The sequence below is a fragment of the Paroedura picta genome, chromosome 14 (assembly GCF_049243985.1).
Source record: "Paroedura picta isolate Pp20150507F chromosome 14, Ppicta_v3.0, whole genome shotgun sequence".
Taxonomy (NCBI): Eukaryota; Metazoa; Chordata; class Lepidosauria; order Squamata; family Gekkonidae; genus Paroedura; species Paroedura picta.
Window position 1 is genome coordinate 1,860,848 of NC_135382.1, and position 288,358 is coordinate 2,149,205.

Genomic DNA, 288,358 nt, shown 5'->3' on the forward strand with positions numbered 1-288,358 from the left:
TGAATGACTCCGGAAACAAACCTTACTCCTCCTAAAAGACAATGATAATGGAAAGGCCCCAGAGTCTAAAGGAAAATTAACCTTACTGAATAGATACTCTTGTCTTGATTGTGAAGAGTCGATACCCGCAAGTCTTTCAAAAGAAACTGCATATCTGGGAGTTGTAGGAAAGCCTCTAAGATTCCGGAAGAACCATTTGTCAATGAGACTGATGACAGTGATAGTGGGGAGCTATAAAGTGGTGGTAATGACAGGGAATTGGGAAAAACAGACATGTATTTGCGGACCAATGTTTTCTGACAGCTGAATCATTGAAAAACATTTATCAGCAGCTTAGTTTATTATCCAGCAAAATAGAATCCCTTCCTCCTGGAAGTGGGAATTTGTGGTCTCGTTCCCTGCCCCTTTGAAATGGTAGTAGATTTGTGTAGCCCCGATGCAGCCTTATGGCCAGCTGCTCCCAGCCTGCTTGTCTCCAGTGTTTGCACCTGGCTAGGATCAAACATCTCCCCCCCCCCCCGGGAAAGGGTTCTCCAGGGCTCCGGGAAAGGGGGAGGGAGCCTGCTCATGTGTCTAGAAAGCCCAGGTCTGACCTCAGCGCTCCGTCATGGTCAGTTCTTCTGTTCTGCGTGTGACCTGGGCAAGGTGATCTGTCTGTATGTCCTTTATTCAATAAACTAACTTTTGGTTGCATGCCGAGTCGTGGTGTTGGCCGTGTTGGAGATTTCAAAAGGACTTCACAGCTGCAGTCGCCTGAGGTTCTCGACAGAGTCCCCATCAGTTGTCTGGCCCGCAGATTTCCCTATAGGGTCAAGTTCCCTTCTAATCAGTCAATTCTGCGGCACTCTTTGCTAACTCAGTATCCAGGTCCTTCCTTTTTGGCCTTCTACTCCCGCCAGTCCTGCGTTGCTCCCCTTCCGTAACAGCCTACCCTGTTAGTGCCTGCTCCCTACTGTTACCCTCTCAGCCACTTCCTCCTCCCTTCCACCCATTCAGTCACCTCTAGCCCATCTTTCTCCGTTGCCCCTCCTCTCTTCTTCTCTCAGTTTCACCAGTACAGTTGGCAACCCCCTCCCGCTCCTATCTAACCATTGACTCCGTAGACAGTTTAAGAATTTCAAAAGAAAAATGTTAAGCCAGGAGGGCCACAGCTTCCCTGTCCACAGTGTTGTTCCCTCCAGATAGCCAGACTTGGGGCTGATAGCTTCTGTCTTGCATGGTGCTGCTCACCTCCACGCACGGTGAAACTGCCTTGAAGGGACACCTCTGACTGCTCAACCTTGCTAAGCTTTCTTCTGCGGAGGCAGCATTTGACCGAGGAACATGTGAGCCAGTATTCTCTCGTGGGAGCAGCCGCTCCAGGGCATCCCCCCAGCAGTAAGATCGAACATGTGAACTTGTATTCTCAGCAATGCAAAGTTGTGCAGTCTTTGCGCTCTGAATTGTGATGGGTACATGCGCACACAAGAAGGGAGATGCAGGGCGGTCGCTGACTTGGTCTGAAGCAGCAGAACAATGTTGGAGTCTAGGGGCACCAGAAGACTAGCCCAGTTTTATGTTGTGCGTAAACTTTCATAAGCATGTAGCTGTGTGTATATATGTGTGTGCGTGTGTATACAACACACACACACACACATATATGTAGTAAATAAAATATAAATGTGTTTATATGAAGTCTGAGTTCATATGAAAGCTGTTAGTGAAGATTTACTGCCATTCACAGATCTTGACACCTGCCTTGATCCAATCTCGGCTATAATGGTCCAGTTACTCGTGCCTCTTGTCTTGGCAGCCCTTCCTGGCCCACCCTGAAGGAGTATGCATGCTCACAAAAGAAGTATGCAGCACACCTTGAATAAAACTTGGTGGGGCTTAAAGATGCCACTGGACTCCCCTTTGTTCCGCTGGTTCAGACCAACAGGGTGACCCATCTGAACCTTGGCTTCTTGACCAGCTTTTCATAGGCCGTCTGTTGAGCAGTTCCTGTAGCAGTTCTTGTCACCTCTTTTGTGTCTTTACTCTTCAAATTCTGTGTTTTATTCTGAACCGTGAGCCCGCTCAGGGGTTGCCAACCTCCAGGCGGGGCCTGCAGAGCTCCTGGAATTGCTGCTCAAATCCAAACGAGAAAGATCAGCTGCCCAGGCAGAAAGGGCTGCGTTGGAGGGCGGACTGCACCCTTTGGACGCCCCTCTACCAAACCTCACTTTCTCTGGGCTCGGCTAGCCCAGTCTGCTGCTTGGCTGGTGACGTCTGCCCCTCGAAGCCTGAGGCCCACTGCTGGCAACTGCCCTCCCTGTTTTCCCCAAAGCCAAATCACCATTGCCTAATAAAACCACAAAGCCTAGTGTCCCCCCCCCCCCAAAAAAAAAGTCTCACTGTCTACTTTCCTGTAAACCTTTTGTCTGCAAACTCCCAAGCTAACTCCACTTGAAATTTTGGGCCACTTATGCCTTTTATTTCCTAGGGCCTTCATGGAAACACTGATTTTTATTTATCAGGACAGGTTTGAGTAAAGTCACTTCAGCCCCTCTATCTCTCCAGCCAGTTGCTTGTTCTCCATTTACAGTTACAGGGTCTAAATATTCCTTGTTTAGATCTTTCTGCACTTTCCAGACTCAAAAGATCCTTGCTGGTCTGTCTGTTTATTTGCAGAAATTTAAAAAAAACATTGGTTGCTGGTAAGGGCTGTCCAGAGCTCAGCCCAGGTGAGACACACCTGCGCTCTTCCACCCCAGTCTCAGGCTGCAAGCCTCTACCATGGTCCCTACTGTCATTGCTTACCTCTAGAGATCAGGTCTGCAGGCAAAACTTGCTGCTTTGGAGGATGGACTCTGAGGCATGGGAATGATTTGAGGTCTTGCCTCCAACCCTCAAGGAATGTTTCCAATCCAGGGTAGCTAACCTCCAGGTGGAGCCTGGAGATTTCCTAGAATTACAGCTTATCTCCAGACTATAATGATCAGCTCTCCAGGCTGCCTTGGAGGGTAGATAGGGCTGTTGTGCAAAAGAAACATTTGAGGCCTCCCACAAAAGTTGTTGTGGAGATGAAACACTTGAGGCCTACTGCACAGGGTTGTTGTGCAGATGAAACAGGAGACAAAAGAAACCCCACAACTGCATAATTTCATTTGGGCCTAGCAACTAGTCTTAAGTGCTTCTTTTCACAACTGGGAAATTAATGATTATCGTGGACAGTTTTATTTCTCCAATGTTCTTTGTGAACTGCAACTTAACTCAAAAGGACCGATTAGCTGTTTTAACAAAGAATTATCATATGGCATTATATGGCTTAATTTGGATATTGACACAGTTTACTAATTTGCCACAATTTATTTTGCCTTATATCACCACAGTTAAGATGGTTGTTCATTAGTCTGAAGAAGAGTACGTGCACGCAAAAGCTCACGCCTTGAATAAATATTCGTTGGTGGATTCAATTTTTGTTAAGCATTTAAATAGACACTCTAAGCAATTAAGTTAACCAGCAGAAGAAGTTTATAGCATTTAATTGAAATCCTGGGCCCCTTTGGTAGCTAGTTCTGCAGATTTAGGGTAGACAACCAAATGTTAGCTGTAGTTGTAGACCATATTTTAAGAAAAATTGATTTCATCATCCTATTTAGTAAATTTTTCAAAAGACTAATTCATTCACATACCCATCCGTCCTCCAATATGTACAAGGATAAGATTAATCAGGTTTGCTCCCTGGAAAATAAAGAAATTAACTGTCCCTATGTTCTCCATTGAGATTCATGGTCTCATGGACATCTGAACCGCCTAAGTCCAAGACGCCAGTTTCCTCACTGGCTTCATCAATACTGATCATGAGGTCCAAAGCATAAATCCTCTACCTGGAACCTAATGCCTAGGAACCAGACACCCTCTCTTTACTCCTTTGCTATGAAGCACTGCCAGCCCAAAGAGAAGTTCAAGGGACTGGGTTCTAATTATACAATGTCTCATGGCTCATTTCAAAGAATAGAATCCTAGAGTGGGAAAGGGCCATGCAGGCCATCTAGTCCCACCCCTGCTCAAGGCAGGATCAGCCTCAACCATCTAGGAGAAGGATCTGTCCAGCCACTGCTTGAAGACCCCCAGTGAGGGGGAGTTCCCCACCTCCTTAGGCAGCCCCTTCCACTGCTGAACTAGACTCCTAGAATCCTAGAGAGGGAAGGGGCCATGCAGGCCATCTAGTCCCACCCCTGCTCAAGGCAGGATCAGCCTCAAGCATCCAGGAGAAGGATCTGTCCAGCCGCTGCTTGAAGACCCTCAGTGAGGGGGAGCTCCCCACCTCCTTAGGCAGCCCACTCCACTGCTGAACTACTCTGTGAATTTTTTTCCTGCTAATCTAGCCAACATCATTCTCCATGTAGTTTAAACCCATTACTGTGGGTCCTATCCTGGGATGCCAGCATTAGAACACTTCACTTGTGTGAAAGAAAGCCCAAACTATTTGCATTTCCCCTCTTCTTTTAATTTGTCTCCACGATGAAAATTCCGTTTACAATAAGCCAGTCAACTGGGGGTGGGGGATCCAACTGGGCAAACTGAGCAGTAGTAGATAATTAAAATGAGACCATTTAAATCATTTTATAAATAAACACCCGCTGTATTGTAAATAAAATCAGCATGTTTTATAAGGGTAAACCATAAATGCCATTATTATTACTTTGTTCCTTGGCTTGGCTTAATCTATAACACGTTACAATGAGTAACAAAGACATCAGAATTCCACTCACTTAATGGTTACAAAAAGAGATTGCTCAAAGTGAGGTATTTCCTTTAGGAAATCAGTGAATATTACTGATACCAGGTACAGAAGGACTGTATAAACTTGAGACAACGTACAAAAAAGCAACATTCTCTGAGAGACTGTGTTGGGTTTCTTACGTATTTTAAGAAAGACAACATAATGAGGTTTTCCAGAACTGAAACACAACTAGATTTGCATTCCAAGCTTCACACACAATGACACCATGGAGCCATCCTTTGGGTGCAACAGTTGGTGGGCTGTTGTATCTGCTTGTGTAGCAAGTTGGGGGCTTGGCTGGAAATCTAGTTGAAGTGTTTCTGTCTGTACTCCAGTTACTTCATTCCTTAATCCTGGAAAACAACAGTAGCTGTACATATATGCAACAGAAACCCAGTGAAAAGTACACATCATAAGAAATAGTGTTTGTTCGAGGATTTCTAGCTTAATCAGTACAATACATTATGTGTAAGAGAACACAAAGATACAGCAGTAGAAACGTGTCCCCAGAATCAGAGTATTTCCTCACTCCTCAAACACGGAAGAGCCAGTTCAGCAACACTGACTGCTATGGAATGCAGAGCACGAATTTAAGTCTCAGTGACGGAATAGGCTGGTATCCCCTCATTAAGTAGCATAATTCAGAAAATAGGGAAGTCTCATTGGTCCAGCTAGAGAGGTAAGCTTTTAGGCAGTGACCCACACTGGCTAAAGCAGTATCCACTCTGACTGTTAACAAGATTAAGAATTTCTCTCCAAACTGAGTTATTTACATTTCAAAAATTAAATATGTATTAATATTAGACACAATATAAAAACAAAACACACCAACTTGACCCTGCTTTCATGATAATTTCAAAAGGTGTAAACGATTTTAAACAAATGTGTTTGTAAGACACCCGCCCATAAGCCTGTCTCCATTATGCCTATGAAGGTATCAAGAATTGCGCAATGATTTAGAAAATGGTCCCACTGCAACATTCTTGGAGAGAGTTTCAATACATTGCTGTAACTTGGAAGTTATAAAGTACTTCATATAAAGCTAGTAGATGTGTAGGCTCACAGATGTAGCTGCTTAACCTTGGTCCTTAAGTTATAAACATCAGGTTGTTTTTTTTTAAAGAGAAGCTAAATACATATTAAAATTCTAATGTATAACAATTATTACTTTAAAGAGCTCTTCTCAAAAAGTAATTATAGAAAAAGTACAATCTTAATGTAAACAGAATACAAGAACACTTCACTAATACACCACATTGATATTTCAAATGTATCTTATTACTTGTAAAATCCTATCCATTGGAGGATATTATCCATTTTTAAAATTTAGGAATGTTCAAATATAATGCAGGCTTTTTACATACTTCTGTCCTTCCAAGTAGAGAGCAGACTGATGTTCACCAAGCCAGACAAGAAACGTGGAAAGTGAGAGCAATCAAGATTGTCACAGTTGTTGCCTCATTATCTGAAGCACCTGCTGTCTTAGCATCACGTGGGTGTTACAGAATGCCCTTCACACAGTCCCAGGGTGAGAGAGGACTTGCAAAACCAGGTAGGTCTGCTCAGTTTCTAGTGCAGGGGTTCCCAAACTTTTTGAGTTTAGTGGTTGCCTTTGGAATTCTGAGCCAAATTGGTGGGTGCAGTTGCTAAATGGCTGCCCCAAGAGGCAAATGTCAGGAAGTGTGGACCTGTGGAACTCTGAGAGTAACTTTTCAGCATTTCAGGAAGAAACTCTGTTTAGCAAGATGTCTTTTCAACGGAATGTATCGGCTAAAAATATTTTCTTGAATATGCCTTCGATCACACAATAAAGATCCTTGTGCTATGGTGGCAACTACTGTCAAAGTAACTTTTTAAAAATCTGCACAGCCAATCAGATTTCCAAAGAGGAAAGAAGCCCTGCTGGGCAAAAGTCCCACCTGTCCCCACCCAATTCCTAAAAATGGTTGGCAGATGCCATGGCACCCCTGGGCACCCCTGTTCTAGTGACATGTCAACATGCACCTTGTGGGTGGAATTCTGGCCCTTCTCTTGCTCACAGAAATATTGAGGGATGGCTGGGATGGGCGCAAATACCATTTCCAAATGCAATAAAAGATTTGTGTATATCCAGTGGGGTTTCTAACTTTTCCCTTTGGGTCAGAACAATTATTCCCCACTGCAAACCCTCCTAAGAAACAGCTTGATGGAGTGGTTATGAGCGTGGACTTCTAATCTGGCGAGCCAGGTTTGATACCCTGCTCCTCCTTCACATGCAGCCAGATGGGTGACCTTGGGCTCACCACAGCACTGACAAAGCTGTTCTGACCAAGCAGGAATCTCAGGGCTCTCTCAGCCTCACAGAGTGTCTGTTGTGGGGAGAGGAAAGGCGATTGGAAGCTGTTTTGAGTGTCTTTGAAGGAGTGAAAAGTGGCATGTAACCAACTCTTCTAAGTTTCAAATGCACTGTGCCATATAGGATGGAGCAATGTGGGGATGGTGGAGTGCAAAATTAATTATGAGGCTCTTTGGATCTTGACGGCAAGTTCCAGAGATGATTGCAACCCATACAAAGCATATTAGCCCTGGACAGGTAGTTTCCTCATTTCCTGCAAAGTGAAAGTGGAAATCCTGCAGAAAATGTCTACAGACAGGAAAGTAGAAACACGGCCTAGAATCAAAACTCTGCATGAGAAACTACATTCAAAATGACAGTCCGACTTCTGCCCTACAAGCCCCTTCATCATTCTAGACTGCTCTCTGTCACTTTCAGCTCTATGCTGTAATATTATGTTCAGTTGAGAGGTTCTGGAAGGGCGAAATGGCCTATAAATGACAGTGGACCCCCCCCCCCCCCGAGCAAAGGAAACAGAATAGAAACAAGGGAGGAAGACCCTCAACAGCCTCATATGAAATGGCTGAAACGACATTAAGAAGCTCTGCCTGCACCATAACCCCAGTGATAAGACACTGTCTAGGAATTCTGATGTTCCACATACGGAAAACCTAACATCTACAGTCTTCCTTCCAAAGCTTTCAGACTTGCAAAGACTACATTGGGAAGATTGACAATAAGCCTTGAAACCTTATCAGAAGAAAAGGTTGCTGGAATGCAATTGGATTTCATAATGACCTGGAAGAGAAGTTGATCTTTCAAGATGTTTCACAACTGACTGAGAATTTCCTAAACAAGGTCAGTGGTCTATGGCAGCGGTCCCCAACCCCCAGGGACCGGGACCGGTCTGTGGATCAGTCAGTACCAGGCCGCGGCTCCGCCTCACCCTCTTCCCTGGCTGCTGCCTCAGGGGCTGCCCTGCCACTCTGCCACCGGCTCACCTTTGATGCTCTCCGTCGGCTGCCATGGCTGGGGCTCCCCCACGGCGTGGCACTGCGCAGCTGCTGCTGGCAGTGCCCCCCAGCGGGCGGAGGGAAGTCAGGGATGCCAGCAGGAAAGCAAGCGGAGCAGGGGCTCAGCCAGCGGTGACATCCCTCAGCAAAAGACTATCCCCCCCCCCGGCCTCAGTAAAATTGTCAAGCGTTGACCAGTCCCCGGTGATAAAAAGGTTGGGGACCACTGGTCTATGGTCAGTCCATGGGTAGTCACATGCCATGCAGAGTCATAGTGGGATGAAGAAAAAGGAGTTGATTTCTTGTACTCTGCTTTTTACTACCCAACGGCATCTCAAAGCAGCTTACAATCGCTTACCCTTCTGCTCCCACAACTGACATCCTGCGAGGCTGAGAAAACTGGGACTGGCCCTGGGTCACCCAGCTGGATGCCTGTGGAGGAGGAGTGGGGAATCAAACCCGGTTCTCCAGATCAGAGGCCGCCACTCTTACCCATGACACCCTGCTGGCTCCCACTATACTGAACCTAGATACTGGGTATTGTTCAACGGTTTTAGCCATGATCTGGATGAGGGGATGGAGGGACTATCCATTAAATTTGCAGATGACACCAAATTGGGAGAAGTATCGAACACCCCAGAAGACAGAAATAGAATTCAACAATATCTAAACATGCTGGAAAAGTCGGCACATGAGAACAAAATGCAATTCAATAAGTAGTCCAAAGCAGTGGTCCCCAACCTGCGGGCCGCGGCTCCCTCTCCCCGCCCCCTGCCCCTCCCACAGTAAAAAACTTCCCAGGCCGCAAGCTTGCAGCCCGGGAAGCTTCTTACTGCGGGAGGGCAGGGAGAGGGAATCAGGGCTGCGCATTGTGCATGCGCGGCCGAAATCGTGCATGTGCGGCACTTTTGCGCATGCGTGAAAGTGCCGTGCATGCACGATTTTGGCAGCGCATGGTGCATGCGCAATGCATGGGCGCGACCCGCGCATGCGCAGCCCCGCAGGCACAGCCCGCTGCCCTGCCGGTCCCCAGCCTCAGAAAGGTTGGAGACCACTGGTCCAAAGTTCTACATCTAGCACACAGGAATGTGCAGCATTCTTACTGAATGGGAGATACCCTTCTGGGTAAGCTAAATATGAACAGATTGAACATGTAAGCTAAATATGAACAGATTGTCTGATGCGGTGGAAAAGAACGCAAATGCAGTCTTGGACTGTATCAAGAGAGGCATTATATCAAAATCACAAGCTGTCATAGATTCAAGTGGGTAGCCGTGTCGGTTGGAAGCAGCAGAACAAATTTTGAGTCCAGTGGCACCTTTATGTCATAGTCCAACTTTGGCCAGACCACATCTGGAGTACTGTATACATTTCTGGAGGCCTCACTTCAAGAAGGATGTCAACAAAATTAAAAGGGTGCAGAGGAGGCAAACGGGTGGCAAGTTACAGTAGATGAGCAATAGGGTTGTGAGTGTCCTGCATAGTGCAGGGAGTTGGACTAGATGACCCATGAGGTCCCTTTCCAAGCCTAGTATTCTATGATTCTATGATCTATGATTCTATGAGAACAACAAGGATGATCAAGGGCCCTATGAAGAAAGGCTGAGAAATTTGGAAATGTTCAGCCTAGAGAAAAGAAGGTTGAGAGGGGACAACAGGCAAGAGTTGGTGGATGAGGTGAAGGAGGTGGGGACCCTAGGGGGAAGTGACCATGTCCTCATAGAATTCCTTTTGAGATGGGGAGCCAAGGAAGCTTGTAGCCAGATGTGGATGTTGGATTTTCGTAGGGCAAACTTTAATAAACTCAGAGACATGATGGGTGTCATACCATGGACGAGAATGATGGAAGGGAAGGGAGCATGTGAAGGATGGGCGCTACTCAAACAAGAGCTATTGCATGCTCAATCAATGACTATCCCAGAAAGACGAAAACACTGCAGGAGCTCTAAGAAGCCTATTTGGATGAACAGAGAACTTCAAGAGGAACTAAGAAATAAAAGGAAAATGTTCAGGAAATGGAGGGAAGGACAGAGCTCTAAAGAAGAGTACCTACAGGTTACTAGGCACTGTAGATGAATCATCAGAAAAGCCAAAGCTGAGAGTGAGCTAAGATTGGCCAGGGAAGCCCATTGTAACAAGAAAAGATTTTTCAGTTATGTGAGGAGCAAATGTAAAGTAAAGGAGGCAATAGGCCCACTGTTGGGAGAGGATGGACAAACTCTAACAGAGGATGCAGAGAAAGCAGAAAGGCTTAGTGCCTATTTTACATCTGTTTTTCCCCACAGGTCAAAAGGTTTAGGCACATCTAGAGATGGCTGTAGCCAAAGGATAGTGTCTGGGTGGCAGGTTGACATGGATAGAGAGGTTGTCGAGAGGCATTTAGCTGCACTGGATGAGTTCAAATCCCCTGGGCCGGATGAAATGCACCCAAGAGTGCTCAAAGAACTTTCCGGAGAACTTGCAGAACCCTTGTCCATCATCTTCGGGACCTCTTTAAGGACTGGAGATGTCCCGGAGGACTGGAAGAGCAAATCATAGAATCATAGAGTTGGAAGGGGCCATACAGGCCATCTAGTCCAACCCCCTGCTCAATGCAGGATTAGCCCTAAGCATCCTAAAGCAAATGTTATTCCGATCTTCAAAAAAGGGAGGAAGGATGACCTGGGAAACTACAGACCAGTGAGTCTGACCTCTGTTGTGGGGAAGATAAGGGAGCAGATATTAAAGGGTGCAATCTGCAAACATCTGGAGGACAATTTGGTGATCCAAGGAAGTCAGCATAGATTTGTCTCCAACAAGTCTTGTCAGACCAACCTGGTTTTTTGACCAAGTAACAGGTTTGCTGGATCATGGAAATTCGGTTGATGTTGTTTACTTGGATTTTAGTAAAGCTTTTGATAAGGTTCCCCATGATGTTCTGATGGATAAGTTGAAGGACTGCAATCTGGATTTTCAGATAGTTAGGTGGATAGGGAATAGGTTAGAGAACCGCACTCAAAGAGATGTTGTTAATGGTGTTTCATCAGACTGGAGAGAGGTGAGTAGCGGGGTACCTCAGGGCTCGGTGCTCAGTCTGGTACTTTTTAACATATTTATTAATGATCTAGATGAGGGGGTGGAGGGACTACTCATCAAGTTTGCAGATGACACCAAATTGGGAGGACTGGCAAATACTCTGGAAGATAGAGACAGAGTTCAACGAGATCTGAACACAATGGAAAAATGGGCAAATGAGAACAAGATGCAATTTAATAAAGATAAGTTCTGCATCTTTAATAAAGATAAATTCTGCATCTGGGTCAGAAAATGAAAAGCATGCCTACTAGATGGGGGATACGCTTCTAGGTAACACTGTGTATGAACGAGACCTTGGGGTACTTGTGGATTGTAAACTAAACATGAGCAGGCAGTGTGATGCAGCGGTAAAAAAGGCAAATGCCATTTTGGGCTGTATCAACAGGGGCATCACATCAAAATCACAAGATGTCATAGTCCCATTGTATATGGCACTGGTCAGACCACACCTGGAGTACTGTGTGCAGTTCTGGAGGCCTCACTTCAAGAAGGACGTTGGTAAAATTGAAAGGGTACAGAGGAGAGCAACGAAGATGATCTGGGGCCAAAGGACCAAGTCCTATGAAGATAGGTTGAGGAGCTTGGGAATGTTCAGCCTGGAGAAAAGGAGATTGAGAGGGGACATGATAGCCCTCTTTAAGTATCTGAAAGGTTGTTACTTGGAGGAGGGAAGGATGCTGTTTCCGTTGGCCGCAGAGGAGGGGAGACGCAGTAATGGGTTTAAACTACAAGTACAACGATATAGGCTAGATATCAGGAAAAAAAAATTCACAGAGTAGTTCAGCAGTGGAATAGGCTGCCTAAGGAGGTGGTGAGCTCCCCCTCACTGGCAGTCTTCAAGCAAAGGTTGGATACACACTTTTCTTGGATGCTTTAGGATGCTTAGGGCTGATCTTGCACTGAGCAGGGGGTTGGACTAGATGGGCTGAATGGCCCCTTCCCACTCTATGATTCTTTGAAGAAGTAAACTTCAAAACTAAAGAAGGCAAAATATTTTTGTTGGAAAACAATTATGGTTGCCAAATGAAGCTTTCCATGGCATTGAGCATGTGATGGACAGATAAAAACATTTGGGCATTTAGCAAGAGTTATAACTAAGGGAGGGGGTAAGGAAGCTTAAACAGAATAACAACCTGACCCTGGCTGGGAGAAAGACAATTTGTAACAGAGAGTCTTGAGTAGAGCTATAGTTATAAAATTGCATGTAAACAGACAATTTTTGTGTTTAACCCACAATTAACAGGCTTCCTTGGGAGGTGGTGGGTTCTATATCTTTATAATTCCAAATATGAAAACATATAATTTTTTTCATTTTTTTTAAAAGGGAAGATTTAGACTTCAACCTAAAAATAGTATATTGTCTCTGCTGAGTGCAATTCATGGTGTACTTCATAGGGGTTCTACTACAAATGCACAGTTTAGCAATTATGGATGCTTACTAGCCTATCATTTGTTACTGGAGAAAACAGGGTTGTACCTACCTTTAACTGCTGTTCATTAAATGGTCTATGCATTCACATATGGGCCGCCATCTTCACAGGCCTACCTCAGATAAGAGGTAGCAAGCTTTAACAAAATTTCTAGAAGTTTCCAAGAGTGCTCCCTTCCCATCCCAGAGGGTTACTTTCCGGTCCAAAAGTCATGTGATGTGGAGGGGGTTAGCACACTCCCCTCAGTTTTCTTCCCCTTCTGCCGGAGCAGGTGAGTCAAGCAATCGTCATCAGCCCACAGTGGGGAAGGAGGGAGGGTGTGTGACTGCACAGAAGATCACTTGATGAACAGCAGTTACAAGTAAGCGCCACCCTGTTTTCATCTTCACGGTTTCTGTGCAGTTCCACATGGGAGAATAGCAAGTTCACTCAGCATGGATGAGGGCATGGGCTACACGTGGAGGACTGATTGAAGCACTGCTTTACCCACTGCTGCTTTCCTTGGACAGTCAATGTTGGGAGAGTAGTGGCAGATGAACACGGATGGAGTGGACCAGTGGCCACTTTACAGGAAGTCCTGCAGCAAAGGCTGCTGCTGCTGCTTGTGCCCTTGAAGAGTGTGCAGAGACATTACGGGGCAATCTATTTTGGTTATTATGTATGCATGCCAAATTGCCCTAACTATCCACCTTCACAGTGTCTGAGCCAAACCAATCTGCTCTTCTTAGCCCCTTTCAAGCAAACAAAAAAATTGTATCTTGTATAAAAGCTGTCCAAATAAAACTTAAGTGTTCTGCAAGCATTCAGTGTGTGCAGTTGTTTATCCAGCTTTGACTTTGGATTTGGGAGAAAGGTGGGTAGTAATACTGTTTTTAGTAAAAACTCCACGTTAGGGTGAAGTACATCCCTGTCTGTATAGACTTGTAGGAAAGGTGGTTCCGATGATAAAGCAGCCAATGGTCCCACCCTCTGTGCTGATGTGACAGCCACTAGGGAAACAGTCTTGTAAGATAAGGCTCTTGGGGTGGCTGTTGAGCAGGGAGATGAGGATGTTTTATACTGTCTGGGAGGGAAGGATATTAAAGGGTGTACTTTTTAACTGTTTTACTGTGGGGTTGATCCTTGTAACTTGCTGCTAGTCAGCTTTCTGTGAGTGTCGAGTCATAAATCAAATCAATCAATCCAGACAAGTCTGAGTGTGACATTGGCTCAAATGGTTTATGCATCAACTGCAATAGAACAAGAGACAAACTCCATTGTGGGGCTATGGGAACAATTGGAGGGAACAAATTATTTAAACCTTTCAAAAATCTTATGGAAGAACTCTGTGAAAAAACTGATTCCCCATCAGCCCAGTCATGAAAGGCTGATATTGATGCCAAATACACTTTGATAGATGTGTTGGCAAACCCAATGTCCTTTAGATGTAATAAATACTGCAGTACGTCGTCGATTGGACAAGATTTTGTGGCCATGCCTTATTGGGTCACCCAGATGACAAATTTGCCCCATTTAGAGAAGGAAGAATGCTGAGTTGCTGGCTTCTAGAGGCCTCCAGAAGCTCCTGGACCCTGTCTCTGGCATTTGTTCGACCAACCATGCTGTGAGGCACAGCTGACTAGGCTTTGGATGGAGGCAGCTGCCCCAATGCAGAAGGTCCCCCTCCTGAGCTAGTTTCTGAGCCAGTTGGAAATGCATTAGGAAAATGCATTTGCGTCCAGAACAGCGCTATCACAATGTAGCGTGTCTGGTCTGACATCAGCTTTTCTATGTCCTTGTGTAGAAGACTGAAAGGAATGTGTAAAAGTTTTCCACTTTCTTAAGAATGCGTTCCCTATGGGAAACGTGTCTAGACCTCCCCTGGAGCAAAACTGTGGACATTTCCACAGAGCACTGTTTCTGCTCACAAATAAGTCTATGCCTGGTGTACCTCAGCACCCAAAAATGGGGTGGAGATACTTCGTACTGAGTGACCAGTCTTGGACATGTGCTGCTTAAAACATACACCAAAGTGCTTATAGTATCCTGCTATGTATTTTGCTGAAAGGTCTGTACTGTTTTTGATTGTCCAATGCCAGATTTCCATCGCTTCTTAGCACAACCTGCAAGACCCTTGTACCTCCCTGCTTCCAAATATGGTATACTGCTGACATGTTGTCTGATATCACTAATATCCTTTGTCATTTTACCAGCTCTGCAAATGAAAAGAGAACATATTTAATTGCCCGTAACACTAATATGTTAAAATGAAGGGTCATCACTACATGAGACCAATGCCCTGTTAGCGTGTTGCAAGCAGTGGGCCCTCCAACTGGACAATGAGGCATCTATAAAAAGGTGTAGATCATCCTCTAGGTCAGGGGTAGTCAACCTGTGGTCCTCCAGATGTTCATGGACTACAATTCCCATGAGCCCCTGCCAGCGAACGCTGGCAGGGGCTCATGGGAATTGTAGTCCATGGACATCTGGAGGACCACAGGTTGACTACCCCTGCTCTAGGTTACCCAGTGCCATTCCCTTACAGAACGTAGACTGGGAATACCACCAACCCAAGGACTTCAGTACAATTCTCCGTATAGAGAGCTGGAGCCATCGCTGGTATCTGCTTGGTCGCCTGGCATTGCGGATGATCGCCATGGTAGAGGCCATATGGCCCGATAGTTGCAGTCAGCAACCAATGAGGCCCCAATAAGTTCCAACGTATGTGAAGGTCATCAAATAGATTCTGCCAAATTAATGGCAAACCCCATATTAAACATACAATGTGAGATAGATGAACTAAGGCCTTCTGGGGACTGTCCAACCAATCATCTAGTTATGGACAGATGATCAGACACTTCTTATGGAGCTAAGACACCATGAGGTTTGCACACTTTGTGAAAACTCTTGGGGACATTGCTGGTAACAGCAAAAGGTCTGCCAAGGACAGCATTCTAAATTATTTAACTGATATAAACTTCTTAAGTAGTATAGATCGAGGTTAGACCTTTGGGTGCCATTCTTTTACCAATGAGAAAAATAGTTGGAGTAAAAGCCACCCGAATTCCACGAATTCCTTTGCATAGGAAGTCCGATACCTCAGTTGCGAGGTATCCCCAACCCAGTGTGGGGATGGAGAGTTGTATTCCAGGCAATGACCAGGATTGAGGTAGTACCTACATTTTATTATGGATAAAACCCACTTGTTGCTGGTAATCTTTTCCTAAACATCCACAAAACTTTGCAAATGGTTAAACAGAGTTAAACTTCCATGCTAGTCATTGCTCTGGAGTCTGCCTGGACTATTGGTTGAGCTCGGCCAGCGCGGAGTGGTGTCTTCCCTCCCCCCCCTCCCCACTCCTGCAAGAAACACTAGCAAAGGACTGACACTTCTGGTCAAAACCACGGTATGACTGTGCCTCTTGTGGGTCTATTCCATTGCCTCACATGCCCCTGAGGAGCATTAGACCCAGCTATGCCCAACGACTTAGCCTGTCGTCTGTATCATCTAATTTTCTCCAGCATCTCATTCGTCTGAGAACTGAAGAGACCTACCCCCTCAAAGGGGAGATCCTCCAATTTCCCCCTAGCGTCCACTGGTAAGGTGGAGGAGTGCAGCTACAAGAAGTGACACATGACCATTGCCCTAGCCCAATTATGGCAGTCCACATTATGCTGTGTGGCATTCACTTGTTGTCTGGCCAAGTTGCCACCCTCAGCTACCAGTGTGTCTAGAAATGGCCATAAATAACTGCAACTTCTTCCAATGCGTAACTTGATAGTGGCTCAATGCCGCAGAGGCCCATGGCTGTACAGGAATATACTTTACACCCAATGGTTTAAATCTGCCCACCATCCCGATCTAAGGGTGCCGAATGTATATCAGAACGACCTCTGGCTGGCAACACTGCCGAAAAAATGTCAGTGCGCTTGGGGCATTTTAATAAGTAGGGACATCCCTCTTCCTGTATCTTATAAAGGTTGTCTGAAGGTGGAATGTACACTAGTATGACCTAATTTCGTTCAGCCACTTTACTGATACCCCTAATGTCAGGCAAATACCCTGATGTCAGGAAAATAGAAGAGCTGCACTAGGGGGTCTCTGAAATTATCTAAATTGACCCTGCATTTCAAGTTCAGGGCAATGGTGCCGGGTCATCATAAAAGTCATAATGTCTTTTTGTTGTCAATGGCCATGGAAGACCAGTTGCCGTTGGAGAGGAGTCAGTGACGAAGGCCGTCGTCAGTCTTTGCCGAGACGGGAACCTGCGTAAGACCTCGTCAGCAGGGCATCTTGGCCTCACTTCTTCCAATACGCCAGCACTGTCATGGGCACCGATGAACGCTCCCCATGCTGTCAAAGAATGGTGTCGTCATGGTTTGAGGTCGAAAGGACAACCATTAGATTGTCAGCCAAATCCCCAGACCGGGATCTCTCTGGCTTCAGCTGCAACATTAAATGCTTAGCAATGGGTGACTTTGATTATCGGCTGTCATCATGAGGTACCAATGACCAGGACTCAGTCCATCTTCGAGAGGCTAACGGCAGGTTGCAGCTTGCTGTGTACCTTGTAGCTGCCAAAAACCCAGATGGAGGTGAGGACGGCAACAGGGATATCTCCCACGGTCAAGGAATCATTGCAGTTCCATGTTGCATCCTTCTTGGCATGAAGCAATCTTCCTTGGCGCTGATGGAGATTGTCAATGCTGAACAGCTTCACAAGCAGTAGGAGACTGGGATGTCCATGGAGACCTTTGAGGTTTTGACTTCTTCTTCTTGACTGGGGGCTCCAAAGTTGCCTATTCCAGCTGAGAAGGCTTATCAATCACTGGGGGTGGTACAGAGCTCCACGAAGACATGTCAGAGGCCCTGCTCAGCTTGTTGGTTGCCTTAAGGTCCATCTCTCATAAGGCTGTCTTCAGTCTCTAGGCCCTCTCGCCTCTGGTTTTTGGAGTCAGCCTTTTACAGGCTGCACAGGCTGAAGCAAAGTGGCCTTCCCCCCAGACAAAGGAGACGGGCCCTATGCTCATCAAGCCTGGGCCGTCTTAGCCCCACACTGACTACATTTTTAAAAGAAATCCATACTAATAACATGGTCATCTAGATTCTATCAACAATTCCTAATGTCAGTTAACTCACAAACCCTGGCTTAAATTTACCAACAGTAGCTTGCTTCTGTCATCTCCTCACGGCGGCAGAGAGGGAACTGAGTGCTAACCCCACCCATATCACGCGTCTTTTGGGTTGGAAAGTCAACTTCTGTGACAGGACAGGGGAGCACTCTTGGGAGCTTCTTAAAACGTCGTTTAAGCTTGCTAGCTCTTCTCTAATGTAGGCCTGCAAAGACCAGACCCTTGTGTGATTGCACAGAAACCACAAAGATTGAACTGTACTGTTATGATGCTGCTTTCTGTAATATGGCAATATCTGACCTCTTGATCATTCAGCAGCCTACCAAAGTATGTCTCTGGGATGACAGCTAACATAGAATCATAGAATTATAGAGTTGGAAGGGACCCCATGGGTCATCTAGTCCAACCCCCTGCATTATGCAGGACACTCACACCCCAATCGCTCACCCACTGTAACCTGCCACCCCTTTGCCTTCACAGAATCAGGCTCTCTGTCAGATGGCTATCCAGCCTTTGTTTAAAAATTCCCAATGATAGAGAACCCACCACCTCCCAAGGAAGCCTGTTACAGGACAAATACAGGACAAAATGGTATACAAAAACCAATTCCCTTTAAACAAACAAAGCAGAAAGTCCACACTTTTCTTAACACAAAGGACACACCAAGATGAGATGCTGGAACATCAGTGAACAGATCTTCAGCATGCCTTACTATTAATTAGCAGCAACAAAGGTCCCCGATTTGGTGATGTACAGCAAGGACCCCCCTTCCCCCCATTGACCATCTGAAAATGCTGCCAGTATTGAAATACCTGTGTGTGCGTGTGTGTGCTGGCACTTGAAAGGAAGGGCAGGATGGAGAGGGTGAGATGAATTCTTTGAGTGCGATCATTTTTTTCTATTTGAAGGAGTAATGTTTGAGCTATTTATTTTAAGAGGAGAAGACATGGTCATCACATACACTTTAAAGTCCATACTCCTAAGCACACTTATTAGGGAGTAAATCTTACTGTACTCAATGAGATTTATTCCTGAGTACAGTTGTTTAAGGATTACATGTTGAGGGAAGCTAATAGAAAATGTGAGGAATTCTGAGGGCCTTCTAAAATCAGAATGACCTTCAGCAATCTTATTCTTCAGTTTAATAACTGATACATTTGCTGTAGTCAGTACATCTCTCTAGAAAACAACACCTATGAGCCTCCACCGGGTCTGATCTATGTAAAGGATTATTATCATGAAACTCACCACGTATGTACATTAGAAAGATTAGCATTATTCTCAAGCTAATTCCAGCCTACTGAATATAGCTTTCATCTGCAGTTACCATATCCCACCCTATCCATGTGATTTTCAAATAAAATATATTCTTGTTGGACTCTGCATGGACTGCATTTTTTAGAATGCTAAAAGCATCCCAGGAGGAGAATTTTTTTTGCAACATTTTCTTCTCCACATGGCTTGCAAAGTCTACATTATAACTGATGAACCTAAGCAACTCTTAAAATATCTTACGTCAAAATTCATTTAGATGACACTGGGAGTATAAAAACTGCTGCAAGACTTTCTTACCCAAACAGATTGAATTCTATGCCAACAGATGAGTTGAAATACATCAAAAGGCTGTTCCCACTAACAGAAAAAAGACTGAAGTGATCATATCAGCTTTTTAAAGTAGAGAGATGTTCTTTATTCTTCTTTGGTCCCAGACTTTGGGCAGATAGAGTCAGAGTTCAACGAGATCTGAACACAATGGAAAAATGGGCAAATGAGAACAAGATGCAATTTAATAAAGATAAGTGTAAAGTTCTGATTCTGGGTCAGAAAAATGAAAAGCATGCCTACTGGATGGGGGATACGCTTCTAGGTAACACTGTATGTGAACGAGACCTTGGGGTACTTGTGGATTGTAAACTAAACATGAGCAGGCAGTGTGATGCAGCGGTAAAAAAGGCAAATGCCATTTTGGGCTGTATCAACAGGGGCATCACATTAAAATCACAAGATGTCATAGTCCCATTGTATACGGCACTGGTCAGACCACATCTGGAGTACTGTGTGCAGTTCTGGAGGCCTCACTTCAAGAAGGACGTAGATAAAATTGAAAGGGTACAGAGGAGAGCGACGAAGATGATCTGGGGCCAAGGGACCAAGCCCTATGAAGATAGGTTGAGGGACTTGGGAATGTTCAGCCTGGAGAAAAGGAGGTTGAGAGGGGACATGATAGCCCTCTTTAAGTATTTGAAAGGTTGTCACTTGGAGGAGGGCAGGATGCTGTTTCTGCTGGCTGCAGAGGAGAGGACACGCAGTAATGGGTTTAAACTTCAAGTACAACAATATAGGCTAGATATCAGGAAAAAGTTTTTCACAGTCAGAGTAGTTCAGCAGTGGAATAGGCTGCCTAAGGAGGTGGTGAGCTCCCCCTCACTGGCAGTCTTCAAGCAAAGGTTGGATACACACTTTTCTTGGATGCTTTAGGATGCTCTGGGCTGATCCTGCGTTGAGCAGGGGGTTGGACTAGATGGCCCCTTCCAACTCTGATTCCAGGAGTCTATGACATAAAGCAAGGGCACTTAGTTTGCCATTTCTAGACAACCTTTGATGACAGGCTTGGCCTTGCAACATTGAACAACTGCTCTTGGATGTTGGACATCTGAGTTCTACCTGGACTTTGTATCTTCATTCTGGCCAGGGAACATCTGGGTCAGAGAACCAGGCAATAAGGATTCGCTCCCCAGTCTTGTGCATTTTGCTCTTGGCCTACACCCCAAAGCTTTCTTGTGGGACAAGGAAGCTCTGATACGGACTTTGTAGGATCATTACAGATGAGACAAAGATTTTATGTAAACTTCCTTTTAATGTTTAGCTGATGTGGCCCTCACTATATAGTCTTGAGGAGACTAGAGGAGGCCTCCATGGGGCATCTGTGGCTTGCCGCATGATTTGGAAGCAGCCCCTTCAGTGCATGCATGTGTTGGTGGAAGACGAGGGGAGGAGCTGGGAGTCCATGAAAAAATGTAAACCAAAACTGGGTCCTCAGGTTGCTAAAGTTAAAAAAATGCAAGAGACAGTACCTTACCATTAAAAGTGGCTACCAAAGCAGGAAAAAGCAAAAAACAGGTACCGTCAGGACTGGCGAGAAGTCCTATTTAAACACTGGACAGCTGTAATTTTTGATCTCTGTATTAGCACTGTATATTTTAGATCAGTGGACCCCAACCTTTTTCGGGCTGGGGACCGGCGGGCAGCGGAGAGGGAGGCCTGGGGACCGGGGGGGGGGAGAGGGAGGCGCAGGCACTGGCCCCCACCGTGCACCCTGGCAGCCCTTTCACCTTGCTCGCCACTCTCCAGCCTCTCCTCTTGGAGCAGCCCCTGTGCTCGGCCTGGAGTAATCTGGCGCCGGAAAACTAGCACATGATTTCTCTCAGGCTATTGGGGAAGGGCTCCTCCAGGGCTTGAGGCGGAGGGGGCAGGGGCAGCGGCTGGCTCTGCGCAAGGCGCTGCACGCTGGGAGGACTGGGGCGTCGTGATGGCGGTGGCGGCAGCGGGAGCGCTGGGCAGGGAAGTGTGGGCTGGTACGAAATGCTTCCCTTTTAGCTGACACAGAGCACGGCGCGCTGCTGGATGAGCTTTTCCAACTCAGCGCGGGTGCGCTCTGGCTCTGGAGGGCGGGGGCTCGGCCATCATGCTGCTGCCTTCCCCGGGGCTTCGCTGCCCCCGTGCGCCACGCCGCCTTGGCCTCAACGCTCGCTCGCACTGCGCCAACTGGATCCTCCGCCTGCAGGCACTGCTGCTGCTGGAAGCAGCACGAGCTCCTCCCTCCCTTCCCCAAGTCGCTCATGCCGCCGCCGCCTCCACCACCACCACCCGAGCGGGACCCGCAGCTGCTTAAGGAGGCGCTGTTGCCTCCTGTAGCCTCCCTAGACTTGGCGGCTTAAGGTGGAGCAGGAGAATTCCCTCCATCCCCTTCACGGCCGTGCCACAGAGGGCTTTCTGGTCGCCTTTGTCACAAGCAGCCCTCGGAACTACATAAGGCAGCTCCACTTATAGCAGCAGGAGCGGATTTCGACAGGAAGTGGGAGAGAAGTTAGTTTCCTCCTCCCCGCTATTCTTCTGCCACACTTAGGTTTGCGCCCTCGGCCTCTTCTTAATTTCTCCAAACGGCAAAGCCTCGCCCCTTTCCCCCGCGCCCCCACCCACAGCTGATGCAAGGCGGCAGCCAGCCCCGGTTGGTTTCAAAACCACGGCCATGCCCGTCTGCCCCTCCTTACTCCCCCTCTGCCGAAGCGGCCAATCGCCCGCTAGCGCACCAGTGCCTCCCCCCTCTGCGGCCCGGTACTGAGGGCTTCACGACCCGGTACCGGTCTGCAGACCGGTGGTTGGGGAACACTGTTTTAGGTTATATTTCCAATCGTTTGTACCTGTTCTACTTATGTTGCATAACATCATTTCTATGCAGAAGGTCAGATCCACTGGAGCTCCCCAAAAATGCTTCTTTAAAAAATTATCCATGTCAGGAAAAGAGGAAAGTATCAAGAGGTGTGTGTATTTAATGACCACACTTGGAAGTACAAGAATGATGAGTTTAGAACAGAATTCAGTATGTTTCTAGCCCTTAAGGCCATGAAGATAACCCCAAAAGTAAGGCCCAATGTGTGTTTGAACACAATGCTGCCACAGGGACTGCCGGACCCCACCTGCATGTTTTTTTCTGGGATTATGTGGTCAAAGGAACATATAGTTTGGGCCTAACTTGGCAAAAAGTCCTCACTTTTTTTGGGGGGGGGGCAGAATAATTCTGCTTTCTATTTGGCAAGGATCCTGTTTCTCTGTTGTAACAGGCTCCTCCTCACTTGGAACTGCAATAAAATAATGGAAAGCATGCAAATGCAGGCTTTGGGGAGATCCTGGACTTCTGTTCTTCTTAGTGCAGAATTTGGGTTATCCTTGTGCAGATTTTACTAAGTCCACATAAAAAGCACACAACCCTTGAAACAGAAAATCTCCTTCCCCTTTTCAATATTACCATGGACTAAAAGACGTCTTACAAGGAAAATAATATCTTAGTTAAAAATATTTTTTGCATATTTTTCCTTTGAACTATTCACTGAAATGAAAACAAAAAGGGCAAATTGAGCTTCCCTTGCTCAGAAGACTGGCACAGGAGGCATTCATGACCTGTCCTCACTGATGAAGGAAACAATTTGACCCTCAGACATTCCCTAAATAGGGATAACACTAATCACCGAAGTGCACTTGACACCATAGGAGCTACAATAGTTTGTATACATGCACACTGTAGGACACTTTGTACATGAAACTAAACAAAGGGATATAAATAAGTGAGCATCTTTTTAAAGTACACAAATAATAAAGTTCATTTACATTCTTAACTTTCCAAGATGCTGATGGAAAACAAGATCTTCCCAACAGGAAGTCTGAAGATACTCACTAATGAAGTAAAATCTTCATTCACACACACAGACAGCCACACCTCTTACACAGTAGTGAGACTATGAGAAGTCAAAGACAGGACCGGCCCCTTTCACCAGAAGAGGATGGTCAGACTGTTGGGACTAATTCAGTTTCTTCTGTGAGGGATTTCTTCTGTCTTCTATATTATCTGGGCTGAAGTCTGTACAGAAACCATTAGGAGCAGGATTCTTCAAATAACTTTCTGTTTCCATCTGAGCAGGATACAAATACTCTTCAGCAAAGTTTGGAGACATTTCTACAAACCTGTGAAAATCATCTAGAAACAGATGAGAAGAAAACTTACACTTCAAGTATATTAAAATTCTTGAAGGATACTTAACAGGAAATGACCATAACACCCATTAGGTGGAAACACTAAGAGTGTCCAGAATAAAATCGAGCGTAGAAACAGAGATGGAAGGACCAGATTTCACTACCCGTCAGAGACAGGGCCATACCACCTGCAAGCGACCACTCATGGCAAGAGCCACCTCAGTGAAGTGGTTAGGAGCACGGACCGGAGTACAGCCTTCCCAGTTCCCACACTGGCTGAGTGCATGTAATGGCCACAATAAAGAACATTTTAAGAGTTGATTTCTTCATGGATTTAAATGGGGATGCCAAGAACCCAACTCTGGTTCCAGTTAGGAAAACTAGGGTGGTTTGATCATTACAATACATTTCAAAATCTACACATATGGGGCTGAGCTGACGAACAGTTTCTTCCTTTGTACCCCTGAGTGCCAGTGGCTGCTCCAGTGTACTTGTTCTAAGGTCTCTATTTAACCTTTCTTAAAGAGCTAATGGTCCATGCATCCCAAGGACTCTCCTGTCTTCAGTGATCCAATATTTGTACAGGAGTGTCGAGATTGCTAGGAGACCATGGCAGCCACCTAGCTGGACTTCTTTTAGCCAGCTTTTAAAAACCTTTTGACGTGGAGGAGCCCCTGAAATGATTTTTCTGGCTTCAAGGAGCCCCAGAAGTGATGTCAGCTGGCCACGCCTCCCTAATCACACTATCCCGGAAGTGTCACTGGAAGGAACATCGCCACTGCGTTAACAGGCAGGTTCAAGGAAGACCTGGCGGGGGGAGGAGAGCTGCCTCGGGTGGGAGGGGCCTCGGGGGGAGGGGGCCGCGAGGTGGGTGGGGCTGTCAGGAGGACCGCTAGTGCCCACTGTATTTTGGTTACAGCGGGCTTACATTCTAGCGATTTATATATTTCAGACCACCTGGCAGTTGAAAATTAAAACAATATTTTATTTATACACACGCATAAAATAGCAATTAAATATGGGGCATTCAAGCACAGTACAGGTACCGCGCCTGCCCCTTCCCAGGTCTTGAAACCATGAGATAACTCACTCATGCGCTGGAAGGAGAAGGGGGAGCAATGGAAATGGCCAGTTCCCAAGCTTGTGGCTGAGTCCATTAAGGCAGAAAGGGAAAAGCTGCAGACCAGACCCCCCCCAACCTCCCGCTCCCGGGATGGGAGATCCCTGCTGCTCCACCTCCTGGCTGCCAGCTGGACATTCTAGGATCCTAAACCTTGCTGTTCCTCCAGCATTATCCGTATTTACTTTTGCAAGACCACTTTCTTTCAAGAGTTGGAAAATAATCTCTGCACTGTAGGACCATTCCTACAACAAACAGGGTACAAGTACTTTGGATTAGACACATGGTCTGGGAGTTCTGTGTTTCCCAAGGGCATGCGGATCTGATCTGGACTGAGACAGCAGCGTGCACGGAGAAGGAGCTTCATCTCTACCACCTAAAATGAGAAGCTGCCATGTTCTGCAATGAAAGGCTTATTTCTAGGATCACACCAAGTTTCCCACTGGAACAAACAGTGGGTTGGTCCCCAAGGCCATTCCAGTGTGGGGAAGGAGCTGATGGGAAACTATCAAGCTAAACCACTAAACTGAGAGCCAGTTTGGTGCAGTGGTTAGGAGTGTGGACTTCTAATTTGGCATGCTGGGTTCGATTCTGCACTCCCCCACTTACAGCCAGCTGGGTGACCTTGGGCTTGACACAGCACTGAAAAAACTGTTCTGACCAAGCAGGAATCTCAGGGCTCTCTCAGCCTCATCCACCTCGCAGGGTGTCTGTTGTGGGGAGAGGAATGGGAAGGCAACTGTAAGCCACTTTGAGCCTCCTTCGGGTAGAGAAAAGCGGCCTATAAGAACCAACTCTTCTTCTAATATCTGTAAACCGCGTTCCACGGTATAAATAAAAAGCTAAGGGGGGTGGGGATGGGCTAAGTCCAAGATGGGGGGGCAACGATTGGCCCCCTGCCCCATCCGATTGGCCCCTACGCTTGTCAGTCTGGGGCCAAGGAGCCTATCGGGAGGTGCGTGCAGCACGCCTTCCAATTGGCCCCTTGGCCCCACACTGACCAGTTGGGAGGCGCACAGCGCCTCCTGACCTGCCCACACACCCCACACACTCCCAACCCACAAAGTTCTCTGCCTTCCCTCAATTGCCGGGGACTCGCCACGTAGGCGTCCGGGCAGTGGAGTCTTCTGTGTGGGACTCGCAGTTCTGCGGCCCGCACGAAAGCCGGGAGGGGGGCCCTGCCTCAGGCAGGAGGGGTCTCGGGGGGAGGGGGCCGGGGGTAGGTGGGGCTGCCATTCTGGAAAATATGAAAGCATCTTCTTCACATATCTGAAGGCAAAACAGGCAGAACCGTGCTGGAAACTTGTGTCCTACATTCTTCTGTTCTCACTGTCCTTCAGATGCTCTTGGGTATACGTAATTCCTCTAGGAAAGTTCTACCTTTTCATACTTGGATTTACACAGCCAGAAGAGCCAGCTTGGGGCGGTCTACAACAGCTGTGTTGTGTAAAGTTGTTATGTAAGAACAGTTAAAGCAGTACTGATGCCCCCATGCCTTCTGTTCCACCTTCTGCTCCCATTGGGGGGGGGAGGGGGTGTTCCTTTTACAGGGGACCATGCCCAATGTTGTTACACAATTCACTGGCCTGAGCCACATTATTTCTGAAGCTTACCGTATGTAATTGTCCCCCTTTCTTCTTTGTCTATAGCTCTAAACAAGGCTGATACCCTGAGGTCCGAGACCCCCATGGCAGTCTTTAGAATACAGGTTAAATCTTCTTCTGTTAGAGCTCCCACTTCTGACTGATACATCTGTGAAAAAGCATCAAACATTATTTTTGCTCCAGCAAAGCAACACAGTTTCACTCATTCGATTAGCTACAGACGCCAGTCAAGGGCTTGGGTGGTCTTCCTGAATCAGTATGTTAAACTCACCTCTGCAACAGCCCAGATAGCCTGCGGTCCCAAGAGGACATGGACACACTTCCTTTCCCTTCAGAATCCAGAGCATTTAATTTATCACTGACAGAAATAACCCATCTTACTCCCGCATTAAAACACAGCTTAAAAATACACTATTTTTTAAAAAATCTGTTTTTGTTCATCTACAACTGATACCTAAACAAAAATGTCACAATACATAGAGATGCAAAAAGCCAACCGCAACAAAAGACGCCAATCAAAAGCTCTTTCAGTGTCAGCTGAAGGAGACTGACATTAACAACCTTACTTGCTGCCTAAATTCCAATAAGATATGTAGGCTGGTAGGCCTTCCAATTCCACTGCTGTGCTTACAACAGCAGAGAAAACCCTAACCAGGGTCGCAGACAGAGAGAGGGTAGCAAAAGGAGAGAGTATCTAACCGTCACCAGCTCCCATGTGGAGTCCCACAGGGAGCAGTCCTCTCTCCTATTTTATTTAACATTTTCATGCGCTTGCTTGCTCAGCTGGTGTGGAAGCTTGGGCTGGGTTGCCATCAATATGCAGATGACACCCAGCTCTACCTCTTGATTCCCCCAAAAAAACCTTAGCCAGATGCCTGGAAGCAGTGATGAAGTGGCTCAAGCAGAGTCATCTGAAACTCAAAGATGGAGGTCCTGTGGCTGGGTAGGAAGGGACCAAGCGAGGAAGCATGCTTACCTAACCTGGACGGAGTGCATCTAGCAGTAGCCCACTCCGCCAGAAACCTGGGTGTCATCCTCAACACCTCCCTCTCCATGGAGGCGCAGGTCACGAGAGTAGCGCAGCAGGCCTTCTACCATCTATGCCAAGCCAAACCTACTTGGCACCAGAACACCTAGCCACAGTGATCCATGTGACGGTCACCTCTAGACTGGACTTCTGCAACTCGCTCTATGCAGGCCTGCCCTTATCCTTGATCTAGAAGCTACAACTGGTTCAGAACACTGCAGCCAGAATTCTCACCAATACATCATTGAGATCCTGTGATTCTGTGATGATGATGCTTCTATGAAAAGTCATCACATGCTAAATAATCAAGCGGTGCGCCAGTTCTAACTGGAAACCACTTAACAGTTTAAAATCTGTGAATACCTTGGACCCAGAATATCTTTAGGACCACCTTCACCTTACTCTCAGCCTATACTTCAACAATTCAGCTGGCTCCCGACTGAATTCCAGATCAGACTCAAGGTTTTGGATCTGACCTTCATGGTCTGGGCCCAGCGTACCTGAGAGTCAGCCTCTCTGCCTGTACCCCGAAAAGAGCACTACGCTTCACCACCGCCAGCTGGCTGGTGATCCCTGACCCCAAAGAAGCATGTCAGTCCTCAAGGGTCAGAGCTTTTTCTGTCCTGGCCCCAAGCTGGTGGAACGAGCTCCCTGAAGAAATCAGAGCCCTGCCTGAACCCCCACAATTCCGCAGGGCCTGCAAAAGGGAGCTCCTCCACCAGGCATTTGCCTGAGACTGACCAACCCAATAATATCCATAGGTCCCCCCCCTCAGACACCTCCTCCACGGCCTAAACCAGCCTGACCTCTCTGGAGGTTTCTAACTAAGTTGGGGTGGTCAGTTGGTGCTCTTTTCGGGCATCAAAATCATATTCAACTTCAGAGAGGGAAGGGAGCTGCTGGATTCCTGTGGGAAAATAATGTCTCAGTGTGAACAATGAGATTGGGTGTTTGGTGCTCCAGGGCTCTTGGGGAACTTGTGGACAGTAAGGTCCGTATGATGTGGCAGTAAAGAAGGCGAATGCAGTCTTGGGCTGCATCAATAGAGGTATCACATCGAAATTGCAAGATGTCCTAGTCCCACTCTATACTGCACTGGAGGCCTGTGTGCAGTTCTGGAGGCCTCGCTTCAAAAAGGACGTAGAGCAGGGGTTTGGACTAGATGGTCTGTATGGCCCTGTATGGGGTCGCGATGGGTCGGACACGACTTTGCACCTAACAACAACAATGGCCCTTCCAACTTTATGATTCTGTGATGATGGTGATGCTTCTATGAAAAGTCATCACATGCTAAATAATCAAGCGGTGCGCCAGTTCTAACTGGAAACCACTTAACAGTTTAAAATCTGTGAATACCTTGGACACAGAATATCTTTAGGACCACCTTCACCTTACTCTCAGCACACCTGGAGAGGCCTGTCTGAGTCATGCAGATGTGTTTGTGGGAAGCTAGGTTATTTTATATATTTATTTATTTATTAGATTTTTATACTGCCCACCCATAAGGCTCAGGGCAAGTGTACATATAACATCGTGGGGTAATACATGGAATGAATTAAGCATATAACATAGTCAAAAATAACATCAACAATAATCCAACAGAGGTTCTAAATTAACATAATTTCAATGGTTTGATCGACAATGATATAACTATTAAAATAGTGCAAAAGATACTCCAGTTGTAGGCAAAACTGTACATGCATGATTATAGCTGAATTTGATCATATGCAAGTTGGATTCATTCTCTGCTTGCTGTGTGGTACTATATTTTATTTATTTAGAAGATACAGGAAAGTGATAAAAATATTGTAATGGAAGAAAGACAGATCTTAAAACATATATTTAACAATATATATCACATTCTTTTATATCCTAGAAGTTATTGACTATATATTTTATTAACCCCATAGTAAGAAAAAGAGTAGGGACATGGTAGGACCACTGCAAGGACAAGAAAGTGAAATTATAACAGATGAAGATGAAGAGAGGGCTGAACTGCTTAACTCTATTTCTCCTCAGTCTTCTCTTGTGAGGGAAATAGTGATCAATGTGGCAAAAATGTAACACAATACGGGGGGTGGGAATGGTGGCCTAGGATCACTGTTGGAGCAGTCCACAAACACCTAGTTTATTTAAATGAAACCAAGTCTTCTGGGCCAGATGAACTGCATCCAAGGGTACTGAAAGAACTTGCAGATGTAATTTCTGAACCTCTGTCCATTATTTTTGACACTTCTTGGAGAACAGGTGAGGTGCCAGCTGATTGGAGGTGGGGAAATGTTGTCCCCATCTTCAAGAAAGGGAAAAAAGAGGATTTGGGTAACTATTGACCTGTCAGCTTGACATCTGTAGCTGGCAAAATCTTGGAATAAATTATCAAACAGACAGTCCTTGAGCAGCTGGAACAGAGAGCTGTGATTTCTAAGACTCAGCATGGATTTCGCAGAAACAAATCATGTCAGACCAACCTTATCTCTTTTTTTGAGAAAGTGACTACCTTGCTGGATCAGGAGAATGCTGTGGACATAGTTTATCTGGATTTCAGTAAAGTGCTTGATAAGGTTCCACATGATATTCTGGTTGACAAGTTGGTAAAATGTAGTATGGATCCTAATTCTGTCAGGTAGATCGATAACTGGTTGACAGATCGTACCCAACGGATACTTGTTAATGGTTCAGCATCCTCTTGGAGAAGAGTGACAAGTGGAGTTCCCCAGGGATCTGTCCTGGGGTCTGTGTTGTTCAACATATTTGTAAACTAGAAAATAAGCCTGCTGTTGAAGAAATACAGCGGGCCCTAGCAGAGGGGGAGAACAGACTGTGGAGAAGGAAGGAAGAAGAGGAAAGGGGAGGGAGAAAAGGGGAGGGAGAAAAAAGGGCAAGGGGTGGTTGAAGGGATGGGTAGAAGGGAGAAAGAAAGAAAGTGAAGGAGAGAGACAGGAAGCAAGTGAGAGGGAAAGACAGAGAGACAGGAAGGAGATGGAGAAATAGAGGAAGTCAGAAAGTCAGGAAGTAAGAAGGAAGAAAGGAAGGCAGGCAGAGAGGTAGGTGAAATGGGAGGGGACACGGGAGGTGTGAAGGTTGGGGGGAATCGCGTGGGGGGGAATCGGGGGGGAATCGGGAGGGGGAGGTGGCGAGGGAAGAGGGGGTAGAGAGGAGTGTGTGCATGGATGTATGGGGTGGGGAAGGGGTGGCAGAGCGCGGTGGGTGGGTGGCTGTGTGTGTGTCTGCGGGGGTGGGGAAGCGGCGGCAGGGTGAGGGGGGGCGGCCAAGGGGTTTTGTGTGCGTGTGTGCATGCCTGTGTTCGGTGGGAAGCGGCAGTGGGGCGAGGGGGGGTGGGCAGGGGGGTTTGGCTGGTGAGGCTGTGTGTGTGTATGTCTGGGTGCCGGGAAGCGGCAGTGGGGAATGGCCATTGGGAAGGGATCCCAGGCGGGAAAGGAGCAGGGACAGGGCGTCTACGATGCAGCATCCCTGCTCCTTTCGCAAGGGTGAGGGGAAGCCACCAGGAGGACTCATCATTGGGGAAGGCTGCTTCTCCTCCTGTGTGGTGAGTCCCCAGGAGGGCAAGGCGAGGCTGGGCCAAGCAGCCAATGGGGAGCCACGCTTTGCGCAGCTCCTCATTGGCTCCTTGGCCCTGGAGTGACACTCGGAGGGACCAATCAGGAGTCGCTTCGCGGCTCCTGATTGGGCCCTCTGAGTTTTTATCCCGGACAGAGCCTGCCCTTTCTCCTCCCCCTTAGGGCTTATTCTTTTATTTATTCCGCTCCACAGGAGCGATTAGAGATGATTTGGATGAAGGTTTAGAGGGGATACTTATTAAATTTGCAGATGATACTAAACTGGGAGGGGTAGCAAACACAACCGAAGACAGAATCAGAGTATAGGATGATCTTGATAGGCTCGAGAATTGGGCTAAACTGAATAAAATGAAGTTCAATAGGGACAAGTGTAAAGTTCTGTATTTAGGCAGGAAAAACCAAACATACCAGTATAGGATGGGGGAGACTTGGCAGTAGCAGAAAAGGATCTAGGAGTCTTAGTAGATCATGCATTAGGATGCTTAGGGCTGATCCTGCGTTGAGCAGGGGGTTGGACTAGATGGCCTGTATGGCCCCTTCCAACTCTATGATTCTATGATTCTATGATGCATTGAACATAAGTCAGCAGTGTGACTCAGTGACTAAAAAGGCAAATGGTGTTTTGGGCTGTATCAAACACAGTTTTGTGTCCAGATCACAGGAAGTGATGGTACCGCTTTACTCTGCTCTGGTTCGGCCTCACTTGGAGTACTGTGTTCAGTTTTGGGTACCCCGGTTGAAGAGGAATGTTGACAAACTGGAACGTGTCCAGGGGAGGGCAACAAAGATTGTGTGGGGTTGGAGACCAAGACATATGAAGAAAGGTTGGGGGAACTTGGTCTGTTTAGCCTGGAGAGGAGACGACTGAGAGGGGATCTGATAACCATCTTCAAGTATTTCAAAGGGTACCATATCAAGGATGGAGCAGAGTTGTTCTGTCTTGCCCCGGAGGAATGGACTAGAACCAATGGGATGAAGCTAATTCAAAAGAAATTCTGTCTAAACATCCGGAAGTAGTTCCTGACAGTCAGAGCAGTTTCTCAGTGGAACAGGCTTCCTCGGGAGGTGGTGGGTTCTCCATCTTTGGAAATTTTTAAACAGGCTGGATAGCCATCTGACGGAAAGGCTGATTCTGTGAAAGCTTAAGGGGGTGGCTGGTTACAGTGGATGAGCGATAGGGTTGTGAGTGTCCTGCATAGTGCAGGGGATTGGACTAGATGACCCATGAGGTCCCTTCCAATCCTATGATTCTATGATTCTAAGAGTAAGATCATCTGGTTATTGTATTAAAGTTCACATCATACGTAATTAAGTAAGATAAATAATAGAAATTGTGAAGTCAGTAATGTCTTCAAATTAATTGTCATGTACAGGTAGATGCTACAGTACCTACTTGATACCAACAAAAAAGCATTTTATTTACAGTGATTTAGACCAAAACAATAAATGCTGGGATATCAAAATGCAAAGTCTATTGGGTAGCAATTCCGATATTTTCCAAGTGTATCTTTGAGAAAGCTTTTAATTAAGTATTTTAATAAAGCTGCTACTTGCCTTAAAAGCCAACTGTATTGTTTGCAAGGTTTTGGATGGTCTGCAGACTACTGACAAAGCAGTTACGTATTCTCGCAAGTCTATCAGACCATTTTCCTTCTGCAAAAGGCAAAGGATCAAGGTTATATTTCATAGAAAGCAGCTAATGGAACAAATACTGTTGAATTTTCAAAGCACAAAAGTTCATATAAAGATTTTTGTTTAGGGGTTTGCAAATGCAGATTCTTAATGGCCACAATCAAAATGCCCACCAATAAGTAATCAATACATACTTGCTACTGATCCGAATGGACTTAACAGTATGTATAGTTGCATATTATCTTCTACTAGAATGACAGAACACATTCCAGTAAGACAGAAAGTCATACTAAATCATTTCACGGTTAGTCCCAAAACTAATCAACAGAAGGTGAGCAACAACTAAGAAAATAGGCCATTAAGCCAGCACACTTAAAAAACAGGAAAAGACGCATGCACAAAACTATGGGATAGAACAGTCATGTTTTCAGGAACTATTTTCCTATTATAAGTAGTTTTGCTTCAAAGCCCATTCCTAAGAATGGGCCCTGAAAGGGCCCCCTCCCCTGGGCCCCAGCCAGGCAGCTTAAGGTGGCTTTGGGCTGCAACTTGCAGCCAGATCAATTGGGGCGGGCAGGGGCTAGCCAGCTCGTTACAAGGCCTGGGACGGAGCTCGTTAGCAGGCCCAGCCTAGCAGGCCAAGAGGCCCTCGTTAGCAGACCCAGCCTAGCAGGCCAAGAGGCCCTGGTTGGCAATCCCTCCACCACAACCCTTTGCCTGGTGCTCTCTCCCCTTACCTGCTGAGGCTTGTCTGAGAGCAAAGAGGCTCGATTCCAGGGATGGAGGGTGGGAGCTGCAGGGGCAGGGCCAATCAGGGTGCAGCCAGGCTGTACCCTGATTGGCCCTATTCCAACTTGGACAGCTGGACACGTCCCACCCCCCAGGCTGTTTCACAAATATATAGCGGAACCATGGATGGATAAGGATACTTCCTGTATTACAGCTGTTTTAAGTGTAAATAAAAATTAATATTCCATTCTGTGAAAGTTGGCAAGAATTTAAATACAGTAACAAAAGTAATTTATTCAGAAAAAAGTGAAATTGTTTTTTACCTCATCAAAAAGCGCAAACATGTTTTCTAGCGTGTCAGAAACTGGGACTTCCAAGTATGCAGCAAATTCTTTGAGACTGACTTTTTTCTTTTTTATTCTTCTGGCACTTTCGAAATATCTATTAAGCTCTTTTTCAAGTCTTTCTGGCTTTAACCTAAAAACAGAGAAGGAAACAATCTATTCCCCACAGAGTTCCAGATAATTTTGGTCAGCCTTGATTCAAACAAGTGTGCCCTCCTAGGCATCCTGAGGTGTATAATCAGCATTCTGATATCAGATAATTTATCTCCTGACAACAGGCACACCTCACAAACAGTTTTGATTCTTTGGGGTACAGAACACAAGAAAACATATTACTAAAGCATTCTTGCTTACATTTTCTCTTTTTTTTAAACATAGCTATTAACATTAACTTAAATCATTATTCTACATTGATAATTAGGGGTAGGCACAAACCGGTTCATGACCCAAAATTCCTCATGAATTTGGCCACTCTGTTCATCGCTGAACATTTCCTGAACCTTTGGTCCATTTAAACTTAGCAGCTGAGCGGGCCCATCAGCTGTTAGGTTTAAATGCCTCTGTTCTACTGCCCCCCCCCCCCCGCAAAGGAGGGAAGCAAAACAGACCCCTGAAATGACTGTCAGTTATTTCAGGCTGATAGCAGACATATGTGCCACCTTTTTATAAGGCTGAAATGGCTGCAAGCCATTTCAGTGATTGATTTTGCTTCCACCTGCTTGAAACAGACCATTTCAGCCTTGTAGTGGTGCAACATGCCTATCTACTGCCAGCCTGAGATGGCTGCAGCAATTTTGGCACTCTGTTTTGCTTCCCTCCCTTTGACTGCTGACAGGTAGACTCATCAAGATGTTAGGTTTAAATGGCTGGCAGCATCTTGGAAGCAGGAGGGAGCAAAATTGATTGCTGAAATGGCTGACAGTTTGTTTCACTGATACAGTATAAAATACACAGCAACAGGTGATACATAAAACAATTTTATCTAGTCCAAAATAAGCAGGTTTCACAAGATAAGGAACATCCTTATCCTCTCTGTACCATTGCATCCGTATAGGTTACTGTCATACCTGACAAAGGAACACATTCTTCACTAATTTTCTTAGAACTTCAAACATTATACAGTTATCTGTACTGTACAAAACAAGGTTGCACTTACCTGTATCTTTTGTTCATTGAGTAGTCTGTCTCCTATGTAGGTTCACATGGGATTGCACATACCAGACGAGGAAAAGAGGACTCTAAAGCTTTATTGATTCAAAGGGAGCATACCCCCTTTCCCGCTGTCTTGCACAAGAGTTTTCCCACACAAACAGAGGCAAGAAGATTGCTAGTCCCTCAGTTCTCCCTTTGCTGCCATGAAGAACACAGGCCCTCAGAGCAAGCAGCCCACTGTGGGGAAAGGAGAGAGAGAGATGTGTGCCTGCACAGAAGAACATGTGAAGAACAACAATTAAAGGTAAGTATAATCCTGTTTTCATCACTGTTGCTTCTGTGCAGTCCCACGTGGGACTTACCACAGTGGTGGGTGTGGACTGGTTAGAGAAAAAAGCAACTCTAGCACTGTGCTCCCCACTGCTACCTTGTTTCTGGAATCAATGTTGATGAAGTAATATTTCATTAACATGTATGGAGTCGACCAGGAAGCAGCCCTGCAGATGTTGTGTGGAGAGACTGTGCCAAGGTTTGAGGGCACACTGAAGTGGCATGTTTTGCCTTTTTCTAAGTTTTGGGAGGCAGTTCCAATGCCCCCTTTGTGCGGATGGTCCAATGTTGGGGTGGAGGACACATACACTTCTGAGGGTGTTCAAGCCCTTTTTTCTGGATGAACAAGCTGATTTTTGCGCGGAGTATCAGGGGCCCTTTCCCCACAGCATTGCTTTAACTCCAATGGCCCTTTCATGCCAGGCCTCGGGGGAAACAAGCGGCAGGAGTCACAAGAGGCAGCGCGGCATCCTTCCCCCAAGTGAGGCAGGTACATGTCATGCTTGGCATTGTGGGCCATGTTGGTCCTGCACTCCTTAAAGAGGAGTGTTGCCATATTTTAAAAAGAGCTTTATTTCAGGCTGAACCAGTAGATAGATTAGAATCATAGAGTGGGAAGGGGCCATACAGGCCATCTAGTCCAACCCCCTGCTCAACGCAGGATCAGCCCTTCCTCTGCAGCCAACGGGAACAGCATCCTGCCCTCCTCCAAGTGACAACCTTTCAAATACTTAAAGAGGGCTATCATGTCCCCTCTCAACCTCCTTTTCTCCAGGCTGAACATTCCCAAGTCCCTCAACCTATCTTCATAGGGCTTGGTCCCTTGGCCCCAGATCATCTTCGTCGCTCTCCTCTGTACCCTTTCAATTTTATCGACGTCCTTCTTGAAGTGAGGCCTCCAGAACTGCACACAGTACTCCAGGTGTGGTCTGACCAGTGCCGTATACAAGGGGACTATGACATCTTGTGATTTTGATGTGATGCCACTGTTGATACAGCCCAAAATGGCATTCGCCTTTTTTACTACAGATTGAAGAAAACAATCCTGAGGAGATGTAAGTGTCATAATGTGTCCTCTCCCCACAGCAGAGAACTGAGAAAGGAACACTCTCCACTTCTGTCATGTGCTTGTTTGAGCCAGGAAACTCCAGCATGAGGCAGAAGGAAGGGGGAGCACTCTTAATGCTCCAAATCTTCTAGAAAGCTTTAGATCCTCTTCGCCATGGCTGGCCCGCATAGTCCCATAGGCGCCATGATGATGAATGAATTCAAGATGACAAAAAACAGTGATTACAAGCAATATACCCCATTTTCACCTAAGTCTTTAGTTGGACATTTTTGCCATGCATAGATGCCTCTTCCACCAGAGCCCAGAGACATATATGTATTGACTGATATCTACAACAGGACATCTTTGCCTGTTACTCCTTTGTTCTTTACCTCTGTCCAAAGCTGTTCTATTCTGGGTGTCTGGATCCCTACATTGCATATTTAGCTGCAAAACCGGACTTCATTATCTTTTTCGTCAAGACCAGCCAGAGTTCCCCTACACTCAATGGGGTCGCACTCGCTGGTCATTGCTGTGCATCAAGTGGTCAACTATGTGTGAGCACGGGCCTGCTGCAAAGAGAGTTTATAAAAAGCTCAAAATAGCCTAGAGACAGTCTGTTCCCTCCTACATGCTGTTCCCCACCTTTTTCCGTGTGATGAGGGGAGGACACACCCTTTTGCCATTTCCCACCTGCTGCTACGAGAGTGAGATAGAATCTTATATTTAGGTAAGAGCTCACAGCAGGGCAGGAGGGAGGGGCGTGTGACTGCACAGAGGACCGCTAGATGAACCACAGTTACAGGTAAGTGCAACCTGGTTTTCATTGTCCTGGTACCTGTGCAGTCTCACACGGGAGAGCAGTGAACCATCTTACTATTCTAAGTACTCAGTTGAACAGAGACTGCAGTACAGCTCTACGAACAGCTGCATCTCCTGTGACATCCATGTCCATCAGGACCATGTTGCAGCCTTGCAAATGGAATAGATGGAGAGACCATGGCAGAAGGCAGCAGATATAGACTGCACTTGAGCAGAGTGAATGAGGAGTTCCAGCAGGCAGAGTGAATGAGGAGTTCCAGCAGGCAGAGTGAATGAGGAGTTCCAGCATTCACGCTAATTCATAACACAGTTTGACATTTTCGACTAGCCATCTAGAAATGGATTGGGTTGTCAATGTTTCCCTATGAAGGAAAAGAAAAGGTTGTCATCTTTCCTAAAAGGTTTTGTCCAAACTGGGTAGAAGAGAAGTGATCTAGAACAGTGGTTCCCAACCCCCGGTCTGGGGACCGGTCCCGGCCTGTAGATCAGTCAGTACCGGGCAGTGGCTCCTCCTCATTCTCCTCCCTGGCTGCTGCCTTGGGGGCTGCCCTGCCACCCTGCCGCCAGCTCACCTTTGGTGCTCTCCGGTGGCTGCCATGGCTGGGGCTCCCCCTTGAAGTGGCACTGCGCAGCTACTGCTGGCAGCACCCACCCAGTGGGCGGCAGGAACTTAAGGGTGTGGGTGGGAAAGCAAGCAGAGCAAGGGCTCAGGCGGTGGCGAAGTCCCTCAGCAAAAGACTCCCCCCCCCCCCGGCCAGGATGCCCGTTTCTTCAGTTCCAAAGCAGCTCTTTCCAGAGACCACTACTCGAAACAGAAGAGCTTGCAGTGGGGTTGGAGGGAGGGAAAGTGTATCTGCACAGAGGATGTCAATGAACAACAGATACAGGGAAGTGCAACTCTGTTTTCATCTTCTGTCTTCTGGTGCAGCCTCACTTGGGGACGACAGCAAGCTACCTACTAGGATGGTGGGGCGAGCTTCTCATTGTAACACAGAATGCAGTAAAGCCTTTATAAACTCTGCTTCCTTCAACAGCTGAAGGTCAATAGTGTTTAATGAAAGTATCTTTTGTTGCCCAGGTTGCAGATTTGCAGATCTCTTTGATAGACAGTTGCCAAAGCACTCTGCGATCTTGTAGAACGAGCCTTGATGTCCGACAGACACCAGCATATGTAACCTCAGCATATGGGAGGCAGCTCAGATTCCCAGTAAGAAATTGACTGAGAAGATCCTGATCGACCCTTTCTCAGGCCCCAGCAGCAAACAAATAAAGACTCTAAATTGTTTTGTGCTTATCAAATAATAAAATATAGCTCTTTTGACATCTAGTGAGTGCAGCTCCCTTTCTGCCTGTGATGAAAGATTTGGGAAAAACACTGAGAGCATTTCCACACGCAATAAATGTAGTGAAATGTTTGCCGAATGTAGGCAGCATATTCCGGCCCCTCCACATGACGCCACCTACATCCAACGTCTGGGCAGCAGCCGGCTCACTACATCCTCCATTGTAAATTGCGACTTCAGGAATCCCCAAAAGTGGATTCACCAACCTAAAAAGTGCAATCCACTGGAGGACAACCAGCAGGCAGCCAGCAGAAGGAACATATGGAGGGTGACACATGTGATAGTCAGCTCTGCAATGTCCCGCCCTCTCCCCTCCGTTTCCTGCTCACCGGAGGAGGCAGAGCAGGGGTGATGAGGTGTGTGTGTGAACCACCCCTGATTAATTCTCCTGGATCAGCTACGGGTGCTGGCTGAGGGCTCAATGGGAACCTTTCGGCTGTTTTAAATGACTGGCGGGGGGGGGGGATCTGCCTCCCTCGCTGTTCCCTCTGCTTACTGGCTATTGTTTGTTTTTGTGGGGGGGGGAGGCTTTAAATAACATAGCAATGCGTTTTCACAGAATTGAATATGCATTGTTATGTGTAAGTCTCAAGTAAAAAAAAAAAATGGGTGCGAGACCAACAAACCACCGACTGGTTGGCCCCGTTGACTGACAGGTCAAGAAACGGTGATTGAAATAGTGCATCGCTCTCTCATTCGCTATTGGTGCATCACATGTGAACAGAAAAGACGCAGCAGGAAATTAAAAACCGAAGGCTTAAAGTTTAGCCTCATTAAAATCCATGATATAAACCAATTAGGGAAAACTGTTTCAAAAAGCTTGTAAGCTTACTTACTGATTCTATGGACCAGAAAGGCAGATAAAATTATTTGAGGCCTCTTATGTTTCTAAAGCAGGCTAATTGATTTATATTATAACACAGCTTTTCTTCTCCTTTCTTTTAAAAGGTCCTTAGTGTCCTAAATATTAAACATTTCATATCATTGTACATAGATTATGTACATAGATTATTGTTGTTGTATTAGTTTGTAATAGAATCTTTACCCGCTCCTAGCGGAGCTGATAAAATAAAGCAGTAAGGGCCCCAAGGGCGGGCCCTGCCTGGGATGAGGAAGGGTGCCGATAGGCCCCTTCCCCCAGAATGACAATCGGAGGGCCCAATCGGCATGCGCAAAGCTCACAATTGGTCCCTTGCCACCGGACTGACGAACTGACGACTTCGCTTGGACGCCGCAGGCCGGCGCCATTACCTCACTTCCCCTCGACGGTCCAGGTTGACGCCTGCCCACGGGGACAGCAGGCCCCAGCCGCCGCGGCTGTGACGGTGGTGACGACGTGGCCGCCGCCACCAACGTCACACCTCTCCGCCAGCCCCCGCACATGAATGCGGGCAGCGCCGTCAGCCGCCGCCGCCTTAAACAGCGCCGTCGCAACGGGCCGCCGTCTACCCCGCCCGCACCCAACGCAGCTTGGCCGAGGACACACGCGGCCGCCAGCGCCCGCCGACGCTTTGTCCACGAGCCGTGGCCGCGCCTCCACCCCTGCCCACCACAAGCAGCCATCCCGCAGGACGCTGTTGGACCCGGTGCCACCCGGTGCCACCGGCAGCTGGCTCTTGCCCTCCACCACCACTGCCAGGCCCCACACCGCTGCTCCAGGTTGCCAGATTCAGGTAGGCCACAGAGCGCGGGGCCCCTTCAAGTAATCATGCCACCTCACAGGTCGCCCCGCGCCCGGCATTGGGCCCGGGGCCTGGCCCCAGACAGCCGTGCTGCCAATCTCGCCAGCCCCGCTAGCGCCCGCTGTATTTCGGCGATAACGGGCTTATTTACTAGTCATAGAATAATAGAGTTGGAAGGGACCTCCTGGGTCATGTAGTCTAACCCCCTGCACTATGCAGGACACTCACAACCCTCTTGCTCATCCACTGTCACCTGCCACCCTCTTGAGCCTTCACAAACTCAGCCTCTCTGTCAGATGGCTTTCCAGCCTCTGTTTAAAAATCTCCAAAGATGGAGAACCCACCACCTCCCAAGAAAGCCTGTTCCACTGAGAAACCACTCTAACTGTCAGGAACTTCTTCCGGATGTTTCGATGGAATTTCTTCTGAATTAATTTCATCCCATTTGTTCCGGTCTGACCCTCTGGCGCAAGAGAGAACAACTTTGATCCTTTTTTGCGGCGGTGGGGGGGGGGGAAGTTCTTGACTTGGATTAGGATATTTACTCCTTATTGTTGTGGAAAAAGAAGAAGAAGAAGAGTTGGTTCTTATATGCCGCTTTTCCCTAACCGAAGGAGGCTCAAAGCGGCTTACAGTCGCCTTCCCATTCCTCTCCCCACAACAGACACCCTGTGGAGTAGGTGAGGCTGAGAGAGCCCTGATGTTACTGCTCGGTCAGAACAGCTTTATCAGTGCCGTGGCGAGCCCAAGGTCACCCAGCTGGCTGCATGTAGGGGAGCGCAGAATCAAACCTGGCATGCCAGATTAGAAGTCCGCACTCCTAACCACTACACCAAACTGGCTAAACTACATGACACCAAAGGCTCAAAAAGAGGCAAGAGAGCTGACAGAACCACTGTGGGACAATGTGGGACTTTGTGGAAATATATTCAGTAGAGCTCTTAGGAATCTCCTAGATAACTTGTGTGCAAATATAGACACACCTGGAATTTCCACATGAAAAGTTGCTATGGCAGCAAGGTGTGTACAGACGAAACTATTAAACCCCCTGTGTCAGGATCAGTCCCTCTGATCTCTGCCATGATTTGTGATTGACCTGAGAGACTCCATGTTGGTTTGATGTGTGCTTTAGAAGAACCTTTTATAACCCTTTCATGCTGTGTCTTCTTCTTGCAAATGTTGCTCTGTGTTTTGTTATCTGTAAGGGCCTGTCACCCAAGGCCAGACGGGTTGGCGAGGGTCTGGCAGGAAGCCCAGGATGGCACCTGGGAGCGGGGGGTAATTCATCTCTGGGAAAGAGGGGGCATTTGGGTGGGAGTGAACAATGCATAACTGCTTGCTTGCCATATATCTATTAGAATCGACTACAGACATCGGAGTGTTCAGATCTGCTTCCAATAAAGCTTTCCACCCTGTTGACAATCCCAATAAGTATTCCCAAACCTAGTGAAAAAGGACACAACCCCCTGGACAGTGCCCAAACCTCAAAACAGACTCACTTAAGGCCATAAAAGTATCTCGTTGAGAACTTTCTGGATTGGGGCGAAACCTCTGGCACCCCTGAAGAGAGGGGGCAGCTCATGGATGAATCTGCCACACTGTCAGGTGCAAATAGGAGGTGCAAATAGGAAACCCTCCGAAATCTAAATGACCCTGGGAACAGCAGCTCTGGATCCAGAGGGAACCATACAAAACTTCTTTTGGAGTGATTTATCAGCTCAATGAACCAAAGATGTCTGGGCTAGTATGTCTTGGGCTTCATTTGCCCAAGGTCTGGTTCATGAGTGGAATAATTTCTGGTCCACCAGAACTGAAACCCATCCCCCCAGAGAACCAGGTTCCCTCCCTGTCAGGGAACAGAATATCTGGGCCTTCCTGCAGCAGCTGACACAAGACGGTTAGAAGGGGCAATACAAGCCATCTAATTTAGCCAACTTATACCAAGATCAAGCTAAATTCATAATTAAACAAAGGGCCAAGAACATTAGTCGGCAAAGCGATCTAGCCAAAACACCAGAGTTTCTGTGTGCAGATAGGATCCGATACAAGCTTGTTCCAGCCCCATATCTGTCAGACCTAGAACTTCACACCCATAGAAGGGTCTTCACCCAAGCGAGATGCTCAGCTCTACCTACAGCTGTGTTGGAGGGGCGTTACAAAAAAAACCCTCTTGCTCAGCGACTCTGTCCTTGTGTCAGCGGAGGGATAGAGTGTGCTTCTGTTCTGCCCCATTTACAATGGAGCAGATATTAATGGGAGCGATCTGCAAACATCTGGAGGACAATTTGGTGATCCAAGGAATTCAGCATGGATTTGTCTCCAACAGGTCCTGTCAGACCAACCTGGTTCCTTTTTTGACCAAGTGACAGGTTTGCTGGATCGTGGAAATTCGGTTGATGTTGTTTACTTGGATTTTAGTAAAGCTTTTGATAAGGTTCCCCTGATGTTATGATGGATAAGTTGAAGGACTGCAATCTGGATTTTCAGATAGTGAGGTGGATAGGGAATTGGTTAGAGCAGCAGTCCCCAACCTTCATCTGGTCGGGGACCGCCTCCGGGAGTGGGGGAGAGCCAACGGCCCGGCTGCTGCAGTTGCTCATGAACGTGCATGCCCAATTGCTGCGCATGCGCGTTTTGGCCACCAGGTGGCGCTAACACGCATGCACAGAGTTGCCGCACATGTGCGTTTTGGCCACCAGGGGGCGCAAACGCGCATGCACGGCAGTTCCGCGCGTGCGCGTTAGTGTCGCTGGCATGCCGACTGCCGCACTGGCCTCTTTCCCCCCCTCTTGCTGCAGGGGGGGAGGCAGGTGCAGCCGCTGGCGGCCCGGTATGATGGCCTTTACGGCCCGGAACCGGCCCGCGGACCGGGGGTTGGGGACCCCTGGCTTAGAGAACTGCACTCAAAGAGTTGTTGTCAATGGTGTTTCATCAGACTGGAGGGAGGTGAGTAGCGGGGTACCTCAGGGCTCGGTGCTCGGCCCGGTACTTTTTAACATATTTATTAATGATCTAGATGAGGGGGTGGAAGGACTACTCATCAAGTTTGCAGATGAAACCAAATTGGGAGGACTGGCAAATACTCCGGAGAGTTCAACGAAATCTGAACACAATGGAACAATGGCCAAATGAGAACAAGATGCAATTTTAATAAAGATAAGTGTAAAGTTCTGCATCTGGGTCAGAAAAATGAAAAGCATGCCTACTGGATGGGGGATACACTTCTAGGTAACACTGTGTGTGAACGAGACCTTGGGGTACTTGTGGATTGTAAACTAAACATGAGCAGGCAGTGTGATGCAGCGGTAAAAAAGGCGAATGCCATTTTGGGCTGTATCAACAGGGGCATCACATCAAAATCACAAGATGTCATAGTCCCATTGTTTACAGCACTGGTCAGGCCACACCTGGAGTACTGTGTGCAGTTCTGGAGGCCTCACTTCAAGAAGGACGTAGATAAAATTGAAAGGGTACAGAGGAGAGCGACGAGGATGATCTGGGGCCAAGGGACCAAGCCCTATGAAGATAGGTTGAGGGACTTGGGAATGTTCAGCCTGGAGAAAAGGAGGTCGAGAGGGGACATGATAGCCCTCTTTAAGTATTTGAAAGGTTGTCATTTGGAGGAGGGCAGGATGCTGTTCCCATTGGCTGCAGAGGAAAGGACATGCAGTAATGGGTTTAAAGTACAAGTACAATGATATAGGCTAGATATCAGGAAAAAATTTTTCACAGTCAGAGTAGTTCAGCAGTGGAATAGGCTGCCTAAGGAGGTGGTGAGCTCCCCCTCACTGGCAGTCTTCAAGGAAAGGTTGGATACACACTTTTCTTGGATGCTTTGGGCTGATCCTGCATTGAGCAGGGGGTTGGACTAGATGGCCTGTATGGCCCCTTCCAACTCTATGATTCTATGATTCTGTGATTCTATGGTCCAGCCGAGACCATAATAGAAGCACTGTCTGGGAAATCAAGTGAGGGATCTTCCTCTTCCTCTTCCAAAGGGCGGTCCCATTGCCCGACAGACAGGAGATTCCCCCGTGACAGCATTACATGGAAGCCTCCATGGTACTGGAGGGGCCGAACAGGGACGAAGAGGGGCAACGGAAGGCGGATCCTCTGGAATATTCAAGGCATACATCTGAGTAAGAGGCTCACGGAACGGAGGTGTGGCTATAGGTTGAACCAATCCTGTAGGACGAGGTTCAGGTACAAACGATTTGTCCTTGCGCTTGGACTTCTTTGTCTTCTTCAACGGAGGATCTGTTGAGGTGTTCAGCTCCGACGTAACTGGAGCCGGCTTCGTCAAGGTTTTCTCAGCCTCAGACGTCAGGACGGGTCTCTTAGAAGGCTTGGAGGAAGTTCCTCCCCACAGGAAGCAACCGAGGAGGGCCAGATCCAGAGACAGACGTTAACTTAGAAACCGACCTGGAGGGCGTCGGTTCCGACTGGGTTCGTAGAGGGGGATTGGCAGAGAGCGCCCTCTCCCAAAGTGCCGCTTTCAGCTTAGCGGCTCTGTCCGATCTAGCCTTGGGGGTGAATTTTTGACGGACGGCACAAGAGGCCACAACGTGGGACTCACCCAAACAATTTAAGCAACGGTCATGTTCATCAGTAACTGCCATCTTAACTGCACACTGACTACATTTCTTGAAGATTGCCTTAGAAGCCATCGTCAATTAGTAAGGAAAAAAGGTTGGTAGTCTGGAGACTAGCGCAAAGACGTCCACTATCTGTGGCGGTGAAAAGAGAACTGAGGAGGGTGGGCGCTCCGCCTGGTGATCAGCAGGCGGGAAAACCCGCGCATGCGCGATCGTGGGGGCAAGCGGCCTCTTTGGAGATTTTTAGCTACAGGCCTGCACAAGCACAGTCCCAATGTGGGACGGCACGACAAGACGGATGATGAACTGCGGTTTCCTTTAGAGCTTTAACTAGTATAACATGTTTTGTGTTTGGGCTGCACTAGAGGATGGAAGGTACTTCCAGGAGGGAGGGGGTCATGCTGCAGTCCTTCTAGCTCACTGATTCTCTTGGCTGCAGTGATGGCTAATAGGAATACATTTTCATTGTCAGGAGATGATGGAAGAAGGTAGCTGTGGGAAGTACAAGTGATAGGTTGTAGCTTAGCTCTGGACGGTGGACAGGGGGAAATTGGTTGAAAAGCGCTCTGGATTACCTCTGTGCAAACAGTGCTTCCGTTCAACATGAACATGAAAGAATGATATGGTGGCTAGATGGGCTCCTTTGAAGTTAGAGGAGAACCCTCCCTGAGCCAGACTGAGGTATTTGAAGACCCTCTTTATCCATGCATAGAAACATTTCTATCTGGCTAAATGCAAGCACTAGGTGGATGATTTTCTGGAGTTAAGGAGTACTTCTTTTACTGGTACAAATAACCAGTTGGCAGTTCCATGCTGTTACCCAGAAGCTGCCAGTGTTTGGACATAAGAACGATTTCTGCAGTAGGAGGCTGTGTTCCTGAAGGAGAGGAATGTATCTCTTGTTAAACATGTTGGAAACGAGTGCTTGCACTCCAAAGCTCACACCTTGAATAAATCTTTGTTGGTCTTAAAGGGGCTCCTGGACTCTGATTTTATGGTGCTACTTCAGACCAACACGGCTACTCATTTGAATCAGCCAGGAAGAGGAAGAGAAGGAAGAGAAGGAAGAGGAGTCACCCAGCTGGCTACATGTGGAGGATGAGTGGGGAATCAGACCCAGTTCTCCACTTTAGAGGCTGCCACTCATAACCACAACACCAAGCTGCCGCTCTAAAAAGGGGCTATAAGGATGGATAACACACATTCCTGTCTCTATTTGTCAAGGATCCTGAGGTATTCATAAAACTCTCATCCACCATCACATTTCAAATGAATCTACTTGCTTTCCCTCCAATTGCACTCAGTGCAGCTTTCACTTCACTTTCTAAAAGTGCAGGTTCTTCTTAAAAAGTTTCTTCTTGGACAGAATCTGTCATCCTTTCATCTCTTCTGTATATCATTCTTCATCATTCCTTTATTTTGTCCTGTTCATTTAATGTATTTGCACTCACCTTTCAGCATGCCTGTGTTTTAAATTTCCCTTTCATTTCTCGGCTCTTGTGAATCTTGCTTCTATGCCTCTAACAATTTAAGAATTTCCTCAGTCATCCATCAAAGCTTTTCATTTCTTTTGGCTACAGAAATAGCCTTTGTGTAGTCTTCCTTGATAATATAACTGCTTCAGCCCATTATTTTTCTGGTTCACATTACTATCCAAATATCATTTAGATAGTAGGGATATCAAGGACTGAATCACTTTAAATTTAGATAGTAATTTTGCATTTTGAATGTTTTTGTGTTTTCCTTCAGATTTATTTTTCAAAATAAATAATTCGATATGTAGCACACTAAATTCTTGGTCTTGTTTTAAGCAGAGAGAACAGAGCTTCTATGTCTTTTGCTTACAACTATGTAATATGTTTGATTTCTATGTTGGTCATCCCATGTTGCTCACATATATAATTGTCTGTTTGCAATGAACAAACTGTTGTCTTCACAGAATACAATGATTTGCTCTCCTGGAGCAGAGGTCCATCAGTGTCTATTGGCCACGAGGCATAGGGGTGGTGATGCTATGTATTCTTGATGCCTGGGGGGCAACTGTGGGAAGGCTTCTGGAGTTCTGGCTCCACTGGTGGACCTCCTGATAGTGCCAGGTTTCTGGCCACAGTGACACAGTGTTGGACTGGATGGTCCAGTGATCTGATCCGGCATGGTTTTATGTTCTTATGTTTCATTCATTTCATGCTCCTAACCCAAGCCTTCCAACAATATTTGATTCTGTTTTGTTTCCGACTTTTGCATTCCTGCCATGTATGTTTATCTGCACATTAGTTACGTGATGATTTCTCCCTGGACACTTGCTGATGAGAAAGAAATTGAAAACTTTTATGCATCTGTAGCTGGGGTGTAAACTTGATGATGGTTCTGTTGTAACACATTTTGTAAAGCTTCACTGATTTTATTGAGACAGACTCAATCAGCCCCAAACTATTAGGGCAACTTCATTTATTCTGTGTTTATCATTTCCAATGTCAAATATGGTCACAGCAGTTATGCTGAAAACCTTGGCATGGTGATCAGGAACCAACTGGGGCAGAGGTTCTGAATGGGTGGCTGGCAACACAGGATAGGAATTTCCGAGGCAAAAGGGTAGAGGGCAGTGAATAATGTGAGTGATAGGGCATTCTTGGAACAGGGACCCCTTGGCCTTTCTGTGAAGCTTCACTTATTTTATTGAGTCAAACTTAATCCACATTACTGGAGCAACTCCATTTATTCTGTGTTTGTCATTTCTAATGTTGGCGTGTGAGGAACCAGGTACTGTTAAAGATGTGTTCCCTTATAACCTATTTTAATAAATTTTACAAAGCTTTCTTAAACAACACAATTGTAAAAGGTTACATTTGATCAACCTACTCACCCAAGGCTTCGTACAAGTTTTGCAAATTCTAAGAGACAGGTGTTTGAAGGGAGACGGAGTTGCCCTTCAGCCAAAGCTAGCTGACAGTCTTCAAAAGTATAGTCTGTTACCGAAACTCCCAATGCCCTTTGGTAAAAGAAGTGGGCATTAATTTTACTACAGTTTATTTTATTAAGGATTCACATAAAGTGACAATTGTTTTAAATCAAAATTGAAAGCATATATATTATTGAAAACACACAAAGCAAAATACAGAATTTCAAGGGAAAACAGAGTAAACAGAGTAAATGACAAACCCCAACAACTCAGAAAATGAGCCGTGATACTTTTAGTGCATTTTTATCCAGATCAGTCTCCAAAAGAGCCCAGGACACTGTACATGTTCTTTCTTTATCCTCACAACCATATTAAGAGGTCTGTTAGGTGGGCCCAAGGTAACTCAGAATGTTTTATGACCACTGAGGATATGAATCTGGTCTCCTTTGTTCTCATCCAGCTCTCTAGCCACACCACCATACACAAGGAAGGCAGATTTGTCCACAGCCCTTAAAACACCATATTTCTTTTCTGTGCATTTGCCTCTCAGCTGTGTAGTAAAGTGGGGTGGATGCATGTTTTAAAATGTTTATTAAAGGCTTCCTCCTCAGCAGACTACTGCTGATAAGACAAAAAAGCCAAAAATAATGACAACAACTGATGAAAGATTGGCTTACCTGAAGACTTCTTCTCTTCAGTGGGGCGGAGTCCTCCAAGACTGGCTAGGTCATGCCTCCACTTACTTCAGATAGGGTTATGCAAATCAGTATGCCTTTACTGACCTGCAGTAAGCTGACTCCTCCAGGCATACATGGGCCTTTTTGAGGACTGCCTCATTATTTCTGTGAACTGAATCCCCGAGGACACTGTCCCCATCTTTTGACAAGACAGCTCCGGACAACATGGCCCCCACTAGAGTATCAACCAGAGGTGCTTTTAAGTCCTCCGTGGCATCTTCAGGGAGTATATAGAATTTCTTGCTATCCCATGTAAGAAAATGCCGCTACAAGGAATTGCCCACTCTGCCCTCAAGACATTCTCAAATGCCTAAAACAAGTGACACACGCAAAGCTTGTTGGAAGGCCACAAAACCTCTTCTGAGATTTTTCTACATGTGCAGCAGACTGGGATTCATGGTCATAATTCAGGCTAGTAGTCACCTTTTCCAGAAGCCTCTGAAAGTGATCTGCCTGGAAAATCTGGATGAGGCTTCCTTCAAGTTGGACCATTCCTTAGACCAGTGGTCCCCAACATTTTTATCACCGGGGACTGGTCAATGCTTGGCAATTTTACTGAGGCCTAGGGGGGGGTAGTCTTTTGCTGAGGGACATCACTGCCACCTGAGCCCCTGCTCCACTTGCTTTCCCGCCGTGCCCCTGACTTCCCGCCGTCCGCTGGGGGTCGCGGCCAGCAGCAGCTGTGCAGTGCCACGCCAAGGGGGAGCCCCAGCCATGGCGGCCGCTGGAGAGCACCAAAGGTTTGCTGGTGGTAGAGTGGCAGGGCAGTCCCCGAGGCAGCAACCAGGGAGGAGGAGGATCTAGGGCCCGGTACTGGTCCCCGTATTGGGGGTTGGGGACCATTCCCCTTCTTCTAGCTCAGCTATGACTGGCACCGAAGTAGCTATTGACTGGCAATCACCCCTTTCTGCCTCAAAGCATTGGGGTGGACTGTTAAATCACATATGCTTTCTATGCCTTGATTGGGAAGACAAACTGTCTCCTTATTCCGGGTCTTTTAGCTCTTGTTTGACTTCTGCTCTCTTGCACTGGAGGAGAGTCTCACTAGTGGAAGGTGAAGAGCTTACTGCCCACCCATCAGCTGCTGGAGGGACCAAGGCTGACAGATTCGAAGACACAGAGTCCTTAGCAGGCTGTAGGACAGCGGTTCTCAACTCCACCTTTGGCGTTGCCCCAACTTCAGTGGCGCCAGCACATGTGCGTGCAGGCAGGCCGCTGCCGCCGCCACAGCAGCCACCACCAAAGTTGGGGTCGTGCCAAAGGTAGAGTTGAGAACCGCTGTCCTCACCCATCTCCAGTGCTCACCGGCAGCAGCACCTTCTTCCCGGGAGCGTCGCACCTCTTGCTGAGAGGAGACACGGTTGATAACAAGCAGGCTGTTTCTCACCTTATCTGCAGCCTGAGGTGTTGGGCTGGCCAAGGCCGTGCTAACTGGCCAAGGCCGTGCTGGCCAAGGCCGTGCTAACACTTTGGCCGGAAGCCTGGGGTGGCACCTGGATGGAGGATGACAACCCTCCCCTTGGGAACGGGCCTGATTTCGGCGGGAGAATTGCATTGATAACTGCTTGCCTCCCCAATATCGACTTTAGATGTTTAAGTGTTCAGATCTACTTCCAATTAAAGCTTTCTTTCTATAGAAGCCTGGTTGTGAGTTTTGTCTGCCCTTGACACCCTGCTCCAGCAGAACATGGGTAAGGGGCTAGGGTGTCTGTGATGATGCAGACATCCCTGGCGGGGAGGACAAAATGCTTTCTAGGCACCCTACATAAGACACCTCTGCCTGACTAGACAAGTTGTGTGTCCTCTCCTTCCCTGCCCCCTCCAGCTTCTCCTTTTTGTGTGGGAAGAAGCCACCATCTTCTTTGTCCATGAAGAATCCATGATTTAAAAAAAGACTCTGTGAAGTCCTGTAACCTGCAGAGCCCCAGAGCTTCAGCACAAAGGTCCTTCTGAAGCAGCTGGGCTAATAGGACTGGAGGAATCAGCCTATCTTGGCTCAGTAAAGGCGTACTAATTTGCATAGCCCTGTCTGAAGCAAGCAGAGGTGCGACCTAACCAAGTCTTGGCCGACTTCCCCCAATGAAGGAGAAGTCGTCTCACTTTAAGTTTGAGTTCAAATCTTGTTTAATTTATCACTTCTATCATTCTCTGGATCTCTGAACAGTACACTGTAACTTTCCTTATAAGGATTAATATGGAAAAGGATGTTAGAGACCTTTCCACTATTAAAGCATTACAGAAATAATCATTATCTAAACATTTCAAGAGAATTCACTGCAGAGACTCATATCCGGAGGATGGCATTTACTCATTTCTATAGCAGTGTGCAGTGATCGGTTCTCCCATCTCCCCCATCGGAATGCATCTGTAAATGTGATAGGGGAGTGATTGAGGACCTCATGCACAATGAGATGGATTGTCCTCTCTATGGCCCATTATGCACAGGCCATAAGGCCCGCGCTTGCGGCAGTAGCGCTTCGGTTAAAATCACCAAGAAAGCACGCCCCCACCGCCAGCGCAGGCGCCTCCCGGCCCAAGGCTTCGGAAGACCCGGATTAAGTGAACGCGGGATCTTCCGGAGCTTCCTGGGTAAGCTGGGGCTGCAGCGGCTCGGCGCTGTGCATAATCGGTAGCGCCCGGGCCGCCCAGCTCAACCTGCTGTGCCCCTTAAGGGACACTGCACACCCCTGCAGGCTCTGTGGCGGCAGGGGTGACCTCCTGCCCCACCGCTCTCCCTGGCCCCTCCCCACCTTCCCCGGCCACGCTGCTGCACTTACCTCGGCCGGGCCTCCTAGCCCCGGTGTAAAGCGCGCACTACGCCGGGGCAACCCAGCATGCCCCGCTCCCGTGCATTCACGGGAAACGGCAGGGCATTGTGCCCCGCCGCAACGGCACAGCGCCAGCGCGTGGAAGCTGGCACCATGCATAAAAGGCCTATGATGAACCAAGAGGCACGTTTATTAAAAGAATACTCCCTACCACCACAGGCTTCTCAAAAACTGAATATATGATTTTTCTATTGTCTGATATTGATGCCTACGTTACCAATAGAATTGCACTGGTTGCCCTCGCCGCTAGGAAAATTAGGTCCAAATTGTGCAATCAGGATTAAAATCCTAATCATCGTGGTTCCTTTTTATCTGTGTAACCTTTTATTACCATGTAGGAACTCTACTGACAACTTTTAAACTCCTCATGATCTTGTCAATTTTATGTCTTAATTTTAACTGATTTTGTATATAACAGTCAATTTGTTAGAAATGGCCAATGGCTGACTGATACACTGAATCTGAAACTGATTAATCATTATCAGCACCATTGCAGTACAACTCTAGTACAACTCATACTGTCCAATAAGAGTCTTTTTCATTTATATTGGCTGCAATACATTGTGTCTATCAAGCTCCAGGTACTGGCCATTGGCTGAGTTAGAAAAATATCCTCCTTCTTATGGTTTTGTTCAGCTTGAAATGACAGAAGCTGAGCCAGGTTTGGAGAAGTTCACATCATCCTAGGTCACCTTCGGGAAATGACCTGGGAGTGGATGGATAGGGATCTCTGTCACCATCTTTTTCCTATTCCACTCACTGAAAAAGCTTTTGCTGTTGTAGCAGGCAAAATACAATCAGTTTTGCTTCAGGACTGAATGTGGCAGCTGGTAGACAATGGTGCTGGGGAAAGGACTAGATGCCTTCAGGAATCCCCTTCCTCCAGTTCTAGCTCAAATCTCAGTGCAACCCAACTAAAGCAATCCCCCCGCAATAGTTTGTCATAAGTATGAGGAATCATTATATTTATGCAACACAAGATACACATCAGATCAATATGACTATCTAATAAATCTCAAATCACTTACTTTGCCATGACCCGTCTCACATTATTTGCATACAAAGAAGGATTATTCCTTTCCTCTTCTGAAGGTACATACACAGGCAAGAACTACAATAAGAATAATAATTTTTATCAGGAATTTCAAAGGAAATTAGAGAGTCTGCTGAATTGCAACTGATAATGAAGCTCAAGACAATGAATCGTCTTGAACTGAATTGAGTTTCCCGTGGTTTCCTGTGTTGTTGCCAATGCTGGTAATCTCCATGCCTATATGCCCCTCTCCATGCCACACCTAATCGAATCACTCCTAATACTGTAATTTGGTATCTGAAATCACTCTACTATCCAATTAGATGGACAGATGGATCACATTCTAGCTGAAGAAGTGAGCAGTGATCCACAAAAGCCCATATCCTACCACAAATTGTGTTAGTCTTTAAGAACTCTTGCTCTTTTCTACTGCTAAAGACAGACAAATCCATCTTGATCTGCCCCACCTACACTGAGTGCAATTCCACTACTGAACTTTCTTTCTTATACAACTAGGGCATAATACTCTCAAAATAGTTAGAGCTATCCTGCTCAAAGGTAGCACGCAATGTTACCTTACGTAATTTTAGCTTAAGTATAAAATATCCATCTGAGAATTCTCTGGAGCATCTTAAGCAGGCGGTCAGCTCTAATCTAAAAGTGCCAAGTAGTGTCTTGCAAACAAAACAAAACAGCCCCCCCCCCCAGCATTTTTCAGTTTGGGTCTATTGGACATGGGGGGGAGGGGGTAGTAGTTCTGAAAAGAAAATGGATCTGGGATTTTTATGGAACCCCTGAATTGTTCCAGATCCCTGAAGAACAGCATGGACACATCTAGGGATGGTAGTAGGTAAGGCATAGTGTCTGGCAGACTGACATAGACAGAGATGTTATCGAGAGGCACTTGGCTGCACTGGATGAGTTCAAATCCCCTGGGCCGGATGGTGTGCACCCAAGAGCACTGAAAGTACTTTCTGGACAGCTTGTGGAACCTTTGTCCATCATCTTTAGGACCTCTTGGAGCAGGGGTAGTCAAACTGCGGCCCTCCAGATGTTCATGGACTACAATTCCCAGAAGCCCCTGCCAACATTCGCTGGCAGGGGCTTCTGGGAATTGTAGTCCATGGACATCTGGAGGGCCACAGTTTGACTACCCCTGTCTTGGAGGATGGGAGAGGTGTCAGAAGACTGAAGGAGAGTGGATACTATCCCAATCTTCAAAAAAGGGAGGAGAGATGACCCAGGAAACTGACCTCTGCTGAAATGAAGTCAATGGAGCATATATTAAAGGGGCGATATGCAAAGAGCTGAAGGATAACTTGGTGATCCAGAACATCAGCACAGATTTATCTCCAACAGGTCCTGCCAGACTAAACTAGTTTCCTTATCTGACTACATGGCAGGCTTACTAGATACTGGAAATCCAGTTGATGTTGTTCACCTGGATTTCAGTAAGGCTTTTGACAGTTCCCCATGATGTTGTGATGGGTAAACTAGATGAATACAGACTGGATTTTCAGAAGGTTAGGTGGATAGAGAAAAGATTAGGGAATGACACCCAAAGAGTGGTTGTCAATGGGGTTTCATCTAAGGTATTGGTTTTGACCTTTAAGTCTATATGTGGCTTGGGTCCTACTTATCTGAGGGACTGTTTATCTGCGTATTCCCCCTGTGGGACTCTTCATTCTGCGGGTATGAATTTGCTGGTTGTCCCGGGCCCCGAGACATCCGCCTGGCCGTAACCAGAGCCAGGGCTTTTTCAGTCCTGGCCCCAACCTGGTATAATGAGCTCCTGACACAGCTAAGGGCCCTGACAGAACTCTCTGGGTTCTGTGGGGCCTGTAAGACGGAGCTCTTCTGTCAGGCATTTTGTTGAGCCTGGGACAGGGAACCGTTGCCACCTGTGGATCCCACCCTGTTTTCTAAGACCAGGCTCCTAGGATTTTCGGATACCAGGATAGGCCCAGGGGCCGACCAACAAGGCTGAGTATTAAGGGGTTTTCAAGGAGGCCGGAGACTCAGATGACGCAATCTGGTTGTTGTACGGGGGTTTTAGGAGCTTTTATATTGTAATTTCTAGAGCCTCTTATGGCGCAGAGTGGACTACGCAGGGGTGCCACCGAAAGTGCCGCTCACGCGTGATTTCGGCCATGCATGGCGCATGTGCGGGCATGGCCCTGATTCCCTCTCCCCCCCCCCTCCTGGTTGTCCCGGGCCTCCTGCAGTAAGAAGCTTCCCGGCCTGGGAAGTTTTTTACTGCGGGGGGGGGCGGGGCGGGGCGGGGGGGGAGCCCAGGTCGCGACCTGCGGGTTGGGGACCACTGGCCTATATGGTCGCTCCCAATTCTATGATTCTATGACCCAAGTAGAAAAATGCAGAATAAAATAAAAGCCAGCCTCACCCTGGAGCTGGCATAGCTTCTAATACAGTACAGTTTAAACCATGGCTGCAGGAGAAGCATCCCCAGTATCTGTGTGCAGCAGATATTGCTGCACACGCAGACCCAAGAAGTTCAGCTAAGGTGGTGGGTGCTGAGCGCTCGTAGGCTGGGGCAGGCTTCTCTTTGGTATAACTGAATATACTCAAATAAAAGCTGAAACATTCAGCTTATATTCAGGGCCATTCCGCACCAGGATCTATGTAGCAAATTGGTTGCAGAACAAAAAAACACAATTTTAAATGGTGGAATTCATTGTTATGCATACCTGCCTTTGTAGTGGAATCCAGTTGCATTTCTATTGTTTCCCACAGGTTTCCAGTCTCGGCAAAAATCGAAGCGATATTGCCGAGCTTTGTCCCGCCCCTGGCCGTCAAGCAGCCAATGGGCGGCCGTTATCATGCTCCCAAAAAGCCCCTTTCCCTTTAAGGAAAGTAAAAAAAAAAAAAAACACGTTGCAACGAATCTGCATAGATTCGTTGCAACAGAGAGACCCATCTAGCTAGCAGGTAGTGTTTGAGCTGCCGTTTCATCGTTGCCACGCTCCCCCCCGAGTGAAAAAAAAATCCCCCCCCCCACGGACACGATTTTTGGCCGAAAATAGAGTGAAAAATAAAGGGAAAATAAACCAGCAAACGGGGCTGTGTGGTGCTTGGTGACTTAAAACAGCTCTGGAGAGGGACTGCAGCCAGGGAAGCCTCGCTGGGTAAATGAAGGCTCGCTGGTGCCTTGATCTCCGCTCGCTCCGAGAAAAAAAAATGGCGATCCTTCGCCAGAAGATCAGAGGAGAGAGCTAGGGGGAGGGTCTTTGCAGAAACCGCAACAATGGTAACGCACAGAACTTTCCCGCTAGTGTTGCATATTGGTTGCAAGAGTGTAGCGCTTTCTGGAGGGTGAATCCACTTTTTGGTATTTCCCTGAAAGCGCTACAACGAAGCGCTTTTTGCGGATCGGTTTCAGGAGTGTTGCAGATTGTCAACGACGTTGTGCATAACAGCAAAACAGTAGCGATTTCAATTTGCAACCATTGTGCAATTTTGAACGAGTGCAGAATGGCCCTCAGGCTCAGCTATAGGTAAAAAGGTAAAGGTATCCCCTGTGCAAGCACCGAGTCATGTCTGACCCTTGGGGTGACGCCCTCCAGCGTTTTCATGGCAGACTCAATACGGGGTGGTTTGCCAGTGCCTTCCCCAGTCATTACCTCCCCAGTCATTACCTCCCAGCAAGCTGGGTACTCATTTTACCGACCTCGGAAGGATGGAAGGCTGAGTCAACCTTGAGCCGGCTGCTGGGATTGAACTCCCAGCCTCATGGGCAAAGCTTTCAGACGGCTGCCTTACCACTCTGCGTCACAAGAGGCTCTCAGGCTCAGCTATACCGGTAGCCTATCAGATTCTTTCACCTCTATATAATATCAGAAAAATATGGGTAAGATATTTTTGGCTATTTTTCCAGCCCAGTTTAGCTGAATGCACACCCCTAGTGCCAAGTGAACATTCTAGTAAGGACACCTGAGAGGCTGAAGAAATAATGGCAAGAAAATTTACAACTGATCCTGTTATGCTGGTTTCACCAAGACAAGGCTTCTCCTATGACATATTTAAGACGTGATTAGAAAATAGAGAATGTAGTGTTAATTTATAACGTTCATGGAGACACATCATCTCAAGAGTCTATAAATTTTATACGAACCTCAATTTCCACAAAATTATGAAACTGACATAAAGTAAGCCACAGAATTTTCAACCTTTGAAAAGAAAAGAAATACATTTTTAATGCAAAAGAACTTTAAGGTGTTCTTATACGTTATATGTAACATCTAATGGGGTTGCACTTACCTGTAACTGTTGCTGATTGATGCCTTGTGTGCAGATGTACCTTGGGACTGCGCAAGTGCAGGTTGGCTACAGAAAACTTTTACCAGCTAAGCTCCTACAGGGGGTGCTCTTGCCCTTAGTACTGCACACCCAGCACACAAGTGACGAGGGTGGAGCGCCCCCAACCTCCTCAGTTCGAACCCTACGATGCGAGCTCGGATCCAATGCATCCAGTACCGGAACAGACCATGGCTCACAGCGGGGGTGGAGGCAGGGTATGTGTATCTATCTGAACACAAGATGTCAGTGGACAATGGTTATAGGTAAGTGCAACCCCGTTTTCATTATCCGTCTTGTAGTGTAGCCCCACATTGGGACCTTCATGAGCAAATACCTTAGGAGATGGGGTGAGCTCCTCAGGCAAACATAGATCGAAGAACTACCTTGCTGAATGCTGATTCTCTCCTGTCTAGCAGATCAATAGCATAGTCCTTAATGAATGTCTCTTCTTTAGCACAGGTTGCTGCCTTGCAGATATCTGCTAGCGGGATATTACGATCGAATGCTGCCAATGAGCTCATAGCGCGTACAGAATGCACTCGAACCTGGACTGGGCAAGGGATCATTGCTGTGAAGTAAGCAGACCTGATCGAGGACACCATCCATCAAGGTATGGATTGTGCCAAGGTCTTGTTACCCTTATTGGGTCCCCAATAGCAAACAAATAAAGACAGCGAAGAATGAAAATCCTTTGTCCTGTGTAAATAGTATAGCAACGCTCTATGAACATCTAGGGAAGGTAATTTTTCTTGGAATCCAACTCAGGGTTAGGAAAAAACACTGTTAATGTAATGTGCTGAAATAAATGAAATCAGGAAACCACCTTGGGCAAGACCGTTGGGTCAGGCCTCAAAAATACCTTTGAGGGGGAAATTTGTAAACATGGGGAATCAGTACTGAGGGCCACCAACTCACTGACCCGTCTGGCTGATCTAATGGCAACAAGAATTGTAAGAACACTCAAGGGAGCTGATTGTAGGGGTTTGAATGGCGGGCCTATTAAGGACTACTGAAAGGGACCACTGAAGCACAATCCTAGGTATGGGGTGAAACATATTCACAAGTCCTTTGAGAAACCTCTGTGACAACTTATGAGAAAAGATAAGATGATCCCTGTACCTCCTCATGAAATGCTGACAAGGTAGCCAGGTGGGATGGACAAAACCGCCGAACTGTTCTGAGCCAAATAAAGAAGATAGTCCAAAAGTATGGGAAGGGAAAAGGAAAACAGGCAGTGTCCGCCGTACCTGGTCCATTCCTCAAATTTTGCCCACTTCAGGTTGTAAACACATCTTGTGGATGGCCTATGAGATTGTATGAGGACCTCTCGTACCCCTCAGGAAAAAGCAGCTGATGCTCTCTGATTAACCATACAGCAAGGGGGAGCCTCTGAATTTCTATGATAGGTTCTGAATGGAACGTAAATAAGTAATGAGTGAAAGGGAACAGAATCCCCCTGCCTCAAGACAAATGTAGAAGGAGGGAAAACCAATGGGACCATGATGGAACTACTAATAGTGCAGTGGAACCCTCCAGCTGCATTTTTGGAAGAACCTTGGAGATTAATGGCAGGAGTGGGAGAACATAAAGGAGAGTTCCATTTCAAATGAATTAGAATGTATCATCCAGGGACCCATTCCTCTGCCTGCCATAGAGCAAAACATTGGGTCTTAGAAGACTCTGGGGATGCAAAGAGATCTATCTGGGGAAAACTTCACTCCTGGAACACTGGAATCAAGTAATGGTAAGTTAGAGATCATTCGTAAGTCTGAATGAATTCCCTGCTTAGTCAGCCTGCCTGTACTTTCAATTGCCATATCCATATCCAATTGCCACTGCTGTCTCCGATGTTAGAATTGCCTCTTGGCAGAGGATGTTCCGCCTTGTTTGTTCAGATAGAACATGGTGTCTGTTTGTACTAGGATCTTCTTGTCCCATAAAATATCTGAGAGCAAAGTTAGAGCCAAATGAACTGTTCAAAGCTCAAGTAGATTTATATGAACTTTGTGTTCCGAACGAGACCAAGTCCCTTGAATAGCCGCACCTTCACAATGTGCCCCCAACCCATAACAGAAGCATCGATAGTTAAAACTACATCATAGGTCCATAAGCCAAAGGGGACCCCAACGACGAGATAGGAATCTAATGCCCACCATTGAACAGATGAGGCTAAGGACCTTGGGACTGAGAAACAGCAGAAAAGGAGTCTCTTAATGGGTTCAAACACCCTAGAAATCATACTTGTAATTCCCTCATACAGGACAACAGAAGTGGTTGAAGCCATCAGTCCTAAATAATCATTGGAGGAACAACACTGGTCTCCACCAATTTCTCAGGAGGGCATGACACATTACTTTCAGTGCATGGACATGATCCCTGGTGGGAGTCTAGCGTGGCATCTATGAACTCGACTGTTTTAGGAGGAGTTAAACAAGATTTTTGGAAATTAATCTCTAAACCCAAACAAGTTTCGACCACCATATTTATCTGGGATTGTAAACTTAACGCAGTGGAACCCACAAGTAGCTGATAATTTAAGTAAGGAAAAATAGTTATGCCCTTCTTACAAAGAAATGCTACCACCACCACCAAGCTCTTAGTAAACACCATTGGTGTCATAGCCAAATCAAAGGGCAGGTCCATATATTCAAATATCTGGGAACCGATTCAGAACCTAAAATACTTACTATCCCCTGGATGGATGGCAATGTTAAAGTAGGCATCCTTAAGATCCAGAACTGCAAACCATATCCCTGAAGAGAGGGATTCAATCACAATAGGTAAGGAAACCATGTGAAACTTAGCCACAAATAAGTATTTATTTAATGTTCATAAATCCAGAATGGGACGAGATCCCCCATCCCACTTTTGAACTGAGTAAAATCCAACTGGAATAAAATCTGAATGAGTCAAGACTATCAGATATCTCCTCGATGACCCCTTTACCAATCAGCTCTCAAACTGCAACCATTAAAACAGGAGTAACATTATCCTGTGCCTTGAAACCCAACTGGCATAAAGGTAAGAAAGAAAACTGTAAATGATAACTGTGATGAACAATAGAGCGGACTTAAGAGTCTGCTGTCAAAGAGTCCCAAGCAGGTGTAACAGTAAACAAACAATTCAGGAAATAAACCTGGTGGGAACCAGATACATCAGATAGTCAGAATCTTTGCTGCTGGGCAGGTGGATCTCGTTGGGTTGATTGAGGAACTTTAGATTTGGGGGTCTGCCTCCTCTTAGTAAAAGACGTGAAGGATACTGTGGTGGCTGTGGGGCACAATTGCCTTGGAACACCGGAGTGGTCAAAGCTTGTTGTTGGAACCGGTTGATAATCTGGAACTGGAAGAAATGAACTCAAAGAACGAGCCATCTGCCTGCTCTTCTTAAGTGATGAGAGGAAATTATCTGTTGATACTACAAAGAGTGCATCTCTCTCAAATGGAAGGTCCTCAACCTTGGTTCTTGTCTCAGGTGGTAGGGAGGTGCCATGGAGCCAAGAATGGCACCTTAATGTAATGGCCAAAGCCATGGACTGGGCAGCCTGAGCTGATTGCTTGTTTGGTTGTGCAAAATGCCTCCGATTGGAGTAACTTAGCTAGACCTTTGGACTCTTCTCAAGGTACTTAGATATCATTCCCCAAAGGACCATTGGTATCCTCCATTTATAGTTTGATAACTGGCTATGCGAAAAGCCAGAGCTGCAGAGGATAAAATTTTCTACCCCATATATCTAGCTTATGACTCTCTCGGTCCAATGGGGTGTAATGTTTTCCCAGCCACTGCTTAAGCAGTGTCCTCCAGCACTGTGGAGGGAGATGGGGGGTGAATCAAAAGGTAGCTAGCCATATCACTTTTCACCTTACATAAGGAATCAAGCTTCTTGGGGCCGGGATCACTGAAACTGGTTTTTTACAATTCAGGTCAGTTTGTCCAGCCCCTCTAAAATGGGAAGTGCAATGTTAGTTGGAGTCTCTGAATACAGGCGACTCAGTACCTGATCCTTTGGATGAGCATTAGAAGTGGCAATGTCCAGATCCAAAGCTTTTGCCATCTGGAATAGCTGTTCTCCATGCAACCAGTAATCTTCCGTAGGCAAAATAGATGATGGATCCCCAACATACAGAGATGGTTCCAAATGTAGTACTGGGTGAAGAAATGGGCCATCGAATCTCACACTCCTCTAACCCCTCAGGCTGTACCTGTCCTGTCACTGTAGGATGGGACTAAAAAAATCCAAATAAAATCTCAGGTTCATCATCAAACCCATACACTGGTGATAGGTCATAAGAGGCCTGTGATGCTGCATGCCAGAGCGCAGTTTGCTTATGGAAAGTCAGAATCAATGGTTTCTGGCTTACAGATATCTCAGCCATAACTGGTGTCAAGGAGGGAGTATTCTGAATCATTGGAACTGGAGCAGTCATAGGGATGGTTCCAGTGGACTGCAGAACTGATTCAGAATCCGAAGTGCAAGTTCGATCTTTGGACTTGGCCTTCTTCGAGAAAGGTTGGAGTGAATGAGACCTCTTTCCTGGATCCATAGTGGCCTCATAGCAGGAGGGGAACAGGGCCAGAGTGAAGGAAACTGATCTTTTAGCTGATGGGTTCGGAGCCAGTGTTGTAACTGACACAACTGACTGCACCGAGGGAGCTCGAGAAGAGCCTCCAGCAGCCACTGGGACAGGTTCAGATGTGGGTTTAGGAGGACCCATAGATAAAGCTTTTTCCCACAACACAGCTTTGAGCCCAAGGAACAATCAGAGCGGTCCTTAGGAGTGAATTTTTGGCAAATGCGGCAGGCGCCCACATTATGCACATTGCCCAAACACAATAAGCTGCTAGTGCAAAATGCATCTGCTAGGGTCCTCACCGGTACACCTTGGAGGGCCCACATCCAGCCCGTGCTGAGGCAGCTACACTGGCTGCCAATAGCTGCCCAGATCTGGTTCAAGGTTTTGGTTCTAACCTTTAAGGCCATACGCAGGTTGGGACCCACATACCTGGGGGACCACCTTCCGCCCTATGTTCCCCGCAAGGGCCTTATGCTCTGCGGGTGAGAACCTAGTGATCATTCCCGGCCCTAAGGAAGCGCATGTAGCCTCGACCAGGGCCAGAGCCTTTTTGGTCCTGGCCCCTACCTGGTGGGATGAGCTCCCGGGTGAGCTGTGGGCCCTGCGGGATTTGCCAGCTTTCCACAGGGCCTGTAAGACGGAGCTCTTCCACCAGGTCTACGGTTGAGGCTGGGGTCAGCGAATCAGGGACATCACCCCCCCCCCGGGTGTCAGGAAGTGTACATCGCTCTCTTCCATTACCTCTGTTATTAGTAAGGGGAGGGTTGGGGATTTTCTGCCGTCATGTTGGTATTTTTTAAAGTCTTTTAATGGGGGTTTCAATGTTGTTTTAATGGGGTTGAGACTATTGTAATAAATCTAATAATAATAATAAATAATAATAATAATAATGCTCATCTGCAATACAAACACTTTTAAAATATTGCCTTAGAGGCCGTTTGAACAGGAGCTCTCACTAGAGACGTCTCACGGTGGCGAAAAAGGAACGGAGGGGATTGGGGGCGCTCCGCTATGGGCAGGAGACCGATTGCACGTGTGAGAGCGCCCCCTGTAGGAGCTTAAACGGCAAAAGTTTCCTGTGGCTGGCCTGCGCCTGCACAGTCCCAATGTGGGGTCGCACTCCAAGACGGATAATGAATAATATATTTCAACAATAACAGATAGCCCCTACATTGATATACTTTTAACCTGTCTTTGTTGGGATTATTTTATTGTACCTGGCATTAGGCTGTATTTAAATAAAACCAATCACTCAATCTCAAATAACACATCAGAAATTCTGCAGCTAACATTGTCACAGATGTATGCGAGAAAATTGTTGGACTATGAGCAGGCATACATTAGACAGAGGTTCTGTGCATTGGCAGTGTGCTGGTAGTGCTTCCTAACAGGTCATGTGACTATATCACGCACACATAAACAGACAGTAACATACCCCATAGCCCTTGGCTGGCTGATCCATCACTGCCATTTCCTCTTTCTGCTACTGGGTAAGAAAGCAACCTGTAGCTGGTTGCCTTACACTGGCCAGTTCCATTCACATCTTTTCCTCAGGAATAAAAACATCCCAGAGCCAACTTCACGAGGGCACAGTGAGCCCCCCCCCAACCCCACTGCAAGGGGCTGCAGGGCTCATTTCTCAACAGGAAGAGAACACAACTACAGGCAACAGATCAGCCGGAAGACAAACCCCAGGGATTTGCAATTCTCTTTACGGGGGAGACCCCAGTGAGTCACTGCCCTAAGCTCTGCCCACCTGCACAGTGGGCGTGTGAAAAGTGGGGGTGCCCTGCTACAGGATGATGCGGGGAATGGCAGCGTCTATGTGCCTCCTTGCCCGGGGCAGATGAGAGGAGCCTGGGCACATCAGCATTAAGCTCTGCACCTTCCTGGTGAATAAAACACTTGGCATCTTAGGCAAAAGCATTTCTTGAACAAGTGTAACAAAAATCCATGAAGCTGCTTTGCTGGATCTGAGGTTGATTATTAGATAGAGAACCAATACACCATTCAGAGGCTCCCACCTCCACATAACGCTCCACTCCTGGGAGGGATAGCTTTCATCCTCTTTCCCACAGGATTGGGAATTGTCTTTCACAGGTGCAAATCCTACTCTGCATGTCAAATACTTCAAGGGCACAGACCCAGCTGGCTGGCCTCTTCCCCTGTTTCCTACCTGGAAAATGGGCCTGTCCCCAGCCTTGCCCATCCTTTACACACAAGCAGGCAACACACACTAAGCCCTGTCCAGAATATGGCAATGCAACTCAATGAATGCACCCAAAACATGGGTTCGGACACATTCCTCCTTGCCTGCCACACCATGCCCAAACCAGTGAAGAGGAGCTGGGCACAGCTTTGTCGATTCTAGCAGTACCTGTATTCCTACTTATTGGCCTGATGGCACCCAGGCCAGCGAGGAGGAGCACAGGTGCAGTGGTGCCTTGCTTCACCTGATGCCAAGCCAGCGAAGCATGGCTAGGCCTACATTTGCCCTGCTGACTGGGCTGGCTTGAGTTGGGTGCGGTTGGCAAGAAGGAGCACACGGGGTATCCTTTCTCCTCAGGTGGCCCTTTGGACCTCCACAAGGTGAAATGGGCACAGCCTCAGGAAGGCGTGTGGCTCATTCCCAGGTCCATTTTGGTCTCCTAGTTATGTATGCAGCTACATTTATTAAAAGAAGAAGAGATTGAAAGGCATTGTACTGCAAGTTTTGCTTTGTTTTTCAGTCAGTCAGGTAAGCAGACCACTAGCTAGAATTCATTCAGCCTCAGGTGATTATCTTTCTAATCCCTGATCTGTCAAAAAGGTATCATTTCATACATTAATCTTTTCACATGTTACAACCTGCTCTTAATCCAAGGCTGTAAGATCTTGTTTTGGGATTGCTACACGTATTTGAAGAGCGGCATCGAGCAGTGAAACAAAATAATGATGGTTACAGAACAGAGAAATATGTTGGTGACTTACGCTCCGGGGCCTTGCCACGTCCATGTGATTGTATCCTGCATGTACAAAAGACATACATTCCAAAGTTGTGATAACACTGATTGTTATCATTTTTAAAAATGCAACAAAAACATCTGACTTTCACACAGCTGTCTACTAATGAACTTACATTACCATTATACAGAGCTGAAAAGGTTTATATATAATTAGGAATTCCTTACAAACATACTGATAAAAGAATTCAGTGCCTCTATTTATTTATTACATTTATATACTGCCCTCCTCTAAGGCTCTAGTAATAAAGAAACAATATTTCAGTTATGGAACTAACAGGGTCACCCTTCATATGAACTCTCAGATCAACGTGAAAGGCTGTCCTAATGAGACATTATTAAATTAAGATTCCATTCTGCTAACAATTCATTTTCCACAACACTACTAGAAATATTTGCCATGTAGGAAGATTCGAGGAGGGTTAAACAGAAACAAAAATCCCATCCCCTTTCCCTCCTGTGTTTTCTGCTGAAGTGCTGCTGCTCTAGAATAAGGAAAATTCATTATCTGAGATGGCTATTATATGTAAAACAGTGGTCCCCAACCCCCGGTCCAAGGACCGGTACAGGTCCATGGATCAGTCGGTACTGGGCCGGGGCTCTTCCTTGTCCTCCTCCCCGGCTGCTGCCTCGGGGGTTGCCCTGCCACTTTGCCACCGGCTCACCTTTGGTGCTTTCCAGTGGCCGCCATAGCTGGGGCTCCCCCTTGGCGTGGCACTGTGCAGCTGCTGCTGGCCGCGGCCCCAGTGGGCAGCAGGTTGTCAGGGGTGCCAGCGGGAAAGCAATCGGAGCAGGGGCTCAGGCGGCGGCAACGTCCCTCAGCAAAAGACTACCTCCCCCCCCCCCCGGGCCTCAGTAAAATTGTCAAGTGTTGACGGGTCCCCGGTGATAAAAAGGTTGGGCACCACTGATATAAAACATGGGCTTTCTGGATAGCACTGGAGGGGACACTATGGAGAAGACAAAGTAGCACATATAGTAGCACCTGTAACTATTGTACATGGAGTATTTTCTGCGCAGGCACACATGTGGACTGCACACGAGCAGGCTTGCCATCAGAAAGTTGTTTACAACTAAGAGCCTCCAGGAAGCACTGTGCGTCGGATCCGGAAGCTTGGTCTTGTCCAGGGACCATGTGCTCCCATGCAGCAGGGTTGCAGGAAGGAGACATGCATTTGCACAGGAGACAGTCAAAGAACTATAGTTACTGGGTTTTCATCATCAATCTTCTGTGCACTGCGACATGGGCATGCTCACCTTATTCGAACAGCATATACAGTACTGCCTTTGCTGGCTAACAAATAGCATTGGCAGAAACAAGCCATCTGAATAAGGTTTGAGAAGACTTCTTTCCCTTACTGGGCCCAGAAAATGGAGGGCCTGCAAAATGGAGCGCTTCCGCAAGGTCTATGGTTGAGGTCAGGGATAGTAAACCTGTGGTGCACCAGATGTTCATGGACTACAATTCCCATGAGCCCCTGCCAGCAAATGCTGACAGGGGCTCCATGGGAATTGTAGTCCATGGACATCTGGAGGACCACAGGTTGACTACCACTGTGCTAAAAGATGAGTTGGGGCTCCCCCTGGAAGATATGCTTCCACACTGGTCTTTGGCATGGTTAGGTGTCACACCCCTCTCCAGCCACCCTGGCTGTCAGTGGAGGCTGTTAGATAACATGTTATTTTTTCCACCATTTGGTTTTTATATTTTTCTCTAATTTTATGGGATTTTAAGGGGGGTTTTCATTGGGGATTGTACTGTTTACACTTTGTATGTAACCCGCCACGAGCCAGCTTGTTTGCTAGTGACTGGTAATAAATCTAATAATAATAATAACAACAACAACAACAACAACAACAACAACAACAATAATAATAATAATTATTATTATTATTATTTTATTATTATTTCGATTTATTTCCCGCCACTCCCAAATGGCTTGTGGCGGGTTACAGTGTCTTAAAAACCCCATTAAAACTCCCATTAAAAGACTTTAAAATGTCACAACATGGCAGCACAATAATAAGATCCCCTTCCTACCCCCATTCCTGAAAAGGGGGGGGGTGGAGGAGAAGGAGGTCAACGATGTTCAAGAAGAAACCCAGGGGAGAGCAGTCGATGTACCACAGCAGCCCCAGCCTCAACCATAGACCTGGGGGAAGAGCTCCGTCTTGCAGGCCCTGCGGAACGTTGAAAGGGCCCGCAGGGCCCACAGCTCTCCCGGGAGCTCATTCCACCAGGTGGGGGCCAGGGCCGAAAAGGCCCTGGCCCTGGTCGAGGCTAGGTGTACTTCCCTAGGGCCGGGAATGACCAGAAGATTCTCACTCGCAGAGCACAGAGCCCTACGGGGGGCATAGGGCACTAGGCGGTCCCTCAGGTATGTGGGTCCCAGCCCGCGTAAAGCCTTAAAGGTTAGAACCAGAACCCTGAACCGGATCCGGACAGCAATTGGTAACCAGTGCAGCTGCCTCAGCACAGGCTAGATGTGGACCCTCCAAGGTGTGCCGGTGAGGACCCTAGCAGCTGCATTTTGTACTAGTTGGAGTTTCCGGATCAGAGACAGGGGTAGGCCCGCATAGAGCGAGTTACAGAAATCTAATCTGGAGGTGACCGTTGCATGGATCACAGTGGCCAGGTGTTCGGGGGACAGGTAGGGCGCTAATAGCCGAGCTTGGCGAAGATGGAAAAATGCCTGGCCGGCTACTTTCCTGACCTGCGCCTCCATAGTCAGGGAGGCATCAATGGTCACACCCAAGTTTCTGGCCTGGGACGCGATGGTAAGATGCGCCCCTGGTCAGGGTGGGTAAATGCGCTTCCTGTTCCCGCCCCCTACTTCCCAGCCACAGGACCTCCGTCTTGGAGGGGTTGAGTTTCAGACGACTCTGCTCAAACCATTCTGTCACCGCTTCCAAACATCTGGCGAATGGTTCCGAGGGAGAGTCTGGGTGGCCATCCATGAGGAGATAGAGCTGGGTGTCGTCAGCGTACTGATGGCAGCCCACCCCAAAACTCCGTACCAGCTGGGCCAGAGGGCGTATGAAGATGTTAAATAGTTTGGGGGAGAGAACCGCGCGCTGTGGGAACCCACAAGGGAGTCCATAAGGGCACGAGAGCTCATCCCCCACCGCAACCCTCTGGGTCCGGTTCTGGAGGAAGGAGTGTATCCAGCGCAAGACTGTACCCCGTATCCCCGTACCGGCGAGGCGGTGGACCAATATCTCATGGTCCATGATGTCGAAAGCAGCCGACAGATCCAGAAGGACCAGCACGGCTGACCCGCCTCTATCCAGCTGGCGACGGAGATCATCCAGCAGGGCGACCAGCACCGTCTCCACCCCGTGGCCAGGGCGGAAGCCAGACTGATATGGATCGAGTGCCGAAGTTTCATCCAAGAAAGCTAGGAGCTGGTCCGCCGCAGCCCTTTCCACCACCTTGCCCAGGAACGCTAGGTGCGACACCGGGCGGTAGTTGGCAGGGTCCTGCGGGTCCAGTGTTGGTTTTTTCAGGAGAGAGCGAACCACCGCCTCCTTCAGCCGCTCGGGGAATTCCCCGGAACTCAGGGAAAGGTTGATAATATCCCTGAGTTGGCCTCCTATCCCCTCTCCGCTGCCCTTGAGAAGCCAAGAGGGACAGGGATCAAGGGGGCAGGTGGTCGCCCTGACCGACCCCAGCAAGTTGTCCACTTCGGAAGAAGAGAGCCGTCTGAAGCCATCAAACCTCGCTGCCAAAGACGGTCTCCAGGTCTCCAGTTCGTTTACTGTATTAATTGTTACAGGAAGGTCACGGCAAAGCGACAAGACTTTATCCGCAAAAAAGCTTGCTAATGCCTCGCAGCCAAGTGCCAATTGACTAATATTTTGGCGCCCCTGAAGGGCGGTGAGGAATCTAACTACCCTAAATAATTGGGCCGGGCGAGAGCTTGCGGATGCGATTTCCGTGGCGAAGAACTCTCGCTTCGCCACTTTCACCGCCATCTCATACGCCCTCATAAGCGTGCGATAAGATGTTCTTGCAGCTTCGTCGCGAGTCTTCCGCCACACTCGCTATAATCGTCTCACCTCCCTCTTCTTTTCCCGGAGCACCCCCGTGTACCAGGGGGCCCGTTTGAGTCAAGGGCAGAGAGGAAGCTTAGGGGCAATCTCATCTATAGCAGCTGTCAGACGGGACTGCGAGTCCTCTACTAACGCCGCCAGTGAGTTGCCAGGAGGCGTCGGGTCCCGCAGAGCATTCCGGAAACCAATTGGATACATGAGTCTCCGCGGGCAGGCAAAAGTTCGCCCGCCGCCCAACTGGGGAGGGGGTGGCATCCCAAGCCGGGCCCGCAGGGCATAGTGGTCTGACCATGGCACAGCTAAAGCTGGGTCCAGAACCACCTCTATCCCGGCACCGAAAATCAAGTCAAGCGTGTGGCCGGCGTGATGAGTGGGACCGGCAACAAATTGCGAGAGCCCTAGTGTCGCCATGGATGACACCAGGTCCCCACCAAGTCCTGAAGTAGGCGAGTCTGCGTGGACACTGAAGTCACCGAGGATTAAGAGCCTAGGGAACTGCAACGCCCAGGTGGCCGCCGCCTCCAGCAGGCGGGGCAGGGCATCTGGTGGCGCTTTGGGCGGACGGTATACCAGCCAGATGGCTGCCCTCTCGACCGAACCCCACCCAATACCTACACACTCCACTCCACTGATTTCCGGCACCAGGAGAGCCCTGCAGGCGAGAGTCTCCCGGGCCAGAATTGCCACCCCCCTCCCCTCTTATGGGTCCAAGATTGGTGTAGGACCGAGAATCCTGGGGGGGGGCAGTCTTTCAAGGCCACTGACTCCCCCTCCCTCACCCAGGTCTCGGTCACGCAAGCAAGGTCCGCCCCCGACTCTGCAAAGAAGTGCTGCAGAGTGGAGGTCTTGTTCTTAATAGACCTTGCATTGCACAGGACCAAGATCGGATGCTCCCTAGCCTCCACCCTCACAGCCCTGGGGATGGGACGGAGGTTAGAAGGGGATTGAGCACACCCAGGGCGCCGGCCGTGTCTCCACCGCCAGGTCCTATGCAGGACACCAGTGCTCCCACCCCTTCTCTTGTCCAACCTCCTCCCCAGCCATAGCGCCCCTGGCCCATGATCGTTTGGATCCCGGCCCCAGCATCTGCCATCTCTCCCAGGCGACCCTCCCTCTCCATGTGCCCCCCTTGAGAGAGGACGTCAATCCTAATTCCTATGCTAAGTCCCGCCTCCTCCCCAACTGCACTAACCCTCCCTAACCCTCCCAACCCCACTAACTCTGTCACCCCCCTCCCCCACCCTAATCTAACAGCTGGAGAGGTGGGCAGCACCGTGGGGTGAGATCCCGCCTATCTCAGGGGTTCTCTCTGCCCCCCAGCTCGTCCCCACCTAATTCAGTTGAACCTAGCTCCCAATTATCATTCCTCTCTCAATGATGGTCGCTAACAGCTTCCTATCACCTCAGGAGAGCTCCTAGGCCACAGCAGCAAGAAAAGAGCAAAAAATAGAATTTAGATGAAATTCAGCCTTCTGCCACCAGATGGTGCAAGGGAGGCGAGCACTAAAACTCAGAATCCCTGCTCTGGCCAATATCTCAGTCACCACTGGGAGGCGCCCAAGAGACACGATTCTCCACTCCTCCAGTTTCGGCTGAGTTCTTAAAGCAGCAGCACCACAGTCCTCCTCGTCTTCAAGGTTACCATCCAACCGGGGAAGGAACCGCCCGGGACTCCAGCAATCGAACTGCGCGCAGAGGGGCCGGACCAAGTGGCCTCTCACTGTCCACGGGATGAACCTCTGCCGCAGCCACCGGACTCCACCCCCAACAACAATAATAATAAAATGTATAAATAGCGTGGCTGACATTTCACCACCTCCACCAAGCCAAACTAAGAGCTCCCTAACTGACCCCAGAAGACCTAGCCACAGTGATCCATACGACTGGACTTCTGAAACTCGCTCTACACAGGCCTGCCCTTATCCTTGATCCGGAAACTACGACTGGTGCAGAATGCCGCGGCCAGGATTCTCACTAAAACATCATGGAGATTACACATCCGGCCGGTACTCCAAGAACTCGGCTGGCTCCCAGTTGAATTCTGGATCAAGCTTAAGGTTTTGGTAATCACCTTTTAGGCCATCCGCGGTTTGGGCCCAGTGTATCTGAGAGACCGCCTCCCTGCCTATACCCCTTATGCTCCGCCACCTCCGACTGTCTGCGGATCCCTGGCCCTAAAAAGGCACATCGGACCTCAACAAGGGTCAGGGCTTTTTCAATCCTGCCCCCCACATGGTGGAATGAACTCCCCGAAGAGATCAGGGCCCTGCCAGAACTTCCACAATTCCACAGGGCCTGCAAAAGGGAGCTCTTCCACCAGGCATTCACTTGAGGCCGACCAACTCAGAACATCTGCTGGTCCTCCCCATTGAGACGCCCCTTCCATGACTGAACAATTTGATCTCCCCAGGGATCCTCAGTGTTGTTATTCATGTTGTGTTGTGATGGTTACTTGATATTGTTGTGATATATTGTTGCGATGTTCTTTGAAATTTGTGTTATATTAGCTGTGGCAGATTGGATAGTGGATTTGGTATTGGAAAAGGCAGACAGTAAGCACAGCTTCCGTGAAATGCTCTGGCCCTCATCAAAAAGAAAAGGAAAAGCCCAAGCTCAATTTTTGGACGAAATCTTTTTTAAAGATTTGGAATAAATCTGAAAAAAGGCTGCGTTCCCCCTTTCATTTTCTAAAATCGCCAATAGAGACGTATTTTTCTAGACAGCAGCAAAAAAGAATAACATGTTTAATGTATAAGGAATTGCTAACGAGAACTGGTGAGCTTAAGAGCCTGCAAGTACTAAAAAAAGAGGGACATGAGTTACAATTGTTGGAACATAATCAACTGGTATCCAGATTAAAAACAGACTTTGATGAACGAGTGGACATGAACATACCTTTAAGCGACTTCGAGAATATTTTATTGCTTAACAAACCACACCTACAGGGCCATATCTACAAACTACTTCTGAAATATGAAACCGAGTCAGAACAAGTCAAATACTGCATGATCAAATGGATGCAAAACCTAGGCTTTATTATCGCCATGGAAGAATGGGAATGAGTGTGGTTCAAAATTCCTAAACAAACTGTCAGATTTTAAGGGAAAATTGGTACAAGATGTTTTATAAGTGGTATATCACCCCAAAGGTTATTGCAAAAATTTCAGCTGGGTTTGATAATAAATGCTGGAAATGTAATATGGAAATGTAATATGGAAATGTAAATGTAAAATGTAAATGCTGGAAATGTAATAAAGTAACTGGTTCTTTTTATCATATGTGGTGGAATTGTGAGAAAACAAAACTTACTGGGCCAAAATACATATGGTGTTACAGGAAATATTGAAAATGCGGTTCCCACTCAATCCTAGAATCATAGAGTTGGAAGGGGCCATACAGGCCATCTAGTCCAACCCCCTGCTCAACGCAGAATTAGCCCTAAGCATCCTAAAGCATCCAAGAAAAGTGTGTATCCAACCTTTGCTTGAAGACTTCCAGTGAGGGGGAGCTCACCACCTCCTTAGGCAGCCTATTCCACTGCTGAACTACTCTGACTGTGAAAAACGTTTTCCTGATATCTAGCCTAAATCGTTGTACTTGAAGTTTAAACCCATTACTGCGTGTCCTCTCCTCTGCAGCCAGCAGAAACAGCATCCTGCCCTCCTCCAAGTGACAACCTTTCAAATACTTAAAGAGGGCTATCATGTCCCCTCTCAACCTCCTTTTCTCCAGGCTGAACATTCCCAAGTCCCTCAACCTATCTTCATAGGGCTTGGTCCCTTGGCCCCAGATCATCTTCGTCGCTCTCCTCTGTACCCTTTCAATTTTATCGACGTCCTTCTTGAAGTGAGGCCTCCAGAACTGCACACAGTACTCCAGGTGTGGTCTGACCAGTGCCGTATACAATGGGACTATGACATCTTGTGATTTTGATGTGATGCCTCTGTTGATACAGCCCAAAACGGCATTCGCCTTTTTTACCGCTGCATCACACTGCCTGCTCATGTTTAGTTTACAATCCACAAGTACCCCAACGTCTCGTTCACACACAGTGCTACCTAGAAGCGTATCCCCCATCCAGTAGGCATGCTTTTCATTTTTCTGACCCAGATGCAGAACTTTACACTTATCTTTATTAAATTGCATCTTATTCTCATTTGCCCATTTTTCCATTGTGTTCAGATCTCGTTGAACTCTGTCTCTATCTTCCGGAGTATTTGCCAGTCCTCCCAATTTGGTGTCATCTGCAAACTTGATGAGTAGTCCCTCCACCCCCTCATCTAGATCATTAATAAATATGTTAAAAAGTACTGGGCCGAGCACCGAGCCCTGAGGTACCCCGCTACTCACCTCTCTCCAGTCTGATGAAACACCATTGACAACAACTCTTTGAGTGCGGTTCTCTAACCAATTCCCTATCCACCTGACTATCTGAAAATCCAGATTGCAGTCCTTCAATTTATCCATCAGAACATCATGGGGAACCTTGTCAAAAGCTTTACTAAAATCCAAGTAAATGACATCAACCAAATTTCCCCGATCCAGCAAACCTGTTACTTGGTTAAAAAAGGAAACCAGGTTGGTCTGGCAGGACCTGTTGGAGACAAATCCATGCTGACTTCCTTGGATCACCAAATTGTCCTCCAGATGTTTGCAGATCACTCCCTTTAATATCTGCTCCATTATCTTCCCCACAACAGAGGTCAGACTCACTGGTCTGTAGTTTCCCGGGTCATCCTTCCTCCCTTTTTGAATCTATTTTCATCCAAGCGTTTTACCGGCGAAGCACTGGAAGATGACAGAGACTCCCAATCCTGAATCTATTTTCATCCAAGCGTTTTACCAAGTTCTTCCAGAATCTTCTTCTTTCATGCAACTACGGTCACGCGGTTGGTATGGGCAAAGCACTGGAAGGTGACAGAGACTCCAACTACTTTAGGATGCTTTAGGATGCTTTGGGCTAATCCTGCGTTGAGCAGGGGGTTGGACTAGATGGCCTGTATGGCCTCTTCCAACTCTATGATTCTATGATTCTACTTCCCTATGGCTAGACAAATTAGCAGACCTAGCAAAAATGGCTAGACCTACTACCATGGTTAATAAGAAACCACTTGAAGAATACAACAAATAATGGTGTTATTACTTGGACTTTCTTAAGAAAGATAGCTAGTATTAATACTAGACAAATTAGCAGACCTAGCAAAAATGGCTAGACCTACTAACATGGTTAATAAACCACTTAAAGAATACGACAAACAATGGTGTTATTACTTGGACTTTCTTAAGATAGCTAGTATTAATTTTTAGGTTAGGACCAAGTATAACTGATAATGTGATGGGGATTGAAACTACTGTTTCTTAAGACAGTACTATATTATTTCTCTCTTATGTAACAATCTTTGCTTTGCTAGCTGGTTTTTCATTTCTTTTCTTCAACTTTTTTGTAAACGCTTTATATATAATAAAAATTAAAAATGTAATAATAATAAAAAATAAATTTGTGCCATGTTATAGACTGTCATAAAGTTCTATGTAAATTTGTGCAACATTCCATGTAAACCGCCCAGAGCCGTAAGGAAGGGCAGTATAAAAATCCAAACAAACAAATAATAAAAAAAGTCTTGTCTCTATGGAATTCATTGGTTTTTTCAAGTAAAATAAAATGGCCTGCCTAACATCTAGTCTAGGGAGTATAACATTCTCTCACTTTCTTAAGTAGGTGTAGGGAAAAATACTGGCAAAAGAATATCCTCGCTCCAGAAAACAGGTGATGGATCTGGGTATTCTCCAGGATTCATCACTGTAATTTGAGGGTGAAGTGATGGTGGTAGCCAGGAGTGCCTATCTCCATCTCTGACTGGTTCACCAGCTTCAGAGTTACATGGATAGGAATAACTTGGCCACCAGGGATCCATGCTCTAGTAACTTAAACACTGGACTACTGTAATGTGCAACCCTTGAAGACAGCCTAGAAGCTGGAAGTGATGCAAAATACATCAGCTTGACTGTTGACAGGCATCACTGGCTGGATGCACATCATGTCCATCTTGGAAGATCTGCACTGGCTCCCTATTTGCTACTGAGTCCAATTCAAGGTGCTGATGTTAATATGTAAAGCCCTAAATGGTTGGGCTCAAGTTATTTGAAGAACTGCCTTCTTCCATACAGACCTGCATGAACACTGAGATCTCAAGAAGAAAGCTTTCTTGTAGTTCCTCAGACTAATGAAAAACCATCATAACAGTGGAGATATAACACAAAAGCTAATTATGGTAAATTAGTAGACTGTGTCCCAACATACAAATTAAACCATGTTTCCATATGATAATTCTTTGCTAAAAGCCAATCAGTCCCCTTGAGTTCAGTTGTGGTTCACAAAAACATTGGCGTAATAAAACTGCCCACGTTAGCAATTAATGGCTGACACTTCCCCAGTTGTTACTGGACCCATCCATCTCTACCCAAGTGGATGGGATGAGCAACAACTGGGAAAGTGTCAGCCATTACTTTGTTTTTGTGACATGCAGAAGGACCTTTTCTGTGGTGTTCTCCAAACTTTGGAACAACCTCCTTCTGGTGGTTCACCAGGCACGTTGCCTGGTCTTTTCTATAACTGGAGGGAAAGCATCAAAGAGTCCCTTTCCAATGCATTGAAACGCATCCCCTAGGGTAGCGATCCCTGACCTGTGGGCCGCGGACTAATTGGAGGTGGGCCGCGAAGGACACTTTCTCCCCCCCCCCCCCCGGCCCTTTACAACACACTTCGGGTGTCATTGTCTCCCATCACTCCCAGATTGCAGAGAAACAAGTTCAGGGTTCCCATTGATTTGTCATTGTCATGAGTTAAAATTTCCATGAAAATAAAATGTTCCTTATGTTCATTGTTGTGGCGTGTCTGTATATTATTTTGAAGGGATGTTTAAACATTATCATAGCGATCAGAGAGCGTTAGGGCAGTGGTTGAGAGTAGAGGAGTAAACTACCCCCCCATACACACACCGGGCCTCAGTAAAATTGTCAAGCGTTGAGTGGTCCCCGGTGATAAAAAGGTTGGGGACCACTGCCCTAGGGAACCTATGTCCTTCCCCACTTGAGAGCAAAATCTCCAAGCCTTTTTGTCCTCTCTTGTTGCAAAGAAATCAACCTCCAGCATTCTCAAGAGGGTGAAAATGGGCTCCAGATCCAAGGTCTTTATGGACCAGATATATCCTTACCATTATTCTCCCTAATATTTGGGAAATGCCCCTGTGGGCGGAGTGCTGTCCAGGACACATCCGGTGTCTGGACTGTGCTTCCGCCTGCACGGGCCAATCTGGAGGCGCCCCGGAATGGGCCGGCCCCTGAAGTGCCCACCTCCAGAAACTGGCCATGATCCTCACAGCCAACCTTGCAGCCAAACGCTGCCTGGTCACTGAGGATGCTGCTCCTCTGCTGCCTTGCCTTGGGCGCCAGCCTACCGCAACTGCCAGCGGCCATGGCGGCCCAGCAACCTCCAGAGACGTTGGCCCACCCTCCACCAGGGCTGCAGGCTCGTCTGCCATGCACCTTGATGCCTGGCTGCCTTGCCCTCGGCCCAGCAGCCAACATGCTGCGCGCCTCCAGCACAACACGCCAGCCTGCCACCTCTGCCCGCCTAGCCCCAGCTACAACTCCAGTTAGGGCTGAAGCCCACTCCTTCACTGGGGCCCTCCTCTATCGCCTGTTGCATTCCTGGATGCAACGGGCTATTTTCCTAGTATGTATGTATACTTGATATACAAATCAAATAAATTATATATATATACATATATACATAAATACATACATACATACACACACACACACACATATACATATATATAATTTATTTGATTTGTATACCGCCTCTCCCAGCAAGCTGCAAGAAGAAAGTGGACGATCCCAATAATGCAAGACAAAAAAGAGAATCTGTCCAATGGCTTAATCAAATAATATTAGAAATATAAGAGTCTGTGTTAACTCTTTATTATGATTTCCACATGGACTCAGCCAAAACGGTGCCTAGATGATTTTTTCATCTTCAATTCAATATCTTTTGTCAGTGGCTGTAATGAGTCCTCCACAAAGTAGTATTAATAAATTCAATGTATTCAGTCTCAAGTATCGTTTTGCTTATCTTTCTTAAAACATAATTAGGACAAAAAACACTCACATGGTATGGGGAGCCAAGGGTGTAAGATCAGGAACTAATTACTATCATCCGGAACTGGTCTAATACCAGGCACGGGAACCAGGGGGAGGGGGGGAGCCAATCTAATACCCTGGGGGCTTCTGCCTAGCCTCAGCCAAACACCTGGTGGAAGAGCTCTGTTTTTCAGGCCTTGTGGAACCCTGAAAGCTCCGTCAGGGCCCACAGCTCTTCAGGAATCTCGTTCTACCAGGTAGAGGCCAGGACTGAAAAAGCTTTGGTGCTGATCGAGGCCAGGAGCGCCTCACAGGACCATAGAATCATAGAATAATAGAGTCAATTATATGGAAACCTCTATATGGAAACCTCTAAATCCAAATTCCCGGCTAGAGGTGCAGATGTCAGTTGCATCCCATCCAGACAGGGAAGATGCGCTTTCTGATCCTACCCCCTTTGGCCTACCCACAGTTCCTCCAGTTTGAAGCTGTTGAGTTTCAGGCAACTCTTCCTGATCCATTCAGCCACTGCTTTGAAACACCTGGCAAATGACTCTGGGAGGACATCCGGCTGGCCGTCCATCAGGAGACAGAGCTGGATGTCATCCGTATATTGGTGACACCCTACCCCTTAACTCCAGACCAACTGTGCAAGAGGGCGCATATAGATGTTAAAGAGAGTTGGGGAGAGGATTGCTCCCTGTGGCACCCCACATGGTAGTGCAAAGGAGTCAGATAAACTCCCCCCTACTGCAACCCTCTGTGACCTGTTCTTAAGAAAGGTCAGCCATTTTAGAGCTGTTCCTCCCGATCCCTGTGTCAGCTAGGCGGCAGACCAAAAGCTCATGATTGACTACATCAAATGCAGCCAATAGATCTAATCATACAAGTATGGCCGATCCACTTCAATCCAGTTGGCACCGGAGATCATCCATTAAGGCAACCAGCACTGTCTCCACCCCATGGCCAGGATGGAAGCCAGACTGGTATGGGTCCAGTGCCGAATTTTCCTCCAAAAATGCTAGGAGCTGATCCACAGCGGCCCTCTCAAATACCTTACCCAGGATCTCTAAATGTGATACCAGGTGGGAGCTGGTGGGATCTCGCAGATCAAATGATGGTTTCTTAAGAAGGGGGTGAACCACTGCCATCTTGAGGCTCTGAGAGAACTCTCCAGATGAAAGGAAGAGGTCTTTATGAGACAGCATCTTTGCTCTGCTCAATCTATCTGCCTCCATGTTGAACCTCCCAGGAATATGAAACCCTGAATGCAGAAACAGCCATCCATGGGTTGGAGAACACCATGGGTGCCTGGCCAAACCAAATAGCAGAGCCATGTACTGGATCACCTCATTCCAACAAGAAAATTGCAGGGATTTCCAATGTGAGGGTTGAATACAAATGTGAAACGATTTAAAAAACGATTAAAAAAAACCAAATTGCATTTTAATAACTTTAACTTGGAAGGAATGGAAATCATACAAAACTTTAAGATCTGTAGAAAAACATTTATATTTCTGAGATCCAAAATGGGCCTTATGCTCCAACCCTTATCAACTAGGAAGATTTTACAGAAAACCCCCCCGGGAGTATGAGAACCTGATATCTCCTCAATTTAACCCTTATGAATCAAGGCAACTAATGCCTGAGATAGATCTGGTGCTTCTTGGGTTGAGGTTCCCACAGGTATAGTGCATGGAGGAGCCAAATGAAACTTTATAATGTCACTTAACTCCAGATAATATACATTCATCAAAGGTAATAGCCTAGTAAGGTCACATAAAACTGTGCCAACTTCTTCCAAAACTTATTTGGGGCTGGAGAACTTTCTAGTTGGGAAGCAGGCTTCTGGGATGAGACTGCCTCTCTAGGAAGAGCCTGCTGATGTGGGGACGTAAATCAATTAATGTACTTGCATTTCTAGAGTGAGTTGGATCTTTGCGCATCAGAAGCTTAACCAAGTAGTCACAAATTGAGTCTGATCTTGTTGTTCTATATTTCTTCCATATTTTAAAAATAGTTAAATGTACACGTGTCCTGATTGAGGGAAAGCTAATTTCTGCTCTGATCAGGGCTTCTGATGAATGCTTTGGAAGAACTAAAATATGATTGAGAAAATGATTTTGAATAGTTTTTAAGCTGGTAAGAATATCTTCCTTTCAACCCCAGACTTCAACAGCATACAAAAAGATGAGGAACAACCTTACTTTTAAATAATTTTAGGACTGGGTCGATAAGATAACCTCTCTTTGTAAAATAAAGCTAAGAATGGATCCAACTACGATACGATACGGTAATATTAGTGTTTAGCCAAAGGCCATTGCAAAACATAATTAAAAACAATATGGTACAAATACGGATAAAACAATATTTCTCCAATATTGCGTACATAAAATTGTAGACGAGGCCTACTGAGTTACAAGCTAAAAGAAACACGGTGTATCAAGGTGGGGACACCTGTAAAAAAGCTTTGGCTCGGATCTTCCTGGCCAGAGCGAAAAGTGCCACCCTATATGAAATATAGGGGTCGACATCTGATAACAGATAGGCGACTTTGTCAAAATCAGAAGTGGGGTGTGAGTTTGGTAGTCACTTGGCAAGGAATTTGCCCCTGGGTTCGGAGTACAGGGGACAAGCCAAAACACAGTGATCCAACTAGCATTAGCACAGACGACCTAATGGCTTCTGAATGTGCATTCCATTCTAAGGTCTCTTTAAATGTGACCACTGGATAATAGAAAGAGCTGCAATTTTCAACAGGATGCCTGAATATACTCTTGGGGGATTTCTTGGATCTTTTTCTAAATACTGCCACTTCTTTCTTCTCATAGTTAATGTTGAAAGCCTCCTCCTTGCAATATACACTAGTTCTTGCAATAGCCTTCTAAGTCTGATTTATTTATTTTATTAAAACATTTGTTATTTACCGTATATACTCGCATATAAGCCAACCCGCATATAAGCCGAGGCAACTAATTTCACCACAAAATCTTATTGACTCACATAAGCAGAGGTTGGGAAATGCTCCATCATCATAGGCTATCCCATCCAGCCTCCCCCCCACAACAAAAACAGAAAAACCCAAGAGGATGAACAGCTGCTGGTTTTTTTACCCCGCTTTTCACTAACCAAAGGAGTCTCAAAGCGGCTTACATTTGCCTTCCCTTCCTCTCTTGATGCCAGAGAACCTGAGAGAGTTCTGACAAAACTGCCCTGTGAGAACAGCTCTAGCAGGAGAACCAAACAGTGCCCCCCCAGACCAGCAAACCAGAGCAGAACAACAGTACCCAAAGTTGACAACCTACAACATGTACAACAGCTACCAAACTGGGAGAATGGACAACTCTAACTACAACAACAAAACACTGAAAGAACTGTAAAAATCAACTTTTAAAAGAAACACAACCCCAAGAAGGAAAGGCAAACAATGCTGCCCCTCAGATAAAAGAAGAAACACTAGGAGAAAGAAACAGTAAATCTCAAAGCACCCCCAAACCCCGCCCCAGCCCAGCCCAGCTCCAGAAACCAAAAGAATAGTTTGGAAGAAGTGATTAAGAAGAGGAAGAAGTGAAGGCAAAAGGAAAAAAAAAGATCAGAGTCCCTTAGTCAAACCGCTCATGTCCTACAAGCTGCCAGAGCAAACTAAGCTTGCAGTACACATTTGCAAAAGGCAATGCAACGATTGGCTGGCTGGAGCAGACTTCTATTTCAATTACCGTATTTACCCACGTATAAGCCGAGGAGGGCTTTTTCAGTGTGAAATAGGTGCGGAAAAACTAGGCTTATAAGCGAGTAGGGGTAAGTAAGGGAAATAAAGGCCAACTCATCAGCATACATTAAGATGGAGTGTTTTTGTTGGCCAAGCAATGGTAGGAAGAATTGTGATCTGGAAAGGTTCTCAACAAATATTATTTATGTACAAATTAAATAGTAGGGGAGTCGATACACATACCTGTTTAACGCACTTTTGGGGGGAATTTTATTGGTTGGCAATCTTCATGTTCCAAGCCTAATTGGGGTATAGTTATCTGTATCTAGCTCTCATAGTAAAAATAATAATCGGCTATCAATATTCATTCCTGCTAACTTAAACCATAAGTGGTTTCTGTCTGTAGAATCAATGCCAAGTCAACAAATGCTATCTGAAGTGTTTTGTTGGGCCATTTATACCAGAAAAGGCTAGCTGACATAAAACTTGACAATGGTTAACTATACTAAGACTCTTTCTGAAACTTTCTTGTATGTATACTGAGTTTTGCTTATTTATGCAGCAGAAATTTACTATATACTTTTGTTGGTATGTATAACAGGCTTATTATGTGGATCTATTCTGTCTTCTTTTTTATGTATGAGGGCAATAGTAACTTCCAGCTAGAAAAAAACTTTGGCTAGCACAAGTATTCAGCAATTTTAAAAAGCTTGAAACAAAACTGGAGAAATCAAATCTTCCCTGAGAGCTTTTCCAGAAGGCAATAAGCTAATTAAACCTCTAATTTCTGCTTCTGATATTGGGGGCCATGTTGGAAGGCCCAAGATGTCAAGGGGGGCGTTTTGAAACTGTAAGGTGACCAGTGTGAAAGAACTGACTCCAAAGGCCATGCTAAAATACTCAAGCCAGACTTGACCTGGTATTTGTGCTTCAAACTAGCAACAGGAATTAACTGGGCCAACTGGGACTACATTTCAGAACCGCAATTCATTATTTTCAGAGACTGCTAATTCCAATTCATTCCATAGGTGTTTAGAATTATCTGGTTTCTTTTTAGTAATTTTTTAATACTGAGATGTAAGTGGGAGAAGGTGGGACATCCAAGCACCATCATTCTCATTTCTCACTTGTCTCATACAAGGAGATAGGATTTGTTAAAGTCCTTTGCACTTTTGGTCAAACCAACCATTGTTTGCATAAGATGTAGATCAGGGGTAGTCAAACTGCGGCCCTCCAGATGTCCGTGGACTACAATTCCCAGGAGCCCCTGCCAGCATTCGCTGGCAGGGGCTCCTGGGAATTGTAGTCCACGGACATCTGGAGGGCCGCAGTTTGACTACCCCTGATGTAGATTTTACTAGTCTGTTATTAATAAACATCGATTTAAGGTGATTAACTATAACTTCATCACATTTAATAGTATCACTATTAGAATGTCAAGGAGTTAACTGCTGAAACTGCAAAGAGTCACGTGATAATTGTGCCCAGACTAGGGAGATTAACATATACCCCCCCTGCACTCGGCAACCTTATCAGAGAGATGGTCATGATGCTAATCTTCCAAGGCCCCCATATCCTGACACAATATTCCATTCCAGACAACCCCTTAGACAATTCAGTTGATAATAATCAACTCATAGACTTGGTGTAAATTTCAGATATCGTGATTGACAAAGAATTAGTTCTGCAATCTAAACATTCAACTTGCTACAAACTTTTTAAAATGAATCATTCTAGATTCTCCTATTTAGTTTAACTTTCAACCCCAAGTCTCAGGGTAGTTTATACTTCCCAGCGCTTCCAAAAAATGCCATTGACTATTGAGTAGACACTACCAAATTCCAAAATCCCAAAAGATCAATGCTTCTGTATCTGTGGAGCCTCAGTTGTAGGGAATCTTCCACATTACATTTTAACTTGCCCATTGAATAGAGAATCAGCCTCCCTCAGCATTTTTTTTACCGTTTAAAAACCCCTGAAACATTTTTCAGTCTTTGAGAAACCCCAGAAGTGGTGTGATTATGTAGAATGTGTTTGGAAGCACACCTGTGTACATGGCCACCCAGAGCCCCTCCCTACTCCAGGCTCATCATTGGCTATTTTAGGAGGGGAGGGCAGGTTGACATGACCATATATCACCCAATAAATGTTTAACACACTTTAAAAATATATTAAAATTAATTAATTCCCACCTATTCTGGAAACCGTTCCAGAGCAGTCAGGAAAACTTGGTCTAGATGATTAATCCAATCATGAAAATGTAAACTTTTTGTAAATGAAAAGATATCAATTCTTTTATTGCCAACAGAATGTCACTGTTTGCTCTTGTGGCCAAGACAATACGAGCTAAAGGGTATCTAAAGAGAGCAACAACCCAGAATAATTGTAGGTTGATATAGACAATCTGTATTAATTTAAACAGTAAATGTATTTGTATTGTGTATTTTAAAATTTTGATTTGAAATGTTTTAAAATCCTATTCTTTTTTGTAATAGTCTATGACTACATAAGAGCCTCTTGTGGTGCAGAGTGGTAAAGCAGCAGACATGCTGTCTGAAGCTCTGCCCATGAGGCTGGGAGTTCGATCCCAGCAGCCGGCTCAAGGTTGACTCAGCCTTCCATCCTTCCGAGGTTGGTAAAATGAGTATCCAGCTTGCTGGGGGGTAAACGGTCATGACTGGGGAAGGCACTGGCAAACCACCCCGTATTGAGTCTGCCATGAAAACGCTAGAGGGCGTCACCCCAAGGGTCAGACATGACTCGGTGCTTCCACAGGGGATACCTTTACCTTTATGACTACATGCAAATAAACTGGCTATTACTATTCTTCCAGGTAGTCTGGAGGCATCAAGTATGGGTATGAAAACCATCACATTAGAGGTAGCAGTTGTGACCATGGAACCATAGCCATTTGTTCCACTTCAGGTTCGCACCACCCAACTGGCTCGAACTCTAGGCAGTCGGGTGAGGAGAAAATCAGAAGGTGCGACTGGCTAGAACTCTTGTCTGTCCTGGTGAGGGGGTAATCGGAAGGCGCTTTGCGCCTTCCAATCGGCCCCTCACCCAGATCGGCCCCGCCCAATCTCCCCTTAACCAAATATCATACCGCTCACCGAGCGGTTCCAGACTAGTAGTAAAGCCCATTGCATGCAGAAATACAACAGGCACAAGCTAATGGTCTGGTGTGGGTTTAGACAGGGGAGTTTCACATGCACACAAACATGCATTTCATCACAAAGTGCTCCATACCTAATAACTGCTGTGTTTGAAGGTTGGGTATAACAATAATCATAGAATCATAGAGCTGGAAGGAACCATACAGGCCATCTAGTCCAACCCCCTGCTCAATTCAGGATCAGCCTAATGTTTGAACAGGTAAGACAAAAATACAATTAGCAATTTGTAGGGAAAAATTTAATTCTCTCCAAACAAATCCAGTAATTTTAAGTTAGGGTCCATTGCTAATTTTATTTTGATAATTTCATTGTACTTTTAATATGAAAGTTATTACGTTCTAAAAACACTAAAATCAGAGTCCAGTAGCACTCTTCCTGCTACTGGACTCTGATTTTATTGTGCTACTTCAGACCAACAAGGCTACTCATTTGAATCTAATAAAAACACTAAGACAGTCTGTGTTTTCTTCCCTACTTCTTAAACAAAAAACGGGGTTGTACTTACCTGTAACTGTTATTCATTTATGTCTTGTGTGCAGCCACAAATTGGGGACTGTGCAAGCATAGGCCAACCATGGAAAGTCTTTTCTAGCTTAGAATAATAGAATAACAGAATCGGAAGGGACCTCATGGGTCATCTAGTCCAACCCCCTGCACTATGCAGGACACTCCCAACCCTATTGCTCACCCACTGTAACCTGCCACCCCCTTAAGCCTTCACAGAATCAGCCTCTACGTCAGATGGCTATCCAGCCTCTGTTTAAAAATTTCCAAAGATGGAGAACCCACCACCTCCTGAGGAAGCCTGTTTCACTAAGAAACCGCTCTAACTGTCAGGAACTTCTTCCAGATGTTCAGATGGAATTTCTTTTGAATTAATTTCATCCCATTGGTTCCGGTCTGTCCCTCCAGGGCAAGAGAGAACAATTCTGCTCCATCCTCTATATGGCACCCTTTGAAATACTTGACGATGGTTATCAAATCCCCTCTCAGTTGTCTCTTCTCCAGGCTAAACAGACCAAGCTCCCCCAACCTTTCTTCATATGTCTTGGTCTCCAAACCCCTCACCATCTTTGTTGCCCTCCTCAGGACACGCTCCAGTTTGTCAACATCCCTCTTCAACTGGGGTGCCCAAAACTGAACACAGTACTCCAAGTGAGGCCGAACCAGATCAGAGTATAGCGGTACTATCATGTCCCGTGATCTGGACACGATACTCCATTTGATGCAGCTCAAAATCCCATTCGTCTTTTTAGCTACCGAGTTACACTGCTGACTCATGTTCAATGTGTGGTCTACTAAGACTCCGAGATCCTTTTCACACTTGCTACTGCCAAGACAAGTCTCCCCCATCTTATATTGGTGGATTTGACTTTTCCTACCTAAATACAGAAAGAGCCTCTTGTGGCGCAGAGTGGTAAGGCAGCAGATATGCAGCCTGAAAGCTTTGCCCATGAGGCTGGGAGTTCAATCCCAGCAGCTGGCTCAAGGTTGACTCAGCCTTCCATCCTTCCGAGGTCGGTAAAATGAGTACCCAGCTTGCTGGGGGGTAAACGGTCATGACTGGGGAAGGCACTGGCAAACCACCCCGTATTTAGTCTGCCATAAAAACGCTACAGGGCGTCACCCCAAGGGTCAGACATGACTCGGAGCTTGCACAGGGGATACCTTTACCTTTACCTTTACCTAAATACAGAACTTTAGATTTGTTCCTATTGAACTTCATTTTATTCAGTTTAGCCCACTTCTTGAGCCTATCAAGATCATCCTGTATTCTGATTCTGTTTCAGTTGTGTTTGCTACCCCTCCCAGTTTAGTGTCATCTGCAAATTTAATAAGTATTCCCTCTAAACCCTCATCAAAATCATTTATAAATATGTTGAACAACAGAGGCCCCAGGACAGATCCCTGGGGAACTCCACTTGTCACTCTTTTCCAAGAGGATGCTGAACCGTTAACAAGCACCCTTTGGGTATTACCTATCAACCAGTTATCGATCCACCTGACAGAATTAGGATCCATACCGCATTTTACCAACTTGTCAATAAGAATATCAAGTGAAACTTTATCAAACACTTTACTGAAATCCAGATAAACTATGTCCATAGTTCCCCTGATCCAGTTAAGTAGTCACTATTTCAAAAAAAAGAGATAACGATGGTCTGACAAGATTTGTTCTTGTGAAACCCGTGCTGAGTCTTAGAAATCACAGTCCTCAGTTCCAGCTGCTCAAGGACCGAGTGTTTCATTATTTGTTGCAAAATTTTGCCAACTACAGATGTCACCTGTTCTCCAAGATGTGTCAAAAATACACATCTTGGAGATCCCTTCAAGGATCGCTGCCTTGCCATGGCATGGGGGCTTGCGTAGCTCAGTGAAGCTATAAGCTATGCTGTGCAGGGCCACCCAAGACGGCCAGGTCATAGCTGAGAGTTCTGACAAAAGGTGATCCACTGGAAAAGGAAATGGCAAATGGCAAACATGAAAACCCAATGGTCAAGTTCAAAAGGCAAAACAATATGATGCCGGAAGATGAGCCCCTCAGGTCGGAAGGTATCCAATATGCTACTGGGGATGAGCAGACGGCTAGTACGAGTAGCACCAGAATGAAAGAAGCGACTGGGCCAAAGCCGAAAGGACGCTCAGTTGTGGAAGTAACTGGTGGCGAAAAGACAGTCCGATGCTGTAAAGATTTTTATTCCATAGGAATCTGGAACGTCAGATCCATGAATCAAGGCAAGTTGGACGTGGTCAAACAAGAAATGACAAGATTGAACATCGACATTTTAGGAATCAGTGAACTAAAATGGACAGGAATGGGTGAATTTAATTCAGATGACCATCAGGTATACTACTGTGGACAAGAATCTCGCAGAAGAAATGAAGTAGCCTTCATAATCAATAAGAGAAAAGGAAAAGCAGTCTTGGGATACAATCCTCAAAATGACAGAATGATCTCAGTTTGAATCCATTCAACATCACAGTAATCCAGGTCTATGCCCCAACCACTGCTGCTGAAGAGGATGAAGTTGACCCGTTCTATGAAGCCCTAAAGGTAAAGGTATCCCCTGTGCAAGCACCGAGTCATGTCTGACCCTTGGGGTGACGCCCTCTAGCGTTTTCATGGCAGACTCAATACGGGGTGGTTTGCCAGTGCCTTCCCCAGTCATGACCGTTTACCCCCCAGCAAGCTGGGTACTCATTTTACCGACCTCGGAAGGATGGAAGGCTGAGTCAACCTTGAGCCGGCTGCTGGGATTGAACTCCCAGCCTTATGGGCAAAGCTTTCAGACGGCTGCCTTACCACTCTGCGCCACAAGAGGCTCATTGAAGCCCTACAACACGTACAAAAAATGATGTGCTTATCATCATGAGGGATTGGAATGCTAACGTAGGAAGTGCAAAAGATAACCGGGATAACAGGTAAGTTTGGCCTTGGAGTACAAAATGAAGCAGGGCACAGGCTGGTTGAATTTTGACAAGAGAATACAATGGTCATAGCAAACACTCTTTTCCAACAACCCAAGAGAGGATTCTACACATGGACATCACTAGACGGTCAACACAGAAATCAGATTGACTATGTACTCTGCAGCCAAAGATGGAGAAGTTCTATGCAGTCAGTAAAAACAAGACCAGGAGCTGATTGTGGTTCAGATCATCAGCACTAGGCCATTCAGGTATGAACTAAATCAGTGGTCCCCAACCTGCGAGCTTCGGCCCGCTGCCGGGCCGCGAAGGCCATGGCGCCGGGCCGCGGCTCCCTCTCCCCCCCCGCAGTAAAAAACTTCCCAGGCCGCAAGCTTGCGGCCCGGGAAGCTTCTTACTGCGGGAGGGCGGGGAGAGGGAATCAGGACCCGATGCATGGGCGCGGCCCGTGGGCGCGGCAGATGCGTGGGCGTGGGCTCCGCGGGCCGTGGGCCGCGCCCCATGCCCTGACGGTCCCCAACCTCAGAAAGGTTGGGGACCACTGAACTAAATCATATCCCCAACGAATATACAGTAGAGATAACAAATAGATTTAAGGAATTAGATCTGATAGACAGAGTGCCTGAAGAACTATGGATGGAGGTTCGCAACACTGTAATTTTACAAGCTAGGCTCCAGCAATATGTAGACCAAGAACTTCCAGAAGTACGGGCAGGATTTCGAAGAGGCAAAGGAACTAGAGATCAAATTGCTAACATACACTGGATCATGGAGAAAGCTAGGGAGTTCCAGAAGAACATCTACTTCTGCTTCATTGGCTATGCTAAAGCCTTTGATTGTGTGGAGCACAACAAATTGTGGCAAGTTCTTAAAGAGATGGGAATACCAGAGCATCTTATTTGTCTCTTGAGAAACTTACATGCAGGTCAGGAAGCAACAGTGAGAACTGAACATGGAATCACTGATTGGTTCAAAATTGAGAAAGGAGTTTGGCAAGGCTGTATACTGTCGCCTTGCCTATTTAACTTGTATGCGGAGCACATCATGAGAAAGGCGGGATTAGAGGAGTCACAAATTGGGATCAAGATTGCAGGGAGAAATATCAACAACCTCAGATATGCAGATGATACCACTCTATTGGCAGAAAGTGAAGAGGAACTAAAGAGCCTGTTGATGCGGGTGAAGGAGGAATGTGCAAAAGTTGGCTTGAAACATCAAGAAAACAAAGATCATGGCATCCAGCTCTCTCAATTCCTAGTCAATAGATGGGGAAGAAATGGAGATAGTGACAGATTTTATTTTCCTTGGCTCCAAGATCACTGCAGATGGGGACTGCAGCAAAGAAATTAAAAGACACTTGCTCCTGGGGAGGAAAGCTATGGCAAATCTAGACAGCATCCTAAAAAGCAGAGACATCACCCTGCCAACAAAAGTGCATCTAGTTAAGGCTATGGTCTTCCCAGTTGCAATGTATGGCTGTGAAAGTTGGACCATAAGGAAGTTCGAGCGTCAAAGAATCGAGGCTTTTGAACTCTGGTGCTGGAGAAGACTCCTGCGAGTCCTGCAAGGCGAACAAACCGGTCAGTCCTAGAAGAGATCAGCCCTGACTTCTCCTTAGAAGGCCAGATCCTGAAGATGAAACTCAATTCCGCACAGGGATCCATGTAGCAAATTGTTTGCTGAACGAAAAATCGCAATTTAAAATAGTGGAATTCGGCGTAACGCATACCTGCCTTTGTAGTGGAATCCAGTTGCGTTTCTATCGTTTCCCACAGGGTTCCGGTCTCGGCAAAAATCGCTAGAATGGAAGGGCTATTGCTGAGCTGTGTCCCGCCCCTGGCCGTCAAACAGCCAATGGGCGGCCATTATCATGCTCCCAAACAGCCCCTTTCCCTTTAAGGAAGGTTTAAAAAAAAAAAAAAAACACGTTGCAACGAATATGCATTGATTTGTTGCAACGGAGAGACCCATCCAGCTAGCAGGTGATGTTTGAGCTGCCGTTTCATCGTTGCCACGCTCTCCCCGAGTGAAAAAAAAAAATCCCCCCCTCACGGGCGTGATTTTCGGCCAAAAACAGTGTGAAAAATAAAGTGAAAATAAACCAGCAAACGGGCCTCTGCGATGCTTGTGCTTGGTGACTTTAAACAGAGGGGCTGCAGCCAGGGAAGCCTCGCTGGGTAAACGAAGTCCCGCTGGTGCATTGATCTTTGCTCGCTCAGAGAAAAAAAAAATGGCAATCGCTTCGCCGGAAGATCAGAGGAGAGAGCCAGGGGGAGGGACTTTGCAGAAACCGCAACAATGGTAACGCACAGAACTTTCCCGCTAGTGTTGCAGATTGGTTGCAGGAGTGTAGCGCTTTCCGGAGGGTGAATCCACTTTTTGGGATTTCCCTGAAAGCGCTACAATGAAGCGCTTTTTGCGGATCGGTTTCAGGAGTGTTGCAGATTGTCAACGACGTTGTGCATAACGGCAAAACTGTAGCTATTGTAATTAGTAACCATTGTGCTATTTTGGATGAATGCGGAACGGCCCAAATACTTTGGCCACCTCATGAGAACGAAGGACTCCCTGGAGAAGAGCCTAATGCTGGGAGCGATCGAGGGCAAAAGAAGAAGGGGACGACAGAGAATGAGGTGGCTGGATGGAGTCACTGAAGCAGTAGGTGCAAACTTAAATGACTCCGGGGAATGGTAGAGGACAGGAAGGCCTGGAGGATCATTGTCCATGGGGTTGCGATGGGTTGGACACAACTTCGCACCTAACAACAGCAAATCATCTGGCACCTCACCTGTTCTCCAAGATGTGTCAAAAATAATGGACAGAGTTTCAGAGATGATATCTGCAAGTTCTTTTAGTACCCTTGGATGCAGTTCATCTGCCCCAGAAGACTTTGTTTCATTTAAAGAGACCTGGTGTTTGTGGACTGCTCCAACAGTGGTCCTAGGCCACCATTCCCACCCCCCGTATTGTGTTACATTTTTGCCACATTGAGCACCATTTGCCTCACAAGAGAAGACTGAGGAGAAATAGGAGTTAAGCAGTTCAGTCGTCTCTTCATCTTCATCTGTTATAATTTCACTTTTTTGTCCTTGCAGTGGTCCTACGGTGTCCCTATTCTTTTTCTTACTTGAAATATAGCTAAAGAAGCCTTTTTAGTTATGTTTAGCACTTCTTGCTAGTCTAAGCTCATACTGAGCTTTATCTTTTGTAATCCTGTCCCTATAATTCTTGGTTATTTGTTTATACTCATCCTTGGTAATACGGCCTTCCTTCTATTTCCTAAATGACTCTTTTTTTATTCCTCAAATCTTTTGACAACTGCCTGTGGAGCCAATTTGTCTTCCTTAGCTTCTTCCATCTTTTCTTCTCAAGGGAATTGTTTGTTATTCAGCCTTGAGTATTTCACTTTTAAGAAACTCCCAGCCCTCTTGCACTCCCATCTCTTTAAGTCTTTGTGACCACGGGACTCTGCGCAACATACCTTTAAGTCTCTTAAAATCAGCTTTCCTGAAGTCCAGTCTATACGTACGATTACGTAAAAGTTTCCTCTTTCCCATGATTGAAAATTCCAAAAGCACATGGTCACTGCTACCAAGTGTGCCCACTACTTCCACCTCATCTACCAGTTCTTCCCTATTGATGAGAATCAAGTCTAAAATAGCAGAGCCCCTGGTTCCCCTCTCTACTTTCTGGGAAATGAAGCTGTTGGCAAGACAAGTTAAGAATTTAACGGAGTTTGCATTTTTAGCAGAGTTTGTTTTCCAACAGATATCTGGGTAATTGAAGTCACCCATGACCATTGTTTCCCCCCTGTTCGAAAACTGTGTAATTTGGTCCAGCAGTATCTCATTCAGTCCTCTGACTGGCTTGGTGGTCTATAGCAGACCCCCACAATAATACCACTCATTTCCTACTCCTTTCACATTTACTGAAATACACTCAACTGAACTTTCAGTTATCTGTATTTCTTGACAAATATAAAGATTCTTAACATATATTGCTACACCTTCCCCCTTCTTTTCTTGTCTGTCCGTTTTGAATAGATTGTACCCCTCAATTCTAGTATTCCAGTTGCGAGTATTATTCCACCAAGTTTCTGTGATTCCTATTAGGTCAGTGGTCCCCAACCTTTCTGAGGCTGGGGACCGGCAGGGCATCGGGCCGCGCCCGCGCATTGCGCATGCGCGAATGTGCAGCCCGGCCCTGATTCCCTCTCCCCGCCCTTGCGGTTGAAGCTTGCGGCCTGGGAAGTTTTTTACTGCGGGGGGGGGGGGGGGAGAGGGAGCCGCGGCCCGGCACCGGGCCGCAGCCCGCAGGTTGGGGACCACTGTATTACGACTACTAGTTCCTCTCGCTTCCCACACTCTGTGCATTAGTGTAGAGACATCGTAATCCATTTCTTTTGTCCCCCATGATTTTGGTTTATGAACTTCCTTGCAAGTTAGTAGTTCCCTGCTTATGTGCCATCCCCTGTAGATTTGCACTCTTCTCGTCTTGAGTTCTAAACTACAAGTACAACAATATAGGCTAGAGATCAGGAAAAAAACTTTCACAGTCAGAGTAGTTCAGCAGTGGAATAGGCTGCCTAAGGAGGTGGTAAGTTCCCCCTCACTGGCAGTCTTCAAGCAAAGGTTGGAGACACACTTTCCTTGGATGCTTTAGGATGCTTAGGGCTAGTCCTGCGTTGAGCAGAGGGTTGGACTAGATGGCCTGTATGGCCCCTTCCAACTCTATGATTCTATGATTCTTACCATCACTCCAAGTTCGGAATTTACGTTTCGCCCCCTCTTTGGATCTAGTTTAAAGTCCTCTTCACCAGGTTTACAAGGGTTCTCCCAAAAATACTTTCCCCGTAGCGCTCCTATAGGAGCGCTACCACCCCAATATAGTATGCTTCCCACCGTAATGAAAACATGACTAGGGGCGGAGTGCTCCCCTTACCCTCAGTTTCAAACTGATGCCGAGAGCCCAGACTGGAATGAACTGAGCCAATACCTCCCCAGACAGAAGGCTCACCACACGGCTGGAAGGAGGGAATGTGTGTCTGCACACAAGACGTCAATGAACAATGGTTACAGGTAAGTGCAACCCTGTTTTCATTTTCCATCTTGTGATGCAGTCCCACATTGGGACCTTCACGAGCTGAACAGCTGAGGAGGCAGGGTGGGCCCTTAAGAAAACAAGGACTGGAAGGCCACTCTTCCAAACTCTGACTCTGTCCTATCTTGGAGGTCGATGGTATAGTGCTTCATGAAAGTCTCCTCTGTTCCTCAGGTAGCTGCCCGGCAAACGTCCTTGAGAGGAACAATATGGAAGGCAGCCGAAGAACTCATCGCCCGAAGAGAATGAGCCCGAACTCGAACAGGGCAAGGAAGCTTCGCAGCCAAATAAGCCGCCTTGCTCACAGACACCATCCACTGAGAGGGAGTGCTGGGAGATGCTTTGTTACCCTTATTAGGGCCCCAGTAACAGACAAAGAATGTGTTTTTCTAAACTCCCATGTCTTATGTAGATAATTTTAAAGAGCCCTCCAGACATCGAGGGAATGCAGGGACCTTTCGGAACTGGAGGTCGGTTTAGGAGAAAATACGGGCAGAGTGATGGATTGGGACATGTGGAACCCAGAAACCGCCTTGGGGAGGAAGCGTAGATCAGGATGCAGAGTGACTTTTCTAGAAATGAATTGCAAGAAGGGGGGGGGGGGGAATCAGCTCTTAAGAGCGCCAATCTCTCCCATCTTCCGAGCTGAGGCAATCGCAACCAGGAAAACAGACTTCATAGTCAAGAGGCCCAAAGGAACCACATTCAATGCCTCAAAGGGAGGGAGCATTAAGGCTGAAAGAACCAAGGGTAAGGACCACTGAGGGGCCACCTTTGGACAGATGGGAAACATAGTGATCAAACCTCTCAAGATGATTGGTGGGGAAAAAGGGAAGAGTTTTGAAACTGGCCATGAAAAGAAGCAACCAAGCAGCCAGCTGTAAGCTCTCTGGCTGGAGGGAGGGGGGGGGATCTCCAGAAAGTGGATGGGTCGTCCTTTGGAGAGGTCAAAAAGGGCCCAGTACCAGCACTGGCAAGGCCAGTCTGGGGCAATCAGAATCATGGAGGAGTGTTCCTGGTGAGCCTTCTGAACAACACTGAGGAGGAGAGGTGAGGGGTGGGGGAGGCAGAGAACAGAGCTTCTACCCACTGGAACTGAAAGGCTTCACATGTGGAACCCTGGCCCATGCCCGCCATCGAACAGAACCGATGGAACTTGGATGAGAATGGGGAAGTGAAGAGATCCACTGAGAGGAATCCCCATAGCCTTGACACTGGAAATAGGTCCTCGACTCCCATGGACCAATCATAAGGGGGACGAAGGCTCTACTGAGGGCATCTGCTTAGACATTCAGCACCCCAGCTATATGTATCGCTCTGAGGTCTATTCCCAGACTGACTGCGGTGTCCCAGGTTCTCAGTGCCAGGAAGACATTCCTCCCTGCTTGTTGAGGGAGTACAGGCAGGAGGTATTGTCAGTCAGAACCAGAATGTTCTGAGAATTGCGTTAAGGCAGTGGTTCTCAACCTTCCTAATTCTGCGACCCTTTAATACAGTTCCTTATGTTGTGGTGACCCCCAACCATACAATTATACTTTCACAGAAATTAAGCCAAAACTGACTAATGGCGTGAAGATCCATTGTTCATGATTCTATATACGTTGGTTTTTTTCTGGGGTGTCTCAGGTCAGTTCTGCCTCTTGTCCCACCATACCAATCTTGCTCTTTTCCGCTGCTCCAGACCAACAAATGCTCTATCTCAATCTACCTCACAAGGCTGTTGTGTGGATGGCACCCCCCCCCCGGCCAAGCTGCTTGCCCTGCCACAACCCCTTTGAAAGGGTCTTTCGATCCCCAAAGGGGTCCCAACCTCCAGGTTGAGAACCACTGTGTTAAGGTGAAACAAACCATATGTAACTCAAGGAAAGTAATATGGAGTGACTGTTCAGAAGGGGACCACAGACCCTGGACCATTCTGCCCATACAATGCATACACCAACCATAACAGAGGCATCTACAGTCAAAACCACATGGTGGTACCAAGCACCGAATGGTACACTCCTCAATATATTAGACTTTAGGGTCCACCACAGGAGGGCCTTTAGATCTGCTCGTGGGGCAGGACCGTTCACTGGTCTCCCAGGTTTAGCTCACTGCCTGACAGTGCAGCAGCCAGTGCATTGGGGGGTGGAGGAGCTCACATTTTGTCAGAGCGGGCAAGTCGAGCAGGTCTTGTCACTGGCTGGCACCGGGATAGTAGACACATAGCTCCTCTGGAGCATAGAGTTGGAATTTGTTCATACTTTTTTTAAAAACTATAGTCCAGCCCTCCAACGGTCGGAGGGACACTGAACTGGCCCCGTTTTAAAAGTTTGAGGACCTCTGATTTAGAGAATGGGGGGAAAAAAGCAAGTGATAAATGTGTAACTTTATTTCTATTTGTCATAGAAGAAATCTGAAGTCTTTCCTTTATTTATCTGTACCTTTTCTTTTTCCTTATTCAGCTGTACCTTTGTGAGTTTTCTCCTCCTCCTTATCTCTCTTTTATTTATTTGATTTTTATACTACCCCCCCCCCCATACAGGTCAAGATGGTTCACATAAAACATTGTAGGGGTAATACACAGAACAGTCTAAACATATAACACAGTCATAAATAACATATCAACAATACTCTGGCGGTGGCTTCAACTAGAACGATAATTTAAGCCCACAGGGAGGTCAGGCTGCTTCAGGTCATGGAGGGTGTGTCTGAGGGGGGACCAGTGGATGTTGTTGGGTCGCTCGGACTCAAGCAAATGTCTGGTGGAGGGGCTCCCTTTTGCAGGCCCTGTGGAATTGTAGGAGTTCAGGCAGGGTCCTGATCTCTTCAGGGAGCTCATTCCAGCAGGTGGGGGCCAGGACAGAAAAAGCTCCGGCCCTTGTTGAGGACCGATGTGCTTCTTTAGGGCCAGAGATCACCAGCCAGTTGGTGGTGGCAGAGTGTAGTGCTCTTTTGGGGGTGTAGGCAGAGAGACGGTCTCCTAGGTAAACTGGGCCCAGACTGGGTATGCCCTTGAAGGTAAGGACAAAAACCTTAAGCCTGATACAGAATTCAATTGGGAGTTGTTGAAGAGAAGGCTGGATGTGAGATCTCCATGGTGTATTAGTGAGAATCCTGGCCGTAGCGTTCTGAACCAGTTGTAGTTTCCGGATCATGGATAAGGGTAGGCCTGCGTAGAGCGAGTTGCAGAAGTCCAGTCTAGAGGTGACCGTTGCGTGGATCACTGTGGCTAGGTTTTCTGGGCACTGGCAGCTTGGCTTGGCATAGGTGACAGAAAGCCTGCCATGCTACTCTTTTGACCTGTGCCTCCATGGAGAGGGAGATGTTGAGGATCACACCCAGGTTTCTGGTGGAGTGGGCTACTGGTAGACTCACACCGTCTAGGTTGGGTAAGCAGTCTTCCTCGCTTCGTCCCTTCATACCCAGCCACAGAACCTCCGTCTTTGAGGGGTTGAGCTTTAGATGACTTTTCTTGAGCCACTTTGTCACTGCTTCCAGGCATATGGCTCAGGGTTCTGGGTGGGAATCAGGGCAGTCATCCACAAGAAGGAAGAGCTGGGTGTCATCTGTTTATTGGTGGCAACCCAGCCGAAGCCTCTGCACCAACTGAGCAAGAGGGCGCATGAAGATGTTAAATAGAATAGGAGAGAGGACTGCTCCCTGTGGGACTCCACATGTGAGCTGATGGTGGTTGGATACCCTCTCTCCTATTACTACCTTCTTTCCGCAACTCTGGAGGAAGGAGATCAGACATTTGAGTGCTGTCCCCCGTATCCAGGCGTCGGTGAGGTGGTGAGCCAGGAGCTGTGTCAAATGCTGCTGACAGGTCTAATAGTACAGGCAATACTAACCCACCTCGGTCTAGCTCAGTGGTTCTCAACCTTGGGGTCGGGACCCCTTTGGGAGTCGAATGACCCTTTCACAAGGGTCACGGCAGGGCAAGCAGCTTGGCTGGGGAGGCGCCATCCACACAACAGCCTGATGGGGTAGATCGAGATAGAGCATTCCTCTGTCTAAAGCAGTGTAAAAGAGCGAGATCGGCACGGTGGGACAAGAGGCAGAAGTGAACTGAGAAACCCCAGAAAAAAAAAACAATATATATAGAATCATGAACAATGGATCTTCACACCATTGGTCAGTTTGGGTTGCAGTATTAGGAAGTTTGAGAACCACTGGTCTAGCTGGTGACGGACGTCCGTCAGGGTGACTACTGCTGTTTCCACCCCATGGAAATCAGGCTGAAATGGATCAAGGGCTGAAGTTTACTCCAGTAATGTTGATATTTGTTCCGCAGCAGCCCTTTCAACCAATTCCCCAGAAACGGGTGGTAGTTGTCAGGCTCCTGTTGGTCCAGGGATGGTTTTATGAGCAATGGGCATACCACAGCTTCTTTTAAGCCCTCTGGGAATTCTCCAGTTGAAAAGGAGAGGTTGATTATTTCCCGGAGGGGGCGCTCAATTCTTATGTATGTTGTTTTTAAGAGCCATAATGGACATGGATCTAGTGGGCTAGTGGTTAGCCTCATTGTTGTTAGCATCTTGTTGTCTGAAGTAACTCAGTGTTCTCTTAAAAGATGGCCACAGGAGCTCTAGTTCACTTTTTCTATCCAAAGTTGGAGGGAGGTTGCGGTGGAGAGTCAAGATTTTGTCTGCAAAGTGACTTGCAAATGTCTCACAGCTAATATCCAATTGGCTACTGTTTTGGCGCCTTTCATCATGGGCAGCAACTACCCTGAATAATTGTGCTGGGTATGAGTGCACAGATGTCATTCATGTCGAGTAAAAGTTGCGTTTCATGGATTTCACCGCCATCTCATAGTCTTTCATCTGCATTCTATATGATGTTCTTGATTCTTCATCGCGAGACTTCCTCCAAAATCACTCTAGTGGTCTCAGTTCCCGTTTCTTTCTGCGGAGCTCCTCAGTATACCAGGGGAGCCTGCTTAAGACAGAGGCAGAGAGGATCTCTGGGAGCTATCTCATCCATGGCAGCCAGCATTCTCTCATTCCAGTCCATCTAGAGAAGTGCCATGAGGCACAGGGCCCTGTAGAGCAGGGGGTGAGCAGAAATTTGCTCGGTGCTCCACTGACAGGGAGGTGCCAGTCTTAGCCAGGTCTTCATAGCAAAGTGGTCTGACCATGGCATGGCAACAGCTGTGATTGGGTCCACACTCAAACCTACGCTGAAAATGAGGCCCAGAGTGTGGCTTGCTTGGTGGGTAGGGCCAACAACAAATTGCGAGAACCATGGCTGACACTAGATCCAGCCTGTTTGCAGAGGATGGCAGCTCTGCATGGAAGTTAAAGTCCCCCAGAATTAGTAATATAGGGAATTGTAATGTCCTGGTAGCAATCGCCTCTAGCAGGGCGGCCAGGGCATGTGGAGGTACATTAGGCACACGGTACACCAGCCAGATGGTCAACACATTCAATTCTCGGGACTGTTGGTGAAGGAAGAGCCCTGAAGGAGATGTTTATTTTATTTATTTTATCATTGTCTATCTATACCGCTGCTCCCAAAAACTGGCTCCCGGAGGTTCACAAAAACAAAAAAACAATATCGGTTAAAAGTACCCCCAAATAAAACATTTCGAACAGGTATAAATACAAGTAAAAAATGGCGGTATACTAAATAATTTTTAAACTCACTTCCCATAGTGTGGGCATCGGTTTTAAGATGAAATATATACTGGCTGGGAGATGGGAACAGGCCCCCAACACAGTCTAGCATTGCAATACAAGCCGGAGGGAGGACCAGATCTAATACCCGAGGGCTCCCACCCGTCCTCAACCAAACACCTGGCAGAAGAGCTCCATTTTGCAGGCCCTGCGAAACTCAGAGAGTCCCAATAGGGCCCGCAGCTCATCCGGGAGCTCATCCTACCAGGTAGGGGCCAGGACCAAAAAGACCCTGGCCCTGGTGAAGGTCAGACGTGCCTCCCGAGGCCCCAGGAATGTCAGCAGATTCATACTCGCAGAGTGGAGTGCTCTGCAAGGCCATAAGGATGCAGGCGGTCCTGAAGGTAGGTAGGGCCCAAGCTGCATAAGGCCTGAAAGGTCAAAAGCAGTACCTTGAACCTGATCTGGATTGCCACTCCCACTCCTCACCCAACGGACCGTGACTGATGGCTGATGGAGTCCCCGGCAGCCGCTAGAGCTTTAAGGGCGCCATCCCTGGTCAAGGTTTCAGTCACGCAAGCCAGGTCTACCTCCTGCTCTGCAAAGTAGGCTTGCAGAGTGGAGGTTTTGTTATTAATCAACCTGGCACTGCACAGCATTGGTGCTGGAGGTGGGTTGTTCACCTTTGCCTCCACCCTAGTGTCCTAAGACATGGGGCAGAGATTACAAGGGACTCGAGCATGATTGTATCACAAGTCCCTTTTTTCTTTTTCCCTTAAATAGGTGAATCTTTTTTTCTGAACTTTGTTTCCTTATATACATGTACCCTTCCTCTTCTTTCCTTATATATCTTTCCCTTCTCTTTTTTATTGCATAGATGTCCCTTTTCTTTTTTCTTTGTCTCTGTATCTTTTCTCCTTTTATATTGGTCCCTTTTCTCTGAACCTTTTCTCTTTTTTTCCTTATATATCTTTACCATCTCTCTTTTCCCTTAGTATTGTAGCTTTTATCTTTTCCACACCCACCCCAAAATTCAACAAAATATGTAAAGAAAAAAAAAGAATATTGGGATAGGTTGTCAGTTCAAATCCCCATGGTAATATCATGCAAATAAATATACTCATAAGAAAGTGATATTGTGATTACTGTATGTCCTGTTAGTGTCTGTTGATGCATTTCACATATATTAAATATTCAATATGAAGCAGTGAGGGACAAAGAATTGCGAGTTATCTTCCAGATAAATGATCTTCTACTTTAAAAACATAGTCTCAATCAGCTACTTAATTTCTTTGCACATCACCACATCTTTAATACTCAAAGAATATATAACTTACCAGTTTGTTTGGATAGCGTAAAATCACTGGCTGGACTGGTACTCCCGGGATAAATGCTCCTAAAAAATTCATATGATATATATAATTACAACATAGAATACTTTCAGTATTATAAAGTATTATTATCTTAAAATGAAACAACAAAGGGTTGCTTATGTAGGCAGTAATGATTCTTCCAGCTATTATGCTCTGAAATTTATCACCTCCAAGTGTTCTCTGCAACTATAGTTTATATTTGAAAAACTTATATTTTAGCAACATCGAAAAATCTGGCCATAGCTGTCCCACTACCATTTATGGTCTGCAGACACCTTTCCCAGTCCCCAGCTGCAGTCAGCCCTAGTGGGCTAAAGGGAGGCAGGAGGCAGAGGCCAGGCGAGGGGCAACCTGGGAAACAGAGCCCTGTGAGCTAAAAGAAGGGAGCAGCTGCTTCCATGCAGAGCCCTGCCCCCTGCTGCCTTTAAATACCTGAGCATTCTTTTCAGAGCTCCTCTTGAGAAGACTCAGTCAATTGGCGTCTCACGAGGCATGTGCTTTGCTTTTGACTGGCTAACTCCTTTCAGCTCTCTGACTGCGATGACCCACAGATGTTTCAGGGGAGCGATCAGCCTGATGACCCACAGCTGGCCTAGACCAAGGACGATGCCTTGCTGGGGGTGCTTCTGCTGATCCTCCTGGCTTAGTCTGCTCTTTAGATGGCCCCACATATGTGCAGCAGGCCACTTTTCTGTCTCTTCTGCAGCCTCTGAATGAACTGCCTGCTGTTCCAGCTGCCCTGGCAGAGGTGCTTCCCCACAGCTCAGCTCATGTTCGGAAGAGTCATTTGGCAACAGCTTGATCATGACAGGCAAAAGCTCAGAGCATCCAAAGCCCCTGCCAAACAACTGTTTAGTGTGGTCTTTCTCAATCAGCTGAATCAGCCAAATCATGCAGAATTGATTCAGGCTTCTCTGATTCGACATGTTTAAATTGATGGGATATCTGTTAAGCTCAGGGAAGCCAAACATCACTTACTGAAGCACGCATCCCTGAGTCATAACTTCTTCATTCCAGATTGACACACTTTACTCATTTCAAAGGATTTCCTTGAAAATTACCAACACCCTTCATCAGACCTATCACGGTGAGCCACTTTCATCGTATTCTCAGAATGTCTCATAACAGAAACAATAAACTATGAGGAGCTTTTGCGCCTGACTGGTGCCTCGCCCACCCAGCTGATAATCAGTATGTTCTGTCGATGTAGTTGTTAAGCACCAGTCAAGGCCTATGGTGCTTTTGCACATTTTTTTTTTTTGGGGGGGGGGGGAAACTAAAGCAGGAAGAAGTTTCATTACTGAGCTATTCTGACTTTCCTGGCAAAGGGAACATGAACAACCTATCTTGAAACCTCTCTTTTGTATTAAGTGCCCAAGTATAGCAGCCAATAACTCCAGTGTGCAAGGCCAGCCTATCTTAGCAGGGCTAATCCAACTGGAACATGCAAAATGTGCATTGTACTTTTAAACTGATTTAGTTGGAAGGGACCTCCAGGGCCATCTAATCCAACCCCTGCACAATGCAGGAACTCACAACTACCTGCCCACCCCCAGTGACTCCAATTTCATGCCCAAGTGATCCCTTCACCAAAATCTCCAGAATCCAGCCAAGCCTGGAGGAAATTCACCTACCATCCCACAGTGGCGATCAGCAATTCCCTGGGTATGTAAGGAGGGGCCACAAGACACTGGTACATCCCATAGAATCATAGAATAGGAAGGGGGCATACAGGCCATCTAGTCCAACCCCCTGCTCTACGCAGGATTAGCCCTAAGCATCCTAAAGCATCCAAGAAAAGTGTGTATCCAACCTCTGCTTGAAGACTTCCAGTGAGGGGGAGCTCACCACCTCCTTAGGCAGCCTATTCCACTGCTGAACTACTCTGACTGTGAACATTTTTTTCCTGATATCTAGCCTATATCGTTGTACTTGAAGTTTAAACCCATTACTGCGTGTCCTCTCCTCTGCAGCCAACAGAAACAGCATCCTGCCCTCCTCCAAGTGACAATCTTTCAAATACTTAAAGAGGGCTATCATGTCCCCTCTCAACCTCCTTTTCTCCAGGCTGAACATTCCCAAGTCCCTCAACCTATCTTCATAGGGCTTGGTCCCTTGGCCCCAGATCATCCTTGTTGCTCTCCTCTGTACCCTTTCAATTTTATCCATGTCCTTTATCCATATCCATGAGGCCTCCAGAACTGCACACAGTACTCTAAGTGTGGTCTGACCAGTGCCGTATACAATGGGACTATGACATCTTGTGATTTTGATGTGATGCCCCTGTTGATACAGCCCAAAATGGTATTCGCCTTTTTTACCACTGTATCACCCTGCCTGCTCATGTTTAGCTTACAATCTACAAGTATCCCAAGGTCTCGTTCACACACAGTGTTACCTAGAAGCGTATCCCCCATCCAGTAGGCATGCTTTTCATTTTTCTGACCCAGATGCAGAACTTTACACTTATCTTTATTAAATTGCATCTTGTTCTCATTTGCCCATTTTTCCATTGTGTAAATTGTAATCCCTTCCTGCTTCCCCCCCAATCTTTCTAAGTTAATAACATCAGCATTTCTGTGAGATGACTATCTATCTGCTTAAAAACTTCCAAATAAGAACTCAACACCTCTCATGGAAGCCTGTTCCACTGAGGAAACGCTCTGTCAAGAAGGTCTTCCGGAAGTTTAGCCGAAAATTCTTTTGAATCAATTTAAACCACTGGCTCTGGTCTGACCATCTGGGGCAGCAGAAAATGACTCTGCTCCATCTTCTATATGAACTTGAAGATGGCTATCATATTACCTTTTAGTCATCTTTTCTCCAGGCTAAACAGGCCAAGTTCCCAGTGACTGTCTCTGTGGCTAGGTGTTCTGGGTCCAGGTAGGGCGCGAGTAGCTTGGTGGAGGTGGTAGAATGCCAGCCGCACTGCCTTTGTGACCTGGGCCTCCACTGTAAGGGAAGCATCCAGGATCACGCTCAAGTTCCTGGCGGAGTGAGTCGCTGGGAGCTGCACACCATCCAGGATGGGCAGGCGCGCTTCCTCCCATGGTCCCTTCCCACCCAACCACAGGACCTCCGTCTTTGCAGGGCTGAGCTTCAGGCGACTCTGCTTGATGCCATCCACTGATTTCTTCAGAAATGTTATACACAGAATAGATTATTTATTTATTTATGTATTTATTTATTTGAACTAGTATACTGTGGCTCACCAGGAGGTCTCATGGCGGTTCACAATAAAACATTAAAATCACAATAAGACCCCATAAGTTCCCATTATATGTGACCCTGCTATGTAAATGATGTAAAGAGATTCTTTTACTGGTTGGATTACAATTATCATAAGTGAAGTTGGTTTTCAGTTTTCATTCTTTTTTATGGTATAAGGGAGACATCTACTGGTCAAAAAAGTATTGCATTTAAAATCTTACTGCATTTAAAGCCTAATGATATACTTTAATTGTATGTTTTAATTATGATTACAACTAAAAAATATAATGGATCCTTCAATTTACATTAGAAAAAACCCACAAAAATATTACCCCTAATTTTTCCCAGAAATTATTTAATCAATTTGAACAAAAAACTGATTTGAAATATCAAAAAATTGGGTGAAAAGTTTAGCAATATGAAATCAGATGTCACATAAGTTGTTAGGAAGTTTGAAAATTCTATCAAACCAATTTTAGGATATGTTCCAGGTATTAATTAAAAAGTAGAGGCACTGGAATATAAAATGAAAGTTTGAAATACAGCACTAAGAAGTTTTGCATTGTTAGAACTGAGAGAAAAAAGAATACTGCCTGAGACTCAGCTACTCCTGAAACTGATGGAAAATGCAGGTGGCCAAGTTCCTCCACGTTCGCAAACAATGGAAGCCTCATGTTCTATTGACAGAAAACGACAAGCTATTAAGCAGGCAGGCAGGCAAAAGTTCAGTCTAATATAACTAATTTATTATGGGAAAGCCAATTCGTCAATAGAGAGAGAGTCTTATTCTATGCTATTTAGTGAGGATACAGGGAGATAAAGGACTCCTGGTGTTAAAGATTGAGAGTCTTCTAAGGCGAAAGGCGAAAGTTATAACAGAAGCAGGAAAAGAGCAGAATTACCTGGGATCTATCAGTCTGTTTCAAAGGCACAGCAATAAAGATTAGACTGCTGTAACCTGCTGTCTACTGGCCTACCCGTGTCCCTGACCCAGAAACTGCAACCAGCACAGAATGCATTAGCCAGGGTTCCCAACAGAACACCATGGAGAGCCCACATTTGTCCCATTTTTGAGAAACTGCACTGGTTTCCGGTTGAATTCTGGATCCGGTTCAAAGTTTTGGTTTGGACATAAGGCCATAAGGTCTGGGCCCAGCGTATCTGAGGGACCCTCTGTCTACCTATGCCTCACAAAACGTGTTTCACTCATCAAATATCAACAGGATGGTGGTCCCTGGCTAGAGGGAACCCCACCTGGCCTCAAGTAGGCCAGGGCCCTCCTGGCCCCTACCTGGTAGAATGAGCTCCCCAAAGAGCTAAGGTCCCTGATGCAACTCTTCCACCAGAAGTCTGGTTGATATCAGGATGCAGTTCCCATCTAGTCATGCCTCCTCTATACAACAGCAACCCTTTGTTACAAAAATCAGATAATGATGTTGGAGAGCCTGAGATGATTTTTTAGTATCAACAGGCAAAGATCTTTTAATGTAGAGTAATATTGACTGATCATACAATACAGAGTTGGAAGGGACTTCCAGTGTCATCTAATCCAGTGGTCACCAACCTTTTAATCCGGTCAACGCTTGACGATTTTACTGAGGCCCGGGGGGGGGGGTAGTCTTTTGCAGACGGCTGCCGTCGCTTGAGCCCCTGCTCCGTTTCCTTTCCCGCCGGCGCCCCTGACTTCCCGCCGCCCACTGGTGGGCGCTGCCAGCAGCAGCTGTGCAGTGCCACGCCGAGGGGGAGCCCCAGCCATGGCCAGCTGCTGGAGAACACCAAAGGTGAGCCGGCAGCAGAGTGGCAGGGCAGCCCCCAAGGCAGCAGCCGGGGAGGAGGATGAGCCGCAGCCCGGTACCGACTGATCCATGGACCAGTATCGGTCCCCGGACTGGGGGTTGGGGACAGCTGATCTAATCCAACCCCCTGCACAACGCAGGAGTTCATAACTAACTGTCAGGAGCTTCTTCCAGGTGTTTAGCCGAAAATTCTTTTGAATTAATTTCAACCCATTGGTTCTGGTCTGCCACTCTGGAGCAACAGAAAACAACTTTGCTCCATCTTCTCTAGGACAGCCCTTCAAGTACTTGAAGATGGTTATCATATCACTTCTCAGTCGTCTTCTCTCCACGCTAAACTGACCAAGCTCCCTCAACCTTTCCTCATATGTCTTGGTCTCCAAACCCCTCACCATCTTCGTAGCCCTCCTTTGGACATGCTCCAGTTTCTCTACATCTTTCTTCAGCTGTGGTGCCCTAAACTGAACACAGTACTCCAAATGAGGTCTTACCAGAGAGGAGTAAAATGGTAACATCACCTCACATGATGAGGACACTATACTTAAAATTCAGCAAAATGCACCTTTACCTTTTTAGCTACCGAGTCGCACTACTGACTCATGTGTCTGGTCTACTAAGACCCCCAGATCCTTTTCTTCTGCTGTGTTTGCTACCCCTCCCAGTTTAGTGGCATCTGCAAATTTAAAAAGTACTCCCTATATTCCTTCATCCAAGTCATTTATAAATATGTTGAAAACATAAGGCCCAGACAGATCCCAAAGGCACTCCACTCATCACTCTTCTCCATAAAGATGAATCATTTAACAAAGACCCTTTGAATGTGATCTGTCAACCAGTTCTCAATCCACCTAACAGCAATAAGATTCATACTGCATTTTACCAATACAAATATCATGTGGAACATTATAAAAAGCCTGTCTGAAATCAAGGTAAACTATGTACACAGCCTCCCTCTGATCTAGCAAGATAGTAACTTCCTCAAAAAAAGAAATAAGGTTAGCAAACCACAAAGAACCTCAAAACACAAAACTATACACATTGAAAAAGTATATGTAGAATTTTAATAACAATATGCAAACAAATAACAATATGCAAACAAATTCTCCCTACTGAATGCTGACACCCAACTGAAAGCTGAATTCCAGAGAATAGATAGAAGAGATAAGAATGCCTTCTTAAATGAAGTGCAAACAAATAGAAGAAAACAATAGAATAGGGAGGACCAGAGATCTCTTCAAGAAAATTGGAGATATGAAGAGAACATTTCACGCAAAGATGGGTATGATAAAGGATCAAAATGGTAGGGACCTAACAGAAGCAGAAGAGATTTTAAAAGGTGCAAAATTATACCGAATAACTATACAAGAGTGAGCTTAACGTCCCTAATAACCATGAGGGGTAGTCACTGACCTGGAGCCAGATATCCTGGAATGGGAAGTCAAATGGGGCTTAGGAAGTCTGAGCAACAATAAAGCTAGTGGAGGTGACAGCATTCCAGTTGAATTCTTCAAAATCTTAACAGACAATGCAGTAAAAGTGCTACACTCAATATGCCAGCAAATTTGGAATACTCAACAGTGGCCACAGGATCGGACAGGGTCAGTTTACATTCCAATCCCAAAGAAGGGCAATGCCAAAGAATGTTCAAACTACCACACCATTGCACTCATTTCTCATGCTAGCAAAGTTATGCTCAAAATCCTACAAGCTAGGCTCCAGCAATATGTGGACCGAGAACGTCCAGAAGTACAGGCAGGATTTCAAAGAGGCAGAGGAACTAGAGATCAAATTGCCAACATATGCTGGATCATGGAGAAAGCTAGGGAGTTCCAGAAGAACATCTGCTTCATTGACTATGCCTTTGACTGTGTGGAGCACAACAAATTGTGGCAAGTTCTTAAAGAGATGGGAATACCAGAGCATCTTATCTGTCTCTTGAGAAGCCTATATGCAGGTCAAGAAGCAACAGTGAGAAACGGGCATGGAATCACTGATTGGTTAAAAATTGAGAAAGGAGTTCGGTAACACTGTATACTGTCGCCTTGCCTATTTAACTTGTATGCGGAGCACATCATGAGAAAGGTGGGGCTAGATGAGTCACAAATTGGGATGAAGATTGTAGGGAGAAATATCAATAACCTCAGATATGCAGATGATAACACTCTAACAGCAGAAAGCTAAAAGGAACTATTTTTATTTATTTATTTATTTGTTTGTTTGTTTATTACATTTATATACCGCCCTCCCCAAAGGCTCAGGGTGGTTTACATCAAACAGAGATAACTGTACAAATAACTCCATATACAATAACATAATAATAACTATTACATGAACAATAGAACATTGGGGAGAACAATAACTCAACACTTACTGATGGCCCTGTGGGTTGGGTGAGGCTGCAATGCTGGTTGGAGGAGGGAGGCTGAGGGGGGCCAAAGCGGTGGTACTGGTCGACCTCAACCAAATGCCTGGTGGAGGAGCTCCCTTTTACAGGCCCTGCGGAATTGTTTGAGCTCCGTCTGGGCGCTGATCTCCTCTGGGAGCTCATTCCACCAGGTGGGGGCCAGAATAGAGAAAGCTCTGGCCTTGGTTGAGGTCAGGCGGGCTTCCGATAAATTCTTAACTTGCCTTGCCGACAGCTTCATTTCCCAGAAAGTAGAGCGGGGAACCAGGGGCTCTGCTATTTTAGACTTGATTCTCATCAATAGGGAAGAACTGGTAGATGAGGTGGAAGTAGTGGGCACACTTGGTAGTAGTGACCATGTGCTTTTGGAATTTTCAATTGTGGGAAAGAAAAAACCTTTACATTGTCGTACGTATAGCCTGGACTTCAGGAAAGCTGATTTTCACAGACTTAAAGGTATGTTGCTTAGAGTCCCATAGTCAGAATGACTTAAAAAGATTGGAGTCCAAGAGGCCTGGGAGTTTCTTAAAAGTGAAATAGTGAAGGCTCAGTCACAAACAATACCCTTGAGAAGAAAAGATGGAAGGAGCCTAAGGAAGCCAAGTTGGCTCCATAAGCAGATGTCAAAAAATGTGAGGAATAAAAAAGAGTCATTTAGGAAATGGAAGGAAGGCCTTATTACCAAGGATGAGTATAAACAAATAAGCAATAATTGTAGGGGGAGTGTTAGAAAATCTAAAGCTCAATATGAGCCTGGCTAGCAAGAAGTGCTAAGAGCCTCCTGTGGTGCAGAGTGGTAAGGCAGCCGCCTGAAAGCTTTGCCCATGAGGCTGGGAGTTGAATCCCAGCAGCCGGCTCAAGGTTGACTCAGCCTTCCATCTTTCCGAGGTCGGTCAAATGAGTACCCAGCTTGCTGGGGGGTAAACGGTAATGACTGGGGTAGGCACTGACAAACCACCCCGTATTGAGTCTGCCATGAAAACGCTAGAGGGCATCACCCCAAGGGTCAGACATAACTCGGTGCTTGCACAGGGGATACCTTTACCTTTACCTTTAGCAAGAAGTGCTAAAAATAACAAAAAAAGGCTTCTGTAGTTATATTCCAAGATCACTGCAGATGGGGATTGCAGCAAAGAAATTAATAGACACTTGCTCCTGGGGAGGAAAGCTATGGCAAATCTAGACAGCATCCTAAAAAGCAGAGACATCACCACGCCAAATAAAGTGCCTCTTGTCAAGGCTATGGTCTTCCCAGTTGCAATGTATGGCTGCGAAAGTTGGACCATAAGGAATGCCGAGCGTCAAAGAGCTGAGGGTTTTGAATTCTGCTGCTGGAGAAGACTCTTACGAGTCCCTTGGACTGCAAGGTGAACAAACCGGTCAATCCTAGTGGAGATCATCCCTGACTGCTCCTTAGAAGGCCAGATCCTGAAGATGAAACTCACTTTGGCCACCTCATGAGAAGGAAGGACTCCCTGGAGAAGAGCCTAATGCTGGGAGCAATCGAGGGCAAAAAAAGAAAGGGACGACAGAGAATGAGGTGACTGGATGGAGTCACTGAAGCAGTCGGTGCAAACTTAAACGGACTTCGAGGAATGGTAGAGGACAGGAAGGCCTGGAGGATCATTGTCCATGGGGTCAATTTAAGCCTAAATTTTGCAACAAGAAGCTGATCATCTGAACCACAATCAGGTCCTGGTCTTGTTTTTACTGACTGCATAGAACTTCTCCATCTTTGGCTGCAGAGCACATAGTCAGATTTCTGTGTTGACCGTCTGGTGATGTCCATGCGTGGAGTCGTCTCTTGGGTTGTTGTAAAAGAGTGTTTGCTATGACCATTGTATTCTCTTGACAAAATTCTACCAGCCCGTGCCCTGCTTCATTTTGTACTACAAGGCCAAACGTGCCTGTTATCCCGGTTATCTTTTGGCTTCCTACTTTAGCATTCCAATCCCCCATGATGATAAGCACATCATTTTTCGGCGTTGCTTCTAGAAGGTGTTGTAGGGCTTCATAGAACTGGTTAACTTCATCCTCTTCAGCAGCAGTGGTTGGGGCATTGACCTGGATTACTGTGATGTTGAATGGTTTGCCTTGGATTTGAACTGAGATCATTCTGTCATTTTGGGGATTGTATCCCAAGACTGCTTTTCCTACTTATTGATTATGAAGGCTACTCCATTTCTTCTGCAAGATTCTTGTCCACAGTAGTATACCTGATGGTCATCTGAATTAAATTCACCCATTCCTGTCCATTTTAGTTCACTGATTCCTAAAATGTCGATGTTCAGTCTTGTCATCTCTTGTTTAACCACGTCCAGCTTGCCTTGATTCATGGATCTGACGTTCCAGGTTCCTATGGAATAAAAATCTTTACAGCATCGGACTGTCTTTTTGCCACCAGTTACTTCCACAACTGAGCGTCCTTTCGGCTTTGGCCCAGTCGCTTCATTCATTCTGGCGCTACTCGTATTAGCCGTCTGCTCATCCCCAGTAGCCTATTGGATGCCTTCTGACCTGAGGGGCTCATCTTCCGGTGTCATATCGTTTTGCCTTTTGAACTTGTCCATTGGGTTTTCATGGCAAAGATACTGGAGTGGTTTGCCATTTCCTTCTCCAGTGGATCACCTTTTGTCAGAGCTCTCAGCTATGACCTGTCCGTCTTGGGTGGCCCTGCACGGCATAGCTCATAGCTTCTCTGAGCTACGCAAGCCCCCTTGCCACGGCAAGGCAGCGATCCTTGAAGGGGGATGATCTTTTACACCTATGTAAAAATCGCCCTTTAAAATATTGGCCAGTTATTTCACACTTTCCAGTATGTGCCGCCACTCCTGTTTTCACATGGAAATGTACAAGAAATATAGGAGGTATGTTGATATATTCAGATCATTCTCTTCATGCCCAAGCATCTAGTTTACTTCCTGGACATTATAGTCTTAGAAGGATTCAGTTTCACAGTCTCACATAAATATATCACTTTGCATAGTAATTCTTACTCCAGTTGTAACACTGTCATGGTCCTGTATCTTGCGGTCGGTCTGTGTCAGATGCTCTAAGTGGGACGTAGACCTTGGCTTATAAAACAGATATTAGAGCATAACTCCAGATTACTGAAACGCGTGGAATCTGCCCCTATGGTTTCAAGCTGTATTCAAATAAACCATCAATGGTCTGATTTGAAATTTTTTGTATTTAAACATTTCAGATACTACCTTACCAGAATATCAATTTTAGTTGACTTTTACATAGGAAGGAAACATTATATTCTGTTTGGATACTCTTTTTCTATCACAATATGATAGATGAAATGAGATCATTTGTTTAGGGTCCTTGTTTTCTTCACTTTATATCTGTTTCTGTTTCTATTTTTCTATTAGTGGCACCTTTAAATAACAATAGGAGTCTTAGTCATCATTTCCCTTTAAATTTTTGGGTCTCCATGGGAGAGGCTGAGGATAGTTGCTTTTTAGCAATATATCTCTGGTGCAATCCATTAATGATCTTTGTGTCTGGAGAAACACAACATTTGTCGTCCTTATTGATTGCTGGTGAAGGATTCACCATGTACAAGGTCGGATTGTAGTAAGTATAGCTATTTCCCTCTAGTATGCAGCATAAAGAGCCTCTTGTGGCGCAGAGTGGTAAGGCAGCCGTCTGAAAGCTTTGCCCATGAGGCTGGGAGTTCGATCCCAGCAGCCGGCTCAAGGTTGACTCAGCCTTCCATCCTTCCGAGGTCGGTAAAATGAGTACCCAGCTTGCTGCTGGGGGGTAAACGGTAATGACTGGGGAAGGCACTGGCAAACCACCCCGTATTGAGTCTGCCATGAAAACGCTGGAGGGCGTCACCCCAAGGGTCAGACATGACTCGGTGCTTGCACAGGGGATACCTTTACCTTTACCTTTATGCAGCATAATTGATTTACAGTTTCACTTTGCATTCTAACCTTTTTGTTTTTTTCTGCCTTACTGACTTAGTCGAAGTGCCTGCTTGCAGCACAACAGACAGTGAAGCATTTGGTTGCTCTTCTCAATTAATACCATCAACTTTATATATAAACTAGGAGCAAAGCCCGTTGTATCCAAGAATACAACGGGCCCTAAAGCTTGGCAGTGGGAAGAGGAAGGGGAGGAGTTGTCCAGTCTGTAAGGGCATGTGGTTGAATGTGTGTGTTGTGTGGGAGGTTGTGTGGTGGCGTGGTGGCAAATGAGGGCATGGGTGTCAAAAACTTGTGGTTTAGAAGGTTCGTTGAGTATGGGAGAGGACTGACCTTTGGGTATTGTGGCATAGTGGTTACAGATGAGCTTTCCAGGGTGACATCTTCAGATATGTGAAGGGAAATTCAGACTGGATACTCTTCTTAGGGGGAGATTACATGGCAACCATTTCCTCCCAGTTCTACATCATTTCCCTTCTTGTGTGAATAAGGCCACAAACACCGATATCTCCCCCTGCCCTAATCCACATGGGGTAGTCACAGTACACAGGTGTCCACCCTGTTCCTTCTGTCTCCATTTTTTCACTGTTGATAAAATGTTATGTTCCCACATGCTTCTTTCATGGTTGCTCCTTAGAAGAAGAATGGATTTTTGTACCCTGTGTTTACTACCCAAAGGAGTCTCAAAGGGGTTTAAAATACCTTTCCCTTCGTCTACCCACAATAGTCAACCTGTGAGGGATGTGGGGCTGTGAGAGGTCTGAGAGAACTGGGAATGGGCCGCAGTGACCCAGAAGGCCTCTGGTGTCTCAAAGCAGTTTCCAATCATCTTCCCTTCCTCTCCCCATAGCAGACTCCCCATGAGGGAGGTGGGGTAGAGAGCCTCACATGGAAGCTGGCAACCCTAAGAAGAAGTCTCTCTGTGCACAGCAGTCTTGACCTTAGTAAGGTTTTTTATACTGTTTTTTTTTAATTTGCCAGGCCGTTAGAAAAAGTCACTTCAGTTCCAGTGTCTCTCCAGCCATTTACTTGTTCACTATTTACAGTTTCAGGCTGTAAATATTTATTTAGATCTTCCTGCACTTTCCAGACTCACAGGACTGATGCTGGACTGTCTGTCTGCGCCCCAGAATACAAACAGTTGCTGGTAAGGGCTGGCCATAGTCCATAGCCCAGGAGGGACACATCTGCACCACTCCCTCCCAACTGCAGGCAAAAATGGCTCCTTTGAAGGCTGGACTCTGAGGCATTGTACGATTTTAAAGTCCCACCTCCAAACCTCCAGGACTATTTCCAATCCAGGGGTATCCAACCTCTAGCTCCCCTGGGGAGCTCCTGGAATTACAGCTCACCTGCAGAGTATAAAGATCAGCTCCCCAGGCAGAAATGACTACTTTGGACAGGGTTGTGGTGGAGAAGAAACATTTAAGGCCTCCCACACAGGTTGTTTTTGAATTGAAAGACTTGAGGTCTACTGCACAAGGTTGTTATGCAGATGAAACAGGAAGCAAAAGAACCTCCGCAACAGCATCCAGTTTCGTCTGCAGGATAACACTGTGCAGTAGGCCTCAAATCTGCAGAGAGTTGTGAAGAAGAAATACACATGGCTTGGCTGTGTCTAACCCCTGGCCACAGTAGTATTTTAAGTGAGAAGGGGCTTTTCTGTGTCCTCCCTGTCAGCCAACTGTTGTTTGGCAGAAGGGGAAAGTCCCCCCCTCAAAAGGAAGGCCCACACCCATGCCCTCAGGCTCCCCTGCATTGCTCTGAAGTCTGGGAGTCTCACTAGATGCTTGGGCACAAGGAGAAAGATCTGAATATATCAGGGGCTGTCAGAGGCTCCTTTGCAGCCTGAAGGGAGCGGGGGGGGGGGGAGGCAGTGCACTCTCCAGCCTCCTGCCAGCTCTGTCAGGGTTCTGAGGTAATTTGCAGTTGGACATGACAGTTAGGACAGCCTTGGGGCGAAAAGGGCTGGTGCATCCTGTCCAAGCATCTGTTCTGATCCCCCTTGGCAGCCTTACTGACCTCCTCTCCCTATGGTGGTCAGGAGCAGACTGGCAGTGATATCTCCAGATTCCCCCTGGGTGGGCGGGCCTGTCAGAACTTTGGCTTTGCGCCTTCCGACTGGCTGGAGCTGTGGTCTGTCCTGGTGAGGGCCCAATCAGAAGGTGCGATTGGGCCCTCACCCAGACTGGCCCTGCCCACTCTCTGCCTACTTAGGCCTTAGCCTTTTATGTTCATACTGCGAGAGCTGTATAAAGGCAAAATTCAGGCACTGGTTAATCAACAAATTATAGATGGCCATTATGCTATTTTTATAATACTATTGTGGTCCATATTGTCTTTGATCATTAGGCTTTATGATTTTTTTCTTGTAGTTCTTTGCTCCTCTCTATATTCCCCTGCAGAATTAGATGTGAAAAACATTGAGCTTCTGGTCCTGTTGGGAGTTATGTATTCACCTTCTGATTAACTGTGAGGAGACTTTTTGCAACACTTGGAAGTTCCCTTATGTATACCCTTTATGAGTTATAACTGATTGTGAGCAGACATTATGTAACATTGTATTCTTGTGACTTTTACATGATCCTTTGATTACTTATGGGGTATATTGGATTTGAGAATAGTTTTGTAGGGTTTGTATATTGTTATTAAAATTGTATGTATACTTTTTCAATGTGTATAGTTTTGTGTTTTGAGGTTCTTTGTGGTTTGCATATTATCCCTTCTGAATTTTGCCACAAGGTTAACTGATGTTTTGTTGTTGTTGTTGTTGTTGTTGTTGTTGTTACTCTATGCTTGATAGGACAGGAAAGGGGCAAAAGGCCAAGGTCTCAGTAAACTGCTGTCTGCATTTGATGATGACGTTATCCGTTCAGTCGTGTCCGACCCTCCGTGATTCTATAGGAAAGTTTTCGCCATACATCCCTGTCTCTGACTGCTTCTTTTAGTTGGTTCATGGTCATCCCTGTATTGGCTTTGATTGTGTATTGTACTCCAAATGTTTCCCATGCAATTCAATCTCAAGTGAATCCAAATGGCTGTTTTTGGAATCTGTTAACCATTTTCATTATGCTGTATATTAATTTACTCTCACACTCAACATATAATTTGGACTGATTACTCCCATTCCGTGACACTGTATCTGAGGAAGTGTGCATGCACGCAAGCTCGTAATTTTTAATAAAATTGTGTTGGTCTTAACAGTGCCACTGGACCCTAAATTTGTTCTATCAGAATTAGTATTCACAGATGAATATCACAGATATGTGGGAATCTATTTGGGGTTAAATAATAAATATCAAAGAGTTCTGTGATATTAATTTAAATAAAGGTACTGATGAGGAATGTTTGGGATAACAGTAAAGCTTTTATGTTATGGCTCCGGGTTTATAACATCATGGGAGGCACCTTCAGGGTCCTCTAGCCCAGTGGTCCCCAACCTTTTTGAGGCTGGGGACCGGCAGGGCAACTGCCCGCCCGCGCGCCCGCGCGGCCAAGCCGTGCATGCACACATGCGCCATGTGCGGGCAAAAACATGTATGCGTGGCACTTTCACGCATGTGCGAAAGTGCTGCGCATGCGCGATGCACGGGCGCGGCCCTGATTCCCTCTCCCCCCCTCCCGCAGTAAGAAGCTTCCCGAGCCGCAAGCTTGTGGCCTGGGAAGTTTTTTACTGCAGGGGGGGCGGGGAGAGGGAGCCGCGGCCCGGCGCCATGGCCTTCAGGGCCTGGCACCAGGCCGCGGCCCGCGGGTTGGGGACCACTGCTCTAGCCCAACCCGCTGCAGAATGCAACTCCCTGCCCACCCACAGGGACCCCAATTCCATGTTCAGATGATGCCCCCCCCCCAAAAAAAAACAGAATCCCTGGCCTGTCTGGTCTGTAGGAAATTCCCCTTCTGACCCCAACGTAGTGATCAGCATTTCCTTGGGTATGCAAGAAAGGGCCACAAGAGACAAGCATGGACACCATCCCTTCTGTCCAATCTACCTAAGTTCACAGAATCAGCACTTCTGTCAGATGGCTATTTAGCCCCTACTAAACACTTCCAAAGAAGGAGAGCCCACCACCTCCCAAGGAAGCGTGTTCCACTGAGGGAAGTCAAGAACTTCTTCTGGATGTTATGCCAAAAATTCTTTGGCATTGATTTCAGCCCACTGGTTCTGGTCCGACCCTCTGGAGCAAGAGAAAACAACTCTTCTCCATCCTCTATGTGACTTAAAGATTCAACAATACAAGAGTAATTGAGACATCATATTATTAGTATTATTATAAACATAATGCTGGGAAAACAATCAAACAAGAGAAACTACATAAGATTTTATACGAGATTAGGAGAAAGGATAAGGATTTAAGAAACTCCCCTGGAAATACTAGTATCTCTTGTTAAATAAACATTTTCATGTTAATAGTAAGACAAATAGAAGTAATTTTGAACTATGTAAAAAAAAAACACACATTTTCAACATGCAAATAAACCAGGAAAATGACTGGCATATAACTTAAGAAAGGAAAGAGAAAAGAAAATGATGTTGCTTACCAAGAGTTCCCCCCCTAGGGGGAAGTGACCAGGCCGTGGGATCAGCCCGGGCTGCACAGGGAGGCCTGGTTCAAACCACCACTCGGCATAGCCCAGACTAATTCTGCTAAGTCTGGGCCTGTCTGGACTTCACTTCTAGTCCGCGCCCCAACACGGATGTTCACAGTGCGTCCCTATTGGGCCACAGATTGGTTGCATCTGCCCCCATCAACCCGGCAGCAGGCACTCTGGTGCGATAGACACCAGTGTGCCCCTGCCTGCCACCATGGGAGGAGGGGGGTGGCCCTCCTGGGGGTGGCAGGGAGGGATACAGGGCTGGCTGCTGCAGCCCTCACCGGGGCTCTGGGTGCCAGCATTGGCCTTCTGTGGCTGGGTGGCATGGGAGTGCCCGCTGCCTGCTGCCTCCACCTGCCCTAACCCTTGGTGGAACTCTCGTTGCTCACTGTGAGAGGCGGAGCCCACTTCCAAGTGGCAGGAAGGGAGGGCGAGCTACCCACCACCTCCCCCCCTTAAACTCCACCACAGACCTCAGAGCTACTCTGGGGGCTCACAGTGAGAGGCAAGGCCCCTCTTCTGAGTGGCGGGGAGGGTGGACTGCCCTCCGCCTCTCCCCTCAGGCCCACTAGCGCCCATTGCATCCCTGAATGCAACGGACTTACAGGCTAGTTATTCAATATTCCCCAAAATTTCTCTATGCATTTCGCCAAAAGGCTTTGTCAGAGGAATCTTTAATATATAATATACAATTATATCACTGAATTTACATAAATAAAGGTATAGTTAAATTAAAATAATATAAATATATGAAAGGTCAAAGTTCAAGTTGTTAAATACCAATCACATACAAAACTGCTACAATTTATTCTGAGATTGCATGAGGAAAAGAAATTCCTTGTAAATAAGAGATAAAACTGTTCAAAAGTCTTTTTCTGTTCCTAAATGAATGTTACAAACCTGTTCCTCTGGCAATAATTCTTCAAAAGGAATATAAGACCAATAACCAATTGTTACTAGGAGAACTTGCCTTTTAAAATAAATTTTTAAAAATAAACATAAACATAAACACACACGAAATAGAAAACCCTTTGCCAGCAACTGACAATTTTAATACTATTTCCAACTATATAATTGCTGGTTCCATTCTTTCTATCACTCTTGACCATAAAAGATCTAATCTATTTTATCTCTATTTTTCTAATAGTTTCACTAAAATGTATATCCCCTTTATTTTAAACTAGCGATCCCCAACCTGTGGGCTGCAGACCACATGTGGTCCTTCGACTAATTGGAGGTGGGCCCCGAAGGACGCCTCCCCCCCCCCGGCCCTTTACTTCATCCCCCTAGCCTTTTACAACACACTTTGGGTGTCATTGTCTCCCATCACTCCCAGATTGCAGAGAAACAAGCTCAGGGTTCCCATTGATTTGTCATTGTCATGAGTTAAAATTTCCATGAAAATAAAATGTTCCTTATGTTCATTGTTGTGGCGTGTCTGTATCTTATTTTGAAGGGATGTTTAAACATTACCATAGCGATCAGAGAGCGTTAGGGCAGTGGTTGAGAGTAGAGGAGTAAACTCCCCCCCCCCACCGGGCCTCAGTAAAAGGCGTTGAGTGGTCCCCAGCGATAAAAAGGTTGGGAACCACTGTTTTAAACCAGGGGTCATCAACCATGGCCCGGTGGCGGGCCGCAAAGGCCACGGTACCAGGCCGCAGCCAGCCACGCCTGCCTTCCCCCACTGGCAGCAAGAAGGAAGGGAAGAGGCAGGCACAGCCGGCGGCATGGCGGTGACTCAAACACGCATGCACACTGTTGCCGTGCATGGGCGTTAGCGCCCCCTAGTGGCAAAAACGTGCACACGCAGTTGCCGCACGTGCGCGTTAGCGCCACCTGGTGGCGAAAACATACATGTGCTGCAATTGCGCGTGTGCGTTTTCGCAGCACCCGGTCCGTCTGCTCTTCCCTCACTCCGGAGGCGGTCCCTGATCTGAGAAAGGTTGGGGACCGCTATTTTAAACAACCAGTCTTGTAGCTTAGGGATTTTTTTAATTGCCTGGCAAAAACCAGCCTGGTAGCAGTAATCATATATAAAAGAGAACTAATAGATAAAAGAAAATTGATGGAGCATTTTGCCAATCACTAAAAACTTTGAAGCAGCACCCATGAGAGCCAGTTTGGTGTAGTGGTTAGGAGTGCGCACTTCTAATCTGGCATGCCAGGTTCGATTCTGCGATTCTCCCCCACATGCAGCCAGCTGGGGGACCTTGGGCTCGCCACGGCACTGATAAAACTGTTCTGACTGGGGCAGTGATATCAGGACTCTCTCAGCCTCACCCACCCCACAGGGTGTCTGTTGTGGGGAGAGGAATGGGAAGGCAATTGTAAGCCGCTTTGAGCCTCCTTCGGGTAGGGAAAAGCGGCATATAAGAACAAACTCTTCTTCTTTTTCTTCTTCTTCTTCTTCTTCTTCATCATAAAGCTCTGCAGAATTTCATTACTTTCACTCTAGAATCTCGCAATTCAGCTGCAGCATGGAACGTGTTCCCTGTTTGCCACGTGTCTCACGAATCCCAAAAAAACATGATTTCCCCCCTCCCCTAGGAGGAAATTTGCAGTAACCTAAAGTGGAAGCTCAATGGTCACATTGACTTCCTGCACCTTCCCACTTTAAAGGATGACATTTGAGATCTGACCAATACTGTGTCTCTGCTCTCCCTCCACTCCACACTGTATGTAAATTTAACGATTGCATTACAATGAAGTTCCAAAGTAGCACAAGCACAACACACACCACCTCCATCTCCCCCTCCAACAAGACTGAACGTTCTGCAGAACACTCTTTGCAAATTTTATGCAGGAAAACGAAGCTTTGGTCAATTTAATGCAGGGAGCCTAGGAACGTGGTTAATTTCATCCAGCAGCCTCTTGCAGCTTTTTCTAAGAACACACACAAAAAGCTCTCTTTGTGTTGCCATGTGGCAGTGTGTGAAAGAAATAACTAATAACATGCATTAAATTGGGGGGGAGGGGAGGCTTGCCTTAAGTGACACACTTAAAACAAAGGTGCAAGCAGGCACCAATTTTCCAAAGCTGTCTTTGAATGTGCATTGCTCCGGAGAAGGCGGGGGGGGGGGGGGGGATGAGCCGCACAGCATATGGAAAAGAGGAGCACTTGGGCACCTTGCCCATGGAAGGGGGGATAGCAATGAGAGCAAGATGTGAGAACAAGTGCAGGGGGTGAAAGGGGGCATTTTTCTGTTTTGATTGCATTAGGATGCCATTTTGTTATTGCACATGCTTGGATTCTTTTACAAAAGGAAAGAGAAGTGAGAGGAGCCAGGAATGGCAACTCTCCTGACGTGGAAGTGGAAATTGCAAGCAGCAAATGGAGTCCTGGACAGCGCCAGAGAAAAGCACAAATGTAGAACACCAGGCGCAATATTGGGGTCGGCATCCAGAAGTCAATGGGGCAAGAACGCACCAGCAAATGACAATTACGGAAACAGTGATGGAAAACAGTGCTTCACCCTCATAGCAAACAAGGGCTTCAGCAGGAAAATGTTCAGTGCAAAGGGGGAGAAGTGCACTTTCAGCTACTGGAAGTTCAAAACCTCTTTCCAAGGTGGGCTTATGCTGTCCTGATGCAGAAGACCAAAGACAAACCTTTGCTTTTCCAAAGTACCGTATTTGCCGGCATATAAGACGACTGGGTGTATAAGACGACCCCCCAATATTTCCACTCAAAATATAGAGTTTGTTACATTACATTACAGTACTATGGGCCACTGTGGGCAGCTCCGTCTATCCCAACTGAAGGGCACCCGGCGTATAGGACGACCCCCCCACTTGGAGGCATGTTTTTCAGGGGGGGAAAGTAGTCTTATACGCCAGCAAATACTGTAACTACTGGGTGACTATAGACACATTTTAAAATTTATTGTCATAGAATACACATGTTCAGATTATAAATATCATAGACAAATATCTCAAAGGCATTCTTCTATAAGAGAAAACAGTGTTGCACTTACCTGTTACGGTTGCTCATCTCGTTGTCTCTGGGCAGGCACACCTGGGACTGTACATGCATGCAGGTCAGGCATCGGAAGATATCTAGCTAGCCTAGTAACAGAGCTGGAAGGGCCACTCCCAATTAGAGCCGTTTGGGCTGTTTTCCTGCTTAACGGTCTTATGCTCTGGGGAGGAGGCCCCTTGCCCACCCTCAGTTCTTCTTGGCTGTTGCTATGAGCCAACAGAGTCAAGGAGCTTACATTGGGATAGAAGGAAGGGATGTGAATAATACTAAACACAGGATCATTGGGACTTAAAACATGAACTGCACGATTTTCTAATAAGGCATTCAATTCTGAAGGCATCCCAGGAAATATAGTATCATGGCCTGTTCAGTTGTTGCTAACGGTGGTAATTGGGTAAACCTTTCAATAATGGACAATACCTGGGAGTCTGAGGTTATTTTAAGCCATTCTGGTAAAAATGTGGACAAACAGTCTTCTGATGCCAACCATTGTTAGTCTGCCAAAATAGCTTGGTAATTTGCTATCCTGAAATTTCGCAGCTCAATGCATTGAACTTTCTGTTCTACTTATCAGCAGGGGTTGAATGTGAATCCCTTCTATGCTTAGCCTGTATCTCCTCCGCTATCTTATTGCTGCCAGAACTTTCCCACCGTGTTTGATGCAGAATGTGAACTGGAGGCCGTTTGAACCACTTCAGTCCACTCTCCTTGGCCAGAGTGGACAAGCCCTGGCAGCTGTCCGGTCAACCACATGCCCTTTTTACCCGTGTCCCTCAAGGCTAATGAAAACAAGCAGTGGGGAGATCCAGGGTCCCCTCTGGGAGATTATTAACTTGCCCCTAATATCAGAGACATTCCCAGAAAAATTGAAAAAGGCTGCAATGATGCCCTTATTGGAAAAACAAAAGCTGGATTCCACCAACCCAGCCAGTTACCACCCAGTTTTGCACCTAGTCTGAATGGGCGGTGCCAGGACAGCTCCAGGATTTCTTGGAGGAAAACTTCGACAGTTGGTAGGTGGAGATAGGTAGATCAGTGCCGCTGTTGTTATTCGATCTGAAGGCGGCGCGTGACATGGTCAGCCACAAACTAATGACCCACCATCTAGCTGACTTAGGGGTTAGAGCCATAGCCTTGAAATGGCTGGAATCATTTCTCCACAGTCGAGGACAGAAGGTGGCAATACAGAGAAGTGTGTCCCAATGTATGGCCTTTAATTGTGAGGTTCCACAGGGAGCCATATGCTCACCAATGCTATTTAATATCTATATTAAATTGTCTCCAGCCACCGGGAGGCATGCCTGGCCTCAACCAGGCCAGGGCCTTCTCGGTCCTGGGCCTTACCTGGTGGAATGAGCTCCTGGAAGAGCTGAGGGCCCTGACGGAGCGTACCGCAGGGCTTGTGAAATTGAGCTCTTCCACCGCCAGTTTGGGCTAGAAAGATCAGGTCCCTCCCTCTATAGGCCCCTAGGCCGGACATCACCAGTAAATACCCTCTGAGCCAATGGTGACTACTAGGGATGTGTACTTTGAAAGAAAAACCTCTGAAGCAGGTCTGCTTTAGAGACAGATCCCCCCGAGGTGGTCCAAAGTGGACAATCCCAATGGCAAACAGATCCGAAGCAAAGGAGTCTGAAACGTGCTTCGGAGAGCCTTGCAGCCCTCTGAAGCACTTCAGGTGTCCATTTAAAATTTAAAGGGAAACACAGACAGGGAGACACCTTGGCGCCATTACGTCCTGCTCTGCTTTTTCCGGGCTCCTCTCCAAGCCCTGGAATGAAAAGGAGGGAGGAGGGAGGGAGAGAGTCCAATGGCTGGGCTCCCTGTAGGAGGCCAACCAATCACTGCAAAGCATTTTGCCTCTGCAAGATTTGCAATTTATTTGAGATCCTGCAGCTTGCATAGCTTGCTTGCTGCAATGAAAAACAAGGGGGGGGATTTAGGTGGGAAGACAGATGGAGCGCTCATCCATATGAGCCATCTTCATAGAGCCACATTTTGTTAATAAAGACATCCCTCTTTTATATTTTTTCTGATTTGATGAAAAGACAGGAGCTACCTAGGAATGTTCTTCTTAAGGCAGCAACAAAGAGAGGGCTGAGGGAGGGAGGGAGGGAAGGAGAGGGGCTCCTCCCTGGAGCACATGACCGTTAATTGCACAAATGGCCTGAATGGTTCCAAAATCTTCCAGCGGCTGGCCTGCACACACACACACTCACGTGGGACTGCAAAGAACAACAACAATCGACTACTGCTTTTTTTGGCAATGCACATATGCTACAATCCATGCAACTAATTATATAATTAGACAAACATTCAACTGATATTTTTTAAAACCAGTTGATATTTTGGCAACGTTTCAGTAAATATCATTCCTGTGTTCTACTGCAGACCATGACTTTATGCAGTTGTTGAAGTTGTTGAAGATACACAGTTCAGTTGTTGAAGATACACAGTAAGTAAACCAGAAGCTTTGGCCAATTATATCCCAAGGAGTCTGTTTACCTAAGCATTTCATATGCATTTCTAATATTACAGAAATGCTAATCTATTGTGGAAACAAAACTAACATGAATCCTTAATACATGACACAGCTGTATGGGACATTTCAAAATCTGATATTACACAAATTGCCTTGGAGAGGAAGAATGTAAGATAAACTTACCAGGTTTGAAGGTAATCAGACAGGATCTATTAGTGCAGGTTCCTTCTGGGAATATCATTATCTAAAAAAGGCAAACACAAACGCCTGATATTCTGCAGGTTAATTTGTACAATATACCGCTTTAAAAAATGTACATTTCCAAGATATATGGCATAGGATTGGATCCAGCCAGATTTTCCAGTTTATCCTGCCCTATTGCAGCCCACCCATTCCACACGGTCAAGGGGACTCCTTCTTCCTTTTTAGTCAGTGGGAAAGCTGGTTGGATGCCATCTGTTAAGTCTTTGGCTGCATCTAGACATCACAAAACACATAATTTATTAGTGATATTTTCTCGTTTCTTTTCTCCTTTGAACTACACTGAGATGGAAGACTTTCTAAACCTGGCTGTGATGAGAACAAATTGGTTTGACGGAGGTTTGAATTCAGGAATGTTAAGGAACTGCAGTTTGTTTCTTGCTAAGACCAGGAACCTAACAAAGAATAAACAGTTCACACAACAATCCTGAACTAAGGCACACACTTCTAGGATTTTGAAGGCACAGTTAGAATCTCACCCAGAGGTCAAGAAACAAAACTCCACTTGCTCCAGTGCCTGAATTCATGTGATAACAAATGATGGCTAGATGGAAGAGAGACTCTTCTGGGTAGTTTGGGTGTAAAAGAGATCTTGGGGTACTTGTGGACTGTAAGCTAAACATGAGCAGACAGTGTGATGCGGAAGTAAAGAACGCGAACACAGTCTTGAGTTGTATCAACAGAGGCATCACATCAAAATTGCAAGATGTAAAAGTCCCTCTGCATATCGAACTGGTCAGAGTGCACCTGGAGTACTGTGTGAAGTTTTCTGGAGGCCTCACTTCAAAAAGAATGTGGACAAAATGGAGAGGGTTCAGAGAAGTGATGAGGGTGATCCAGGGCCTGGAGAACAAGCCCAATGAGAAAGGGCTGAGGGATCTGGGCATGTTCAGCCTGGAGAAAAGGAAGTTGAGAGGGAACATGATTGCTCTCTTGAAGGATATGAAAGTTTGTCACTTGGAGGAGGGCAGGGAGTGGTTCCTGTTGGGAGCAGAGGATAGGACACACAGTTAATGGCTTTGAACTACATGTAGAATTATACAAGATAGATATCGGGAACTTTTTCCCCACAGAGTAGTTCAGCAGTGGAATAGGCTGCCTAAGAAGGTGGTGAGCTCCCCTCACTGGTGGTCTTTAAGCAGCAGCTTATTACGGATGTTTTAGGCTGATCCTGCATTAAGCAGGGAGTTGGACTAGACGGCCTGTACGGACCTTTCTATCTTAACTTCTATGCTGAGATCATTATGAGAGAGATTGAACTCAAAGAATCAAACACTGAAATTAAGACTGGAGAAAGGAATATAAATAATCTTTGATATTCTGATGACACGACCCTCCTGTCATAAACTCAGGAAGGCCTAAAACAGCTGATTGCAAAGGATAATGAAGTAAGTAAGAAATCTGGCCTTTTCTTATAAACAATAAAAAGACAAAAATAATGACCACTGCAAAAAACAGACACGTCACAATAACAATGGAGGGTGAAGAGACTGGATGCGTTCAAGAATTCATTTCTCTTGGATCACAGATTGATGTGAGTGGTGATTACAGTGTGGAAATAAATATTGCTTTGCTCTGGAACACTCAGCAACAACAAGGTTGAACATGGAAAGGCAAAGACATAAGCCTGACTACCAAATGGAGATTAGTTAGATCTATCATATTTCCAGTAGCCACTTATGGTCGAGAAAGTTGGACGATGAAAAAATCAGACAGGAGAAAAATTGATTCCCTTGAACTCTGGTGTTGGAGAAGGCTTCTGTGGGTTCCATGGACAGCAAAAGTCACAAGAAGAAAATACTACAGCACATAAAGTCCGATATATCATCGGCAGGCAAAACCATGAAACTCCAGCTCACTCACTTTGGCCACATCATGCGATCCAACTCAATGGAGAGTCCCTTTATTTTTTACACATTAATTCAGCCGAAAATCGGGCCCGTGAGAGGGGGGGGGGATTTTTTTTTTATCACTCGAGGCAGCGTGGCAACGATCATACGATCAAACGACAGCTCACATTAGGCAGCTGGATGGGTCTCTCCGTTGCAACGAATCTACACAGATTCGTTACAATGGGTCTGTTTTTAAAAAAAAAAAACCTTTCTTAAAGGGAAAGGGGCTGTTTGGGAGCATGCTAACGGCTGCCTATTGGCTGCTTGACGGCCAGGGGCGGGACGAGCTTGGAAATAGCGCTTCCTTTTCTGCCGAGACCGGAAGCTGTGGGAAACGCTACAAAACGCAACTGGATTCCACTACAAAGGCAGGTATGCATAACGACGAATTCCACTATTTTAAATGGCGATTTTTCGTTCAGTGACCAATTTGCAACAAAGATCCCGGTGCGTAAAGCCCCTATGAATTCCTAAACAAGAAAATTTCAGTGGGGGGAGAAAGTCATTTAAGAAACTCTGGCCCATTTACATAGAATCATAGAGTTGGAAGGTACTTCCAGGATCATCTAGTCCAAACCCCTGCACAATGCAAGAACTCACAACTACCTTCCTACTCATAGACCGTTTATACACTGGGAAATTCATTGCCCCAGCTCCCATGCAGGAGCTCAAATCATGGGCAGATGAGGTGCACTGGGCCAAATGCTTCCCTATGGCCCATTATGCACGGCCGCCGATACGGCGATTTCGGGTCACATGGAAAACGCAGAGGGGGAAGACGTGACACACACTGGTTATGCACGGGACGAGGCGTGACGGCGGCAAAACCCAGAGTAACCGATTATGCACACGGCGATCCCGGCGCCACTTCTGGTTGCGCCCCGGTCACCCGGAAGCTGCGCTTTCTTCCGCGTTTCACTGACGCGGCTTTTTCGGTGGCATGCACCGACGCTGCGGCCGGTTGCAGCCGGCTCCGTGCGTTATCGGTGATTTTAGTTGCTGCCATTCCACCCCGAATGTGCGTTATTCCCCCCCGTGCATAATGGGTCTATGTGAGTGCAGGAAAAAGTGGGGCAACCTGCCACGACGAAAACTCCACCCTGGAGCCCAGCATGAAACTTCCAGTGCGTAAATGGTCATAGTGTCACCAATTTCATGCCCAAGTGATCCCCACTCCCTGCAAAATCTCTAGAATCCAGCCTGGGCTGGAGTAAATTCACCCACCATCCCACAGTGCTGATCAGCAATTCCCTAGGTATGCCAGGAAGGACCACAAGAGACAAACGCTGGAACATCCCTTCCTGTCCACCTACTCACAATCAACCTAAATTAATAAAATCAACACTTGTCAGTTGTCTATCTATCCTCTGCTTAAAAACTTCCAAAGGAGAACATTACAAATAAGTTATTTGTGGTGTCTGACTACATTTTTCATGTCTACTTTTCCTTTAAAGCTGAAATGTTAAATAAGTTATTGGTAATTTTTTTATTTCAAAAAGGTCTTCAAATTATATTTGGAAACATTCTACAAAGGAAACTATGAGAGAATATAAGGAATCTTTGGAATTTTCCAGTTATCTCTGAAGCATGCACAAAACTGTACTCAGAAGGCCAACAGCTCCCACAGCTGGAAAGTGTGATAAAAATGCCTTTTCCCCATATCTGTCAAACAATAATTCTTTTTCATTTAAGAACTAAATAAACTCAAGACACAGTGATTCCCCATCCACTAGTTTTTCAATTAATTCACCCTGTCTTCTCGATCAAGGACTGCATCTGCTCTGCAATTCTGTTACCTATCATGCATACTGTTAGTGTTCAATCAATGTAATAAACTTTTACCCAAATAAATCTGTAGTGAAGATATCACTGGGACAAAGAATTGGCCATAGACTACACTTCGTTTTCATTACATTCACATCTCAATTTAAACCAGAATATTTGAATCATACATTTTTAACATTAAAAATATTTTTATTCACCCTGTAAACTAGGAATGCCAGACCTGGGGGAAACCCCTGCTTTAGCACCCCCCCCCACTGCTTTAGGAGTTTTAGAAAGCGGGGAATCCCCCCAATCCCTCTCAGCCGGAACTTGTGGAACAGCACTGGTTTCCTCATTGCAGACACAGCCATTACACATGCCCGCTGTCCCACCCCCCAACTTGTGGAGCTGGTGTTTGACAACTTGCAGGTGCCCATCCCCCCCCCCGCCCCCATACACACCTGAAATTCACACTGCCAGCCATTTGACAAGCTACCTGCAGCCCCTCACACTGAAACTTTCAGGTGGGGAGAGTGGGCACGCATGACTGTGCTGGGCAGGGTCTGGGGCAGAGCTGCAAACACTGGCTCTGTGAGCTTCAGGAGGCGGGTGGGTGAGTTTTGTCCAGAAGCCTGTATGTTGCCTCTGATGTGCTGATGTCATTTCTGTGTGACACCAGGGAGATCCTAATCACGCCCCCATATTCCCCCTCCATCAGCCTGCTTCTCCTTGGGGACCCTACTAATGCATACCCAGGGAACTGTTAATCGCCACTGTGGGATGGTAGGTGAATACCCTCCAGGGCAGGCTGGATTCTGGAGATATTTGGGATCACTTGGGCATGAAACTTGGGTCACCGTGGGGAGGCAGGTAACTGTGAGTGTCCTGCATAGTGCAGGGGGTTGGACTAGATGACCCTGGAGGGCCGTTCCAACTCTATAATTCTATGATTCTTTCCTCGCCTTTCCAGGCTCAGGCATACTGAGTTATAAGCAGGTGACATCACCGCTTAGTTAGGAGAAAGGCCAGAACTGTGGGTAGACTCAGGCAGCCATAAGGGTGGTGGTATGCTGAGCACCAGGAGGGGTACAGTAGTGAGGAATGTGTTTAGGGTCAGAGCCATGGATTAATCCTCTCCACTGTGCAGTGACTCATCTTGTTTCCTGGCTGCTTCTCTCAGCATGTATACAAAGACAGGCAGGACGCATGGTACTCTGGTCCCTCTAAAATGGGGGTCGTCAACCCCCGGTCTGTGGCCCGCTGCCGGGCTGCAAAGGCCTCAGTAATGGGCCGCCGATGGCCGCACCTGTCTCTCCCCCCCGCAGCGAGAAGCTCACCAGGCTGCGAGCAAAGCGGCCGCTTTGCTCGTGGCCCTGCTAGCTTCTTGCTGCGAGGAGGGGGTGAGGTAGGCGCGGCCGCCGGCACGCCGGGGGACACAAATGCGCATGCGCGGAGTTGCCGGACATACACATTAGCGCCCTCTGCTGGCGAAAACGCGCATGCGCAGCACCCAGGCCGCCGGCTCTTCCCCACCCCCGGAGGCGGTCCTCAACCGTAAAAAGGTTAGGGTCCGCTGCTCTAAAAAAATAGGGGAGGATGACAGGATAATTCCTCCTGCGTATATTCAAAAACAAAGGCTGGCTGCTTTTAGGGATAAAATACTAGGTTAAAATGGACCCTAATGGCCACTGGCAAGGCAATTCTCCAGGTCATATATGGGAGGAACCAGTATTACTCAAGGGAGTACAGAAGAGCAAAAAAGTATTGAGGAAATAGCACAGTGGAAAAAACCTCCCGGGTCCTCACTGAAGAGGCGGCATAAATATCTAAATAAATGAAAAGTTCAGCTGAAACTTTGTTCTAAATGTATTTTTGAAGCTATATCCAAAAGAGAGGGAAATGTTGACCCACCTGTGGCCATTTGCCATTTGACTGAGCACGACGTCTTATTTCCTCAACAGTTTTTCTTCGAGAATCCTGATCTGATCGAGATACAAATACAGGTCGAATGTATTTGATCAGAGCTGGAAAAAAACACAGATGTCCCTTTATTACTGTTTAGCTTAGCACAATGGATACATGTCAAGCCAAGTCAAACTTTATTGGACTAGGCCATAGGCCACTGCAAGATCAGATAACACACAATGGATACATGATTAGATGTATGAACAGAGAAATTTTTTATTGTCTGGACACATGGTAAAGAAGCCCTGGATACTTTCCACCAGGCATACAATGACTTTCACCCCACTATCAACCTGACAATGAACTAATCTACGCAAGAAATACATTTTCTGGACACTGCTGTAAGAATAAACAATGGATGCCTAGAGACCATCTCATATCGGAAGCCTACTGACTGGCAAACGTACTTGCTTGCCTCCAGCTACCATCCTGAACATACCAAACAATCCACTGTATACAGCCAGGCCCTACGTTATAATCGCATCTGCTCCAATCCCACGGACAAAGATTCCCATCTAAATGATCCACAACAAACCTTTTTGGAACTAAAATACACAGCCAGTGAGGTCAAGGAACAGATTAAGAAAGCCGGAAGGATACCAAGAGAAAACCTGTTAGAAGACAGACCCAAAAGAGAAAACAAGAGAACACCACTAGTGGTTACATACAGCTCTCAGCTCAAGACAGTACAACGCATCATCAGTGACTTACAACCCCTACTGGATAACGACAGTTCTCTTTCCCAAGCACTGGGGGGTAAACCTTTTCTTTCCCACAGACAGCCCCCCAATCTCAAACAACTCCTCACCCACAACAATGCAGCATCGAAAGGGAACATGGATACTGGTCCTGGAGCCTCCAACAAACCCAGATGCCAACTGTGCAGCCATATACACTCCAATGCCAGAATTACTGGACCTAACAACGTCACCTATACCATCAAAGGCTTATACACCTGCTCATCTTCAAACTTGGTCCCTCTGTTCTCTACATAGAGCAAACAGGTCAAACCCTCCACCAAAGAATTAATGAACACAAGTCTGACATCAAAACCCACAAGACTGAAAAACCTGTAGGGGAACGCTTCAACCTTCCAGGACATTCTATAAGGGACCTAAAACTAGCTGTTTTATTACAAAGAAACTTCAAGAACAGGCTAGAAAGGGAGATTGCAGAAGTGCAAGTTATTACAACACTCAATACTTTGACATACCCTGGACTCAACAAGGACCAAGGTTTTTTATCTCACTATTCATGCTAACCTTATGTAACTTTTGTTTCCACATTCCTCAAAATTTATTTTAATTGGGATTATGTGACTGTTATTACAAAACTCTATACTAGGACAGACCCGGGACTCAATAGAGGCTTTTTAAATTCATGCTAACCTTGTTCAACTCGTGTATCCATATTCCTCACTATGTATTTTATTTGTGATAATAATATGACTGTAAGGTTTGGCATTGCAATGGAACTTTGAGTTTGACTCCCTGGCCTTGGGAAGTGACCAGCAACTCCCTGGCAGGAATGTCTCCCAGTGGGATGGAGCAAGCAACATATGGGGAGGTGAGAGCCTTTGATCTCCCTACCAGCAACACTTTGGTTTCTCTCTGTAAAGTACACTGAATTCCCGGGGATTCATTGGCTGTTTTGATAAAGGATTATCATTGGCTGTATCTGGTTGTGACACAGATGTAACAGAACTGATTTTTGCTATATATTCCCTGTCATGTAAGAAGATCATCGTCTGACGAAGGGTGCTTGCACTCGAAAGCCCACGCCTTGATTAAATCTTTGTTGGTCTTAAAGGGGCTCCTGGACTCTGATTTTATCCAGCAACTAATGTAATAAAACATCTAAAAATCCATACTATTATTGACAAATGCATAGAGACACTAACTTCGAAGCCCGTTCCTAAGAACTGGCCTTGAAAGGGTCCTCTCCACTGGCCACCGACCACGCAGTATAAGGTGGTTTTGGGCTGCAGCTGGCAGCCGGATAAAGTGGGCCGGGCGGGGGCTGGACAGCTCGTCAGCAGGGCCGGGACAGAGCTCCTTAACAGGCAGACAGCAGCCCGGGAAGCCATCGTTAGCAGGCCCTGCTTAGCAGGCTAAGAGGCCCTCATTATCAGGCTCCGGCCCAGCAGGCCCAGAGGCCCTCGTTAGGAAGCCTAGCCTAGCAGGCCAAGAGGCCCTTGTTAGCAGGCCCAGCCTAGCAGGCCAAGAGGCCCTCGTTAGCAGGCCCTCCACCACGACCCTTTGCCCAGGGCCCTCTGCCCTTACCTGCTGCTGGCTTCAGACACTGAGGTGCGTCTGAGAGCAAAGAGGCTAGAGTCCAGGGACGGAGGGTGGGAACTGTAGGGGCAGGGCCAATCAGGGTGCAGCCAGACATTAGCTGTGTGGCATTTGTGAGTCACTTTGCAGACAAAAATCTCGAGGCTTCGCTGTGACATTCCTTCAACTTTAGACACAGAAAGTGAACTAGAGGCCCCTTGGCCATCTTTGGAGAGAGCAATGAGTCACTTCAATGACTCTCACAAACTGAAGTGGACAGGATGCTAGCAGCAATGAGGCCAACCACTTGCCCACTTGACCCATGCCCTCATGGCTCCTAAAAACAACAGACAGAAGAATAGGAGCTCCCCTTCAGGAAATAATTAACCACCCTCTCATCAGGAGAATTTCCGGAGAGATTAAAGGAGGCAGAGGTAAGCCTATTACTCAAAAAACCATTTCTGGCCAAGCAGTTCTCCATCTTTGGAAATTTTTAAACAGAGGCTGGAGAGCCATCTGACGGAGAGGCTGATTCTGTGAAGGTTCAAGGGGGTGGCAGGTGACAGTGGATGAGCGAGAGGGTTGTGAGTGTCCTGCATAGTGCAGGGGGGGTTGGACTTGATGACCCATGAGGTCCACTCTTAACATTCCAGGAATGTTAAGAAACAAGTTTGAAACAAGTTTGTTATTTTGTGCTTTACAAACAAGATGTTGTTAAGTGTCAATCAATCCTGTGAAATCAAAATTGGGCTAAGATTATTTGCCAGACTGATTCTGTCTTCAACTCTAGAATGTAGTTTTGATCAATGAAACACAATTGCAACTTTATTAGGACTTCAAGGTCCATGTTGTTTGGATGGTAAATATTTATCTGACTTACTTCCCCATACAGGAATATCTCTGCTTTCTGCTTTCATGACAATGGAGGCCATGGTCATTGTGACGGGGATCGCATCGAAGTATGAGGAATGTGGGGCCAGCGTCAGAATCGCTGCTTCCGTGGGCAATGCCTGCCTGCCCTTCACATGGATCCAGTGGAACCCTCCAGCCAGCCACATGGCTCTCATGATCGCCTTCAGCAAGACGTCCACCACCCTGGAAAGAATGAGGAACCACAGAGGGAGAAACATCAACACAACATTGCCACTTGGAAAAAAACATGAAAATAAGAATATGAATAAGCTCAGTGGACAATAAGCACTCATGGTAAATGCTGGTGCTTATATTAAGCGAAGGAATGGCTTAACACACCTTCAGTTAATGAAGCGTAGAAAGCCAGACACATGGTAGTTTTTACCACAGCCTTCCTAAAGGAAGAGGAGAACATTAGAACACAAAGCCCTTGACTGCCTGCTCAGAGGTAGTCCAAATACTCCAAATACTGCAGAAGGTAGCTCCATATTACAAATAATAACTCAAAACAATTGACAGGACGGAGGAACTGAGGATGAGCCTGTGGAACGGATCCTTCCACTATCCTCTCCTTCCAGGGAGCCAGAACTGAAACCAGTCTAAGGAGGATTCCTCCAACTTAAGTGCTGTGACATTGGTCACAGCTCTATCTTCTCCCCAGGATAACACTTCTGCTCGTGTTCCATCTTTAAAATCCGCCAACAGGATTGTTTAATCTGCCTCAGTCGCTGAAAAGGTTGCCAAGCTTAAAATTCTCCTACAGTTTTACAAATGAAAGAAGCTGTTTGTGGCCCCCTTCCAAACCCTCTGGAAGGGTTTGGAGCCTTTAATTGTCTTTTTGAGTCTTTAATTGACTCCTCCTCCCAATTTCGGAACTTGGATGCCGTTAATTTCTCCCTCCTGGTCTGGTTCAGATTGTCTCCCGCTTAAAAGAGCCACGAGGGAAGTCTCTGACTCCATGCCCAGAGATGAAATCTGGCATAAACCTGCAGAACTCCGGATCGATCCCCGTCTTTTATTTCTCTTAAGAAATCTGCATCTAGATTAAGGTGACCAGATTTTGGAGGGACATCTGGGGGCACCTGGCAAATTGTACTGATGTTGAAATTTTAATCAAGAACCCTCGCGGTCAATGGTGTCCCGATTTACCAATGTTAAAATCTGGTCACTGTCAGGTCAAATTAACATCCAGCAATTTAACTGAGAAAATCCCCATTAACATTAGGGGAAAACAGGGTGCATTCTAGCTCCCCAATTGTTTAATCTATTTTTGTACCATCTCCCCTGTTTCCTGCAGTCCATACGAGGGCATCCCCCCATTTTGGGGAAAAGACCAACCCCTATACTTTTATTTGCTGACTAGAAATTAAGCCCGCTGTATGGAAAATACAGCGGGCCCTAGCAGGCAGTGGGTGCTCACGGGAGGCCCCCCCCTGGGGGGCTGAGGGAGGGAGGGAGGGAGGGAGGGAAGGAAGTAAGGAAGGCAGGCAGACAGAGAGAAAGGGAGAAAGAGAGAGGGAGAGGGAGAGACAGAGAGAGAGAAAGTGAGAGAGAGAAGGAGAGAAAGGAGAGTAAGCAGGAAGGCAAGCAGGAAGGCAGGCAGGGGGAGAAGGAAGGGGGGAAGAGTCCGCTGGGCAGCTGTGTAGGGGTGTGAGTTGCGAGGGGGGAAGAGTTCGGGGGCGAGAAAGGTGCATGGGTGGTAGTCTGGGGGCGGGAAAGCGGCAGCGGAGCGTGGGCTCAAAGCGGCGGCGGAGCATGGGGTAGAGAAGGGAGGCCGACAGCAGGGAAAGTGTTTGCCGGTGAGAAAGGTGGGTGGGTGGTAGTCTGGGGGCGGGAAAATGGCGGCGGAGCATGGGGTAGAGGAGGGGGCAATGGGGAAAACGTTTGCCGGCGAGAAGAAGAAGAAGAAGCAGAAGAGTTGGTTCTTATATGCCGCTTTTCCCTACCCGAAGGAGGCTCAAAGCAGCTTCCATTCACCTTCCCTTTCCTCTCCCCGCAACAGACACCCTGTGGAGTGGGTGAGGCTGAGAGAGCCCTGATATCACTGCTCGGTCAGAACAGTTTTATCAGTGCCGTGGCGAGCCCAAGGTCACCCAGCTGGCTGCACGTGGGGGAGCGCAGAATCGAACCTGGCATGCCAGATTAGAAGTCCGCACTCCTAACCACTACACCAAACTGGCTGGGTGGGTAGTAGTCTGGGGGAGGGAGAAGGGTGGGTGGGCAGTTAAGCGTCAGCGAAGTGCGGGTCTCGAAATGGTGGCAGAGCGCAGGAAAGAGAAAGGAGGGGGGCCACGGGGAAAGCGTTTGCCGGAAAGAAGGGTGGTAGTCTGGGGGCGGGAAAGAGGCAGTGGAGCGGGGGCTCGAAGCGGCAGCAGAGCGGAGCTTAGGGTAGAGAAGGGAGGGGGGCCGCAGGGAAAGCATTTGCCAGCGAGAAGGGTGGGTGGTTGTCTGGGGGTGGGAGAGCAGCAGCAGGAAAGCGGTGGCGGAGTGTGGGCTCAAAGCAGCAGCCAGATGAGCCTTAGTCCACTCATATTTGATGGATTTAAATCTTAATGTCAATTCTAAATCCTTTATCATCAAATTAATGCTTTCAGAAAAGGATCCCATTAAGATAACTTGGAAGCATACTCCAAATAAATAACTTAAGTTTGCTAGTGCTGGGAGCATACTCTTGTCTAATTCATTTTGTTTCCTTGGGTTGTGATTGTGTATGCCAATAAAGGTTGTCTAAGTCACTGGAATAAAACTCCAGAGTCTGGAACTGGGTTCTTTAGAGCACCGGTCCCCAACCCCTCGTCCGGGAACCAGTACTGGTCCGTGGATCAGTCGGTACCGGGCCGCAGCTCCTCCTTGTCCTCCTCCTTGGTTGCAGCCTTGGGGGCTGCCCTGCTACTCTGCTGTCAGCACACCTTTGGTGCTCTCTAGAGGCCGCCATGGCTGGGGCTCCCCCTCGGCGTGGCACTGCTCAGCTGCTGCTGGCAGCCCCCCCCCTCCCCCCGTGGGCGGCAGGACATCAGGGGCACTAGCGGGAAAGCAAGTGGAGCAGGGGCTCAGGCAGCAGCGGCAACATCTCGACAAAGGTCTACCCCCTCCCCGGTCTCAGTAAAATTGTCAAGCGTTGACTGTTCCCCGGTGATAAAAAGGCCTTAGAGAACAGCTGGATTTACCCCAATAGCTTCCTTATAACCATCTAGTGCAGCGGTTCTCAACCATTCCCATGTCACGACCCCAACTGCAGTGGCGGCAGGGTCAGCATGTGCACGCACGCGGGCAGCGTGCATGTGCGAACGTGCGCACACAGGGGTGCATGGACACAACTGTTGGGCAGCATGGAGGTGGCCATTGTAATTGCTTTGCTGCCATCGGCCATCTCCTGCCGCTGTCGCTGCCCCGCCACCACTGCCCCGCCACTGCTTGCGGCTGCCACTGCGGCAGCAACCAACTAGGGGACCCTGACGAGGGGCCAGGTGACCCCAAATAAGGTCAAGACCCCTAGGTTGAGAACCACTGATCTTGTGAATTCATGGCAAAGGCAAAATTTTAAGAGGAAGTTCCACTGAGCTCTAGGGCACTTTTTCCCTAATAACCATACTTAAGTTGCAGCCTGAACCACAGTGCAACCAATTATCTTTAAACCGCTCCTGCGGAGCAGTATAAATAAAAGAGTAAGGGCTAATGGGGAGGAGAAAGGGGCAGGCCGAGTCCGTGATAAAACTCCAGGGCCAAGTGCCCAATTGGCACCCGCGCTGCTCCCCATTTGCTACTTGGCCTATCCTCGGCTGAGAGCTCCAGCAAGTTGCCGGCCGTGTCGGCTGTCCTCACCTCTGTGCTCCCCCAAAGTAAAGTCCTAGCCGCCGGGAAAGGAGCAGGGCCGCCACGTCAAAGACGCGCCACCTAGGGACCTTGGCAGGGGAGGGGGGTGGAGCCCGGGAATGGGGGTGGTGCCACAGGGCCGCGCCCTGGGAAAGAAGCAGGCCACTTTTTATAAATGGGCTTTTCTACTAGTGATGTTATATTCTAGTAGTGAAGGTGGCGAATCTATGGATACTTAAATCCAGTGATTGGAGCTGTGAACGGGCAAGACTAATTTTACCCAAACCTGAACAGGCCACAGGTTGGCAGAAAAGTGTAAATTTTTTTTAATTAGGGAGTTTAAAAAATGATAAAATGATAAAAGGCGTGCCTGTAGAATTAACAAGTGAGCCTCTGTGGCCTTTGAGAGAGGACTTATTAGGTTAGGTCTGGCACCAGGCTACCTGCTACGAGTTTATTGATTGATTTTAAAATGAAAATGTCTATGCCACTCTTCCCTAAGGGCTCAGGGCGGCTCACAACATTCAACACAAACAAGTTTTTAATGTTTTAAAACTAAAACCTTCTGAGAGAGGGTGGGGGGAACAAAGTGCTCTAATCCCAATAACTGCAGTTGTCCCTTGCAGTCGCAGGGAGGGGAGGTGCGGGAATATCATCTCCCGGTAGCCTCTTTCTCGGGCACTTTTCCCGTCCTGCCTTTCCTCCACCATGACCACCACGACCACTTTCAAAGGGATGGACACCAATGGCCAGAGCAGCTCCAGGGTGGTGGCTCCCCGCCAGGTGGTGGCTCCAATTTCTCCTTGGGATTTGATTGTTGGGATTTGTTGGGAACAACCAGTGAGACGGAACAAGATGGCATCCAACATCTTTGGGACTCCAGAAGAGAATTTCCTTCCTGGGCTAGGTCAATAGCAGCCATGCCTAGTGATATCAGTGAAAGTTCTGAAGCACCTAGGTCCCAAAGAAGAAAGTCTACTGATACAAACTGTAATAACTGGTTGGTGTGCATATGTTGTCTGTATAGGGAGGCCAGAACAGAATTGTTTGTAGTCCTGCAGGGTCTAGATCTCAATCGGAAGAATGTTCCACCAGGCCCTGTCTCTAGTTGAGGGTGGTTTCACTTCTCTAGGGCCAGTGATGTTGAGCAGATTAATTGGCTGAAGGGATGCATGTAGATGTTAAATAACATTGGGGAGAGAACTGCCCCCTGTGAAAGCCCACATAAGGGCATACTGTTGGGAGATACCCTTCCCCATCGCCACCAGAACCAACATGGTATAGTGGTTAAGAGCTTCTAATCTAGAGAGCCAGGTTTGCTTCCCTGGTCTTCCAAATGCAGCTAACAGGGTGAACTTGGGCTCATTACAGTCCTGATAGTGCTGTTCTGACTGAGCAGTCTTCTCAGAGTTCTCCAGACCCACCTGCCTCACAGGACGAGTGTTGTGGGGAGAGGAAGGGAAGGCGATTGTAAGCCGCATGAGACTCCTTCAGGCTTTGAAAAGCGGGGTATAAAAACAAATTCTTCTTCTTTTTTTTGGTCCCTGACCATGGAGAAAGGACTTCAGCCACTTTAGGGTCGTGCTTCCTACTCTGCAGCTAATATGGAATGCTGGTGTAAGGTCTAAAAGAATCTGCCTAGATCAAGCTTCCTCTAGAGGCCATCTGTAAGGGCAACCAGAGTCATCTCTGCCCCATGGCCAGGCCTAAAGCCAGACTGGAAAGGATCAAGGGCTGATGTTTCCTCCACAAAACTCTTTAGTAGTTCCACAATTGCCCACATAACTACCCTACCCAGGAATGACAAATGTGAAACTGAGGCCAATTCCACACCAGTGGAACCACTTTTGTGTGCTGCCAGTGTGGTGCTGTGAAGCAGCTTTCTGTGTTCCCATGGATCAGACACAGTGCTGAAATGTGTCCCCCCAGGAAACGCAGCCGCAGTGGACAGGTTCCGCCAAGCGAGGGGGCCCTTGGGGGGGGTGTTATTTTGCAAGACGGCAGGATTGTGTGTGAATGTAATCCCACCATTCTGGAAAAATTTTATAAAGCCCCGTCTGCCCTGTGATGCTGCAAAGTGCCAAAAAGCTGACCAGGGCATTGTTTGCCCCCTCCCAGCCTCCAGGCTCGGCTCTTCCCATTCAAACAGGCCTTCTGTGGGAAAAGCCCCATTGGCCTTGCAGTGCTAAAAGGGAATGCAGAAGAATCCACGTTCCCTTGGTGTGGGGCTACTGAAGGCCTGATCTGCACCCGCCCCAGAAGGGCACTGGCCTGGCAGTGACATCATGTGGATGCAGGGATTAGCCCCGTGTCCACATAAGGCCCCCCTGGCCTTTTCTGTGCAGAATCTGCCTGTGTGGAATCAGCCCGAGTGGTTGCTGGCTACGTCGATTGCAGCCAGTATTGTTTTGCATCCAGCCTGACCCCTGCCTCCGATCAGATTTACATGACTCCATGGGATGTCTGGATGTTTTCTGGGAACTGATCAGCAGGTGACAGAGATTAGTCCCCTTGCAGGAAATGGCTGCTCTGGCAGGCTAACTGGCTGGCATAATCCCCTTCTCCAAACCCCTCCCAGATTACACCCCTCAAATCTGTCTGGATGGACTGAGAACTTCCAGAAGTACAGGCAGGATTTCGAAGAGGCAGAGAAACTAGATATCAAATTGCCAACATATGCTGGAGAAAGCTAGGGAGTTCCAGAAGAACACCTACTTCTGCTTCATTGACTATGCTAAAGCCTTTGATTGTGTGGAGCACAACAAATTGTGGCAAGTTCTTAAAGAGATGGGAATACCAGAGCATCTTATCTGTCTCTTGAGAAACCTATATGCAGGGCAAGGAGCAACAGTGAGAACTGGGCATGGAATCACTGAGAGGTTCAAAATTGAGAAAGGAGTTCGGCAAGGCTGTATACTGTCGCCTTGCCTATTTAACTTGTATGCGGAGCACATCATGAGAAAGGTGGGATTAGAGGAGTCACAAATTGGGATCAAGATTGCAGGGAGAAATATCAACAACCTCAGATATGCAGATGATACCACTCTAATGGCAGAAAGCGAAGAGGAACTAAAGAGGCTGTTGATGCGGGTGAAGGAAGAGAGTGCAAAAGTTGGCTTGAAACTCAGCATCAAGAAAATGAAAATCATGGCATCCGGCCCTCTCAATTCCTGGCCAATAGATGGGGAAGAAATGGAGGTAGTGACAGATTTTATTTTCCTGGGTTCCAAGATCACTGCAGATGGGGATTGCAGCAAAGAAATTAAAAGATGCTTGCTCCTGGGGAGGAAAACTATGGCAAATCTAGACAGCATCCTAAAAAGCAGAGACATCACCCTGCCAACAAAAGTGTATCTAGTCAAGGCTATGGTCTTCCCAGTTGCAATGTATGGCTGTGAAAGTTGGACCATAAGGAAGGCCGAGCGTCAAAGAATTGAGACTTTTGAACTCTGGTGCTGGAGAAGACTCTTGCGAGTCCCTTGGACTGCAAGGCGAACAAACCGGTCAGTCCTAGAAGAGATCAGCCCTGACCGCTCCTTAGAAGGCCAGATCCTGAAGATGAAACTCAAATACTTTGGCCACCTCATGAGAAGGAAGGACTCCCTGGAGAAGAACCTAATGCTGGGAGCGATCGAGGGCAAAAGAAGAAGGAGACGACAGAGAATGAGGTGGCTGGATGGAGTCACTGAAGCTGTTGGTGCAAACTTAAATGGACTCTGGGGAATGGTAGAGGACTGGAAGGCCTGGAGGATCATTGTCCATGGGGTCGCGATGGGTCGGACACAACTTCACACCTAACAACAACAACAACAACAACAACAGCTTCTGATTGGCCCCTCCGAGTGTCCATCCCAGGCCAAATAGCCAATGGGGAGCTGCGCAAAGCACGGCTCCCCATTGGCTGCTTCGCCCGGCCAGGGAATCACCGCATAGACTGAACTGCCAGCCGATGCGGTGAGTCCTCTGGGGGACCGCGCCACCTTCTCCCGGCCCGTGCTAGCGCCCATTTTATCCATGGATAAAATGGGCTTTCTTTCTAGTATATGTATATAACTGAAGATGGGGCACAGATAAAGGGAAGGTTGGTGAATGGTTGATATGGATAGAACGAGACCGATTAGAGAGTGAGGATATTGGGGTTGCCAGGAGAAGGAAAAAGAAAACAATGTGGGGGTTACTGGGGAAAGTGATGTGCCCTCCCCCACAAGTCCTTAAGGGTTCCCTGCCTTGCAAGTGAGCCTGGCCCAACAGTGGATACCGCACAACTGGCCTAGTTTTCCTAGGCAGAGACAGCAGGGCCCAGCTGAAGCTGCAGGGACTTTCAGGGAAGAAAAGAGGACATAGTAGAAGAGGGGCAAATTAGATGCCCCAGAATTCCTTGCGAGTTCCACTACAGCAAAGTCAACCAAATCTGATGACTCGAGCTATGAATGGGCAAGACAGATTTTTATACAAGCCTGGTTTGTGGAAAAATGTGAAAGTGGAGGAAAAAAATACATTGGGAAGTTTCAAAGGAGCACCTGTAGTTTTAAGCAATGGATTCCCTCAGTGGCTGTAGGCAACCACAGTATTCCCAGCTTGGTTCTGTCAACCAAAGGCAAGGGGAAGGGGCAGGGCTCTTTCCAGGCCTTTGAGAGGCAACTCGGGCTGCCAGCTCCAGACTGGGAAATTCCAGGAGATTCTGTGGTGGAAGAGGGCAAGATTGGGGAGGGGAGAGACCTCAGCGTGATATAATGCCACAGAGTTCTTCCTCCAAAGTAAGAATTTTCTCTGTAGTTCAAAGTTCAGTTGTAATTCTTGGGAGTTCTCCAGGTCCCACTGCTGGTTTGCAACCTGGAAGGAAGCAGGGAAAGGAGGCAGGCTACGGGGGCTTTTAGAAAAGGGCAAGATGAAATGGTGGGGGAAGGGAAAATGAGGTGCCTCCCGCAAGTCCTTGCAGGTTTCCATCTGTTAACCCTAGGATAGTATCCTAAATTGAGGATTTCCCCACCATATATTTAAGTCTTCCATAGACAAAAAAAGCCATACTCGTTATGGTGTAAGACCTCTTGTAAGCTCCTAATATTTTTTTAAATTGAATGTTTACTCCAATTAACCATGTATATACAAATAATAATATTTGCCTTAAACTTCTATTGCTCCTGATCCTTTAAAACCCCACTTGCCCTTCTTAGACACACTGGTGTTAGCATTTCATATGGTGCCATGTAGTCTCATTAATCTATCTCTGATCAAAAGCAATGGTAGCTTCTCACTCTTTGCCTCTCCATCCCAGCTTTAGTTAAGTGAAAAGGAGAAAAATGGGGGTGGGAAAAGGAATGCTACTTCAACTCCCTTGGATGTTCCAGGCTGATCCTGCGTAGAGCAGGATGGGTTGGGACTAGATGGCCTGTATGGCCCCTTCCCACTCTAGGATTCCATGATTCTTTGGAGGCAAACATAAAAGGGCTTGATTTCTCTTCTCTAAAATATACCAACCAGATGAGGATCTTGTCAGGATCTGACATTTACCTGTTTCCTAAGAGCCTACCCAAGCAACTAATAAAGTGATAATGATAGGTTGTATTCTGTATTTCTGTTTTTCAAATTACTGTTCATGGGTGAGAACAGACCAGAGTGCTTAGTGAGCCTCTTACGTCCTACTCAATCAGCTGTACCCAAAGTTAATCCTGGGATTAGCCCTGGACAGCACAGCATGCAGACAACCCATCTTTGGGGACCAAATAAAGCAGTTAAGTAGTTTATGCTGACAGCAATTCATTCATAAGACACTGCACTGAAATGTATGTCAAACAGGAAAAATGAAGAGTGTTAGGATCAAATAACACAGTAAATGGAAACGCATCTGTTTAATCTCAACTGCTGCTTTCTGTAGTGAAAAAAGCCTCAGTAAGTATATGGGGACAAATGAGCTCAACTTGTTTTGCCCTTGCCTTTTTTGCTAACATGAGCCTAGAAATTGGCAGAATCATAAAATCAGAGTTGGAAAGGGCCATACAAGCCACTATTCCTCCTACTCAATACAGGATCAGTAGGGGGTGTGCATTTGGTACATGTGAGCCATGAAATACCTTACTTGTATTTTCCACATATTTTTACAGTCCTAGATAAACTATGGTATTTACTCAGCTATCTGAAATTGCCAAGCAAGATAGGTGAAGTTAAAAGGTGTTTAAAGGAGTTGGAATGTCTTTAAGCACCTTCATGGTGAACCTGCGCCTTGTAGAAGGTGTTTAAAGATACCACATTCCCTTTAAACAGCATGTTTCTCCTTTTGTCAAAAGCAATGGAGGATTGGGGCATCCTTAAAGAATACTTTGAGAAACATCAGCAGATATGATGCAAATTTGGTTCCTCTACCTCAAAAAACAGCCTTCGTAGAGCCCTCCTGATCAATTTTCCATTACACCCTATGAAGACCATTGACTATAATGGCTCCTTTAAGGTTAGGTATACAGCCCTAGAAATCTTTGAAAGAGGGGAAATGGTTGAGGAAGAGGGAAAGTGGTGAATATGATAAAAAAGAAAGCATACTCTGAGAAAACATTTCTGGGTATCAACTTGGAGCCTCTGGCTAATTATGAGGAGTTTCAAATATACAGTATTATTAGACAGAGAATCCGTGATATTGAGAGACAGACCATCGAAGCGGGAATCAATCGGACTTGTTCCCTCCGCTTCTTCGGCCTTGCTTCCAATACAGGTCAGGGAGCTATTTATATGCAAAGTCTTATTAACCCACTCCATCGTTGTGCTTTTATGCTTGCTAGATTAAACATCTTCCCATCAGCTGTCCTAGCAGGCAGATACAGCAATGTACCAATTGGGAACAGACTTTGTAAATTTTGCCAATTAGAGCCTGACTCAGTGCCACATATTCTACTCTATTGCCCATCACATTCTCTGCTTAGACAACGACTGGTTGTCCCTATCACGATGGACCTTTCTGGCCCTGTGGACAGAATAACCAGACATTTGTTAGCTGATAGATCCCCGGAAATAACGGAACTGGTAACCGAATTCTTGGCTACTGTGATACAAAAGGACAGTCGGCTAGGCAAGAATCAGGTCTAGAACAGGGGCACCGACAATTGGTGGAAATTGCTGATTGCTGAGCATTCTGGAGGAATCTACTGTTGGGTACTGCTTATTTTATTTTATTTTATTGTTTATCTAGACTATGTAATTTTATCAATTAATTATAATTATGAATTACCCCTGTTCTTATGATGTTTTATATGCCATTAAAGGTTTTTTGAATTTGAATTTGAGAAAACATTTCAAAATTAAAAACCAAAAATACATCTGTCACAGATGAGTTTCACAAGAAAACCTTAAGCCCAAAAGCCATGCCAGGGGAACTTGGCTCAGCCTACCTTGGGTCAGACTAGATTATTTTACCAAACCAAGGGGTGTAATGACTCACTTTCGCCACCAGGAAGGAGGCTGTTCAAGTTCTTCCTCAGCAGCTCCCACAGAGGCAATGAATGCAAAAGGCCAGGCCAGCAGCATCATGAATGCAGCAAAGAACAGCCGGACAGGGAACAGAGTCAAAGTCATGAAGGCAATCTGCAAAAATACAAGGAATGGTTCCCATATGACTGTACTGGACTCAAACCAAGCTTAAAAGACAGTCACCCTTAACTGAGGACATAATAAGACACGCTGCCCAAAGAAACATGCAGGCAGAATCACTAGCCCCAGGCCTTTTTCACTCAAAATCAAAATATTTCTTAGATGAAGAAAATATTTACAGCACAGGGGGAATTACCTAGTTTAGTAAAAAGCCTGACTGCCGAAATATTAACACCGAAACGGAATACACCATTGAACCCTATAACAGGATGCCTATAAGCATCTTTCCAGTTCAAATTAAAAACAGTTATAAAGAAGCAGATCAGGTATCCTTGGCTTCCCAGCCAAGACAATAAAGTGTCAGTTATGGATAGAAATGTGAAGGCTCAAGAAAAAAAAGGTGGGGGGAGGTGGCTCCCTATTCCCAGGACCCCTTTTTAATTTGTTGAGGGAAAAATTGGGAAAACACAAAAAACAAACAAACAAAAAACACCTACAAAATATTTTGTCTTTGCGAATTAGTGAAATGCTTCCTAATGTAAATTTTCTCACACTCAAAATGTACTCAGCATGAAAAAGTTTGCGAACTTTTTTCTATTTTCCAGGTTGAAAAATAGGCAAACTTCAAGAAGTACAACAATAAACAAAACAAAAACAACCCTCCATGAAAATTTCTTTTGAGTGAGAAAAATTTCAGTAATTGCGAATATGATAATTCAAGCAACTGTGAAATTTGGGGTAGCACTAAGAAAATTTCTTCTGGAATCAGAAAAATGTTTTTTTAAAAACAAGGATTTTCTCAGTACATTCACAACAGAAAAATTTATGGGAAGCATAATGCATTTCCCCCCTGTTGGAATGATTTAAGTGAAAGATATATGAAATTTTTATAACACTATTTACAGCCTCAGATAACGATAAATACTAAGTACAATGTAGACAAATGACATTTTAAGATTATTTTGTTTAAATGTGAATGATTTTGGTAACAACTGATATGCTGTAATAGACTTAATAACACGTCCCATTCCCCCCCAATTATAAAGTATATATTTTATATCCTTCCTTCCATGGTATAGCATTATTAACCAGAGCCTTGAGCATTTTTTTAAATATCCAAATATACTAGTAGCTCGACCTATTGTAAGCGTTACAGTAATGTTTCTGTCCAAATAACATATTTTCTTGTGTGAACTACAGGTTTTCTAACTTGAACTAGTATTTTTCTTACCTCTAACAGTGCAAAAAATAAGAGACATGCTATGGTAGCAGAGGGCGGGGCTGCACAAATGCCAGGATTCAGAGGGCCTATAAATTTTATTGTGGTGCCTAGTATTTTCATCCGTCATTTTTTGTAAGTGCCTCTTGGTGATTCTCACTAGAAGTCCGACTCTTAAATACTTGGAGATGCTTCTAAAGTTGAAGAAAGTGTATCAGGGCCTTGCAAGCAGTTTGCAGCTATTTTGCAAGTCCTCTTGATACACTTGGAGTATTTCTTATAGAAAAAATAAATTTATACTTTTAAACTCCACATAAGCAAAATATTACAATTTTATATCCTAAATTAGATTAGATTAGAAATGATACATTTTATGTTGCTAAATCAGTAAGCTGAGGTTTGACACAAAATAAAGCATGGCATATTTCAATTCCCCCAAAAATTCCCTTAGGAAAACAACAACTACAACTCACCGATTCCCAATGGCTTCAACATTTTTGGAAATTTTATATCTCAGATTCTGGTGGAAAATGCTGCAGAAAAATGACCTGAGGGACCGCCTCCCTGCCCAAAAGAGCTTTACACTCCGCTGCCACCAACTCGCTACTGGTCCCTGGCCCTAAAGAAGTCCGCCTGGCCTCAACCAGGGCCAGAGCATTCTCTGTTCTGGCCCCCACCTGGTGGAACGAGCTCCCGGAGGAGACCAGGGCCCTGACGGAGCTTACAGCATCGCAGGACCTGCAAAAAGGAGCTCTTCCACCAGGCATTTGGTTGAGACCAGGCACAACCAACAACGAATGAAGGGCCTCCGTTCTCCCCCCTTCCTCCCAGAACTCCTCCAGAGCGCTCTGGACCTGTTGTGCCATTGCACTATTGCATTGTTGTACTGTTATATTATATTGTTATTAGGGGCAAAGCCCGTTGCATCCAAGAATACAACTGGCGCTACAGCTTGGCAGTGGGAAGAGGAAGGGGAGGAGTTGTCCAGTCTGCAAGGGCATGGGGTTGAATGTGTGTGTTGTGTGGGAGGTTGTGGTGGCATGGTGGCAAATGAGGATATGGGTGTGGAGAGATGGGTGTCAAGAACCTGTGCTGTGGAACGTTCATTGAGTGTGGGAGAGGAGTGACCTTTGGGAATTTTGGCATAGTGGATACAGATGAGCTTTCCAGAGCCATGTCTTCAGATATGTGAGGGGGAAATCAGACGGGAGACTCTTCTTAGGGGAAGATTACATGGCAACCAATTTCTCCCGGTTCTGCGTCATTTCCCTTCCTGTGTGAATTAGGCCACAGACACCGAAATGCCCCCCTGCCCTAATACACATGGGGTAGTCAAAGTACACAGGTGTCCACCCTGTTCCTTCTGTCTCCATTTTTTTACTGTTGATAAAATGTTATGTGCCCACATGCTTCTGTCATGGTTGCTTAGAAGAACGGATTTTTGTACTCTATTGCTTACTATCCAAAGGAGTCAAAGCGGTTTACAAACAACTTTTCCATTCGTCTCCCCACAATAGTCAACCTGTGAGGTATGTGGGGTTGTGAGAGGTCTAAGAGAACTGGGAATGGGCTGCAGTGACCCAGCAGGCCTCAGGTGTCTCAAAGCATTTTCCAATCGTCTTCCCTTTCTCTCCCCATGGCAGACTCCTCATGAGGAAGGTGGGGTAGCGAGCCCCACCTCCCACATTTCAGAAGGTGCTTCAGCCACTTTCTACCATAAGGTTCTGTTAACCAAGGTTTAGAGGGACACCACTTGAGTGAGACAGGACACATTTATTCAACATTATGCTATTGATCTCCAGTCACACAGCGATGCTGAATTTGGGAAGGCAGAATTGCATTCTATTTTTAGTTGTGATTCCCCCACACACACTTCATAGAATCATAGAGTTGGAAGGGGCCATACAGGCCATCTAGTCCAACCCCCTGCTCAATGCAGGATCAGCCCAAAGCATCCTAAAGCATCCAAGAAAAGTGTGTATCCAACCTTTGCTTAAAGACTGCCAGTGAGGGGGAGTTCACCATCTCCTTAGGCAGCCTATTCCACTGCTGAACTACTCTGGCTGTGAAATTTTTTTTCCTGATATCTAGCCTATATCGTTGTACTTGTAGTTTAAACCCATTACTGTGTGTCCTCTCCTCTGCAGCCAACGGAAACAGCATCCTGCCCTCCTCCAAGTGACAACCTTTCAAATACTTAAAGAGGGCTATCATATCCATTCTCAACCTCCTTTTCTCCAGGCTGAACATTCCCAAGTCCCTCAACCTATCTTTATAGGGCTTGGTCCCTTGGCCCCAGATCATCCGCGTCGCTCTCCTCTGTACCCTTTCAATTTTATCTATGTCCTTCTTGAAGTGAGGCCTCCAGAACTGCACACAGTACTCCAGGTGTGGTCTGACCAGTGCCGTATACAATGGGACTATGACATCTTGTGATTTTGATGTGATGCCCCTGTTGATACAGCCCCAAATGGCATTCGCCTTTTTTACCGCTGCATCACACTGCCTGCTCATGTTTAGTTTACAATCCACAAGTACCCCAAGGTCTTGTTCACACACAGTGTTACCTAGAAGCGTATCCCCCATCCAGTAGGCATGCTTTTGATTTTTCTGACCCAGATGCAGAACTTTACACTTAACTTTATTAAATTGCATCTTGTTCTCATTTGCCCATTTTTCCATTGTGTTCAGATCTCGTTGAACTCTGTCTCTATCTTCTGGAGTATTTGCCAGTCCTCCCAATTTGGTGTCATCTGCAAACCTGATGAGTAGTCCCTCCACCCCCTCATCTAGATCATTAATAAAAATGTTAAAAAGTACCGGGCCGAGCACCAAGCCCTGAGGCACCCCGCTACTCACCTCTCTCCAGTCTGATGAAACACCATTGACAACAACTCTTTGAGTGCGGTTCTCTAACCAATTGCCTATCCACCTAACTATCTGAAAATCCAGATTACAGTCCTTCAATTTATCCATCAGAACATCATGGGGAACCTATCAAAAGCTTTACTAAAATCCAAGTAAACGACATCAACCGAATTTCCACGATCCAGCAAACCTGTTACTTGGTCAAAAAAGGAAACCACGTTGGTCTGACAGGACCTGTTGGAGACAAATCCATGGTGACTTCCTTGGATCATCAAATTGTCCTCCAGATGTTTGCAGATCGCTCCAGATGTTTGCAGATTTAATATCTGCTCCATTATCTTACCCACAACAGAGGTCAGACTCACTGGTCTGTAGTTTCCCAGGTCATCCTTCCTCCCTTTTTTGAAGATCGGAATAACATTTGCTCTCTTCCAGTCCTCCGGGACATCTCCAGTCCTTAAAGAGGTCCCGAAGATGATGGACAAGCATTCTGCAAGTTCTCTGGAAAGTTCTTTGAGCACTCTCGGGTGCATTTCATCCGGCCCAGGGGATTTGAACTCATCCAGTGCAGCTAAATGCCTCTCGACAACCTCTCTATCCATGTCAACCTGCCACCCAGACACTATCCTTTGGCTATGGCCATCTCTAGATGTGCCTAAACACTTTGACCTGTGGGAAAAAACAGATGTAAAATAGGCACTAAGCCTTTCTGCTTTCTCTGCATCTTCCATTAGAGTTTGTCCATCCGCACCCAACAGTGGGCCTATTGCCTCCTTTACTTTACATTTGCTCCTCACATAACTGAAAAATCTTTTCTTGTTACAATGGGCTTCCCTGGCCAATCTTAGCTCACTCTCAGCTTTTGCCTTTCTGATGATTGATCTACAGTGCCTAGTAACCTGTAGGTACTCTTCTTTAGAGCTCTGTCCTTCCCTCCATTTCCTGAACATTTTCCTTTTCTTTCTTAGTTCCTCTTGAAGTTCTCGGTTCATCCAAATAGGCTTCTTAGAGCTCCTGCAGTGTTTTCGTCTTTCTGGGATAGTAATTGATTGAGCATGCAATAGCTCTTGTTTGAGTAGCGCCCACTCTTCACATGCTCCCTTCCCTTCCAGCATTCTCGTCCACGGTATGACACTCATCGTGCCTCTGAGTTTATTAAAGTTTGCCCTACGAAAATCCAACATCCGCGTCTGGCTACAACCTTCCTTTCCTCCCCATATCAAAAGGAATTCTATGAGGACATGGTCACTTCCCCCTAGGGTCCCCACCTCCTTCACCTCATCCACCAACTCTTGCCTGTTGGTCAGTATTAAGTTCAGTATGGCTGAACCTCTTGTGGGTTCATCTACCATTTGATAAATGAAATTGTCAGCCAGCCAGATCAGAAAGTTGCATGACTGAGGACGCTTTGCAGTTTGTTTCCCAGCACACATCTGGGAAATTGAAGTCACCCATGATGACAAGGTCCTGCCACTTGGATATTTTCTCAAGCTGCTCACAAAGTGCAGCATCCACATCCTCTCGTTTGTCAGGCGGTCGGTAGCAGACACCAACCACCACACTGTTTGTTTTCCCCTCGCTTATTTTCACCCAGATGCTTTCCATTGTAGATATGCTCTCCTTCACTACAATTTCCTGACAGGTAAGCCCTTTCCTCACATACAGTGCCACTCCTCCAGCTCTTCGATCTATTCTGTTTTTTCTGAACAGTTCATATCCATCCGCCATTACATTCCAGTACTTCCTTTGTGTTGAGCTCACTAATGGTCTCAATATGGGGCTGCACAGAGACGGACTGTTGCATTTACCTGTAACTGTTGTTTATCAATGTCTTGTGTGCAGACACACATTCCCTCCCTCCTACTCTGCTTTGAGCTCTCAAAGAAAACAAATGAAATAATTCTGAGATATTCAATTTTGTTAATAAATGAATTTTTAGTTCTTGATCATTTGACTTGATAGTTTTTTTTCTTTCTTGTGGACTTATGGCAGGTCAGGGGAGAAACTGACGGTGGCAGCATCTCGCCCTCAGAACATGTGATGTGACCTGTGGGAAAGCTGGTGCACGTGTAGATTGTACAGCAGGCACCCCCTTTGGAGTGTTTTAGCTAGTAAAAGTTCTCCGCAGCCTGCACATGCATGTGTGCATAAAAGACATTGATGAACAATAGTTACGGTTACAATAGTTACAAAGTCTCATTTTTATCATACTCTGGGGGAATATGTTTTGAGAAGATTCATAGAGAATGTATAATTGTTAGGAATTTCTCTCTGAGATCTGCAAAGCAAGCTGGAGTACTTTTATCAAAAAATAGTCTTGAAGAGTTGTTTTTGTTTAATTTTATTTTGAACGTCTAGACATGTTACACTCAGCCTGCATTTCTTCAGTTGTTTTGTTTTGTTTGTTCCATATAAATAGCATTTTTAATACTAGTTAACATCAGGCAAACTGATCCTTCAAGTTGTTCCCTGGTATAAATATTGAAACAAGTAGAACTTGTTGTGGAATGGATTCCTTGATCATGTTCACTCTAGTAACATGATTCCTGACCCCAAATCACTTCTGAAACCTTACTCTGCTTCTTCTTCAAGATCTCTACCTCATTTTAAATTAATTCTTCAATCTCGGAAATTGTAATTAATATTAAAATGACTGGTGCTGAATCAATTATGTCTCTGTTACTGGAATAATTAAAATCAACAACCCTAAACACAAGATTTATACCTCTTATACATGTGGGTCTGCACACAAAGAGGGATGATGAACTGAAACAAGGTTTTCTATTCCTTGGCTCCACCATCAATCAAAAGGGCGAAGAAATCAGAAGAAGACTGAGGCTGGGAAGGGCAGCCATGAAGGACCTAGAAAGGATTCAAGTTAATTCATGCCACAGTATCCTACTCCCCGTTATTATGTATGGGAGTGAAAGTTGGACAATGAAGAAAGCTGACAAGAAAGGACATTCCTTTGAAATGCAATGTGGAAAGAAAATGTAATGGATACCATGGATTCCCCAAAAGAAAAACCAGTGGGCCCTAGATCAAATTAAGCCTGAACTATCCCTACAAACTAAAATGATTAAACTAAGGTTATTGTATAATACGAAGAGTCATTGGAAAAGACAATAACGCTAGGAAAGGTTGAAGAAAAAAAGGAAGACCCAATATGAGCTGGACTGACTCAAACAAAGCCACACCACTCAGCTTCTAGGGCTGCTAATGACAGAACATTTGAGAGGTCATTGAATACACAGGGTCACCATAAGCTGTAAACAACTTGATGGCACTTAACACATGCATACACAATGCTTATCACCATTTTTATGTAATATGGGTACCTAATACATATAGGATCTTCTGTAACTTTTCTTACTGTCTGAGCTGTGGCGTTCCAATACTCTCATGTCAGTCTTTTCATTTCACAATGGAGAAGTCTTGCAAGTCAAGCTCTTTCAGTGCAACCTGCCTTATACACTACTAGATTTGCAGTAAATAAATAAGTATTCCTAAAGCACATTTCTTCAGAGTTCTTCACAAATATTCTTAAAAAGCAGTCCTAGGCTAGCAAGAAGTGCTAAACATAGCAAAAAAAAGGTAGAGCTGAGAAAGCTCTGACAGAACTGCTCTGCTACCACTTCACTCTGCTGAATCCCAAGATCCATCAAGGGGAGGAGTGCCAGCACCCAGGAAGGACCCAGTGCCAACCTACATCCTAGCGCCTAGGGCAGTGGTCCCCAACCCCTGGTCCGGGGACCAGTGCCGGTCCGTAGATCAGTGGGTACCGGGCCGCGGCTCCTCCTCGTCCTCCTCCCCAGCAGCTGCCTCGGGGGCTGCCCTGCCACTCTGCTGCCAGCTCACCTTTGGTGCTCTCCAGCAGCCTCCATGGCTGGGGCTCTTCCTCGGCGTGGCACTGCGCAGCTCTGCTGGCAGGAAAACAAGTGGAGCAGGGGCTTGGGCGGCAGCGGCGATGTCCCACAGCAAAAGACTACCCCCCTCCCGGGCCTCAGCAAAATTGTCAAGCGTTGACTGGTCCCCGGTGATAAAAAGGTTGGGGACCACTGGCCTACGGCATTGCTGGGTGAAACAGGCTCTGCCCCTAGTACTTTCAATATGAAGATCTTTCTTCAACAAAGTGTACTTATTGGGAGAAATTGACTGGGACCTTACACCTAGGGCTGGTCACAGTCTTGTTAGATTGGTTCTTAGAGCAGTTCTGTCAGAGCTCTCTCAGTCCCTCCCACCTCACAGAAAAGGGAAGAGAGAGGAAGGGAAGGCAATTGTAAGCTGCTTTGAGACTCCCAACTCTTCTTCTAGTCCAGCAAGGTGCTCACATGCTGTAACCACTATCCTACTCTAAATTTCCAGGGTACAGCTATACAGGAGTACATAGTGGGACAGAGAGCCACTGCAGCATAGTGAATAATACCTCGGCTATACAAGGTCCTAAAATTAAAGTCTTTGCTGGCGTATAAGACTACTAGGAATGCAACGGGTGCTAGCAAAGTGCCCCAACGGAGAAGCAGGCTTCAACCCTACCTTAAGTCATGGCTGGCGGCTGGGGCAAGTTGGACGGAGGTGGGTGTGCTGGCGCAGGGTGCTGGAGGCATGCGGTGTGCTGGCGGCTGGGGTGAAGGCAAGGCAGTCGGGCGTCGAGGAGCGTGGTGGAGGAGCCTATAGGCCTGGGCTGCCGTCTTTGGAGGCGGCCAGGCAGGCATGGCCGCTGGTGGGTGCGTTGGGCTGGCAGCCAAGGCAAGTCAGCAGAGAAACTGTCTGCCCGCGAAGCTGGCTGTGCAGGTCGTGACCAGCCTCTGGAGGTGGGTGCTCCAGGGGCCAGCCCAATCTGGCCATGCCCAGTGAGCGCACCTGATGTGTCCTGGACAGTGTTCTGCCCATAGGGACCTTTATCAATTATTAGGGAGAACAAATATGGAGTGTGTACCAATGCAGGTTAGTAGAACAAGCCTCCAACAATAAAACAGACTGGCAATGAAGCCAGTTGCGCAAAAAGATACTAAAGGTTCTAGAAAACTGTTGTTGGAAAGGGCTGCCCAGAGCCACTGCCCAGGCAGGACACACTGGCACCACGTGCCCCCCCCCCTCAGTCCACTCTTCATCTCCGATGTCACTGCTCCTCTCCAGACCACAAAGATCAGCTCCCCAGCCAGAAATGGCTGCTTCAGAGAGGGGAATCTGAGTCATTGTACGCTCCCCAGACCCCATCTCCAAATCTCAGGGAATATTCTCAACCCAGGGGTAGCCAACCTCCAGGTAGGGCCTGGAGAGCTCCTGGAATTACAGCTCCTCTCTAGACTATGAAGATCAGCTTCCCAGGCAAAATATGGCTGCTTAGGAGGATGAATAGGATTGCTGTGCAGAAGAAACATTTGAGGCCTACCATGCAGGGTTGTTGGGCGGGTGAAACAGGAGGCAAAAAACCTCCTGCAACAGTACTTAGTGTCATCTGCACAACAACCCTGTTTAGTAGACTTAAAATGTTTGGAGAGGTGGCAAAAAGAGACATTCATGACTTGGCGCCATCTTCCCTCCAGCAGCGAGGCCAGCCCAGCCCAGCAGGATGATACGTGAGAAGGGGCTTTTATGCAGGCTTCCTGCCAGCCAACTGCTAAACTGCATGCCCCTTCGGAAGGAATACGTGCCCCTGCCCAGACATCCCTGCGCTGCTGTTGGGAGAGCAGCAGCAACAACGGCTGCCCTCGGCACAACACAGAGAGAAAGGTGCTCCTGGCCTCCAGCAGTGGCTGTTAGAGGCTCCTTCACAGCAGGCCTGAAGGGAGGGGGGGGGGATGGACTCCTGATCAAGAGCAGCCATCGGCCCTGAGGGGAGGGGATTCCACTAACAGGAAAAAGGCAGATCCCTCGGACCACAGAGCATGCTTTAGGATTGCTTTAGGATGCTTAGGGCTGATCCTGCATTGGGCAGGGGGTTGGACTAGATGGCCTGTATGGCCCCTTCCAACTCTATGATTCTATGATTCTATTATTCATGCTGGCTAACTGGTGAGCCACCCTTGACCACTTGATCCCTATTATGTGGTAAAATGGGGAGACAACCCTCCAGATGTATGGCTAACCATGAGGGATCAACTAGAGCCTGTAAACTTGAGGCTAGAGCCAAGGAACTATAGGCACCTAGAACAGCACAAACCGATTTTATGCTAACTTAAGCAAGGAATAGTTACTTTCGTCCTGCTTTCTTTTCAAGAATCCCATCATCAGCCTGAAGATTTCAGTAATTTATCTTCTGCCTACCTCGAAAACAAAGGGCACATTATATCGGTGGTCCCCAACTACCGGGCTGAGTCCCGGTGTCAGGCCGTGAAGGCCCTGGCACCGGGCTGCGGCTCCCTCTCCCCGCCCCCCCCCCGCAGTAAGAAACTTCCCAGGCCGCAAGCTTGCGGCCCGGCAAGCTTCTTACTGTGGGAAGGGGGGAGAGGGAAGCAGGGCCGCTCACGCGCAATGTGCATGCGCGGCCAAAAATGCCCATGCACGGCACTTTCGCGCATGCGTATTGCGCATTTTCGGCCACGCATGCACGGCATGCGCAGCCAGGCAATCACCCTTCCTGCTGCCGCCGGACCCCAGTGTGAAAAAGGTTGGGGACCACAGCATTATATCATTAATAAAATAAAGAATGAGAATAAATGTAAATAATACAGTTAATTCAGCACTCAATTGAAACTAAGATTTTTACTTAAGCATACATTTTAACTCTTCCACTGAAATCAACAGAACTTAATTTGCTTGGATTATACCCCCAATACATCTGGAAGCTAATAAGAAATACTTTCTGGCTGCTGAGGATTCATCAGCTGGGAACCGCAGAGGATATTTATATCTTAATCACATGATAATTATAAACTAAAGTGATTCAGCCCACAAGAACACTTGAATTTCTAAGATGAATGAGATGACAGTTATCCAACATACTGACATGTTCGCCACCATGCCTGAGTACCTAGACTATCACATCTTAACCTGCATCTCACCCACAGTCACTTCCTCCCCAATTTGGCTATTACCTTCAACTCTTACTGCTGCTCTATTCCAACTCCAACTTTTGACTGGGAGCCAGGGTGGAAGGGTGTGTGTGTGTGTGTGTGAGCAATGCAGGTGGAAGGACAGATTATAAGTGGGTAACTCCAATGTGCTTTGATAGCTGGTTTCATTTGGACACTAGAAAAATTACAATTTAGATTATCAAACGGATTTCATTATAATCGCCCTTAACAACAGCTGGAAGAATTCCAGGCTCATGTCATCTGTCTGCTAAAACATTAAAAAAATTTTCAACATTATGCAAATTACTTTTTAAACCATTACTCTGTTCCCTTAGAATTCGAAATGTTTCACAAACTTGTTAAATTTGGCAGGAAGACAAATGGGGAAAACAGAATTTTATCCAAAGCTAAATTCCCTAGTCCAAGAGCTAATGAGGCAAGAAGTCTGCAGTAGGAAAGGGCAACAGAATAACATCCCTCTTATCACCCCTGCCCAGCAAACTCCATCCCTATCAACAACAACCCTTGCAGAAGGAGGAGAGGGGTAGAAAACTAGGGCTGAGTCTGTGCGGAGCTTTTATTCCAATCCCAGGTCGATTCAGTCCCTGCCAGCTCCACTTAATGCAATTTCCATTTTGATCTTGTCCTATTTAAATTTTCGCTCTGCAACAAGCATGATTGATCCAGAGTGACCCTACCTTTTCCACATGATATCCTAGGTGTAAATTACACGGAGCTTTTATTCCAACCCCAGGTCGATTCAGTCCCTGCCCTCTACACAGAATGCGATTTCTGTTTGGATTTGGGGCAATTTAAATTTTCCTTCTGCAGCAAGAAGGATTGATCCGGAGTGACCCTACCTTTATTGTGCGATATCTTTGAATGCTTTTAACGCTCAATATTTTTCAAATCCGGATTGGGAAAGAAAGCTCCGTGGTAGAAAACCTCTGATAGGCTACACCTGGTCATGTGACAAGCTTGCCTTAAAGGAGAAGCCCCTAATTTCTCTCAACTTCTGTGGGTCCTGGATTTTTTCTCCTTTCTCTGCCTTTTTCTATCCTCTCCTGCTGCCCCCCCCCCTCAAAAAAAATAAAGAGGCTCCCTGCTTGGCTCTTCTCCCCACCCTTCAAGAAAAGAAAGAAAGAGGCTTGGCTCCCCCCCCCTTCTGAACTTCCCTAACCACGTGCAGAAGACTTTCCTGTTTCAATGGGGGGGGGGGAGAGGAAGACCCGAGATCAAAGCGATCTGAATTCAACAGGATTGACAATGGAATAAACAAAGTAAGTGCAGACTCTGCCCTAGAGTGGATATAACCCTCAATATATGAAAAAAACAGTATGAGAAAGCATGCAGATCTCTTCTTATTCTAGCTGCTGAGCCTCTGTAATCAAAAAGCCCTGACTGGCCCAGGCTTCAGTTCAAAGGCTTCCTTGCTCCCAGGCTGCAAGTTTGCCTTAAAGGGGAAGCCCTAACTTCTCTCAGCAGAAGTTCCAGAAGCCCTAACGTCTCTCGGTAGAGATTTGCCTATGGGTTTTTTTCTCCCTCCTCTGTTGTCTCCAATCCTCTCTTCCCGTCCCCTTCAAGAAAAGAAAGCGACTCCTGCTGCGCTTAGATCCCCCCTCCCCTTCTGAGCTTCCCTAACTACATGCTGAACACTTTTCTGTTTCAATGGGGGGGGGATAGAGGAAGAGCCAAGTTCAAATCAATCTCGATTCAGCAGGATCCACAACTGAATAAACAAAGTGAGTGCAGATTCAGCCAAGGTTCCTTCCAACAGCCTGCCTCAAGGCCCCTTTTACAATATATTTTTAGTCACCTTAAGTTTTTCTTTGGAAAAAGAAAGATAATCAAATCAAATTATTATTTTTCTTTTGAAAAAGAAAAGTAGGATTAAATAATCCAATCAGAATATTCTCTAAATAGTAAAAAATGGCAAATGAAGATATCATTTCTGCACTATTATAGAAGCAAGAAAAGCAGTTTTAAAACTGAGCTTGACAGTTCTTCTGACGACGTGCACCTCAGTTTGGCTCTTACAGAGTAAGAGCCAGGCATCAGAAGGATCAATCGCAGACTTTTCCCACCCCATCCACCTCCTCTTAGTGCTTCCCAGAAGGGCAAAGAGCCATCAGGAGGCAAGCTGCAGGGCTCTGGGCAGCCCACCACTAGCCCACCGCCTCCCTCTGCCACAGCCCCACCCCTCCTGGATAATGGGAAATGCACACCGTTCACTGTGTTCCTGGTTGCCAGGAAAGTGAGGGAAGCTGGCTGGGCATGCACAATGGGAAGGTGAGGGAAGGGAGCTGGGAACTGCCACACAACCTTCCCCACCTTCCTGGCTGCTGAGAAGGCAAGGGTAGCCAGCTGGGTATGCTCTGGCAAGGTGTATACTGCTCCCTGCCTTCCTAGGTGCCAGGAAGGTGAGAGAGGCCAGCAGACTGTGCTCTACCACAGTGAGCTGTGTTCCCCGCCTTCCTGGCTGCTGGGAAGGTGAGGGAGGCCAGCAGGGTGCACTCCACCATCCCCCCCCCCAACTGGTTCACCTTGCTAGCCGGCCTCCCTTTCATTCTTTGTCCCATTTTTTAAATGGGCTATGTCCCTAATTCTAGAATACATTTTGGCATTTTCACAGGTTTGTGGTTGATAGGAATATTTTCTCCTTTTAGTGTTAACAGCTTGTCACTAAACAGGAATTATGCTAGAAATAGTAAATTTTATTTTCAGGAAGCTCAAAAGACAATATGCAAGGTCTACCAAATCCCCAAATTGGGAGCAGAGAAAGTTTCCCATATACTCAACATCTGGTTTTCCACCCAGCAGGACATTATGTTTGGTAGAGAAACATTTCCAGAATACAACATTGTGTTGCATTTTAAAATAGTATGGTTAGAATTAAATCTGATAACCCCCTACACTTGAATTAGTGACTTTCTGCCAGTGACCCTGATTTATAATCTATTTCTTTGTCAATAAGGAATTGGAAAAAGGGGGGGGGGAGATATCTAAGACCAAGCAGTAAGTTGTCAACTACGGGCAAAGAATTGGTAAATCACCATAGAACCTGGAATTCAGATTCTGATATCAGGCAATATCATACCCTTATCCATTGTTCCTCTCTATATTTGTGAAACAGTCTGGGGGGGGGGTGGAATGTGTCCGGCTGTCCAATTTGGAATAGAGCCAATCAGGGTGCAGCCAGCAAAGCCCCTGCAGCTCCCACTCCTCCGTCCCTGGACTCTAGCCTCTTTGCTCTCAGACGCCTCAGTGCCTGGAGCCAGCAGCAGGTAAGGGGAGAGGGCCCTGGGCAAAGGGTCCTTCTGGAGGGCCTACTAACGAGGGAACCCTTTCAAGGCCTGTTCTTAGGAACGGGCTTGGAAGCTAGTCTAGTATCTTCCTTATTTTTATTATGAGGTGTGCAACTTGTTCAGTTCTCAGATTCAGAAGAGTTACAGCTTTCCTGTATCCAGTGATTCATTATCAAACTTTGTTTCCAGAATGTTCTGAACCCTTTGTTATCTCTGAACAGGTGCAGACGTATAAGATGCGAAGAAAACATTTTAGATTACAAAGTATTTTAAGTTCCAGAAGTGGTGACAGGACACAAAGTAGGGCAGAATACATACAATATAAAGCAATGACCAGAACAAAGCAGAAAGCAGCAACACTGGAACAAACAAACAATAACAAAATGTAATTTTGTAATGAGCACAACAAAGTTTGAGTCCACTGACACCTTTAAGACCAACTTTTAAAATTAGCCCTTGTCTGTTAATGCTGTTGTTTCTCCATCATAGCAAAGCTCCTTTATTCTGGAGGAAGGTTTCTAACTCTTCTGAGCACAGTGATAGGACATAAGAAGTTCCTGAATTATCATACTGTTGCACAATTGTGCAGCAGAGGAAAAAACACACTGCACATCTGTAACCATGAGTGTCTAAATAAATGGGGTAAGGGGTCCTGGGAGGAGTTGGTGTCAAGGATGTTGAGGACTCCCAGGAAGACAAGGCTGAAGTGGATCATGCCACTGGGCATCTGCGGTGTCTTCCAGCACCCACCACAGGACCATGTGCCAGCTGTGGGGCCCAGCATCCACAGAGCATTTGCAAGTCCCATGAGGCCATTTGCCGGGCCTGCAGCAAGAACGGGCACATAGCCCAAGTGTGCCATTCTCAGCCTGTGTCCATGTTGCAGCAACAATCCGCTGAGGACACACCCTACCAAGGGGATCAACAAAGAACAAACAAATGTGAACTTCACAGTGTGAGCCTGCTGCAGCCAGTCACCCATGTCATCTGATCACCAGTACCCACTTGGTCTGCATCAACTCCATGTGCAATGGCCTCAAGAAGATCTGGCTGTCAGTGAGCATAGAGGAGGCTTCCTGTTCCAGAGAACTGGACACTGGGACATCTATTTCCATTATTTCTAGTTTGACTCTTAAATGCCTGTGGCCTGACAGAAGTTCCCCTCTGCAAACTTTCATTGCAAAGTTCACTGCAAAGTTCATTGTTTAAGACTTCCAGGCTGGCTGCATTCCAGTATGAGGTGTGGGTGATTTTGTCTTTGTTTTGAGAACTTTTCTTGTCATCTGCCTCTGGTTGTTGTCGAAGGAGAGTGCCCCAATCTCCTGGAATCACCGTAAGTGGAATCTATTTGCTCCAGATCACATCATCAGAGGATGTTTGCAGCAAGTTTCCAGCCAGTTTTGACAACTTGCTCAGCCGTTACATTGGCCTCCTGGTTTCCTTGGCTCTTGACCCGAGGTGGCGTCCATCTGCCTCAAGGACAGAAGGGTTCCCTTCACTTAAAGTCCCATATCAACATGGAGCTTAACAAGCTTCTGGCAGAGGGCATCCTTTAGCCGGTGCCAAACATACGTTGGGAGACCCCATCAAGCCAAATGGGGACATCAGCATCTGCATGGACTGCATCCTGAATAAGGCACTGCAATACCACTCTTACCCAGTGCCTGTTATCAGCCACCTTTTGGCATCTCTGGCAGGGGGCAAGGTCTTTGCCAAACTCGACCTAGCCCAGGTTTACCAGCAACCGCCAGTTGATGACGCTGAGGACCAAACAATTCTCACCCATGGAGGTATTTTAGGTCAAGCACCCGCAATTCTGTGTCAGCTTGACACTGAATCTCGCAAATCAAACCCAGAAAGGAAACTAACAACAGATGACCCAACCTGTAAGTAGAAGAAGAAGAAGAGTTGGTTCTTATATGCCGCTTTTCCCTACCCAAAAGAGGGTCAAAGCAGCTTACAGTCGCTTTCTGTTGATGGGCTGGAGACTCCGCACCCTCCTGGACCAGTTGCACCCAGACCATGATGCAACCGTGTGAGCACATAAAGAATTCTTCACTGCACCCTGCACTTTCACCCATGACAACCCCAACTGGATCCCAGCCACCATTACACAGGCAACTGGTCCCGTGTCCTACCGTGTCCAAGCCTCTGACAGCCGCAACTTCCACCAGCACGAATCCAGACCAGCTGCACCAGAGGCACTGCTGAGCCCAGCAACCACAGTGGTCACTGCTGCTAACAGATAGCCCATCCAGCCTATTACAGCAACGTAACTGTCTGTGCAGATGCTGACCAAGCCAGCGCCCAGCTTTCCAGCAGCCCCTGTCACTCCACAGGACCTCGCCCAACCTGTCTCTGCTCCAGAACTAAACCAGTTTACATGACATTCCACAGCACCATCTCCTAAGTGACTAAGACATGCCTTCTTTCATCTTTCACAGAATTTTCAAAAGGTAACATTAACTGTTCAGTTCAGAAAGTCATTGGTGCAGAGAGCGCATAAAGATGTTAAAGAAGAGCTAGTTTTTATATGCCACTTTTTCTCTACCCAAAGGAGTCTCAAAGCAGCTTACAGTCGCCTTCCCTTTCCTCTCCCCACAACAGACACCCTGTGAGGGAGGGGAGGCTGAGGAAGCCCTGATATCACTGCTCAGTCAGAACAGCTTTATCAGTGCTGTGGCGAGGAGTGGGGAATCACCCCCAGTTCTCCAGATTAGAGGCCACTGCTCTTAACCAAAACACCATTTTAGAGAATTAGGTATGTATACGAGAGATACTTAGCTGCATGTGGGGGAGTGCAGAATCAAATCCGGCTCATAGAATCATAGAATAATAGACTTGGAAGGGACCTCATGGGTCATCTAGTCCAACCCCCTGCACTATGCAGGACACTCACATCCCAATCGCTCATCTACTGTAACCTGCCACCCCTTTGCCTTCACGGAATCAGCCTCTCAGTCAGATGGCTCTCCAGCCTCTGTTTAAAAATTTCCAAAGATGGAGAACCCACCAACTCCTGAGGAAGCCTGTTCCACTGAGAAACCACTCTAACTGTCAGGAACTTCTTCCGGAAGTTTGGATGGAATTTCTTTTGAATTAATTTCATCCCATTCGTTCTGGTCCGTTCCTCTGGGGCAAGAGAGAACAACTCTGCTCCATCCTCCACATGACACCCTTTTAAATACTTGAAGATGGTTATCAGATCCCCTCTCTGTCGTCTCCTCTCTAGGCTAAACAGACCAAGCTCCCCCAACCTTTCTTCATATGTCTTGGTCTCCAAACTCCTCACCATCTTGGTTGCCCTCCTCTGGACACGTTCTAGTTTAGTTCGCCAGATTAAAAGTCCGCACTGGGAGATTCTTTTGTCTGTATTTTATGTTTATAAATTGGGATTTTCTCGGGGGGGGGGGTTAGTCTCGTCATCTGCTACATGTACTCACTGATGAGATCATCAATAAAGTGCTGTTTGTTTGCCCAACAGCCTGGTGTTCCTCCTATGAACCCACATATTTTACCAAAGCAAAAGATCAAACTCGGAGATTATCATCTTATTATAGAACCAGTAGGCTACATTGGTCTGACTGAGCTTATCCTAACACACAGGATTGTTGTAAGGATAAAATGGAGAAGAGGGAAATGTTGTACACCATTCTGAATCCTCCCATTATGTAGAAAAACAGCATAAATAAATGAATTAATAAATGATTGGTTAAAGAGCCAGTTTGGGTAGTGGTTAGGAGTGTGGACTTCTAATCTGGCACGCCAGGTTCGATTCTGCACTCCCCCACATGCAACCAGCTGGATGGCCTTGGGCTCGCCACGGCACTGATAAAACTGTTCTGACCGGGCAGTGATATCAGGGCTCTCTCAGCCTCACCCACCTCACAGGGTGTCTGTTGTGGGGAGAGGAATGGGAAGGTGACTGCAAGCCGCTTTGAGCCTCCTTCGGGTAGGGAAAAGCGGCATATAAGAACCAAATCTTCTTCTTCTTCTTCTTCTTCTTCTAAATTCTCCCACACTACAATAAAAAAACAACATTGATAGGCAGTTTAACAGAAATAACTTTTCACATAATGCCAAATTAATTACTTCCAGAAAAAGTGAAAAAATAAGTACCACCCTAAACAGAGTCATAGCCATCCAAGTCAACTGATGTTAACAGCCTTGGAAGTTTCTTAACTCAGCTTAGGATAGTCATGTTTTTGTGGATTACAAAGAAGAGTTGGTTTTTATGCTCCACTTTTATCTACCTGAACGAGTCTCAACATGGTTTACAATCGCCTCTGTCTACAACAGACAACCTGTGAGGTAGGTGAGGCTGAGAGAGTTCTGATAGAACTGTGACTAACCCAAAGTCACCCAGCTGGCTGCATGTGGAGGAGGAGGAGGAGTGGGGAATCACCCCCAGTTCTCCAGATTAGAGGCCACTGCTCTTAACCACTATACCATTCTGGAGAATTAGGTATGTATACGGGAGACACTTGGCTACCAGCGTAGGTAAGGTTGTCCTCTAGTCAACATCATCATCATCATCATCATCATCATCATCATCATCATCATCAGAGTAATATAACAGCAGAAACTGAATGTGAACTGAGGATGGATAGATTTTGTTAAAAGGAAACGTCCACACGGGGGCTTCCATGTTATTTATTCCAAATCACAGTTTATCATTTCAGCAGGTTTCAGGTATCTGATTAAGGGACTTTTTAAAGTTTCTCCCCCCCCCACACACACACTCACACACACACACACACACAATCATGTTGGCTGCGTAGATGCTGCTGGACTCTAATCTAGCTGCTCTACCTTCTGAAACTATGTTAGGGCTTGAATAATTTTTCCCTCTGTTGATTGTGCAACCTGCCATTTCCTGATTGCCATGTGATTTTATGGATCAGCACAGCACTGCAAATAACAGAAAATAACATCAGGGCACTTGGGATGATGAGTAGTAGCCCTCCCCCCCCCTCCTGAATGCAAGCACACCAGAGTGTTCCTTGCACAGGGCACTTCAACAATCCTTATCCCAGCCTTGCTCAACTTTTTAAATGTTGGGAAACCCCAGAAACATTCTTCAGGCTTCAAGAAACCCCAGAAGTGCTGAATATGGTTGGGAACCGCACATGGCCACCCAGGGCCCCCTTCCCCTTCCAGGCCCATCTTCTGGGAGCGGGGCAGGTCATAGGGTTATATTACCCATTATTTGTTTAACATATTTTAAACATATTAATTAACTCCCACCCTTCCAGGAAACCCTTCCAGGGCCCTCAGGAAACCCCAGGGTTTCATAAAGCTCTGGCTGAGAAAGGCTGACTTATCCCATAAAAGTGAAAAACAAAATAAGCTCAGATTTTTGCTCTGTGGCAGCATTTTCAGGGTTACGACGGCCCATTGGGACCTCGCTGAAGCTTCTGCGATGGCTTGCTACTCTCTCGACCTCTGAGCACGCCGCGTGCCATTGGGAGCAGGCCCTGGGCCCCCCTTCCCCGCGGGCAGCCGGACGAGGACGCTTCCTTCCCTGAACTTGGCCGCTGCGGGGCCTCTGGCGGAGGCTGGAGGGCAGCCCCCGCGCGCCCCTGGGGGAGCCGAGGAGGGCCCCGGGCGGCTCGTGCTCCTTCCGCGATCGCCAGGGGCCTCCCCCCCCCCCCCGAGCCTGCCCTGGGCCCGCCCGAGATCCTGAGAGCGGCGCGACAAATCCGGGCCGGGGTCGCCGGAGCCCCGGAGGGGGGGAGGGGAGGGGGGAGTGGAGAGGGGGGGCTGCTGCTGCTGCTGCTGCTGCTGCTGCTGGAGGGCCCTCCCCGCCCCCCCATCCCCGCCCCCCCCCCCGGGCCCACCTTGGCTTTCTGCCGGGCGCTGAAGCGCAGCTGGTGGGCGAAGGGGCTCCGCACGGGCGGCCCTCGCGGCTCCTGCTCCTCCTCCGCTCTGCCGCCGCCTCCGCCTCCGCCCCGGGCGCAGCATCCCCGGCCCCGCAGCCTCATGATGCCGCCCAGGCCAGGCCGGGCCGGGCCCACGACCACGACGACACGGACGACGACCGGGAGGGGGAGGGGAGGGGGGAGGAGGCGGGGGCGACGCGGCGCGGGGCGGGGAGGGGGCGCGGGGGGAGGAGATCCGCCGGTCCCCGGAGAGAGAGCGAGAGAGAGAGAGAGAGGCGCTCCTGTCAGCCTCCAGCGCCGCCCTCGGGGTGCGCCTGCGCGCTGCGCCCAGTGATGCGCGGGGGCAGGATGCGGACGGAGGGAGGGAGGGAGGGAGGGGGAGAGCCCCCCCCCGCCGGATGTTCAGCCGCGTGGGCGGGAAATCAAAGCTCTCCCCCTCCCCTCCCCTCCCCTCCCCTCCCCCCCCCGCCGGAGCACCTGTTCCCGCCCGCCCTGGCTGGCTGGCTGGCCGGGCTGGCCTGGCGGGCGGGCGGCGTCGAGGGGCGCCTCCGCTGAGGAGGGCGGGCGGGCGGGCAGCCGCGGCGCTGAGCGAGCCTCCCATGGCCGGCTCCTGTCAGTGTCTCAGTCCTCGGAAACCCGTCTTTGCCTTCCAAGCAGCCCTGCTTCCAAAACCCACAAAGAGCCCGCTTGGTGGCCCGGCTGAGGGCGGCAGCGTCTGAGGTGGCCAGCTGAGTCGGGCGTGGGCCAGTCGCAGCCCTGATAACGCTGCTCCGACTGAGCCCTGAGCCTCCCCTCCCGCACAGGGTGTCTGTTGTGGGGAGAGGAAAGGGAAGGCGACTGGAAGCCACTTTGAGCCTCCTTCGGGTAGAGAAAAGCGGCATCTAAGAACCAACTCTTCTTCTTCTCCTTTAGTAATCTCAGGGCTCTCTCAGCCTCCTCTTCCTCACAGGGTGTCTGTTGTGGGGAGAGGAAGGGAAGGCGACTGGAAGCCGCTTTGAGCCTCCTTCGGGTAGAGAAAAGTGGCATATAAGAACCAACTCTTCTTCTTCTCCTTCAGTAATCTCGGGGCTCTCTCAGCCTCCCCTCCCTCACAGGGTGTCTGTTGTGGGGAGAGGAAAGGGAAGGGGATTGGAAGCCACTTTGAGCCTCCTTCGGGTAGAGAAAAGCGGCATCTAAGAACCAACTCTTCTTCTTCTTCTTCAGTAATCTCAGGGCTCTCTCAGCCTCCCTCCCTCACAGGGTGTCTGTGGTGGGGAGAGGAAAGGGAAGGCGACTGGAAGCCCCTTTGAGACTCCTTCGGGTAGAGAAAAGCAGCATCTAAGAACCGACTCTCCTTCTTCTCCTTTAGTAATCTCAGGGCTCTCTCAGCCTCCCCTCCCTCACAGGGTGTCTGTGGTGGGGAGAGGAAAGGGAAGGTGACTGGAAGCCACTTTGAGCCTCCTTCGGGTAGAGAAAAGCGGCATCTAAGAACCAAGTCTTCTTCTTCTCCTTTAGTAATCTCAGGGCTCTCTCAGCCTCCTCTTCCTCACAGGGTGTCTGTTGTGGGGAGAGGAAGGGAAGGCGACTGGAAGCCGCTTTGAGCCTCCTTCGGGTAGAGAAAAGTGGCATATAAGAACCAACTCTTCTTCTTCTCCTTCAGTAATCTCGGGGCTCTCTCAGCCTCCCCTCCCTCACAGGGTGTCTGTTGTGGGGAGAGGAAAGGGAAGGGGATTGGAAGCCACTTTGAGCCTCCTTCGGGTAGAGAAAAGCGGCATCTAAGAACCAACTCTTCTTCTTCTTCTTCAGTAATCTCAGGGCTCTCTCAGCCTCCCTCCCTCACAGGGTGTCTGTGGTGGGGAGAGGAAAGGGAAGGCGACTGGAAGCCCCTTTGAGACTCCTTCGGGTAGAGAAAAGCAGCATCTAAGAACCGACTCTCCTTCTTCTCCTTTAGTAATCTCAGGGCTCTCTCAGCCTCCCCTCCCTCACAGGGTGTCTGTGGTGGGGAGAGGAAAGGGAAGGTGACTGGAAGCCACTTTGAGCCTCCTTCGGGTAGAGAAAAGCGGCATCTAAGAACCAAGTCTTCTTCTTCTCCTTTAGTAATCTCAGGGCTCTCTCAGCCTCCTCTTCCTCACAGGGTGTCTGTTGTGGGGAGAGGAAGGGAAGGCGACTGGAAGCCGCTTTGAGCCTCCTTCGGGTAGAGAAAAGTGGCATATAAGAACCAACTCTTCTTCTTCTCCTTCAGTAATCTCGGGGCTCTCTCAGCCTCCCCTCCCTCACAGGGTGTCTGTTGTGGGGAGAGGAAAGGGAAGGGGATTGGAAGCCGCTTTGAGACTCCTTCGGGTAGAGAAAAGCAGCATAGAAGAACCAACTCTTCTTCTTCTCCTTCAGTAATCTCGGGGCTCTCTCAGCCTCCCCTCCCTCCCAGGGTCTCTGTTGTGGGGAGAGGAAAGGGAAGGCGATTGGAAGCCACTTTGAGACTCCTTTGGGTAGAGAAAAGCGGCATCTAAGAACCAACTCTTCTTCTTCAGTAATCTCAGGGCTCTCTCAGCCTCCCCTCTCTCATAAGGACTCTGTTGTGGGAAGAGGAAAGGGAAGGCAAATGGAAGCCGCTTTGAGCCTCCTTCGGGTAGAGAAAAGCAGCATCTAAGAACCAACTCTTCTTCTTCTTCACTAATCTCAGGGCTCTCTCAGCCCCACCTCCCTCACAGGGTGTCTGTGGTGGGGAGAGGAAAGGGAAGGCAACTGGAAGCTGCTTTGAGACTCCTTCGGGTAGGGAAAAGCAGCATCTAAGAACCAACTCTTCTTCTTCTTCAATAATCTCGGGGCTCTCTCAGCCCCACCTCCCTCACTGGGTGTCTGTGGTGGGGAGAGGAAAGGGAAGGCGACTGGAAGCTGCTTTGAGACTCCTTTGGGTAGGGAAAAGCAGCATCTAAGAACCAGCTCTTCTTCTTCTTCTTCAGAAATCTCAGGGCTCTCTCAGCCTCCCCTCCTTCACAGGGTTTCTGTTGTGAATCATAGAATCATAGAGTTGGAAGGGACCTCATGGGCCATCTAGTCTGCACTATGCAGGACACTCACATCCCTCTCGCTCCTCCACTGTCACCTGCTACTCCCTTGAACACTCACAGAATCAGCCTCTCCGTCAGAGGGCTCTCCAGCCTCTGCTGATAATTTTCCAAAGATGGAGAACCCACCTCCTCCCTAGGAAGCCTGTTCGACTGGGTAACCACTCTGTCAGGAACTTCTTCCGGATGTTTAGATGGAATTTCCACTGGTTCTGGTCCATCCCTCCGGGGCAAAAAAGAACGACTCTGCTCCATCCTCGATATGGCAGCCTTTTAAATACTTCAAGATGGTTATCAGATCCCCTCTCACTCGTCTCCTCTCCAGGCTAAACAGATCAAGCTCTCCCAACCTTTCTTCATACGTCTTGGTCTCCAACCCCCTCACCATCTTTGTTGCCCTCCTCTGGACACGCTCCAGTTTGTCTACATCCCTCTTCAACTGGAGTGCCCAAAACTGAACACAAGACTCCAAGTGAGGCCGAACCAGAGCAGAGGAAAGCGGTACCATCACCTCCCGTGATCTGGACACGATACTCCATTTGATACAGCCCAAAATCCCATTTGCCTTTTTAACCACTGAGTTACACTGCTGACTCATGTTCAGTGTATGGTCCACTCTACTAAGACTCCTAGATCTTTTTCGCACATACTACTGCCAAGACAAGTCTCCCCCATCTTATATTGGTGTATTTGGTTTTTCCAACCTAAATGCAGAACTTTATATTTGTCCCTATTGAACATCATTTTATTCAGTTTAGCCCACTTCTCGAGCCTATCAAGATCATCCTGTATTCTGATTCTGTCTTCGGTTGTGTTTGCTACCCCTCCCAGTTTAGTATCGTCTGCAAATTTAATAAGTTTAATAAGAAAAGGGAAGGCGACTGCAAGCCACTTTGAGACTCCTTTGGGTTGAGAAAAGTGGCATATAAGAACCAGCTCTTCTTCTTCAGTAATCTCAGGAGACCAGCCATTGTAGCACAGCCCCCCTGATCCTGGCTCTGGCGAGGCGGTAGGCCAACAATTTGTGGTTGACCATGTCAAACGCAGTCAACAGATCTAAGAGTACGAGGATGGCCAACCCGCCCCGGTCCATCAGATGTCGTCCATCTAGTGTCTCAGAGGTAAAAGTTTTATCCAGTAAATAGTCTTTCAATAATATAAATGTGATTTTTTTACTGGAAAATTTACTGGCAAATTGGCAATTTTTCCTTCAGGGAATTATGGATATTTCCGTTGATCAAGTAAAGATTGCAAGGAAGTGTTTTCCAGTATCTTGGAATTTTGATGTGAAATAGTGACAGGAATAAAAATACAGCTAAAAAATAGTTGGTTCATCACTTTCCGTTGCATTTTCTTGATCATCAGAAATAATATTCCATATTGCCCTGTGGCAGCCATCAGAACTGAGTGAAAGAAAATAAGCTTTTAGTGGTTTCCAGGTCAACAGCAATAGTTTGAGTGTATTAAATATACTAAGTCATCAAGTTGGAATGTGCCTCATGAATTCATGGAACCTGCAATTTAAACAAAAATCTTCCGTCTCTTCTATTTAGTCAAGTTTGAAAATACTGCAAATGCCTAAAGCTACATCTTCTATACCAAGAGACAGAATTTTCAAAGCGTTTGTCACAGTTATACACAATGTGATTAATACAGTGAGTTGTAATGATATTTTCATTCTCTAGGTAGACTAACTTTTGAAAAACCAAATAATTAACCCCATCATCCACTGAAACATTGGCTGCTCCATGTGCTGAAACATTTGTCCATGACAGTCCTTTCTCATTGAACATGTGCATAATTGAGCAGAAGATAAAGGTTGTCCTGCAGGAGGCATCAGGGGAGATGTATAGATAGGACAGGAACTTGTGATGATTTTCAAATTATCTCCTGTGCTTTTTGAGCACACTTCCTCCCTGGTTGCCTTCAGATCTGCAGTTGAATGAAGAATGACTAACTCAGTAGTACATCACTGTTTTTTGCTTTCTATGCATAGTGGTTTCTCTTCATAAATAAACTATTTCTTTATTTGAGCAGCCTGGTGCTTCCCCCTTTCTGCATATTCAAACTCTCTCTGGACTCTGAATTTCCAAATGCATTTTTGTAAAAATCTAAAATTTTGAAGTCTAGTCCTTCTTGAATGGTAGAATACTGTACAGCTACAGAAAATAATTTGCTCTTTGTGGCACCTGACAACAGTATACAGTTCTTCAAACCTTTTAAAAGCAGCTCTATAGAAAACATGAAACATTAACCACAGCAGATACTTTTGTGCATCCCACTGTCATTTTCTTACAATTTTAGAATCATGAAGGATGTGTTCCATAACTTTGATGCTGTAGTTTTGAGCAAGAAAAGAAATGTGATGCTTCAGTCCTTGGTAAATGTGAGTTAGCTCAGTGACTGTGATGTTTTCACTGTGTGAACTATCTTTGATGGCAAAGAAGGCATATATTCTCTCAGAAGTGACAGCAGCTTGCACAGTTTTCACATGTTTACAAGAGTGTGCTGTGTTGTTCAATATTTAATACCATCGTACACTTTAGTAACGGATGCATTGCTCATTTTACATCTTGATTTTCTCAGTATTTCTAAGATGAACGTAGATGTTCTAATCCAGCGGTCCCCAACCTTCTAGTAGTCGGGGACCGCCTACGAGGGTGGGAGAGAGCCGGCGGCCCAGCTGCCGCTGCCGCTCGCAAACGTGCACGCGCAGTTGTCGCACATGCACGTTTTCGCCACTAGGTGGCGATAACGCGCACGCACAGAGCTGCCGCACGTGCGCATTTTCGCCAGCAGGGGGCGCAAACACACATGTGCGGCAGCTCCGCGCGTGCGTGTTTGCGTCGCTGGCGTGCCGGTGGCCATGCCTGCTTCTTCCCCCTCTCGCTGTGGGGAGGAGGAAGGCGCGGCCGCTGGCGGCCCGGTACCATGGCCTTTGTGGCCCAGTACCGGTCCGCGGACCGGGGGTTGAGGACCCCTGTTCTAATCTGCTTTGGCTACCAGTATAGCTGGCCTGAATAAAAGTTATATTTTCTGGCTTTTATTTGGCCATATTCAGCAGCTGTATTGCTCAAATGGTTGCCAGCCCTTTAAACAGCTCCACCTGTTAATGGCCGGCAGCCATTTAAACCCTCCAGCAAAGGCTGCCGGACTGGTCAAGCTGTTTAGTTTCAATGGTCACATCAGAATTCCTTTTCACTTTCCGACCCTTGGAAGTGTGTGGTCCATTCCGCACAGCGTTAATGTAGCCGAAGTGTTGCCATTGTGTAACGCTATATATTTCTCGTTATTCACAACGTCGTACACAATCAGCAACACTCCTGCAACACTCCCGCAAAAATTGCTTCGTTGTAGCGAATCCACAAAAGTGGATTCCCCCTAAAAAAAACGCTAGACTCTTGAGAACAACCTGCAACACATCCGGAAAAGACATGTGCATTCACAATATAGCGGTAGAAAGAATGTCCCTTCCTAATCTGTTGCACCCACGCTTCAGTGTCGCGATCGCCATTCCCCCCCCCTTAAACCAGCAAAAGCAACAAATAGGCGTTGTTTCATTGGCTGAAATCACTCTACAAGCGTATGTACAGTTTCCAAGCTCAATACAGCACACCCCCCCACCCCCCTTCGATACTGCCCATAATTTCAGCCAGGAATAGCAGGGGGGGTTTCTTTAAGAGCGTGCAAATGATTAAGCGCCAGCTCCTACGCCAGCGGAAAAGGTCTCTCTGATACATGGAAGTAACGAATATGCGTTGCTACCGGTGTTTTCAAGTTTTTAAAAAAGAGTTCTTAAAGGTAAACACGAATACAACAGTTAATTGGCTGTTCTGGTTGATTGACGGCCAGGGGCGGGAGGAAGCGCGGAAAAATATCACCTCTTCTGTTGCGATTTCGGCAAGACCGGAAACTTGTGCATTAGGAGAACAGCGCTAGTGGGAGAGCCTTTTTTTTTTTATAGAAACGGCTGTGTGCGTTACCACAACCAGCCACTTTTGCCTGCAGCGCTTTTCAATAGCGCTCAGATTTAGCGACATTGCCCTTTGTGCGGAATTGCCCTGTGTGTTGAGGTGGGGGGAGCAATACTTGAAAGGCTTCCAGCCAGTGGGCTCTGCAGGGGGAGTTTCATACTGAGCTCTATAGCACAACCTAAAGTGACCATGTCAGGCCCTGTGGGGGGTCTGAATTGAGCCACCCAGCACAGCCCAAGATTTGGGATATTTCCCACAAAACAACTGTCAGATAGGGGTTACTCAGCCAAAATTTTAAAACATGCCCTCTATAAAGCTAAAAATATGACTAGAGAGTCCCTTCTGAAACTGAAGATAAGAAATCAGGACTCAGGTAGGATGCTTGCTTTTTTTACATACAGGTCATATAATTATGTCAGAGCTACTATCCAAAAACATGACATCTTTTGTGAACCATCCCCACATGCAGAGCTCCACCTCTATTTTCTTACAGGAGATCAAAAATATTTGGGACATGTTGGTTAAAAGCAAAATTAAGAACAAAACTCAAACATCCACTCTAGATAGATTCATGGATTTTTCCCTTGCGGTCACTGTTCGGTTTGCGCTCTGGCATGAAAGGGAAACACATTCCAGAATCAGGCTGGTGATAAAACATACCATATAAGACAATTTATAAAATGTCCAAGCAATTGTATAATCTTTGTAATTGAATGCCCATGTAAAATACTTTATGTGGGTTGTACAGCCATAAGAACACAGATTTGTGAGCACAGGAGCAACATAAGATGCAAAAGACTAACGGCTCCCTTGGCAAAGCACTTCGTGGAAGCTGGACACACAGAGATGCAGCTGAGATTCTGGGCCATTGAACAGGTGTCTGCAACAGGAATCACACTATCCAAACAGTTGAGAAAAAGGGAACTGTTTTGGATGTATCAGTTGGACTCTTTCACACACGGCCTGAATGAGGAGATGGATCGGATGTCGGCATTTTAATGGTAAAATTTTATTTCAAACTGTATTATTTTTATTATTATTATTATTTAATTTTTAGACCACCCTTCTCCCAATAAGTCTCAGGGCGGTTTACAACATAAATAGTTAAAACACAATAAAATCCCCACAAAACCCCCAATTAAAAGTTACATATAACATATAGCGGCGGTGGTCACAATTCTGATCTTAGTTCAGCCTGGTGGAGAGAATAATGTTCAGAAGAGGGTGGCACCAATACAATAGATCTAACCATGATCTCGATGTTAGAGATCTCAATATTGGAGGGGATCCTCTGATGGATTAGTGGGAGAGCTGCCCTGGCCTCAACCATATGCCTGGCGGAAGAGCTCCGTCTTACAGGCCCTGTAGAAAGCTGGTAGATCCCTCAGGGCCCTTAGCTCTTCTGGGAGCTCATCCCACCAGGTTGGGGCCAGGACTGAAAAGGCCCTGGCCCGGGTCGAGGCCAGGCGAACATCCCGTGGGCCCGGGACAACCAGTAAATTCATACCCGCAGAGCGGAGTGCCCTGCGGGGGGCGTAAGCAACCAAGCGGTCCCGCAGGTAGACGGGTCCCAGACCGCGTATAGCCTTAAAGGTCAATACCAATACCTTGGATCTGATTCGGAAACAGACTGGTAACCAGTGCAGATGACGAAGCACCGGCTGAATGTGGGCCCTCAAAGGTGTTCTAGTGAGGACCCTGGCAGCCGCATTTTGGACCAGCTGTAACTTCCGAGTCAAAGACAAGGGGAGGACCGCGTAGAGCGAGTTACAGAAGTCTAATCTGGAAGTGACCGTTGCATGGATCACTGTGGCCAGGTGTTCCGAGGACAGGTAGGGCGCTAGTAGCCGGGCTTGGCAAAGATGGAAAAATGCCGTCCGAGCTACATTGGTGACCTGAGCCTCCATAGAGAGGGAGGCATCAAATGTCACTCCCAAATTCCTGGCAACTGGTGCAGGTGTTAATTGCACCCCGTTCAGGCATGGGAGGCGCGCTTCCTGGTCCTGCCCTCTTCTGCCCAGCCACAGGACCTCCGTCTTGGAGGGGTTGAGTTTCAGGCGACTCTGCCTGAGCCATCCAGCTACCGCTTCCAAACAGCTGGCAAATATATGTGGGGTGGAGTCTGGCCATCCATCCATTAGGAGGTAGAGCTGGGTGTCATCCGCATATTGGTGGCATCCCAGCCCATAGCCCCGGACCAGCTTGGCTAGAGGGTGCATATAGATGTTAAAAAGTGTGGGAGAGAGTATCGCCCCCTGCGGAACCCCACAAGGGAGTTCACAAGAGCTCGACATACTCTCCCCCATCGCAACCCTCTGCGTCCGGTTCTGGAGGAAGGAGACCAGTCATTGAAGCGCAGTCCCCCTTATTCCAGCTCCGGCAAGGCGGTGTACCAATAACTCGTGGCCGACCACATCAAATGCGGCTGACAGGTCTAGAAACACGAGAATGGCGGAGCCGCCCCGATCCAGCTGGCGCCGGATATCAACCATGAGGGCGACCAGCATGGTCTCCACCCCGTGGCCAGGGCGGAAGCCAGACTGGTATGGGTCGAGGGCCGAAGTTTCATCCAAGAAACCTAGGAGTTGGTCTGGCGCAGCCCGCTCTATCACCTTACCCAGTAACGGCAAGTGCGAAACTGGGCGGTTACTGGCGGGGTTCCGCGGGTCCAATGATGGCTTTTTCAGTAAGGGGCGTACCACTGCTTCCTTGAGCCCCTTGGGAAACTCTCCAGATGTTAAGGAGAGGTTGACAATCTCCCTCAAGGGGCCTCCTATCCGCTTGTCGCCCGATTTGAGCAACCAGGACGGACAGAGATCCAAGGGGCAAGTGGTCGCCCTCACTGAACCCAGTAACTTGTCCACTTCGGTTACAGAGAGCCGCCTGAAGCCATCAAACACTGACCCTCTTGACGGCCACGGAGCTTCCAGTTCACTAACTGTGTCAATAGTGGCAGGAAGGTCACGGCGGAGCGACAGGGCTTTGTCCGCAAAATAGCTCGATAATGCCACACAGCTCAATTCCAATTCCCTTATCGTTTGTCGCCCTTCTTCGAGGGCGGTAAGTGATTGAATTACCTTAAATAATTGTGCTGGGCGAGAGCTTGCGGACGCGATTTCTGTGGCGTAGAAGTCTCGTTTCGCCGCTTTCACCGCATTCTCATACGCTTTCATAAGCGTGCGATAAGATGTCCTTGTAGCTTCGTCATGAGTCTTCCTCCCCACTTGCTCAAGCCGTCTCACTTCCTTCTTCCTCTGCCGAAGCTCCTGGGAGTACCATGGAGCCTGTTTGAGGCGAAGGCGGAGAGGGCGCCTAGGAGCAATCTCGTCAATGGCGGCCATAAGGCGGGACTGCCAGTCCTCCACCAACGCCGTCAACGAGGTGCCGGAGGGCATCGGGTCCCGCAGGGCATTCAGGAATCTCTCAGATTCCATGAGTCTCCACGGGCGGACTAGAATACATCTGTCACCCAAACGGAGAGGGGGTGGTATCCTCAGTCGAGCCTTCAGGGCATGGTGGTCTGACCATGGAACGATGTTATTCGCCACCAGATCTACCGCTACACCTGCACCAAAGATCAAATCGAGGGTGTGACCAGCCTGATGGGTGGAACCAGCAACAATCTGCGAGAACCCTAGTGTCTCCATGGCTGACACTAGATCCAGGCCAAGTCCTGAAGACGGCGCATCCGCATGAACGTTGAAGTCCCCCAAAACTAAAAGTTTTGGATACTGCAACGTCCAGGCAGTATGTCAGTAGGCGTGATATAGTGGTTTATCTTTGTTCCTTCTTCCCTCCCCCACCCCCCACGTTCCTTTGCTGGACTTCATGACTAGTTCACAGAAAATTTATTTATTTATTTTATTTTATTTATTTATCATACTTATATACCGCCCTCCCCGGAGGCTCAGGGCGGTTTACATCATAACAGAGAACAATACATAAAACAGTCTGTAACATGTATAACTGATAACTAATAATTGTAACCAAAATAACAGCACAATATTAACGGTATAACAATATAGTACTACAAACAGGTCCAGGGCTTATTGATGGGATTCTGAGGGGGGTGGTTTATTTATTGAATTCTGAGGGGGGGGTGGGGGGGGAGAAGGGGCCCTTGGTCGCTGTTGATTACGTCTGGTCTCAGCCAAATGCCTGGTGGAGGAGCTCCTTTTTGCAGGCCCTGCGGAACTGTTTAAGCTCCGTCAGGGCCCTGATCTCTTCTGGGAGCTCGTTCCACCAGGTAGGGGCCAGAACAGAGAATGCTCTGGCCCTGGTCGAGACCAGACGGACTTCTTTAGGGCCAGGGATCCTTAGCTGGTTGATGGTAGTAGAGCGCAGAGCTCTTTTGGGGGCATAGGCGGGGAGGCGGTCCCTCAGGTACACTGGGCCCTGACCGCGTATGGCCTTGAAGGTAATAACCAGAACCTTTAGTCTGATCCGGAATTCAACTGGTAACCATTGCAGCTGGTGGAGAATAGGCCGGATATGAGACCTCCACGGTGTTGCTGTGAGGATCCTGGCTGCTGCATTTTGAACCAGTTGTAGTTTCCGGGTCAGGACTGAGGGCAGGCCTGCGTAGAGCGAGTTACAAAAGTCCAGTCTAGAGGTGACCGTCGCATGGATCACTGTGGCTAGATGTTCCGAGGCCAGGTAGGGCGCTAGTAGTTTGGCTTGGCGGAGATGGTAAAATGCCAGCCGCGCTACCTTTGTGATCTGGGCCTCCATTGTGAGGAAGGCGTCCAGAATCACGCCTAGGTTCCTGGCGGAGTGAGCCATAGAGAGCTGCACGCCATCCAGGGTAGGCAGGCGCGCTTCCTCACATGGCCCCTTCCTACCCAGCCACAGGACTTCCGTCTTTGAAGGATTGAGCTTCAGACGACTCTGCTTGAGCCATCTCGTCACTGCTTCCAGGCAGCTGGCTAATGCTTCTGGGGGAGAGTCAGGGCGGCCATCCATCAGGAGGAAGAGCTGGGTGTCATCTGCATATTGGTGGCAACCCAGCCCAAACTTCCGTACCAGTTGTGCGAGAGGGCGCATGAAGATGTTAAATAGGATAGGAGAGAGGACTGCTCCTTGTGGGACTCCACAAGTAAGTTGCCGGCGGTCTGATGTTTTCTCTCCTATTGCAACCCTCTGTCCACGATCCTGAAGGAAGGAGATCAGCCATTGAAGGGCTGTCCCTTGTATTCCAGCATCGATGAGGCAGCGAGCTAGAAGCTCGTGATCGACTGTGTCGAACGCCGCTGAGAGGTCTAATAAATATCAGCAGTGCCGACCCGCCTCGGTCCAACTGGCGACGGAGGTCGTCCGTCAGGGCGACTAGCGTTGTCTCTACCCCATGGCCAGGCCGGAAGCCAGACTGGGATGGGTCTAGGACCGAAGCTTCTTCCAGGTACTCCGTCAGTTGGTTTGCGACTGCCCTTTCTATCGTCTTGCCCAGAAATGCTAGGTGCGAGACGGGCCTGTAGTTGTTAGGCTCTTGTGGATTTAGAGATGTTTTTTTCAACAGTGGACGTACCACGGCCTCTTTCAAACCCTCCGGGAATTCTCCTGTTGTGAGAGATAGGTTGATTATCTCCCGGAGGGGGCCCTTTATTCTTATGCCGGCTGTTTTTAAGAGCCAGGATGGGCAAGGGTCTAGTGGGCATGTAGTTGGTCTTGTTGTCGCTAGTATCCTGTCCACTTCGGCCAGCGTGAGTCGTCTGAAGTTACTCATAGTTTTCTCCAAAGACGGCCAAGGGGCCTCTAGTTCACTTTTTGTATCTAAGGTTGGAGGGAGGTCGTGGCGGAGTGTCGAGATTTTGTCTGCAAAATGGCTCGCAAATGCCTCACAGCTGATGTCCAATTGGCTACTGTTTTGTTGCCCTTCAATCAGGGCAGTGAGGGATCGAACTACCTTAAACAATTGAGCTGGGCGTGAGTCTGCAGATGCGATGGTAGCCGAGTAAAAATTGCGTTTTACTGACTTCACCGCCATCTCATAGGCTTTCATCTGCATTCTATAAGATGTTCTCGAGGCTTCGTCACGAGTCTTCCTCCAAACTCGCTCTAGCCGTCTCAGTTCCCGTTTCTTGTCGCGAAGCTCCTCGGTGTACCAGGGGGCCCGCTTGAGACGGGGCCGGAGAGGGCGTCGGGGAGCTATCTCATCAATGGCAGTCAGCAGTCTGTCATGCCAGTCACTGACCAGGCCATTGAGAGAAGTGCCGGGAGGCATTGGTTCCCGCAGAGCGTTCAGGAATCCTATTGGATCCATAAGTCTCCGCGGGCGAGCTAAAATTTGCTCGGCGCCCAACTGAGGAGGTGGTGGAAGCCTTAGCCGAGCCTTTAGAGCATAGTGGTCTGACCATGGCACGGCTGTTGTTGTGACCAGATCCACATCCAAACCTACGCCGAAAATAAGGTCCAGGGTGTGGCCTGCTTGATGGGTGGGGCCAACAACAAATTGCGAGAGCCCCAGTGTTGCCATGGTTGACACTAGGTCCTGTCCAGTTCTAGAGGACAGTAGCTCAGCATGGACGTTAAAGTCCCCCAGGACTAGTAGACTGGAGAACTGTAGCGTCCAGGCTGCCACCGCCTCTAGCAGGGCAGGCAGGGCATCTGGTGGTGCATTGGGTGCGCGGTACACTAACCAGATGGCCACGCTCTCGGTTGATCCCCATCCGAGGCCAACACATTCAATGCCTGGTATTGACGGCGCAGGGAGGGCTCTAAAGGAGAAAGCCTCTCGGGTTAGGATTGCCACCCCTCCTCCCCGCCCCGCTGTCCGGGACTGGTGGAGGACAGAGAACCCAGCAGGGGCTAGGTCTTTGAGGGCAACTGTCTCCCCTTCCCTGGTCCAGGTTTCTGTCAAGCACGCCAGGTCCGCTCTTTGCTCTGCAAAGTAGTTTTGCAGCGTAGAGGTTTTGTTGTTTATTGACCTGGCGTTGCACAGCACCAGTGTCAGAGGCGGGTTGTTTACCTTTGCCTCCACCCTAGTGTCACGAGGGATGGGGCGGAGTCTGGAGGGGGCCTGAATATGTTTGGTTTTCGGCCCCCTTGGTTTGATGTACCTCCGCCATCCGCTGTCCCTGCCTTTGCCCCTTATTATTGGGATCCCTGACCCTATCAAGGCCCCTGCTTTTCCTCCTTCTTCAGATTTGTTAGGCGTTGTGAGCTCTATGGACACTGTTGGTTCAATTCTTGGTTCAGTGGTTTGGCTGGGGTTGATTGTTAAACCCCGGTTCTGTCTTTGTGTGTGTGAGTTTGTGTATCTGTGGGAGGTTGGCCCTGATCGCTAATTACAGCCTCTCAGGGCTTCCCAGTTCCACTTGTGTAGTTATGTGTTGGGTGTAGGATGTGTTTCGTTGTGGGAGCCTGGAGGGGTAGTCCCGATCGCCTATTGTGGCACCTCAGGGTTGCCCAATCCAGGGGTGTGAGGTGTATGAGTGATCTGTGTGTTATTTCATGTTGGGTTGGGACTGAGGTTTATGAATTGGGTGTGGTTCAGTTGGATGGTAGGGTTGTTTGGTAAGTGGGGGGCAAGTTATTGGGTTGGTTGGTAAGTTGGGCTAATTGGTTGATTGAGCTAATTTCCTCAGGCTGGGTTGGGTGTTCAATTGATGGTGATTGATTGTTTCATTGGTAGGATTGATTATTTGGGTGGTTTTGGGGTAGAATCAGTTGTTTGGGGTGGGGATTAGTTATTTAATTGGTAGAATTAATTGTTTTGGGTGGGTTTGGGGTAGGTCAGTTGATGGTGTTTAATTGTGTTGGGTTTATTGTTTTGGCTGATTGGTGGGTGGATATGTTGATTTAATTTGGTTTGGCTGGGTAGGGGGGTGGGGATAAGTCAGGTGTGGGTTGGTAGCTAGTGAAGGTTGGGCTATCTTTGACTCCCTCTTGATTCCTCCTCTTTTTTGATTTTGGAGTATTTCCTTTCTCCCTCTCCCCTCTCCTTTTCTTTATTTCAGTCCTTTCTCCTCTCACTTTTTCTTTCCCTTCCTGTTTTTCTCTTCTTTCCCCCTCCTCTTCTCCCCCTCCCCTCCCCTCCCCCCTCCCCTTCCCCCCTCCCCTTTTCTTTATTTCAGTCCTTTCTCCTCTCACTTTCTCCTTCCCTTCCTGTTTTTTTTTCCTTCTTTCCCCCCTCCCCTTCTCCCCTCCCCCCTCCCCCCTCCCCTTTTCCCCTTCTTTCCCCTTCCCCTCTTTTCTGTGCACATCACAATGTTTCTTCCTGATTTTTTCCCAGTTGTTGGTAGTTTGGTTGGTGTCTTGTCTTTCTTTCTCCCCCGCTCTCTTCCCCCTTACCCTCCCCCCCTCCGTTTTCTGTTTACAGTTTCCCCGCTTGGTTTTTCTTCCCGCCCGATTTGTTCCCGCCCAGTTTCTGGTAGTTTGTTTGGCGTCCCTTCCCCCTTCTTGGAACGGAGTTATCTCCGTTTGTGATCTTTTCCCTCTCCGTTTGATTTTCTTCCCGCTCAATTGTCCCGCTCAATTTTTCCCGCTTAATTTCTATTAGTTGCTTGATGCCCTTCCCCCTTCTGGGTACAAGTTATGCCCGTTTGTATTCTTCTCCCCCCCCCTCGCAGAGTCTGTAGTAGCCCCGTGACAATCCCCCCCCTTTTTCTGGAATTGGTTAATTAAATTAATGTCCGATTTTTTGTGTCTTCCTCCTCCTCCTTATAGGGCCCTCCCCCCCCCCGAGGGTTTGGTACTTCTCTTTCTTCCTTATTAGATTATGTTAGTGTTCCTTTCCTTCTTTTCCTCTCCTTTCCTTGTTCCCCGGCAGCTGCGGAAGGGACCCGCGGCGTTGAGATGTGGGCAGCTGCAGCAGAGTCTGGGGATGGTAGGTCGGCTGTGACCAGGGCCAGTCTTGTTCAGCGGTGGTCAGGAAGCGCGGGTCGATGGAGCGCGTGTGGGCGGCGGTCGGGAACGTGGTGCTCGAGAGCGCGAAAAGGTGGGCTCAGCTTCAGCAGTTAGACTCTGCTCAGGCGGCGGCTGCAGGTGGCGGGTGTGGGTCAGCAGCGGTGGAAGTTGTCGGGGTCCGGCTCTGCTCAGTGACGGTGGAGCGGCGTTGATCCGACTCTGCTCCGGCGGTGGCTGCAGGTCCCGGCAGTGGGCGCGATGTAATGGCGGCGGACGAGGGTCCGATTTTGTTTGAGGGGCTGCGGACGGTCCCTTTGTAGCGGGCAGCTTTGTCTTTGGTGCTGACAGGTTGCTTTAGAGATCAGCTCCTTTTAGCTGCTTCCGCGAGCTCAGAGTTCCTCCGGCCGAGCTCCTTCAGCCGTGGTAGCCCGACCTAGCAGACAGTCACTGGTTTTTGCCCAACAGCCGCTGTTGGTTTCCCTCTGTTTTTGTTCTAGTTGATTTTCTTACCGTTTCCGTCTTTCTTCGTTGTCTCTTTGTCGTTCTTCTTGGTTGTTATTTTCTCTTTTTTCTATTTTGTGGGATTTTTGAAGTCTTGTTCTGTTGCGTTCTGTTACGTTCCTTTGAGGTTTCTGTGATTAATTTGGTGGGATTCTTTTTGTTCTCGTTTTCTTTTTTTTGTATGATCAATTTGGGTGTTTTTTGGTGGTTGTGTTTGGGCTGGGCCTGTTTAGTTGCGGGAGCAGTCTGATTTCATGACTGCTCCAGCCGCCCTCTAGCAGCTCTTGCTGATGCAATAACAGCTGGATTGTATCAGCCTCACAGGTTGGCATAAAAGTCTCCCCGTTGCAATGACAAAGCTTTTTTTGACACACATGCACTCTCTATGCAGAATAAGACAATAGCTGTGGTATATATGGAGATATCCTGTTTGAAATAAGGGCATTCTTACCTTTTAATTTTTGAATAGTAGACTTTTATATTTATTATTATCTTTACAGAGTAGTGGTCCTAGACATTGTATATCTTAGAAGGTGGGCTCCAAAAAGAAACACTATAGATCTTTGGAAATTTTAAAACAGAGGCTAGATAGCCACCTGACGGAGAGGCTAATTCTGTGAAGGTTCATGGGGGTGGCAGCTTACAGTAGATGAGCGATAGGGATGTGAGTGTCCTGCATAGTCTAGGGGGTTGGACAAGATGGCCCATGAGGTCCCTTCCAGCTCTATTATTCTAAGTATTTGTTGGGGCCCACCAAACAGTAAGTCACCAGGTTTTTGAATAGCAAACATACAAAATATATTAGACTTTCCTTTTTTAAATGTTTGCTCATTCTAATATGTTTTTTACATTCATTTTTTCCAGGGTTGACCACCCAGCTAAACTTCAGAATTGGTTTTAGATAGGAGTGCATTGTATAATAATATTGACCACTGAGGAAGACCCATGAAGGTCAAAATGCGTTTGGTCTGTTCATGTGCAGTTAGATCTGAATTGTTTTAACTTTGTTCTTAACATTATATTGGTGCACTTTAATAAATATTCATTATAATTTTACATTGTTTTATAGCTCAACTGTGGACCAACTGTCAACATACTTGGGAGAAGCTTCGGTCCTAGACCCATCCAAGTCAGGTTTCCGGCCTGCCCATAGAGTAGAGACAGTGCTAGTCACCCTGATGGATGACCTACATTGCCAGTTGGACTGGGCTGGGTCAGTGCTGCTTGTATTATTAGACCTCTCAGCAGCGTTCAACACAGTGGACCATGAGCTTTTAGCTCACCACCTTTCCAATGGCAGGATCAGAGGGACTGCCCTTCAGTTGCTGATGTCCTTTCTCTGGGATAATGACAGAGGTTAGCACTAGGAGAGAGTTCATCAAGTTGTCACCAACTGGCATGTGGAGTCCCTCAGGGGGCAGTTCAATCCTATTCAATATCATTTTGCACCCTCTCGCTCATCTGATGCAGAGGTTTTGGCTGAATTGTCACCAATATGCTGATGACACCCAGCTCTTCCTTTTGATGGATGGCCTCCCCATTGTTCTACCATTCTACTGTTACCACTGTGTGCTTGTTTGTCCCTATCGGGCATAATATCAGCAAAGGCAGACTAGCACAGCCACTAAAGGCGCGTGTGCTAGCCTTCAGAGCTTCAACGACCATTTTGAGGGTGCTCTTCAGCTCCCTGATTAAACTAGCAAGATGCAGAGAGAGGATAATAATGGGTTGTCAGGAGCCAAAATGGAGGTGCCGATTGTGCCAGAAGACCAGGCACCAATGAAGTCTGCGGGTACATCTTTGGGTACCATCCCGAACCCAACCACCGAACCGGTTTCCCCTCAGAAATGCAGTTGAAGAAAGAGGGAAGCTGCATGTTCAAGCGCGGAGGCACATGATGACCATTTTAGGAAGGAAAAACATGATGAAAAAAAGGCTTCATTTATTCCTTTATTCATTTATTCCTGTATTCATTTTTATACCGCCGCTCTCAGAAAGTCTTGCAGCGGTTTACAAGTATAAAACAATAATTCCATAAAAACAGTCCTTATGAGAAACTAAACAGATGGCGATTACTACCCTAAGATTCTAAACCAAGTTCTCTTCCAATCGGAGCGGGGAACCAGAACTAACCTATCTGGGGGAATCCTCTGTTAGTAACACCGAAACCTTGTCCTGGCCTCAACCATATGCCTGGCAGAAGATCTCCGTCTTGCAGGCCCTGCAGAAAGCTTGTAACTCCGGCAGAGCCCTCAGCATTTCCAGAAGCTAATTCCAACAGGTTGGGGCCAGGACTGAAAAGGCCCTGGCCCTGGCCCAGGCCAGACGGATGTCTCAGGGGCCCTGGACAACCAGTATATGGGAGTCGCTTGTACCTGAGGAGACCAGTCGAGATCCGACTACTGTAAGAATCTCCAGGCAACATGCTATTTCCCCAGAGCTTATAAATTGTATGCAAGAGATATTTAGGCAAATGCTTAATGAACAAGATGAGAGAAGAAGGGGGGAGAGCATCACTGGCAAAGCTGCTATAAATCTCCCTCTCCAAACATGTGAAGTCAGTGTGAGACTGGAGGAGGAAATAGGAAGGAGAACGGGAAGACAGTCCAGTATATGACGAGGTATTATTAACCAGAAGCAGAAAAAGTGGATGCACTATGGATACCGTGGCCAGCAGTTCTTCTCTATGCCTTCTCTCCTCTTCCACTGTTACCAAGAGTTCTTCGAAAAATAAGGCAAGAAAGAGCAGAAGTTATTCTCATATCTCCTTACTGGCCATGGCAGCCATGGTTTTCAGCACTGATCAACATGTCGGTACAGAGGCCTCTTTGACTTCCTACATCACCAGATCTGATAGCACAGGGACCAGTGTGGCAACCAGACCCGGGATGGTTACAATTAACCGCTTGGAGATTGAGCGGGAGCAGTTGAGAGTTCAAGGATGCAGTGTGCAGGTGGTGGATACCATTCTGGTTTCAAGAAGAAAATCTACAACAAGGGCCATTCCGCACCAGGATCTATGTTGTAAATTGGTTGCGGAACGAAAAAATGGCATTTTAAATAGTGGAATTCGTTGTTATGCATACCTGCCTTTGTAGTGGAATCCAGTTGCGTTTCCCACAGGTTTCCGGTCTCGGCAAAAATCGCTAGCCGGGAAGCGATATTGCTGAGCTTTGTCCCGCCCCTGGCCGTCAATCAAACGAGCAGCCAATGGGCGGCCGTTATCATGCTCCCGAATAGCCCCTTTCCCTTTAAGGCAGGTTTTAAAAAAAAAACACGTTGCAACGAATCTGCGTTGATTCGTTGCAACTGAGAGACCAATCTAGCTAGCAGGTAGTGTTTGAGCTGCCATTTCATCGTTGCCACGCTCCCCCCGAGTGAAAAAAATATCCCCCCCCCCGCACGGGTGCAATTTTCGGCCGAAAATAAAGGGAAAAATAAAGGGAAAATAAACCAGCAAACGGGGCTGTGTGGTGCTTGGTGACTTAAAACAGTTCTGGGGAGGGACTGCAGCCGGGGAAGCCTCGCTGAGTAAACGAAGGCTCACGGGTGCATTGATCTCCGCTCGCTCCGAGAAAAAAAGCTAGAATGTTCACAGTCAGTTCAGTTCACAGTTCAGCAGTGGAATAGGCTGTCTAAGGAGGTGGTGAACTCCCCCTCACTGGCATTATTCAAGCAAAGGCTGGATACACACTTTTCTTGGATGCTTTAGGATGCTTAGGGCTGATCCTGCGTTGAGCAGGGGGTTGGACTAGATGGCCTGTGTGGCCCCTTCCTACTCTATTATTCTATGACTTGGTCTCTGTCAACATTCAATAGACATTACAAGATCAGTGAATACAGCGCTTCACAAGCAGCCTTTGGACAAAGGGTGCTGAACCAAGTTATTCAAGTGCCATAACGATGATCCCGCCCAAGTGGGACACAGCTTGGGGAGGTCCCAGACAATGTCCTTGCCCCCTAGAGGAAGAATGACCTTTTGATCTTACCTTGTGAAGGGGGAATGAGGACGTCCTCATCCCTCCCATATAATTGTCAGAAGAAAAATATGAAACAAGCGAAACAGAAGGAAGAGGTTTCTACAAAGTATAGACTTGATATGCGTACGAAAGGTCTGCCTTAGCTGCATTTTTATTGCCATTACATGGTTGTATGTTATTGTTTGGTTCTTCTTCTTGTTGAGTATGTTATATATAGAGAGACTTACATGGCTTGTGGAATTGCCAAACTGATCCTAGGGCGACTCCCACCTGATGAGGACAGGAAGAAGCACTTTGAATAAGTCCTGCCTCCCTGACTAATTGGTGGTAATCACCCAGAGGATGTTCTTTTATTCCCCATAGAGGAGAAGGGCCCTTCACAAGGTAAGATCAAAAGGTCATTTTGGGCTGTATCAAAAGAAACATAGTGTCCAGGCTGTGCAAGGTCATGGTACTGCTTTACTCTCCTCTGCTTAGACCTCACTTAGAGTACTGTGTTTAGTTTTGGACACCACAATTGAAGAAGGGTGTAGACAAACTGGAACATTTCCAGAGGACGCCAATGAAAATGGTGAGGGAATTTGACAGCAAGACGCTTGAGGAAAGGTTGTGGGGCCTTGGTCTGTTTATCCTGGAGAGAAGATGACTATGATAGCTATCAAGTACTTGAAAGGTTGTCGCATAGAGGATGGAGCAGGGTTGTTTTATGTTGCCCCAAAGGGTCAGACCAGAACCAATGGGATGAAATTATTTCAAAATAATTTTCGGCTAAACATCTAGAAGTTCCTAGCAGAGTGGTTCCTCAGTGGAACAGGCTTGGGAAGGCGACTGTAAGCCGCTTTGAGCCTCCTTCGGGTAGGGAAAAGCGGCATATAAGAACCAACTCTTCTTCTTCTTCCTCTGGAGGTTGTGGATTCTCCTTTGGAAGTTTTTAAGCAGAGGCTAGATAGCCATCTGACAGAAATGCTGATTCTGTGAACCTAGGTAGATTGTAAGTAGATGGGCAGAAGGGATTTTGTTGGTGCTTGTCTCTTGTGGCCCCTTCTTACATGCTCAGGATAATGCCTATCACCACCTTGGGGTTGGGAGGTGAATTTCCTCAAGACCAGACTAGGCAGAGATTCCATCTGCACATGGAGTTGGGTTCACTGTGGGTGGGCAGGTAGTTGTGAGTTTCCTGCATTCTGTAGGTGTAGACTAGATGACCCTGGAGATTCCTTCCAACTCAATGATTCTATGATTGTTGATGAAGACATAGTCGTATTTCTTTAAAGACTGATCATTAATTCTCAGACATAAATGTCAGCATTTCTCAACTTTTTTAACATTGAGAAACCTTCAGAATTCCAGAAACCTCAGATCATGCAGAATATGGTTGGGCAGTATAACTGTGTATATGTCCACTTGAAGTTCCTCCCCACCTCCTCCAGGCCCATAATTAGCCATTTTGGAAGTGGTGTCAAAATAACCATATATGTTGATATCGCCCAAGAAATGTTTGTTGTTGTTAGGTGTGAAGTCGTGTCCGATCCATCGCGACCCCATGGATAATGATCCTCCAGGCCTTCCTGTCCTTTACCACTCCCCGGAGTCCATTAAGTTTGCATTTAAGAAATGTTTAACAAATTTAAATATATTTCTCACCCATTGAGGAAACTTTTCCAGGGCCATCAGGGTTTCATGAAACTATGGTAGAGAAAGCGTGATTTATATAATCAAAATCTTCCTATATCCATATTTTGCATCCTACTGGCAGTGCATTAAAATATTTTATCTCCTCCCAGCTGCCCCATTATATCTAGCTCTAGATCTATTTTAGATTTTTTTCTCCTGCCTTTGATACCTTCTAATCTCTCTTACAGAAAGAATACAAAGCACTTTGTACAGCTTATTGAAGAAGTTAGATCTCCAAGAGGATTGCTTCTCATCACTTTGGATGTTAACACTCTTTATACATCTATTCTGTGGAAGCCAGGTCTTTTTCAGTGAAGCTCTGTTGAATACACAGTTTCAGGATCCATTCATGTTCTTTTAGAATCATAGAATCATAGAATCATAGAGCTGGAAGGGGCCATACAGGCCATCTAGTCCAACCCCCTGCTCAACGCAGGATTAGCCCTAAGCATCCTAAAGCAATTTAGATTTGCTCAATATTGCCATTGAATATGATTACTTCAGATTTTGTGAGGACTTTTATCTACAAACTAAGAGTGGTTCCAATGAGTAGTTCCATGGCCCAGTCCATAGCAAATCTGCTCTTTGTTGTTGTTAAGTTGTGAAGTCGTGTCCGACCCATTGCGACCCCATGGACAATGATCCTCCAGGCCTTCCTGTCCTCTACCATTCCCCGGAGTCCATTTAAGTTTTCACTGACTGCTTCAGTGACTCCATCCAGCCACCTCATTGTCTGTCGTCCCCTTCTTCTTTTGCCCTCGATCGCTCCCAGCATTAGGCTCTTCTCCAGGGAGTCCTTCCTTCTCATGAGGTGGCCAAAGTATTTGAGTTTCATCTTCAGGATCTGGCCTTCTAAGGAGCAGTCCAGGCTGATCTCCTCTAGGACTGACCGGTTTGTTCGCCTTGCAGTCCAAGGGACTCGCAAGAGTCTTCTCCAGCACCAGTTCAAAAGCCTCAATTCTTAGATGCTAGGCCTTCCTTATGGTCCAACCTTCGCAGCCATACATTGCAACTGGGAATACCATAGCCTTGACTAAACGCACTTTTGTTGGTGGGGTGATGTCTCTGCTTTTTAGGATGCTGTCTAGATTTGCCATAGATTTCCTCCCCAGGAGCAAGCGTCTTTTAATTTCTTTGCTGCAGTCCCTATCTACAGTGATCTTGGAGCCCAGGAAAATAAAATCTGTCACTATCTCCATTTCTTCCCCATCTATTTGCCAGGAATTGAGAGGGCCGGATGCCATGATCTTTGTTTTCTTGATGTTGAGTTTCAAGCCAACTTTTGCACACTCCTCCATCACCCGCATCAACAGGCTCTTTAGTTCCTCTTCACTTTCTGTCATTAGAGTGGTATCATCTGCATATCTGAGGTTGTTGATATTTCTCCCTGCAATCTTGATCCCAATTTGTGACTCCTCTAATCCCGCCTTTCTCATGATGTGCTCCGCATACAAGTTAAATAGGCAAGGCGACAGTATACAGCCTTGCCGAACTCCTTTCTCAATTTTGAACCAATCAGTGATTCCATGTTGAGTGCTCACTGTTGCTTCTTGACCTGCATATAAGTTTCTCAAGAGACAAATAAGATGCTCTGGAATTCCCATCTCTTTAAGAACTTGCCACAATTTGTTGTGCTCCACACAATCAAAGGCTTTAGCATAGTCAATGAAGCAGAAGTAGATGCTTTTCTGGAACTCCCTAGCTTTCTCCATGATCCAGCATATGTTGGCCATTTGATCTCTAGTTCCTCTGCCTCTTCGAAATCCTGCCTGTACTTCTGGAAGTTCACGGTCCACATATTGCTGGAGCCGAGCTTGTAAAATTTTGAGCATAACTTTGCTAGTATGAGAAATGAGTGCAATGGTGATGTTGTTTGAACATTGTTTGGCATTGCCCTTCTTTGGGATTGGAATGTAAACTGACCTTTTCCAATCCTGTGGCCTTTCCAGTCCTGTGGCCAAATCTGCTCATAGTTGATCTAATACATAAATTGATCCTGAGTTCAGCATCCAACCCTTTTTATGGTTACATTAAATTTTATGTAGAATCATAGAGTTGGAAGGGACCATACCTCTGCACCCTCTCAACTTTGTCCATATCCTTTTTGAAGTGAGGCCTCCAGAACTGTACAGAGAACTCAGTCGCAGTCTGACCAATACAGTATACAGTGGGACTATGACATCTTTTTATTTTGATGTGATGCCTCTGTTGATACAGCCCAAGACTGCATTGCCTTCCTTACTGCTGCATCACACTGCCTGCTCATGTTTAATTTATAGTCCACAAGCACCCCAAGATCTCATTCGCAAACACTGCTACTCGTAAGTGTATCTCCCATCCAATATGCATGCTTCTCATTTTTATGGCCCAGATTTAAAACTCCTCATTTATCCTTATTGAATTGCATTGTGTTCTCATGTGCTCACTTTTCTAGTGTGTTTACATCTCATTGAACTTTATCTTCTGGGATGTTCGCTTTGTTGTTGTTAGGTGCGAAGTCATGTCCAACCCATTGTGACCCTATGGACAATGATCCTCCAGGCCTTCCTATGCTCTACCATTCCCCATAGTCCATTTAAGTTCGCACCTACTGCTTCAGTGATTTCATCCAGCCACCTCATGTTCACTACATGAGGATGTTCGTTACTCCTCCTAATTTGGTGTCATCTGCAAATTTAATGAGGAGTCCCCCTACCACCTCATCCAGATCACTGAAGAATACTGGACCTTATACTGAGCCCTGTGCCACCCCATTGCTCAGCTCCCTCTAATCTGATGAAATACCATTGACAACTACTCTTTGGGTATGGTTTTCTCTTCATCTAACCCCTTCCTTGGAAGTTTTTAAGCAGAGGCTAGATAGTCACCTGACTGAAATGCGGATTTTATGAATTTAGGCAGATTGTGGGCAGGAAGGGATGTGCCAGGGTTTGTCTCTTGTGGCCCTTCCTTGCAGACCCAGGGAATTGCTGATCTCCATTTTGGGATGGGAGGTGAATTCCCTCCCAGCCATGCTGGATTCTGAAGATTTTTGGTGGTGGTGGGGATCACTTGGCATGAAATTGGGGTCACTGTGGGTGGACAGGTAGTTGTGAGTTCCTGCATAGTGCAGGGGTTTGGATTAGATGACCGTGGAAGTCCCTTCCAACTCTATGATTCTATGATCCTTTTTCAGATTAAAATGAAAGATCAGAATCACATCATTATTTTTCATTGGAATGCTCTTTGTCTGCATGTATATCAGAACTTAGTACAGGGTATTCCTGGCTGTAAAACCCCAACCCTTTAATTGTTGTCTTTAATGGTTCTAATCCAATGAAGGAATCTTTTCTTGTTCATAAGTATGTCCAACTTACTACATTGTTGTTGTTAGGTGCAAATAAGATGCTCTGGTATTCCCATGTCTTTAAGAACTTGCCACAATTTGTTGTGCTCCACACAATCAAAGGCTTTAGCATAGTCAATGAAGCAATGAAGTATGCATGTTCTTGTTGGTTCTCATTCCAGTGTTGTGGGGTCATTTAAACTTCACTTGTTTGAATGGCCTTTTGAGGCATGCTGAGGTTCTTTTATATATATTATAATTGATTTTGTATAGTGTTATCAATACCCATATTATTCATCATGTCCTCTGCGAGGGGAAACCCTTTCATTGGAATGAGCCTTGCCTTTAGGGGCTTATAGTGGCTTCACCTACTTTTTGAAAATGCATGGCAGGTGCCAAAGGGAGAATTGGTGGGCGCCATTTTGGCGGATTCTGGCATGTGCAATTCAAAGCTAGCACATCTGTACACCGCCCGTGGCGCCACGGGCGCCACGGACTAAATAAAAGAGTAAGCCCTTGGAAGGCGGGCTGTGTCCGGGATGAGGAAGGGTGCCGATTGGCCCCTTCCCTCGGACAGACTATTGGAGGGACCAATTGGTCCCTCCAATTCCTTGCCGGAGCAACTGCGAGCCGCGCTGGCGGCCTGACGCTTTGCGCCTCCCGAGGGGTCAGGCCGCTGGCAAGGGAGCACATAGCGCGGCTGGCAGGTGCTCCCTGCCCGGCGGCCTGACGCGGCCGGAGGCGCTTCGCGCCTCCCGCCGCGTCAGGCCGCCGGCTACTGAGTCCCCGGCAGCCGCACGCTGGCCGGCCGCTGGGCGCTCCCTGGGCAGCGGCCTGATGCGGCGAGAGGCGCGAAGCGCCTCTCACCGCGTCAGGCCGCCGCCCAGGGAGCGCCCAGCGGCCGGCCAGCGTGCGGCTGCCGGGGACTCCCGTCCGTTCTTCCCACGGACCTTAAAAAATGGCCGCCGCCGCTGCCAGCCAGCCGCCAACGACGAAAGCTATCCGCCAGCCAGCCGCTGCCGCCGCAAGCCAGCCCTCGCCGCCGCCAGCCACCCACTGCCGCCGACAGCCAGCCCTCGCCGCCGCCAGCCAGCCCTCGATGCTGCCGAAAATGGCCGCCGCCGCCAGCCAGCCGCTGCCCCCGCCAGCCAGCCGCAGCCGCAGCCAGCCAGCCAGCCACCGACGACGACAATGGCCGAAAATGGCCGGAAATATCCCCCGCCTCTGCCGTCAGCCAGCCGCTTGCGCCGAAAATGGCCGCTGCCGAACATCGCCGACCTCCAAAAATGGCCGCCGCCGCCTCTAGCTAGCCGCCGCCGCCGCCTCCACCCAGCCCAGGATGCCCCGCCGCCGCCGCTGCCGCCCGCCATCCCTCAACGACGCCTCCGGTAAGGTTCGCTCCTTTTCTTCTTGCTGCCCTTTCTGCTTGCTACCCTTCCCTTCCCATTCTAGCGCCCATTGTATTGGAATTACAATGGGCTCTTTTCCTAGTTTAATACAATTGGAAATACTGTCATTTATTCAGTTGAGACTACAAAGGACGAAAGGAAGCCATGCAGTAGTACTTCTGGTAAAGACCTCCTCACTTCTGACCATTATTCCACTCCAACTGTATATCTAAGAGAATGCACAGTCATATCTTGCATGTGAAGTTTATTTTCCAGCTGATAAGAAGGCATGGAAGTATGCAGTGCTTGACTTATGAATTTGAAGCCTTTTTTGCTGAAAGTAAATAAAGTTTTGCAAAGGTTAAATACTTCTGATTAGCACAGCACTTCAGAACAATCAAGTGCTGCTCGTTGTAAAGAACAGTGTGTGCTAGAAATTAAAGATTAGGATGCTTGAGTTTACTCTCAGATCTACTTGAACTGGGTTGTGGCAGACATACAGCATCCTGACAAAGGAAAACAAATTTTGTGTTTGTTCCCCTAGTGTTGAAGCTGACAGAAAACTGTGCTCAGGTACACATTACTGCATTTATGTAAAGGAACATGTTGGCAGGAGTGACATAGAATCAAAGAATCATAGAATCATAGAGTTGGAAGGGGCCATACAGGCCATCTAGTCCAACCCCCTGCTCAACGCAGGATCAGCCCTAAGCATCCTAAAGCATCCAAGAAAAGTGTGTATCCAGCCTTTGCTTGAAGACTGCCAGTGAGGGGGAGCTCACCACCTCCTTAGGCAGCCTATTCCACTGCTGAACTACTCTGTGAAATTTCCCCCCCTGATATCTAGCCTATATAGCCTATATCGTGCATTAGCTAGAAATGTTTGCAAGAGCCCAATGACATGAGATGTTCATCATCATTTTAGGTGAACATCAGTACATTTACAGTATACATTTTGATAAAAAACAGATGTGCAGCTTTTTCACATAATTTTTAAAACATCAGTTTTAAAGTTAATGTGGGTAGGATCCTGATTTTCTTTTTGATTCTGCTTAAAATTTCATAGACATTGAAAACAGCACATGAAATAGGTACATGGAAATCAGTGTGAAGGAAGGACTGGCACCAGGGCTGGAGAAGTGGGGATCCTGGCATACAAGTTATCCATAACTTAGAGAGCAAATAGTCTTGTTTCCATCTGACCCTGGCACTGCAAATCTGACAGGAAATAAGTAGAATCTTCAGCTATGCAGTTGGTACAAACAATGTCTGGTAATGAAACATTCTAATGTACTTACTGTTCATTTATTTGCTTAAGAGTGCTAAATAGGTTTCCCAGAAAATCGTTGAGTGGCTGTCCATGAAGAAATGCCTTCCTTTTGTAATTGGAACAGAACAGTTATTTCCTCAGTCATATATGACTGCAATCAAATTTAAATGGGTAGCTGTGTTGATCTGAAGTAGCACAACAAAGTGAGTCCAGTGGCTCATACCGTGAATAAAACTTAATTGGTCTTAAAGGTGCCAATTGGCTAAAGTTTTGTTCTGCAATCATAATTGATTCTGTATAATAAAACAGATATTGTTGTTACTTACTTCATCTGTAAACTTCTTTTCAATGAGAAATTACAGTATCTAAATTTAAGTGAGAAATTACAAAATATAAAATCTATCCAAACCAACAACAAAGATGACTGTGTAATCAGATCAGGATTAAACATGTAGAAAACAATGTAAGCAAAGCTGGCTAAATCATGACAGACCATAATGCAGTTAGTGGATTACAAAGGCATTACGAGGAAGATATAGCAAAAATTAAGTCTGTTACATTAGTAAACTGTGTCACACATCCAAAAACAGCCAATGATAATTCTTTGCCAAAGGAGCCAATCAATCCCCTTGACATTCAGTTGTTATTCACACAAACATGGGGAAGTGATCAAAGGCTATCACATCACCGTATGTTGCTTGCCCCATCTGTTCCCATACCAGTGTGAAACATTCTTACAAGGTAATTGCCGCTAACTATCTCAAGGCTGGCAATTACCTTGTAAGAATGTTTGTGTGAATAACAACTGGATTTCAAGGGGATTGATTGGCTGTTTTGGCAAAGAATTATTATTGGCTGTATTTGTATGTGTGACACAGTTTACTAATGTAACAGAATTAATTTTTGCTATATATTCCCACGGTCATGTAAGGAGTTCTTAGTCTGACAAAGAGTGCTTGCACTCGAAAGCTCACACCCTGAATAAATCTTTGTTGGTCTTAAAGGTGCTACTGATTCTATTGTGCTACTTCAGACCAACATGGCTACGCATTTGAATCTATCATTAGGAGGAAGGTAAGACATACAATAAATAGACTGTGATCCCAGACTCTGATCCCATCCCTTATAAAAGTGACCCCCTGAGCTGTGCTAGTTCTAATGCCTTGATAAAAATGCCTTCCTGAACATTTATGATAGTGGTTTTCAACCTTCCTAATGCTGCGACCCCCTTTGGTTGCCGAGGCCGTGGTGTTGGCGGCCCCTGGAAAAAGGGTCGGTCGACCCACCCCAGGAGTCGCGACCTCCAGGTTGAGAACCGCTGATTTATGAGCTGCCACCTATGCCTGTGAATGGGCCATTGCTGTTCAAACCCATTTGAAGGGTGGCACCTTCAGAAGGTGATGTCCAAGTTAACAATGGTAGACTTCTTCTGGGTTCAACTTTCAGTCCCAAAGCTCACGAGAGGAGATTATCACTTAGCTCAATCATGGTGTAAGTCAGCACCACCGGTAAACATATTTCAAGGTTGTTAATGTCACCACATTGGAATCAGTAACCACTTCCGTTTATTCAGAGGCAACAAGGTAAACAAAGCTCAGCTGTCATGACCCATGGGAAACTCATCTAGAAGTTTACTTTCTGGCCCAACAAACAAAAGTCCCAGAACATCAGACACTTGATCAAAGTTGGTTTATTAGAAGGAACATACAGGGACAGGTTTTAGTGGAGGTTCATCATAAAAAGGAAATTGGCGAAGACAATTTGAACAAATGGTCTAAGGCAGGGGTAGTCAACCTGTGGTCCTCCAGATGTCCATGGACATCTGGAGGACCACATGGGAACCTGTTTCACCAGGTGGGAGTCAGGATGGAGAAAGCTCTGGTCCTGGTTGAGGTCAAGTGGGCTTCCTTGGGGCCAGGGACCACCAGGAGCTTGGAGGTAGTGGAGCGTAAGGCTCTTTGAGGGGGGTAGGCAGAGAGGTGATCCCTTAGGTATACTGAGCCCAGACCACGTGTGGCCTTAAAGGTGATAACCAGAACATTAAGCCTGATCCGGAATTCGAAACTCCAGTTTAGAGGTGACCATCTCGTAGATCACTGTGGCCAGGTGTTTCGGGGCCAAGTAGGAAGCTGGTAGTTTGGCTTGGCAAAGATAGTAAAATGACAGCCATGCCACCATCATGATTTTTGAATTCATTGAAAGGGAGACGTCAAGAATAACCCTCAGGATCCTGGTAGAGTAAGCCACTGATAGGTCACTCCATCCAGGTTGAGTAGGCGCGCTTCCTCACTTGGACCTTTTCTGCGCAGCCATAGGACCTCCGTCTTTGAAGGGTTGAGCTTCAGATGATTTGCTTAAGCCACCCCGTCAGTGCTTCCAGGCAGCTAGCTAATATTTCTGGGAGAGGGACAATGCAGTCATCTACCAGGAGAAAGAGCTGTGTGTCATCGGCATACTGAATCATAGAATCTTAGAGTTGGAAGGGGCCACACAGGCCATCTGGTTCAACCCCCTGCTCAATGTAGGATCAGCCCAAAGCATCCTAAAGCATCCAAGAAAAGTATGTATCCAACCTTTGCTTGAAGACTGCCAGTGAGGGGAAACTCACCACCTCCTTAGGAAGCCTATTCCACTGCTGAACTACTCTGACTGTGAATTTTTTTTCCTGATATCTAGCCTATATCATTATACTTGTAGTTTAAACCCATTACTGCGTGTCCTTTCCTCTGCAGCCAATGGGAACAGCATCCTGCCCTCCTCCAAATGATAACCTTTCAAATACTTAAAGAGGGCTATCATGTCCCCTCTCAACCTCCTTTTCTCCAAGCTGAACATTCCCAAGTCCCTCAACCTATCTTCATAGGGCTTGGTCCCTTGGCCCCAGATCATCCTCGTCACTCTCCTCTGTACCCTTTCAATTTTATCTACGTCCTTCTTGAAGTGAGGCCTCCAGAACTGCACACAGTACTCCAAGTGTGGTCTGACTAGTGATGTGATGCCCCTGTTGATACAGCCCAAAATGGCAATTGCCTTTTTTACCGCTGCATCACGGTGCTTGCTCATGTTTGGTTTACAGTGCATAAGTACCCCAAGGTCTCGTTCACACACAGTGTTACCTAGAAGTGTATCCCCCATCCAGTAGGTATTCTTTTCATTATTCTGACCCAGATGCGGAACTTTACACTTATCTTTATTAAATTGCATCTTTTTCTCATTTGCCCATTTTTCCATTGTGTTCAGATCTCGTTGAACTCTGTCTCTATCTTCTGGAGTATTTGCCAGTCCTCCCAATTTGGGGTCATCTGCAAACTTGATGAGTAGTCCCTCCATCCCCTCATCTAGATCATTAATAAATATGTTGAAAAGTACCGGACCGAGCCTTGAGGTACCCCGCTACTCACCTCCCTCCAGTCTGATGAAACACCATTGACAACAACTCTTTGAGTGCGGTTCTCTAACCAATTCCCTATCCACCTAACTATCTGAAAATCCAGATTGCAGTCCTTCAATTTATCCATCAGAACATCATGGGGAACCTTATCAGAAGCTTTACTAAAATCCAAGTAAACAACATCAACCAAATTTCCACGATCCAGCAAACCTGTTACTTGGTCAAAAAAGGAAACCAGGTTGGTCTGACAGAACCTGTTGGAGACAAATCCATGCTGACTTCCTTGGATCACCAAATTGTCCTCCAGATGTTTGCAGATCGCTCCCTTTAATATCTGCTCCATTATCTTCCCCACAACAGAGGTCAGACTCACTGGTCTGTAGTTTCCCGGGTCATCCTTCCTTCCTTTTTTGAAGATCGGAATAACATTTGCTCTCTTCCAGTCCTCCAGGACATCTCCAGTCCTTAAAGAGGTCCCCAAGATGTTGGACAAGGGTTGTGCAAGTTCTCCGGAAAGTTCTTTGAGCACTCTTGGGTGTATTTCATCCGGCCCAGGGGATTTGAACTCATCCAGTGCAGCTAAATGCCTCTCGACAACCTCTCTGTCCATGTCAACCTGCCACCCAGATCGGTGGCAACCCAGCCCAAACCTGTTGAGCAAGAGGGCGCATAAAGATGTTAAATAGGATTGGAGAGATAATTGCTGCTTGGGAGACTCTGCAAGCCAGTTGTTGGCGGCTTGATAAACTCTCTCCTAATGCTACCCTCTGTCCGCAATTCCAGAGAAAGTAGATCAGCCACTGAAGGGCAGTGCCTCTGATCCTGGCATCAGCGAAGCGGTGAGCTAAAAGCCCATAGTTGATAGTGTCCAACGCTGCTGAGAGGTCTAACAATATAAGCAGCGTCAACCCGGCCCGATCCAACTGGTGATGGAGGTTGTCCATCAGGGTGACTAGCGCGGTCCGTATCTTATGGCCAGGCCAGAAACCTGACTGGGATGAATCAATTGGTGATGGCTTGATGTCAAGAAACAGCAGATGATAAGGAGAGTCCCAACTGAATGGACACTTGGCTGAGGTGAAGGAAGGAGGAGGCGGACCTCAGTCAGGAAGCTTAAAGCAAAGTTGACCAGCAGCAGGACAAGTTGGAGAGAGACTGCCCTCCAATGACACCTGGTGGCAGGAGCAGGGAAAAAACACTTTAGAAAAAACACACTGATACGACCATGGCCAGTGGCTTAGCTTTTTAAGCCCCCATTAACTAGACCTATTCAGCGTTACCTTGTAGAAACAGCTGGGATTGGACTGTGCCAGGGGTGGGAGGGATTTAGCCCAGTAATTGCTACAGATATGGAACTGGAGGCCTATTGGCCATCATGGTAGGTGACATTTGATGGCATCAAGCGGCTCACTTTGACCGAAGTGGATAAAGCAGCAGAAGCAGAAGCAGAGTACCTTTATTGGCATAAAATTGCAAAGCATAAAATGAAAATTTCAAACAGTTCCAGATGTAAAATCTATTGTAAAAGATTTTCATTTAAAATTGCCAGTAAAAACTTTGCTACTTTTGTAATAGTTGCTGAGTCCCTCACATTTAGTATCATTTTAATCCAGTGTTTCTCATTAACACAGCTGAATTTCAATTTCTTCAGATAATTAGCTAACGGGCAATGATATACTTCAAACTTAGGACACACCAGAAGTATATGGTACAACGTGTCAGGGACACTACATCCATGTAAACAGAATCTCTCCTGAGGAGGGGTCTTCAAAAATCTACCTCAGGTGACATTTGAGGGAAATATGTTTAAGTGAGCTACTAGAAATGCTCTTCTTAACTGGTGTGTCTCCAAAATTTGGAGATACATGGGCATGGATTAGTATGTTAAGGGAATATCCCAGAAGCGGGGAGAACATACACTGTTATTAGAGGAGCCCAGAATCTGGGTATCCTAATCTTCTAGTCTCTGTGATATTAGCTTTAGTATCGTCCTTTCGTCTTGCATGCTAAGGGATGAGATGTCCAGACCCATAATTTGAAGTTTCTTTGACATTTTGCCCAGCCAGCTGAAAGAATAAGAGTCACTCAAAAGAGAATAAGAGTCACTCAAAAGGTTAATTAACAAACTACCCATTTGAGCATGGAAATTAATTTTTAACCAGTATTTAAAGGACTGAAAATCAAGCCTGGGCTTCTAGACCCTATTGGCCAAGTTCTGCGACAAGTGTATGATTGGCCACACAGTTTCGAACTCCTAGCAGATTTCTGAAAAAGAAAGATTGGATGTTCTCTAATTAATTATTAAATGCATCCACCCATATTGGGATTCCATAAAGAATTTTGGCATTGTAGATTTTAATGGCTGCTTGAAGGTTTTTGTTGCCTTTTTGATGATAAAACTTGGCTAAAAGGGACAACTGGCCTTTTGCAGATTTGATTACTTTTTCTCTGTGGTTGGCCCAATTGTTATTATAAGTAAAGTTTATGCCTAAATACTTGTAGTGATTTACCTGTTCTATATATTTACGATTTATTATCCAGGGAAACTTATATCGGGTCTTTGCAAATACCATGATCTTTGTTTTTTCAAAGTTTACTTTTAGTTGATTGTCACTACAGTAATCTCTGAATGACCGGAGATAGCGTATAAGGCCAACTCGAGTTCTAGATAAGATAACTGTGTAATCTGCGTATAAAAGAAGTGGAGTGGGCCTTTTGCCAAGAATGGGGGGATGACCATTAACTTTGTCAAAATAGAAGGGTAAGTCACTTAAGAAAAGGTTAAATAACTGAGGGGCAAGGATGTAACCTTGTTTCATTCTTAGGTTTATTTGGATTTTTGATGTTACATTTCTCTCAGCAGAATATTTGACTTGGCAGTGGTTGCTATTATAGAGCTGTTTTAATAGAAATAGTAGACGCTGGTCTATGTCTAGATGGTTTAATTTTATCCAGAGTTTCTCTCTGGAAACTGAGTCAAAGGCTGCTTTTAAATCAATAAAGGCAACAAATAATTTGCCCCTCTTATATTTGGTGTATTTCTGGCTTTAAAAAGCTAAAAACAGTACAATGATCTAAGGTAGTGTATCCCTTCCTAAACTCTATTTGCTCCGGCCCTATGATATAATTGTTGGATGTCCAGTTTATAAGTTTAGTGGCCAGATATTTTGCAAAGTTTACCTACAGTTGACAATAAAATGTTGGGGTAGTAGTTACTAGGAAGGTCAATTTTTCCTTTTTTATATATTGGGGTTATGATAGAATTTAGCCATGAATCTGGGATTAGTCCTGTTTGGTTGATTTTTGTAAACAGATGTGCTACAGCAGTGGTCCCCAACCCTTTTATCAGCAGGGACCGGTCAACGCTTGACAATTTTACCGAAGCTCGGGGGGGGGGATATTCTTTTGCCGAGGGACGTTGCTGCTGCCTGAACCCCTGCTCCACTTGCTTGCCCACCGGCGCCCCTGATTTCCCGCCGCCCACTGGGGGCTGCTGCCAGCAGCAGCTGCGCAGTGCCACGCTGAGGGGGAGCCCCAGCTATGGCGGCCACTGGAGAGCACCAAAGGTGAGCCGGCGGCAGAGTGGCAGGGCAGCCCCTGAAGCAGCAGCCGGGGAGGAGAACGAGGAGGAGCCACAGCCCGGTACGACTGATCAACGGATCGGTACCGGTCTCCGGACCGGGGGTTGGGGACCACTGTACTAGAGGCACAGCCCACCAGTCAGCATAATGAATAATCAAGTCTGGAGGGATCCCATCTGGACCGGGTGACTTATGTAGTTTCAGAGATTTTATCAGTTCAGAAATCTCAGCAGGTTCAATGTTTGGCCAACAGGGAAAGGAAGAGGATTGTCCAAAGGACAGTTGAGGGTCTAGTGAAGACGGTAATGTGAACAATGTGGAAAAATGGTCCATCCATTTGGAAGCTGAAATAAGACATACAGTTTTATTTTACTTAAGGCATTGGTCACAGTTCTCCAGAATATCCGGTTATCAGAAGAATTTAGTGCTTTGTTTAATGATTCCCAGTTTCTGTTGTGGAACTCGGATGTTTTTTTTAGCAACAAGAGACTGGTATTCGGCTTTAGTTCTGAGATAGTGGGATTGGTTATCGAAAGATCTTTATTGAATAGCATGCAATAGTGCCTTAATAGTTTCTTTTTCAATAACCATTCTTTATCAAACCAAGGTGGGGTTGAGATGTTCTTATTAGGAGGTTTTGATAGGTGATTTAAAAAGTGGATAAATTACTAGGTTCAGTAAGGATGACTACCTGACCCCTTTATCCCTGTCTGTCTTGGCTTCTCCACGGGGGTGACCAGTGGATAGGAGGCCCACTTTGGGGTATTGTCAACCTCTCCTTGAATACTGGGGAGTTCCCTGAGGCTTTAAAGGGGGAGATCATCCAACCCTTGCTGAAGAAACCATTGCTTGATCTGCGGGACTGACTGATCCAACTACCACCTGGTTTCGCATCTTGGATTTCTGGGCAAGGTGGTGGAGAAGACTGCGATGGATCAGCTCCTAGCTTTCTTGAATGAAACTTTGATGTTAAATCCATACCACTCGGGCTTCAGTCCTGGCCACAGGATGGACATGATATTGGTCACCTTGGCTGATGAACTCCGGTGCCAGCTGGACAGGGGCAGTTCAACCATTATTGTAATGTTAGAACTGTAAGCTTCATTTGAAGTGGTTGACCCATGAGCATTTGGCCTACCACCACGATGTAGCCGGGATTTGTCGGACCGCCCTTCAAGGCTGCTCTCCTTTCTAAGGAACCAAACACAGAATGTTGCTGTGGGGGATGAGTTGTCATGCCCCTTTCAACTCCCATGAGGAGTTTCACGGATGGTCCTCTCTCCCATGCAGTTTGGTGTAGTGGTTAGGACTTCAAATCTGGTGAGCTGGGTTCGATTCTGCACTCCCCCACATGTAGCCGCCAGGGTGATCTTGGGCTTGCCACTGCACTGATAAAACTGTTCTGACCAAGCAGTGATACCAGGCCTCACCCACCTCACAGAGTGTCTGTTGTGGGGAGAGGAAAGGGAAGGCAACTGTAAGCCACTTTGAGTCTCCTTTGGGTAGAGAGAAAGCAGCATATAAAAACCAAGTCTTCTTTAACATCTTTATGCGCTCTCTACACCAACTAATCCAGAGTTTTGGGTGGATTGTCACTAGTATACAGATGGCACTTAGCTCTATCTCCCCATGGGTGGCTGGCCAGACTCCCTCCACAGATACATAATGTTGCCAGTTGTTTGGAAGCTGTAGCTGGGTGGTTAGAGCAAAGTTGCCTGAAACTCAGACCCACTCAGACGGAGGTCCTGTGGCTGGGAAGGAAGGGGGCAGATCAGGAAGTGCATTTGCCCTTTCTGGCTGGGGTTCAATCTAACATGGCACCTTGTGCTAGAAATCTGGTCATGATCTTGGATGGAGGCACAGATCATGAGAGTAACACACCTGGTGTTTTTTCATCTTTGCCAAGCTAGGCTACTAACGCCCTACCCAGTCTGAGACCCATATATCTGAGGGACCACCTACCGCCTTATGATCTCTGCAGGGCCTTGCGTTCTGCAGGTACTTAACCTGTTGATGATTCCTGGTCTATGAGGAGTTTGCCTGGCCTTGACCAAGGCCAGGGTCTTTTCAGTCCTGGCCCTGCCCTGGTGCAATGAACTCCCAGAAGAGCTGGGGGCCCTACAGGAGCTTTTGTGGTTTTGCAGGGCCTGTAAAATGGAGCTCTTCTACTAGATCTTTGGTTGAGGCCAGAGTGCGGGAGATCATAGGGACCCCTCCACTACCACAACCATGAACTATTGACATCCCTGAGGGTGGAACCATGAGGTGCTGGGGGAGTGGGGGACATGGGAGTTAGAGAAGTGTTTTTTTAATTTTTTCTTGTCGCCAGAGTAGAGTAGATTGGTATTTGGTTTTATGGTTTTTATCTTTTACTAGGCTTCAAAGCCCGCTCATAAGAGTGGGCTTTGAAAGGGGGTCCCCCACAGTGGTGGACCTCTCCGGCTGCCTGCCCCCTCCCCGCCGAGTCCCCAGCTTCCCTGCGGGCCTCGGAGCAGGCCCATCACATCCCCAACATGCGTGGGCTTGCTTGGAGGCCCGCAGGGAAGCCTCCATCGCCCCTGCCGAACTCTAGCCATTCAGGTAATGGGCCAATCGGAAGACGCTCTGCCCCTTTCTCCACCCACTTAGGGCTTAGCGGATTATGAAGACCGCTGCTCCGAGCGATCACAGATGTATTAGGGTTTTATTCTTCTTGTAACCTGCTGTGAACCAATTCTGAGAGTGGTGGGTAACAAATCTAATTAATAATCAACAAGGGCATCACATCAAAATCACAAGATGTCATAGTCCCATTGTATACGGCACTGGTCAGACCACACCTGGAGTACTGTGTGCAGTTCTGGAGGCCTCACTTCAAGAAGGACGTAGATAAAATTGAAAGGGTACAGAGGAGAGCGGTGAGGATGATCTGGGGCCAAGGGACCAAGCCCTATGAAGATAGGTTGAGGGACTTGGGAATGCTCAGCCTGGAGAAAAGGAGGTTGAGAGGGGACATGATAGCCCTCTTTAAGTATTTGAAAGGTTGTCACTTGGAGGAGGGCAGGATGCTGTTTCTGTTGGCTGCAGAGGAAAGGATGCAGTTTAAACTACAATGGGTTTAAACTACAAGTACAATGATATAGGCTAGATATCAGGAAAAAAAATTTCACAGTCAGAGTAGTTCAGCTGTGGAATAGGCTGCCTAAGGAGGTGGTGAGCTGCCCCTCACTGGCAGTCTTCAAACAAAGGTTGGATACACACTTTTCTTGGATGCTTTAGGATGCTTTGGGCTGATCTTGCGTTGAGCAGGGGGTTGGACTAGATGGCCTGTATGGCCCCTTCCAATTCTATGATTCTATAATAATAACAATAATGATTACAATAATAATAAAATAAATGGTAGATTATTGGACATAGAATTACAAAATATCATCAAGATCATATTCTGAGTTTGGGACTTTTGCCAAGCTATGGGTCCCTTGTTTCATATTTTACCACTTAACAGCCCCCCGCCCCTCAACTGTAGTGAACATTTATGGTAGCAATATTCTAAAATATTCTAAGATTGTAAGCCATGACTTCTTCGGGTAGTAAAAAGTTCCAGCTCTTCAATATTCTAAAAGAATATGTTCCTGTAATTCTGGCTGCATTGAAACCATCCTATACTGTCCACTCTACGCATTTATTCATGGGCAGCTTATCAACATTCAAGCAACATGGACTTGATTATTAAACTAAAATCATTTTCCTACTAAATCTACTTATCCCCTCTGAGGCTTGGAGGCTGCAGATCCCTGCCGCATGAGAGCTGCCCCTTTTGGTGAGTTCCCTAATAGCTGCCTGCAGCCTTTCCAGGTCCTGGGGGGAGTTCTCCCCCCCCCCAATCTAGCGCCTGTTGTATTCTTGAATGCAACGGGCTTGGCCTCTAGTAAATAATAAAATGCCGCCCTTGGAGTCTTCATGCAATCCATAATGGGAAATGACTCTGGTTCAAATAGATAGTTTTAGAGGGTGGCAAATGAGAATCCACTGTTGCAAAGTCTCGGATTCTGTAGTTTATTCTGTCCAAACTTCTTGTGCTCCAAACTTCTGTTGTGGAGATTACATTGCCCCTCTTGACAAATAATTCTGCTCCTGGAATCCACACCAATTCCCTTGCTAATACTGGTTCTTCTGATCCTACCTCCTTTTCAAACTGACTAGTTCTCTGTGGTCTGTCTGTTCTTTCCTGGAATATTGCAGACTGGAATAGGAAAGTTGGGGATGTTGTTTCTTGTTTTTCTCTCTAGAAATTTGATTTAATTTGTCTTCAAGAGATGTTGGCAATTAATGAACCTTTTTTATTCAGCTATGCAACTTTTCCAGCATTTAAACCCTGTGCTCAGGGCCTGAATACAGCTGTACTAAGCATGTTAGCAAAAATTTATTTATTTATTTATTTAATTTAGATTTATATACCGCCCTCCCCGAGTTCATTAATTACCTGGGTTTTCATTCCTCAGGTGTGCAGGCGATATTGTTAAAAACTGTTTTAACTTTAACATTAGTAAACACCTACATACCACCTACTTCTCAACAAGCTCTTGATCAGTTATACTGGGATGATATTTTTGGAGAATACCATTTGCTCTGGAAGTTATTTAGCCAATTGGAAGACAGGTTATAAACTCTCTCCAACAAGCTCAAGAGCTTGCAGAACAACATTCGAAAGATTCTTCGGAACAAGTTGCAACATCACTTCAACTCCCGACGCAACAACCAGGAACATCTTCTCCAGATCAACAACCTGGTCCATCAGTTCCACCTTCTAAAGGGCAAAAGAAATAAGTGAACATTAACGAATAAATATGGAGAGATTAAAGATTGTTTCGCTTAATGGGGTTCACTTCAAGGTAGTTTGCTTGGCAGTACAAGTTTAAGGCACTCAAAGCTCTTCTCATTCCTATGGGAGTCCTAGAGAATAAGGCTAGATCATCGGCATAAAGCAAAAAATGAAATGTGTTTTCCACTGATTTTTGGAGGATGGAAATTTGGGTTTTTGAGATAGCTGCCAATGTCATTAATAAACTAATTAAATAGAAGGGGGGCCAATATGCATCCCTGCTTAACTCCCTTTGTTGTCTTGATTAAATCTGTGAGATGTCCTTGAGGGCTACATTTAACTCTTATGGCAGTATTTTCATGTAGTTTTTTAATAAGCACAAGTAGCCTCCTGTCTATGGAGGTCCTGCCTAATTTGGCCCATAACAGATCTCTTGGAATAGAGTCAAATGCAGATTTAAAATCAATAAATGAGATATAAAGGGAGGTTGATTTCTTTGAGGAGTATTTAGCTATTAGGTGATCTACCAGCATACAATGATCCAGTGTGGAATGTCCTTCCCTAAAGCCTCCTTGTTCCTCTGCTAGGATGTTCTCTTCTTCTAGCCAGTCTCTATATTTCCAGCATAGGTGCCTAGCATAGAGCTTACTTATGGTGCTGAGGAGGCTTATTGGTCTGTAGTTTTGGGGTTCCTTCCTATTTCCTCTCTTGTATATGGGTACCACCACTGCTACTTCCCAACCTTTTGGAAGGATACCTGTTCTATCAATTGTTGTAAACAACTTAGCCAATACTGGCACCCACCATTCTATGTTCCTTCTAATTAGTTCAGGAGGTACTAAATCATAGCCAGGGGCTTTCCCTGATTTAAGGGTACCAATGAGCTTCCTGACTTCAGAGTGATTAACTTGTGGCCATTCCGGTATCCTGGTCAGCTCTCCCACATCTGTTGCCTGAATTAGCTTTATCTCTAATGAAGAGTATAGCGCCTTATAATGTGCTTCCCATATTCCCGGTGGGATGGTTGAAGCTGAAACTGATTTTACTTTACAATCAGACACTAGTTTCCAGAACCAAGATGAGTTTTTATCGAGAACAGCTTGCCTGATTTGTTCCCAGGCTTCTCTAGCAGCCTTCTTCTTTTTAACAAGTATCACACTTTTATACTTCTGTTTTAATTGCTTGATCTCATTTCCTATAACATCAGAGGGCTCGGTTCTATAATATATGTATTTATCTCTTAGGGCCCGTTTTATGGCTCTACATTCTCCATCGAACCAAGTATTGTAATGGTTGTTTGTCTGCTTATTTTTACCTTGCATAGCATTAGATAATGCATCCTGAAAGACCTCAATCAAGCTTTCGTACCTGTTTAGGATTGAGGTGCTTTCAGAGTTAGAGAGAAATTCTTTTGTTTTGTTAATAAAAGATGTTAGGCTAAACAGGTCATTAATTATTTTGTCTGTCTTGATGCTGGACCAACCCTGTTCCCTAGTGCTTTTATATTGGATCCATATACAACTGTTCTTATTTCTTAGTTTTTACCCATTTATAATTGATGTTATATTTGTAATTTTATGTTTTTTACTGGCTGGTCTATGACCGTAAATAAAACTGATTGATTTCGCTTAATGTTAATGGCCTCAATGCTCCAATAAAAAGAACAAAATTCTTCCATCAGCTTACAAAATTAAAGGCAGATATTATCTGCCTCCAAAAAACCCATATTAAGCAATCCCATTCAAAATTTTTAGATTTTAAAAAGCTTGGGAAAACTTTTATTGCTTCAGAAAAGGGGGGGAAAGATTGTTGATATACACAGTAAATCCTAATATCACCACCACTACTTAAAGACTCAGAGGGTCGTTTTATAACTCTTAATAATTGTTCGTTACCTGATGGAAAGACATTAATTTTGATTAACATTTACTCCCCTAATAATGTGAAGGATAAATTTTATGATGAATTTTTTCAAATTCACATTAATCGTTTGGACTCTGAATTTCTTTTGATTGGCAATTTTAATGCAGTACTGGACTTGATAAGTTGCATAAAGCAAAGAAATTAAAACACGCTTGCTCCTGGGAAGAAAAGCTATGGCAGATCTAGACACCATCCTAAAAAGCAGAGACATCACCCTGCCAACAAAAATGCATCTATTCAAGGCTATGGTCTTCCCAGTTGCAATGCATGGCTGTGAAAGTTGGACCATAAGGAAGGCCGAGCATCAAAGAATTGAGGCTTTTGAACTCTGGTGCTGGAAAAGACTCTTGCGAGTCCCTTGGACTGCAAGGCGAACAAACCGGTCAGTCCTAGAGGAGATCAGCCCTGACTGCTCCTTAGAAGGCCAGATCCTGAAGATGAAACTCAAATACTTTGGCCACCTCATGAGAAGGAAGGACTCCCTGGAGAAGAGCCTAATATTGGGAGCGATTGAGAGCAAAAGAAGAAGGGAACGACAGAGAATGAGGTGGCTGGATGGAGTCACTGAAGCAGTCAGTGTGGACTTAAATGGACTCCGGGGAATGGTAGAGGACAGGAAGGCCTGGGGTTGCAATGGGTCGGACACGACTTCACAACTAACAACAACAAGTTGTATAAAAGCCAGCTTGTTGCTCCAGCTTTAAACGCATTCCAAGGCAAAGTTATTTCCCAAATTCTATATAGGGGCCAGCCAAAAATCATCAGACCATCAATAGGAAAGGCATATCTCTCCAGGATCGAACTGAAACTTCCTTTGGGTAAAGTTGTGCAGTCCAGTTTCTGTCTAGCAACCTCTCTTGCCCAAAATGTTTTATATTATGTTTTCCAAGAGTCATTCCTCTTTAAACAATGCAGGTGTTTAAGAAGATTCTACACCTAGCCAAGTCATGTATTGTTCATGACACAACTCTAGTGGCCTCTAGTGGCCTCATATGCCAGACGGATTTGTCAGTAACTCATCACCAATCACCTGCATCATGCAGCAGTGCCCTGCAGGCCAGTTTATGGACTGGCCCGGGAATTTCAAACCCTTTATCTGTCAGAACATGAGCTCTGTTCTCTCCCCTCCCCTATGTTGTCAACTCCATGTCATTGCTTCTTGGATTCATTCAGGTGTGATATTTCCCTGTTTAGCTAACCTTTCTCCCTGTAGAATTTGGTGTATGTTTTTGCTTGTGTATGAGTTTTGAATGTACTCCAATATTTTCCACAAATAAATCTCCTTGAGTGTTACCTTAGTTATCACTACTTAAGAAGATTTGTCAGAATCCCAGGGTTTCTGCCCTGATTGATTGCTGTACTTTGAACCTAAGTGTAACCATTTTGAAATGAAGTTTCTACACCTGTTGCCTTGTATCACTTTTGGAATTAGGCGCTGCTCTCCAGGGTCGGTGTTGCTGCCTGTTATCTTGTCTGGCTGGCCTCCCGGGCCTTGCACCTGTATGTCTAACTATTATGTCTGGATGAAATGGGAATCTCAACGGGTCTGGGAAAGGTGGGAAGCTGGGGGAATAAGAACTGGGTTTGGCCTCTGCTTGTTAGATTCGTCTATGTGCATCCAGGGAGTTCTGTTTGAATAAACTACCAGTGGAATATTTCTTTCAAATCTGCATCCCTGACAGTTAGACAAATCTCACAAGCAAGTGGTACATTACCGGTCTCATCAAATAGCCGGAATGTCCACTGAACCTCGACCTGATGAGAATGCCCCAATTCCCAATGGTGGAGGCAATGGGGGCAATGAAGCCTGGGTTGCCGGTGGCAGTACAGGTGAAGGAGCAGGCAGCACAGAACCCCGACTCAGAAGCTGTTCTGAGAGCTCATTCAACCAGGTGGGGGCCAGGACCGAAAAGGCCCTGGCCCTGGCCCTGGCCCTGGTTGAGGCTAGACACGCCTCCTGGGGACTGAGTACAACCATCAGATTTGTGCCCGCTGAGCGCAAGGCCCTGCGGGAGGCATACGACGCAAAGCGGTCCCGCAAGTATATGGGTCCCAGACCATGGGGGCCTTAAAGGTTAAAAGCAAAACCTTGAATCTGATCTGGGCAGCAATCGGTAACCAATGCAGCTGCCTCAGCACAGGCTGGATATGGGCCCTCCAAGACAGCGGTCCGCAACCTTTCGGATGCCGTGGACCGCTGCTCCGGAGTGGGGCGAGAGGGCGGCCCGGGGGCCCACGCACACGCAGCAGCCCCAGTGCAAACGCGCATGTGCGGACTGCTGCACATGCGTGTTTGTGCCCGGCAGTCAGCGCACGCGCGTTTGTGCCGCCGCCATGCCGGCAGCTGCGGCTCCCCCTCCTGGCCCCTCCGGGCCACCAGCAAATCGGCCGCCAAAGCAGCAAGCTTCTTGGCAAGCTTCTCTTCCCCCCCGTCCCGAAACAAGAAGCTTGCCGGGCTGCGAGCTAATCGACCGCTTTGGCGGCCGATTTGCTCGCGGCCTGGCGAGCTTCTTGCTTCGGGGGGGAGGGAAGAAGGAGCCACGGCCTGGCGCCAAGGCCTTCGCGGCCCGGCGCCAAGGCCTTCGCAGCCTGGCACCGGGCCGCGGCCCGCGGGTTGGGGACCACTGCTCCAAGATGTCCCTGTGAGGACCCTAGCAGCTGCATTTTGCACAAGCTGTAATTTCTGGATCAGGTGCAAGGGAAGGCCCGCATAGAGCAAGTTACAGAAATCTATTCTGGAGGTGACTGGCTCATGGATCATTGTGGCCAGGTGCTAGTCTCCCGACAGGTAGGGTGCTAATAGCCGAGCCTGGCGAAGGTAGAAAAAAGCCTGGCTAGCTACCTTTTTGACTTGAGCCTCCAGAGTTAGTGAGGCATCTAAGGTCACTCCCAAATTCCTGGCTTGGGATGCGATAGTCAGTTGCGTCCCGGCCAAGGTGGGCAGGCATGTTTCCTGAGCTGCCCCCCTCACCCCGAACCACAGGACCTCCGTCTTGGCAGGGTTTCATTTCTGCTCGAGCCATCCAGCCACGGCTTCCAAACATCTGGCAAATGGATCCGGGGGGGAGTCTGGGCAGCCGTCCACCAGGAGATACACCTGGATGTCATCTGTATACTGTCTGGTTGGCCTCCTGGGCCTTGCACCTGTATCTCTAACTATTATCTCTGGATGAAATGTGAATCTCAACGGGTCTGGGAAAGGTGGGACGCTGGGGGGATAAGAACTGAGGTTTGGCCTGTGCTTATTAGATTCGTCTATGTACATCCAGGGGGTTCTGTTCGAATAAACTACCATATTTTACACAGTGGAGTTTTCTTTCAAATCTGCATTCCTGACAGTTTTCTCCCAGGGAAAGAACCCTCAAAAATTGGTAGAAAGATCTTTTGTTATCCAGCCTCTCGCAATATCCATAATTCCCCATAATTCCCTTTGAGGGATCCTTTTTGGGCAACAGGAAATTTGGATTTTAATGCAGAAAGGGACGGAAACTTCAGCCGTTTAAAACTGCAAATCTGAACGATATTGTTAGTGTGGAAATATAGACAACCTTCCAAATTTGCCATTTTCTCCAGTGGAATGGAACTCTACTCCAGAGATCTATTGGAATTCCTGGTGATCTCTAGACCCTACCTTGTGATTGACATTTCTAGTGATTACCTGACAGAAAAAATCCTACATTCTTCCTCACAACTCAGGATCTAGAAGGATTAGATACTCTTTTAAAAAACCTGAAAGCCTCTTTTTACTAATATGTGAGTAGTGGGAGTCCGTCCCATATATTATTATCTTTTCCCTCTTAATAAAACGGTAAGGGGTGTTGGGGTGGGCTCAGTCCGTGATGAGGGGGCCAACAATTGGGCCCTTAGCCCTGAACTGACAAGTGGACGACAGGACAGACCAAAATTCCATTCACCCAGCCCATTCTGGCTGTCAGTCTGCTCTTGACCACCACAGGGAGAGGAGGTCAGCAGGGCTGCCAAGGGGGATGAGAACAGAGTCTGTGCCAGCCCTTTTCGCCCCAAGGCTGCCCTAACTGTCATGTCCAACTGCAAATGGCCTCAGAACCCTGGCAGAGCTGGCTGGAGGCTGGAGAGTGCGCTCCCTCCCTCCCTCCCTTCAGGCCTGCTGCGATGGAGCCTCTGACAGGCCCTGACTGAGGGAAGGAGGTCTTTCCAAGAGCAACGCAGGGGAGCCTGAGGGCATTCCTTTTGAGGGGGGGGGGACCTTTCCCTTTCTGCCAAAGAGTTGGCTGACAGGTAGGCCACAGAAAAGCCTCTTTTCACTTAAAATACTGCTCTACCCGGGGGTTAGACACAGCCAAGCCATGTGTCTTTCTTCTTTGCAACTCTCTGCAGATTTGAGGCCACTGCACAGCGTTATTCTGCAGATGAAACTGTTTCTTTTGTCTCCTGTTTCATCTGCACAACAACCCTGTGCAGTAGGCTTCAAGTCTTTCAATTCAACAACAACCTGTGTGGGAGGCCTTAAATGTTTCTTCTCTACCACAACCCTGTCCAAAGCCCTTTCTGCCTGGGGAGCTGATCTTTATACTCTGCAGGTGATCTGTAATTCCAGGAGCTCTCCAGGCCCCACCTGGAAGTTGGCTGCCTCGGGTTGGAAATAGTCTAGGAGATTTGGAGGTGGGACTTCAAAATGGTACAATGCCTCAGAGTCCAGCCTTCAAAAGAGCCATTTTTGCCTGCAGTTGGGAGGGAGTGGTGCAGGGGTGTCCCTCCTGGGCTATGGGCTATGGCCAGCCTTTACCAGCAACTGTTTGTATTCTGGGGCGCATTCAGGCAAACCAGCATCAGTCCTGTGAGTCTGGAAAGTGCAGGAAGATCTAAATGAATATTTACAGCCTGAAACTGTAAATAGTGAACAAGTAAATGGCTGAAGACACATAGTAACTGAAATGACTTTTTGGCCTGGCAAATAACCTTGGCCTGGCAAATAAAAAACAGTATTAAAAACCTTACTAAGGTCAAGACTGCTGTGCACAGAGAGTCTTCCTCTTAGGGTTGTCAGCTTCCCTGTGAGGCTTGCTACCCCACCTCCCTCATGGGAGTCTGCCATGGGGAGAGAAAGGGAAGACGATTGGAAAATGCTTTGAGATACCTGAGGCCTGCTGGGTCACTGCGGCCCATTCCCAGTTCTCTCAGACCTCTCACAACCCCACAAACCTCACAGGTTGACTATTGTGGGAATATGAATGGAAAAGGTGTTTGTAAACCGCTTTGAGACTCCTTTGGGTAGTAAGCAATAGGGTACAAAAATCCATTCTTCTAAGGAGCAACCATGAAAGAAGCATGTGGGCACATAACATTTTATAAACAGTGATAAAATGGAAAAGAAGGAACAGGGTGGACACCTGCGTACTTTGACTACCCCATGTGTATTAGGGCAGAGGGGCATTTTGGTGTCTGTGGCCTAATTCACACAAGAAGGGAAATGACGCAGAACTGGGAGGAATTGGTTGCTATGTAATCTTCCCCTGAGAAGAGTCTCCAGTCTGATTTTCCCTTCACATATCTGAGGACATGGCTCTGGAAAGCTTATCTTTAACCACTATGCCAAGAATCCCAAAGGTCAGTCTTCTCCCACACTCAACAAACATTCCACACCACAGGTTCTTGACACCCATATCTCCATGCCCATGCCCTCATTTGCCACCATGCCACCACATCCTCCCACACATTCAACCCCATGCCCTTACAGACTGGACAACTCCTCCCCTTCCTCTTCCCACTGCCAAACTCTAGCGCCCATTGTATTCCTGGATACAACGGGCTTTGCCCCTAGTCTTAACACAGCTCGCGGCGCCGCGGGCGCCATGGACTAAATAAAGCCGTAAGGGCTTATGGGGAGGAGTTAGGGCGAGCTTTCTCCGGGATGAGGAAGCGTGCCGCTTGGCCCCTTCCTCCGGACAGACCATGAGCTGGGCCAATCGCCGGTGCTTTGCCGATTCCCGGCCGATTCCCGGCCGATTCCCGCCCTGCTGACAAGGGAGCTCGCAGTTGCTCCCTTGCCAGCGGCCTGACGTGTCAGGAGGCACAAAGCGCCTCCGACGCGTCTGGCCGCCGGCCAAAGGAGCCCCCGCCAGCTGCGTCAGGCTGCCGGCCAGGGGAGCCCCCGCCAGCCGCGCTACGCGCGACTGCCTGAGGCTCCCTTGCCTAGCGCCCGCTGTATTTTTATTACAGTGGGCTTGATTACTAGTCTTAACACCGACTAAATAAAAGGGTAAGGGGTTCTGAGGCGGGATGTGTCCGGGATGAGGAAGGGTCTGGATTGGACCCTTCCTCCAGACAGACAATGGGAGGGACCAATCGGCAGGCGTGCAGTGCCTGCCGATTGGTCCCTTCGATTCCCAGCCTCAGCAACTGCTCCTTTGCTCCTTTGCTGCCGTCCCTCCGATTCCCAGCCTCAGCAATTGCTCCTTTGCTCCTTTGCTGCAGGCCTGACGCGTCGGAGGCGCTTTGCGCCTCCGACGCATCAGGCCGCACGGAAGGGAGCCCCCGGCAGCCACACTCCGCAGTTGCTCCTTTGCTGCTCCGACGCGTCAGGCCACTCGCAAGGCGGCTGCCGGGGGCTCCCTGCCCAGTGGCCTGACGCGGCGAGAGGAGCAAAGTACCTCTCGCCGCGTCAGGCTGCCACCTAAGGGAGCCCCCGGCAGTCGCGCTCCACGCAACTGCCGGGGGCTCCCTTGCCTAGCGCCCGCTGTATTTATTTTACAGCAGGCTTGATCACTAGTTATATATAAATTAACAAATTATCAGTGCTTTATAAAAAAGAAAGCATTTTCAGAAAGGAGCAGCAGCAGGTGCGTGGGGCCTCCTTTCAACTCAGTGCTTTCTCTAGCCCCTCTCCCTTCCCTTCCCTTCCCTTCCCTTCCCTTCCCTTCCCTTCCCTTCCCTTCCCTTCCCTTCCCTTCCCTTCCCTTCCCTTCCCAGTATGCACTTAACATGTAGTTAAACCTACAAACTGTACAAGTACCTGAAGGGTACAAGATGGACTATGGGTGCACAAGTTGTTCAGTGTTTGCTGTACCATTTAAAAACAGGCTTAGATAAAAGCTTAAGGTTTGCATTCCTGATCTAGATAGCAAATCTCTTCCTGCAGAAATACTTCAGAGGGCAGCTATCTGATTTGGAATTGGGTACACACATTAATTCTAATTGGTCCTTTACTCCAGACACAAGCACTAGCATTTCATTGGTTCAGCAAATATGTGACTAGGACTGAAGGTGAGAGGAACTGTATATTGAAGGGCTCCTCAAGAAAAGCTTATTAGGAAGATAGAATGTCCCACCCAGCAGCTATCAAAGGAAGAAAATTGCTGGCTTGGCCTGTGAATGTGTATAATGAATTAATGCACTCCCTTTATGATTACATATTCAGATACTGCACTGTAAAATGGTGAAGTATTGCAATAAATGAAGTGGATTTGTCACTTTAAACAACCCCTTCAATCCAAACAATCCAAAATGTAGAAGGATGGCATTATAATTTAATAATTTAAACGTATATTTTTTTAAAAAATCATTGAACTTGCCCTCTCTTGCCTTTTGGGAAACAAGAACTAGTGTATATAATTATCTGAACTCCGAGAACACCAAAGAATAACAAGAAGTGGAAGCATAAATTGGTTGGAACAACCCATGTTTTTTGATTAAACCCTATTCCTGGTGGCACTCCACAATCATGTTCTCCTTGTGTTCATAGTAATTGCATGTGTCAAAGTGAAGGCCTTGTGTAAACGGCACCAAATGAATTACAATTTTAATTTAGAGAGAGATAACTGTATTTGCCCCTCCAGGCAGATTGCATCAGGTCCCTCTTCTACGACTGAGTAAGAAAAGGTGGATGTGGGGGGAGACTTTGACGCCCTTGAGGTTAACAGTGAGGGGGAAATCACAAAAGCTCCCCTTCCCTCCCTGCCTTTTAACAAGAGAATAATTTACAAACATGAAATTCCCTGCATAGTTTCATATGGTTGGTGTGTTGGAGTCCAGGCAGTCAATTATTAAAATTTCTCAGCCCTCACCTATGACAGCCTAACAAACTGGCAAAGTCACAAACACTTCTTCAGAATACATACACTATGAAAACACAGAAGAGCAGTTGTCACCCAAGGCTGCTGCCACATGGAGGCTTTCCTTTGTCATCTCCCTTAAACTGCAGTGTTTTTTTTTTTGTTGTTTTTTTGGTGGGGAGGTTCACTTAGGCTGAAAAATTCCTGGAGGCATGGGGGGGGGGGGGAGGTGGATCCTGAGGAGGGTGAAGTTTGGGGGGAGGAGGGACCCCAGGAGGCTAAAATGCCCTCAGTCCATCCTCCTGCCATTTTCTCCAGGGGAAGTGCTCGGAGGATCAGCTGTAGCTCTGTGAGAGTGCCAGGCCCTAGTTTGAGGTCAGCAGCACAAAGGGCACTTCCACACTGCAGGGAAAATGGATAGGAAGTCACCGTAGGTGGGGTTCTCTACCTTCCGGGTCCTCCGTAGTTCTGCTAGAGCAGCTTTGGTCGATGTTTCCTGACAGACGAACCCTAAGAGGATTTGGGCAAAGTGTGGCCAAGAACTTCTTGCACACATTCAGTGCCTTCAACTTCTATGTCTACTTCTTTGCTGAAGGCAGCAATCAAAGGAAATGGCAGGCTCAAAGAGAAAATGCGGGGATGAAGACCCTGTGGAAACTCCCCTGCTACTCTGAATACTTCTGCAGCAGTGATGAAAACAAAACAGGGAATCGCTCCGAGTAGAAGCAGGCCAAGTAACAGGCAGCTAATTTATAAAGAGATTCATGCTGGCACAAATCAGCAAAACAATGTCTGAGACCATGAAGAACAATAAAGTTGCATTCATCAAGACATGCGCCTGTTGGCCTTAAAAGATGCCACTGGACTCAAACTTGGTTCTGTGGAAGGATCCAGTGAGACACAGAAAAAAGAGAAGGAAAAACTCAGTCAAGGTTAAATTTTATGTTGAAAAATTAGAAATGTTATGATATATGAGGGACCGCTTGTCTCCTTATGCTTCCTGCAGGGCCCTTCACTCTGCAGATGCTAATCTCTTGGAGGTTCCTGGCCCCAAAGATACATGCCTGGCCTCAACCTGGCATGCATCTACTCAGCCTTTTTGGTCCTGGCCCTGACTTGGTGGGATGATCTCCCGGGAGAACTGAGGACCCTAACTCAGCTGTCAGAAGTCTGCAGGGCCTTTGGTTGAGGTCAGAGCCAGGAACACTGGGGGCCCACCTCAGGTTACGCAATAACATCTACCGTACCCCACTTTTGGTGGTGGACACCTGCAGGGATGGGGGACGGATTACACCATCAATCTTGTTTTATCCTGTTGTACCTATGTTTTGTTGTTTTGTTATGGGATGGGTTTTTGCCCATGTTTTATGATGGCTTTTATCTTGTACCCCGACACAAGTCCCCAGAGAGTGGCGGGCTAAAAATCTAAGGACCAAACAAATGAACATTCTTGTATTTATTGTAAAAGAAGGTTAAAAACACTAAAAGTCCTCACATACAAAATCAATTCAAAAAATAATAATAAACAAGGACCCAATGGCCTAGACCAGACCAGACCCATCTGGGTGCAAAGCTTCTTCAGTGGACAGGCTGGCATATCTGTAAACAATATAAAAGGCAAGTTGCATAAGGATTACTCACTCACTACATGATTGGCTGTCCACAGGCAGAGGCACCCAATAGGAAGCCTTCACTGTCCCACTGATGGCCAACGGCAAGTCTGCCCCACTCCCGGCTGTCTCCCCCCTCCCATCATTCTTCCACCTGGAAGAAGAGCCAGCCTGCTTTGCTGTCCCACCTCGGTATCATGCCACAGTAGCTGTGCCACTTGAGCTGGCACCAGCGGGTACTAGTCAGGAGGGGCTACGCAACCCACTCCTGGTGCCGCTGGGGAAAGGGGTTCTGGATTTGACTGATGGGCCCAGACTGCCTGGGCTTAGCCAGACTGAGATGCTGCTCCAGGTACCGGCTTATGTGTAGCAGCTACCAGCCTGGAGGACTCACCAGAGGAGCAGCACCGGAGATCACTGGTAAAAGCTCCATCGTCCCGAACAGCAGTGTTGGAAGAACACTTCTGACAGCTGTCAGAAGATCAGCATGCCTATCAGCACACTGTCAGGGTAGGTGGGGACTAGGTGTGCCAGCTTCCTCCTAGAAGATTGATCCCAGCTGCAGGTCCTTTGATTGAGGGCTGTTCTGCCCGGCTCCTGGATGCATCAGAAGGACCTTCAGACAAGGTTCGTTGTGGGGTCAACGTGTGCGTCACCCTGCTTGTCTCCTGAGATTCCTGTTCCAGTTTACACCAGCGAAGCCCTGTCCCTGTGACTCCTGGCTCTTCCATCTCTGGTTTGTCTGATGTCCACACTTTGGTTCTTCAACCCCTGGCTAATATTTCGACATACTCTGGCTATTTGACTGTTTAGCTTGGCTTCAACTTTGTTCCTGATTCTGGTTCATATTTTGCTTCTCTCTCTCTCTGGTTTTGACTCCCGCTGGGCTTGATGTGGCTCACCGCCCCACATTCCTGTGAGCTCTGTCTCCCCAGCTCCCCACTTCCGGACTGGACTCTGGACCTTGGGGCAAGCTGTGTGCTCTGGCACAACCACAAGGCCATGCAGGTGCAGCCTGGCAGGGCTGCACACTTGGAAAGGTAAGCCAGCCAGAGAGTGGGGTGGCTAGGAGGGAGGCAGAGGCTGGGCCACAGGCCATCCCCATGGAGTCCAGTGCAGCATCTACAGCTAAAGACTGCATGAAGGCCCCATGGGGCCCAGGGAGGCCACTGCATGCTTCCTCTTTCTTCTGCCTGTTTTCTGTCTAACTTCCTCTCTCCCTTACAGCTTGGTGTAGTGGTTAGGAGCACCGACTTCTAATCTGGTGATTTATGGAAATAACTATAACCCATCTTCAATAGATACCATCTTTGGAACAATATTCAATACATCTAAAAGTGACCAAGAGTTAATAATTCAGGCTTGTTGTTTCTGAACAGACCAGCGCCTCAGTCTTTCTGACTTCTGTCCAGACAGTCCCTTGAAGAAGCACCAACTTGCAGCTGGGCTGTCTTGGAAGATCTTCTGTTCCTGACAGAAGTCTCTGGTATCTTTTCATTCTGATGGAAGGCATCAGGATACAAATAGCAGCAGAATTCCTAAAATATTAATACTTTTATACAAAGGTGTGCTTGTTAGGGGAGAGAGCTTCTCCCTGCAGCTTCAATTGTGCCTTTTAATATAAAGAATACCCCAATATGAAGAATACCTCAACTCTGTATCTCCCTCCAGTGCAGTGGTCCCCAACCTTTTTATCATCAGGGACCGGTCAACGCTTGACAATTTTACTGAGGCCCCGGGGGGGGGGTAGTCTACGAGAGCAGTGGTCCCCAACCCCCAGTCCGTTGATCAGTCGATACTGGGCTGTGGCTCCTCCTCGTCCTCCTCCCCGGCTGCTGCCTCGGGGGCTGCCCTGCCACTCTGCCTCCGGCTCACCTTTGGTGCTCTCCAGCGGCCGCCATAGCTGGGGCTCCCACTCGGCATGGCACTTCGCTGCTGGCTGCGCCCCCCAGCGGGCGGTGGGAAGTCAGGGGCACCGGCGGGAAAGCAAGTGGAGCAGGGGCCCAGGCAGCGACGTCCCTCAGCAAAAGACTACCCCCCCCAGGCCTCAGTAAAATTGTCAAGCATTGACCGGTCCCCGGTGATAAAAAGGTTGGGGACCACTGTAGTAGAAGACCCATAATTGGACGGTGCCGGAGGGGCGGGCTTACTTGGTGGCTGCCACGGCTTCTCTGATTGGGCAAAAGGACAAGAAGGACGGGGGAGTGTCAGGATCAGGCCATCTGATCTCTGCCATGATTTATGATTGACCAGAGAAACTCCATGTTGCTTTGATGTGTGTGTTTGTAGAACCTTTTGTAACCTTTTTTATAACCCTGAACTATTTCACACTGCCTTGTATATTCTCTCCTGCTGTGATACTTTCTTGCAAATGTTGCTCTGTACTTTGTTATCTACAAGGGATGGCGCCGGTTCCCCCAAGGACGGCTGGGGCCAGAGACAGTCTGGCAGGAAGCCCAGGATGGCACCTGGAAGAGGGGGGTAATTCTACCCCGGGAATGTGGGGACATTTGGGCGGGAAGAAAGCATTGATAACTGCCTGCTTGCCATGTATTGATCTGATTCGACTACAGATGTTAGAGTGTTCAGATCTACTTCCAATAAAGCTTTCTATTAATCCAGAAGCCTAGTTGTGAGTCTGCCTGTCTTTGCTTTAGGATGCTTTGGGCTGATCCTGCGTTGAGCAGGGGGTTGGACTAGATGGCCTGCATGGCCCCTTCCAACTCTGTGATTCTGACAGGGAGCAAGCTGGTCTCTGTTTCTTTTCACCGTGGTCTCTGAGGGCAGCGGGCAGGAACCTCGTTGCCGCGGAGTTGTGTGGGCTGCCCTGGGAATAAGACGCTCCTGGACGTGAGATGAGGGAGTCCTAGTCAGAGCACGAATGGAGAATGGAGAATTGTGAATTCTGGACTTCTGCAAAGTTGGGTTGACGTTGGTGGGCTGAAGCACCTAACTTCTTAGACACAGCCGTGGCCTGGTACCAACTGATCCACGGCCCGGTATCAATCCCCGGACCGGGGGTTGGGGATCACTGCTCTAGTGGACTTAGGGTGACATAAGCCCCTTTGAGACTTCTGTGGGTAGAGAAAGGTGGCAGATAAGAACCAACTCTTCTTCACTCTCAGCCCCACCTATCTCACAGGGTGTCTGTTGTGGGGAGACAAAAGGGAAGGCCATTGAGATTCCTTCAAGGAGTGAAAAGTGACATGTAAGAACCAACTCTTCTTCTTCAGTAATAACAGGGCTCACCTATCTCACAGGGTGTCTGTGGTGATAGAGTGGAAAGGGAAGGTGATTGTAAGCTGCTTTGAGACTCTTTCAGGTAGAAAAAAGTGTGGTGTAAGAACCAACTTCTTCTTCCCCCCTCCCTCTTTCTTTCAGCATGTCTAATTTTGTTTTTTAACTGTCTTTCAGTTTCCCTCCTACCCTCTCTCCCACTCGTTTCCCTGTCTCCTTTCTTTCTGCCTGTTGCTTCCTTTTTCTCTGTATTCTGTCTTTTCTCTTTTCCTTCCTGTCCTTTCTCCCTTTCTTCATTTGTCTTTTCTCCCTCCCTTCCTTTTTTCATGTTTAACTTTTTTCTACCTTTTTCTTCTTTCTTCACACTCCCTTCACCCTGTCAAATTTCTCTTTCTTTCTTTCTTTCTTTCTTTCTTTCTTTCTTTCTTTCTTTCTTTCTTTCTTTCTTTCTTTCTTTCTTTCTTTCTTTCTTTTAATTTTAGTGGGATTTCACTAGGCAAATTTCTCTAGGCCATTTGTTTGTTTGTTTGTTTGTTTGTTTGTTTGTTTGTTTGTTTATTTATTTATTTATTTATTTATTTATTTATTGCCCCATCCGATGATGCTCCAGGGTAACCATTTGGCTACTGTGTGAAACAGGAAGCAGATTTGATAGACCAGCGCACTGTTCTGTTCCAGGAGGGCAATTTTATGTTCTTATCTTCACATAATAGTAAATGATTAGTCAGTAGCCTTGCTTTTTATTAGCCACAGAAGGTTTTAGCACGATTACTCCCTGACAAATATAAAGATAGCGTAACTATTAACAGAATGTGAAGTGGGATAGAGTGAAGCCAGCTGCACCTGCTCTTTCAAAGAGATGCCATTTGTCACAGCTGTCCTGGCACGGACTGACGGGCTTCCCGGGTTGAATCAGCTGAATGACACTGGCATCCAAGAACCTTTCTGAGATCCCACCAATCTATTTCCTCCTTCTCTGGACAAGCCACCTTGCATCGGGGACATGTCCTTCTGCTGGACTGGAAGGATGACTGCAGACAGTAATCTCTCTCCTCTCTTTCTGCTGCTTTCAGGACAGAGATTTTATAATGTTATCATCAACATAATTCCACATAATCAAGCCCAGTATGTATGCGCCCGACACACTTACTGACAGTTGGTGCCAGGTTGGTGTAATGGTTAGGAGTGCGGACTTCTAATCTGGCATGCCAGGTTCGATTCTGCACTCCCCCACATGCAGCCAGCTGGGTGACCTTGGGCTCACCACAGCACTGATAAAACTGTTCTGACCGGGCAGTGATATCAGGGCTCTCTCAGCCTCACCCATCCCACAGGGTGTCTGTTGTGGGGAGAGGAAAGGGAAGGTGACTGTAAGCCGCTTTGAGCCTCCTTCGGGTAGGGAAAAGCGGCATATAAGAACCAACTCTTCTTCTTCTTCTGATTGGCCTCCGGGATGTCAAGAAGGGGAAGCCCAGATCCTAACCACCTCCGCCTCCCTGATTGGCTCTTGAGAACATCAGTTGACTCCCAAAGGACCAATCACATAGAGGATGGCCTGCCCTACGGGGCCTCCTCCCATATGCTCATTAATCTTTCTTTTATACAGCCTGTTGGAAAGAATTCCACTCAAGCCAATGACATGGATAGGCCAGGCTAGTCCGATCTCCTCTGATCAGGAATGCTAAGCAGGGTTGGCCTTGGCTAGTATTTGGAAGGGAGAGCTTCAAGGAGTACCAGGGCCACTGATAGGAAGGCAAGGAATGGCAAACCACTTCCCTTGAAAACCATTCCTTGGAAGCCAGCTGTGAGGATGGCGGTTTCCAACAAATTCCATGATGTTACTCCACAGTTGCACCTATATACAGGTAAGTGGAATTTATTTCTTACTTTCTTAGATCAATCAGATGAACTCCTATTTCTGCTTTATCCTATTTAAACGTACTTTGTTTTCGAGGATATTAAAGAACTTGCTGGCAGCCTAGTAATTGCTGCTTTCTCAAGTGTATCCATCTAGATGCCATTCCCCAGAGGAATGCTGCAATATTGCATTTTAATTACAGCTTGCAAGAAGTAAAACACATACTGAGTCCTCTTTCATAGCTCCTTCAGAGTTTCTATATAATTAATGGCCATTAGTGTTTCTGCAATGTGAATCTACATTTTGTCCCTCTTTTTCTGAATGGAATAAGTGGCTTTGATCCCATGGCTGCATCATTTCGTAAATGAATAGAAACATTACTTTTGATGCTCAGTTTCTAAATGTGCAACTCATCAATGGATGCATTCCCACACCCCTGAAGAACTCACTCCCTTGTAGATGCTTCACTGCGTCAGCAAAAGCTGGTCTATTCACTCCTTTTTTTACTCCAGAGACTATTCCTGGAGTTGCCCACATTGTTTATGTTTTCATAAAATCAAAAAAGAGCAGGAGGAAGAGGCAGCGCAGAAGGTGGTGCAGATCATGGCAGCGGCCACCCGGATCCCACAAGGAACAGGCAGGCAGACAGAGGCAGCGGCACTATGGCTGATGGGCTTGCTCTTGAAGACAGAGGGTGCCGCTGCTTGGCCTGTGGCTTCTGGGATGACCACACAGCATTGGAACTGAGACTTCCCATTGTCCTCCCTCTCTGCTGACTACGGGGCATGGGATGAGCCAGTGGGTTAACCATCCGTGACCGGGGACCATGAAATGGCACGCCTCTGGCAAGAAGTCGAGGACCTGAAATAAATGCTGCAAGCGGTGCTCCAGTGGCTACCAGAGGCCACCCCACCAAATGAACCCCCCACTCCAAAGCCTGGGGAGCCATGGGGGCCTCCAGCCCTGGAACTGGTCCACCGCATCTTCAGAAACTTTGCAGCTGTATCAATGGGACCCTCTGGGAAGTTGGTGTGCTTCGTGATGCAAGTGGTATCATTCATGGTGTCAGGAACCAAGTGGTTGAGACCCTATAGATTCCCTCCACAGACATCACACTCGGGCTTCAGGATGACACATGGAAGAATAGGGATTGCATTTTGTGATGGAGGAGGCTCAAGTTGGAAGAAAAAGAAGAAGAAGAGTTGTTTCTTATATGCCGCATTTCTCTTCCCACAGGGCTTACAATCAAAACGGCTTACAATTGCCTTCCCCTCCTCTCCCCACAACAACACCCTGTCAGGGAGGGGAGGCTGAGAGAGCCCTGATATCACTGCCCGGTCAGAACAGTTTTATCAGTGCTGTGGGGAGCCCAAGGTCACCCAGCTGGCTGCATGTGGGGGAGTGCAGAATCAAACCCGGCATGCCAGATTAGAAGTCCGGATTCCTAACCACTACACCAAGCTGGCTCTCCTATTTGGAGGGAGTGGTAGCAGACTGACTGGCAGCTCCTGAGTTGGTAAGCTTGGACTTGTTTATGAGAGCACTGCGGCAGCACTGAGGACCCAATGCTGGTGATCCATGCCTGCACCCAGCTCTGGAGACTTCAGCAAGGGCTCTGGTCTGTAGCTGAGTATGCAGAGTAGTTTAGGCACCTGGCAAGCAAGATACATATCAGAACTGACAAGATGGAAGTGCATTTTTTTTCAGGAGAGATTCTTCACTGGGCCCTACAGTATGATGATCTCCAGACCTGATGGGATGGATCTGGCTGGCTGGGAAAGTGAACAGCCAAATCCACTGAGTGCCCTTCACTTGACAGCTCCAGAACAGTGATGGTAGCAGGTGGTCCTAACCCCACGAGGGGGAGGAAGTCAGCAGGGAAACATGGAGGACTCTTCAGAATAGGCCTGGCAGTGAGCAGTGAGGTTGTGCCTGGGTTGTGCATGGCTAGCCATTTCTTGGTGAGCTGCCCAATAAGGTCTACTGGAAGGGTGTGCCAGCCCCACGGGTCAACTGACCCAGACCTGTGGAGAAGACCCGGAGCAGCAGCAATAAGACCCCAAGGAAGCCCAACTCCCAATCCGTCTGGACGTTGCTGGACCAGGTGGAATCAGCCACACCAGCCAGCTCCGGGGAATCCCTGGAGGAAGACTGGGGAGTTGGGGTACAGCCAGAAAATGACCATCCTACCATGCAGCATGCCTAATGGGAAAACCTGGGAAAGGGTGCAGATGAGACTGTGGTGAATGCACCTACCCTCGTTGTATTGGTACCAGTGACTGTGTGTAACCCCTGCGTGAGACTCTAGTTAACCCTTCATGGGATCCTGGACTTGGGGTGTTCCAGGACATTGATCAATCTGCTGCTCCTGTAGGAGTTGGAACTTTGCCTGGAGCCCCTGGCAAAGCCAATGTTTTTTTTTTGCAAATGGAAAGGTATCTAGCAGGGGGAGGGGAGTGGGCACACAGCAGACAGCACTGTTGGACCTGGGAGTGGGGGTCCACTGTGAAAAAATCCAGCCCATGGTGGTCCCAGGGGAGGACTACCGCCTCATTATAGGTTTGCAATAGTTGTGGGAGCACAACCCAATAGTGGACTGGCAGAAATGCTCCATCACGTTTCAAGGGCAGTTCTGCAGTGCACATTCAAGTGGCATATGGGCTGGGGGCCTCTTGAGGGTCTGTGGGTGGGGCCGGGCAACGAGGAATTCGTTGGTCTTCCCCAAGAGTATTGGGCCTTACAAAAGCTGTTTGAGGAGTGGGAATCAGACCGGCTGGCTGAGCACCTGTGGACAGATTGTGCTATAGAAGTGAAGGAGGGGACCGCACTGCCGAAGGCCAAACTGTGTGCCATGTCCCCTAGGGAAATGGAGGAGCTGAAGAAGTTCCTTAACAAAAAACCTGGCATTGGGTTTCATCCATCCAGCCACCTCCATTATCATTGCCCCAGTGTTATTCTCAAACAAGAAGGATGGGACTCTTAGACTATGTACAGATTACCGATGGCTAAATGCGGTGTTCCCCCCTTCAAGGATCGCTGCCTTGCCGTGGCGAAGGGGCTTGCGTAGCTCAGAGAAGCTATGAGCTATGCCGTGCAGGGCCACCCAAGAGGGACAGGTCACAGCTGAGAGTTCTGACAAAAGGTGATCCACTGGAGAAGGAAAGGGCAAACCACTCCAGTATCTTTGCCATGAAAACCCAATGGACAGGTTCAAAAGGCAAAACGATATGACGCTGGAAGATGAGCCCCTCAGGGGAGGTGTCCAATATGCTACTGGGGATGAGCAGACGGCTAGTACGAGTAGCACCAGAATGAATGAAGCGACTGGGCCAAAGCCGAAAGGACGCTCAGTTGTGGAAGTAACTGGTGGCGAAAAGACAGTCCGATGCTGTAAAGATTTTAATTCCATAGGAACCTGGAACGTCAGGTCCATGAATCAAGGCAAGCTGGACGTGGTTAAACAAGAAATGACAAGACTGAACATCGACATTTTAGGAACCAGTGAACTAAAATGGACAGGACTGGGTGAATTTAATTCAGATGACCATCAGGTATACTACTGTGGACAAGAATCTCGCAGAAGAAATGGAGTAGCCTTCATAATCAATAAGAGAGTAGGAAAAGCAGTCTTGGGATACAATCCCCAAAATGACAGAATGATCTCAGTTCGAATCCAAGGCAAATCATTTAACATCACAGTGAACCAGGTCTATGCTCCAACCACTACTAGGGATGGGCGATTCGGGTTCGGAAACGCCCGAATCGGGGCCGATTCGGGCGTTTCCGAGCCAGAAACGGTCCGAATCGGCCCTCTGGCTCCCCCTAGCGGCCCAAATTGCCGAGATTCGGCGATTCGGACTGCCGAATCGATTCGGGCCGAATCGATTCGTCTCTGAGTCAGAGGCTTCAGGCAGCTGTTGCCTGAAGCCTCTCTGGCTGTCTTTTTTTTTTTTTACTTTATTTTTTGCCGCCTAAAATGGCGGCAGGGGGAGGGGGGGAGTGAGTGGCCAACCAGAATGCCTGTAGCTTTTCAGCTCAGGCATTCTGGCCACTCACAGAAGGGTTTTTATTTTTTAAATCCCCTTGCCCAGGAGGAGGCCACTTAAAGCAAGGGGCTGCTTGCTGGAGCTCACTTTGAGCTCTGGCTGGCTGGCTGGCTGGCTGTGCTGCTCCTAAGCTCCCAGCTTGGTAGAGCGGCCTGCCTGCCTGCCTGCCTCCTGGACTCCTGGTGGACCTCTCTGGACCTGGCCTGTGGACTGCGCTGGAGAAGACATCAATAGTTTTTTTTAGGGTTTTTTTTCTTCTGCTTTTCTATTTTTCTCTTTTCCCCCTCCCTCTTCTCCTTTTCTCTCCCTCCTCTTTTCTAAAATTTAATGTGCCTTTGGGTTTCTGGGGGTGGGGGCCTGGGGGTGGGGGGTTGGGAAATTGTATTTGCTTTTTAGTGTGTTTATTTTAAAGTATTTTGGGGGTGGGGGGTTGAAGTTCTGTTTCTAGTTGTTTTTTGGGGGGTTGTTTGATTGTTTTGGTTTCTTTTTAGCGGGTTTCCTCAGTTGCCACTTTTGGGCTTCGTGCCCTGGGTGGCAGCTGGTTGTTTGATAGTTGTAGGTGTTTTTTGGTGGGGGGTGGGGTTGTGTTTGTTCTTAGGTTGGTTTAGCTTAGGGCCTTGCAGGGCCAGTTTTGTCCAGCCACCTTTGGGGGAATGCCCTGGGTGGCTGCTGCTTGTTTGTTGAAGCTGTTTCTTTGGTTAGCCTAGGTAGAGTTAGCTTGTTTGGTTAGGGCCCTGCGGGGCAAGTTTTTCTTGGTAGCCACCTTTGGGGGAGTGCCCTGGGTGGCTGCTGGTTGTTTGTTTGTAGAAGCTGTTTGGTTGGCCTAGGCTAGGCTTGGTTTGATTTGGCAGTTTGGGCCTTGCAGGGCCACTTTTGCTTGGTTGCCACCGTTGGGAGATTGCCCTGGGTGGCTGGCAGCTGGTTGATGTTTTGTTTGTTTCCTTCCTGGGGGGAATTGCTGCGTTCTTCTTGGGGTGTCCAATTAGTGACCCTTTAAATAGGCAGTAAAATCCATATTGTTAGGAGAAATTATAAAGTACAAATAATTTTTTAGAACAGATAGTTTCTTTCCTAAGTAGCCAGATAGGATTTTTATAAGAGAACAGTGATTTGGGTTTTAGGTTAAAATAGTATTTTCTTAATAGTTAAAAAAAATTTAAACCAGCAGGGGCTGTGCCTTATTGAAGGCCAGCTTTCCTGGTAGAGACAGGAATTGATTTAGAGGCCAACAGGTTTAGGGGTTCTTCTTAGCAGATCAGGTGGGGGCTTGGTGCACAAATCTGCTCCAGCCTTCCTTCTAGCTAGTAACACTAAGGTAGTTTAAAACACTTTAAAAGTCTAAAAACGTTTTTTTTCTAATTTTTCCCTGCTGTAGGTTAGGTAGGGCCAGTTAAACTTAGCCAGGTAGGACCAGACAGGTTCCTTTAGTTTAACAGGAAAAAAAGAGAGAAAGAACAGGAAAACTCCATAGAAGTTAGGTCAGCTTAGGGTCTAAAAAAAACTAAACAGGTTGCTGGTGGGAGGTTTTATAAGTTTCAAGGTTTCCTTAGAAACAGGTGTTAGGGCAGTTAGTGGTAGGGCCTCAAATTTCCCTGTCTCTTAGATTACAGACAGTTAGTAGGAAAAGTTTGTCCAAGGGAACATGAGTGGGAAGAAGGAAGGTCAGGCTAGGGGCCCTGGGGGAAAGGCCCTACAGAAAACTAGAGGGGTGGAGGGGAGTGAGAGGGGGAAGGAAGCATCCTTCCCCCCACCTGAGAAGAGGCCTGTCTTGGGTCGACCTTCCACCACTCCGACCTCTGGCCGGAGTGGTGCAATAAAGAGTGTCCGCAAGGGTCTCTTTATTGAGGCAGCTGCCGGGGCGCCCCCTTCTAAGGTGCGTCAGGCAGGGGTCTTTGCTGGCACTTCTGCGGGGCCTGCTGATCAGGCAGCCCCTCGTGCCGCTCCTTTTGCTAGTGAGGCATGGGGGCGTCAGGAGGAGTTGCTTGATCTCTCCCTCGGGGTGAGCCTTGAGGACATGAGTGGCTTGTCCTTCATGTCCCCAGGCATCACCTCGGGGGTGCAGAGAGCCCTGGAGGAGATGAGTGAGGCAGAGGGTTAGTCATGGAAGGCAAGAGCGTCACTACACGACTAGCGGCCTCATGAACCACCTGAAGAGGCACCACCAGGCTGTCCTGCTTCAGGGGCAGAGACAGGCTGGCAGTGGGGTGCCTGCGCAGGCACAACCTACCAGCACGGGGCTGTAGAGTCTATCTGGGACCTCCACCTTGAGAGCTCTCCCTAAGAGTTCTTCTCAGGGGGCGGGTGGAGTTAGAGGGAGGCAAGCGACCATGGTGGAGATGCTTGCCCGGGGGGTTTGAGGCAGGGTGTAGGTCCGCGAACCATGACCTAGCTGCGCTCATGGCCGTGGGTGGGTACCCCTTTCGTCTGGCCGATGACATGTACTTCTGCCGACTATGCCGTTGCATATCCACCTGGTACATGCCTCCTAGTCGTACCACGATTAGCAGGACAATGTTGCCCTCTCTTTATAGGGCAGCCAGGTGCCGCGTGGAGGTAGAGATGTCCCGAGCTTCAGGGACCGTACACTTCATGTCGGACATATGGACGTCATGTCATGCGCAGGATGCGTACATCTCGCTGACTGCGCATTGGTGGGACGTACGGGAGGTGCTGGGTGGGGTTGAGCCTGTTAGGCAGGGTGAGGGCTGCCGGGCAGGCTATCGCCATGCCTTGCTGCACATCGAGCCCTTCGATGTGCGGCACATGGCAGACAACATCGAGGGCACCATTCGTAGAATGGTAGATGGGTGGGTAGGACGGGGGTCACCAAGGGCTTCTTGGTGACAGATGGTGCCCTCAACATGACCAAGGCGGTCAAGGGCATGGGCCTGAAGCACATCTCCTGTGCGGCCCACCTTCTCCACCTCGTGGTTAAGGATGCCCTTGGAATCGGCTCCAAGGGAACCGGTTCATCCGCCGAAGCCATTGACTTCCGGCATCTCATCGAGAAGTGCCGGAAGATCGTGGCGCATTTCTCTCACAGCTCGTACGACGTCTCGAGGCTGGAGAGAAAGCAGGTCCTGATGGGCATGCCGCAGCACTGCCTTATCAGAGACATCAGCACACGCTGGAACTCCACCCGCGCCATGCTTGAGCGCTTGGTGGAGCAGAGGAGAGCCTTAGACGCCCTTGTCCAGGAGACGAGGATGTTTATGCCTAGGGGGGGGTTGCTCACCCACCGAGAGTGGGAGATCATTTCTCAGACCGTGGAAGTGCTTGGGCCCTTCAAGACTTTCACGGAGATGCTCTCGTCTCACACGGTGAGTTTGGGTCTGGTCGTGCCCATGGTCCACAAGGCCCGTGTGGTGCTGGCCCCCTTCCTGGACCCGGCTCGAGGACGTGCAGACGTTGTTCCAGCCGTGCGCGTGCTTGCGAGGAGGCTTCTGAGAGGGCTTGAGAGCCGCTTCGAACCCCTCTGCAAGTCTGTGACATACAGGCTCGCCGCCATGTGTGATCCGCGCATCAAGGGCAGCTTAGCAGAGAGGGAGAGGAGCCTTCCTGAATGGCGCGAGCTGCTCATTCAGAGGCTTGCCTGGTGGAAGTCCAAGGAGGCTGAGGTGTCAGGCCAGGCAGGGGAGGAAGGAGCCAGCACGTCCGCTGCTCCTTCCCCCCCAGCCTCTGCTGGCACATCAGCCACTGCGGGCCACCCTAGCGAGAAGGCTGAGCAGGGCAACTTCTTGCTGGGGTTCCTCCAGTCCACTCCTTCTCTTGAGGGCAGCGGGTGCCCGAGGGAGGACAGTGCGTCTGGGATGGTGAGGGCTTACCTCGGTGAGCCCCAGGAGTCCGAGAACGCCTGTCCCTTGAGATACTGGGCCAGGATGGAGGCGGTCTGGCCGGCCCTCTCCCGCCTGGCCCGTGTCTACCTTTCGTGCCCGCCAACGAGCGTCCAGAGCGAGCGGGCATTTTCTCATGTGAGCAGCACCGTCTGCGAGTATCGCTCCCGCCTGGCACCCGAAAGAGTCCAGCAATTGGTCTTCCTCAAGGTCAACGTGCCGGCTCTTGGCCATCCAGAACTATTCTTGGAGGAGGACTGAGGTGAGCACAGAATTGCTGTGACTGCATCCTCTCTGAGTCTGTTCTGGGTGGCGGGGATGAAAAACGCTCGCCCAAGGTAAAAATTCAGACAGGACCAGTGCCCTGGCCAATCTAAATTGCCCCCCCAACCCCACACACAGAAATTCTGCAATCACCAGAGGGCCAGAGATTAAATCTGGGTCCCTCAGTCATGCCACCCATTTGGAAAACTTTTCCCAGTCCCAAAGTGAGCCTTAGAGCTCATGTTAAACCCAAGAAGTAACTGAGCATTTCTCAGTGGGTGCCCAGGAGGAGTTTGTTGTTGTGCGCATGCCGATTTGTCTTTTTGCTGCTGCCAGGGCTGTTCTCCCAGAACAGCTCTGCCAGGGCTCTCTCAGGATGTGGCCTGAGTAGAGCAGTTGGATTTGTGGTGTTTGAGGCGGTGGCCTGTTAGGTTGTTGGATTCCCCACCAGTGTCCACTGCGCCGTGTGTGGACTTCTGGGGGGGGAATGTGTCTTTTTGCTGCTGCCAGGGCTGTTCTCCCAGAACAGCTCTGCCAGGGCTCTCTCAGGATGTGGCCTGAGTAGAGCAGTTGGGTTAGAGGTGGTTTGAGGCGGTGGCCTGTTAGGTTGTTGGATTCCCCACCAGTGTCCACTGCGCCGTGTGTGGACTTCTGGGGGGGGAATGTGTCTTTTTGCTGCTGCCAGGGCTGTTCTCCCAGAACAGCTCTGCCAGGGCTCTCTCAGGATGTGGCCTGAGTAGAGCAGTTGGATTTGTGGTGTTTGAGGGCGGTGGCCCAAGCGTAGGAAGGGAAAGGTGACTGGAAGCTGCTTTGATACACCTTTGGGTTGTGAAAAGCAAGTCTTCCTCTTGCTTTGTATTTGTTAAAGGGGGGAGGCTGGATGGGAGAGCCAGTGATGAGTCCACAGCATGGATGGAGCATCCAGATTCGCCGCTGAGCTCCTCCATTTGCTTTCTGAGGCTCTCCTGGGTTAGTGCGTAGGTGCCGTGAAGCTTTACAGCTTCACTGGGGGTTTCTGGGGGGATCTCCAGGTCTCCCCTGGAGGTTGACGTCCCTGAGCCACTAGTGTTCCTAATGGTGCAGGGATATCCCCCCCACAGGCCAGTGCAGGGCCCCCCTCTCCTCTGCAGGGGAACCCAGGTGAGAACTCAGTGGACCTTATTGGTTCTGCAGTTCTCACCTGGAGGCTGCTTAGGCTGCCAGCCACAGGTTCCCCTGCACCTGGGAGAGAGAGTCCCTTCCTGGCCTGCTCTGTTTGGAGCCAATGCAAGTCAATGTCTCCATTGGAAAGCCTTCCCCCGCCTTCCACGGGGGCTGGGAGGGAGGGGGTGCAGGTTGCACCCCTGAACCTTCTTGGGGATCTCAGGAAGGGTCTTCCCTGAGTCCCCTGAAAGTTTCAAGAAGATTGGACCAAGAGGTCCAATGCTAGGGGCTCCCAAAGAGGGTGCCCCTATCTGCTCCATTGGTTACAATGGAGTGTCAGGTTCTTTAGGCTGAACATGTTTCTCCATAGACTTCTATGGGGAATGTTCCTTGGGATCCCATAGGATGGGACCCCCTGGTGCAATCTTCCTGAAACTTGCAGGGGACGGAGGGAAGACCCCCCCCCCCAAAGCTCCCCTGCAAGTTTCATGAAGATTGGACCAAAAGGTCCCATCCTATGGGCTCTCAAAAGCGTGAGAAAAAAATGATTTCAGCAGGTTGTTATTGTTGTTGTTATTGTTGTTATGTGCGAAGTCATGTCCGACCCATCGTGACTCCATGGACAATGATCCTCCAGGCCTTCCTGTCCTCTACCATTCCCCAGAGTCCATTTAAGTTTGCACCTATTGCTTCAGTGACTCCATCCATCCACCTCATTCTCTGTCATCCCCTTCTTCTTTTGCCCTCGATCGCTCCCAGCATTAGGCTCTTCTCCAGGGAGTCCTTCCTTCTCATGAGGTGGCCAAAGTATTTGAGTTTCATCTTCAGGATCTGGCCTTATAAGGAGCAGTCAGGGCTGATCTCATCTAGGACTGACCGGTTTGTTCGCCTTGCAGTCCAAGGGACTCGCAAGAGTCTTCTCCAGCACCAGAGTTCAAAAGCCTCAATTCTTTGACGCTCGGCCTTCCTTATGGTCCAACTTTCACAGCCATACATTGCAACTGGGAAGACCATAACCTTGACTAAACGCACTTTTGTTGGCAGGGTGATGTCTCTGCTTTTTAGGATGGTGTCTAGATTTGCCATAGCTTTCCTCCCCAGGAGCAAGCGTCTTTTAATTTCTTTGCTGCAGTCCCCATCTGCAGTGATCTTGGAGCCCAGGAAAATAAAATCTGTCACTATCTCCATTTCTTCCCCATCTATTTGCCAGGAATGGAGAGGGCCAGATGCCATGATCTTTGTTTTCTTGATGTTGATGTTGATGTTCAGCAGGTAAATTGCCAATTTCCTTGTTCTGAAATCATTTTTTTCTCACGCTTTTGGGAGCCCATAGGATGGGACCCCTTAGTCCAATCTTCATGAAACTTGCAGGGTAGCTCTGGGGGGGGGGGTCTTCCCTCCATCCCCTGCAAGTTTCAGGAAGATTACACCAGGGGGTCCCATCCTGGGGGCTCCCAAGGAACATTCCCCATAGAAGTCTATGGAGAAATATGTTCAGCCTAAAGAATCTGACTCTCCATTGTAACCAATGGAACGGATAGGGGCACCCTCTTTGGGAGCCCCTAGCATTGGACCCTTTGGTCCAATCTTCTTGACACTTTCAGGGACCTCAGGGAAGACCCTCCCTGAGATCCCCAAGAGGTTTCAGGGGTGCAACTTGCACCCCCTCCCTCCCAGCCCCCGGGGAAGGCGGGGGAAGGCTTTCCAATGCAAGTCAATGGAGACATTGACTTGCATTGGCCCCGAATCAGCCGAAATGATTCGGGAGGCTCCAATGCAAGTCAATGGCCTCCATTGACCTGCATTGGCCCCGAATCGGCTCGGAGAGCTCCGAATCGATTCGGGAGCCTTTCAATGCAAGTCAATGGCCTCCATTGACTTGCATTGGCCCCGAATCTATTTGGACCGGTCCGAATCGGCCGATTCGGATCCGAAACGGTCCGAAATGGTCCGAATCGGGGCCTCAGCGCACAACCCTAACCACTACTGCTGAAGAGGATGAAGTCGACCAGTTCTTTGAAGCCCTACAACACCTTCTAGAAGCAACACCAAAAAATGATGTGCTTATCATCATGGGGGATTGGAATGCTAAAAGTAGGAAACCAAAAGATAACCGGGATAACAGGCAAGTTTGGCATTGGAGTACAAAATGAAGCAGGGCACAGGCTGGTAGAATTTTGTCAAGAGAATACAATGGTCATAGCAAACACTCTTTTCCAACAACCCAAGAGACAACTCTACACGTGGACATCACCAGACGGTCAACACAGAAATCAGATTCACTATGTGCTCTGCAGCCAAAGATGGAGAAGTTCTACATAGTTAGGAAAAACAAGACCAGGAGCTGATTGTGGTTCAGATCATGAGCTTCTTGTTGCAAAATTTAGGCTTAAATTGAAGAAAGTAGGGAAAAGCACTAGGCCACTCAGGTATGAACTAAATCATATCCCCGATGAATATACATTAGAGGTGACAAATAGATTTAAGGAATTAGATCTGATAGACAGAGTGCCTGAAGAACTATGGACGAAGGTTCGCAACATTGTACAAGAGGTAGCAACTAAAACCATCCCAAAGAAAAAGAAATGCAAGAAATCAAAATGGCTGTCTGAGGAAGCTTTACAAATAGCTAAGGAGAGAAGGGAAGTGATAGCTTCCAAATAGCTAAGGAGAGAATAGTCATTTGTGGTGAACACTGCATTTGTTGTTGTTGTTAGGTGCGAAGTCGTGTCCGACCCATCGCGACCCCATGGACAATGATCCTCCAGGCCTTCCTATCCTCTACCATTCCCCGGAGTCCATTTAAGTTTGCACCTACTGCTTCAGTGACTCCATCCAGCCACCTCATTCTCTGTTGTCCCCTTCTTCTTTTGCCCTCAATCACTCCCAGCATTAGGCTCTTCTCCAGGGAGTCCTTCCTTCTCATGAGGTGGCCAAAGTATTTCATCTTCAGGATCTGGCCTTATAAGGAGCAGTCAGGGCTGATCTCCTCTATGGGTTATGGCCAGCCCTTACCAGCAATTGTATTCTGGGGCGCAGACAGACAGACCAGCATCAGTCCTGTGAGTCTGGAAAGTGCAGGAAGATCTAAATAAGTATTTACAGCCTGAAACTGTAAACAGAGAACAAGTAAATGGCTGAACACACATGGTAACTGAAATGACTTTTTGGCCTGGAAAATAAAAAAACAGTATAAAAAACCTTACTAAGGTCAAAACTGCTGTGCACAGAGAGTCTTTCTCTTAGGGTTGCCAGCTTCCCTGTGAGGCTCGCTACCCCACCTCCCTCATGGGGAGTCTGCTATGGGGAGAGAAAGGGAAGACAATTGGAAAATGCTTTGAGACACCTGAGGCCTGCTGGGTCACTGCGGACCATTCCCAGTTCTCTCAGATCTCTCACAACTCCACATACCTCACAGGTTGACTATTGTGGAGAGACAAATGGAAAAGGTGTTTGTAAACCACTTTGAGACTCCTTTGGGTAGTAAGCAATAGGGTACAAAAATCTGTTCTTCTAAGGAGCAACCATGAAAGAAGCATTTGAGCACATAACATTTTACCAACAGTGAAAACATGGGAGACAGAAGGAACAGGGTGGACACCTGTGTACTGTGACTACCCCATGTGTATTAAGACAGAGGGGCATTTCGGTGAATGTGGCCTAATTCACACAAGAAGGGAAATGACGCAGAACTGGAATTAGTTGCCATGTAATCTTCCCCTAAGAAGAGTCTCCAGTCTGATTTTCCCTTCACATATTTGAGGACATGGCTCGGGAAAGCTCATCTGTAACCACTATGCCACAATTCCCAAAGGTCAGTCCTCTCCCACACTCAACGAACATTCCACACCACAGGTTCCTGACACCCATATCTCCACACCGATACCCTCATTTGCCACCATGCCACCACAACCTCCCACACAACACACACATTCAACCCCATGCCCTTACAGACTGGACAACTCCTCCCCTTCCTCTCCCCACTGCCAAGCTCTAGCGCCCATTGTATTCTTGGATACAACAGGCTTTGCCCCTAGTCATAGAATAATAGAGTTGGAAGGGACCTCCTGGGGCATCTAGTCCAACCCCCTGCACTATGCAGGACACTCCCATCCCAATCGCTCATCTACTGTAACCTACAACCCTTTTACCTTCACAGAATCAGCCCCTCCGTCAGATGGCTATCTAGCCTCTGTTTAAAAATGTCCAAAGATGGAGAACCCACCCCCTCCCGAGGAAGCCTGTTCCACTTAGAAACCACTCTAACTGTCAGGAACTTCTTCCGGAAGTTTAGATGGAATTTCTTTTGAATTATTTTCATCCAATTCGTTCTGGTCTGTCCCTCTGGGGCAAGAGAGAACTATTAGAATAATAGAATCATAGAGTTGGAAGGGGCCCCACAGGCCATCTAATCCAACCCCCTGCTCAACGCAGGATCAGCCCAAAGCATCCTAAAGCATCCAAGAAAAGTGTGTATCCAACCTTTGCTTGAAGACTCCCAGTGAGGGGGAGCTCACCACCTCACACAGTACTCCAGGTGTGGTCTGACCAGTGCTGTATACAATGGGACTATGACATCTTGTGATTTTGATATGATGCCCCTGTTGATACAGCCCAAAATGGCATTTGCCTTTTTTACTGCTGCATCACAGTGCCTGCTCATGTTTAGTTTACAATCCACAAGTACCCCAAGGTCTTGTTTACACACAGTGTTACCTAGAAGCGTATCCCCAATCCAGTATGCATGCTTTTCATTTTTCTGACCCAGATGCAGAACTTTACATTTATCTTTATTAAATTGCATCTTGTTCTCATGTGCCCATTTTTCCATTGTGTTCAGATCTCGTTGAACTCTGTCTCTATCTTCCGGAGTATTTGCCAGTCCTCCCAATTTGGTGTCATCTGCAAACTTGATGAGTAGTCCCTCCACCCCCTCATCTAGATCATTAATAAATATGTTAAAAAGTACCGGGCCGAGCATTGAGCCCTGAGGTACCCCGCTACTCACCTCTCTCCAGTCTGATGAAACACCATTGACAACAACTCTTTGTGTGCGGTTCTCTAAACAATTCCCTATCCACTTAACTATCTGAAAATCCAGATTGCAGTCCTTCAACTTATCCATCAGAACATCATGGGGAACCTTGTCAAAAGCTTTACTAAGATCACCAAATTGTCCTCCAGATGTTTGCAGATCACTCCCTTTAATATCTGCTCCATTATCTTCCCCACAACAGAGGTCAGACTCACTGGTCTGTAGTTTCCTGGGTCATCCTTCCTCCCTTTTTTGAAGATTGGAATAATGTTTGCTCTCTTCCAGTCCTCCGGGACATCTCCAGTCCTTAAAGAGGCCCCGAAGATGATGGACAAGGGCTGTGCAAGTTCTCTGGAAAGTTCTTTGAGCACTCTCGGGTGCATTTCATCCGGACCAGGGGATTTGAACTCATCCAGTGCAGCTAAATGCCTCTCAACAACCTCTCTGTCCATGTTAACCTGCCACCCAGACACTATCCTTTGGCTACAGCCATCTCTAGATGTGCCTAAACACTTTGACCTGTGGGAAAAAACAGATGTAAAATAGGCACTAACCCTGTCTGCTTTCTCTGCATCCTCCATTAGAATTTGTCCATCCGCACCCAACAGTGGGCCTATTGCCTCCTTTACTTTACATTTGCTCCTCACATAAGTGAAAAATATTTTCTTGTTACAGTGGGCTTCCCTGGACAATCTTATCTCACTCTCAGCTTTGGCCTTTCTGACGATTGAATATATTTTCAGATTTGAATTAAATGCTTAACATTAAACATTTTTTCCAGAACAGTATGACCTTTGGCCCTATGGCAATACACTAATAAAGAAGAAATAAAGGGAAAGAAACCCCGTTTTATACTTCCGGCGCTTACGATTATATTGCCTATGTACCTACAGAAGAAAAGAAAAAAGAGAGAAAAAAAATTCAACCACTGCTTCTCCTTTCCCTTCCCTGGTCTTCTTAAGGGGGTCTCATATCGAGGCTTGCTGCATCTTGTTGTTCCCATAGACTTGTGTTCTGTCCAGTTGGCCTTTGGTGTAGGAAGTGCAGTTGTACTCTTTCCCGCAGAGTATGCATCGATGAATCTTGAGGCAGTTGCACCTCCTGGACTCCAATATCAATACAATTCCCCCCCCCCAAGAAGCTCCTTTAAATCGATTACTTTCACAGCAGATCCATATATCTTTTGATTGGTTCTTGTGTACTGCTGCTTTGAGATGGCTATATGTCTTCTTAAGAAGGGTGACCTTATCTAGGTTGTAAGGCTCCGACATCCCCTTTTCCATCTGCATTATTTCAAATTTCTCTTCTGCTGATGATTTTGCACCTTGTTTAGAGCTATCATCAGCCACTGTTATTGATCCATCATTCCTGTTAGAGACTTCTTCCTTGCCGTCTTAGATCTCCTTGAAAATATTTTTAAGCAATCCTTCTGTAAATGCTTTCAAATCTTGGGTTTGTTTCTCTATTAAATGAGCCATTCTTTTTAACATAGACATGTTTTAGACTTGTCAGTCAGCAACCAATCTCAGACAATTTTGCAAATAGCCAGTAGAGGTCCTACACAGTCCTAAGCGAGAGCAAAAGTCTGTTTTGACCTTCGACGTTCCTGGCACTGGAAGTCAGTAAAGCAGATATTCTCGTACTGGAGCAGAATTCTCGTGAGATCCTCCCACCCACGGCTCTTATGTCTTATCTCCGAAAACCAAAACAATTGCAGTAAGATCTATTGCTAATTAATTTGAGTTGATTTAAGTCCTTCTTCTGCTTAGGAAAGAGAATTAGCCTGCCTCATAACGAGGTGGATTCAGGCAGAGAAAAAGGGGGGGGGGGAAGAGAAATGAAAAAATACTTGCGGTCTCGGTGCTTTAATTGATATCTTGGAATTTAGCAGATGTCCTCCCCTCAGTTCACAGCGTTCATTTGTAGTAAATCATAGTGGAGGGTTAAAGCAGATTCTTTAAGAAAGAAAGAAAGAAAGAAAGAAAGAAAGAAAGAAAGAAAGAAAGAAAGAAAGAAAGAAAGAAAGAAAGAAAGAAAGAAAGAAAGAAAGAAGTCCAAGATAGAATATGGCAGTTGTTCGCTTGACCCGAAACGCTGACAGCCTGTAATCCAGGGACATATACTCCCTAAAGGATTGGAGACAGCCCCAAGAGTTCCCTAGGACTTCCTGGGTAGAAAGGTGAGGTGGGGTTTGCGTACCCCTCCTCTTTTCTGCCAATTGCTTCCACAATTGGCCCCTGTCAGGCTTCAGTGATTGCACTGCAATCCTCTCAGAACGACATCTTGGCCACACCCCTCCAAGCCTCATCCCCCTTGGCAGCCCTACTGACCTCCTCTCCCTGCGGTGGTCAGGAGCAGACTGGCAGCCAGACTGGGATGGGGGAATCAAATTTTGGTCTGTCCTGGTGAGGGGCCAATAGGAAGGCGCTTTGCACGCCTCCCCATTGGCTGCTTGGCCCTGGATGGACACTTGGAGGGCCCAATCAGGAGCCGCGAAGCGGCTCCTGATTGGGCCCTCTGAGTTTTTATCCTGGACAGGGCCCGCCCTAACTCCTCCCCAGGTGGCCTTACCCTTTTATTTAATATCGCAGGAGCGGTTAAAGATTCTATATCATCATGCTAGGCAATGCTCTGGAACTTTGGACATCCCTGTCAACTATAATACTTTCCCATTTCTTATTTCCATGAAAAAGTTTCAGGAACAACACTCCCTTTATTAGTGTTTTACTGGAGGGATGGGAGATTAGTACTACCGCCATGTTTTGTTCTGATTTTGTTGTTGTACGACTTTTATGTCCTTTTATGTCTTTTTATTGTTTTAATGGGATTTTATTGTGGTTTTAGCAGGGACAACTTTTAACCCACCTCGAGCTGGTCTCAGGAGTGGCAGGAAATAAATTTAAATAATAATAATAACAACAATAACAACAACAAGAAAACATTACTTCGATAACATACCACTACCACCAGTTCAGATGCTCAGGTGACATAACTGAGGCCCTTATGCCTGGCTATGGAATAGCACAGGGGCCGCTAGACACCCGCTATGTAATTCTAAAAAGAGTAGAGAAATGGAAAAAGGAAAAAAAAAGAATAGAAAACATAGAAAGAGGGTGGGAAAAAGGAAAAGGGGAAAAGAAAAAAACAACACTGAAGTCTGAAAAGCAGGGGGTGTGATAGATTGGTTCCTACTAATAAACTATATTAAATACCTTTTCCAGAACTCAGGGAAGTCTTAAATTAAAAGAGAGAAAAATATATATTTATTAAATGTTGATGAGTAAATTAAGTCTTTCATTATTAACATATTTATATCATATTAAGAGCTGCCAGAGTTTAACAGTTGTTCTTGAAAATGCCCCAAATTTAACACAGTTATATTTTAAGTTTTGTCTTGCTTTGTAGTTGTCTATCAAAAGTCTGTCTATGATCCCTTTAGATTTCTAATTGCCATCCCTCCTTTTTCTTCATTTTTCTTGTTTCCTAATCTTGGTCACATCTCTTCTGCTGTTCTGCATCCTCCTGTTGCCTATTTGTAGGAGGAGAAAGTCCTAGTTCTTTAAATATTTTTAACAGTTGCTTAACATTTGAGGAGGAAAGAGTCTTTCTTTATGAATTAACAAAGAGAAAACCCTATATTTCATTTCATTTTCCTTTAATATATCAGTGAAACGCCTCCGGTCCTGTTGTCTTCTCAGTGTTTCTGGAGCTAAGTCTTGTAAAACTTGCAACTGGGATCCAGTATACATTAGTTGCTGTTTACCTTTAAGAGCTTGTAATACTTTTTCCTTAACGTGAAACAATTAAATCTAATAATAATATCTCTAGGTTTGGGCTCTTGTCTCTCACCACTTTAGACACAAACACTCTTTGCACTCACTCAAAGTCTTCTGCCTTGCCAATGGCATATGAGAAAAGGGTTTGTAGTCAACCTGTGGTCCTCCAGATGTTCATGGACTACAATTCCCATGAGCCCCTGGCAGCAAATGCTGGCAGGCGCTCATGGGAATTGTAGTCCATGAACATCTGGAGGACCACAGGTTGACTACCCCTGTTGTACAAGATAGCCATTTAGCCATAATTCGGTTATGTTTTCTTTTTTCTGATTTTTAGCCATGCCATGAACATGGAGGTTTTTCCTGCAGTCTGTTCTGTAAATCCATCAGTTTAATTCTATTATCCTCATTTTCACTTTTTAATGCCATCAGTTTTGGGTTTACCTTTAGCTTGTCTTTGTTCACTGTGGCTTAGCTCAATCCCTGTGAAGCTGTATGTTCTACCTTCTCCGATCTCTCAGCAAAGACATACAATTTAGAATCAAGTAAAGTAGAAATACCATTCAAAATTTCTGTCTTCACAGTTTTGAATGTTTGCTTGATATCTTTTTTCTATAACTGCTTTTTATGTGCCAAAGTTTTTTCTAAAGAGAGCAACTCTGTGTCTGAGTCTTCAGAAACAAAGGTTTGGTCTGCCAACACCATTATTTACAGTGTTCCTAAAAGGACCTAAAGGTGCCATAAATTTCATTTGGCAGCAAAGATAGAATGAAAGTGAAACTGGTCTTGCATCCAGATTGTTTCACAGCAATTAGTGAAGAATATATATATAGCTTTTAAATTAAGGAGTCTTTAAAATCACTTTATTTTAATAGTTCTTTCCTGGAGCCTCCAGGATGTACGTCCTTCTCACATCAGGCCTTGTGGCCTGCATTTATTTATTTATTTATTTATTTATTTATTTATTTATTTATTTATTTATTTATTTATACTCCCTGTGGCTGTGGGCAGTTTACATAAAACATTTTGGAACATTCACATAGAACACTATCAAAATCAATATAATAGTATAACAACAACAACAACACACCAACTGGAACAATTCGAGCAGCACTTCAACAATAACTTTGACAATCCCTCAGTAGGTTCGGTCCCTCAGTCTGGGGGGCACCTGTAGATGTTATGGGTCATTGGCCCCACCAAATGCCTGGTGGAAGAGCTCCTTTTTGCAGGCCTTGCGGAATTGTGGAAGTTCCGGCAGGGCCCTGATGTCTTCCGGGAGCTCATTCCACCAGGTGGGGGCCAGGACTGAAAAGGCCCTGGCCCTTGTTGAGGCCCGACATGCCTCTTTAGGGCCAGGGATCTGTAGCCAGTTGGAGGTGGCGAAGCGTAGAGCTCTTTTGGGGGTATAGAGAGGGAGGCGGTCTCTCAGATCCACTGGGCCCATACCACGTATGGCCTTAAAGGTGATTACCAAAACCTTAAGCTTAACATTGTACAGGAAGTGATGTCACCTGCAATGTCCAAATGATGCTCTATTTTGGGGGCAAAAACTCTATGATAAAAGCTGATTTTACCATGAAGTTTTTGCCCAAGTTCCAGATCATTGCCTAGCATGATGATATCATAGAATAATAGAGTTGGAAGGGATCTCCTGGGGCATCTAGTCCAACCCCCTGCACTATGCAGGACACTCACACCCCAATTGCTCATCTACTGTAACCTGCCACCTCCTTGAGCTTTTACAGAATCAGCCTCTTGGTCAGATGGCTCTCCAGCCTCTGTTTAAAAATTTCGAAAGATTGGAATCTTCCACCACCTCCTGAGAAAGCCTGTTCCACTGAGAAATCTAGCCCCTGTTAAAAAATGTCCAAAGATGGAGAACCCACCACCTCCCGAGGAAGCCTGTTCCACTGAGAAACCGCTCTGTCAGAAACTTCTTCCGAATGTTTAGATGGAATTTCTTTTGAATTAATTTCATCCCATTCGTTCTGGTCTGTCCCTCCGGGGCAAGAGAGAACAATTCTACTCCATCCTCCATATGGCACCCTTTTAAATACTTGAAGATGGTTATCAGATCCCCTCTCAGTCCTCTCAAGACTAAATAGACTTTCTCTGTGATGCCAATGATGAGGTCTTGGTCTTTCTCTTTCTCCTCATAAGTCCCAACATCTCTTGCTGGTTTCCTAGAAAACTTCCATTTCTGTGCAAATGTAGGAAACATCCATGAGATGGAAAATGGTAGGCCAGAACCTTCCATCCAGCTTTCCTTTCTCTAGTGGTTTTCTGTGGAGAGGGAACAGTGTGGCTGAATCTGCAGCCATGCTTCGCAGCTGTGGGGTACACATAAGACCAAGCACAGCTAAGCACAAAAGGCAAGCAGGCTTTCTTTGACTGGAAATAAAAACAGAATGTTTCATTGTACAGTTTGCGAAAATGTAAGGCACTACTTCTCAAAAGTTTACATTTTGTATTTCTTTGGGCTGTGACACCTCCATGCCTCAGGACAATTTTAATGAACACATTGGAAGAAATCCAATCTAGGCCAAATGACATTTGTTTTGGCTGCCATGTTTCACCGGTTAAATTCTTTAGCAAGCCCTTGGTGTTTATTGCACAGCCCAATTGATTGGATCATGTAGGGCAGCTGGGACAAATAGCACCATCATTTATAAAGGGGACCACAATTTATTTCAACATGTATTGAACACCTACCAGTCCTTCAAGCTGAAACAAAAAAGGAGAGATTATCAGACAAAATAATACTATAATAATAATAAAAATAACCCTCTACGTTTCCTTCCCTCCATCCCTTAAATAAACCCTCAGGCCAAATCCTGAGACTGGCAGGTTATGAGTCTGCCAAAATATATATGTTGGATCCAATCTGTACAGTTAGCTATCAAGCCATCAAACCTTGTGTGGGAAATGTTTACACAATGTTTGTTTCAGGACAGGGACTCTAAGATGGAGCTGCAAATCTTAGTAGCCAAAAGGGTCTTGATCATTTCCCAAGACTGGTGCTGCAAGGCTCATCTGTGACAAGAAACCAGGCCATTAAAGGCACTTATGAACTCAACGCACCACCTCACACAAAGGTTCCTTTCATGTTCTCTCTTTGTGCCTCCACTGTTGGTGAAGGCTGCCCATTGTATCTCTGTATGAACCCCTGCTCTGCACTCTTTTGCTTCCAGTTAGAACAGTGGGATCTAGAAGTGCAGGGGTATCTTCCTTTGTGGGAAGATACTTCTTACACATCCTAACACTTTGCTTATCTTATATTTGAGAAACAGCCTCCTGGGTGAAGACTGTCCAGAGCCTATTCAGGCTGTCCAGAATTTACTTCCTGTCCCTGGAGGCCAATCAGAAGGTTCACAGCTTGTGGTGTGCCTTCTGATTGGCCAGCCCCATTCAGGCCTGCCCTCCACAAACCCAGCAACACCACTTACCTTCATTTTGCTGTTGGACTTCACTGGGGATGGAGGTGGGCTTCTGGGAACCTCCTAGGGACAGCAGGCAGACACCTGCCTGCCCCATCCCGGCCAAGCCTCAGAGGCGCAAGCCTTAAGCCCTTGGGGGGAGGAGCAGGCAAAGGAACTGCCTGCACCAGTATGGCTCGGAGTGTGTGTGTGTGGTTTGGCCCCCTTGGTATCACCTTGGAGAGGCTGCACAAGGTGTGCATGGGAACCTATGATGCTTTATTCTGCTGATTCACCTCCGTTTTTGATGGTAAGGTGGGGCAGTACTATGGCGCCCCGGTCTCCTTAGCACTGTATCTAGGGGTGGCTCCAATTAGGCTCAAACCTAATGGTACATGGTGTGTACCACTATGATACACCATTATGGTACACATGGTGTGTACTATTTGCACTCAAACATAAAATAGAGACCAAATTAGGCCACTTAGTGTAACAGGGGGTGCTAGAGCCTGTATAGCTCCCATTGCCATCCCAGTAAAGGCTAATGGAGAAATGTGATGTTTGACATAACTACGGAGATTGCTGTATTGTTCTTCTTCCCTGTGTTTCATGTGAACTGCCCGGAGCCTCAGGCGATGAATGAAGGCGATGAATGAAGGAAGAAAGGAAGAAAGAAAGGCTAAAGTAAATAAAATGGACTTTAGACTAACGTAGAATGGGCACATTAACAATAGGGAAATAAGCAGTAGAAGTTAATACAGTTGGAAAATGGCTCAATGGAAGAATATTACTGATCTTGAAGAGGTGGAGACAGAGACAGGACAACACAACCAACCAGTGATGTGATGGGCAAACCTGGATTGATCCAAAAATCCAGTGGCAATTAAGCAAGGACTCTGTTGACCACTGATCAGAAATACAATGGAAGGGGGGTTGAGAAGAGTTCAGGTGTAAGGTCTCTTGTAGATGTTCATGTTGCTGTGTCAGGCTGAAATGCATGAAATAGTGGTTTGCCTAGGCAGGGTGTTTGGCTGACAAGAGTGCATGGGGTATGGCTTGCCCAAGCCTTGCCCAAGTGTGGATGTCATGGGTAGTTGCCACCGAGTGCCAGTCCAAAAATGAGGTATGCCATTACTAGCAACAAAAAGATGATTCAACTACTACAGACTGATTAGGTTACTCAGCATCATCAGCAAACTCTAGGCAAACTCTTAGATAAATTTAAAGACTGGCTTGATCAAGAACATCTAATAATAGATGAATAGGTGGGTTTCAGAGAAGGTAGAAGCACCATTGACCATTGTTTGATCCTCCAGCATCTTATTGAAAAATATTCAACCAAGATTTATTGATTTAAAGGCAGCTTTTGATTCAGTTTCAAAGACCAAGCTATGGAGGGACCTGGAGGTTTCAAATATTGACTGCAAGTTCTTATTTCTAGTTTGGGCCTTTTGTGAAAATACTCATTTTCAGGTTAAGTGCAATAGATCAGGGCATTTGACAAACAAGATCCCCTCTACTAGGGGTGTGAAGAAGGGCTGACTTTTAGCCCCTGTACTCTTCATATTTTATATTAATGATCCAGTTAAACATCTAAATGGCCCAGATATACGTTAATCAAAGCTGCACCAACACTGGATCTCAACACTATTGTATGCTGATAATATATCATTATATCAAAGACCCCCATGAGGTTGTGAAGAGCTTTGAAGGCGCTAATACATAACTGTAAGTGAGAGCATTTAGCAATAAACTATCAAAAAACGAAAATCATGTCCTGTGGTAAGAAATCAAAACTGAGATGATGGAGTATTGATAGTCACACAGTAAAGCAGGTAATCACAATTAAGTATCTTTTTAAAAAGTTTTTTTTAATTTTTTATTGTATATGCAGCGCTTACAGAAAGATGAAAAGAAAAAGAAACAACCAGCTGTCGTGGTTCGGTCCTTGGTGGCTTGGGAACCAGACCGAACCCCGCCATCAGAGGCGCCCGCGATCACGGAGGTAGGGCATGGTGATCACAGGCAAGCCGGCAGCTGGGCGCCCCACCCGATCGTTGAGGTGGCAATGGCCGCTAAAGAACCTCAATGTCCCCCTCCACCTTTTGACAAGGGCCCGGAGATGGCCCTTTGTTCCAGGAAAATGGGCCATCGGGAACCCCGGAAAACCTCGCATATGTGCATGAGTCATGATTGTATCAGCATGTTCCCTCCGGAAGTACTGGGTGGGGCAATACAGCCAAAGGAGGTGGGTTTTGTATAAAAGAGAGCTTCCACCTGGAGTTCGGTGGAAGCTCTTACTCCATACCAGCGGACTCCACGTTGCTGAAATAAAGCTTGTTCCTGTTGTATCGTCCACCCGGCCTGGCGTGACGTTTTCTTCAAGGGGCACCCTGTTTTTTCAGTTAGCAAGCGGGTTCCCGACATCGTAAGAGCTTCCCCCCGAACTCCAGGGTCGGCATCGCATCCGAGCGCTTATCGGGACGGATCCAGAGATGGCGTTTTCAAGCAACGAGGCGGTCTCGACCCCCACGAACCCCGGGAACATGGGTTTAATGTCCCCGGGAGATTTCCTCCGAAAATCGGGGGGCCAGGACCAGCTGTCCGGGACCCCGAGACCCTCGGCAGCGGCGGCCAAGGGAAGGCGCCGGGCCATGGGGTTCCCAAGCACGGCGGGGAGCGCGCCGAGGTCTGGGGGGTTGGCCCCAACCTGGGACACCCAGCTGAGGCAGGCGCTTCGCCCGGTAAGACCTGAGGAATCCCTAGAGGACCTGCGGCGGGCCATGGCGGACTTGGCCAGGCGCTTGCAGGCAGCTGAAGCCCGTGAGCAAGCTCGGGCCGGGCCCGGAGGGACTGGTAATACAACGGCGGAGGGGATCGCGTCGAGTGAGGACGCCTCCAGCGACGAGGACGAGCCCGGCACTGGTGAGCGGGCCCCGGACCCCGACCCGGAGCAGTTTTCAGTCCCGAGTAGGCGAGACGGCCAGCGGAGAGGCGAGACAGCAGAGGATCTCGGGGGAGCAGGTGAGCCGACGGGGCGGCGAGAGCCGGACCAACGCAGGAGCGACGTGCAAGGCAGGGAGCGGCACGGCGTCGTTGGGCAAGTTGGTAGCCGGTGGAGCGGAGCAGGACGAGACGGCGGACGCCGAGAATCCCGGATCCGGAGGGGGTCGGACTACTCTCCAAAACGTTCCCCCCCAGAGCTTAAGGCGCGTTTCGACGGGACGCCGGACGACCTCCCGCAGTTCCTCCTCCACGCGCTGACGCATGCCCGGAGATATGGAGACCGGTATGAGGACTCCGAGGACTTGGTCTGGGGGGTGGCCTCGTGTCTCCAGGGCAAGGCGGGTCAGTGGTACCTGGGGTTGGCCGAGCGCGGCGACCCGGCAACTCAGGACCTGCAGGACTTCGTGGTCGCGCTCCGCCGACGATTCCAGGACCCCCAGGCTGAGGACAAGGCAAAGAGTCGGATCAAGGGACTTCGACAGGGTACTAGGGGGGTTATGGACTATATAGACATTTTCCGGAGGGAAGCAGGCAAGGTGTTCTCCTGGAACGAGGAGACCCAAATCGAGTACTTCCGGGAGGGCCTTAACCCGAAGCTCAGGGAATGGGCCGTGATCAAGGGGACGGAAGAAGATCTGTCTACACTGGAGGGGTGGTGTTTCGTGGTCGCCAAGCTGGAAGCCAGCCTGGGTTGGGCCGCCGCACCCCCCCGGGAGGCCAAAGGCGGGTCAGCCGAGGCGCCAAGACCGGGCCCCGACAACTCTCGCCCCAAACGACCCCCGAACCCCGAGCGGGAAAGGAGACGCCGGGAAGGACTGTGCCTGAAATGCGGGGGGTCAGGACATTTCGCAGCAGCGTGCCAACGGCAAGGGGGGGAGGACCGCGGGCTCTCCCAGGGGGGAGGTGCGACACGCCCCCAGCAGGCACACCGGGCGGAGGACCTCCGCAACGAACCGGGAAGCGTCCAGGCGACGGGAAACGGCCAGGACCTGCTGTAGACGGCGCCGGGCAGCAGGTCCCGCGGTGCGAGGGAAAACCCCTACAGCATGAGGCGCGACCTCCGAACGTGGTAATTTTAGAGCTCCGGAACCCGGAGAACGGACTAAGTTGGGTGGGGGAGGCTCTTTTGGACTCTGGATGCGACCACAGCATGGTCCACCCCCAGATAGCCCGGGCTTTGGGGCTACCGAAGCGCATTCGGAAGGTTCCCCTGGTTTTCGTCCAGATGGACGGCAGCCCGATTCAGGGGGGACCTTTCGGGGAGGAGGTGGGTCCTATCGCCATCCACATAGGGGACCACCAAGAGCTGCGGTGGCTGATCCAGGTCCCCGTAGCGGGATATCGGGCGGTGTTGGGCCTGGATTGGCTGAAGGAACACAACCCCGTGGTGGACTGGCGGGCGGGGACCCTGAAGTTCGACTTGACGGTGGGTGCACGGCATCGGGTCCCCCGCGAGAATTCCAGCCACAAGAGGACGGCGGCGCGTCCCAGGGGAGCGGCGGCGGCGCAGCAGGAGAAACCAGAGCCCGAGGTCCCGCCAGAGTACCGAGACCTCGCAGCCGTTTTCAGCGAGCGGGAAGCGGACGAGCTACCCCCACACCGCCGCACGGACTGCGCTATCAACATCCCAGAGGGGGCGGTACTGCCCAAAGGGCGCATCTACAAAATGAGTGAGGGTGAGCTCAAGGACCTCCGGGAGTTTTTGGAAAAAAATCTGGCCCGAGGTTTCATCCGGCCTGCTTCCAGTCCCATGGGAGCTCCAGTCTTGTTCGTCCGGAAAAAGGATGGGTCCCGACGGCTGTGCCAGGACTACCGGGGCCTCAACGCCATCGCAGCGGGGAACGCTTACCCCCTCCCGCTGATCCCGGATTTGCTGGCCCGGCTGGGCAAAGGGACTCTGTTCACTAAGCTGGACCTAAGGGAGGCGTACTACCGGGTACGCATCCGGGAGGGGGATGAGTGGAAAACGGCGTTTAACTGTCAATTGGGACAATTCGAATTTAAAGTGATGCCGTTCGGTTTAAGCGGGGCACCTGGGGTTTTCATGAGTCTAATTAATGAGGTGTTGCAGGACCTTCTGTTTCAGGGGGTGGTTGTTTATTTGGATGACGTCCTGATCTACAGCCAAGATCCCCAAGAGCACGTGACCCTGGTGAGGGAGGTGTTAAAGCGCCTGCTGGCAAACCACCTATACGTGAAGCTGGCTAAGTGCGAATTCCACCGTCCCTCCCTGGACTATTTGGGCTACCGCATCTCAGCCCAGGGCATAGCTATGGACCCCGAGAAGGTGCAGGCGGTGCTGGACTGGGAAAGGCCCCGCACCCGGAAACAGCTACAAAGCTTCCTGGGGTTTGCTAATTTTTTTAGAGGCTTCATCCCCAGATACTCCTCCGTAGTGGCTCCCCTCACGGACTTGCTAGGTACCAAGGGGAGAGGTCCTCGCGCCACGCGGCCCAGCGCAGCGCTCGGCTGGAATGAGAAATCGGAGGCAGCGTTCCTGGCCCTCAAGCAAGCTTTCGCGTCTGAGCCCACGCTACTGCACGTCGACCCAACCCAGCCGATGGTGGTACAAGTCGACGCCAGCGACGCAGCAGCCGGGGCGGTTCTCCTGCAGCGAGACCAGGCGGGACAGCTGAGGCCGGCGGCCTACCTCTCACGAAAATTCGCCGAAACGGAGCGGAACTGGTCTACCTGGGAGAAGGAGGCGTTTGCGATTAAGTTCGCCCTCACTGAATGGCGGCATTGGCTGGAGGAAACAGAGGAGCCGTTCGAGGTCTGGACAGATCACAAGAATCTGGAGGCGCTCCGGCAACCGCGATCCCTGAACGCCAAGCAGATGAGGTGGGCGGAGTTCTTTTCGCGGTACAATTTCAAGCTGGGTCACATCCCCGGCAAAGAGAATTTCCTCGCGGACGCCCTCTCCCGGCTGCCGCATCATGGGGAGGGGTACGCTCCCTGCACCAGGTCTGTGTTCGGTGAGGAGCAGCTGGGACGGGGGGTCGTCACTAGGCGTCGGGCCCGGGGGGAATGGGAGCCCGACCCGGCGACCGCCCCGCTCCGAGACCGCCTAGTGGCAGCCTACGGGACAGACGAGGAGCTGGCTGAGCTCCGGGACTCTTTGATTTTGGACTCCGGTCTCTGGCGGAGGGGGGAGGCTGTCTACGTCCCGGAAGGGCTACGACGGGAAGCCCTCAGCCTCTGCCACGATGCTAAGACCGCCGGGCACTTCGGTTTCGTAAAATCCTGGAAGTTGGCCCGGCGGCGGTTTTGGTGGCCCAGTCTGCGGCGGGACACAAAAGCTTACGTCAGTGGTTGTCCTGTCTGCCTGACCTGCAAGCCGGGGGTTGGCAAGCCGAAAGGGCTGCTGCACCCGCTCGAGGTCCCGACCCGGCCGTGGTCAGTGATCTCCATGGACTTTATAACAGACTTGCCTCCCAGCAAGGGGGAAAACGGTGATCTGGGTGGTGGTAGATCTATTTTCCAAACAGGCCCACTTCATTCCTTGCGCCAGTGTCCCCAGTGCTTCACAGTTGGCTCGGATGTTCCTGGATCACGTGTTCCGACTGCACGGGCTGCCGGACAAGGTGATTTCCGATCGGGGCTCACAATTCGTGTCCCGGTTTTGGCAAGCTTTCCTGCGCCTGTTAGACATCGAGCAAGGGCTGAGCTCCGCTTACCACCCCCAGACGGACGGGCAGACCGAGCGGGTTAATCAAGTACTGGAGCAGTACTTGCGGTGTTTCGGTTCCTATCATCAAGACACCTGGGTGCCCCTGCTCCCCCTGGCCGAGTTCGCGTACAACAACGCAGACCACAGCAGCACGGAGATGTCGCCTTTTGCCATCGTCTACGGGACAGACCTGAGACACTTCCCGGAGCTTGGAGAGGTCCCCGCCCGGGAATCGGCCGACCTTCGCGAGTGGGGGAAGCGTGCCGGGAGCTGCTGGAAGTCGCTGCAGGAGCAGCTCCACAAAGTCAAGGCAGCGCAGAAAGAGGACGCCGACCGGAAGAGACGACCAGCTGAGGAGATCCGACCGGGGGATCGAGTTTACCTTTCCACCCGGAACCTCCGGTTGAATTTGCCCAGCAAGAAGCTAGGCCCTCGGTTTTTGGGGCCTTTCGAGGTCTTGGCCCCGATCAACGAAGTTTCGGTCAAGCTCAAGCTCCCCAAGAACCTCCGGCACATCCATCCCGTCTTTCACGTGAGCCTTCTAAAAAAAACTCCGGACGGTGACGTTTGGCACCCCGTGTTTTCCCCGCCAGCGCCCGAGGTCCTGCCGGGGGGGGAGCACCACGAGGTGGCGGATATCCTGGACTCTAGACTCCACAGGGGGAAGTTGCAGTACCTCGTGGAATGGAAGGACTTCGCTTTGGGGGACCGGGAATGGGTCTGGGCAGCGGACGTCCTTGCGCCCCGACTCACTGAACGTTTCCACAAGCGGTATCCTGGCCGTCCCGGGGGGTTGGAGAATGGACCTTTGGGGGGGCAGAATGTCGTGGTTCGGTCCTTGGTGGCTTGGGAACCAGACCGAACCCCGCCATCAGAGGCGCCCGCGATCACGGAGGTAGGGCATGGTGATCACAGGCAAGCCGGCAGCTGGGCGCCCCACCCGATCGTTGAGGTGGCAATGGCCGCTAAAGAACCTCAATGTCCCCCTCCACCTTTTGACAAGGGCCCGGAGATGGCCCTTTGTTCCAGGAAAATGGGCCATCGGGAACCCCGGAAAACCTCGCATATGTGCATGAGTCATGATTGTATCAGCATGTTCCCTCCGGAAGTACTGGGTGGGGCAATACAGCCAAAGGAGGTGGGTTTTGTATAAAAGAGAGCTTCCACCTGGAGTTCGGTGGAAGCTCTTACTCCATACCAGCGGACTCCACGTTGCTGAAATAAAGCTTGTTCCTGTTGTATCGTCCACCCGGCCTGGCGTGACGTTTTCTTCAAGGGGCACCCTGTTTTTTCAGTTAGCAAGCGGGTTCCCGACACCAGCAAAATAATTATTGATACATGTGAGAGTATAAAGGTAAAGGTATCCCCTGTGCAAGCACCGGGTCATGTCTGACCCTTGGGGTGATGCCCTCTAGCGTTTTCATGGCAGACTCAATATGGGGTGGTTTGCCAGTGCCTTCCCCAGTCATTACAGTTTACCCCCCAGCAAGCTGGGTACTCATTTTACCAACCTCGGAAGGATGGAAGGCTGAGTCAACCTTGAGCCAGCTGCTGGGATCGAACTCCCAGCCTCATGGGCAAAGCTTTCAGACGGCTGCCTTACCACTCTGCGCCACAAGAGGCTCTTTGTGAGAGTATAGTCTGTTATTATCTTAAGAAGTATATAATCAGTTCCCATCACATATTAGTCCTAACCTAAAAGTTACTGCTGTCTTAGCAAAGTAATTATTGATACATATGAGAATATAATCTGTTATTATCTTAAGTAATATATAGTCAGTTCCCATCGTATGTTAGCCATAACCTAAAAATTGCTGCTGTCTTTCTTAAGAAAGACCAAATAATTGCTCCACTGTTTGTCACATTCTTCAGGTGGTCTCAAAAAATGGAATTGTGCTCTTTTCCATGATATATCTGCTGGTAGGTCTTGAAATATTTGTGCTTCTTGATCCACCAAATTCAACGGCGTCTCCTCATGCTTTCTGAATAGATTATTTCTTGCAGCCTTGCTTTCAGAGCTTACCAAGATGTCTCTTGGTTGTTTCTTGCGTGCGGCCGCCTTTTAATAGATTCTGTATACTTTGTCAATCCGAATCTCTTCCTCCTCTAAGTAGTCTTCCAGGCTTTCGGTGATTTCCTTCCTTAGGTCTGTTTTCCCAAATTCTTCCGAAACGCCTTTGATTTTTATGTTCCTAGCTTTAGATTCTACTTCCAGGACTTTGGATTTGTCTTCTGCCACTCTCTCCTGCTCCTGTTGATTAGCTTCCAGACATTGGATTCTCGTTTGGTGTGTTGCCAGCTGAGTTGTGTTTTCATCAGCTATTTTTTTCAAACCGTCGATTCTGTCTGAGAGATCTTTCTTGGTATCTTGAATCTCCTTTTCAACCTTTTTGACTACTTTCAGTATCTCTGAGTTGCCCTTGCATAATAAACGATACATCTGTGCATTAGTTAGGTTTTCCATTGCTGTAAACAACTCCACAGAATGCATAGTCACTGAGCACAGACAGGGCGTCTCGTGAGAGTTCGGGTGATCAGGAATTATCAATTAGTCAATCTCTGTATTCTGTCAACATCTCCCGCTGGGCTCTCCTTAATAAATTCTTAAGTTCTTTCTTTTGTTTATTTTAACGAGTGTATTTAGCTGGCTTTCCTCCTGTCCGAAGAAAGAATTCCCTTGCAGATTGGTTAGGGGGGAAGAAGGGGGGCTAGTGCCTAGCTTTAAAGAAGAGGAAAGCAAACAGAGAACTCACAGTCTTTGCATTGTTGATTCACCAGACTTCCGCTCTTTTCAAGATGGGAAGAGATGGTCTGGGAAAAATGCAGGATTTTATGCGGCTGGCCGTTTCAAGATTAGAAAGTTATTTTTGACAAGGACGCCATTATGGCCCCGAGCACAAGCAGCGGTAATCTGGAGAATTTAGTCTCCGCGGATCTGTAGGTCCCTCAGGATGTCGTTCCTGGTTCCTGGGGCGACCAGCGAGCGAGATTTGCACATCCCGCTCAGGTCTGCCAAGTGCTTCTGCTCCTGCTCCTCTGCTTGGCTTGGGAGCTCGTTACAGAATGGGCTAGCACGGCGCCATCTTCAGTTGTCTCCCACATTTAAGTATCTTAAATGGAGAGCCAGTTTGGTGTAGTGGTTAGGAGTGCGGACTTCTAATCTGGCATGCCAGGTTCGATTCTGCACTCCCCCACATGCAGCCAGCTGGGTGACCTTGGGCACTGATAAAACTGTTCTGACCGGGCAGTGATATCAGGGCTCTCTCAGTCTCACCCACCCCACAGGGTGTCTGTTGTGGGGAGAAGCATGGGAAGGCGACTGTAAGCCGCTTTGAGCCTCCTTCGGGTAGGGAAAAGCAGCATATAAGAACCAACTCTTCTTCCTCTTCATCTTGGCATAAGATGCTTCTCATTTTTTGTGACCCAGATGTAGAACTCTACAATTCCCAGGGGCTCAGCCATTTCCCGGGGGCTCATAGAGTACAATTTTGCCTTAGGGAGCAGCTCCCCCAGTTTTAGTTCAATGCCACAGTACATCCTTTGATGGTGTGGCAATTGATTGCATTCCTTCTCCTCAAAGACCTCTTGCAAGTCCCAATACTCCCTGGGCAACCCGGGCAGCCCCGCACGGCACACCACTGCGTGTTTGCACCGCCCTTCCATGGCACTGCCCTGTGCTGCCTGCCGGCAATGATGCCAACACCCTGGGTCATTAAAATGGAGCACCCGGGATCTCCAGCGCACTCTGGGGTCATGCTTACGCAGCCAGTCCAGCCCCAACACAAATGGGAAAGCTGGACTCAGGGCCACCACCGGCTGAATCCTTTCACAATGTTTGGAAATTTCTAAGTCCAGCAGGAGGGGGCGGGACACTGCCTCCCCCTGCTGCACACATTTTCCATCCATTTGACCTTGTGAAGTGGCTCCAACCCCACACCCAGAGTTCGAACCAGGGTTGGGTTAATTAGGGTCCGGGTACACCCACCTTCTGCAATTGTGTGTCCATGTGTAGAGTTGTCTCTTGGGTTGTTGGGAAAGTGTGTTTGCTATGACCATTGTATTCTCTTGACAAAATTCTACCAGCCTGTGCCCTGCTTCATTTTGTACTCCAAGGCCAAACTTGCCTGTTATCCCGGTTATCTTTTGGCTTCCTACTTTAGCATTCCAATCCCCCATGATGATAAGCACATCATTTTTTGGCGTTGCTTCTAGAAGGTGTTGTAGGGCTTCATAGAACTGGTCAACTTCAACTTCAGCAGCAGTGGTTGGGGCATAGACCTGAATTACTGTGATGTTGAATGGTTTGCCTTGGATTTGAACTGAGATCATTCTGTCATTTTGGGGATTGTATCCCAAGACTGCTTTTCCTACCCTTTTATTGATTATGATTATGATATCTCTCTTCTGAGAGATTCTTGCCCACAATAGTACCACAACAAAATTGGAGTTCAGTACCACTTTAAAGACCAACAAAGATTTATGCAAGGCATGAGCTTTCATGTACATGCACAATTCCTCAGACAAATGTAGTTTACTTGAAGAAGAAGAAGAAGAAGAAGAAGAAGAGTTGGTTCTTATATGCTGCTTTTCTCTAGCCGAAGGAGGCTCAAAGTGGCTTACAGTCGTCTTCCCTTTCCTCTCCCCACAACAGACACCCTGTGGGGTAGGTGAGGCTGAGAGAGCCCTGATATCACTGCCCGGTCAGAACAGCTTTATCAGTGTTATGGTGAGCCCAAGGTTACCCAGCTGGCTGCACATGGGGGAGTGCAGAATCGAATCAGATTAGAGGTCTGGCTCCTAACCTGTACACCAAACTCTACTTGACTAGAGGTACTTGACTTGAGTTACTTGAATTGAGGCTTGGGTGGCTTTCATGAAGGATGAAGAAGAAAAGTAGTTCCTGCTTCCTTGAGAAAATGGTGGGTTCCACCAAGAACTCCTCCTGTCCACAGAGAAGGATACTTCTTGGTAAGTAACCAGTTCTGTTTAGCAATTTTATAATTATCCTTTAACCTTTAATCTGGAGGGTGATGGCAAACTTCCAGAGTTAAGCTTCCTTTTGGGTCCACTGTTTCCACCCATAGCATTTCTGTAAGCAAATCTTGTCCTCTTAGACTCTCAGTTTTACATATCATTTTGAAACAAACCTTGTTGTTTCGTAGGCTTCTTGGTATGGGTTTTACCTGGCAATATTCTAGCAACACAGAGGAGTGTAATTCAGTCCTAATCACTTTTGCTGAGATCACCATTTCGTCTCAGTCTGCCCTATGGATTGGGACAACATTTTGAGTTGCTCTCAGGATCACTTCTTAAAAGACTTTCTATTTTAAGTTCCACTCTGTCAGTGGTATGTTTAGCAGGAGGAATAGGATGAAAAAAATGTAATAATGTAAAATGAAAAGTCAAGAAAACAAAGTGACCATTCACTAGGTAGCTTAACACCTGTAATGGGTATAGAATCCCAATTTTGGTAAAATAGACAACACCTATAGCGAGTAAGAAACTCCAAGACCTTGTTGATCCTAGAGTGGGGAGGGGGGTTGCATCTGACCTTTGCATTCAGCACTTCACCAGGCAAATGGTGACTTTTAGACCAGCAACACAAAGTCCTGAAAGGCTGAGATGGTCACCCACTGCTTTAAGAATATTGCATCTTATTTAAAAGGTCAAATTTTTAATCTCTTCATTCTTTCATGCTTATTGATCCAGAATCCATAAACCTCTGAAGAGCAGTGCCAGGAGGCAACATCTGTGTATGAGGCAGAGTAACATCAACCCCTGTGCCCTGTTGCTGGCCCTTCGTTAGCCACTATGAAGAGTGCTCTTCTTATCCGGTTATGTTTGAATTATTTGTCCCATGCAGAGAGCAGAAGGCATTTTTGATACAAATCTGTAAACCTCTCTGAGAAGCAAGGAGTATGTCACAGCATCAGTTTCTGAAGCATCCTGGGCTCTAAATGAAATAAATGCCTACTCCATTTTTAAAAAAAAACATTCAGCAGTGACAATTGCGCATGTAGAACAAATTCAAATGGGTAGCCGTGTTGGTCTGAAGTAGCACAATGAAATCATAGTCCGGTAGCACCTTTTAGACCAACAAAGATTTATTTAGGGTGTGAGCTTTTGAGTGCAAGCACTTTTCCTCAGACTATGATCTTCTTACATGACAGGGAATATATAGCAAAAATCAATTCTGTTACATCAGTAGACTGTGTCCCAACCAGATAAAGCCAATGATAATCCTTTGTCAAAACAGCCAAAGTTTGAGTCCAGTGCCACATTTGAGACCAACAAAGTTTTATTAAAGACTAGCAAATAGCCCGCTGTACTCAAAAACACAATGGGTGCTAGGCCCCCCACCCTGGGCGGGCGCCAAGGCCTCTACAGGCTTCAGCGGCCGTTTTTGGGGTGGGGGTAAGTGCTTGTGGGGACTCTGCTACTGTCCCCACCGCCCTGGGCAGCCCTGCCAAGGCCAGGCAAGGCAGCGGCTGGAAATGCTTGGGTTGGCGGGAGAACTGGCAGGGACTGGCTTCCTCTCTCCCCCCGCCAGCACCAACGAGGCCTGGCGAGGCTGCAGCCAGGGCTGCTCGGGGCAGGGGGGAGCATTGGCAGGGGCTCCCTCTCTCCCTCCTTCCCCCACCCCCACCCCCACTGGGCCCACCAGCCCCAGGCCCTCCGTTCTCCCTCCCAGCTCCTGCTTACCGGGCTGGTACTTCTTCCATATGGAAGACGTTGGAGGGGGATGCAGCCAGGGGTGAGGCATCCCTCCTGGTTGTCTGTGCATTGGACAGATGGCCAATCAGGGATGGGACAGCTGGGACAGCCCACCTGATTGGTAGGCGATGAGTCCCAATTCCTCCCAGCACCCTCTTCCCATTTTATGTATATGTTAAGATGTACGCCTTAAATCAAACGTTTTCGGTCTTAAAGGTACCCGTGGACTGAAACTTTGTTCTGCTACCTGAGACCAGCACCCACTGGAATCTCTCTGTAGTGGCACCTGGAGCACTAAGCCCTGTCGCTCTTCCTCTGTGTCAGACGGGTGCTGACAACTGCACTGCTCCCAGCAAACAAAAGGTGGCACTGTTGCTCTGGGAATTGATTGCCAGGCTGCCCAGAGCACAGCGACTGGCCCTGGAGACAGCTCTGCTCTGTTGATGCCATTCACAGAAACACGGCCCACTAACCAAGAGCACAACTATAAGGATCCTCTTCCTCCCCTTTCGAAAGAACTGTAATGGACCAGTATCCGGTTCCCACAGAGCCACTGAGCCCTAAAACATTATGGATCAGGTTTATACCTGCTTAGTTTCAGCAATAATGAAACAACTGGTTTCCCCAGATCACTTCCTAAATTTTGATTCCAATAATTTCGATAGGGCTGCACTTAATTGATTAACTTCTTGCTGTCATTGACAGGGACGTGCAGGACAATAAAAACCATGCAAGAAGGACTTGTAGTGTACATACAGTAAAGGAATACTGGCCCGTGCTGTGACGGAACAATGAAATAAAGACAATATAATGCATCCAATTAAAGATGCAGTGCAAATGAGGATGGAAAAAAGAAAATTCCTAAGAATGAAGCCTACTACATCCATTACAGATCACGTCCTTCTTCAGAACTCTGTTGTATCATCTGCATGGTCCCTTTGGAAACATGCCCTCCTCTTTATGCCTTCTGCAAAGAGAAGGACTTCCTACGACATTATGCCCCAGAGACAGTGTGGGTCTCCACACTGTTGAAGAACGTAAAATATTGAAAACCTCGTAGAACACCCCCCCCCCCCCACGTTTGGACTGTTTCAGAAGCACTCCAAAATATTCTTTACAAGATTGTTCCTCCAGCCTAGCCCCAGACAAACCCTCTCAAAGTGGTCCATCCTGTTCAGTGACATTTCCTTCCGGAGAAGTATGTTCAGAAGTGTCCTACCAGCCCAATCTTGCTTGTTCTCTAAAAGGGCAGTCCTGTTGATTTCATTTGCAGCTACAGTGTCTTACATTTGTAAAGAAGAACATGTTAATCTTACTTCTTTTGAAAACAAACAGAAACATCTTATTCCTTTATGCCTTTGACTGGAACTCTTTAGCCATAAAAAATTTTCAGTTATGTGAGGAGCAAACGTAAAGTAAAGGAGGCAATAGGCCCACTGTTGGGTGCAGATGGACAAACTGTAACGGAGGACGCAGAGAAAGCAGAAAAGCTCAGCGCCTATTTTATATCTGTTTTTTCCCACAGGTCAAAGGGTTTAGGCACATCTAGAGATGGCAGTAGCCAAGGGATAGTGTCTGGGTGGCAGGTTAACATGGATAGAGAGGTTGTTGAGAGGCATTTAACTGCACTGGATGAGTTCAAATCCCCTGGGCCAGATGAAATACATCAGAGAGTGCTTAAAGAACTTTCCGGAGAACTTACAGAACCCTTGTCCATCATCTTCGGGACCTCTTTAAGGACTGGAGATGTCCCAGAGGACTGGAAGAGCAAATGTTATTTCAATCTTCAGAAAAGGGAGGAAGGATGACCCAGGAAACTACAGATGAGTCTGACCTCTGTTGTGGGGAAGATAATGGAGCAGATATTAAAGGGAGCAATCTGCAAACATCTGGAGGACAATTTGGTGATCCAAGGAAGTCAGCATGGATTTGTCTCCAACAAGTCCTGTCAGACCAACCTGGTTTCCTTTTTTGACTCACTATCTGCCTAAGTTCATAACATAAGCATTTCTTTGAGATGACTGTCTAGCTTCTGCTTTAAAACTTCCAAAGAAGGAGAACCCACCACCTCCTGAGCAAGCCCATTCCACTGAGGAACCACTGTAACTTCTTCTGGGTGTTTAGCCGAAAATCCATTTGAACTCATTTCAACCCATAGGTTCTGGTCTGACCCTCTGGGGCAACAGAAGACAATTCTGCTCCATCTTCTATATTACAGCCCTTCAAGTATTGGAAGATGGTTATCATGTCACCTCTTAGTCATTTTCTCTCCAGGCTTAACAGATCAAGCTGCAACCTTTCCTTATAGGACTTGGTCTCCAAATCCCTCACCATCTTTGTAGCCCTCCTCTGGACACCCTCCAGTTTCTCTGCATCTTTCTTCAATTGTCGTGCCGAAAAGTGAATGCAGTATTCTAAGTGAAGTCTAACTAGAGCAAAGTGGTAACACTACCTCGTGATCTGGACACTATATTTCTTATAATACAGCACAAAATCCCATTTGCCCTTTTAGCTATGCTGACTCATGTTCAGATCCTTTTCACACGTACTACTGCCCATTCTATAGTGATGTGTATGGTTTTTCCTAAATGAAGAACTTGACATTTATCACTATTGAAATTCATTTTATTCATTTTAGACCAGGTTTCTAGCCTGTCAAGATCATTCTGTATTCTGATTCTGTCTTCTGGTATGTTTCATACCACATTTTACCAACATATCTATAAAAATATCATGTGGAACCTTATTAAAAGCCTTCCTGTAATACTATATGTGGTCTGTAGATAGAATCATAGAATCATAGAGTTGGAAGGGGCCATAGAGGCCATCTAGTCCAACCCCCTACTCAATGCAGGATTAGCCCTAAGCATCCTAAAGCATCCAAGAAAAGTGTGTATCTAACCTTTGCTTGAAGACTGCTAGTGAGGGGGAGTTCACCACCTCCTTAGGCAGCCTATTCCACTGCTGAACTACTCTGACTGAAATGTTTTTTCCTGATATCTAGCCTATATCGTTGTACTTGAAGTTTAAACCCATTACTGCGTGTCCTCTCCTCTGCAGCCAACAGAAACAGCATCCTGCCCTCCTCCAAGTGACAACCTTTCAAATACTTAAAGAGGGCTATCATGTCCCCTCTCAACCTCCTTTTCTCCAGGCTGAACATTCCCAAGTCCCTCAACCTATCTTCATAGGGCTTGGTCCCTTGGCCCCAGATCATCTTCGTCGCTCTCCTCTGTACCCTTTCAATTTTATCTATGTCTTTCTTGAAGTGAGGCCTCCAGAACTGCACACAGTACTCCAGGTGTGGTCTGACCAGTGCCGTATACAATGGGACTATGACATCTTGTGATTTTGATGTGATGCCTCTGTTGATACAGCCCCAAATGGCATTTGCCTTTTTTACCGCTGCATCACAGTGCCTGCTCATGTTTAGTTTACAATCCACAAGTACCCCAAGGTCTCGTTCACACACAGTGTTACCTAGAAGTGTCTCCCCCATCCAGTAGGCATGCTCTTCATTTTTCTGACCCAGATGCAGAACTTTACACTTATCTTTATTAAATTGCATCTTGTTCTCATTTGCCCATTTTTCCATTGTGTTCAATACTTTGATACTTTGATGTTGCTCCGTAATAAATTTAATAAAAAATAAAAAAGCTTTACTGAAATCATTGACTATGCTAAGGCCTTTGATTGTATGCAGCACAACAAATTGTGCCAAGTTCTTAAAGAGATGAGAATACCAGAGCATCTTATTTGTCTCCTGAGAAACCTATATGCAGGTCAAGAAGCAACAGTGAGAACCGGGCATGGAATCACTGATTGGTTCAGAATTGAGAAAGGAGTTCGGCAAGGCTGTATCACCTTGCCTAGTTAACTTGTATGCAGAGCACATCATGAGAAAGGCGGGGTTAGATGAGTCACACATTGGGATCAAGATTGCAGGGAGAAATATCAACAACCTCAGATATGCAGACCAACATTCTGCAAGATTTCATTGCAGCTAACAACGTGGACCCGGCGTGTGTGAAGGAGACCTGGGTAAGGGAGGGAGAAACTGTTGCCCTCAAGGAACTAACCCCTGCCAGGTTCTCTGTCCTTCATCAGTCTCGGACTGCGAGGCGGGAAGGAGGGGTGGCTATCCTAATCCGAGAGAGCTTTTCCTTCAGGGCTCTCCCTGCACTGTCAATTCCAGGAATTGAATGTGTTGGCCTCGGGTGGGACTCAACTGAGTGCGTGGCCATCTGACTGGTGTATCATGCGTCCAATGCACCTCCAAATGCCCTGCCAGCCCTACTGGAGGAGGTGACGGCCTGGGCGCTACAGTTCCCCAGACTCCTAATTCTGGGCAACTTTAACATCCACACGGAGCTTCCACCCTCTAGGAATGGGCTGGATCTAGTGTTAGCCATGGAAACCCTAGGGCTCTCGCAGTTTGTTGTTGGCCCCACCCATCAAACAGGCCATACCCTGGACCTCATTTTTCGGTGCAGGGTTGACTGTGGATCTGATTGCGGCTATGGCTGTGCCATGGTCAGACCACTATACCCTGAAAGCCCAGCTAAGGCTGCCACCCCCTCCTCAGTTGGGCGCCGAGCAGATTTCAGCTCGCCCGTGGAGACTTATGGATCCTGAATGCTCTGCAGGACCCAATGCCTCCCAGCACTTCTCTAGATGGCCTGGTCAGCAATTGGCACAACAGAATGCTGGCAGCCATTGATGAAATAGCTCCCAGACGTCCTCTCCGCCCCCGTCACAAGTGGGCCTCTTGGTACACCAAGGAACTCTGCAAGAAAAAATGGAAGCTGAGATGACTAGAGTGAGCCTGAAGGAAGACTTGTGACGAAGTGGAGAGAGCATCCTATAGAATACAATTAAGAGCCTATGAGATGGCGGTGAAGTCGGTAAAATGCAAATTCTACTTGACTGAAGTCGCATCTGCTAACACGCCCAGCGCAATTATTTAAGATAGTTAGATCTCTTACCGCCCTAGAAGAAGGGCACCAAAATAGCAGCCAATTGGACATCAGCTGTGAGGCCTTTTCGAGTCACTTTGCAGATAAAATCTCATCACTCCACCACGCTTCCCTATCTCCCCCCGTCACGCAGAAAGAAGCTTGCCGGGCCACAAGCTAATCAGCTGCTTCGGTGGCCGATTTGCTCGCGGCCTGGTGACCTTCTCGCTGCAGGAGGGGGCGGGGAGAGGGAGCTGCAGCCCAGTGCCGAGGCCTTCGCAGTCCGGTGGTTGAGGACCACTGCTTTAAAGATTAGCAGCATTTGCTTCTGCCTGAGCATTCATGAGTGAGAGTTTCAAGGAGTGAAAAGAAGTTTTCTATTTCCTTTGCAGAGGGGACATGATAGCCCTCTTTAAGCATTTGAAAGGTTGTCACTTAGAGGAGTTCAGGAAGCTGTTTCCGTTGGCTGCAGAGGAAAAGATGCACAGTAATGGGTTTAAACTACAAGTACAATGATATAGGCTAGATATCAGGAAAAAATGTTCACAGTCAGAGTAGTTCAGCAGTGAAATAGGCTGCCTAAGGAAGTGGTGAGCTGCCCCTCACTGGCAGTCTTCAAATAAAGGTTGGATGCACACTTTTCTTAGATGCTTTTGGATGCTCTTGGCTGATCCTACGTTAAGCAGGGGGTTGGACTAGATGGCTTGTGTGGCCCCTTCCAACTCTATGATTCTATGATTCTAAGTGACTAGGGGCAAAGCCCGTTGTATCTAAGTATACAACGGGTGCTAGAGCTTGGCAGTGGGAATTTGACCAGTCTGTAAGGACATGGGGTTGAATGCGTGTGTGTTGTGTGAGAGGTTTTGGTGTCTTGGTGGAAAATGAGTGCATGGTTGTTTCAGCTGCCTACTTCATTCCCGAAAGCAGCACAAAGCAGTTTTTAAAAAAGAGACAACTTGAGACTATTTCTCTGAAGCTATCAGAGTCGTGATCTCTATCTCTGACCCTCCATTGATGGCATTATTGAGAGCAGGAATAGCAGGCCCTTAGCTGCATCTGGTTCCCTGCAAGCATGTAACCTCCATGCTAGATGCTTAGGGCTGATCCTGCGTTGAGCAGGGGGTTGGACTAGATGGCCTGTATGGCCCCTTTCAACTCTATGATTCTATGATTCTATGATTCATGTTAAGGTCTCCAAGATCTCAGGCAGATTTACTTAAGATCTGTTGAACTCATAGAATCATAAGGATGGAAGGGATCTCATGGGTCATGTAGTCCAACCCCCTGCACTATGCAGGACACTCACATCCCAATCGCTCATCTACTGTAACCTGCCACCCCCTTGAGCCTTCATAGAATCAGCCTCTCCATCAGATGGCTATCTAGCCTCTGTTTAAAAATCTCCAAAGATGGAGAACCCACCACCTCCCAAGGAAGCCTGTTCCACTGAGAAACTGCTGTAACTGTCAGGATGTTTAGATGGAATTTCTTTTGAATTAATTTCACCCCATTCATTCTGGTCTGTCCATCTGGGGCAAGAGAGAACAATTATGTTCCATCTGATAACCATCTTCAAGTATTTAAAAGGGTGCCATATGGAATGGCACCCTTTTAAATACTTGAAGATGGTTATCAGATCCCCTCTCAGTCATCTCCTCTCTAGGCTCTCTAGGCTCTCTAGGCTAAACAGACCAAGCTCCCCCAACTTCCTCCTAGGTCTTGGTCTCCAAACCCCTCACCATCTTTGTTGCCCTCCTCTGGACACGTTCCAGTTTGTCTACATCCCTCTTCAACTGGGGTGCCCAAAACTGAACACAGGACTCCAAGTGAGGCCGAACCAGAGCAGAGTAAAGCGGTACCATCACCTCCCGTGATCTGGACACAATACTGCGTTTGATATAGCCCAAAATCCCATTTGCCTTTTTAGCCACTGAGTCACGCTGCTGACTCATGTTCAGTGTATGGTCTACTAAGACTCCTAGATCCTTTTTGCACATGCTACTGCCAAGACAAGTCTCCGCCATCTTATATTGGTGTATTTGGTTTTTCCTACCTAAGTGCAGAATTTTACGTTTGTCCCTACTGAACTTCATTTTATTCAGTTTAGCCTATCAAGATCATCCTGTATTCTGTTGCTGTCTTCAGTTGTGTTTGCTACCCCTCCAAGTTTAGTATCATCTGCAAATTTAATAAGTATCCCCTCTAATCCCTCATCCAAATCATTTATAAATATGTTGAACAACACAGGCCCCAGGACAGATCCTGGGGTATTCCACTTGTCACTCTTTTCCAAGAAGATGCTGAACCATGAACAATTACCCTCTGGGTACGATTCGTCAACCAGTTATTGATCCACCTGACAGAATTAGGATCCATACCGCATATTACCAACTTGTGAACAAGAATATTGTGTGGAACCTTATCAAAAGCTTTACTGAAATCCAGATAAACTATGTCCATGGCATTCCCCTGATCCAAGCAAGGTAGTCCCTTTCTCGAAAAAAGAGATAAGGTTGGTCTAAGTGTAAAAAATAATGGATAGAGGTTCAGAAATGACATCTGCAAGTTCTTTTAGTACCCTTGGTTGCAGTTCATCTGGCCCAGAAGACTTTGTTTCATTTAAAGAGACTAGGTGTTTGTGGACTGCTCCAACAGTGATCCTAGGCCACCATTCCCATCCCCCGTGTTGTGTTACGTTTTTGCCACATTGATCACTATTTCCCTCACAAGAGATAACCGAGGAGAAATAGGAGTTAAGCGGTTCAGCCCTCTCTTCATCATCTTTATAATTTCACTTTCTTATCATTGCAGTGGTCCTATGGTGTCCCAATTCTTTTTCTTGCTTGAAATATAACTAAAGAATCCTTTTTTGTTATGTTTAGCATTTCTTGCTAGCCTAAGCTCATATTGAGATTTAGCTTTTCTATCACTCCCCCTACAATTATTGCTTATTTGTTTAGACTCATCCTTGGTAATAAGGCCTTCCTTCCATTTCCTAAATGACTCTTTTTTATTCCTCACATTTTTTGACATCTGCTTATGGAGCCAACTTGGCTTCCTTAGGCTCCTTCCATCTTTTCTTCTCAAGGGAATTGTCTGTGATTGAGCCTTCAGTATTTCACTTTTAAGAAACTCCCAGCCCTCTTGAACTGTTGTTGCCATGCCTGAATCTAAGATTTTCTGCATGCAAAGTAAATGCTTCGCCCAAAGAACTGTGGCCCAACCTACTTATCAGCAAGCTTGACTTCCCTGTCACATCAAGGCAGAAGATCTTATCCAAGTAAAAAAAGATTACAATTTCCATGTATCGATTGGTACTAGATGGATTCTTTGGGCACCCTGATTTAGCCATAGGATTTCCTACTTGCGTGCTGCTGACTGCAGTCGAAGAATGACAAAACCAGAGTAGCAGCATCGAGGCACACAATCCCCAGTGAACATTGACAAAGACATGAAGAGGCAGTTCCAGGGTATCATTCATCCAAGGAGAGTCTTCCCAAGAAGGGTTGTGCTAATCATCAATCTCCCCAGGCATGCAATGTCTCTGTTTAATAGCTGATAGAGCATCTCCAAAGGGCCTTCTCTTCCCTCCCTCCTGGTTGGAAATGAAATATAATGGATCTGGACTTATCAGTGTCTCTAAATGCATTTTCGGTGCTTTATCCCTACAATGGGATTTGGTGTATCCTACTGACTATGTGTGGAATTGATTCTAAGCTCAGTATAATTTGATCCATCAATTTAACATTAAATTAATATGCAGAGAAGTCTCTTTTGTGAATCAAAAATACCAGAAGGGAAACACCTATTAATTTAAAACAGACTTGAGAAATGGAATGCAGCTGCATCTATTAGTATCTGCCATGGAGCCCAAAATTGACCTCACAGTGTCTCTGTAGGTACTGAAACAGAGCTAAAGCTAACCAGAGAAGGAGCCATTTACAACTGTCATGCGAGGAAGTCAGCCTTCCAAAGCAAGGCTCTTCTGAGCCTTCTAAAAGAAGGGGAGGAGTCACCTTGAAAGCATCCATGAGTTGAAAGGGATGCCGGGATCCAATTTACATATTTAAAGTTACTGTGTCCAGAATTCTCAACTGATTGACAGGTTTTTTTCTCCTAATACAATGACCAGAAGAACAAATACAAAAGATATCCAGCAATAGAAAGGCACTGTCACGTTTATAATTTAGGATGTGAAGGGCTGCCAGTTGCGTCTTTGATCCAGTAGAAGCAAAATAATCTCCAAGAATCAGATGGTCGCAGATTATGTGGAGACACATAAACTGCAATACTGATTTGGGAAGGAGTATGGGGCCAGGCACTGAAGATGGGCAATGGAGGCGCCTGACTGGGCAAGGCCGGTGCCGATCCCCACTCCCTATGAGCCACCACCATCCATCTTCTGCATCCAGCCCCACACTCCCCACACTCCTAATAGCCATGCTGGCCATTCAAGGTGTTTTCATAATAATTAGCAAGACATCATGAAATGTACAAAATAATACAAACCAAACTAGATCCATTTGCCAACATACCTGTAATCCATTTAACAGTAAAGTAAGACGTATCTCTCGGCTTTAAGCTCTTGAGCCAATTTTACTCCTACCTGCCCAGCTACTGTTATCTCCGGTCCATGTTTAAACAAAGAGTCCGAAGAATCTGAAGTCATCCACATTGTGTTCGGTTCAGTTCAAACTTTATTACAGTCATTCAGACCAAGTTTTATGAAATTAATACATAAAAGACCAAAAGAATATGGTCATTTGATATAAAGCAATTTAAAAGGGATCATAAAATAGAATCTGAAGTCATCCACATTGTGTTGTTTTTCTGTCCAGTGGTGGACCAAGGGAGCATCCCTAATATGCTTTCTGATACGACATCGATGTTCCTGGATTCTAATAGGCCATTCAAGATGGAGGTGGCAGCAGCGCAGCGAACAAGGATGAGCACCGGGCCTGGCCAGCCACTGGCCATCTACTGGTGCATTCCCTGGGATGGGGCAAGCAGATGTCACATCCCTAGTCATTTCCATTATGGGCTGTGCACCAGTAGATGTGTTTCCTCATCAAGAATAGCATCACAATAGGAATCCATAGTTGTTGGAAGAATTTTTAGAGCACTGTGACATTGCTTCTGGATTGTCATGTGTTGGTCTGAAACAGCAGAACAAAATTTGAGTCCAGTGCAATCATTAAGTGCACATATAAGTATATACCTTGAAGAAGACGTCGTTGATCTTAGAATCATGGAATCGTAGAGTTGGAATGGGCCATACAGGCCAACCCCCCTGTTCAACGCAGGATCAGCCCAAAGCATCCTACAGCATCCAAGAAAAGTGTGTATCCAGCCTTTGTTTGAAGACTGCCAGTGAGGGGGAGCTCACCACATCCTTAGGCAGCCTATTCCACTGCTGAACTACTCTGATTGTGAAAAATTTTTTCCTGATATCTAGCCTATATCATTGTGCTTGCAGTTTAAACCCATTACTGCGTGTCCTCTCCTCTGCAGCCAGCAGAAACAGCATCCTGCCCTCCTCCAAGTGACAACCTTTCAAATACTTAAAGAGGGCTATCATGTCCCCTCTCAACCTCCTTTTCTCCAGGCTGAACATTCCCAAGTCCCTCAACCTATCTTCATAGGGCTTGGTCCCTTGGTCCCAGATCATCTTCGTCGCTCTCCTCTGTACCCTTTCAATTTTATCTATGTCTTTCTTGAAGTGAGGCCTCCAGAACTGCACACAGTACTCCAGGTGTGGTCTGACCAGTGCCGTATACAATGGGACTATGACATCTTGTGATTTTGATGTGATGCCCCTGTTGATACAGCCCTAAATGACATTTGACTTTTTTACCGCTGCATCACACTGCCTGCTCATGTTTAGTTTACAATCCACAAGTACCCCGAGGTCTCGTTCACACACAGTGTTACCTAGAAGTGTATCCCCCATCCAGTAGTTTTGCTTTTCATTTTTCTGACCCAAATGCAGAACTTTACACTTATCTTTATTAAATTGCATCTTGTTCTCATTTGCCCATTTTTCCGTTGTGTTTAGATCTTGTTGAACTCTGTCTCTATCTTCCGGAATATTTGCCAGTCCTCCCAATTTGAAAATCCAGATTGCAGTCCTTCAATTTATCCATCAGAACATCATGGGGAACCTTATCAAAAGCTTTACTAAAATCCAAGTAAACGACATCAACCGAATTTCCCCGATCCAGCAAACCTGTTACTTGGTCAAAAAAGGAAACCAGGTTGGTCTGGCAGGACCTGTTGGAGACAAATCCATGCTGACTTCCTTGGATCACCAAATTGTCCTCCAGATGTTTGCAGATTGCTCCATTTAATATCTGCTCCATTATCTTCCCTACAACAGAGGTCAGACTCACTGGTCTGTAGTTTCCCGGGTCATCCTTCCTCCCTTTTTTGAAGATCGGAATAACGTTTGCTCTCTTCCAGTCCTCCGGGACATCTCCAGTCCTTAAAGAGGTCCCGAAGATGATGGACAAGGGCTGTGCAAGTTCTCCGGAGGTGTCTTAAAGGTGCCCCTGGATGCAAACTTTGTTCTATTTGGTATGATGTTTCCCACTCCCCATTTTTTACTCCTAATGGAGTGGAGAGTGGCAGTGAAGTCCAAGAAGGTGATCTGGTAAGCCTACTGGTGTGGATCTGCTTGGCCTTTGTGCCCAGTTATAGGGATGCTGGCTTGATCCTATGTTTCAGAGCCAGTTTGGTGTAGTAGTTAGGAGTGCGGACTTCTAATCTGGCATGCCGGGTTCGATTCTGCGCTCCCCCTCGTGCAGCCAGCTGGGTGACCTTGGGCTCGCCACAGGACTGATAAAACTGTTCTGACCGGGCAGTGATATCGGGGCTCTCTCAGCCTCACCCACCCCACAGGGTGTCTGTTGTGGGGAGAGGAATGGGAAGGCAACTGTAAGCCGCTTTGAGCCTCCTTCGGGTAGGGAAAAGCGGCACATAAGAACCAACTCTTCTTCTTCTTCAGTAATATCAAGGCTCTCTCAGCCTCACCTCCCTCACAGGGTGTCTGTTGTGGGGGGAGGAAAGGGAAGGCGAATGGAAGCCACTTTGAGCCTCCTTCAGGTAGGGAAAAGCGGCACATAAGAACCAACTCTTCTTCTTCAGTAATATCAAGGCTCTCTCAGCCTCACCTCCCTCACAGGGTGTCTGTTGTGGGGGGAGGAAAGGGAAGGCGAATGGAAGCCACTTTGAGCCTCCTTCGGGTAGGGAAAAGCGGCACATAAGAACCAACTCTTCTTCTTCTTCAGTAATATCAAGGCTCTCTCAGCCTCACCTCCCTCACAGGGTGTCTGTTGTGGGGGGAGGAAAGGGAAGGCGAATGGAAGCCGCTTTGAGACTCCTTCGAGTAGAAAAAAGTGGCATATAAGAACCAACTCTTCTGCTTCAGTAATCTCAGGGCTCTCTCAGCCTCACCTCCCTCACAGGGTGTCTGTTGTGGGGAGAGGAAAGGGAAGGCGACTGTAAGCTGCTTTGAGTCTCCTTCGGGTAGGGAAAAGCGGCATATAAGAACCAACTCTCTTCTTCTTCTTCTTCTTCTTCTTCTTCTTCTTCTTCTTCTTCTTCTTCTTCTTCTTCTTCTTCTTCTTCTTCTTCTTCTATCATGATATACAGTACTTTGTAAATGTTTGTAAGCAAAAAGGAAAAGAAAATATAGGTATTTACCACAAACAACTGACAATCTAAGAGACAGGGACGAAGAGGCAGAGTTACTACTGTGTTTCCTTGAAAATAAGACACTGTCTTATATTTATTTTTCCTCAAGAAGAGACACTATGGCTTATTTTAAGGCATGTCTTATTGGTATTTAGAAAAGTTGGTGCCATCAACAAAGGTCTTTGTGTGGGGTGAGAGAGACCCACAGACTGTCGCTGGTCGGGGCTGAGGAGCAGCAGCTTGACTGGTGTTTGTGGGGGCTGAGAGAGACTGGGGCAGCCAGAGCCGCAGCACGGAGGGGAGGGGTGTTGATGCTGATGGCAGGTGCCAGCTGGCACACAGGCGCCAGCACCGCCCCTCCCCTCCCCTCCCCTCCCCTCCCCTCCCCTCCCCTCCCCTCCCCTCTGTGCTGCTGGTTGCCTCGGGCATCCGTGCGTGCCGAAGCGGCTGCAGCCCTACCACAGACTGTTGCTGGTTGGTGCTGGGGGAGAGAGACCAACAGTGTTGAGTAAAACGGCAGCCACCACTTTACTTCTACAAACACTGGAAATCCTGCTGCAGCTTATTTTATGGGTATGTCTTATTTTCAGGGATAGACGGTAGCAGAAAGAAGGACTAAGTCTACATGAATGGATTTATGAAAATCAATTTGCTTTGAGTTGTACTGAAAGAGGCCCTTGAATGGACTGAAGGCTTCCAAATTCCCTCAATTGCTCCTTTGAGATGCAGCCCCCTGCACAATAATCTTCATTCTGATGATGATGCGGGGGGCTGCAAAACAGAAGAAAATGTACCTAGAAAGCATGAGGATCAATTTGATGATCTTGTTTGACATTTTTAAGATCTAGGGCAAAATATTTAGGCTTCATAGCTGTTGGGCATTAAGAATGAAAGGATTATATTGGCATGAAATGGATGAGGCTAAGGAAAAACAATCCCTCCATGCACCTGCACTAAGTTCCCAGCATGGGACTTGCAAGGCACTCCGTGTGCATTCGAGAAACCAATATCTGAACTAGGGTTGGGCGCTTCGTCACCCAAAGCAGCCGGTCTCTCCCGGCGCAGTGAGTGCCGCGCTGCAGGGTGGAGAAGAGGGGAGAGGAGGCACGGGCATCAGCGTGTCGGTGGACGCACACACACAGGCGCGGAACTCCGCACCTGCATATGTGTGCCCGCTGGCATGCTGACGCCCGTGCCTTCCCTTCCGCCCCTCCGCAGCACGGTGCTCGCTGCGTCGGGAGAGACTGGCCGTTTAGCTTAGGGTTTTATGTAATATATATACTAGATTCAAAGCCCGTTCCTAAGAATGGGCTTTGAAGGGGCCCCCCGCCACCGCCGTGCCACGGCTTCCCTGTGGTCCTCTGAGCTCGCCTGCCACCTCAGCAAGATGGTGGGCATGGTTGGTGGGCTCCGGGGATGCTGTTCCCTCCTCCCTGTCGATGCTGTGGCTTTCGCGGGGCTCTCTGAGCATGCCTGCCGCCTTTGTGAGGTGGCGGGCCTGCTCAGCGGGCCCAGGAGAAGCCATCCCTGCCAATGCCACGGCTTCCTCGGGGCCAGCCAAGCAGGCCCACCACCTCCACAAGGCGGTGGGTGTGATTGGCAGGCCCTGGGGAAGCCATTCCCGGCCCCCTTCCCCAGGAGCAAGTCCAGTGGCTGGACTGACTTCACGGCACTCGGTGCAGCTTCTGGGCAGAGTGAACAGACATCCTGGCTTAATTCTGCTTGTTGCCCTGTAACTCCAGCATTCACTTCTGGATCCAGAGCAATGCCAAAACAAACCAAGATTGGAGTGACTGTAAGCAAAATCCTGGTTTAACCAACTAATAGCCAAATCAATGATGGTTTCATATTCTGTCTGAACTAAGCCCTTCAATGCTGGGCTTTAGCCAATCTAGACAAAGCCGTATTGTAAATCCAACTGCCTTATTTGGGGCACCAGAACTGGCCATGGCATTCCAAAAGATATAGGTCTGATCTTTACAGCATTACTGACACCAGGGAGGCAAAAGTGAATGTAAGAAACAAGACCTAAACTAGATAATTGCTCCTTCTTGAGCACTTGTAGGGCCTACCAATTAATCCTTGGACTCTGTTTTAACATTCACCCATCTATATGCTGTATCAAACTCTGCCCCCCAAAGCTTTAATGGAACACGCAGTTTGAGAACTGGACATTTTGGGAGACTTACAGATTCTAAGAAGCTGACATAGTCACAAGGAGATGACACTTTAGCTATAAGTATGAACTGATTAATTCCATTCCTTGATATTGTATCTGAGGAAGTGTGCATGCACACAAAAAGTTCATCATAATAAAACAATATAAAGTTGAAGTTCTGACCGGAAGGATCACTCACTCCCTACCTGATTGGCCCTCACTCCTCACTCCTCTCACTCACCCATGGAAAGCCAATCAGGTAGGGATGCCCTGTCCCTGGCCTCTTCCTCCTCCTTCCTTCACGTGGAAGAGCCTGCCACTCTACTGGCCTACCTTCCAAAGGTAGGCCAGTTAAGTGGGGGTGGCTTGGGGAGAGGGAGAGAGAGGATGGGCTGCCAGCCAGCCCCAGAGAGGCCAGTGTGGCATCTAAGACTGTCCACCTACCTGCCCACCCGAGATCCTAGGGGTGGTGATGGGAGACCAGGAAATGGCCGCCTGCCAGCAGGATGGGGCCCACAGCAGCCTGAAGAGACTACTGCATGGGCTGCCCAACTTCAGGGAGGCCAGGAAGGCCCCACAAATGCCCTCCCCCAGCCTGAATGGCCCTGCTGCAGCCCATCTGGGTCTGGGGTAGGCAGGAAGGACCTGAAAATGGCACATGCCAGCACAACTGGGCCTGCTCCAGCCTCCAGAGGCCTCTTGGCAGCCCACCCTGTAGAGGGGCGGTCGCGGTAGGCCCTGGAAATGCCGTGTGCCGGCCTGGCTGGGCTGTGCCGGCTTACATAGGAGCCTGGAATATTCGTAACAATCCCTCAGAAACACCAAATGTCCTCTGAATTTTAATTTATCTCTTAATTGAAATAATTGATTTGAACAAGTACATTGTAATGTGACTAAGACTAGTATAATGCAATGTTGTTTGGAATAATATATATATACTAGGGGCAAAGCCCGTTGTATCCAAGAATACAACGGGAGCTAGAGCTTGGCAGTGGGAAGAGGAAGGGGAGGAGTTGTCCAATCTGTAAGGGCATGGGGTTGAATGTGTGTGTTGTGTGGGAGGTTGTGGTGGCAAATGAGGGCATGGGTGTGGAGAGATGGGTGTCAAGAACCTGTGGTGTGGAATGTTAGTTGAGTGTGGGAGAGGACTGACCTTTGGGAATTGTGGCATAGTGGTTACAGATGAGCTTTCCAGAGCCATGTCCTCAGATATGTGAAGGGAAAATCAGACTGGAGACTCTTCTTAGGGGAAGATTACATGGGAACCAATTCCCCCCAGTTCTGCGTCATTTCCCTTCTTGTGTGAATTAGGCCACATTCACCGAAATGCCCCTCTGCCCTAATACACATAGGGTAGTCACAGTACACAGGTGTCCACCCTGTTCCTTTTGTCTCCCATATTTTCACTGTTGGTAAAATGTTATGGGCTCACATGCTTCTTTCATGGTTGCTCCTTAGAAGAACGGATTTTTGTACCCTATTGCTTACTACCCAAAGGATTCTCAAAGCGGTTTACAAAAACTTTTTCCATTCGTCTCTCCACAATATGTGAGGTTGTGAGAGATCTGAGAGAACTGGGAATGGGCCGCAGTGACCCAGCAGGCCTCAGGTGTCTCAAAGCATTTTCCAATCATCTTCCCTTTCTCTCCCCATGGCAGACTCCCCATGAGGGAGGTGGGGTAGCGAGCCTCACAGGGAAGCTGGCAACCCCAAGAGGAAGACTGTCTGTGCACAGCAGTCTTGACCTTAGTAAGGTTTTTTATACTGTTTTTTTAATTTGCCAGGCCAAGGTTGAAAAAAGTCATTTACTTGTTCACTATTTACAGTTTCAGGCTGTAAATATTTATTTACCGTACTTGCCGGCGTATAAGACGGCTTTTTCCCTCTCAAAAACATGCCTCCAAGTGGGGGGGCCGTCTTATACGCCGGGTGCACTTCAGTCAGGATCGGGCGGCGGGCGGCGGCAGCTCCCCCCCCCACTGGGCGAGCGGCGGCGGCGAGCGGCGAGCAGCGGTAGCTCCCCCCCCACTCGGCAAGTGGCGGCGGCGAGCGGCGAGCAGCGGTAGCTCCCCCCCCCACTGGGCAAGCGGCGGCGGCGAGCAGCGAGCGGCGAGCGGCGAGCGGCGAGCGGCTCCCCCCCACTGGGCTCACGGCAGGCTGCGGGCTGCGGGCGGCAGGCGGCGGCAGCTCCCCTCCCCACTGGGCTCACAGAGGCGGCAAACTCTATATTTTGACTGGTAATGTTGGGGGGTCGTCTTATACGCCCAGTCGCCTTATACGCCGGCAAATACGGTAGATCTTCCTGCACTTTCCAGACTCACAGGATGCTGGTCTGCCTGTCTGTGCCCCAGAATACAAACAGTTGCTGGTAAGGGCTGGCCATAGCCCATAGGCTAGGAGGGACACTCCTGCACCACTCCCTCCAAACTGTAGGCAAAAATAGCTCCTTTGAAGGCTGGACTCTGAGGCATTGTATGATTTTGAAGTCCCACCTCCAAGAATATTGGAGGGGTAGCCAGGGGTAGCCAACCCAGGGGTAGCCAACCTCCAGGTGGGGCCTGAAGAGCTCCTGGAATTACAGCTCAGCTGCAGAGTATAAAGATCAGCTCCCCAGGCAGAAAGGGCTACTTTGGACAGGGTTGTGGTAGAGAAGAAACATTTAAGGCCTCCCACACAGGTTGTTGTTGAATTGAAAGACTTGAGGCTTACTGCACAGGGTTGTTGTGCAGATGAAACAGGAAACAAAAGAGCCAGCTTCCTGTGCAGAATAACGCTGTGCAGTGGCTTCAAATCTGCAGAGATTTGCAAAGAAGACAGACACATGGCTTGGCTGTGTCTAACCCCCGGCCAGAGCAGTATTTTAAGAGAGAAGGGGCTTTTCTGTGGCCTCCCTGTCAGGCAACTGTTTGGCAGAAGAGGAAAGTCCCCCCCCCTCAAAAGGAAGGCCCTCAGTCTCCCCTGTGTTGCTCCTGGAAAGGCCTCCTTCCCCTCAGTCAGGGGCTGTCAGAGGCTCCTTCGCAGCAGGCCTGAAGGGGGGGAGGCAGTGCACTCTCCAGCCTCCAGCCAGCTCTGTCAGGGTTCTGTGGCCATTTGCAGTTGGACAAGGCAGTTAGGACAGCCTTGGGGCGAAAAGGGCTGGCGCAGCCTGTCCAAGCCTCTGTTCTCACCCCCTTGGCAGCCCTGCTGACCTCCTCTCCCTGCGGTGGTCAGGGGCTAACTGGCAGCCATTTCTCCAGATTGCCCCTGGCTGGATGGAATTTTGGTCTGTCCTGGTGAGGGGCCAATCAGAAGGCGATTTGCACCTTCCGATTGGCCCCTCTGCTTGTCAGTCTGGGGCCAAATGCCAATTGTTGCCCCCCCCCATCACGGACTGAGCCCACCCCAACACCGCTTACTTTTTATTAAGAGGGGACAGATATGCTTTTCTCTGGTCTGCCAAATGATCTACTACTTTAAAGATGATGATGTCCCAAAATGCACTTATGCTTGAGAGGACAGGCAGGGGCAGAAGGGCAAGGTCTCAGCTGTCAGCCATTGATTATCTAGTCACCCATTATTCTCTCCCTGCAATTCAGTCTCAAGGGAATACAAACAAATCCAAATTGCTGTTTTTTTCTGTTTATCTCTGGAATCTGTCAACCGTTTTCATTGTGCTGTATGTTAATTTACTCTCACACTTGCTTATAAATATAAACTGATTACTTCGATCCCCTTAATATTGTATCTGAGCAAATGTGCATGCACAAGAAAGCTTATACCTTGAGGAAAACTTTGTTGTTCCTAGATGCCACTGGACTCAAAAAAAAGCCTCACCCACTGGCAGAAAACAGCAAAAGAACTTGGGTGTCATGACTGAGAAGGCCCTCACCCAGGGTGCCCTGATCCTGGAGGGTGGGACACCCAAAGCAGGGCCTCCAAAGATTATCATAATGGTATAGAGCTTTGAAAGTCAAGACCTGCACCTTGAATTGTTCCTGGAAACAATTTGAATCTCTTGTAGATGGACCAAGACTGGGGTGATAATGGTCCCTGCAATCTCTTCCAGTCAGCATCCCGGCTGCAGCAATTTGTACCAACTGAAATTTCTAAATCACTTTCATGAGCAGCCCCTTGGAGAACACATCACTGTTACCTTTTCTAAATGTAACCAATGCTCACCACAATGGCCAGAACTTTTCTACCCAGGAAAGGCCACAGTTGGCATGACAATCATAAAGACTGGCCAAAGAAACATTATACGACACGATCATGAGAACAGGGTCCTGACGGAGGCCCCTTAAATCTCAGGCCAGACATTCCACCCCCAAGTAGCCCTTCTATCTTGTTGGGATTAAGATTCATCTTATTAGCACACATCTATGCCAGATTCGCATTCGGGCACTGACCGGTTCAGGCTTTCTACAACCTCCCTGGGATGAGCTGGAAGTGCACTCAGAGTAGAGTGTCATCCACATATTGGTGACAATCCAGTCCAGATCTCCAGATGACCTCACCCATATACATGTTAAATAACACAGGGGACAAGATGGAGCCTAGTTAAACCCCGTAGGACAAAGGTCATGGAGCTGGACAGTAGTCCCCCAGCACCATGTTCTAAAACCTGCTGCCCCAGGCTCACTACCTTGTCCTGCTGATAGGTGGCTTTTCTGTTTTTGTCTCCATGTCCTTTACTTTTGTCTCTCACAGTTTAACTGCAGGTGTTTTTGCCTAGTATGTTTTTATCCCATTTGGTAGTAAGAGAGGTGTGAGCAAGATACATTTTGACATACTAGGATTTTGAGAGGTCATCTTAGATTGTCACTTTAACATGTGTTCAATCCCATGTTCTGGGAGAAAAGCAGCATATAAATATGCTAACTAAATATGACACTGAGTGAACATCTTGCTGTGCTGCTAATCCACATGGGGAGAATCAAGGTATTTATCTGCATGCAGTCCATACAAGTCATTTGCATAGGGAAGTATCTGTATTTTAAATAGGAGGCTTTTTACCTCTAAATTGGTCTTTTGCTACCCCTGCAGGTATTATTGGGTATGCAGGCAATTACATGAAACAACTCTCCCCACTTTATTCCCTTGCCTTTCCTAATAACCTGTATTTTAATTAAAAACAGCAATTTACTGTGGAGTTCATTTATAACAACATAATCCATGGTAATCATAACACAATAAATTTATGTTTTAAGTAAAATTTTAATGCTCTGAGCAGCTGGGTCTCTGAAGTGTGGAAATAGCTAACATTTTTCACTTGGTGCAGTGCATCCTGAAGAAGGCACCTTGGTTTAATTAAAGACACACCAAAGCCAAGGGATGGGGAATTGAGTCATTATAATAGTGAAATGAGAAATTATGTGCTTGCAAGTTGTGGTAAATTTATGAAATATCTTAATACTATGGAGGGCAATTTGTAATGAGTTGGATAAAACATGTAGGTTGATTACTGAGAAGCATTTTAAAAAGTGAAGCGCTGAATCAGGGAGATGGGAGCAAGACTGCAGTTCAGCCCCAGATGTTCCAATTAGCTTATCCAATTGTGAACTTACAATATATCTTAACTTTAGCCAAGGTAACAATTGTTCTGATTTGTTGTTCTTATTTAGTTTGGGATAAATCAGAAAAGTTTATTCAAGCTGAACCAGAACCCCAAGTTTATGATTCCTGTCTCAATGACAGAGCACATAAAAATTGCCTTGTTAGTTCCAAGCAAAGGTTCTTCTAGCCTAAAACACGGTTTTTGACAATGTAAGCTGAGGTTTATGCAGCCGTGTTCTTTTATTTGCCCATGGGGCTCAACCATCAACAATGTAAGAGAGGAACAAATAGAGATTCATGGCTCAAATTTAGTAGCACCGTAAAGACCAACAGGATTTTTGGGATATAAACTTTAAAGAGTTAAAGCTCCCTTCATCAGATACAAGTAGAAAAGTATATCCTTGAATCATTCTGTCCCGGTCAGAAGGTGGGAGGGGTGTCGCAAAGAAGGAACTCAGGATGCTGAGGTGCAGTACAAAGCATAATCATCTTGATTACAGTAGGGGAGAAAAGGAAAGGAAACATTTGTAGTAAGATAAGAATCCTATTAATTGTGCCTGGAAGCAATTTGAATTAATTGAAGACAGACTAAGTGGAGTGACCACGGTCCCTACAGCCCACTCTGTAGGTTGCAGAGGGCAACCTTGGAACCAGAGCCCAAAGCGATGAGGTCTTCTGCTTGCCACCAACTCCAAGGGGCCATTTCATCTGTGGCGCCAACCTGGAGCTCAGAGTGGCCTTTGGGGCGCAGGGGTCAGTGAAAGGGCAGTGGCTACCACTACCCTTTCTTGCCAACCACCGGTGAGGAGCCAGTGAGGAGCCAGGGATAAGACTATACGGAGGGGGGAAGGGTGTGATGGTCTCATCAGCTTTGTCCCACCCTCGCTCCCACCCTCCCCTTTCCATTTCCAGCTCTAAGAATTTTTTTAATGGTGCCGTACTCAGAGCAATGAATACGCGCCTCTGCGTGCAGGAGAAATGGCAGAGCACAGGCTGCTGTTGGGAGCAAGGTGCAGCAATCTGTTTTATTTTTTTTTAGAGCACGGGTGGGTCGTGGGGGTTCCATGTGGGAGAACTCTCTCCCCTCGCCTGGCATCTGCGTTTTGGATTTTTTTTTACTGTTCCTTTTGTGGCAATGTGTATGCATTCCCATGCATAAGTTTCAGTATTTTTTTAAAATAATTTTTGCCCATGTGGACACACACACACACAAACATACACATACGCACATGCACCTGAACGGCAAAGCACCGGCTGCCTTCTCCGGGTGCATTTTGGTTGTCATGCTCGGTTGAGCCAGGTGAGCTGTGGATGCTGCTCCTTTTGTGACAACAGTGGCCATTTGTGCCTCATTCTACTGCCCAAGGCAGGCCACCCCTGTGGAGTGGAGGGAGCCCGCAGCAGGCAGAGGAACGGTCGCCTGGTGGTCCACGGAGCCAGTGACTGTTGGCCAAGGTTTGACCAAGGGCTCTAGATGGAGCCTGCGGGTTTTTGGAGGAGGGGGAACACAGGTGACTTCCCAGGGGGTTGCAGCATGGGGGAGTTAGGGGGTCAGTGTTGGGGGGTGATGGGTGGACACGGTGATGTCAAATCCCCATCCTGTGGCTGCTTTTGCCCTCCCCCATAAACACCCCACGCACCCCCACACACCAAAGAGAGCCACCTGAAGCCATCAAATGTCACCTCCAAAGGTAGCCAACAGGCCTCCAGCTCCTTTTCTGTATCAACCATAGCAGGAAGGTCATGGTGGAACGACAAGACTTTATCCACAAAGTAGCTCGCTAATGCCTCACAGCTTAAGTCCAATTTGCTAGTATTTTGGCACCCTTCCTCGAGGGTGGTAAGTGATCGAACTACCCTAAACCATTGAGCCGGATGAGAGCTTGCGGATGCAATTTCCATGGTAAAAAAGGACCGCTTTGCCTCTTTCACTGCCATCTCATACATCCTCATAAGTGTGCTATAAGATGTTCTTGCCGCCTTGTTGCAGGTTTTCCACCACACTCGCTCCAGTCGTCTCACTTCCCTCTTCCTCTCCCAGAGCTCCCTAGTATACCAAGGAGCCCGCTTGAGGTAAGGGCAGAGAGGACGTCTAGGGGCGATCTTATCTATGGCAGCCATCAGGCAGGACTGCCAGTCCTCCACCATTGCCGACAACGAGTCACAAGGAGGCATCGGGAAACCAATTGGATCCATGAGTCTCTGTGGGCGGGCAAACATACGCCCGTCGTCCAATTGGGGAAGGGGTGGCTAAGCCCGTAGGGCACAGTGGTCTGACCATGGCTCGGCTAAAGCAACATCCAGAACCACCTGTATCCTGGCACCAAAGATCAAGTCGAGGGTGTGGCCGGCCTGATGGGTGGGCCCGGCGACAAATTGCAAGAGCCCCAGTGTTGCCACGGACGACACCGGGTCCGAACAAAGTCCTGAAGAGAGCGCATCCACATGAACATTGAACTCCCCCAGGATGATAAGTGTGCTGCCCTAGCCAGGCACACGCAGGGTTAGTGCAAGGGCAAGCACGGTTACAGAGTCAAGCAAGTTCAAAGCGTGTACCAGAGAGTAGTCAAAAGTCCAGTCCGGGTCTTAACAGGAATTGTTAACGGACAGAGTCCAAAGGAGAACTGAAAGAGTTGTCGTTTATCTTTACCAAGGTCAAGCCGGGAATCTGTGGAGCATTCAATTAAAGCATAGTCTAGTCGGATGAAGCAAGGGTCAAGCCGGGAATCCGTCAAACAGAGCTTTGACAAAGCATCGGTGAGCAGGAAACCAGTCAAGGCAACGGGTGGACATGTGCACAAAGTTGCAGCCACACTGGGAAGCACTTCTGCTGTGCTTAAGAACAAGCTGAGCTGTCACACCAAGTGGCTGCACCTGGCACTCAGTCTTCCTCCGATGAATGAGCCCCACCTGAGCCCAACCTAGCCTGTTGCTGTAGTCTAAGCCGAGCACTTTTTCTGAGTGTTGCCAACGTTGTCCTCCTGCATTCCCTCCTGCGCTCTGGAGATGAGTCTGGGCTGTTCAGGGGTGTTGCTGCAGGCTGAGGTAATACTGGTGCAGAGGGCATGGTGCTTGTCTGGCTGGGACCTGGTTGTGGCTCCCGATTGGGACTTGCCTCTCTAAGACCCATTATGCACGGGGTTTTTAGCGCACATTCGGGGTGGAATGGCGGCGACTAAAATCACCGATAACGCACGGTGCCGGCTGCAACCGGCCACAGCTTCGGTGCATGCCGCCGAAAAAGCTGCGTTAGCGAAATGCGGAAGAAAGCGCAGCTTCCGGGTGACCGGGGCGCAACCAGAAGCGGCACCTGGATCGCCGCGTGCATAATCGGTTACTCTGGGTTTTGCCGCCGTGCATAACCGGTGTGCGTTGCGCCTTCACCCTCCGCGTTTTCCATGTGACCCGAAATCGCCGTTTCGGCGGCCGTGCATAATGGGCCTAAGCAGCACCCTGCTGCTTTGCTCCAGTTCCTCCACTTCTTCTTCCAAGGGAGCTGGCAGAATGAGCTTAGGCAGTGGTGCAGAGGCACCCTCTGGAGATGGGGCCATGACAATAAGCTTAGGAAACTGCAATGCCCAAGCAGCCTCCGCCTGCAGCAGGCTCAGCAGGGCATCTGGTGGGGCATTGGGCAGCGATACACCAACCAGATGGCCAAGCCCTTGACTGAGCCCCAGCCTACGCCGACACACTCCACTCCCCCGATCTCCGGCACCGGGAGACCCTGTAGGAGGAAGCCTCCCGGGCCACATAAGGACTGTGTTTGGATTGTTTTCTGTGTCATAACTGAGCAAACTAAACTGGCTTGTCCAGAATCTAGTCCTTTGTGGGGCTGCTGAGGGGAGGGACAAAATTCTGGGGGCCCAAGTCAGCTGGCGCTAGTGTTGAGGTGCCGCCATGGAACACATTGACATTTTGTCCCTGATGTGGGTCTGGTCTGCAGGTACTAGGGGTGCAGGGAGGCCACAGCATTGTAAACCCCCTGCCAGCCGGGCCTTTCTGCAGCCTTCTCCAGGAAGAGGATGGAAACCCTTGCTTCCCAGACCCGACTAAGAGCTCCAGCCAAGCCAGCACTGGAGTAAAGAGTTCCAAAGTTCTTTCCACCCCAATCTTGCAAAGAGGCGGCCCCTTGGTGCACAGTAACAAACGGGCAAACAGCCCCCCAAACCCTTGGTTGTCCTTTCCCTAATTTCTCTATCTTTTACACGTGTGGCTCTTTTTGTTATTATGCAGGCGTAGTGAAAGCCAGATTTGTTTTGCTGTGATATTTGGCTTGGACCAGGCTCATGTGGGGGGAGGGCAGGTGGAATCTTTGTCCGGGGGCAAGTGGGGGCTCTCAGCAACCTGTTTGGTGTGTTCATTTGAACTTGTTCCAAAGCTTGTATAAGATGCCTTAAGCATGTGCTTCGGTTTGTTCCTTTAAGCCATTTTCAAAGCATCTTGACAACACTTCGCTGGGGCTGGATTTTGTTCACCAGAAGAACCTAAAAGGCCTGATTCTGTTCCCACTGCAGGGTGTAGAATCCTCGGGAGGGGATCGGGGCCTCAGACATTAGCATGCCTGCGTATTCTTTAGTCAAATGCAACGCTACTTTTCTCCAGAGCTGCTGTGGGAAAACATTCCATTCTTTTATATGATTACTGGCGTTTTGATTTTTACCTTTGTCATTGATATATGTGGCAAGAATGTAAAAAAAAAAACCCTTAATAAACCCAGCACTTCAAAGTGTATATATATAACATACAGGCTGAGCAAATATACATTAAAGAGAACTAAGGCATCAAGTGATTTTACTCTTATCTGCATTTGCAGGTTGGTCAGATTCATCAATGCAGGGCCAGCCAAACTCCATAATTCAATTCTCACAGCGGAAGTGAAGGATTGAGGAGGGAGCGCTAGAGGTGATGCCCTGCAGATTGTACAGTAAAATCTAGCAAACTTTTTTCTGTATTGTTATTATATTTTCAAATATCTATTTAGCTATTGGGGCAAAGTAGCCAAACTAATTTTAATGATATTTCCCAAACATTTATTTAGATAGAAGATTGATAACGGTAAACCCCTAAAACCAGGGACAAGATAACTAGCTTTTATTAATGACCTGCCATATACCGTGGCTGGATAATTAAAGTTTTTTTTATACCCCAAAGGAAGAGAGTGGACAAATTTATTTGATAGTTTGATAACCATGGGACACTGGTTGAAAACTATTGATATAATCAGAGCTCATTCGATTTGTTCACGACAGACACTCCTATCAGTTAATTTCACCTGTGAATAGTTAATTATTCCCTGGTTGCATATGGTTGATCCATTAATAAAATTTGACTATGTCATCGGTTTTCCTTTCTCTTGTCGCCCCCGTGCACGTTTTATCTTGGGGAATCTCTACCCTTTTCCCTGTAGTGGAAGACAGATGTTCATGGTGTGGATATTTCGGCAGGCCTGTATTATAAATGGCACACAGCAAGGATGAGGAACGCTCTTGGAGCCTGAAGAGAACTAGGCCGGGGTACATAATGAAGGCTCCAGAGCTGCATGATAAGGAAGATTTTGCATTTTCAGCCATTGTTTAGGGGAAGTGCTTCCCATTCAACTAACACATGAACAAAGAACTTCATTGGGGCAGATACAGGAAATGTTTCTTTTTTAAAACAAGTACGATGTCCACATCGCCAACTCTTAACTTCCTGTTTGCATCCCACTTTCTCTTCTGCTCTGAGGTTTGAAATTGTCATTGTTAGTCGAGGGAAATGATGCTACCAGGGTCTGTTACGTTGTTGGTTTAGTATCCTGTATCCACTCATGTCCTGCGAAGTTTCACACTCATTACCTGTCTGGTTCTGAGCAAAGGTTATCTTAGGCTCCGGGGAACTTGTCACATGCTTCTCCTAAGTCCAAGAGAACTTGTTGGGGGCAAAGTCCTTCTGTGCTCCTGGGACAAGCAGCAGAGGGCCCTGTGGGTCAGGAAAAAGCTGTGCCTCCTTCCTCTTGTTAAGCCTGTTTTGGGGGTGAGGATTGGCTGAATGCTTATCTGAAGGGGAACAAGCACTGTCCATTTTCAGTGGCTGAAGCGTTTGTATGTTATGGAATGTTTATGAGCATTCTACTTGCTCTCACTTCAAAAACAAAGGATGAACATCCTGAACCTAGGTGCTAGATTGAGGTGTAGCTGGGAAGGAATACAGAGAAGTGGCAGCATTTTTACAAATAAGAGTCAGTGGTCCCTCCAGTCCAGCCTCCCATCTCCCCCAGGGGCCAGCCAGTTCCTCTGCAGGGCCAGCCACAGGGCAAAGAGGCCGAGGCCTTCCCCTGAGAAGACCCTCAGAAGAGCCCTGCTGGGTCAGGCCAGGGAGGGTCCCTCCAGTCCAGCCTCCCGTCTCCCCCAGGGGCCAGCCAGTTCCTCTGCAGGGCCAGCCACAGGGCAGAGAGGCTGAGGCCTTCCCCTGATAAAACTCTCAGAAGAGCCCTGCTGGGTCAGGCCAGGGAGGGTCCCTCCAGTCCAGCCTCCCGTCTCCCCCAGGGGCCGGCCAGTTCCTCTGCAGGGCCAGCCACAGGACAGAGAGGCTGAGGCCTTCCCCTGAGAAGACCCTCAGAAGAGCCCTGCTGGGTCAGGCCAGGGAGGGTCCCTCCAGTCCAGCCTCCCGTCTCACCCAGGGGCCGGCCAGTTCCTCTGCAGGGCCAGCCGCAGGGCAGAGAGGCCGAGGCCTTCCCCTGAGAAGACCCTCAGAAGAGCCCTGCTGGGTCAGGCCAGGGAGGGTCCCTCCAGTCCAGCCTCCCGTCTCACCCAGGGGCCGGCCAGTTCCTCTGCAGGGCCAGCCGCAGGGCAGAGAGGCCGAGGCCAAGGCCTTCTCCTGATATTACCTCTGGCTTTCGGAGTCAGAGGATTAGTGCCTGTGAATGTGGAGGTTCCTTCAGCCACCAAGACTAGTTGCCATGGATAGACCTTCTCCTCTAAGTATCTACCTCCCCCCTTTAAAGCTGTTTATTCCTGTGGCCATCATTATATCTTCTGGCAGCAAATTTCACATTTTTATTTATATATTTTTACATTTACTCCCTGTCCTTGCCCTAAGGCTCAGGCAGGTTTTAATCTCTTTCTGCATAAATAAGTATTTGCTTGTGTTTGTCCTGAATCTATTGCCCATCAGTTTCTTGGGATGCCCTTGAGTTCTAGAATTTTGGGAGAGGGAGAAAAATGTCTCATTGTCTCATGCATAATTTTATAGACTTCTATCATGTCTCCACTTTGTCAAAACAGCTAGTCAGAGTTCAGTGTACTTTACAGAGAGAAACCAAAGTGTTGCTGGTAGGGAGATCAAAGTCTCTCACCTCCCCATATGTTGCTTGCTCCATACAGCTGGGAGACATTCCTGCCAGGGAACTGCTGGTCACTTCCCAAGGCCAGGGAGTCAAACTCAAAATGCCATTGCAATGCCATATTTTACAGTCGTATTATCTTTAAACGGAAGAAATAAAGGAATAAGGGCAAGTGGGGAGGAGTTAGGGCGGGCCCTGTCCGGGATAAAAACTCGCCATGCCGGGGCCGAGGATGGTAGAAGGCTCCAGGACGCTGCCAGGGGGGGACGGGGGGGCTCCAGCCTTCTGCCGGCCCCGGGAGCGGTCTTGCTGCGACGAGGCCGCTCCCGGGGCCGGCAGAAGCCTCCAGGACGCTGCCGGGGGGGGGGGGGGGGCACCGCAACTTCCTGCCCGTCCCGGGAGCACACTCGCCGTAGCCGGCCTGCTCCCAGGGACGGCATAAGCCTCTGGGTCACTGCCGGGGGGTGGGGGTGGCTCCTGCCCTTCTGCCGGGGCTGGCATAAGGCTCTGAGATGCTGCTGGGGGGTGGGGGTCATCGCCAGCCTTCTGCCGTTCCCAGGAGCAGCCTCGCCACCTCACAGACGTGTTGGCCGCCAAAACGCCCCCCATCACGGCCAGGTGGCCCCGCCACCCCATCCCCTGGGAAGCCTTCACCCTGCGAAGGCTTCCCCGGGGACGGGGGTCCTAGCGCCCATTTTATTCTTTATTAAAATGTAGAACTGTCCGTGCCTAAGACTTAACAGAATATACACCCTGTTTTTCATTCCAGCCTGCTGAAACGTGCCCCGCCCCCGGATGCCTGGCACCCCCCCCCCCCCCGTCTGCTGCTCCTATTCCCATCTTCGTGGACAAGGACACACATTATGAGGTCGACAAAATTCTGGACTCTTGCTGGCATAAAGGGAAGCTTCAGTACCTGGTGGAGTGGAAGGACTTTCCCATGCGGGACACAGAATGGGTTGATGCTAGTAATATTCGGGCCCTCAGGCCAACATCAAATTGCCAACATACGCTGGATCATGGAGAAAGCTAGGGAGTTCCATAAGAACATCTACTTCTGCTTCATTGACTATGCTAAATCCTTTGATTGTGTGGAGCACAACAAATTGTGGCAAGTTCTTAAAGAGATGGGAATACCAGAGCATCTTATCTGTCTCTTGAGAAACCGATATGCAGGTCAAGAAGCAACAGTGAGAACTGGGCATGGAATCACTGATTGGTTCAAAATTGAGAAACGAGTTCAGCAAGGAGTACTGTTGCCTTGCCTATCTATCTTGCATGCGGAGCACATCATGAGAAAGGCAGGGTTAGATGAGTCACAAACTGAGATCAATATTACAGGGAGAAATATCAACAACCTCAGATATGCAGATGATACCACTAATGGCAGAAAGCGAAGAGGAACTTAAGAGCCTTTTGATCTGGGTGAAGGAGGAGAGTGCAAAAGTTGGCTTGAAACTCAACATCAAGAAAACGAAGATCATGGCATCTGGCCCTCTGAATTCCTGGCAAATAGATGGGGAAGAAATGGAGATAGTGACAGATTTTATTTTCCTGGGCTCCAAGATCACTGCAGATGGTGACTGCAGCAAAGAAATTAAAAGACGCTTGCTCCTGGGGAGGAAAGCTATGGCAAATCTAGACAGCATCTTAAAAAGCAGAGACATCACCCTGCCAACAAAAGTGCGTGTACTCAAGGCTATGGTCTTCCCAGTTGCAATGTATGACTGCGAAAGTTGGACCATAAGGAAGGCCGAGCATCAAAGAATTGAGGCTTTTGAACTCTGGTGCTGGAGAAGACTCTTGCGAGTCCCTTGGACTGCAAGGCGAACAAACCGGTCAGTCCTAGAGGAGATCAGCCCTTACTGCTCCTTAGAAGGCCAGATCCTGAAGATGAAACTCAAATACTTTGGCCACCTCATGAGAAGGAAGGACTCCCTGGAGAAGAGCCTAATGCTGGGAGTGATCGAAGGCAAAAGAAGAAGGGGACGACAGAGAACAAGGTGGCTGGATGGAGTCACTGAAGCAGTCGGTGTGAGCTTAAATGGACTCCAGGGAATTGAGATATTTGTGTTTTTTTATGTGGGTATTTTTTTTTTTACTGTGTAACCCACTGCGAGATGGTTTGCTGAGTGCGGCGGGGAATAAATTCAACAACAACAACATCATCAACAACAATAATAATTTCAAAAAGAGAGGCCTTGAAGGCAGCCAAAGAAGAAGAGAGAGGGTGGAAAGGTCAGGTTATTAAAAACAGACATTACACTTGATCTTAGCCAACAGGGTTCTATAGAAATAACAGAACAGGACATGAATGCTAATTTGTAAAAAATATCCCCATGTTACTTCATGATTGAAAAGGGATGTATTCCTACACTACATAAGGCTTATATTCTTACACTAATTGAACAATGTGGTTTATGTGAATTATGAGCAGATTTATATCCATCTGATAATTTTTCTTTTTACTCCTTAGTCTATGGTACTTTGGAAGGCTAGATGGGCTTTAAATTGTATCAATAAAATTGATTGATAAAAAGTTATGGACCATGTCCCTGTTACAGCACTCATTGGTTTGAAGCAGACTAGTCGAAAGTACATGTGGATTTGATCCAGCTTTATTGATAGGGGACATTATTTGTTTGTTTGGAATTTATTTACTAGGGATAAAGCCTGTTGTCTCCAATAAAACAACGGGCGCTAGAGCTTGGCAGTGGGAAGAGGAGGGGAGGAGTTGTCCAGTCTGGAAGGGCATGGGGTTGAATGTGTGTTGTGTGGGAGGTTGTGGTGGCAAATGAGGGCATGGGTGTGGAGAGATGGGTGTCAAGAACCTGTGGTGTGGAATGTTCGTTGAGTGTGGGAGAGGACTGACCTTTGGGAATTGTGGCATAGTGGTTACAGATGAGCTTTTCAGAGCCATGTCCTCAGATATGTGAAGGGAAAATCAGACGGGAGACTCTTCTTAGGGGAAGATTACATGGCAACACATTCCCCCCAGTTCTGCATCATTTCCCTTCTTGTATGAATTAGGCCATAGACACCACAGACACGTGCCCTAATACACATGGGGTAGTCACAGTACACAGGTGTCCACCCTGTTCCTTCTGTCTCCATTTTTTCACTGTTTGGTAAAATATTATGTACCCAAATGCTTCTTTCATGGTTGCTCCTTAGAAAAAGAACTGGATTTTTGTACCTTGTTGTTTACTACCCAAAGGAGTCTCAAAGCAGTGTGAAAACACCTTTTCCCTTTGTCTCCCCACAATAGACAACCTGTGAGGTATGTGGGGCTGTGAGAGGTCTGAGAGAACTGGGAATGGGCCGCAGTGACCCAGCAGGCCTCAGGTGTCTCAAAGCATTTTCCAGTCGTCTTCCCTTCCTCTCCCCATTGTTACTCAAATTGCTGGGAAATTATAAATGTAGAAGGGGAATTTAGCTTGAAAGAGGAGGAGCAACCAGGATCTTCACACTGTTTGTATACGGGAGATGGGAACTCCTTAGACACCTTGAATTAAACCAGACCTTGATTCACTGAATAAGAGTTATTTATTAAACACACAAACACACATACAATATGACACACACAAACGTCTAAAGGGGGAATGCTAGCAAGTGAGGAAGGAAATTATACTGCACCTGATCCTGAAGGGAGACTTAGATGACCAGCACCTAAGCTCAAAGCAACACGTTGGGTGTGTAGAGAGCACAGCACACAGTGGGGCTGTGTGTCGGGACATATATAGGGTTTCAAAACCCCGGGCACCCACAGGTCAGCCCACTGGGAGGTGAGGTATGAGGTAAGTCACCATTGATTGGTTGCTGATATTTTCGGTACCTGATAGGTGGGTTTAAAGTGAGATGTCACTAGAGGGGGATGTATGGAGTGTGACTCGTGGTCAGGGGCCTGTGAGAACAATCCCCCTGATGAGCCCTGCTGATGGGATTAGCATTTGTCTTGGCCTAAACTCCAGGTGGAGATGCAGTCAGGCTCTCACCTGGGATTGCATAATGGCTCCCATTGCTTGGTGGATGGAGAGTAGGGAAGAACAATCAGGATCGTTAGTTCAGACTTCCCTAAAGGCAATCTGGTGGCTTATCTGGGAAGGGGTGATTTCGATAATGTGCACATTTAGCTCAGTCAATTGAGCAAGGAGGAAATGTAGTGAGGCCCAAACAAGATGGATACCTGGCCTGGCTTACTAGGTTTGTTGAGAGGCCCTACTGACTCCATAGTCGGTCTCTGCCAGGCTGGTTTCTGTGTGTGAAGGTGTCTCTGTGTGAGGCATCTTTCCATTATGGGCTACCTCTAGGGTAACACCATAGCAAACTCCCCATGAGGGAGATGGGGTAGAGAGCCTCACAGGGAAGCTGGCAACACTAAGAGGAAGACTCTCTGTGCACAGCAGTCTTGACCTTAGTAAGGTTTTTTATACTGTTTTTTTATTTGCCAGGCCAAGGTTGGAAGAAGTCATTACAGTTCCCATGTCTCTCCAGCCATTGATTTGTTCACTATTTACAGTTTCAGGCTGTAAATATTTATTTAGATTTTCCTGCACTTTCCAGGCTCACAGGACTGATGCTGGTCTGCCTGTCTGTGCCCCAGAATACAAACAGTTGCTGATAAGGGCTGGCCATAGCCCATAGCCCAGGAGGGACACTCCTGCACCACTCCCTACCAACTGCAGGCAAAAATGGCTCATTTGAAGGCTGGACTCTGAGGCATTGTACGATTTTGAAGTCCCACCTCCAAACCTCCAGGAATATTTCCAACCCAGGGGTAGCCAACCTCCAGGTGGGGCCTGGAGAGCTCCTGGAATTACAGCTCAGATGCAGAGTATAAAGATCAGCTCCCCAGGCAGAAAGGGCTACTTTGGACAGGGTTGTGGTAGAGAAGAAACATTTAAGGCCTCCCACACAGGTTGTTGTATTGAAAGACTTGAGGCCTACTGCACAAGGTTGGTGAGCAGATGAAACAGGAGACAAAAAACCCACTGCAACAGCATCCAGTTTTGTCTGCAGAATCTGCAGAGAGTTGCAAGTATTTTAAGTGAGCAGTATTTTAAGTGAGAAAGGGCTTTTCTGTGGCCTCCCTGTCAGCCATCTGTTTGGCAGAAGGGGAAAGCCCCCCCCCTCAAAGGAATGCCCACACCTATCCCCTCAGGCTCCCCTGCTTTGCTCTTGGAAATGCCTCCCTCCCCTCAGTCAGGGGCTGTCAGAGGCTCCTTCGCAGCAGGCCTGAAGGGAGGGGGGAGGGGAGGGAGCGCACTCTGCAGCCTCCTGCCAGCTCGGTCAGGGTTCTGAGGCAGAGTCTGCACTTACTTTGTTTATTCCATTGTCAATCCTGTTGAATTCAGATCGCTTTGAACTCGAGTCTTCTTCTCCCCCCCCCCCATTGAAACAGGAAAGTGGTTAGGGAGGCTCAGAAGAGGGGGGAGGCAAAGGGAGACTCTTTCTTTGTTTTCTTGAAGGAGGAGAGGATCCAAAAAGTCAGAGGAGGGAGGAAAAAATCGTTTCTTTTCTTGAAGGGCGGCGGGGGGGGGGAGAATCAAAGAAGTCAGGGGAAAAAAATCAAAGACCAACAGAAGTTGAGAGAAATGAGGGGCTTCTCCTTTAAGGCAGGCTTATCACATGACCACCTGTGGCCAATCATGGGTTCCCTACCACGAAGGAGAGCCCAGATTCAAAACAATGTGATTTTAAAATATATTGAGCATTAAAAGCACTCCAAGATATCGCACAATAAAGGTAGGGTCACTCCGGATCAATCCTTCTTGCTGCAGAAGGAAAACTTAAATTGCCCCAAATCCAAACGGAAATCGCATTCTGCGTAGAGGGCAGGGACTGAATCGATCTGGGGTTGGAATAAAAGCTCCGTGCAGATTACACCCAGGAGTCCATCTACTGGGGGCCCAGTAGATGTTGCTTCTGTTGGACCTCAACCAAATGCCTGGCAGAAGAACTCCATTTTGCAGGCCCTGCGGAACTGTGGTAGCTCTGGCAGTGCCCAGACTTCTTCCGGTAGCTTGTTCCACCATGTGGGGCACAGGATAGAGAAGGTTCGGGTCCTGGATGAGGTCAAACATGCTTCCGTAGGGCCAGGGTTTACCAACTTGTTGGAGATGGCAGAGCATAGAGCTATTCGTAGAGTGTTTAAAGAGAGGCAGTCCCTCAGGTATGCTGGGCCCAAACAATAACGGTGAGTACCAGGATCATAAGCCTGATAACTGGTAACCAGTGCTGCTGTTTGAGCACAGGCTGAATGTGGGATTTCCACGGTGTTTTTGTGAGAACCCTGGCCACTGTGTTCTTGACCAGCTGTCGCTTTCAGGTCAGGAATAAGGGTAGGCTTGCATAGAGTAAGTTGCAGAGATCCAGGTGACCATCACATGGATCACTGTGGCTAGGTGTTCCGGGGCCAAGTAGGGTGCTAGTAGTTTGGCTTGGCACAGATGGTAGAACACCAGCCGTGCTACTCTCATGATCTGCACCTCCATAGAGAGGGAGGTGTCCAGGATCACACCAAAGTTCCTGGTGGAGTGTCACTGATAGTTGCACCCTGTCCCAGATGTGCAGTTGTGCTTCCTTGCTTGGACCTTTCCTACCCAGCCACAGGATCTTCGTCTTTGAAGAGTTGAGCTTCAGATGACTTTTCTTGAGCCATCCCATCACTGCTTCCAGACATCTGGCTAAAGATTCTGGGGGTGAATCCGGGCGGCTATCCATCAGGAGGAAGAGCTGGGTGTCCTCTGCATATTGATGGCACTCAAGCCTGAATCTCCACACCAGCTGGGCAAGAAGGCACATAATGATGTTGAATAAGATTGGAGAGATGACTGCTTTTTGTGGAACTTCACATATGAGTCCGTAGTGGTTTGATTATCTCTCTCCAATTGCTACCCTCTGTCTGTAACCCCAGAGAAAGGATATCAGCCATTGGAGGGGTGATCCCGGCATGGGTGAGGTGGTGAGCTAGAAGCTCATGGTCAATAGTGTCAAATACTGACATGAGGTCTAGTAACATGAGCGGCACTGATCCACCTTGGTCCAGCTGGCAATGGAGGTAAACCATCAGAGGGACCAGAACTGTTTCAACCCAGCGGCCAGGCTGGAAACCTGACTAGGATGGATCTATGGATGGATACCAAGCAGAATATCAAAATAGCAACGGAAAGGTAAAGGAATTTACTACTTCTGTATCACATACAATTTACTGGAAAGCAATAAAAGTGATGGTAGGGGATCATGTATTCAGAATGTATCGATATATTAAAAAAGGAAACAAATTAACACTATGGAAGCTGATATTAGAAGGTTAACAGAAATATATAAAATATTGGGATCTCCTTAAGAGAAAACAAGATTAGAACAAAAATATAGGAATTTAATTCATTAGATATTTGAAATTATGATATACTAAGCAAAGGTATTATGAATCTGAAGAGAAGTGTCCTAAACTACTAGCAAATAAAAATTCAAAGGGAGAATGGTTAATAAACCAAAAGATATTTTGGATTCATTTGTGGAGTTTTATAATAATCTTTACAGAGGAAATCAGGCCTACCTTCAGCGATTAATGAATATTGTTTTTCAGTGAGTATTCCCCAGATAAACCTTAGGTTTAGTTATTTGTTGAATAGTAGTATAACCTTAGTAGAGATTAATGCAGCAATTAATTCATTAAAACAGTCTTTGCACCTGGATTAGATAGGCTTACATCAGAATTATATAAGCATTATAAGGATATTTTGCCTCCCCATCTTCTTCTTCTACTTAATGAGATTATGAAGAGTTCTCCATTT

The 288,358-nt window shown here is 47.4% G+C and overlaps 1 protein-coding gene, 1 long non-coding RNA gene and 1 pseudogene across 3 annotated transcripts in view; 2 read left to right on the forward strand and 1 right to left on the reverse strand.

Annotated features, from left to right (window-relative positions):
- The window catches only part of LOC143823689 (uncharacterized), a 3,747-nt gene extending 2,614 nt beyond the window's left edge, over positions 1-1,133 (forward strand). Inside the window, exon 3 of the long non-coding RNA XR_013226557.1 lies at positions 1-1,133. This exon is cut by the window's left edge and continues 55 nt beyond it. This is a non-coding gene — a long non-coding RNA (uncharacterized LOC143823689).
- Positions 1,134-4,610: 3,477 nt separating this feature from the next.
- LPCAT1 (lysophosphatidylcholine acyltransferase 1) lies at positions 4,611-161,868 on the reverse strand. 2 transcript variants are annotated; one of them, XR_013226574.1, is made up of 15 exons: positions 161,523-161,868; positions 141,123-141,265; positions 129,852-130,066; positions 126,645-126,757; positions 121,000-121,060; positions 98,382-98,440; positions 63,804-63,838; positions 56,075-56,129; positions 51,941-52,023; positions 47,312-47,437; positions 33,456-33,609; positions 32,326-32,424; positions 26,176-26,314; positions 15,132-23,446; positions 4,611-14,953 (listed from the first exon to the last, which is right to left on the reverse strand). XR_013226574.1 is itself a non-coding variant. In XM_077310364.1 (14 exons), the coding sequence occupies exons 1-14, from the start codon at positions 161,664-161,666 to the stop codon at positions 23,271-23,273; spliced, it is 1,602 nt and encodes a 533-aa protein (XP_077166479.1). In that variant the 5' UTR covers positions 161,667-161,868; the 3' UTR covers positions 15,006-23,270. The 2 variants fall into 2 exon arrangements, 1 of the variants encoding a protein (XP_077166479.1); XM_077310364.1 differs by lacking the exon at positions 4,611-14,953 and having other exon boundaries at positions 15,006-23,446.
- On the forward strand, positions 133,605-136,181 carry LOC143823676 (jupiter microtubule associated homolog 1 pseudogene; annotated as a pseudogene).
- Positions 161,869-288,358: the final 126,490 nt, after the last annotated feature.

Bases quoted from the DNA above. Each gene is read 5' to 3' on its own strand.
- LPCAT1 (XM_077310364.1), bottom strand. From the start codon at position 161,666: ATGAGGCTGCGGGGCCGGGGATGCTGCGCCCGGGGCGGAGGCGGAGGC. The intron at 121,061-126,644 runs GTGGGTCAACAT...TGCCTTTTTTAG, and splicing joins CAAATGGCAAATGGCCACAG to ATAATGATATTCCCAGAAGG. The intron at 56,130-63,803 runs GTAAGTCACCAA...TTCTTTTCAAAG, and splicing joins ACGTGGCAAGGCCCCGGAGC to GTTGAAAATTCTGTGGCTTA.